At 44.4% G+C, this 274,970-nt stretch overlaps 1 protein-coding gene and 1 long non-coding RNA gene across 2 annotated transcripts; both read right to left on the bottom strand.

Annotated features, from left to right (window-relative positions):
• Positions 1–50,884: 50,884 nt before the first annotated feature.
• LOC127492328 (uncharacterized) lies at positions 50,885–251,988 on the bottom strand. Its single transcript, XR_007921561.2, has 7 exons — positions 251,854–251,988; positions 241,349–241,486; positions 105,839–105,921; positions 100,881–100,969; positions 92,843–92,943; positions 91,657–91,743; positions 50,885–55,578 (listed from the first exon to the last, which is right to left on the bottom strand). It is a non-coding gene; the product is annotated as an uncharacterized lncRNA (long non-coding RNA).
• A 12,345-nt stretch (positions 251,989–264,333) lies between these two features.
• On the bottom strand, positions 264,334–274,045 carry WNT5A (Wnt family member 5A; the record flags this gene model as incomplete). The annotated part of the gene is given in 4 exon segments (NM_001082665.1): positions 264,334–264,792; positions 267,974–268,266; positions 272,517–272,767; positions 273,910–274,045. Coding segments are annotated over 4 exon segments (1,139 nt in total), but the record flags the coding sequence as incomplete, so codon positions are not given.
• Positions 274,046–274,970: the final 925 nt, after the last annotated feature.

The raw sequence follows: 274,970 nt of genomic DNA, 5'->3' as shown, positions 1-274,970 counted from the left end.
GCACCGGCCTGCTCCAGGAGAGGTGTGCGTGGAAGGAGTCTAAAGGGCTTCTCACAGACCCTCCACTCACACCCCTTTCCCTGCAAGCTGGGGAAGGATCCTGAGGGACGGAGCGCAGGGCCTGTCTCCCTCCCTTGCTCCCAGATGTGAATATCCATCCAGGCTTCCCCTCTTAGCCCTTTCCAATCTGTCCTGGGGTGGAGGGTTTTGTAGTACAAGGACATTACTCTGAAATCTGTCGGTCTTCATGCTAAGTGGATTCTTGCATGTTCGCGCCTGTGCCTGCTTTAAGTGAATTTATGTGTAGTCATGGGAGCCTTCTGAGACGGGAGATTACTCACTGAGCTGTTGCACTCACTCGGGCTGAATGTAAAGAGGGGGATTTTGGGTTTGGCTATTCTTGGATGAGGGAGTTCCTGGGAGGCATTAGCTAGCTGTCCAGGTAGATTAAAGGGTCTGGGCCTGGCTAGAATGTCCCTATTAGCTATGCTCAGATGCAGGCTTCACCCAGAACAGTCCTACCCAAAGCACTGTCTGTAGACTAGCTGTATCAGCAATAAGCAGGACTGGGTTAGACAAGTACTTTCTCTGGCCCCCTTGCCAGACTTACTGAAATCTGTGTTTTACCACCAGTTGAGGGTTTGGATTGGGCCACAGTTTCAAGTTATCGTTAAAACCCAGCCTTCCCATTGGCCTGATGTAGTCATTGCTCTCATACCCTCTTTCACCTTCAACTCTGGGGTTCAGGAAACTTGACCATGCATGGAGCCTGAGCTCACTGCCTTTCTCAGCTCCCTACAGTCTTTGCCAAGTTGCTGGGAAATTTTGAAACTGATAGCCTTAAATACATGGCTAGAAATAAGATCTGGAGCTGGACATAAATGTACTCCATGTTCACAGATGAATGGTACCCATAAATGTCGTGGAAAAGACTAATATTTGACCAAAAGTCTTTTACATTTCGCTAAACTGTTTTAAAAATGTTTCTAAAACCCATCACAAGAGAGCATCTCATTTTCTCTGCTCAAATATTTGGTGGCATAAAGGACAGAGCCCACATTATTACTCCCATTGGACAGACAGGGAACCTGAGGCCCGGTAGAATGTGTTCGGAGAGTCATGGCATTAATCTGGAAGGCTACTTATGCTTTATCATGCTTCCAAACATCTCTGGGGGAGCACGGTGCAGGGGCCACTGTCAACAGAAAGGTTTATCTGTTGCATCCGGCTGGTCAGTCCACTAGCATTCTCTCTGTGGGAACTTAACTCAACAGGAAGTGGGACCCAGTTCCCTCCAGGCAGCGACAGAAGGGGTGCATTCCTCACTTGCTGGAGCTCCACCAGGCACCAGAACCATCAGTCAGTGGGCAGATGACCCAATACCCAGAGGAGGCCCCACAATGTTTTGATTTTAATGACTCCTAAGCTGAAGTTGTCCTACTTAGCTGAGGCTGGGCAACCACTTAACAGTTGGCTAATACTTAGACTGTTTAGTCATTTGAAACAATGCAATTAAGGATGAATCATAGCTCAGTAACCTAAACAAAATCAAATTAATGAATGGCGGCACTCCTTTTGGTCTGGGAGGCTAATTCATAACCTCCCACCTAGAAGTCTCTTGAAGCTTGTGCATATTTCAGAGTTGCAAGATTCCTTCCCATTTTAGGACAGATTTAGTTGTAGTCCTCATGTCCACAATTAACTATTAGAAGGACATTGGCTGGCACTGCGGCTCACAAGGCTAATCCTCCACCTAGCAGCGCCGGCACACTGGGTTCTAGTCCCGGTCGGGGCGCCGGATTCTTTCCCGGTTGCCCCTCTTCCAGGCCAGCTCTCTGCTGTGGCCCGGGAAGGCAGTGGAGGATGGCCCAAGTGCTTGAGCCCTGCACCCCATGGGAGACCTGGAGAAGCACCTGGCTCCTGCCTTTGGATCAGCATGGTGTGCCAGCCGCAGTGCGCCAGCCATGGCGGCCATTGGAGCGTGAACCAACGGCAAAAGGAAGACCTTTCTCTCTGTCTCTCTCTCTCACTATCCACTCCGCCTGTCAAAAAAAAAAAAAAAAAAAAAAAGGAAAAAAGGACAGGGCACTTCGAAGGGGTTCACCATGGAGATCTATGGGCACTGACGTTGTGGGGGAGTGGGTCTGAGTACAGATTTTAGGATCAAACAGTCCCCTTCAAAGTGCTCCACCCTTGAACAGCTGAGTGACTTTGGGCAATTTATTTCATATTTTTCTATCTAAAACATAAAAATAATAACCTATATGTGAGTATAAAATATGCTTGTATATATGTATATGTGTGTATAAACACATGAACCACACACACCTATGTAGTATACAGTGTGTGTACATGTGTATATACAGAAATATTTAAAATACTCTTATATCTTATCCAGTAAGCATAATTATCAACTCATTTAACTGTTGAATCAAGTCTATAATACCATCAAAGTGGCATAACTCATTACCAGTTTTCTGTATTCCATGGGAGGCTCCAATTCTTCTCTTGATGTGAGCCTTGTTGAGGACTATTTTTTAAACCCTGAAGATTTTAGTGGGATCACAGAGACCTGGAGTTGAAAGAATTCCGCCCAGCTCCCTGGACCTGTGGTGATGTGCCCGCGGTGGTGCCATCAGAGGCCAAGGTGTAACGGAGCTCTGCCCTGTGGCACGGTCAGCTCCTCTTCAGGACACAGAGAGGCCAGCTGTCCTCATCTCTACAGCAGTGCGCTCAGCAGAAACACCAGGGGACTTCAACGTCAATGCTCTTTTTCCACACACTTTCTGAAATACCCTCATATAATCCAAGCCCTTAATCATTTAAAGTCTTCTTGTATTCACATTTTAAAATGTAAAAAGAAACATTTTAATAATTCATTTTATTTAAGCCAAGATATCTAAAACATTATCATTTTAACTTGAAATTGATATGCAGATTTATTCAGGACATAGTATACATTGTTTCTAATGAACTAAGTCTTCCAATCCACTATATATCTTATGGCTCAAGTAATTGGGTCTCTGTCACCATATGGGAGACCTGAAGTAAGTTCCTGGTTCCTGGCTTAGCCTGCTCCGGCCTCACTGGCTGCAAGCATTCCAGGAGCGAGCCAGCAGAATGAAGTGTGCTCTCTCACTCTGTCCTTTTTTCTCTCTCCCCCTCATCTGTCTCTCAAATAAATAACTAAAAATTTCAAAAAAAATACAACTCGATTTAGATTTTTCATGAAACATTTTTATCTATAACTAAATTTTCATAAAATTCGTAGGCTAAAAGGTAGATTTCCAGTCCATGTTTTTTTTTTTTTCTTTTTTTTTATTTGACAGGCAGAGTTAGACAGTGAGAGACAGAGAGAAAGGTCTTCCTTCCATTGGTTCACCCCGCAAATGGCCACTACGGCCGGAGCTATGCCGATCCAAAGCCAGGAGCCAGTTACTTCCTCCTGATCTCCCATGCGGGTGCAGGGTCCAAGCACTTGGGCCATCCTCCACTGCCTTCCTGGGCCACAGCAGAGAGCTGGCCTGGAAGAGGAGCCACCAGGACTAGAACCCGGAGCCCATATGGGATGCTGGTGCCACAGGTGGATGATTAACCAAGTGAGCCACGGCGCCAGCCCCCATCCACTCCACATTATTCTAAACATACTCAAAGCTTTCCAGTATCTGAATCTAAAAAAGTATCAGTTTCAAGCTAAAATTAATTAAAACTAAGTAAAAGTCACAATTCAGCACCTAGTGTTAGGCAGCTGGCTTCAAGGACTCAGTAGTCACGTGTGGCTCACCACTCATGCAGTGGCCCACGTAGCTCTAGGCTCTTCTAACTCTTGAGCTTAACTCTTGAGCAACTTTGCTACCATCACCTTCATAAAATTATATAAAGATGATGAGGTAGGAGGCTTGCCTGCAGAGACGACAGATTTGAAGATAAAAGAACTGGCAGAGGTTCAAACGGTCCTGCCAGAATGAACTTGGGAATGGTTTAACCTGCCTGCCTGAACCCCAATTTGCTCGCACATGAAATAAGTAGCACAGCAGCTGCTTCATCAAGTTCTCAGAGTGATAAATGTAAAGTTCCGCATGGATCTGATGGTGAATGTCAAGTACGGACTGCAGACCAGAACGCAGCTCCGAAGCCGCTAGATGGGTAGTCTGGCTATGTCCATTGGATAGACCTCAGCATTTCACAGAAAGCTCATCTTTGGTAATGGAGATGTGGGAGCTGTCTGATCACCTTCCAGCCATGGCTCTGGGCCCCTGGGACAGTGTCCACTATTCCCTCTGCAGCGCGACGCAGTTGCTACTAGGTGAGACAAGGAGTAGAAGGCTCATTTTTGGTGCCCAGATATTGCACATGCTGTTTCCCTGTTCTAGCATGTCCTTTGTGACATCTGTTTTACCAACTTTGTTCACAACCTAGCTCCAAGTTCACCTTGGAACTTCAAACAGAATTACTCCCCTCTTACAAGCACGCTCTTTTGTTTTTAGATGAAAGTAACAAGGTGGTGGAGTCAGCACCATCTCCTTCTTAGGGTAGTTCCCAAGTGGGCTGTTTCAGACCATTTGCCTTTAAAAAAAAAAAAATTGCAGTTTCCAAGGTGGGTGGGGAGGGCAAACAGTTGCTGCATTACATAATAATGATGTCTATTAATGCCTGCCACTTCACAGGCATTATTATATCTAATCCTGAGACAGTCCAATGTTACAGCCCTGCTCTCAACCACCATATTGCAGACTTGTCATTTTGGAAAATGTGGCAAACATTGCTGTTGCCTCCTCCACATTCTCTCTCCTTTTCCCCGCACTAACACAATTATCAATGCATCCAGTTAAAAACATTGACTTTCTCGGACTCCCTTGCAGCTAAAGATAGCCACGTGACCCTCTTCTGGCCAATGAGATATAACTGCAAATGGTACGGCATAAAGCTCCTGGAACAAACACTTTTAGTAGGGCCTTTGTTTTGTACTTTTTCTTTGTCTATTCTGAAGTTTGGACTGGAGTTAAAGCATCTACCTTGTGACTCTGAAGTGGAGAGACACACTCCAAGGATCACAGGATCCGAAGTAAGGAGGAGTCCAGGTCTTTGAAACTTGGCCAGTGACAACCTCCCTGCCAGCGCTGCTGTGTCTGGACTTCCTGTTTGGCTACCAACATCAAGCCTCTATTTGCTTCAGCCACTACAGTCAGATTTTAGCTATAAGCAGTTAAATGCAATCCTTGCTCATAAAGATGATTTCGGGCCAGCCAGGAAACCTAGCAAGTTATATTTGATTCCTTCCTTTTCACAAACTTGTTAAAACCTCTTCTACTGTGGCTTTGCTACAGGATCTTATCTTCACCACTTCAATGGATGGATAAGTTTTCTGTCTACTTTGTACAAATTGACTTTGTCACCACCAAGACATTTCCCAAGGAGGACTGTTTTCCTGGCTGACGGGTTATTCTTCCTAGATTACCTGCACAGTCCCCCTGCAAACAGCGCAGAGATGCATCTGGCAATGCTGAAAGTCATGTGGTCACAGTGGCAAGGGTTCCTGCCTGTATGCCGGGTCCAAAATCAGGCAGCATGGAAGCCAGGAGCTCTGAATTTCCAAGGAAATCAAAGAGTGGGATAAAAGCAAAGTTCTAGACAGGGGCTGGCAAATTACAACCTGCAAGCAAACCTAGCCTGCATCTTAGTTTTTTAAGGGAAGTGTTTTTGGCACCCAGAACTGCCCATGTGTTTATATGTTGTGTGTGGCCATCTTTGCCCCACAAAAGCAGAGTTGAGTAGTTTCAACATAGGCCAGCCAGCACCCAAAGCCTAAAACCTTTACTCTCTTCATCCCTACTGAAAGTCTGAGGATCTCTACGCTCCCCAACAGCAACTAGCTACGGAAGAGACTGGCAAGAGACTAAACAGCAAGAAGCAAGAACTCAGCTCCCTTTTCGCCAGGCTTGCCATGTGCCAAGTTGAGTGTCAATTAGATCTTCGCCACAATTTTGAATGGAACATTCTAATGACTCCTTTTGTCTATTAGAACCCTGAGGTTCCTAGGAGGGTTAAACAACTCTCCTTAGTGATGGAAGAAGTGACTGATGGAGCTGGGATTCTGTCTGCCTCTGAAGACCATACATTGAATCATTAACCACTAACCATTACAACCATATTCCATATTCCTGCTCTCGAGTTGAATTCAATCTCCGTGGTAAATTCTGGAAGGTGAAGACAGAGAGCATTTGAGAGCATTTTAACCTAAAAAAAAAAAAAAAAAGAAAGGAAAAACTGCAAAGAAGAGAATTTGCAGCTCTGAGAGGCCCAGAACATAGAAAGATATATGCTCGGTGGGGGGGGGGGTAAAAAAAGGAGCAAGGGGTCAAACACAGGTGAAATCAAGGTAGCAGTGAGAATGGAGGGACATTATTTGTCTTCCTTCAGTGTCAGTTCACACAGATGGCCTGCCCATTGATCAGGTGACGCAGCAGCTGAACAACTGCTGATGGTGGTACCAATCGAGTGGCAGGCCCCTGAGGGTCTCAGTCCTAGAACTCCTCACCCAAGCTCTGTGCACGTTACCAGAGATGCTGCTAGAGTGAGCCATGACTTCATTCTTGGAGAAAAAGAAGTAGATGATGGGTGTTAGGACAGAGGATCTGTGCTGAGGCCTGGGTGTTTACAGTATGTATTTAGCTGGCACAAGTCACATCACAGGGTAACACATGTGGAGAGAGCTGGGTGGGTCTGAAGCCTTAGTACCAGTGTAGTGTATTCCTCAGAAAAGAAGTGGCCACTGGAAAAGTGAATTCAGTCTTTGGTTGTGTGAACTGAAGTATGGTATCCCAGATGTGGGAGGGCCATAGTGTTGTTGAACCTAAACTCTGCATTTTAATTTTGGGTACCAGCATCTAAGGAGGCAGAGGTGGAAGATGTGAGAGGACAGGAGGCCAACAGCTGCCATCATTCCAGTTTCTGGGAGGGGACCGTGATGCAAACGTAAAAGTGTTTACTGGATATGCCATCTGTTTTACTTTGCCTGGGGGACACAGACCTTGGAGCTATGAGGGCACAAACCCAGAGAGAAGAAACTTGGGCTGTGCCATGAGGGCGGGGGGGGGGGGGGCATGCTGAGGATGGCTGTCATAGGGCCCTTAGCGAGACTGCTTGTCTGGGAAGGCTTCAGGGAGGGGTGCAAGGGAGACAGCCTCTCAAGGAATCTGTCTGGCCTAAGGTGGGAAACAGTGATCCGAGGAGCCGGGAGGCAGGTGCAGCAGCAGCTCAGCTTTGTGGGAGAAGATGCCCAGGGTCTTCGATCACTGTGGGCCATCGGGTTTCTGTGCAAGGGTGTCCAAGAGTCATCAGACGGTGCTGAGCAGGATCATTTTGCATTTTTTTTTTTTTTTTGCTCTGGTAGCTGTGGTAATTAGAAATGCAGGATGGGAAGAGATGCGCCCAGTAGGAGGCCACTGCCATGGTCCAGATGAAAGGAGATGGCCACAGAGTGCCCAGGAATGGCTGCAAGGCCTGGGGAACCGAATCCTGGAGGAACAAGAGTTGGGAAGGAACAGAGGGCTGGTCTTCATGGCTCCGGCAGCTTGGGTATGAAAGAAGAGCTAGCCTTGCCCTCTGTGACCAGAGAAGAGGTCACAACAGCAGAAAGCTATGGACAAGGAGGAGGAGTCCACTGATGCAGCCCTTCCAAGCCTGCAGTGGCGTCCTCCACAGCCAGGGCTCCCTGGGGCAGGAGATGTGCTGAGACAGAGACCTTCCCCCTGGCCCGCACAGTGCCTTCCAAAGCACAATGGAGAGCGGAGCCTGTAGAATCTTGTTCTGTGGAATGTTAGATCCAAGCAGTGCTCTGTGAGAAGATATTTCTGTATTTAATTAAGCGTGAGCCATGCCTTATATACCATACTTAGGCATTGACAGCATTGAGGAGTCCCACTGCAAAGGGATCAATTTAGCAGAATTTAAACCAGCATTGCCCCGGCACATCTGCCCACGGAACTCCACTGAGGTAGAAGTGCCCATCAATATTCACTGAAACTAGTGGTGGCACTCGGGGACACACTGCTATGGAGAATGCACGGGCGAGTTCCAAGGTGAACTCTGGAGTCTCTTCCAAGTCCACAATCTGATGTTCTGTGTTAGGCCATTTTCTTGACACTCCCTTTTTTTTTTTTTTTTTTTTTTTTTTTGACAGGCAGAGTGGACAGTGAGAGAGAGAGACAGAGAGAAAGGTCTTCCTTTGCCGTTGGTTCACCCTCCAATGGCCGCCGCGGACGGCGCGCTGCGGCCGGCGCACCGCGCTGATCCAATGGCAGGAGCCAGGAGCCAGGAGCCAGGTGCTTTTCCTGGTCTCCCATGGGGTGCAGGGCCCAAGCACCTGGGCCATCCTCCACTGCACTCCCTGGCCACAGCAGAGGGCTGGCCTGGAAGAGGGGCAACCGGGACAGAATCCGGCGCCCCGACCGGGACTAGAACCCGGTGTGCCGGCGCCGCTAGGCGGAGGATTAGCCTAGTGAGCCGCGGCGCCGGCCCGACACTCCCTTTGATGAGACAGATATTTCTGATGGAACGGGAGTTCCAGCGTGGAAGAGCGTAACGCACACCCAGAGTGGCACAGATTTCAACCTCTCACACGTACTAACTGCTGATCTTGTATAATCTAACCTCTGTGAATGTGTTTTCTCATCTGCAAAATGGTAAAAAAAAAAAAAATCTAATGCTGACCACAACAAGCTGCAGGGAGGATGCAGGGAAACACTGTACCTAAAGGGCTATACGCACTCAATGAACAGGAACATAAGAACACAAGGAACAGCCCCGGGCTCACCAGTGCTGAGGGAACCAGGCACACATCAGCCAGCATCAGCATCACTGCAGGGTGTGCTGCAGCACAGGTCACTGGACCCTGACCAAGAGGAGGCTGAGGGTGAGGCCAGAGAATTTGCATTTCTAACATATCCCCCCATGATGTTCCTGCTGGTAGTCTGAGCACCATACTGTAAGAACCACAGACCTAGAATGGGGGTCAAAGGATCAACAAAGCGCTCTCTCCACTCCAGCACACAGGCAGGCTCAGGCTGAATTTGTAAGGTGTTCAGGAGACAAGCCCAGGATGATCTTATTCTGATGCAATTGCTTATGGTGGGGTCAACCTTAACTCTGAGATCCCTGTCCTGCACCATGTTAGGTGCCTCGGTGTGAGTGTGGGGTGGGGGCCGGGGTGTCCCAGGAGGTGGGTGCTTGTTCCAGGAGCAGAGGGGAGGGGAGCACCACAATGCACACGTCCTGAGTGTGTTTTGCTCGGGATGCATCGCGCAAAGCCCTGCCTCCCATTTACCCTCCAGGACTGGCGTCTCCTGGAGAAGCCATTAAACTCTGGATCATTTTGATCCATTTTTCACCCAGTGAGGAGCCTCTCTGGAGGCCTGTTCTCCTCGCTAGGAGCTCCTACAAAGCCAAGTCCATTTCTTTGGCACGTCGCCAGTGTTTTCAGGGGTTGTGCGTTCTTTTTTTTCCATATCCACACGTGATTCTCGTATTCAAAGTGGTGTTTTAAGTCCTGACACTTTTTCCTGATACCCTGTTGAAGACATAGGCAGAGCAGGAGATGATCTGAGGCAAAGCAATATTTATGAACTATGATATTTTATAAACACCTGGCATTTATAGAAACAAGGGAACTGGGGTTTTTAATAAGGTAACCTTTCCAAGTTTGGCATACAAATAGAAAACATGCTTATTGTGTTTTTCCTGTACATACGGAATCTCGTTGAAAGTACCTGGCACTCAGACAGTATTTTTGTAAACAGTGATTTTAGTTATGGTGAATTTTAAATTAGACACAACATATGCAATATTGCAATCTTTAATAATTTCCTTCTGTTCACTCTCGCTTAAGGAACGATATACCGGAAGGTCATCTTTAGATGAAGCCGCCTGGAAGGACATCGCTGGGACAACTCCAACATTGCGCCCAGAATGGTTGAAGAACTCTGCAGAATACGGATAGCAAGCTCCATGCCATGGGCATCTCCTTGGCCCACTCTCCCTCCCTGCCCCACCCCAGCACCCCACTGCCTGCTCGTTTCCCTGTGAAAACACAGTACCTTCAGAACAGCCACTGCAACACTGATTTGTCCCTTTTAAGCAATGACACCAGTTTCTCGGGAGGCCTAATACCCAAGGCTTCTGCTCTGAAGTCTCCAAGTACAGGAGCCGGAAGAGTAGCTTGTTAGAGGACAAAAGGATCACACACGAGGTTACACACCAACTGCATGTAACTGGGTGGGTTGTTGGGACCCTCCACCTTAGTTTTCTCATCTGTAAAATGGGTGGTGGTTGTGACAGGGCTACTCAGAGAAAAGGCCTTCGTGCAAGGTCTCTTGAAAGCGTGAAATGAGAACCTGTAGGTGGTGAGCGTAACGGGAGCTGGGGAAATGGCGACTTCTTTCCTTGGTATTTCATTGGGTTTCTCATTATGTCCTCACCATCTTTCTCATGAGTTCCCAGGTCACGGCTGGAGCTTTCATAAATGGTTTTGCCCCCTATTCGTTAGGAGCAGCTTCTTTTCCTAGCTCTGATGTCCCCAGGAGACATCCAAACCCTGCAGCCAAGCTCAATCGCGAAGACTCATCGGCATGAGTCATGGAGTCTCTCTCTCTCTCTCTCTAGGACCTGTGTACAGTGAGTTCATTTCAACATCTTCTTAATCCCACATCACTCACAGCAGTAGAATCAATAAAATCCACGTGTGATGGGGAGACCACAAATCTATTTACCTGTTTGAATCAGGCAAGCACCTACCCTGTTGGCGCTCTCATTAAACTTCTGGGAAAACACTTCCCGCACCTGGAAGTGGGAACTGGAAATCTCATCATGAAAGACGCTCCTGCTAAGTCCCAGGCTTCCCTGCATTGTGACTCTCAGGAAATTTTAACTCTGCTTTGTTTGGCTCTGGAAGAGAGTCAAAAGCATCTCTCAAATCCAAAACTCATTTTCTGAGGGATTAAAAATATACGATCACTCATTTACATTGCCACTGGACCCTTCCTAGTTCTCCTAGCCACTTTATCTACAGCACTAAACACACACACACATACACACACACATATGCATACACACACATACACACACACGCATATCAATGCGTAATTGAGCTGAGGCCAAATTGGTTGACTATGAGAAAAGTGTTGTGTGCAATAAGAGGTTACAGTCACTGAGAGCTTGAAAAGATTGTAGGAGCTGAAAGAAAAGAAAAGGACGGCCTGGAAATTATGCTTGTCTATTTTTCTTAAGACAGGGCTGAATAAGTTTTCCAGGCTCTTGAGTCTAATTAAAGTCAAAGGAACATCTCAAAGGCATGTGAAATAAACAGAGTAGGCAAGACACTGGGGGTGGAGAATGTTACAGAACGACAAAGGCAAAGACAAGGAAAGGAAGAGAAAAGGGGATGGGACAGGAAGGGGGAGCAGGGGGTTGGGGGAGAGGAGGGGAGGGGAGGGGAGGGGAGGGAGGAAATCTGAACTTGCCGAATCCAGGGAGAGAAGTGAACTTGTTTTCTCCCAGCAGCATCGTCCAGGAGGCAGTGGCACTGGCCTCCACTTCCAGCTGCGCGTCTCGAGATGCTATGGTCTGTTTCTCCTAAGGACGCTTACTGGCTCACGACAGAGCCAAGACCAAATCATTTCTTTCTTTCCCTTTCTTCTCCTTTCCTTCCTTTCCCTTCTTTTTACATTTAGTTACTTGAGATTCAGAGTAACAGAGAGAGTGAGAAAAAAGACAGAGAGACAGAGGGTTCCCATCTGCTAGTTCACTTCCCAAATGTCTGTAAAGGATAGCATGGGGACAGGCTGAAGCCAGGAGATGAGAAGTCAATGCAGGCCTCCCACCAGAGCGGTAGGAGCCCAAGTGCCTGAGCCATCACCACTGCATCCCAGGGTCCACATCAGCAGGAGGCTGGCGTCAGGAGCGGAGAGGGGAAGCAGACGCAGGTTCTCTGCATGAATACAGACAGGTGTCCCAACTGGTGGCTTCCCCACTGGGCCAAACACTCACCCCTTACACCCTTTCTCATTCCAACGCACATGTTCTTTCCAGCACCCCCTCCCCACCTCCACCTTAGGTTACCATTAATGTAATTTTGAATGTTGGAGATCCTAAGAGCAGTCAAAAATAGCTGTATTTCTTTTTCTTCCCAAAAGAAGACATTTTCACTAGAGCAAAATCAATTCACATTGAAGCCGATGCAACCAATAACAACGGAACTCCTGTGGGTTCCACATCTGAGGATTCTGGGACCTACGGAGCACCCTAGGGACTACTCAGAGACAGTCCCTGTCATTTGTGCTGGCTTCCAGGCCGCATGCCTTGCAGGCATTCTTCCCTTCACCTTTAGGACTCCATGGAATAGCTAGGAGCTTTTTGGACTTCCTTATCCTCCAGGGCACCGAGAGTTCCCCAGGCCAAGTAACAGGGCTGCAGCCAGGCAACAGGAGCCAGGGCAGCTGGAACAGATCACCTGCGGTGACTCCCAGCCTGTTGCAAGCACTGCCCCATCTCAAGTGGCCATTAGAGCACTTCACGAATCTCTGACAGCGATTTTATTAATAGATATTGACTCGCCAGTTACGCTAATCCACCCTTCATTTTCTTTATTTTATTTGCTCTTGTCCTCAAGAGTTTTAATGTCCCACTTTCAGATTTTCTAATACACACATACGTATCAAGCTAAACATGCATTAAAATAAAAGCAAAGCGATAAAATAAAATAAAATAAAAATACGCTTCTGTAGACCACATACAATCAACTTTTATGCTCCACCGAGACTACAGTCAGCCCTCCATCTCTGCAGGTTCCACATCTGCAGCTTCAAACAACCATGGGTGGAGAATATTAGGAGACAAATTTGCATCTGTACTGAATATGGACAGACTGTTTTTTCTTGTCACCTTTCCCTAAATAGTATGGTGTAAGCACTATTTACACAGCATTTCTGTTGCATCAGTATCATAAGTAATCCAGAGATGATTTAAAATACACAGGAGGATGTGCCTAGATTAGATGCAAACACTGCACTATGTGTTACAGGATACCTGAGCATCTGAGCATTTTGGTGTCCGTGGGCATCCTGGGACTACTCAAGAGTATCACCTGCTATTGAAATGAAAAAGGTCTGATCACGTCCTACACTTCATCGTGGGGAACAAGGTAGGACTAGGACCCAGGGCTCATGCCTTCTACCTCTGCATCACCAGCCTCTCTCCTGAGCCTCAGCTGCATTTCCTGGAAACCCAGGATTACAGCTGTGGACTTCAGAAAGTCTCAACCTACAGCTGATCCCTGTCTTTAAATTTTTGGCAATTTGTTCATCATGGATGTTTCTGGATTAATTTTAAAAAACAGTGCATGAAGATATGCTTTATTTGAACTAGTAAGTCTTAAAAATGTTATATAATACAAGGGTACTTCAAAGAGTTCATAGAAAATGATAAGATACATGTTACTTCAGTGCAAATAATTCTGAAATATATGCATACAACGAATTTTCAAAAAGTTCATGGAAAATGCATATTATAAAAAAACTCACCATGGGATTTCAAAATTTTGCACCAAAATAAATGCTTCTTTTCATTCTATTTTCCGTGAATTTTTAAAACACCATCATATTAATATATTTGTCTTCAGGCCAGTATAGTCATAAAATATAGTCTTTAAAGAACAAATGGGCCCTTGAATATCACAGCACTGTCCTTACGAGGCTCTGACTCCTTCCCGTCTCAACACAACCCTCCCCGTCTTTTCCCTGAGGACCAGGAGGACCCATGAGAGACCAAAGCTGGTACCCATCAGCCTGCCCCAAGTTGGTTCAGAGCCACTCGTCCCTGCAACTGAAAACTCGATTGCATTTTAAAGCTGTCTTTCAATGCACAATGGGTAGAGAAGCTTCACGATGCAATTTGCTTTTACTGACGTTAATGACCTCTTTTGCAAAACTCCTGAGATTCTTTCTCTGGGCGTACTTTACCTTCCAATCTCTTCTCCCTGATAAATTCATCGTGAGAATCAAACAGCCCAAGCTAAGCAGTTTTGGTTGCTCTTTTACTTTTTTTCTTCAAGAGGAGGGGAGAAGGACCAACAAACCAGATGTGGCTGTCTCCAGTTTCAGTTCTTAATGTACAATAAGTTGCAGGTTTCTTACAGTTCCTCGGGGGTAAGTCGCAAACAAGAATTAGCACATCACCAGCGCCACTTCCTCTTCCCAATACGTCTGTTTAAAGTTAAAGGGAACAGCAGACTCAAATATCAAAGGCATGGTGCCCCTAAATGAGCCAATCAGCTCCACATAACAGCTGGAAACAAGAGCTGGGGATAATGTTTTTCAATCAGTGGACAGCCCTTTGAAAGTTTAATTATAAATGGTAACTGTTTATTTCAAGCAAAATGAATTTTGCCACTTCCATGCAGGGGATACACACTGCAAGTCGCCCAGCCTAATCTCTCTCTCGTAGCCTGCAACAGGAAGTGTAAAAATTATACAGAACTCCCTCTTCTAATTCCTTTCCTGTTATCGTATCATTCTTTTAAAGGGATGGCAAAGGCTTGCTATGGAATTGCTCTAAGAAATCCGATTTCTGAGCAAGTCTTTTGAGAGCGAATTCAGTCTGGGTTGACCTGACACGACAGATTAGAATCAGTGTCCTTGGAACTGGCAATCTTGCTACCCGCCCATGAGGACCGGTTCACAGATCCTAGGAAGGAAGGGGTGGGCGGTTTGAGATGGGTCTCCAGTGTCAGGTCTGGATAGAAACGAATTTAACTGTCCTTGTTGAGGAGACCGTGAGCTGGATCTCCAGGGTGCAGGCTCTGGCGATGGCTGCAATAAATCATTAGCGAAGAAAGCTCCAGAAGCTCTGCTTGGGTGTGATGCAATCTTCCTGAATCCACTGATCCCCCACCTTAACCGACACATCACTTTGCCCCAGGTGGGAAGAAACAGTGGACAGGTGTGGATTTGAACAGCCAGAGCACCCGCACCCTCGGGACTCTCGCCATGTGCTCCTCCCCTCATCCCTGCAGGATGAAGTCTGGTGACTGGCTCAGTTACTGTCAAGTCAACTGCGGAGTGGGATTCCAGGGTGGCCTGCTCATGCACACACAGGATTCCTGTGCTCTTTGGAAGCAAGCCCAGCACTGGAAACCTAACAGACAGCTAGTGTGGAAATGCAGTCCAGCCTTTTGAGGACAGACAGAGCTACCATGAAGCCGTGGAGTTACTTCAGGCAAGCCACTCAATCACTCACTCTGAGTCTCACTAATCCTAAACATAAAATGGGGACAGGATCTGCCCTGCGAGGTACACTGCAAGGACACTGCAAGGGATAGAGTTCCTGCTTACAAAGTTCTAAAAATGATGTAGTTACTAAAAAAAAAAAAGAAAGAATAAATGTAGTGATAAGCCAAAACAGCAAGTTTCATCAGACAGGGGTGATAAAATGAGGTCATTTTATATTTGACTCCCAAATGACTGGGATCCTAATTCCAAGTGAACTCACCTCCGGGTGTCAGTTCTACCCCTTCAAAATACCCTAACGTCTTTTCTAGGTTTCCTTGATGGTGGCCTCCTATGTGTTCATAAAATGTTCTGATCGACACTGTCTTCAGCTGGGACCCTCACTGGTCATGCCCATTGCTAACTGCACCCCATCCTGGGTGACCAGAGTTCAAGCTGCGGAAGCTTTCCCTGCTGTGCCCCGTCACCATCCCCTTTGGTGGCCCAGTAGTGCACCTGGGCCTCTGATTTCTTCTTTATTTCCTGAAACTCCACCCACTCAATAGAATCAGCTGGATTCTGGAATAATCTCCTCTGTAGTATTCCGCACCTCCCAAACACACCATTTCCTACTGGGAATAAATGGCACCAGCTCTCTGGGCAGTTGGCTCCTTGGAACTAGCACCACTTCTCTCGACACCCAACAGCACCTCCACTGTAGGCCCAACACTTTCAGAAACCTGAGGCTGAGTGTCAGCTCTTCATTTATCAAAACAGACCCAGAGTGGAGGCTCCATCCACAACCAGTGACCACAGGCACGAAGGATCGGACCATCAACAATATGAGTCTGCAGAGGTCAAGACGGCTCCAGGAAAGGATGCACGTATGCAAGTGGGAGAGCTGCATGAATCAGCTTCCTCCCCTTCTGCCTTCCTATTGTAGGTCATGTGATACATAAGTTTCTTTATTAATAAACACAAATGATGATTACACGGTCAAAGTGTACCACTTATATCTCAGTTTGGCTTTATAAGAAAATATGGAAATTGAGTCATAATTTGAATATGTTTAAATTATCAATAGATATATCTGAGTATTTTAAAATATATTACATTTCCTTTTGTAATATTAAACTTTAGGTCAATTTGAATAATTAGGCCTCTGTTGATGCAGTAAAGTCAAAAGGTTGGTGCTTTGGGGTCCTATCATCCTGCAAAGGGATGATAAATGATAACATATTAATAACTGAAATGCTTTAGCATGGATTTTTCCAGCCCTTCAAAGCAAACATTTACTTACAGGTACCCCAAATGCTGTGTTGTAGTTGAGCTAGTCTGCCCACCGCATCTAACAGCCAACCGCTGTCAAGCCATGGGCAGGATATAATCATGTAGGAGAAGGCAGGGAATACAAGGGCTGGGGGTCGTACATGACCGGATGCCTAAGAATGAGATTTCAATAAAAAGCCCTGCCCATGGAATGGGTCTCATATTCCCTTCAAAAGGAGCTGCTGCAATCAGGAAGGGTTATGAGGTCCTTGGCTCTACCCACTGCTACGGGAGGCAGGAGGCAGACTGGTGAGGCACCACGGGAAAACACACAGATGTTTTAAGAAGACTTGTGGGCTGGCGCCAGGGCTCACTAGGCTAATCCTCCGCCTTGTGGTGCCGGCACACCGGGTTCTAGTTCCGGTCTGGGTGCCGGGTTCTGTCCCGGTTGCCCCTCTTCCAGGCCAGCTCTCTGCTGTGGCCCGGGAGTGCAGTGGAGGATGGCCCAAGTCCTTGGGCCCTGCACCCGCATGGGAGACCAGGAGAAGCACCTGGCTCCTGCCTTCGGATCAGCGCGGTGCGCCGGCCGCAGCGTGCCGGCCGCGGCGGCCATTGGAGGGTGAACCAACGGCAAAAGGAAGACCTTTCTCTCTGTCTCTCTCTCTCTCACTGTGCACTCTGCCTGTCAAGTAAGTAAATAAATAAATAAATAAATAAATAAAATGAAAAAATTAAGAAGACTTGTGGCCCGCACTGCGGCTTAATAGGCTAATCCTCTGCCTGCGGCGCCGGCGCACCGGGTTCTAGTCCCGGTCAGGGTGCCGGATTCTGTCCCGGTTGCCCCTCTTCCAGTCCAGCTTTCTGCTCTGGCCCGGGAGTGCAGTAGAGGATGGCCCAAGTGCTTGGGCTCTGCACCCACATGGGAGACCAGGGGAAGCACCTGGCAGCCATTGGGGGGGTGAACCAATGGAAAAGGAAGACCTTCCTTTCCTCTCTCTCTCTCTCTCTCTCTCTCACTGTCCACTCTGCCTGTCAAAAAATTAAAATAAAAAAATAAAAAAAGACGACTTGTTTGTGTGTTTGTTTGAGAGACAGGGAGAGAGAGAAGTTGATCTTTCAAGAGCCAAGAGCCAGTAGCTCCATCTGGGTCGCCCATGTAAGTGGCAGGGACCCCAGCGCTTGGGTCATCTTCCGCTGCTTCCCAGGTGCAGGGAGCTGGATCAGAAGCAGCAGAGTAGTTAGGCCTGGAATTGGTGCTGTGATGTAGGCTGTGGTGGCCTGAGGAACCCTCCGCACTGCAGGACCGGCTTCTCATTTCATGCAGCTCAGTTCTTCCCAGCACCCATGCTCTGTGTAAATGCTTCCGAAGGCTCTCCATGCCAGTGGGGAACCTCAGATGATCAATATTTTGCCAAAGAACTGTTTTCAATGGATTATTACTCTTTCGCTACATTTTCTCTCATTTTACTTGCTTTTCATCTTCTTGGTTTGTGGAATGAGTAATTCTTGTGTGTGTGTATGTGTGTTTATTTCATCTCTATTGCGGATGGTTCGACTCCTTCACCATTTCAAATGGATGAAATTTGATTGTGTCTGTCTTCCTAATTTTCTTAATGGAAGAGAGTCAGACTGGGTCGCAATGGAGAGGTGGTCCTGTTTAGAACCCTCTCCCATGATGGATGACTCCGGGAGGAAGGAACTGGACACTGACCGGGCCGGCTTTGCAGGGGAAGGATGGGTGTGCCTGGGCAACTGCTTTCCGAAAGGGAGACGGGAGATCATAGAAAGTATCATGAAACCAGATACTTAACCAACAACTACAGTTCAGGCCAATTATTTAGGTAAACCAATTTAGAAAAATAAAGCAAAATTGCAAAACTAACTGAATTCTTATTTTGATGTGAATTTGTTATTGTGGGTTTTTTTTGTTGTTTTACATTTTTAATTTTGAATAATGGCAAGTAAGGCCGGCACGGTGGCATAGTAGACTAAGCCTCTGTGTGCGGTGCTGGCATCTCATATGTGTGCGAGTTTGTGTCCCTGCTTCTCCTCTTCTGATCCAGCTCTCTCTTTACGGCCTGGGAAGGCAGTGGAGGATGGCCCAAGTGGTTGGGCCCATGCACCTACATTAGAGATCCAGAAGAAGCTCCTGGCTCCTGGCTTCAGATTGGCTCAGGCTCAGCTCCAGCTATTGCAGCCATTTGAGGAGTGAATCAGTGGATGGAAGATATCTCTCTCTCTGTATATTTTTCAAATAAATAAATATATCTTTTAAAAATGCTCATATAGAGTAGTAAGAAATAATATAGGGGCAGGCGCTATGTCGCATCAGGTTAACACCTTGGCCTAAAGTGCCAGCATCCCATATGGGCTAAGGTTCGAAACCCAGCTACTCCACTTCCGATCCAGCTCTCTGCTGTGGCCTGGGAAAGCAGTAGAAGATGGCCCAAGTCCTTGGGCCACTGCACTCACATGGGAGACCAGGAAGAAGCTCCTGGCTCCTGGCTTCAGATTGGCATAGTTCTGGCCATTGTGGCCATTTGGGGAGTGAACCACTGGATGGAAGAACTTTCTCTCTCTCTCTCTCTGCCTCTCCTCTCTCTGTGTAACTCTTTCAAATAAATAAATAAATCTTTTTAAAAAAGAAATAATATAAACAAATCTTTTAGCATCCTTTGCCCTGCTGCCCGAGGGGCAACATCTTGCAAAACTGTAGCACAAGGGTGGGTGAGGTAGTGCAATTCTTCATCCTATACTGCAGGGCCTGGTTTGAGTCTCAGCTACTCTGCTGCCAATCCAACTTTCTATTAATGCACCTGGGAAGGCAGCAGACAATGGTTCAAGTGCTTGAGCTCCTACCACCCACGTGAGAAACCAGGCTGGAGTTCCTGGCTCTTGGCTTCTGTTTGACCCTGGCCTTGTTGTGGGCATTTGGGGAGTGAATCAGCAGATGGGAGATTTTCTGTCTGTCTCTTTCTCTTTCTCTCTGTCCGTCTCCCTCCGTCACTCTGTCTTTCACATAAACATGTAAATAGATCTTTAAAAATAAAAAGCTATCACAACCAGGATATTGACACTGATAGAGCGAAAATGCAGATTCTCATCACTATAGGGATCCCCTGCCTTGCCTTTTCTAGCCACCCCCACTTCGTTGCTCTCCCCTACACAGCCTCAAACTCTGTCAACCACCAATCTGCTCTCCATTAGTATTAATTTAAAGTTAAGAATGTTGTATCAATGGAAACACACTGTATGTGACCATTCAAAATGGGTATTCTTCTTCATTCAGCATAATTCTCTGGAGACCCACTCAAGCTGTGTGTGTCCACGGTCCATTCCTCTTCATTGCTGACTAGTATTCCACGATACAGGTACATCACAGTTCATTCAATCCATTCAAGGACAAAGAGGTTGTTTCCAGTTTGGGGTTATTTTTATGAATAAGCTGCTATGAATTTTTGTGCACCAGTTTTTATGTCAGCATAAGTTTTGATTTTTCTGGGATAAGAGCCCAGGAGTGCAATGGCTCGGTCAGTGGTAGTTGAAATGTTTAGTTTCTAAAGAAAACTTTTCCACAGTAGCTGCACTGTTGGAAATTCCCACTGGCAATGTATGGGTAATCTGATTTATCTGCATCCCAGCAGCACTTGGTGTTGTCGCTAATTTTAACTTTACTGGTTAGGGTAGGTCTGAAGTGATAGTTCATTGTGATTCTAACGTATGTTTTCCGTACAGCTAATTATGTTGACTGCTTTCTCTTTTAGATGTTTATGTGCCTTCTGCATATCCTTTTCAATGAAATATCTGCACATCTTTTGCCTATTTCTAACTGGATTGTATGTTTTTGAGTGTTTCAAATGTATTCTAGATTCCAGTTATTTACTAAATATGAAGATCAAACACATCTTCTCCAAGTATGTAGCTCGTTTTTCTTTTTATTCTCCTACCAGAGTCTTTTGCAGAAAGGAACTTTTAAATATTGAAGAATCTCAGTGTATCAGTTTTCTTTTCACATGCCATACTTTATTGTCGTATCTTAGAACTCGTTACCTAGCCCTAGATCTGAAGATTTGGGCTTATACATATTTTCTGAAACTTTTATCATTGTATATTTAAATTCAAATCTGACCCATTCGGAGTACATTTTTACATACTATGTGACATTTTAGGTCAAGCCTTTTCTTGTTTTTGTCTAAGTATGAGACATCTTCAAAAAGCATATGGAAAATGCGTATGATGAACAAACTACACATGGGCCTCAACGTTTTTTGCATCCAAAAATAAATCTGTGTCCTGTTTTTCAACAGCTTCTTAAAAAAAATATAAATTGTCCTTGTAAGTTTTTTTTTTTTCCATTCTTCAAAAAAATAAGATTTGAAAGGCAAAATGGGGTAGGGGAAGAGCATCTTCCATCTGCAGGTTCACTATTCAAGTGGCAGTAACAGCTAGGGGTGGTCCAGGCCAAAGCCAGGAGCCCAGTATTCCATCCAGGTCTCCCATGTGGGTGGCAGGGATTCCAGTGCTTACTCCATAGTCTCCTACTTCCCAGGCGTATTAGCCAGGAGGTGGATGGGAAGCAAAGAACTTGAACCAGCACTCCAATATGGGATGCGAGTGTCCCAAGCCATGGCTTAACCCACTGCGCCTCAACGCCCAACCAACAGCTTTTGGAAATACTCACATTTATCGCACTGTTCCAGTGCCATCAGTTGAAAAGTTTTCTTCCTCTATTAAATTGCTTTTGAATCTTTATCAAAAATCATTTGGCTATACTTACATTATCATTATATAGATTCTGAATTCTGTTCCTTTGATTATATCTATTCATTCACCAACACCATGCATTCTTCATTTAAATATATAGTAAGCCTATACAATAAGGCTTGAGATTGGGTAGGTTGATTTTTCCTTTATTCTTGTTCAAAAATTGTTTTGGCTATTCTAACTCCTTTGTCTTTCTACAGAAATATTAACCTTGCATATCTACAAAAAAATCTTGGAACTTTAATAGGAACTATATTTAGCATTTGTAGGTTTGGAGACTATGCACTGACATTTTTATTATTAAGTTTTCCAATTCATGAACATGAATCTTGGACAATCTTGTTATGTGACTCTGAATTTTATTTAAACTTTCCATTTTAACTGGTTTTCTTTTTCAATTAATTAATTTTTTATTTATTTGAAAGAGTTACAGAGAAAGAGAGGGAGACACACATACACACACACACACGAGAGAGAGAGAGAGAGAGAGAGAGAGAGAGAGAGAGAGAGATCTTCTGTCCACTGGTTCACTTCCCAAATGGCCACCATGGCCAAGGCTATGCCAGACCAAAGCCAGAAGCCTGTGTCCAAGTCTTGGCCTCCCACTGGGTTTTTGATGCAACCCTTGGGGGAGGTGGAGTACAGCCTCCTTGCTCCTTCCTGTGACTTCTCCACCACCACCATGGAGAATGAGTGACGGTGACCATCCTGACTCCACTCGGCCTCCTCTCGCACGGTGTACTCTGACCCCGCAGCAAAGGAGCGGGAAAGCTTCATTAGCCTGTTCTGCCCTCCCATTCTGTCTTCTCTGACATCAGTCCAGCAAGAGATGCAGAGGTTCCCTGTTACATCCTGGTAACCCCCAGGTCCCCACTCGGCCTTTGCTAGCTGAGTGGCCTTGGAGTCGCTGCTATCACTGTGATGGTTGGCTTTGGTAGAGCGGTTATTGTCTGAAAGTGTTCTGTCTTGCTAGGCTGACTGCCCTTTCAAAGAGCTACAGATAAAAAAGGACAGGCTTTTTTTCAGGATATTTTTTGGTCTGTTCCTACTGATATTTCCAGAGTGCCTGCTTCTTCAGCTTTAACTCTGGGACATAGGAGGCAAAGAAAGAAACTGGAGAACTCACCACCATTTATCCCTTCTGTCCTGAGCGTCTTATCTGATTTGTCTTGTTATTTTCAATGTATGTGTGTTTCATACATAATGTTCTGAGTTTTATTTGTACTTAATGAGAGGAATAGTGAAAAATCTGTCTATTCTCTCTTCCTGGAAGTGGAAATCTGTTTTTGTTTTAAAATAAATATTTTCTCTACCAAATGGAAGCATTACTTCAACAGAGATGATCAAACTAAGAGGAACCAGAGGAAAAACAAAACCAAGTTGCATAAACCTTTAGCTACAAGATCATTCTGTAAACTTACATGTTGCGCACATATTTTTTTTTCGAAGGTGAGCATATTTAAAAAAGAACTTTTTTCTTAATTTTAGAGCTTTTTTTCTGACTTCCAATAGTTAATTTTTGAAAGGGCAATTTCCAGCACTGAGATGTGAGTTGTATCCTGGTATTGAAGTAGCTCAACTATATCCTGGTTCTGGTGCTAATCTTGCTTTTCATTATGCCTTTCTCCAACAGTGTATGAGCTACGGGTACTTTTTGCTCAGCTCTGTAACAGATTCTTGAGCTTCAACTTTGAGCTGGCCACAAAGCACCACTCTGCTGGGCCCGAAGGTCCAGAGCGTGCGCTTCTAAGTTCTGCCAACTTACAGGAATCCCTTTGCCTTAGCTGCTTTCACATTTGAATCTTTCAAATGAGGGTGGGAGGGTTACACTAGAATCTTTCTGGGGGATCTTAAACCCATTGAGAATGTGATAAAAGCCATTCTTATTTGAAAAATGTTACATGCATTTCCAAATACATAACACATGCACATAGTTTACCTATAACATTGCAGGACTCAGAACAGATCATCAGACTAGAACATCTTTACTATTTATTGCCTAGTGATTCTTTGAATTTTGTCATTCTATGCTTTCAAATACCAACTTGTTTGAGGCCAGGAACCATTTATGAGAACCCTTATGGAATCTGGGAGTTGTTGTTCTAAACAATTTATATGAATCTTCTCACTTTATCCCCATAGAAAATTTGACTAACCAGATGTTAATAGATGATTAGATGGTAAAGGAAAACCAGAGAAGATCTTTTCTTTGATACATTTAGTTGACTCTAAAGAGAAATGCTGTGACCTCTGCGTTCAGAATTAACAAAATTATTCTTCAGATGCAATTATTGTCAAAGGTGATATAATGAGGCCGGCGCCATGGCTCACTAGGCTAATCCTCTGCCTAGCGGCGCCGGCACACCGGGTTCTAGTCCCGGTCGGGGCGCCGGATTCTGTCCCGGTTGCCCCTCTTCAAGGCCAGCCCTCTGCTGTGGCCAGGGAGTGCAGTGGAGGACGGCCCAGGTGCTTGGGCCCTGCACCCCATGGGGAGACCAGGAAAAGCACCTGGCTCCTGGCTCCTGCCATCGGATCAGCGCGGTGCGCCGGCCGCAGCGCGCCGGCCGCGGCGGCCATTGGAGGGTGAACCAACGGCAAAAGGAAGACCTTTCTCTCTGTCTCTCTCTCTCTCTCACTATCCACTCTGCCTGTCAAAAAAAAAAAAAAAAAAAAAGGTGATATAATGGGAATGGAGGGAAATTAAAGTGGCAGGGAATCAGCCACTTCTAAAAGGAGAAGATAGAAACATTTATGAACTTAAAACAGTATAAGAAAAAAATATGTCAAAGTATGAGTACTAAAATATTTAAAGATTACCAGTGAAAAAAATGAAAATCAAATCCATTACTTAAAAATTATAATAAAAGTAGAACATTATTTTAAAATAATGAATGATGAATTATAAATTATAATGTTAAATTGTATGTTCAATTTATTCAATACTGCAATATATATAAATGGAATAAACTAAAAATAAACAGCAAAAGAAGACCCCACCACATAGTGTTTGCAAAAAATACACTTCAAATAAAAAGAATCACAGAAAACAAAGGACAGAAGATATGCAACACAAATAAGAATCAAGACAGATGTCACCTTTATATTAAAAATAATAATGATTCAGAAGCAATCACAATCTTGAGAGCAAAATACAGCAACCAATAGGTGACAGAAATGGAACAAAGACAATAAAACTAAAGAGAAATCAATTAAATTGCAAAGGAAAAGGCAAAATATTCATTCATTACATAGAAATCAATTAGAATCAGGAGGGAACCATTAGAATTAGTAAGAGAAGTCATAAAGCTTACCACATATATAAATAAGCTAGCAAATTCCTGCATGATAATCAAGAAAATTTGCAAAATCAACTAAAACTATGAATTATCTATTAGTTGACAATAAAGACTACACAGGATCCTTAGGAAAAATAATAACTTTTATTCTAGAACAGACCTACATAAATACCACAGGATAATTTAACAGTGCAGGGACATCAGTATGCCCTGATTCAAGTTGAAAATTAGTGCAATCACAATGAAAGTTCAGGAATGAATTTTTGGGGGGAGGGTAAATGGGTTCTAAAGTACATATGGATGAATTAAGGTCAATGAATAGCAAAGAATATTTTGAAAGAGCAACAAGATTTTTCTTTCCAGGTACTGCGACAATGAAGAATAGCAGTAGATTCGGTTGTTGGTACAGTGGTTAAGGCGCTGATTGAGAAACCTGCATCCCATATTATACTGCTTGGGTTTACGTCTCGTATCCACCCCGTATTTCAGCTTCCTTCTAATGTGTACCCTGGGAGGCTACAGGTTATGGCTTTAGTACTTGGGTCCCTGCGACTCATTGAGTTCCAGGCTTCTGGCTCTGGCCCCAGTCCAGCCCTAACGCTGTTGCTGCCATCCGGGGAGTGAATTAGTGGATGGAAGATTACGGTCTCTCAAATAATAAAGAGTAGCAGTAATTAAAATAATGTGACAATAAAATAGGACAAGGACAGTAGACCAGTGAACAGATTAGAGCTCCACAGAGACTCCTAGAATTTGGCATATTACAGAGACAGAATCACGTATCAATGGGAGAGAGAACTCTGGAGTAAGTAGCCTCAGCCAGTGGAAAAAATTAAAATTAAATTGCCACTTCACATCTGAAATTATGGTTTGACTTTGATTGTTTGCTCTTATGATGCTATGGAAGTGATACACATTCAATAGAAACTATTTTGAGTTTTGATCTTTTCCCAAGCTAGTGAGTCATACTCTTTTGCAGTACTCAACTCTTGGCAAATATAAATATTTTGAGCATGTTAAGGTAGGTAAGGCTAAGCTTTATTGTTTGGTAAGTTAAGTGTACTAAGTGCATTTTTAAAAAAAGATTCATTTATTTATTTGAAAGGCAGAGTTACAGAGAGAGACAGAGAGAGAGGGAGGGAGGTCTTCCATCCTCTGGGTCACTCTCCAGATGGCACCAATGGTCGGAGATGCTTCAATCCAAAGCCAGGAGCCAGAAGCTTCTTCCCGGTCTCCCACATGGGTGCAGGGGCCCAAGGACTTGGGCCATCTTCTACTGCCTTCCCAGGCCATAGCAGAGAGCTGGATTGGAAGTGCAGCAGCTGAGACTTAAACAGGCACACATATATGGGATGCTGGCACTGCAGGCAGCAGCCTTACCTGCTACCCACAGTGTAAGCCCCAACTAAATGCATTTTAAAAAATGTTTTTGATTTTTTTTTTATTTTGGAGGAAAGAGAGAAAGAGAAACAGATAGATAAGGGAAACAAAGAGAGCTCCCTTCTACCAGCTCACTCCTCAAATGTACACACTGACCAGGACTGGGCTCCATCAAAACTGGGCAGGGGCTGGCGCCGCGGCTCAATAGGCTAATCCTCCGCCTGCGGTGCTGGCACACCGGATTCTAGTCCCGGTCGGAGCACTGGATTCTGTCCCGGTTGCTCCTCTTCCAGGCCAGCTCTCTGCTGTGGCCCGGGAGTGCAGTGGAGGATGGCCCAAGTGCTTGGGCCCTGTACCCTCATGGGAGACCAGGAGAGGCACCTGGCTCCTGGCTTCGGATCAGTGCAGTGCGCCAGCCGCAGTGCGCTGGCCACAGCGGCCACTGGAGGGTGAACCAATGGCAAAGGAAGACCTTTCTCTTTGTCTCTCTCTCACTGTCCACTCTGCCTGTCAAAAAAAAAAAAAAAAAAAAAAAAAAAAAACAAAAAACAAACAAACAAACAAAAAAAAAACTGGGCAGGAATTCAATCAGGTCTTCCATGGGGGTGGCACAAACTCAATTACCTGAACTAACCCACTGCCTTCCCAGATCAGCACTAGTGGGAAGCTGGACTCAGAAGTTGCAAATTGAACTAAGCACTCTGGTGTGGGATACAGGCATTCCAACTACTAGGGTAAACACTTGCTCCCATAAATTCATTCTGAGGGGCCAGCATTGTGGCATAGCAGGTAAAGCCACCACCTGCAGAGCCAGCATCCCATATGGGCACTGGTACACATCCTGGCTGCTCCACTTCCAATCCAGCTCTCTGCTATGGCTTGGGAAGGCAGTAGAAGATGGTGGGACACTCGGAGGAGGCTCCTGGCTCCTGGCTTCGGATCAGTGCAGCTCCAGCCACTGCAGCCAATTGGGGAGTGAACCAGCGGATGGGAGACCTCTCTCTCTCTGCCTCCCCTTCGCTTTCTGTGTAACTCTGACTTTCAAATAAATAAATAAATTGTAAAAAAAAAAATTCTAAGATGGCTTTAGATGCCTCGGTTGTCTTGCCAATTTTGTAGCGCTGTAGCATCTTTTCCGTGATCTCTCCTAAGAATGATAGCAAAAAGCACACAGAAACTATCCCTCTGCAGGCACAGGGTACCATGAACTACATCTAATTCTTAGTATTTTATTCTTTTTTTAAAAAGATTTATTTATTTATTTGAAAGTCAGAGTTACACAGAGAGAAAGGGAGGCAGACAGAGAGAGGTCTTTCATCCACTGGTTCACTCCCCATTTGGCTGCAGTGGCTGGAGCTGCGCTGATCCGAAGCCAGGAGCCAGGAGCCTCCTCCAGGTATCCCATGTGGTTGTAGGGGCCCAAGGACTTGGGCCATCTTCTACTGCCTTCCCAAGCCATATCAGAGAGCTGGATCGGAAGTAGAGCAGCCTGGACTTGTACCGGTGCCCATATGGGATGCCAGAGCTTCAGGCCAGGGCGTTAACTCACTGAGCCACAGAGTTCGCCCCAATAAATAAATCTTTAAAAAAATTCATTTGGGGCATACTACATTACAACTTACAATGGGTTTATCATGATGTAACCCCATTATAAATTGAGAAACATCTGTAAATGCCATTTGTAATAAGAAATAAATGTGGAAGTTAGAAGTACTTGGAATTAACAAAGACATTACAAGACCTTTATGATTTTGGGATAGGAAAGAATTTCTTATCAGGACTCCAAAACAAACTTTAAAGAAAGGCGTCAGCAGCATATCTCAGGCATCAAAATTAAATGGTGGCTGGAGCCAGTGCCGTGAAATACCAGGTAAAGCCGCCGCCTGCAGTGCCGGCATCTTATATAGGTGCCTGTTTCAGACCTGGCTGCTCCACTTTTGATCTAGCTCTCTGCTGTAGCCTGGGAAATCAGTAGAAGAGGGCCCAAGTCCTTGGGTCCCTGCACCCATGCCGGAGACCTGGAAGAAATTCCTGGCTCATGGCTTCGGATCGGCCCATCTCTGGCTGTTGTGGCCAGTTGAGGAGTGAACCAGTGGATAGAAGACCTCTCTCTCTCTCTCTCTCTCTGCCTCTGCCTCTCTCTGCTCTGCTTTTCAAATAAATACATAAATGTTTAAAACTAAATGGTGGCTCTTGGGGTCGGTGCTGTGGCGCAGTAGTTTATTCTTTGCCTGCAGTGCCAGCATCCCATATGGGCGCCGGTTCTAGTCCTGGTTGCTCTTCTTCCAATCCAGCTCTCTGCTATGGCCTGGGAAAGCAGAAGATGGCCCAAGTCCTAAGGCCCCTGCATCATGTGGGAGACAGGGAAGAAGCTCCTGGCTCCTGGCTTCGGATCAGTGCAGATCCAGCTGGCCATTACAGCCATTTGGTGAGTAAACCAATGGAAGGAAGACCTTTCTCTCTGTCTCTTCCTCTCATTGTCTCTAACTCTACCTCTCAAATAAATAAAATCTTAAAAAAAAATGGTGGCTCTCACCAGCACACCATCAACAAAGGTAACAGGAAGTCACAGTCCTACCTACTATTCTGTAATGTTATTAAGTAAACAACCAAAGTGTTGAGGGAGAATTTATCATGTGTATCAGGCACTGTTCCAAATCCTGTCCACATTGAACAATTCACTCTTCACACCTGCCCCATGAAGTGACTTCTACTGTTACTCCCACTCTACATATGAGGACCCTGGGTTAAATAATTTATCTGTCATCACACAGCTGGTAAAGATTGGAGCTGGGACTGGAACCCTGACTTCCTGGTCAAATTCACTGTGTTCCGTTATTGTAACTACAAAGCCCTTCTGGATTTCTCCTGCTGATGCCAAGGGAAGAGAATATGTCAGGGAAGAACGAGTGTGGGCAGCAACACTGCAGAGATGGCCAGGAGGGGATACTGATGTCAGCACCCCTGAGACCTCAGCGAGCATCGGGTCCGGGCGGAGGGGAAAATGGAGGCCAGGGCTGGGCTGCTCCAGCAGCAACCAGCTAGTGAGACAGTCCAGCCTCTGGCCTTCTAAACTGTAGCTCTGCAAAGTTTGAAAAGGACTCATCCCTCTTAATCCTAGGCACTTTAGAGTTTTGCAGTTTGTGTTTTAGAAATATATTTTTAAAATTCTTTGGATTATGAACAACACAACAGCTCTGAAATTCATGACCACTACTCTCCAGGGCAGACTCTCCACAAACTCGGGGTGTCTGGCAAGCTAGGACCAAAGTCATTCTAAACAAATTGGTTTTCAAACCAGCATCTCCAACTAATATTTTCCACAACACGCAACCTCATTCTTGTTTGCAGTCGAGCACTGGAATGAAACCACGCTCTGTTCTCCAGCTCACATTATGACCCGCTATAAAAAGAATTAATATTCATAAATCTTTTTTACTGCAGCCATCTCAATGTTTTAAAGTGGCGATTACCACCTGACACGGGGACGGGCCAGAGACTAAAGGAATCTTCAGAAAGCACAAGATCCCATTCCCACGTATGTGCTAAACGAGGAAGACAAAGAGGAAGGTTCTCACGTTGAATAGGGGCATAAAGGAGAACACGGTGAAAAGGACTCCTTAAGGACTCTAGATACTCTGGGGGTAAAAATGACTTAAAAAATGGTTTTTGGTAGTCTCTGGGAACATAAGCAATAGAGTTAAGCATGGGTTACGGAACGCGGAATGCACCACATGGCCAACCTTTTTTGAGATTTTCCAGATGGGACTGATGGTTAGAAAAGCTTAGGAGCATCTCCTGTGATGTCCATGTTTTCTGTAATTACTGTTTCCTAGGGCTCTGACAGCTGCAGGTGGGTTGGCTTCAACTGTCCGTGTCCGGGGCTCCTGAGACAGCCCACAGCCTTCACCCTGCCACCGAGCAGAGGGAGGCCTCTGGACTCCACAGGGAAGCCTCAGGCAGACTGGAACCCATGGACCCCATGGCACAGACAGGCAAAGGGGAAGCTGGTGACAGAAGGAAAACAGGCTCTTGGTGTAATTTAATTAGAAGCAGGGGTTATAACTTGGGGTCCACGTTATCAAGAGTGCTGGAAAGGCCTCATTTGTTCAATAATTATTTTCTGAATCTCTAATAGGCCAGAAAGTTCTATATAAGGCACTGGGGTATAATGGTGAGCAAAGGTAGGGCTGAAAATCCAGTAGGCGAGATAGCCAAATGACAACATGAAGGCAAGGGTAACACAAACAGAGGGCAGCGACTTTAAGAAAAGTAACAGAACTCCAAGAGAGCAATGAGGGGCGGTCATCAACAAAGGTGACAGGAAGTCACAGTCCTACCTACTGTGCTGTAATGCTATTAAGTAAACAACCAAAGTGGTAAGTGAACATTTATCATGTGTAGCAGGCATGGTTCCAAATCCTATCCACATTGAACCATTCACTCTTCACACCTGCCCCGTGAAGTGCGTTAAGACACCTGCATCCCACATCAGAGCATCTGGGTTTGGTACTTAGCTCTGCTCCCGACTCCAGGTTCCTGAAATGCAGACCCTGGGAGTGAGCAGGTGATGGCTGAAGTAACTGGGTTCCTGCCATCCACACAAGAGACCGGCACTGAGTTCCTAGCTCCTGGTTTCAGTCCCTACCTAGCCCAGGGCCACTGCGGGCGTTTGGGGAGCAAACCAGTGATGGGAGAGTTCTCCTTCTCCATTTCTTCTGCTTCTTTTGAGAGACAGGAGAAGAGAGACACAGAGGCAAGAGAAGCTAGCCAGGTCCTGGGAGTCAGGGCAATCCCAAAGTATGTGAAGGAGGTCACTGAAAACAGGTGTTGGAGTTCAGGGAGACGAGTGGGAGGGAGAACCCACCGCAGGTATCAGGACAAGAATGCACAGAGGCCCTGTGCTGAGGGGGCAGGGGGCAGAGAGGTGACTGCTGGGAGGGGAGCACAGGGGGTCGTCTGCATTTTCTCACTTCCCTCAACTTCTCACAGCTTGAGCCCTTCCGTTCCACACCCTAACACCACTCAGCACGTTCCTCAGTGACCCCACAATGCCCACTCAGTTCCTGCCTCCCTGGGCCGCTTGGCTTGGTGGAGTCTGACAGCACTGCCCACCCCATTGCTGGTATTTCCTGTTGCCACTTCCTTGTCTGAGCTTTCTCGGCTTGCCTGCAAGGATGCCGCAGACTACCCCGGAAACACTGGCCTTCTCCCTGGGTTCCTTCTGAGAGCCCCCTCCTTTGTCCCCCAGTGGCTCTCATCCATGTGCTGAGGTCTTGGTTTGCATTACTCCCCCTTACCAGGAAGCAAAGACAGCAGGATGTTGGGGAGTGGATAAAGGCTGCCTTATATGCAGGCTACCCCAGTGAGTGGAAGGTCATCATGCAGGGGTCCGGGGGAGCCCGCGGGGAACATGCACTGCAGAGTCACCCCTCCCAAGGAGGCTGGGGTATGTCATCATGGACTGAAACTTGCTTCTGGGATATGTTAGTTCCCAGCAAGAGAAAAGCGTGAGACAAGGCACCACAGGTGCAGACAAGTGGAAGTTGGGTCTAAGAGTCTTGCATGATGAGGCAGGGGGGTGTGAATAATCACAAATTTCTCTCCAGCTCTTTCAACGCAATGTTTTAAACACTACATTGCGGGAGCATTAAGACTAATGAAATGTCATTGGAGGAAGCAATGTGAAAGCAACACAACACCATGTTGTCCACTGCAGAGCTGAAAGTCAACACTGCCTTTTTGATGTGTTCATTCCCTGGGTTCCATCCGCTAGGCCAGATCACGCCACACACCTGCTCCTCCACGATGCCAGTCCTCACTCGGTTTCTCTAAGGTCAAACTCCAGTCTACAGCTTCAGCAAGTTACCTTTCCTGGGCCACAGGCTCACAGAGCCATCTGTTGACAGCTTATTCAGCTGTCCCTCATATACTTCAAGTGGAAAAGGGCCCAAAGTGGGCTCATCTTTCCCGACTCACCGTGCTTCTCCTCTGCTTTCCCATTCCAGGGAATGTCACCATCACACACCTGTTTGCCTAAGTGGGAAACATGGCCAGGTATCCTCCCTGCCGCCTGCTGCTTCCGCTCCCCTTATCCAAGTCATCCCAAAGGACTTTCAAATGTACCTACCGGACGCTCTTCCTCCCACTCAGCTTGTGTTGAGATCTCCACCACCTGTCACCCGGAAGACTGCATCACCTCCAACTCCAGCTTGGTCTCTGCTGCGCCTCCTGCTCCCCGAACTCCAGCTCACCCTCGACCAGGGACCTGGAGAGGCTGTTGGGTGTCTGATGCTTTGCAGAGTGAGAAAGTGAGAGTGACCACTGCCATCCTCAGGGTGCAGCAGGGGCAGAGGGCAGTTCCTGAAGACTCCTGGTGACTCTGAGGTCCTTGAGCCGCCTTTGGCAAATGGCAGGAAGCCCGTGAACTGGTTCCCGGAGAACAGGCCAGCACCACCTGAGCGTCGGTGAGATGATGTCTGAGGCCCAGGGCAGCTCAGCAAAGTGGTGCTTGGAAAGCCTGGAATCCAGGAGCTTCTGTTACTCCGGAAGACTTTTTTATTTAACAAAAATATAAAAATGATAACAAAACGAACATGCTGCAGCTGCCGTGGCTGGTGCCATGACGAAGTTGCCTCAGCTCCTGTTTTCCTCTTCCCCATTTGCTTAACACAAGTTTCCTGGTGTGTCTTCCCTCCCAACAGCCCAGACCTGAGCCTACGCTGCCTTACTGAGCCCCAGGGCGGCTGGGAATGCGTCCCCTCGGACAGCCCTTACCCAGCCACGTCCCTCTCAGGCAGGTCCACGTGCTTTGCACAGCTCCCTGGGGGTTCAGCCAAGGTCACCCTTAATGTAACTATCTCCATATCCTTGTTTAGCTTCTGTCCCTTCCCTGTCTGCTGGCTTTCCCTGGGACTGCCCCCCAGTAAATCACTTTCACATGAATTCTGGCCTCAGGTTCTCCTTCTGAAGAGCCCAGCTCTCGGCACAGGCACAGAGGGAGTACTTTATTTTTCATCCTATCACAGGGGTCGGGGGAAGATCAAGCGTGCTCTCATCTGCTGGTTTATTCCCCAGATGCCTGTAATGGCCGGGACTAGGGCAGGCCAAGTCTCAAACCTGAGTGTCAGGAACACGACCAGTTGAGCCATCATCACTGTCTACTAAGATGCCCATTAGCAAGAAGCTGGCATTGGGAATTGGAGCTGGGACTCAACACCAGGTACTCTGCTATGGGATGTGGGTAACTTAACTGCTAAAGCACATGCCCACCTCTAAAGTCCTTTCTTGAGTCTTCAAAACAAACACGCAGGGCTGGTCTTGTGGCATAGCAGGCTAAGCTGCTGCTTGTGACACCAGCATTCCATACTGCAGTTCCAGTTCGAGTCCCAGCTGCTCTGTTTCCTAGCTCCCTGTTAATGTTTCTGGGAAAGCAGAAGAAGATGCCTCAAATACTTGGGCCCCTGCCACCCATGTGTGAGTTCTTGGCTCCTGGCTTCAGCGTGGTCCAGACCTGGCCGCTGTGGCCACTTGGAGAGTGAGTGACTGGAAGCGCACGTGCTCTCTCTCTCTCTCTGCCGTTCAAATAAATAATCTTAAAAAACAACCCACCACATGAGGCCTGTACCCCCATTTTACTCATGAGAAACAGCTGGGTCAGAGACATTTGGTAACGTTTCTATCACACCGCCAGTGCCTGGGAGGGCAAGAGTTCCCACCCAAGCCTCACTGCACCATGTCTTCGCCTGGGAACAACCCCCTCCCTCCCAGCCGTTTCCCAGCATAGCCCGAGGTAGGGCAGTTCCTGCTGCAGAGACAGAGCAGGTGTCTGGTGTCTGCAGTGGGCTTGATCTGCAGCCACTCCTGCTCACGAGCCGGATGCAGCACGTGTCAGGATCGTATGCTGAAGCCCAGAAGACTACAGCGGACATCCCCTGCCCTGCTCCTCCTGGTTGGCAGCTACCAGGCAGTGGGAGTGGTAAGTGGTCAGGGACAGTGGTGAGCCTCCCCGACCCCCAGGTGCATGAAGGGTGTTTCAAGGAGCTCCCCCGTCCCAGGCTTGTCAGAGAAGTCTTCCCAGGTCAGCAAGGCTCACCTCCCTGCCACCGGCATGAGCAGCTGGCCCAGCAGTGACCCCAGGGACTGCCAGTCATGAGGACTTGAGGTGGGACACACCTCCTATGGCATCAAATCTAACCAACGCCCCCTAGTGAGAGCCTGCATTTGTTGAGACCCAGCACAGGCCCTGGTCTAAACCCTTTCCACACGTGCGCTGGTCAGTACCTCCTGCATCCAGCTACACAAGCCCTGATCTGACTCCCATTGTTCATCTGTGGAAACTGAGGCTCGGAGCTGAGTCAGCACTCACGGCGTTAGGGGCATGGACTCAGCCCATCCATTTTGGCTCCTTTTTCCTACCCACCACTCCCTCGGCTAGGCAGAGAGGCTGGGCAGCCTTCCACGGGCTGGGCAGGCCCCAGCTCCAGTCCTGGTTCTTACGCTGGGGAATCTCGCCAGAAATCCAGTCAGGGACCGGATGGCGTCTTCTAATTTCTCTGTATCCCCCAAGCTGCCTCACACTAAATAAATACTTGCTGACTGATTGACTCATTCCAGCCTTGCTTCCAAGTTTCTTTGAACCCCTTCCCCAGGCAGCCTGGCCCCAGCGTTGGCCTTTCGGACTCCCCTGTTTCCACCAGCTCCTGAAGCCTGGATTTGGCAGGGCAGGCAACGTTGTGTTTTCAGAGCTATGAGCTGGTGACAGAGGGGCTTAGCAGGGAGGGTGGGTGGGCAGTCAAACTGTGGGAAGGAGCTTCACGTGGCTTGTCCAAGAGACTTCAGAGCAAGCAGAAATCAAGAAAAATGTGTGCTGATAACTCTGAGGAAGCACCCCTGGGAGACCCCAAAGGACAGCAGTTAAGGACACAGGCTCCAACCCAGGCACCCTGAGTTGAAATCCTGGCTCCAACTATCACTTAACTCCCTCTGGGAACAGTGATCTCAACAATCACACTGGAGGGTGTTGCCTGGGTTACAGTGAATTGACCTGGCGCTTGGCTAGTAGTGAGTATTCCAGGGACATTAACTGTCACGTTTGCTGTCACCATGTCACCGAACACTTCTAGCTCTTTAAGGCCACTGATGCCCAGAGAAGGTGAGGGTCGAGCACAAGTACTAGAGTCCACATTCAAGTGCAGGTCGGGCTAACTCTGAAGTCCATGTGCTTCTGTTCCATCTCAGTTACACACTTTAGTTGGTCGCTGTACCAATAGTAGTGATATCTAGTTATCATTATTGTCAGGCATACTTTGAAAACATCTATTGTGAGAAGGTTTCTCGAGGGAAAGAAGAATTACTCAGTAGACAGAAAGGAAGAGTTCAATCTGTAATCACTTGCCTCCTCTTGACTGGCAGGATACTTAGATCTGGTGGCTCAAAGTGCTCTCATTTGAAAATAAAATACTGAGTTGCTCAGAACCTATTCAGATGGCCCTGTGCCGCCATTTCATAAACATGAGGACGTGGTACAGGTACCAAAATCTCATTGACATAGGAGTGAATTTTGCTTTGAAGTTCTAACAACACATCATTTTGAGTTATTGTTTGAGATGTAGCTAGCGGTCAAGAGTAGCCTGGTGAGGTAGCCGCCCCACTGTGTGGAATGCAGCTGCCCAGAGCAGGAGGGGTTACAATGCTGCCTCGAGAGCTACCGGCATGAGCAGCACAGGAATAAGCCTGTGAGAGCTCTGCATGTAGCACTATCACACACTCTACACCTGCTCCTGTTCCTCCTTCACATTCCTAGAATACCCACTATTTCCTCAGTGTGTTGTTCAATTTATCTTAGGAACAATCCCATTTCATAAGGGATTATCCCTATTTTACAGATGAGGAAAGTTTTTTTAAAGATGATTTATTTGAAAGGCAGAGTTATAAACAGAGAGGGACAAATAGAAAGTGAGGCGGATGGGAGTGGTAGGGGGGAAAGAGATACCTTCCATCCACAGGTTTACTCCCCTAAATGGCCATACTGACTGAGGCTGGGCCAAGCCTAAGCCAGGAACCTGGAATTACGTCTGGGTTTCCTGTGTGGGTGGCAGGGGCCAAAGCACTTGAACCATCTTCTGCTGCATTCCTAGGTGCAGTAACAGAGTTGGATCGGAAGCGGAGTAGCCAGGACACAAAGCAATGCTCATGTAATGCCTGCATTGCAGGCAGCGGCTTAACCTGCTGCGCCACGCTGGCCACCAGAGCAGGAACTAAGGCAGAGAGAACAGCAGTTCTGCTATGGCAATGAGTGGTACAGTCATGCCCAAGAAATCTGTACTTCCTGTGCTCTCAGTGACTGCCAGGCACTTCATTATTCACACTGAACTTACAAAGGAACCTCCTGTGATCTCTCAGTAAAAATTGTTTTTAAAAAAAATTAGAAAGATTTATTTATTTATTTGACAGAGAGAGAGGGAGAGACAGAGAGCTCTTCCATTCCACTGGTTCACTCCCCAAATGGCCACAATAGGAGCCTGGAACTCCATCCAGGTTTCCCACATGGGTGACAGGGGCCCAAGCACTTGGGCCATCATTTGCTACCTTCCAGGGCCATTAGCAGGGATCTGGAACAGAAGTAGAGCAGCTGAGACTCAAACTGGTGTTCTGATATAGGATGATGTCATTACAAGCTGTACCAACACACCGGTCCCTACAATGAGGTTTATAAAGCTTAAGCAAGGGGCTGGTGCTGTGGCATAGTAGGTTAAGCTGCTGCCTGCAGTGCCAGCATCCCATATGGGCACCAGTTGGAGTCCCGGCTGCTTTACTTCCAACTGTTATCTGGGAAAGCAGTGGAAGATGACCAAGTCTTTGGGCCCCTGCACCCACATGGGAGACCCAGAAGAAGCTCTTGGCTCCTGGCTTCAGAATGGCTCAGCTCGAGCAGTCGTGGCCATTTGGGGAGTGAACCAGCGGATGGAAGATCTCTCTCTCTCTGCCTCTGCCTCTCTTTGTAACTCTGCCTTTCAAGTAAAATAAATAAATCTTGAGGGGGAAAAAAAAACCTTAAGCAAAGGAGGGCAAGATGATTACAGGAATTATATCACATTTATCTCTCTCCCTTCACATGTTTGGTATTTCATACATGCCAATCCATGCGGCCATTATAACAATCTAGCAAAGTGACAGTCACTCAGGTTGACAGAAGTAGAAATGTAAACTTAGCAAGATCAAGTGGCTTGGTCAAAACCCCCTGGTTATGTGCACGACAGGGTCAAGAATAGCCTTTTTGAACTCCGCTCTCTGGGCTAATTCTATTCTTCCAGAACGACTTTGGGACCTGAAGGATGGTATACTTGTTCCATCTGATATGAAGTCAAAAGATCAGAAGTCAACTGCCACTGAAACTCCCAACTTCTAATAGGAGCGAGCACACTGAGCCACGTGGTGAAGCACCAAGGTCGGTCCACAAGAGAGAAAACGTGAGGGGGAAATGTGGGTAAGAAGCTTGACTCAGGACAGGCTGGGTGAGGCAGCGGATGCAGGCTAAGCAGATTTAGGATGGGTTAGTTTGAAAACATGAAGTGGGCTCTGAGACACAGGAGAGCTATGTATGCCTTACTTGTCTGGTTCCTAATCCTGGAGGTGATTAAGGCAAGAAGACAGTGGCTCAAGTGTGGGAGTGATGTGCAAGCCTGATAAAGGAGGTAGTTAGGGTGTAGACATCCTGGGCTGGCTTGCATATGCAAGGCGTTCCCGTGGGGGCGATGTCTGCTACCTGTAGGAATTAGCTGTGCAACCCTAGAAGGGATGGTCTCTCCGGTGTAAGCAAGGCCCCAGGACAAAGCATCCAAATAAAATACATGCCGAATATAGCACCCTTGAAGAAAGAGGAATCACAGGTGACCTGGTGAGAAGAACCTAAGAGACAATATAAAATTAGGAGGGAGGGAGGGAGGGAGGGATGGATGGATGGAAGAAAGGATGGATGGTGGAACAATGGCTCAGCAAACATATAAGGTTTGTTTTCCCAGAAGTTGGCAGCACAAGTCTAACTAGTATGGTTGTTTCAGTGGAAGCATGCCTGTTTCCGAATCAGGGATAATGCACAGTCACAAAGCAGCATTCACAGGACCCTGTATAGACAGTTCTTCCACCGCTTCAAATGGAGATCCTGCTAAATGATGTGCAGGGAGAGGTGCTGGCGTGCAGCTGGCCGTCTGGGATTTCCCGTTAGTCCTTATTCCCCATAACTCTGCCGCTCAGACATCAGAGCATGGCTGGTTAGAAACGTGAAGTCAGCTCCCTTCCAAAATCAATAAGAAGCTTCTGACCAGACTATCTGCATTGACTCAGAGAGAAGAATAAAGATGCAAACTAAAGCTAGAAAATAAAAATCTCTGAATGGTTGCTTTCATTGGTTTGTTGGCAAGAAACACATTCAAGGAAACCAGGTTGGTTCTTGATTCCTTTTTTAATAAATTAAAAATAGCTTCTTCTGATACTTACACACATGGGTCCCAAATGGTCCGGATAATTCACTAGCTCAAATGGAGAAAGCACATTTCTGCATCTCTAAGCTGGACTCGTCTTACAGTGGCCTCCAGCCCATAACTACCCAGACACAATGCTGTGTTTAAGCCCAATCCTGCTGAATTCAGAATCCGAGTTCCCCTGAACCTCTGCAGTTGGTGTTTTTGCTCTCGGGCACTTTCTATAGAAACTCATCCCCAAGCCTGGCTATTAATTGGAGGAGGTTTATTTATCCTATAGGTTTGATAATCAATCATCGGATTTCAGCACTTGTTTTGTGGGATTCCATTTCATCACTTGCTACAGTATATATTATTATTCATTATATAAGTTTGTTAACGGTGTATTTATTTGAGTGAGTCTCCTTCTAAATAAAGGGGCCTTATAAAGTTTTTTTTTGAATAAAAGGTTTATTTTTACATCAGCTATTTGCTTTCCTATGCTAAACCTCCGTCGAAGGCTCTGGGCTGCGTGCAAACCGAATTCTGCTGTGCAGTCCTGGATGGAGCTAGTGGGAGACAAGAGAAGCAGCTGCCTGGGCCCTTCAGCAGCTTGGGTTTTGCCAACCCTGTCAGTCACTTGCCCTTTGAGACGGGAACAAGACGGCTGGTAGAGATTAGGAATGGTAATGTAAAAGTTTCTACCTACTGCATCAAATTCTTTCAAATGAATGCAGGCATTAAATTGTCAATGATTTTTCACATAAAGCAGATATTAAACTATGCATGCCCGCTGGCGTTGGTATAAAGTTTTGTCAACATTTTTTGGCACACAGGGTATGAGCCTGGGGGTCAAAAATGTTTTTAACCAAATTTTGTTGTTTCAGTTGCTTTTTTTTTTTTTTAAACATCCGTGTGTTCTAACTCAAATGTGGATTCTTTTTCCTCCCAAAAATGAAGTTTGGCAGACCATGAGGCCGTAATGTGGTCCGATGCCTTTGGGTGTTTTTTAAACATGTAAATGGCCAAGATATTTTGGTTTTTGAGGTTGAAAACCGTGCATGCACTTTTAACAACTTCTTTTTCGGCTGTATTTAATATGCATATTTATTGCACATGTGTGTTACGTGGCATGCCGATTAGAGCTGAGATTAGCTGGGGAAATATACAAATGCTTGCTCACAAGGGGCAATGCCTCCCGGATTTTACTGGGCAGGAAGGGGTTGGACTTGAGGAATCAGGGGATGAAGAGGCTCCTCCTCAGTGCCACTGAACGTGAGAGTCCTCCCCAAGGAGACTGCCCAGTGTCACAGTGGGGCCATATGCCCAGGGGCAGCAGGAGCCTTTGGTTGCCAGCTACTGTCCCTTGCCTCATTATCCCAACCTGCACCAATGCCCTGTGTCCACTAATCCTGGGATCTTCCACCGCTGAAGCACCCATCGGCAGAATTCTGTGAACAGCAAATACTTTGAGCAGAAAGAAAACACGTTACAGCCCACTCTACTGTCCAGATCACTGAAAACGAGCAGTTATTACCTCATTTGAAAGTCATGTTTAACAATTAGCTTAGGAAAGTATTTTATAATTTTTTTGCTAGCCTTACACAAACGAAAGAATTTTTCATGTAATCAATTAAATCTGGCAGCATGGCATCAGGCACTCATTAAGCTGGGCTGCTTGAAATCCGTGTACAATTCCTTCCTCTGGTGATCTGCAGGAGTTTTTTTAACTTGCACCAGGAGGCTGGCAGCATCCCCCAAACATCTCAGACACATTGTCTCTCTGAACCTGAACTTTTTAGAATGGTGGTTAAACATGTTGTCTGCTTTAGTTTCCTGTCTATCTTCATCATGGGCCAGCACCTGTTTCCAATAAATTATATGCAGCACTGTATCAGCAACACCTTGGTAACAGCTGCCACCCTTAAAAACGGAGTGCCCTTGAGGACAATACACCTGTGAACACACAGAGTGTTTATTTAGCTGAAAGCCAAAACTCTAAGTTACATAAAGCAATTATCTAAAGCCTAATGTATGCCCATTATTAACACAAAATAACCTTGTTCTTAAAAACCAATAAAAATCTATTTAAAGGATTTTTCCAAATCCCACTGAAAGTTGTACTCAACCAGAGACCTGGTCTTAACCTGGGACTTAAAGTTCCAGTGGTGAGCAAGGCAGGGGTTTGTGTGTGCAATAATATTCTTAGCTCATGCTTGGAAGCTGGGGCATGGGCACGCATGGGTGGCATAGCCAAAGCTTTTGCCTACTGAGCAAAGACATACCTGTTTGCAATAATCTTTGTTACAAGCCACTTTTTTTTTCAAAAAATGTTTTTTGACTATGGTCTAGAGGTTAAAAAAAAGGAATGGATTGTTTCAGTTTGTATTTATATGTGGAACTAGTTTCTCTCAGGTAGCTTGCTTTATTTGTACAACCCACCTTAGACTTATGGTTCATTACCTAATAGCATTGCTGTTAGGTAATGGGGTTAGCCATATACTAATGAAAACGGAACCAGAAGCAAGTAAAGACCTCAACTTCCATCGTGCCACATGAAATGCATTCATGATGAAAATTCCAGGCCAATACAGTATCTACTGCACACGGTTCAGTGTTCAGAGTGTCTGACCTGTAGTCCTTCACAAAGTGGGTTCACAAGTTCTGTAACTGTTGAGGAATTAATAAGAACAAAGCACATGGCATGAAGCTATTGTCTCTCGCATCTTGAAGCCTTCGCAACAATCTGGATGATTTTATTTTTTGTTTTGAGTGGGTAATACGGTAATCCCTGTCTGATTCTTCTTGCTGACATTACACTGATGGACATATAGGCAGTGAGGTGCAAATGCGTTTCAGCACTTCTGTTCGGCTGCATGCAAATGCTGTGGAAGCAATTGCTAATGAGTATCACAGCTTTCAGCTTGGTCCACGTCACTGGTGGTTCACATCTAATACACACGTATTAGATGGACAAATGCCTGGAGCTTCAAAATGCAACTCCGTAGAACAAAGTTTAGAAACAGCATGCCTGCGTCTTAGGACAAAGACTGCAACATGTCAGACATTAAACTGACCATGTGGGCGTTAGATCTGAGTATGTTGCACTCCATGTGCATAGCTAGTTGATCCCCCTCTTTCTAATTTACTGGCATTCTCATTTATGCAGCAAGTGTTCCCGAGCACTTATTTCAAAGGAAAAGCTGGGACACCGAGCTGAATCCAACAGACTCCAGAGACCTCCTGTGTGGGTTTGAAGCACCTATGATGAGAGACCACGTTTCTCACTGTGATTCTGTCACCACTGCTACAGGTGGCTTGGAGCAAGCTACTTGTCCTCTTTCAGCCGGTTCTTCCCTGGTAAAACACAGCAAACAATTCCTGGGGCATCTGCATCAGAGAATTCACGAGAAACTCAAATAAACAGTGAATGCAAATACAGTCTGCAAATTTCAAGCTCTGCATCCCTTGGAGAGCCCTTTGCTTATTGAGCTTTCCTGGCACTGCAGTCACTTCCTTAGGTGACTTAGCTTGTAAGCTTGAAGACCCAACGTGAAACTCACAAAATGCAGCCGCAGCAGTGGTTTCATTATCAAAACTCCAGCAAGCATTCCAGCCAGACTAATTCCCTGCTGGAATCACTTCATGTGTAAGGAGATCCTTTAGCCAGATTCGAAAGAAGGAGAAAATTAGGAAAAATGTGTTTCCTTTTTCTGAACAGTACAGCATTATGCTAATTGGAGGCTCTGTCTGTACAGATATGACTTCCTTCTTTGATTTTCTTGATTAGGGGTTCTCACACACAACTGCATGTAACTGTGAAAGGCACCCATTTTGGATTCGGGGCCAGAAGAACTCCAGAAATGAGTGTACAAGGGAGAGCTGGTTCCCATCTCCCGAGAGTTTGTCTTCCTTAAAGGGCAACAAACTTAAGAGCATGCTTTGCCGACACACCACGTGTACAGGAAGTAAGTCACAATGCAAGTTTGCACAGATTTGCTATGTTTCAGATAAACCTGTTTTTGAATCTTGAAGGGGTAATTCAGAAACCATTTAAAAATCCTATTGGTCTGGGGCCGGTGTTGTGGCAAAGTGGGTAAAGCCACCGACTACAGTGCTGGCATCCCATATGGGCGCCAGTTCATGTCCCAGCTGCCCCACTACTGATCCAGCTCTCTGCTATGGCCTGAGAAAGAAGTGCAAGATGGCCCAAGTTCTTGGGCCCCTGCACCCACGTGAGAGACCCAAAGAAGCTCCTGGCTTCAGATCAGTGCAGCTCTGGCCGTTGCAGCCAATTGGGGAGTGAACCAGTGCATGGAAGACTCTCTCTCTCTCTCTCTCTCTCTCTCTCTCTCTGCCTCTCCTCTCTCTGTGTAACTCTGCCTTTCAAATAAATACATAAATCTTTTTTAAAAATCCTATTGATTTCTCTGCCTGCTTGTCCAGTTTCCCATGGATGATGAGACCTTGCCAAGCACTTAGTGCTTGGCCAGGAAAGGAGACCTATGCTTGTGGTTACTTGATAATAACTGTGATAATAAGTTCATCCACTAATTTCTTTCCTGTGTGCTTACATGAGTAACATTAAACCAAGATGTTATGCTGTTGGGCAGGGAAGAATCATTTTTTCTCATATGCACATGTGACTGGGTGTGTGTTCACGCAACATCCTTTTTGGAACCACTACTATGTTGTTAATTCCCAAAGACTCCGTCAATTCCAACTATGGCTGGTGGAGTATAAAGGACTGAAGTTTGTGCTCTGTGATCTGACACCATCAAAGGCTCTTACAGAGTGACAGCTCTGTAATGTCACAGTCGAGTACCTTAAACTGGATTCATAGGATTCATAATGAAGATAAGAGATGCAGTTGCTTATATATCAACAATGAAGCAAAATTTGCCCTCATATTCAGTCTGTCTCACAGACACATGGAGCTTGGACCATCAGGTACATTATCACTCACTTTTAGTTGTTGTTGTTCATACTTAAGTGTAGGATTGATTTTATGAGTATAAGGGTAACTGAAAATAGATCTTTGTAAAAAATAAGAATGGGAACAGGAGAGGAAGGAAGAAGAAGGGTGGGAGCACAGGTGGGAGGGAACATAGGGTGGAAAGTATCACTATGTTCCCGACTCTGTATATAGGAAATACACAAAACCTGTATACCTTAAATAAAATTAAAAAAAAATAGACCCTTAGAAAATACTTTGTTATTTTTGGCCTGACAGTCTTTACACACCTCGTGGAGGACATTATCTAGATAGGCCACATTTTCCTTCATGAGTGGACAATGGACTTGCAAGGACATTTGATCAGATTTAAGATCACGCTTCAGATTTCGTTGTTTCCAACAGATGGCACTGAGACCAGCCTGGCCTTTTCACCTGCATTCCTTGAAATAGAAAAATTAATCAGCAGTGATCCATTTCCCCCTCCCTGTCTCTCTTTCTTTACTTTGACAGTAAGGTAGAGGGACAAGGGAAACAGGAGTGACTTTGATTGTGATTCTTTTGGGTGAGGGTAATTTATTGAAGCACTTGAAGTGTGAGGTTTTCAATGACACTTCGCTGTACACAAGCAAAGAAGACAAACAACAGAATAATCTTGGTGTGCATAACTAGGCTTTCTTGTGTGGGCTTTGACTGAAGCTCATTTTGAATGGCGGATTCATTGTTTTAAAAAGGCACACCTGCACTCAGCCTGTTGCGGTCAAGAAGTTTATTAGCAGAAGAATGTTGGTCAGTTCCTGGACATCCTATATAAAGAATCTTCGTTGTTTTTGTTAAGAAAAAGATTCCTCTTGAGTCACTAAAATGCAGTCATACATCCTGCTTTGGCGAGGAGAAGATGTAGGGGAGAAACAACTCAAGACGGTGAAAGGATCTAGGAAAATGCCCTGGAACCCAAAGACACACAGTCAGGCCCAGGCCCGGACGTGCTCTGCTTGCTGTCAATATTGAGTAGGGTCTGAGAACGTTCAGAGTGTTCTTCCCAGATTTGACATCTATCACTCAGCTACAGGACACGATGAATGGGAAATGGCTCTTAAACCAAAGAAAAAAGCCAGTAAATTAAAAAATAAAATAAATTAACTGAGAAACACTTCATGCATGTAAACTTGGCGTCCTGAAGGAGGCTGAGTATGATTCAAAGTGTGACGGCTAGAAATGGGGAAAATGGCCCTTTCAAAGCTTTAGGCTGGATCTTTGTAAGTCTAGAAACAGCTTAAATGCATCTTTGTTGTGGGGGCAGGACGGAGCGCAGACAATTGTTTACAGCACATATCAGTTCTACAAAAAGAAACAAGCCCCGTTTCCGATGTGAGTTGTGTGGAGACCACACTGGGCCACAGGGTTCCGATTAATGATGTAGAACATTCTTTGGAGACAGAGTCACAGATTATGATTTCTTTCAGAAGTTCTGGTGCATGGTTGGCTTGCTCAATAGAGGTTTAAATGAAATATGAGCTCTGGATAAAGGCACCTGCTATGGGACTCCCAACAGTTGACATGAACTGCCCTTGAACATGGCAGCTTGTACGAAGTCAGTGAGACAGGTGCCACGGAAGCCAGTGCAGGGCTTCTTCTGTGTGCATTTTAATCCCCTCCTGCTTTCCAAAGGCTTTAGTGATGTCTTGCTAAACCATATGGTCTAGTCCTAGCTGTGCTTGGGTAGATGCGAGATGGGTGTGGATTTACTTTAGGGGAAACTCAGCAGGTGGGCCAAGAAAGAAGCAACACGAGCAAAGCTAGCCGCCACATGAAGGAGGTAAGCAGGGACTCTGTGGGAAACGTGTCTCTTACATGGGACCTGGAAAGGGATGATAATCCATGTGGTTAAGTAGGATCCTTATAATTTCAGCAATGAAGGGAAACAGGATCCCCAGTGCTGGGTGTTTATGAGGCAGGAGAGAGTTGTGTGATTGCTAATGGGCACAAACTGACGGCCGATTTCCTGGCCCCAACCCTGACATCACTGTGTCCTCTCTGGGTGACTGTGAAAAGTTATTGAACCTCTCTAAACTTGAATTCCTGCATCTGTTAAAAGGAAGATAATGGGGGCTGGCGCTGTGGGGTAATAAGCTAAGCCTCTGCCTACAGCACCTGCATCCCATATGGGTACCATATGTTCGTGTCCCAGCTGCTCCTCTTCTGATCCAGCTCCCTGCTAATGCTCTGGGAGAGCAGTGGAAGACGACCCAAGTGCTTGGGCCCCTGTACCTGCATGGGTGACCCAGAAGAAGCTCCTGGCTCCTGGCTTTGGACTGGTCCAGCTCTGGCTGTTGTAGCCATTTGGGGAGTGAAACAGTGGATGCAAAACTGTTCTCTGCATCCCTCTGTCTGTAACTCTGCCTCTCAAATAAATAAAAAAATTCTTTAGAAAAAACAAAGTGACCATGCCGCAGTTTCAAATAAATAAAATCTTTTAAAAAAATAAAATGGAGATAATGAAATTACCTACCTCAAGGGGTTCAAATGAAGACTAAATGAGATAATGTAGGTTTAATAGATAAAGCAGCTGACATCGTGTCTGGAATAACCTAAGTGTCTCACAAGCATAAAATTTAAGTCTTTCTCACAGCAGACAACAAAGGCATGACTGTGAGGTTTGAGGAGGAAATCAGGGAGGTGTCTGTACCATGGACAAATGTCGCTTACTCCACACATGATGCTTGACATGTAGTAGATACTCAATACTTTTTCCCAAGTGATGACTCAGGTCTTTCTATATATTGAATTGGACCCCAGCCCCATACAAAGTTACTGTTCAACTAGTTCTTCCAACTAGAAAGAATAAGGTTCTCTCATCGGACTTGTTATGGCCAAGAAACACAGATATTCTAGAATACAGGATGTAATCACGTCCATCCTAGACTGCCCCCATAAACCCCTCTTCACTGTGTCTCCTGACCTGTGACCTTGCCTAGCACTCTTGCAGGAATTCCCTGGTTTGTCCTGTTTATGTCATAGGAAACCCTTCAGCATCAGATGATAAGCAACAGTTACTGTTAGGAGCATGGCATGGGGCTGGATTCTTTGCCAGACCCCATATGAACGTTCTAGAGCAGCAAAGTCAAGGAAAGATGCACGGAAGTGAGCAATGCATAGAGGCATGGCGCCCCGAACTCTCTCCACTTCATCTCAGCAAGTGGCATGGGGCAGAGCACCAGAAATAAAGCAAAGGGGGCTCTTCAGAGGTCCAGCAGCTAAGTATGCATGCTACTCCATGTCGTAGACAGGAAGACAGGGAAGGAACTTAACTTTACAAAATCAGGCTACTGCTACGACATGTGTGTGGCACTCTGAACTGTCTGAAGGTATTGTATCCTACTCCAAAAAGGTGAGTAAATGGAGCCTACATGCATATGTGGCCCAAGGTCAGGCAAAAGGAATCAGGATCAAAAGTGATCCTAAAGCCAAGGCTCTCTCATTGCTCTCTGTTGTCTTCAGAGAAGATACAGCCAAACAGATAGCCTCACCTGGGTAGCTGTCCCTTCTTGCCTGCCCCCCCAACCACCCTACTGTCTCATACATTTAGACCTCTGCCTCATACTTAGACATAAGACCTCACTGTTTTGGTTGCTTGTTATGAGTCCCCTTCAAATACTTTGTACACTGTGAGTTCTTTGAAGGCAAGGATCATTATTTATTGAGAGATACGTGCAGTAAACACATTGTGTGTAGTATATTAAAAATAGCATACATGCAATAAGTTAATGTTATTAGGGTAGTGATACAACTGAGTTAGCAATAACCATTTAACTAACTGTCACTTTATGCCATGAGTTTCCATAGAAATGGATTGGATAATGAGACGCAGAGAAGTTATAGAATAGAAGCAGTTCTCCCTTATCCAGAGCCCTTCTTCCAGATCTAAAATATATGGAGCTCCACAGTTTAATGGAGGGAAATCTTAAAGCTCTACAGGGGACAGAGGTGCCAGGATATGCGAAGTGGGATGCACATCCTATCAGGACTTGTCCAGGCCCTATTTCATGGGAGACAGTTGAGAATAGGTTTAAGCTGGCCTACAGAGAATTTCTGGACTTCCTCATATAGACTTGGGTCTGGTAAGGATCACTGCAGATCCTGGCTACAGTTAAGCTGGATCTCTGAACCACATGTTAATTTCATTACTTCCAAAGGCAGAACATAGATAATTAAGGGAAGGGAAAATTAGCGTATTTTTTTTAAGTATTTTCTGTTTGCTAGGCATTGTTCTGGATGTATCTCATTTAATATTTCAATTAACTAGGCAGTAGATATTACTCTTATTTCACACAAGAAAGAACTGAACTTCAGAGAGAGTCTTGGTGCTAGAGAATGGTGGAGCTAGGATTAATGAACTTACTCTTCCTGCTCTTTTGTCCATGTAAGAATTAGAATGGCTGGAGAAGTATGTTAAAAATGAAATTGTGAACAATACAAAAAGAAATGTCACATTAGGACATGGATTTATTGAAAAATATTATCCAGTTATGTTAGGGCCTTCTCCATATCTAGGAGCATGCATTTAATGCACAAAAATTGAAAATATTCTGTGATGAGGCAATTCTACTTTGTGTCTCAGTATTTGCAGAACAGTACTTATGGCAGAGAAAAATTTACACATGGACACAAGGAGGTATGCCTAAGGGTATTCATTGTGACATTCCTATAAAAACAAAGCTAAACTAAATTAACAAACCAAACAAAAATCCTAGAGGCCTGTTGATAAGAAAAATGAGAAGACACAAGTCTCACTGTAATATTAAGAAAATTTTCTTAGGTCAATATATGATTTATTTTGGACAGAAAGGGCCAGCATGTGTCTAGCAAAATGAATAAAAATTTTCACAGTGAGGTTCATTACCATGAAGTTGCAGGACATTACAACAGAAAAGATATCCTAAAAGCCTATGGGGAGAAAGTGAGTCTTGTATGAAGAATCAGATTTCAGAATGGCATTTGTCTTCTAAAAACAACACTGGAGCAATTTAGCATTGCTGATGTACATGTGCATGTTGAAAGAAGGTAAATAGCTCGCTCAAAATAATGGGGATAAATTATTGCTAGGTAGACAGGAACATAAAAAATAGGAAAAAATGAAGCAATTATCAATTGCAGGAAAACCAAAAAATTGCTTAGGTAAAAAAATGTGATTATAGTATACCACATATGTCATCAATGAATAACACTTAAAATTATAATAATAGAATGTAGTTAACCATACATCATTATAATACTATACTGGGGAGCTAGAGAAATTACATGTATAGCATGAGCTAAATGTGGAAAGAAAACTGAATGTTTTTCTATTCTAGAAGGTCGATTATATCTAAAACTGAAAAATTAAAGAAAAACAATATATTTGTAACATTTAGAACATCAGAAGAAGTAGTTTATCTTGGAAGTGTTACTAAGGGATGAGGAGGGAGGGCTGCACAGGACTGCTGCTTTTATCTTAAAGCTTCGTGGCACTACTTGATTTTTTAAATCAAGCATCTATTACTTGAATTTTAAAAATTATGCTTATTGTAAATATTTGGAAAGTAAACTGTTGACAAAAATTACCAATAAGCTACCACCCAGACATAACCACTGTTAGTTCTCAAACATATGGTCTTCTAATCTTATTTTCTTTCATTTAAGCATTTTGATGAGCTCACAAAACATTTATGGCTTATAGGAACCTTTTAATATTTGACATTACAATATGGACATATTCCCATACATTAAAATAAATTTCGTAGACAGCAGTTTCAGAAGCTTTGAAAAATCAGTTGTGTGGTTGTGTGATTATTTAATAATTACTTTCCTTGTCAGACACTTGCACTGCTCTAATATTTCATCATTATAAACAATATTGTGATAAATATTTTTAGGTACAGATTATTGCCACTTTCATGGTTATTTCCCTAGCATATACCCCCAGAATTTCACAATCATTCTTAAATTAGTATTTTATTAATGAATATACTATGTTATACTACTTTAAAGAAATTTAAGCTTAATCTAAAATACTAATTAACTTAAACTTCAATAACTGGAAGCATATGGACAAATATATAATACTTTCTATTCCAAGTTTTAGAAATATTTCTTAAGTACATCTTTGGGAATCTGTAAATAAATGTGTCACAATTTTAAGGTTAAAAAAAAAACATACAACTCATTCACCACAATGCTTCTGTGGAAGGGCTGGCAGTGAAAATGGCTAAGAGAACTCTAATTTCCTCCAGAATATTTGAATCTTTTTCAAAGAGAATGGGTTGATCTGCTATATTTTTATGTAATTTCAACTTTTGTATCCTGTACCTAAAAGCTTGCAAAAACCAAAAAAGGATGAATTTAGATTTCCTCTGATCTCTAAGCAGAAAAATAGCTACTTTTATGTTACAGATGATTTAATTAGTTTACAAAAGTACTGCGGATATTTTATTGATTTATTTCTCACAAAAGTCCTGTACTCTGTAAAGCAGAAACATATCTTGGGTAGTGTGGCTTAAAGCCTCAAAATTCTTCCCAAGTCAACAGTCTGGTATTGGATAAAATGGGACTTCATTTGTTCCCTGAATACTTGCCCAGCTCTACTGCCGTGTGTCATTATGTACAGAACAAACCATATGCCTTTCACAAGGCTGTCTCTAAAGATACAACCCAAATAGATCTTCCCTTTGTTCCTCTCTGTCCTCCCTTCTTCCCTCACTACTTCTTTCCCTTCCTCCCTCCATCACTCTCCTCTTCCCTCCCTCCTTTAGTGTTTTCAAGAACATATATTAACATTTATAACATTTATGGTCCCCATATGCATATATACATATATATGTATCTCATCAAAGTCACATAAGCTCTATAAAGGTAGTAGACATGCATTCTGTGTTTTTTTACTGCTCCAACAAACAAAACAGAGTGCTATACTCCTAATAGATACTCAGTATTGCCTACGAATTGACTACATGGGCAAACTGACCATCAAATCACTCATGAAAGTACAAAATCCAGAGAAACAGAAATCCTAAGATAATGTGTGAACTGCTGATCTCACTTGTGTACAATTTTGGGAACTCAACTGGAAATCCAAGGTTATTTACTAAGTCCATTTCCTAGGAAACAATTCTAGGCCTGAGTCTCAGTCCTCTTAAAATGACCTTGAATATGCACAGTGGAAACAGTAGCTTGAACGCGTAACCAAAGACATAAACATCAAGCGTGGCATTTTGTTTAATCAGGCCAGAGATAAGTGATGGATTTGAGAGGGAGGTTTTTGAGCTTCATGTTAGCAAAGAAAGGAAGTCAACAAGACCTAATGGTCTCATGACAATGTTTAGGCCACATCTAGGAAGTTCAAGTGTATGGTAAACATTTTCTCCATATCTTCTTATCAAACACAGTATGAAACCAATAAAGAAACATGCATATTTTGGTGGCAAACAGGTTCCTATGGTGGCAACCCCATGACCTGTACCACTCAGCTTCCATGCCCTGGGTGATCCTTTATTCTTGGTTGTGGGCAGGATTTGTGACTTGTTTCTATCTATATAATCAGGGTAGATATCTACAGATAGATACCTATAGATAGAAAGAATATAGACAGAGGATGATGATAGATGAGCACGTATGATGTTCTATGTACGTGATTATGTTCCATTAGATTGTGGCACCTGTCTTTACCCCTCTCTCCTTTCCTTGCTAGCATGGAGGAATCAAAGCGTATACTGAGAAACTCCACCTATTAAGGAGATCTGGAGCAGCCTTCAGGAGCTGACGACAGCCTTTGGTGGACATCTGGCAAGAAGACGTCTACCCTACAACTGCAAGGATTTGAAATCTCAACAATCTAAGTGAGCTTTGATGTGGGTCCTCCCTCACTCAGTCCAGCCTCAGTTGAGACCACAGCACTCTCTCCCAGCCCAAACTCACACTAAGCAGAAGATCCAGCTCAGCCATGCCTGAACTCCTGATCCACAGAAACTATGAAAGGATCAGAATGTGCTGTTTGAAGTCACTGTTTGTGATACTATCGCTGCATTACAATGTTTTATTGAAGAAACTTCTATTTTGAGGCAAGTCTTTGAGAACAGACTTGTACAGCAAAGTATAAAACTGGAATAATCACCAGCCTATTGCTCTTGTTGGAGATGAAGGTCAAGGGAAGTCACGCAGCAGACCCCAGAGGACTGACCTGGTCATTCTGAGCCGGGATCCTTGTGCTTTCTCCCTATGGAAGTGCTGAAATGTCAACTGTTCCTGCATGTGTGAGAGGATCCTACACAGAGGACTCATGTCTCAGAACATGCACACGCTGTTTTTACAACAGAAATAATGTTGGCTTGCAGGACCTCCGTACACAGGATTTTACTAGAGCAGAGAGGCCTTGGATAAACCTCCCAACCAGCAAGCTTGTGTTTTCTTTTCAACCAAGCTTAATTTAAATCAATACAGAAGGTAAAGGCAGGGGGAAAAAAAAGGAGGTGGGGGGAATTACATAAGCACAAGACAACAAAGCAGAAAGTGGCAGACAGCATATAGAAGGCTGGGGGAGAGAAATTTAAGCAGTGTGAGTGGAACTGTTAATTTCTCTCTGAGAAAGGTGGCTGATTTACCGCCCGGTTAGAAGGGGGCCCTTGCAAAGTGCCTCTTCATGTACCCTATCCACGTCAGCCTCTTCCTTACTGAAGGTTCCTGTTCTCTTTCCAGAATAGCTACGGCAAGAATTGAGATATGCATGATTGGGAGGGGGCAAAAAGAAAAAAAAAATACTAACAATATAGTTTAAAGCAAAAGCTGTAGGAGAAGATGGAAGCAATATACAATGACCTAAAGGGAGACATTAAAACAAACAGGAAATGTTAATGCTGGCTAAAAACACTTCTGCCTGGAAAGATTAGAAAACTCCCCAGCAGGTGACTCAAAAGCAATAAAGCACAGAAAACTCTGAATAAATATGTTGAATTAAGTGGCGACACTATTTCAAACAATTCACAAATGTATTGACTTCTCCGCTACGCCAAACTTCTCCCATTCAACCAATAAACCATTAACTGCTCCATTTCTCCCCAGCCCTTGTTGGTAAATAATGTTGTCAGCCCCCATTCTACAGAAAAGGCAAAGAGATGAATTAGCTTGCCATAGTCACACACACGCCTCAAAAATAGGAAGAACTGGGTTCAGAGTCAGAATTCCAGTTCTCCTTTTCTCACGCTTTGTGGAAGAGATCTCAAGTGCTATGATGTAATAGAAAGGAAATGCAGGGCAAGATCACTGTTAAAGATGCCTCCGTGCAGACTGGGGGGAAGCAAGCAGTTCTTCCTGGCTGCTATGGACTGTGGTGACTGCAGAAAACACGTCTTTGAGCACGTGGACAAAGGCAAGACATGCATGGGAGAAATTTTCTTGGGGTAAAACCATTCACAATAACAGAAAAAGGTCTGTTCTCTGATGTAAAATCCACTTCCAGGGCAGATGTTTGGTGCAGCAGACCCCACCTGACACATCCCCATATCCATGGCCCTAAAATGAACACTTGACTTCACACATGATTCCAACTTCCTGTTAATGCATACCCTGGGAGGCATCAGGCAATGGTTGAACTGTTGGGTTCCTGCCACCCTATGGGAGACCTGGATTGATCTCCTGGCTCCTGACTTTGGCCTATCCCAGTTCTGTCTGTCATGGGCATTTGGGAAATGAAACAGCAGATGAGGTCTCTCTCTTTGCCTTTCAAATACACACACACACACACACACACACACACACACACTATCTCTCTCTCTCTCTCTCTTTCTCCTAAACACCACAGCAGTGTTTCCCAGGGTGCATCGAAGAGACTGATTGCATCAGAATCACCAGGGAATCTTGTAAAAAGTCAGACTCCTTAGCCCCATCTCAGACCATTTCTTTCAACCCTCCATTGATCCAGCATACTTTGATTTATCACACTAAAGCTACCCAAAGATTCCACACAGGTATGGAAGTAAGTACTCAGAGTAACAGCCAGGGTAACCAGGTGTGCCTGAGTAACACTAACAGGAAGTTTTAACTCGCCAGGGAGATCCAGTCACACAGTTATCTGCCCTAAATCCATGACACATTTAAAGCAAAACAAACAAACAGAACAAAAACCAAAAACCAGGAATTAAGGGACATCATTCCTTCACTCCTACCCTAAGTGAATGAATGAAAGTGACCTGACAGAAGCTGACGCTATGTGCCCTGGGGCTGGTCTCGCTGGATGAAGTTGTAGTGAGTGGGGGTGAGCATGGCATTAGGGGTGCTGAGCTATGTTGCAGCTACAACAGGAAACAGGTGATGCCTTGTGGCCCCTCACCAGTGACCAAGATGACAGAGTTGTGGATGGATTATCAATATGAGGAACACCCATCAACGCAGGAAATCTGAGAATTTCTATGACAGCAGATGATACACACTGTTAATCTCCGCATTGGGTATAATTTACATTCAGATTGTTCTGCATATGGCACGGTTTTTGGTGCAGGATGCCGCGGAGAGCTGCCCAGGCAGTTGGGGCTCCTGCTCTCTGTCTCTCCTACACAGGAGACACGGAACACTGGCTTTCACCCTCCTTACTTTTAGACTTCCTGGAGAAAGTACAAAAAGGCAGATTGTGGATAAGCCCAAGAGATGACTCTTTACGAATCCAATGGAATTTTTCCTTTCTACCATATCTGTAGAGAGGTACTGTATCCCAAGGTGCCACAAATCTCTCTCAACACAGACCACTGCCTGAGTCCTTAAAGGTAGCGTTTGTCCTTCCAAAAGGCATCCCAGCGGTGTGCTTACTGTTCTTACTCTGGCCAAACTAAGTAAAACTGAGATATCATTTTGAAAAACAAGATGGCTCCCTGCTTCCGCTGCCTTTCTCAGAATTGCACTGCATCCTGAGACAGAGCCAGGGGCACCATGCACGGCAACTCCCTTGCAGCCAGGATCCAGGGCTGCAAAGCACCTGCAGGTCACATCCAGTTGATCCTCAAAATCTGCTCATCAGAGGAATGAACACCCAGTGTTGGACCTTCCTAAGGAATTCAGTGATGGAAAGACCTCTGCTGATGAACAAATTCAATTCAGCTCTAAAGCCAGCAGCAGAAGGAAAGCGAAGGGAAGAGGTCCAGCGGCGGCACAGGTGAGATTTGAGATACGGCTGTAGATAAGTTAGACAGTTCACAGAAATAAGCCCACAGGATCTTCCTGACAGTACATGCCAGGAGACCAAAACTGCTCTGGGAACACCTTGCAGCCGGGAGAGGTATTTGGGTGCTTATAAGTACTTAATGTATGGAAAGAAATTGTTTAACGCATGGAAATGGATTGTACAGTCATTTTGCACCTACCTACATCCTGAACTCTTTTCTCTGGGCCTCCTTTCCCAAGGATAATCAGAGTTCATGGAAAAATAGAATGAAAAGGTAAGTTCAGGGGGCCAGTGTTGTGGCACAGTGGGTTGGGCCTCCACTAGCATCCTATGTGAGCACCAGTTCAAGCCCTGATTGCTCTCCATCCAATCCAGCCCCCTGCCAATGTGTCTGGAAAAGTAGAGGAAGATGGCCCACGTATGCGGGCTTCTGCCACCCACATGGGAGACCTAGATGGAGTTCTGGGCTCCTGGCTTCAATCTGGTATAGCTCTGGTTGTTGTAGACATTTGGGTAGTGAACCAGGGGATGGAAACTCACTCTCTCGCTCTCTCGCTCTCTTTTTCTATTTATCTCTCCCTCATTCTCTGTAACTCTGCCTTTCAAATATATAAATACACTTTTTTTTAAAAAAAAAAGAAAAGGTAAGATTATTTTAGTGCAAAAAATGTAAAAGTCATAGAAGGAGTCTTTAAAAGTTTCTCATGAATTATATTATGAAAAAAATAATGCATTGATTTCAAAAGTTTACGTACCCAAATAAACTTGCCTTTTCATTCCATTGTTGTCTGAAACTTTGGAGGCTTCCGTGTACGTGCACAGTACGGATTCCACATCTTGCTCCGACCTCTGCATTCCTCTCCGGTGCTGTCAGGGCGACTGAACGTGCTGTAGGTGACCACTCGATGCTGGGGGCTGAGGCTTCTCAAAGCAAACATGTCAGATGAGCTCCAACCGTCAAACAGTGCAATGGTTTCCATTAAATTCTGAGTCTTGCCCTGTAGCAATGGAGCTAAAAAATGCATAAATTATTTAATGTAAGGCCTTTGCTGATGACTGATAAAATCAAATTAGCTACTTTGGGCTAAGGATGAATGTGAAACAGAATTTCGCCTTTGAAGAGACAGTGACAAATCTATTTGATAGGTTTGCATGTCCAGTATTTCTTCATAGAAAATTTAACACAACCTTTTGTTGGGCAAATTGAACAAGACTGGCTTGGGTTATAAAGTAGGCTTTTGTCCACCAAAAGTGTTTATTTTTGTCATCTTATTAAAGCCATACACACCCATACAGATTTTACTTTTAAAAGCAGGGAATAACAACAAACTAATCCATAATCCTAACTGTCCAGTAAAACCTGACATCTACCAAGCATATCCTTCCAGGCTCATGTCTCTGTGCTCATGTGGGTGTGCATGTTTTTATAAAACTGAAATCGTTTCATATCATTTATACACACATGCACACATGTATGGATGTTTACTTCCCTGGCATAGTCATTAAAACCGACTTTAATGGTTATATATAGTATTCCATATTGTCTCCATTTTTTACTACTTCTTTAGGATAATTACTCTACCAAAGTGCACAAATAATTTTATATTATTAAAATCAATTATTTTCCAGAAACTCTGATTCAACTTATAATCCCACTAGTAATATATAGATTATGAAATTTTTTGATTGGGCATTGATTTGATTTGGCCCAACGACCAGGGCTGGGCCAGGTGGAAGCCAAGATCCAGGAACTTCATCTGGGTCTTCAAACATGGGTGGCAGGGGCCCAAACACCTGGGCCATCTTCTACCACTTTTCCCAATCCATGAGTAGAGAGCTAGATCTAACATGGAGCAGATGGGACATGAAGCAGCACCCATATGGGATGCCAATGTCACAAGCAGTGGCTTTAGCCACTATGCCACCATGCCAGCCTCCTGGTTCCCCTTCGAATGGTCTAATGAAATCTACTGCTTTTTAAATTTTCAAATATGGTTTTGGTTTTAAAAATAGAGTTGCTGTGAAATCTAAAGTGGGAGTTGTGCCCATTTCATCGTTTGCTCCCGGAGCATCTGCTATGTGCCAAGTACTGTGCCGTGCGCCGGAGATATCTTTGTGTACACACAGAGAGGGCCCTCTGGTTCTAGGGTGCATATTTTGTGAACTCGTACAACTATGTCTCTAGCTGTACTTGTGTATTGTTAGCAAGATTTTTCAGGTCTTTTTTCCCCCTAGCACTGTATGTTTCTTTGTAAGATGCCATAAATTCCTAACACAAAACTAGATATAAACAATCAAAAAACATTTCTAGTTATTCGTGTACCAGCGGTCCTTGCCGTGCACCTGAGCAGCTACTTGAGGACAGGCGCTCTGTCTCACCCATTAGAATGTGGTGCTTATCTTTGTATTTGTCTTAATACTCAGCACTATATGTGGGATAGTTCTCAATAAATATTTGTTGATTTAATTTGCACCACTAAAATAGTTTCTTCAGGCACTGTTTCTGATTAAACCAGCAGTTTTGTAATCACTCAGGCAAGAGGTGATGAAATATCTGAGATAAAGCATTTGCTTAGGAAATACTGGATTTTGAAAAAAAAAAAATCCGCTGGGTCATGAATAGAGATAAGAGCCACTTAAACCAGATAAACTGATTTCTAAGGAAAAACCAGTCAGAACATGTAATGGGCAGTACTTTCTTCTAATCACTGAAAACCAAGACATTTTATAGACTCTAGCTGAAGTTCAGACTAAAGATGAAAGCAGGGCTGTTAGAGAAGTAAAGTAATGATCACAGAGAGAAATTTCTGTATCCACTGTGGCTACCGCAATCTTAAAATCATTTGTTTTATGGCTCTTTCTTATCTCCTGTCTCCTTTCCCTGCCATGGACTACAATACAGCTTTTTAAGCAGTGAGATTGCTGAGATGTGCCAAGATTTTGCAAAATATGTGGTTTATGAAATTGTGATGACCTTAATTACCGTCAAAAATTCCTCTTTTATGATAGTCACCTACAAATGTTTAGATAAACATTAAAATTTGTACCTTGCAGAAAGGTTTCTCTTAGTAATGAAATATTCCATTCCAGATAGTTCAGGGACAATATATATTTTTTAAAGATTCATTTTATTTGAAAGGCAGAGTACAGAGAGGCAGAGGCGGAGAGAGAGAGAGAGACAGAGAGACAGAGAGAGAGAGAAAGAAAGAGACAGGTCTTCCATTCACAAGTTCACTCCCAGATGGCCGCAATGGCCAGAGCTGTGCCAATCCAAAGCCAAGAGCCAAAAACTTCCTCAGGGCCCACAACAGGTGCAGGAGCCTAAGTACTTGGGCATCTTCCATGGCTTTCCCAGGCCATAGCAGAGAGCTGGATCGAAAGCAAAGCAGCCAGGACTCTAACTGGAGCCCATATAGGATGCTGGTGCTGCAGGTGGTGGCTTTATCTGCTATGCCAAACAGCCGGCCTGGACAATATCTATTTAGTTAGTCGTTCCTATCCCTAATCTCTTAGACACAGTTAACTCACTGTTAAAATTGATATAGTCAGACCTGCCCTGAGGACTGGTGTGACAACTAAAGATAATGCCTCCAAGATGTCTCCTTCAGGGCTTGGCTAAGGAGAGAGACACAGAGACAGGGGAGAGCCTGCATCCATGAATCATTCCCCAAATCCCCACAACAGCCAATGCTGGACTAAGTCAAAGCCAGAAGCCAGGAACTCAGTGTGGGTCTTCCAAGGGAATGGCAAGGACCCAATCACTTGAGCCACCACCACTGTCTCCCAGGGTCTACATTAGAAGGAAGCTGGAGTTAGTAGCTGGGGCCAAGCCTCAAACCCAGGTACTCTGACTGGCGACGCAGGCATCTTACTGGTATCATAACAGGTACACCAAACACCCGGCCCAGTTATTGATAATTTTAATGTCTATGTCTTTCTTTGCGACTTGATTACAAAATCCCCAAATGGAGCATTTGTCTCATGGGGGTGGGGGAGAGGTACAGGGAGAGGGAGAGGTACAGGGAGAGGGAGAGGGAGAGGGAGAGGGAGAGGGAGAGGGAGAGGTACACGGAGAGGGAGAGGGAGAGGGAGAGGGAGAGGGAGAGGGAGAGGGAGAGGGAGAGGGAGAGGGAGAGGGAGAGGGAGAGGGAGAGGGAGAGGATTCACTGGATTGAAGATGCTATTTAAAAGCATTGCCTCTAAGGTTGACTCTCTCGGGCTGACGTCCACTGGAGTTTCATAACTGAGAATGAGAAAGAAGCAGAGATGGGGCCTGCTGGGGCAGCCAGCTCTGATGATGGTATGAAAATGGAAGCCAACAAGAAAAAAAGATGAGACAGCAAAGCAAAAATAATGGAGGAAGGAAACCCGGGAAGAACAACAAATATACAAGAACCTAACGAGAAGAAGAGAGCAAAGAGGAACGTTCTATAGTTCATGGTCAACAGCAAAAACGCCTCTCATCTGATTGGCTCTTGTGCTTCATTGGTAGGGTCTCTCTCTACCCTCCTCACCCAGAGTCTCCAGTGTGGCTCTTTGCAGGGGTCTCTTCTCAGAACATTTCCAGCTGTCCTGAGCTGAGTTGCCCTCATGTTGCCATGTGTCCTTTCTCTGGGCTAGATCTGGGAATTCCTGCCACGTGGGAGGAGCCCTATCAATGTCTACTAAAAGGTTCCAGGATATAAACTGAACAGTATATTCTTCCTGGCAATGACCATGCACTATCCAAGTTCTAGCCACTGACACATAGCAGACATTTGGAACTTTATCTAGGTGACATCTTTGCCATTGCTCAGAAGAGCTACAAGTAAATGTTAAAAATACTGTCTTGTCTCCACCCACGTCATGAAATGGTTTCATCAGAGCAGAATTTAAGCAAGCGTCTCAGGAATGACGGTAGATAGCATCAAGTCACCTTAACAAAAGTCACCTTCTAGCTCCAAAGGCCCGTATACAACAGGTCTGCCAGGCCAGGAACTCTGAGCAAGCTGGCGGGAGAGAGATCTCAGTGGAGTGGAGCAGCAGCTCACAGTAGCAAGGAAAGCAGGCAGACAGAAGGGCTGAGCACTGCTGTGTGGCCAGGTTCACATGTTCCATCAGGTGCCTACAACCTTCTCTGTGTAAACACCAAAGCCCCCAGCATAAGGACCAACCAGGTAGCTATCCTCATTACGTACCAGTCTCAAGGGTACTGTGATGTGGCAATGTCTGGGGCTTTGCAACATCTAAACAGCAGCATTAGCGCAGGGAGCATAAAGAACTTGGCTTGAGCCTGCTCTGTATATAGGGAGAAGCCCATGAGCTGGGGCCTGCAAATCTTCAACCACAGAAACACATACATGTTTAGAAGGCCCACGGGTAATGAGACCATTTAGGAACTTGAGCCCAAAAAGGCCTTAAGTTGATAATTGTCAAGATCTCTTTCAGAGGAAAAGCTCAATGTGTAACATCAATGGAGTTGCCCTTTAAATGAGGCAATCTGCCCACAGCAGTTTGTCAGTTTTCATGCTGTTAGTATTTGGGACCAGATAAAGTTTTCTTTCAGGGACTGTCCTATGTATTGTAGGATATTTAGCAGAATTCCTGGGCTCTACCCATGAGGGGCCAGAAACATTTCCACCCCGAATGGTGACAAATGAAAACATCTCTAGACATTGCCAATGTTTCCCCAGGCCAAAACTGTGCCCACTTGAGAATCGCTGGTCTAAACAGTAGTAATTCCCATGTCCGGCTATGAAATGGAACCTTGAGCTGAAATTTCACACAAAATCTAATCTGAGCTATTCTGATGATTCCTCATCTACATGTGCTTTCAAAAGACTTCAAATCAGTTGCACTTCTCCCCAAGCCCAGTACCAGATCACTAAATCATTCTAAGTAATCCACAGTCATGGGATCCAGCAGAGCCAGTATCTCCTTGGGGGCAATGTTGACATACATAAGACTGGTTTCTTCAGGGTCGTTCATTAAATCAACAAGTGTTCATCAAACAATATGTCAACTTAAGAGGTTCTGAAAAAAATCTACCGGAAGACTCAGGAGGTAAGACCCTTTCATGTCTCAGAGAACAGGAAAGAAAATAATATTTTTAAGCTACCAACAAATCTACTCATCTTCATTGTGTGTAGACCACTTGGCCAACTTATTTTGTTGAATTCAAATCATCCCTCTACCTTTCAGGGCTTCCCTTTCTCATCTCTGTGTTAACCAAAGCCCAACTTGATACTTGGCAGTTATCATAACTGACAACCTGTTCACAGATATCTGGGTCTAGAGAGCCAGCAACAAGGAGAAACTATTGATGAATGTATACAGTGTATCAGATATGCTTTAATACCTCTCACATACACCAACAATAATTCCGACCAAAAGTGAGCATTTGACAACTTATTCTTGTCTTACTCACACAGTTAATAGTTATTTTCCAGTAGACGTTACTGGTGGGACACAGTACTAGGTAGGCAATCTGGGAACCCACATGTTAGCAAAACCTTGCCCTTGCTTTTGAGAGGTTTATCTTGATACTCCTCAATTGGGTTTCATGGCTTGTGCCTAGTCTATGGTTGTTGGAGACATATACTCAGTGAGTAAGAAAGAATTTGGTAGTACCCATTTGGGATTTGTGTAGCAAGCAATGTAGCAACTTGTTGAATCTAACAATAAAAATTTAGGCTTGCATTTTATGTCTTTATTTCACTTCATTTTCTACAAATTCAATGTTTATTCTAATTTATAAAGGCAAAACAGCTAGAAACAAGGGAAAACTATTGACTGAATGCCTCCAGTGTGCCAGATACACTTTCATATCTCTCACGTACACTAACAATAATTCTGAGCAAAAGTTAACATTTGAAAACTTCATAGACAAAGAAACTGCAAATGTAATCATGAGACACAAGGAAAACACATGTAAAATGAGATCACCACCTGGAATGGCAGAGGGAGGATGTGAAGTAACCAAGGGAGGTCAACAGATAAAATATTTGGCACTCATTCCTATAATTTAGGGTAATCAAATATTTAAATAATCTGGAAAGTGACCCTTTGCCCTTAAAAGTCACACTCTTCTTCTTCTATGTCACCTTATCACTTAAGTTATCGTCCGCTATGGCCTTTACAAGTACTGTCTTATCCAATAATACGCTTTCTTTGTGCTTTTCTTCCCCATCATTCAGGACCAAGAGTCCTGGCTGAATCATCCTTGCAGGTCCCTAGAGTCTGCTTAGTTCTCTGCACATCACAGATACTGGATACTAGAACTATGATCCATTAGACCAATAGGTGAGCTGTCTTATTTTTGTCTCATGCACATTTGTGCTATCCCTACAACTGATGTTGGACTCTCAGTGCAGCTACTAGTTTAAGTGGGACAAGTTCTTCAATTGCCCTCTCCAAATTGGTTAATCAGTGTCCTGAAAGGGAATAAACTAAAATATGCAAGCCTGGTTGCTATTTCCTAGTTACAGGAGGGTATAACCCTCAATGAATGTTCCATTCGAGCCAGCTTCTCAAGCAGAGAGTCCACGTTTTTGTGACCAGGAGCTGGAGGGTCCTGAAGAGGTCCTCAGAGAAGGAAGATAAATAAAGTGACAGACAGAAGACAGAATGCTCACACCTGGCCAGGCCCCGGTCCGGTTAATATCCTGCCTCGTCTTTCACACTAGGCTTTGTACTCCCAATAGAGACATGAAATAGCATATGAGGCAAAGGACCTGGGGTCAAATAAAACAGGATGGATAAAAAGGCCTTGTGTGTGTAGGCCTACTCTTCTCTGGGTCTTGGCTGCAAACCCAAATTACAGCACCTGCATCTTTCCAATGCAAAAGGCAGTTGTGAGGGTCAAGAATAAACCTAAGAGTTTTGACCTCAAGAGGCACTTGTTACTTGGAGTATTATTGTCTTACTCATATAGTCAACAGTTATCTTTCAGTAGACGTTATTGGCGGGGCATAGTACTAGGTAGGCACTATGGGGACCCACAGGTTAGCTAAACCTTGCCCTTGCTTTTGAGGGGTTTACCTTGACACTTTCAATGAAGCTTCATGGCTTGTGCCTGGTCTGTGGGTTGTTGGAGACCCATACTCAGTGAATAAGAAAGAAACTGGGAATACACACTTGGGGTTTGTGTAGCAAGCAATGTTGCAACTGTTGTATGCAACAACAAAAATTTAGGCTCCAGTTTATGCCTTTATTTCACTTCATTTTCTGCCAATTCGATGTTTATTCTAATTTATAAAGTATAAAATGGATTGGAAATTAAAACAACGACTTATCCTTAACTGTAGTCATTTTGAGCTTCACGGTTCAAATACACATGTGACTATGCCACAAGGCAGGTAAAGACTTTGCCTTAAAAGCTGAAATAGTTCGATGTTATGGAGGGAGGGCAAGATTCCTAAAGAGACAAGTGAAAAGGTATGGGATACCCAGGAAATCAGAAAACTTTCCATGTCCAAGCTAAGTAAAACTGAACCAAAAGAAGGAAAAATAATACGGAAATTATCATTCACACTAATTGTAAAAATGACCCAATGTGATAGGTATTTTTTTTTTTTTTTTTGGACAGGCAGAGTTAGTGAGAGAGAGAGAGAGACAGAGAGAAAGGTTTTCCTTCCATTGGTTCACCCCCCAAATAGCCACTACAGCCAGTGCTTCCTCCTGGTCTCCCATGCGGGTGTAGGGCCCAAGCACTTGGGCCATCCTCCACTGCCTTCCTGGGCCATAGCAGAGATCTGGCCTGGAAGAGGAGCAACCGGGACAGAATCCGGCGCCCCGACTGGGACTAGAACCCGGGGTGCCGGCGCTGCAGGTGGAGGATTAGCCTAGTGAGCCACGGAGCCAGCCCAATGTGATAGTTTTAATATCCAGGTGCATCACTTAGGTATGAAACTACTGGGTCCACATGTAATGAAGGATCTGGAAATGAAAATGGAGTTTTCCTCTGCAAAGGATAAATGGAGTTGTTGAAAATAAGCAAAAAATTTTCTCAAAAATACCCACAGATGTCTCACATTGAGACACGAGGATAGATTAGGGCTGGGAATTGAGAGATTGAGACTGGGAATGTGGAAAGACCACAGAACGAGTTCCTCAGTGTGCCTTCAAGAGCCACCTTTCTTCACCCCATAAACAACAAATCTGAGGCCACAGGAATGGAACTACAGGGGCTGACAAACTTGGCAAGAGTCTAGCAGGTGGTAGAAGCCAAGTAAGTATTAGTATGCCAGCAGCAAGTGTTTACACCAAAGCCTAGCAGCAAAAGAGGTGCATTAAAGGGAGTGCCAATAACTACACCAAATCAGACTACCAACTAATTGGCTACCAGCTACAGGATTTCCTGAAATTCAAACATCAGTAAGGAGCCTACTGAGCACAGGTGGGAAATACAGAAATCAGAAGAACATCTGCCTCTGGGACAGAATCTATTCTCTCCTCAGTGAAGGGGTTCTTGGGCAGGGCTTTCAACAAGACTAGAGATTAATCAGAGTCAAGGTCATTAACAGTAGTGGCTACCTTTTCTGAGAAGCTGAGAGACTGCCAACATTTAACACCAAATCTCAGGTTTTAAGAGAAGAGTTCGCATGTTTCCTGGCAAATGTGAAGACAGACTACTTGCCTTTCCTAAAAATGGACAAGAAAAAATAAAGGGAAAAGAGTGAAAGTAAAAGAAATTCTTATTCCCTACACAAAAATTTTGTCTTTCAGTCTACCTCCAACCAGCACCATAACAGAGAAGAATAGGACTTAATGAAAGGATAGGAGAAGAGATACACTATTGTAGAAGAATTTCAACTTAATCCCCCCCAAAAAAGATAACTACACTGAATTCACAAATAAGTTTTAAAGCTCCTGAATGAAACAAATGATCAAAATTTGACAAGAAGATGTAATGATACGATGCATAAGGATTTAGCAGAACTTGAGAAAGAAACCAAAAAGTAATGCTTTCATTGGATGGAAGACCGCATCAATCAAATCAAAAAGCACAACTGTCACAGTAAGCATGTTTGAAAAATGCACTAAATGAAGCATATAAGAAAAAATGCATTTTTAAAAATATATATTTTCAGAGGCGATCACTGTAGCACAGTGGGTTAAGCTACTCCCTGGGATGATGGCATCCTATTTGAGCTACATTTCAAGTCCTGGCTGCTCCACTTCTGATCCAGCTCCCTGCTAATGCACCTAGGAAAGAAGCAGAAGATGGACCAATTCCTACAACCTCTGCCACTGAAGTGGGAGACCCGGGTGAGTTACAGGCTCCTGGCTTTGGCCTGGCCCCACCTCAGGACATTGCAGAGGTTTGGGAAATGAACATGCAGATGAAAGATTTCTTTCTATGTTTCTCCCACCTGTCTCTGTAACTCTGCCTTTCAAATAAATAAATAAATCATATATATATATATATGTGTGTGTGTGTGTGTATGTGTGTGTATATATATATGTGTGTGTATATATGTTAAACATATAAAGAAGAGAAGCATAATGAGAGACAGAGAGACAAACAGAACTGCCATCTGCTGATTCAGTTCCTCAGTGACTGCAATGGCCAGGAATGAGTCAGGCTGAAGTTAGGAGCCCAGAATTTAATCCAGGTTTCCCATGTGGGTGGCAGGGACTCAATTACTTGAGCCATCAGCTGCTGCCTCCAAAGGTGTGCATTAACTTAAGGCTGGAACTGAGAGTGGTCACTCAAATTTAGGCACTCTGTTATGGGATGTAGGCATCTCTAACTGGTAGATTAACTGCTAGGCCAAGTACCCATACTCATTTAAAGTTTTTAAAGACATAGGGTAGATATGGATAGAGATAACACACCCATTATGTATATTAGGTATATTATATTATAATAATTTAATATATTGATATGAATCTACATACTAAAAGGGCTTATAGGTCCATGAAAAAACACGTGCTGAGGGAAATTACTGTACTCAATAATTCTATAAGTATGTATGTAGAATGGACAAGTCACTCAACAAAAGAAGAGTGACCACGTAGAGTTCTCATAAAATTAGAAAATAACAAGAGCTACAGATTGAGACCAGTTTCTAGGTGGAGATGTGCCTGGCTTTTCTATGCATTGGTACTGAATACTTAAACATTCGTTGTATGTAAGCAAGGATGACTATATAATAAAATTAGTCTATGCACTATTCTAATTCCAGAGAGATTGTGGGCAAGAACAAGACAGACCATCTATCAAAATAGAACCAAGGAAATCATCACAAAGACTTCCAAATATACAAAGTAAAAATGGCTTGACAATATCAGAAATATCATCAAGAGGAAAACTTTAATACAGCCTCTAGCCTTTGTCAAGTTAAGCAGAAATCAAATCAATAAACAGCATGTACAGAAATAGGATAACCAGTAGGCTTTACCTGTTAGATACATGCATTTTATTTCACACCTCACAACTAAGAAAACAGTAGTGAACTCAAAAATTATTTTTTAAAAGTTCCAAATTACTTCTTAAAAATTTCAAAAAGTATAACTAGGGGACATTTTCAATGACCAGCATCAAAACTATATAAACACTATCAATAAACCTTCTGTGAAACACATGGAGATTAAATATTCAGTATCGATTACATCTCTAATATGAAAGAGAACATAAAAACCACAAAGCCAAAACATGTGGGAAACACTAAAATTTCACCCCAAATTCTATAAGACAGAGCACAAACTAAATAAAAATTCATTCTCATACATATATACTAATAAAATCAAAATGCAGAAATGGCTAAGATGACCAATCCCTCAAAACATACAGAAAACATAAAAAAAATAAGTAGAGAGGAAGAATTAGTAAGGGTAAATTGATACGGTAGAAAACAGAAAAAATATTAGGAGACATGCTAAATATATTTTTTTTTATTTTATTTTTTTTATTTTTTGACAGGCAGAGTGGACAGTGAGAGAGAGAGACAGAGAGAAAGGTCTTCCTTTGCCGTTGGTTCACCCTCCAATGGCCGCCGCGGCCGGCGCGCTGCGGCCGGCGCACCGCGCTGATCCGATGGCAGGAGCCAGGAGCCAGGTGCTTTTCCTGGTCTCCCATGGGGTGCAGGGCCCAAGCACCTGGGCCATCCTCCACTGCACTCCCTGGCCACAGCAGAGGGCTGGCCTGGAAGAGGGGCAACCGGGACAGAATCCGGCGCCCCGACCGGGACTAGAACCCGGTGTGCCGGCGCCGCTAGGCGGAGGATTAGCCTACTGAGCCGCGGCGCCGGCGAGACATGCTAAATATAAGATCAAATTATGTATATTCTCCACCACCAAAACACATAAACCAATAGCTTGTCTAATCAATGATCAAAGGAGATACAGTTCAATACCAAAAACTGGGAATGAAAAGAAGGAATTGAAGACAAAGTTAGACCACCTAAACCCAATACATATATAAAAAGACATTCATTGTTACAACTAAGTAAAATAATACAAGTAAAAACCAACATTAATACAACATTTTTAGCCAGGAAATTAGCAAAGATGGTGTCTTTGTTCAGGTTAGGAGGGATAGTAGGAAATAAGGCCTCTCTTGAATTCTGAGTGACAACAGAAATCACTATGTACTTTCTGGAGAGTGGCTTGGTTATATTTGTCAAACGTTTGAATGTGTCCTCTCCCTTTATCCACTCCCAGGGTACATTCTTTTTTTTTTTTTTTTTTTTTTTTTTGACAGGCAGAGTGGACAGTGAGAGAGAGAGAGAAAGGTCTTCCTTTGCTGTTGGTTCACCTTCCAATGGCCGCTGTGGCCGGCGTGCTGCGGCCAGCGCACCGCGCTGATCCAATGGCAGGAGCCAGGTTCTTATCCTGGTCTCCCATGTGGGTGCAGGGCTCAAGCACCTGGGCCATCCTCCACTGCACTCCTGGGCCACAGCAGAGAGCTGGCCTGGAAGAGGGGCAACCGGGACAGAATCCGGCGCCCCGACCGGGACTAGAACCCGGGGTGCCGGCGCTGCAAGGCGGAGGATTAGCCTAGTGAGCTGCGGCGCCGGCCCCCAGGGTACATTCTGAGAACACAAACACACACTCACATGTGTAGCACAAACAACAGAACTTAATACTCAGTATTCCATAAAATGGGTGCCATTTTCAAATGATGTTGTAGATTCACATTCATAAACTTGAAAAGATGTCTATAATATACTTAGTGAAGTTAAGAAAAAGCATGTACAGTTTGAAGCAATAAATCCAAAAACAAATAATTCAATCCCCACATATACATACATATGTATCTGCTACTCACCAAGGCACTGTAAGATGTAGCAATGAACAAGACAGAACAAGACAGAGTGGGTCCCTGCCCTCATAGGGATCAGAACAAAAGTTGAAGACCACAACACCCAGGAATACGTGTCTGGAGAAAGCGCTGGCAGAGGTGAACAGTGAATATCTGTACTTAAGAACATTTGTGGCAATTTCTACTTTCTTCTTCATCCCTCTTTTTTACTGTTCAAACATTTTTAAATGCATGTGTATTATTATTTTAGGTGGGAAAAATGATTTTCTGAGAGACGTAGCAATCATTTCTGGCGGAGGGCATGGTGGGCTGCTGTTTGAGAAGTATTCAAACATGAGAATTTGCATTTATTCAGGTAGCAGTATTTCCCATTAAGATTACATTCTCATTATCTCTATTAATCAAATGTATGCTTATAATCAAATTTAATATGAGATATGATTTTTCTTATAAACACACAATGAATCTTATACACACACACATAATGTCTATATATAGCAAATCCTGAAGCAATTATGTGAGTCATTATCATGCAAAGACGACTACAATATCAGCCAATGACAGTTCCATGTGAAGCATTAAATGTTCAAAGTTTCTCCAACTGAGATGAAAAAGCGAACAAACTCATGTGTAGCTCCAAGAGGGGGTGAGTCCATAACAACACTGGCAATTTCTAAGGTGACTTTCCTAACCCCTTTCCATTTCAAATAGGAGTAAAATAGTTGAGAAAATGACGCATGCTTCAGTTCAACTTATTTCTCATGTTTGACTCTAATTTGGGGAATACACAGTCTTTTTTTTTTTTTTTTTCTAAAAAAAAAGGTTTTATGGGGGCCAGTGCTCTGGTGCAATGGGTTAAAGTCTTGGCCTGAAGCACCAGCATCCCATATGGGCGCCGGTTCTAGTCCCGGCTGCTCCTCTTCCAATCCAGCTCTATGCTATGGCCTGGGAAAGCAGTAGAAGATGGCCCAAGTCCTTGGGCCCCTGCACCCACATGGGAGACCTGGAAGAAGCTCCTGGCTTCTGACTGCGGATTGGCGCAGCTCCGGTCATTGCAGCCATCTGGGGAGTGAGCCAGCAGATGGAAGACCTCTCTCTCTGTCTCTACCTCTCTCTGTAACTCTTTCAAATAAATAAAATAAATCATTAGAAAAAGGTTTTATTTATTTATTTGAGAGGTAGAGTTACAGACAGTGAGAGGGAGAGACAGGGAGAAAGGTCTTCCATCCACTGGGTCACTACCCAAATGGCCACAACAGCTGGAGCTGAGCTGATCCAAAGCCAGGATCCAGGAGTTTCTTCCCATTCTCCCACGTGGGTGCAGGGGCTCAAGCACTTGGACCATCTTCTGCTGCTTTCCCAGGCCATAGCCAAGAGCTGCATCAAAATAGAAGTAGCCAGGACTTGAACTGCTGCCCATATGGGATGCCTGTACTGCAGGTAGTGGCTTTACTCACTATCCCACAGTACTGACCCCATACATAGTCTTTTTATATTGACATCTATTTTGATTATTCATAAATGAGCACTTTGACTGCTGTGAGATCTTCAACTTCTGGTGATATCTGTCATTTGAGCTGTAAAACTGTGGCTTCCCCAGGAGCCCAGCATGGGAAACTGGGGTTCACTGCCTTCATTAGCACCATGCTCATCTGTCTTCTTTTTAAGGTTGACAACAGTATGAAAATGGAATCATCTTGCTGCATGTTAGATGTTTAGCTCAGGACACAATATTGTCATCAGCATCCATATTCTCCCATCTCATCAAAGCATCTCATCCACACTACCCTGAGAGCACAGAGCTCATAGTCAACCTGTGGATTCAGACTCAGGATAGAACTTCCTCCATTCATGATTAAAAGACTTAAGCAAATTGGGTATAGAAGGAACGTTCTTAATACAATTGAGGCAATTTATGACAAACCCATAGCCAGCATCATATTGAATGGAGAAAAGCAGGAAACATTTCCACTAAGATCTGGAACCACACAAGGATACCTGATTTCATCATTGCAATTCGGTATATTTCTGGAAGTTATAGCCGGAGCCATGAGGCAAGAAAAAGAAATCAAAGAGATGCAAATTGGAAAGGAGGAAGTCAAATTATCCCTATTTAAAGATGACATGACTGATATGGAAATCAAAAGACTCCACTAAGAGACTACTGGAACTCATAAGAGAGTTTGGTAAAGTTGCAAGATATAAAATCAACACACAAATATCAATAGCCTTTGTTTACACAGACAATGCCATGGATTGATATTAGTCCCATTCACAATAGCTACAAAAAAAATGTAAGTACCTTGGGATAAATTTGACCATGGAGGTAAAAGATCTCTACAATGAAAATTACAAAACATAGAAGAAAAAAATAAAAGATGACACACAAAAAAATGGAAGAATCTTCTATGTTCATGCATTGGAAGAATTAATATCATCAAAGTGTCCATACTACCAAAAGCAATTTACAGAATCATTGTGATCCCAATCAAAATAGCTAAGACATTCTTCACAGATCTAGAAGAAAAGATGCTAAAATTCATATGGAAATGCAAGAGACCATGAATAGCTAAAGCAATCTTCTTCAACAAAACAAAATCAGAAGTATCAGAATACCAGATTTCAAGACATGACAGGGCAGTTATAATCAAAACAGCCAGGAACTGGCAGAAAAATAGACATATAGACCAATGGAACAGAATAGAAACCCCGGAAATCAATCCATGCATGTAAAACCTACTAATCTTTGACAAAGGAGCTACAATCAATTCCTGGAGAAGGGACAGTCTCTTCAAAAAATGGTGCCAGGAAAACTGGATCTCCATGTGTGGAATATGAAACAAGGTCCCTACCTTAAACCTGATATAAAAACCAACTCAAAAGGAATCAAGGATCTAAATCTAGGGCCTGATGCTATCAAATTACTAGAGGAGAACACTGGGGAAACTCTGCAAGACACTGGCATAGGCAAAAACTTCTTGGGAAGGTCCCCAGAAGCACAGGCCATAAAAGCAAAAATAGACAAATGAGACTACATCAAGCTAAAAAGCTTCTGTCCACAAAGGAAACACTAAACAAAGTCAAGAGGCAACTAAACAAAAATATATGCAAACTATGCAATTGATAAGGGATTAATATCTAGAATCTATAAATAGCTCAAGAAACTCAACACCAACAAAACAAATAATCCAGTTACCAAAGGGGTAAAGGACTTGAACAGGCATTGTTCAAAAGAGGAAATTCAGATGGCCAACAGACACCTGAGAAGATGCTCAGGATCACTAACCATCATGGAAATGCAAATAAAAGCCACAGTGAGGTTTTTGCCTTACCCAGTTAAAATGGCTACCACACAGAAATCAAAAAACAATAAATGTTGCAGAGGACATGGGGTAAAAGGTGCCCTAATACACTGTTGGTAGGTACGTAAACTAGTCCATCATCATGGAAGGCAGTATGGAGATGCCTCAGGAGGCTGACAACAGATCAGCTGTATGACCCAGCCACCCTTTCCTGAAAATTTACCCAAATGAAATGATATCAGCATATGAGAGAATTTTCTGTACATCAATGCTTACTGTAGCTCAATTCACAATAGCTAAGATATGGAATCACCCAGATGTCCACCAACTGATGACTGGATAAAGAAAATGTAGCATATATACACTATGGAATACTACTCAGCTCTAAAAAAGAATGAAATCCTGTCTTTTGCAACAATATGGAGGCAACAGAAAACCATTACTTAGTGAAATGAACCAGTTCCTAAAAGACAAATATTATAAGTTTTACCTGATCTGTGGTAACTGATAGAATACAAAAAATTGTAATGTATATGAGCAAAATTGACATCTTTGAAATTTGATTATTGTTTAAGCCCTTGTCTTTACTGTTGAGGAGCAGTGTTTTTTGAGCTTTTTTTTCCTTCTTACTACTTGTTTTATTCTTTACATAGCTGGAGAGTTCAGCTTACAAAAATAAACTGAAAGTACATCATAAAAATTTTTAAATTTTTATAAATTTTATAAATGGAGGGTGGGAGTGTAGGCTGGATGGAGGATAGGGTGGAAAGTATCACTATGTTCCTAAATATATATATATATATATATGTATATATATATATGAAATTTGTTCACCTTACATAAATTTTAAAATTATTTTTTAAAAGAGGGGGACTGAATGTCACAGATGCTTTGGAGGAAAACAAGGGAGACATGAAGAAACAAACTTTGAAAATACCAAAATGTGGAGTGGGCATTTTGTGTAGCAGGAAGATTGAGATTGGAACATGTGGCCACATTCCATATCGGAGTGCTTGGGTAAAGTGCCAATTCAGCTCCCAATTCCAGCTTTCTGCTAATGTACACCCCAGGAAGAACCAGATGATGTCTCAAGGAGTTGGTCCCTTGCCGCCTACATAAGAGCATTTGAGGTATGAATCAGGAGTGAAGATCAACTCCTCTCTCCCTTTGAAATAAATAGAATTAATGTTTTACAAAATGGATAACTGGGGCTGGTATTGTGGTGTTGTGGGTTGAGCTGCCATCTATGACACTGGCATCCCATATGGGTGCCAGTTTGGGTCCTGGCTACCTTACTTCTGATCTGGCTCCCTGCTAGTGTGCATAGGAGGCCAGCAGAGGGTGGTCCAAGGTTTGGGCCCTTGCACTCACATGGGATGGACCTCACCATGGCCCAGGCCTGGGGACTGACTATCTGGGGATTGAACCAGCAGACAAAAGATTCTCTTTCTTTCTTTCTCTTTCTCCCCCCAACCCCCACCATGTGACTCTAGCCTTCAAATAAATATTTTTTTAAGAAATGAAAATAATTAGTTGTATTCTGAGAGGAAAGTTAACCCTGAAAAAAGTAGCTTAAACACAATGGAGGTTTCATTTTTGAACAGATTAGAAATTGGAATTTGGGGAGTCTTGACAGCTTGACAAAGTCATCAAACAGTATATGTCATCATCATTAGGATAGAACCTTTTCTTTATGGCACAAGACGGCTGCTGGGGTTCTAGCATTTCTAGCATTAGACAGCAGACTGAAGGAAGGAAAAGAAGACCTTCTACTTTCCAACAGACTTCCCATACGTGTTATGTAATAATACTCCTGTCTAAATCTCAGTGTAGCTTTTCGGCTGCATTCAGTTACAAAGGAGGCTGGGAAGGCAATTTTTCTAACCAAATGGGAAGGTGGCAGGTAAAAATCAGGGGTGGCATAGTGTGGAAGAATGGATGCTAGGAGGCAACAGATAGACTCAGGTCAGAACATGCATGCATACTTTTAGTAACTGTTACCAAAATTCTTCTTAGTGAACAGGCAGTGACTACCTAGACATTGCAATGGACCATTCGGGCCCAGGTCAGAATCTGAAGAGAGAGCATATTTCTAGTTGGGTTGAAAGTCAAGTGGGAAAAATTGAGGTATGCTGTGCCCAAGAAACAAGTGGGGAGAAAACAAGAGGAAAAGGGTATTAGGAATACCAAGAAGTCCAAGAAACCCTGAGAAATGGTGCAGTGAGATTTAAATAAAGGAAAAGTAGGAAGCACATAAGGGAAGAAGGGAAGGCGTGGAGGGGAAAGGGGCGATCAGGAGGGGAGGAGACCTACACGATAAATTAGCTAAATGGATGTGCGGGGACGGCCAACATACAAACCTGCCTCCATCTGTTCAAACTTCACTAACTTCCGAAGGCTCTACAGAGGGGCATGTGTTGGGGAGATGGGATATAAATCTAGAAAACGCCTAGTAAGGACTACTTGTCAGGTCAGGGCAGCCAACAGGACATGACGCATGTAGGATAATATTAAGCAGAAGCAGCAGCTTTGAGACAAATGTAACAAAGTGCATGAGAAAGCCCCCAGGAAGTCAGAAAAGCACCTCCAGGCTTATGACAGAGAGAGGCATCACAAGCCTTTCGGTGGAATTTCGAGTTAAGTCTCTCTAGAAATTAAAGGGAACGCCCGTGAGAGTTACCTTGGTATAAACTTCCCTCTCTTGTCAAGCTCTCAACATATGTGCCAAGAGCATGCAGAAATGATTATTTGAGCTTTAATAAAACGTGAGCTTTAAAATATAAGTAATCCAATGTAAACGTCATACAGCTGATTATTGGTTCAACCAGAACCCAGACCTGTGTCTCTCCTGGCCTCCTTCCAGTAGGAAGGTAATAGGTGTCATTACCTAATCAACTGAGGAGACAGTCAGTAGCGACATGCTCAAATGACTGAGTCTGTGCTTGACAGGAGTGTCCTGCCAGCACTGTGGCTCACTTGGTTAATCCTCCGCCAGCAGCACTGGCATCCCATATGGGCACCAGGTTCTAGTCCTGGTTGCTCCTCTTCCAGTCCAGCTCTCTGCCGTGGCCTGGGAAAGCAGTGGAGGATGGCCCAAATGCTTGGGCCCTGCACCCACATGGGAGACCAGGAGGAAGCACCTGGCTCCTGGCTTCGGATCGGCGCAGCGCTGGCCGCAATGGCCATTTGCGGGGTGAACCAACGGAAGGAAGACCTCTCTCTCTCTCTAACTCTACTTGTAAAATAAATTTTTTTTTTTAAAAAAAAGGAGTGTTGGAGTGTCCTGATGGATCAGTAATGTCTACATCGGGCCTCAGATGTGGTGGCAACAGGTGACATACAGATCTGTTGTCTCCTTTAGACCACGATGACTAACTGCTGAGATCTACAGCAACGTCATCAGGTGTCATGGGTATAAAGGTCACGCAGGTTTTATAGTTAAAACACTTGTGATATCAGACAACGTGTATTCTTTTCCTCCTGTACACCTACTTCTCAGTTCTCTGCACTTCCATTTGACTCTAATCACCTGCAGTGAATGCAAACTACATGGGTTAAGGGCTCAGTCCCAGCAGACTGCCCTCTACTTTAGAGGCCAAATGCAGGTCCCAGGCCACCCTTGCTTTGACATAGTGACCATGAATCCACCATCTCCTCCCTGGATTAACTAATTTGCTAGTAGAGCTCACAGAGCCCAGGGACACTCTGACGCTTGCCTTGACTTACTCATTCTAAAAGACACAGCCGAGGAAGAGGCAAGTAGAAGACACGGGCAGGGATTTGTAGGGGGCGGTAAGCAGGGTAGGGGCCTCCCATGTCTTCTGCAGGCACGGCACACTCTCAGGACCTGGATGTGTCAGCCAGTCCAGTAACACTCCGAACCCATCATTTAGGAGCTGTTATGGAGGTCTCACCACATGGGCATGATTGATTAAATCACTGACCCTTGGTGGCTGCCTCAATTTCCAGGCTCCTCTCCTCCTCGCTGGAGGTCAGAGAATTCCAACCCTCTTCTCAGGTGGCTGGGTCTTTCCGGCTTCCAGTCTCCATCCTGCAGCTTGTCTAGGATGCCCCAGTCACCAGTTATCTCAACAGCATACAGAATACCCTCTTTTCACTCTAGGGATCCCAAGGATTTTTAGGGGCTCTTTGCCAGGGACAGAGACCAAATATTTCTATTTTGCTGTATCACATTGCAAGACTGTTGAGACTTGCTAGATAAAGGAATGTAAGAAGTGTGTGCTATTCAGTAAAATCCTTTCTGAAGTGTTATAGAGAATCAAGGAAACATAAAAGATACAGACTCTTTAAAATGAAGATATCCGCATCTACCTAGTTCAACCTATGATGTGATATTTCTGTATCTTCCACAACATCCTATGAAAATCAACCAGTGTGGGTGTGTGGTGCAGTAGTTAAGATACTGGGTAGGATGCTTGCCTCATGTATTATAGTACCTGGGCTCAAGTCCTGGCTCCAGCTCTTGAATCCATTTTCCTGCTAATGGGCATTCCAGAAGGCAGCAGGTGGCTAGCTCTAACGGTTGGGTTCCTGCCATGTAGAAGAACTGAATTGAGTTCTCAGCTTTCAAAATCAGCCCAATACAATGCTATTGTAGGCATTTGGGAACTGAACCAGCACATAGGAGTACTTTCCCTCCCTCTCCCTTCCCACTCTCTCCCTGTTTCTCGCTCGCTCGCTCGCTCTCTCTCTCCCTCTCTCTAGCTATAGCACTTTCTCTGGCTCCTCAAATATAATAATTCAAAATAAATCAATAAATAATAAATTAACTTAAAAATAGGCAAATGAAAATAATCAGGCATACTCAGAATTTCCAAAAGAACTAGCGCATGATAATAAATATGGCAACCATAAATAATATGAGCAAAGCTCCTTCCATGTGCCTTGAGTTATGCTAAACATATATCCTCTAATCTTCCCAAAAAACTAAGAGGTGTATACTACCATTTCTTTCATTTTCTAGATGAGTAAACCAACCAACCTCAGAGGTTAATGGTTTTGCTCAATATCCTGTAGTTGGTAGCTGTTGGTGCTCAGATTCCAAGCAGGAGACCTCCCACCACCAACATCCTGGTTACCCATGTCTCTGGGCCTCTGGGAAAAGCCACCAGGAAACCAAGCACAAGTACCACCAATTCCTGGGAAAAAGAAAAGACTTTGATTTCATCTCTTAGCCCTTCCCAGGACCCAGTCAGTGCCAGGGTGGATCAATATCCTTAGAAGCACAAGGGAGGAAAATGAAACGTTCATTCTCAGCCATCCCGCAGACATGGTTGTTGACAAGGGGATTTCATAACAGCAATCTCTCCTGAAACCTCAACGTTTTCAGAAGAAGTAGTACCCCCCCCCAGCACTTCTGTAGTTCAAGGTCTTTAGACTGAAGTTGGATTGCAGAACCCACGGCCTCATGATAGACAGCCACTATACCTCCTCCCTGAGGGACTAATTGGAGATTCAGTTATGCTTCCTCTCATCAGTGTTTCCTTGAATGAAACAACATTTTGTCACATTCTGGTGGTATTTTCCAGAGTGGCCAATGGCACCTGTCAATTATGGGAGGTGACTGCTCTCAGGCCAGGGGAGGGAGGCACATGGTAGAGTAGGTAAATAGGAGGCATCTGCATTCTATTCCCTACCACCAGGCAATCCCTCACTCATTCATCCCCCCTACTCTTAGAGTGCATACTATGTGTCTAGCCCTATTTTAGACATGGAGGGGCAGTGATGAACAAGCCACAAAAGGTTCCACCCACCCTCATCAGGTGCACATGCCCAGTGAGGGAGACAGTGTGCACTGATCAACATAGCCAAAAACAATTTCACACAGTGAAATGCCCATTAAAGACTAAAAAGGGGCCTTTAGAGGAGCTCAGAGTGACTCTTAAAACAATCTTATTCTGCCGACCAGAACATTCCTGGGAATAAACTGCAACAAAGACACCCAAAGCTCATGGACTGTACAAAGACATGACTGTTTTTCTTTTTGTTAAAAAAAAAGTTATTTATTTTATTTGAGATGGATGGGGTAGTAGAGAGCGAGAAACAGAGAGCGAGAGGCGGGGGGGAGGGGGGTTGGTTTGTTGGTTCACTCTCCAAATGCCCAGGAGGTAGGAACACAATCTTCATGTCTCCCACGTGGGTGGCAGAACCGAAGCACTTGAGCCATCACCTGCTGCCTCCAAGAGTGTACATTAGCAGGAAGCTGATTCAGGAGCAGAGCCAGGACTCAAATCCAGGTTTTCTGATATGGAATGCAGGTGTCTAGAGTGGCAAGTGGCATCTGAACTGCTGTTCTTTACGCCTACCCCCATTTTCCTCTTAAGAGTGGGTTTCAGGCGGAAGGATTCCCATCCGGGGTTTCACACGGCTTCTTTTCCAACTGTGGCCCAAAATGAAGAATGCTTCCATCTGGCCCAGCATTTTTAAAAAATGATGCAGTCATGAAGAATGAGAAGACAGAAAATAATAAACTCCAGAGCTTGCCTTGAGAGTAACATTTTACCAACAGGATGTGTCATAAATATGAAATGGCAAAGAAAGATGTTCCAGGATTTGTCCTTTATTAGCCAGACAGATAATGAGTTACCATTGGGGAGGGTTTCTTCTCTTCTCATTCAGACATAAGCTACATATAACTTCCATACTTCTGTGAAAAGGGAACTCATAAATCACAAGTTATTGTTTCCTAGAAACTGGGATTGTACAAGGGGGATCCAAACAAAATGCTTTGTTTCATGAGCTTGAAACTTTTTAATTAAATACCACTTTAAACTCACACATACATAAGCCAAATGTTCCCAGTCCATTCTGCTTAGAACCCAGTATCCCATGCCTCCATCTCCATCACTGTTGCTATGGTGGAGGCAGGAGTCTTGTACTGATTTATTTCTTTCTATGATTTTTTCCTCTGTCAATGTAGGTGGAGTTGGAAACACAGAACGCAGGACAGGGATCACTTCTTAATAATTTTTATAGTCCTTATGACCAAGGATCATGTTCTATAGGTAGGCAAAACAGATAAGAAAAGAGGGAAGGTAGGAGAGAGAAAAGGAAAAAGAGGAATAAAGAATGGTAGAAAGTGAAGGAGGGATAAGGAACACAGGAGTCACCTTAGCCAAAAGGCTAAGGTACTTTATCTGGTTAGACCCACAAAATCTGGCCAGCTCTCCATCAATATTTAGGTACTCTGCATCTTTGGCTTGCTTCTCAATTATATTTCCCAGGCCCCTGATATGTAAGTGATGACATGTAACTAGTTATTCATCACAGAATGTGGGCAGAAGGATGTGTGTCACTTTCAGGAATGGACTTTAAATCTGCTCTGTTCCCCATGCTTGCTCCTCCCTCACTTGCTAGCTGAAATCAAAAGATCTAGGGGAGTTCTCTGAGGCCCTGAGGCAAGATGGGATGGCCACATCCTAAGAGTCCCAGGGTCTCTGAATGACTGCACGGGACACAGGTCTCCCTCCACAGTGAATTGTCAGACCAGCAGGACAGCTAAGATATGAGGGCTGTGTCTAACCTTAACATAAACTAACTAAACAAATAAAGCTTGGCATTACAAAGGAGGGGGGGCTCTCATACACATATACTTGACATTCACAACCATCACGAAGGTCTGCTGGAGCCACAGCTGAGCCCAGAGGCCGCTGCAATCTCACATAGAACTACTAACTTCACATATACCTAACTTCACATTCAGAGGACAGCCCAGACACCTTATTTGAGTAGTTTATGTACTAAATTTTTATTATTGATTTGTAATCTATTGTTCACTACAAAAATGCCTGTTCTAAAAGCCATCAAGTATATGATTCAGGTCAAGAGGAGAAAACATTTCTGTGTCAAGGGTCAGCCTGTATTTTCTATAAAGGTGCAGACAGTAACATTTGGTTCTGCAGGACTTAAGTCTCTGTCTCAACCAAGCTGCTTGGTTCAGCACAAATGCAGCCACAGACTATGCGATGCAAATGGGTGTGGCTGTGTTCCATTGAGCTGTGATTTACAAAAATAGGCACAGGCCAGATTTGGCCTATGGGCCATAATTCGCTGACCCCTGCTCAAAATCACTCTCATGTTTCCACAAACAAGGACTGAGGCCACAAGCAAATGCCAAATGAACATTTATCCCCATGTCACTGGTTTATTTTTTTTAAACCTCATCCCATCTCTTGACCAATGTCTTTTCACCCCCTACACCACAATGCTGGCCTCAACTGATGTCTCTGGGACAAATGAAGATGCAGACAGTGTTTAATTCTTCTACCCCATCATTGCACTATAGTGAGTTCCTTTAGACTGCCCTTGAAGCTTGCCTTTAAAGGTTAGACCTGAATTCAAATCTGAATTTAAGATTCATTTAGTGGAGCTGACATAGTAGCATAGCAGGTAAAGCTGCTGCCTGCAACATCAGCATTCCATATGGGTGCTGGTTCATGACACAGCTGCTCCACTTCTGATCCAGCTCCCTAATGGCCTGGGAAAAGCAGTAGAAGATAGCCCAATGGCTGGGGCCCCTGCTACCCACGTGGGAGACCTGGAGGAAGCTCCTGGCTCTTGGCTTCACCCTGGCCCATCCCCAGCTGTTGTGGCCATCTGGGGAGTGAACCAGCAGATGAAAGATCTTTCTATCACTCCCTCTTTTTTGGTAGCTATGACTTTCAAATAAACAAATAAATCTTTTTTTAAAAAAATTACTGATCTGTGGCTTTGGTCAAGTCACCCTCTTTACTGGAAGTCTTGGTTTCCAAATCTGTAAGAGGTAGATAACAACACACACCTTGGAGGATTTGGGGGAGGGGAGTAATGGCAGAGAACCACATAGAATACTGTACATATCCTAGAAGTGTATGTCTGGGACAGAGGCAAGAAACTATGCTGTCTCTCTCTTCCTGGATTCTGGGTTTATTTTATTCCCACTGAAAAGGTTATTTTTTCCCCTGGACAAATCTCAAGGAGGTCCACTAAATCCCCATTTAGCCTAGGCCAAGAGGCTGCTGGGGTCCACAGGCTGGCCTCCACCTGGGCTCTGATTGACTGCCAGAAACCTGAGCCTCCTTTATAGCCACTAGCTGGATCCAGGGAAGGCAGCTCCAGTTGCCAAAAAATATTGCTGCTTTAGAGAGATAAAATGCAATAAAGATCTGCTTGCAATGGGCATTCTCAGTATGGCTTGACCGGCCAATGACACAAGGCACTTGGCCTTGGACCCAACACTATTTGAAATGAGTTCTGAAATTGAGAACCTATTCTCATCAAAAGAGTTCCACAGCTAATATCTTCAAAGAGAAAAACTCAAGCATTAAAGTAGTGAAAAATGTTTGTAGATGGAATAGTTATCCTTTGTTGCAAATTTTTACGGCTATCTCCCTTCAGTAGAAAGTTGCCAAATTTTCATGGCTATTCCAAATCTCCTGAAAGTTGCCATGTGTATTAAATGCCAGACTCCATGGTAAACCTGAGTCTTCCCACCTGTGCACATCCATTTCATCTACATACAACTCATGCTTAACCCTCTAATACAAAGAACAAAATGCTTTTTAGCTTCATTGATTAGTTCTTAAGTAGTGATTTAACATGTTCTGATAGCATCTAGAACAGTGCCTGGACTGTGGAGCAGGGCTTCTACAATGATTAACTACCATATCAAGCTTTATATCCCAGCCCTGTCCTCTATCTGATAGGGCCCACATGGAAAACACACAAGGAACCATGACTCTTCCATCCTGGGATCATGGCAGAAGGAAAGATGCCATGTTTAGGATGAGACAAAAACACAGTAAAAAAAAAAAAAAAAGTCCTGGCTCAGGGAAGTTTCTTGAATGTGCTCCCCATCATGCCTCTAGGATGAGGGTCCCTCTGCTGGCAACTGGCCTCCAGATCAGTTCCTCCTACAGTCTCCATTCATCTTAGCTAACAGAGCCACATATCCACGCACGGCATTAGACTAAAAACTCAGCAGCATTCTTAACTAATCCTCTGACATCGAATCAATCAACAAATCCTAGGAACCCTAATACTCCAGGTAAATGCTGAATTATTTCTCTTTAGCTCCACCACTATGGCCCAGGCCAACCTTGATCTCAGCTGTTTCTGCAGCTCCTCTCTTCCCATGCCAACCCTCCAAGCCTTTTTCCCTATCTAGCTGCCAGTGGACTGCTGTCAAAGCAGATGACTGCTGATGGACATGACCTGTACGATCGAAGTCTTCTTTCCCTTTCCAGCATCAGCTTAGGTAACTCACCTCTGCACTCCTGCAGAGCAACTGCAGGTGCATTAACTTCAGAAAACACCAGCTCTTGATCCCACTTGGGGCCTTCTAAAATGTTCTGATGTCTTCCTGTAAGTCCACTACCAGTTTCCCTCCACTGCTAAATTCTAAGCCCTCAGATCACACTCAAATTGCCACCTCCTCAGAGCGGATCTCCTGGGTTACCCTTTCAATCACTATGTTCTCTATTCACCCAATTTTACTGGTTTTTGACCTCAGGCTTTCTCTAAAGACTTGGACTAATTCAGGAATTTCATACACATAGAAACAGCAACTTTCAGTAGAAATGAAACACCCATGAAAATAGTACCTAGATCATTTATTCCCAAGTAGTTACCACATTTCACAACTTAATATTATTTCCTATTTTTATTCCACTTCTCATATTTATGTGTTATAAGCTCTATTTGTGGCAGGGACAATGTTTGTCTCATCACTCAGTACTAACAGACAAAAGGCAATAAAAACTAAATACCCATTGTTCTGTGTTGTGATATGTTCTAAACTGTAGTCATACACACATTTTGTGGTATCTGCCTCACTCTGAAAGCTCGCTTTCCCCAGGGTATCCATGAACAATCAGAATGTTAGCCCGACACACAAGGAGGTAAATCAGATATTCATATTTGAACAACAGGATGGTGCCCATCCTTACTGCCTGATTTTTATATTTGCTAACAATTATCTCATTCAAGACTCCTTGAGACAGGGTCCTTCCAATTTCTTATTAAAGCAACGGAGACTCATTACTGCTCCATAATAATGCTTTGAATTCAAGGAGACAGAGCCAGTTGATGACCCAGGCATTCAAGTCCTGTTTATTGGGTGGCCTGGGTTGGTTTCAGCTTCAGGAATTTCATAAGGGGACACCCAGAAGGATGAAACCATACCCCTGAATTCCTGTTCATTCAATAATTCTAAAGCTAATAAAATCAGAAACACGGTGCAATTGTGAAGGGCTTTTGTCTGTCTGTCGCCCTTCCTCAGAGAACCTCCAGGGTAGTTCTCAGAGCCTTGGATGAGATTTGGCCCATGTGAATCTCATTGCCTGTGGTTGTGGTTCTATTGGAAGGGCCAGCCTCCATGCATCTCTTTGAAAATGGTACTCAATGGAGGGTGTTCCTTACAGAGGAACTTTGCCCTTCGGGGAAAGTTCCAGATGACAGGTCATAAATTTAGAAGGCTCTGGTCTCAGAAGGCACTCTGAACAATCTTAACAAAGTACAGAAGGAGAGGGTGGTTTTTAAACATTTTTTCACCAAAGGGTTCAGAAAGAGAAGTCTGTGTTGGAAGACAGGCCAACTTACTTCTTAAAGCACCCACATTTGTTCTGGTCACCTAAGTCACACACTTCTTAAAAAAAAAAAGATTTATTTATTTATTTGAAATAGTTACATAGAGAGAGAAGGAAAGGCATAGAGAGAGAGAGGCCTTCCATCCGCTGGTTCACTCCCTAATTGGCCGCAATGGACCGAGCTGTGCTGATCTGAAGCCAGGAGCCAGGAGCTTCCTCCAGGTCTTTCCATGTGGGTGCAGGGGCCCAAGGACTTGGGCCATCTTCTACTGCTTTCCCAGGCCATAGCAGAGAGTTGGATTGGATGTGGAGCAGCTGGGACTCGAACCAGCGTCCATATGGGATGCCGGCACTGCAGGTGGAGGCTTTACCCGCTACACCACAGTGCCGGCCCCAAGTCACACCCTTCTTAACATCAATCAAGAGGTTATTATTTACCCAATCACTTCACAGGCAGGCAAACTGCCCCAAGTCACACCCTTCTTAACATCAATCAAGAGGTTATTATTTACCCAATCACTTCACAGGCAGGCAAACTGAGTCTGAGTGTTAGTGTGTACAATCCTGGAAGAACATCTAGTAGAGGAGATGCCCAACAGACCAGGCCCCCAATATCCATCCCTTCTTTGTCTTCACACTTAGGAATTCTCATGACAAATGGAGACTTCCTATCTTGGATTAAGTAGGTGCATTCAGGATAAGAGTGATCCGGTGAAGTGCATCATAATAGAGGCCTAGATGTCACTCCCCAATTCGCGGAGGAACGACACTGGACCCTGCGCTGTTCTTTTGTCTGCTCGACCCTTCCCGGGTTAGCTACCGTTCCCTCACTCGCGGAACGACGCCGTCCCAGGTTAGCTGCCAGCCCCTCCACCTCCGTGGGGGGGCGGCACCCCCCCACCGCTTTCCCCGCTTCCGCGGAGGAGCGGCACACCACCGGCCAGCTCTCTTGGGGGCTGCTCAGATGTTCCTCAGGTGTTCCCTCAGATGTTCCTGGTGCATGTTGTCTCTCTCCTCCTTTATAGTCCTCTTCCACCAATCCATGCTCTGCTACTCACACGCCGAGCATGCTGCTCTCCTCCAATCAGGAGCAGGATCAGCTCCTGCAGCTTATCAAACTGATGAGGCAGCTGCGTAGAGGTTGTTTGGTCTCTCTCTCTCAGCGCCATATTGTGGGAGAGCAGATGCATAGAATAAGTCTTAATTCCAGTAACTTAGTCTAGTCTCAGTTGCTCCCCACACCTACGTTGTGGCATAGCAGGCATAGCTGCTGCCTGTGACTGGGGTATCCCATACTGAGCACTGGTGCAAGTCCCAGCTGTTCCATTTCCAATCCAGCTCCTACTAACGAGCCTGGGAAAAGTAACGGAGGATGGCCCATGGTGGGTCCCCACCACCAACATGGGAGACCCTGGCTTCTGGCTTTGGCTTGACCCAACCCCAGCTGTTACTGCCATTTGGGGAGTGAACCAGCAGATGGAAGATCTATATCTTCCTCTCTGCTTCTCTGCCTTTCAAATAAATAAAAACAAAAACAAATAAAGGTGCATCGTAATAGAAAGAAACAGGGAGAGATAGGGTGGTTTAGGTAATTTGTGTGAATCCTACCCAGTTGCAACAAAGATTTGATTTGGCTTCCTTTTGATTCTGGTGGAAAGATACAGGGATAAGTCAAATCATCTCACCTATTAAAACTCTCTCCCTCTTTGTGTCAGGGACTGAGTTGTATAGCCCGACTTGATCCTCAGCTTTCGAGACAATACCTGCCACATAGCAAACCCTCAGTAAATACTACCTAAGGGCTATTCCTAAATATATTTAATTTCTCACTTCACTTTGGCCTCACACACCCTCCAACTTTCTGGGCTCAGGTCATGACTGTAAAGCAGGTTATTATTTCTCTAAACAATAAGGACACCCTCATTCTGACTCCTGAAGGAAAATGCTACTTCAGACTGCACTCGATCACAATTTAAGGTGCCTTCTTCTCTCCTGAGGTGCCTGGTGCAGAGTTGGGCCATAATGACCTCCCCCACACCAGCTCTAAAGAAGGAAGGTACAAACAGCTGAGTATACAACCCGTGGACCAGAGCCCAGTGGCCCAGTGAAGTCACTCCTCTGGGGGACCAGGACTGTCAGCACTGCCTGTGCAGTTCCACATTTCTGGACTCTGATGGTAAACTCCACCCACCTGCAACATCTGGCTTATGGCCGAGAGCTTTGACTACCATAAACGGGGGTCAAATTCAGCTTGACTTGGGATTATGAGCGGTGTGTGCAGCCTCTCTGGTACTCAGTTTCTCTGACTGTGAAATGGGAGTACATCTAACACCCTCAGTATGCTGTGGAGCACAAACTCTGATGGGCACAAAAATGCCTTGAAATCTTAACACGATGCAGGCCCAAGGCGAGGCCTGAGATCCTGCAATGCTAACAAGCTTCCAAGTGATGTCAATGCTGCTGGCCTGGGGATGGCACTCAGAGCACTAACTTTGTTGTACAGCGAATTATATAACAATAGGAATTCAAGGGGTTATGAGGAACATTTGACAAGCATTATAAAGCAAATTATTGTTAGTGGTAGCATTTTGGTTAAAACACATGTGATTGCCACCAGCCAGGCTTGAATTAGACTGCTTCTGTGCCTGACTTCTTTCATGCCAGATTCTGTGATTCCATCTGAAACCTCCTGCAGACCTTCCCACAAGCCCTGATGTTAAGTCCAGAAGTCAAGGGCACAGTGAGAAGATATTTTATTGCCCATGTATTTATGTATGGGTTTTGGGGGTTTTAAAAGTGGCAATTAAAACCTTGTAAATTTGTATTATCAACAAAATAAATGTAGACGGGTTAGTTACTCATTGCTAATAAATTTGATCATTCACTTATAAAACGAATGTTCACCCAAGAATCACAGAGCACTCTATAAATATCGCTTCACTAAGCCACAAACCACCTTGACAAGGAAGGCACACAGCACCCCTGAGGGGTTAAACAAACCGTCCTGAGCCTGGGGGTGGGAGGGCTGTGCCTGAATTCCACAAGCCTTGTCCCCTACCCACTTTCAGGTTCAGCTTCTGCCCCTGGAGGCCCGACTCTTTGAAGCATGATATCCGCTTGGAAGCATTTCAAGTCAGCCTTCCTGGAGGCTGCAGCCCCAGATAGCCCCGGGAACCTGTCTCTAGGAATCGGAAAGAACCATATTTCTCCTGTTTCCGAAGTAGAGGTGGCCCTGCTTCCCCATGCTTCTGTTCTTCCTCTTTTGCCTTCCACGAATTTCAGCTCCTGTGAAGAGGAATGCTCCACCCCAGTGGGCCCAGCCACAGAACTCGGGCAGGGAAAGAATAAAACAAAACCGCCTGCTCACTCCTTCCTCACTCCTTCCCTTTTTCAGGGTCCTCTTTGCCTCTTCCCGCTAAACGAACTTGGTGAACTCTTTGGTTGTCGACTGCGGGTGTCCAAGCAGGGCTTTGTTGACTGGCTGGGTTTGAACTCTGCAGCCGGATGGCAGGACGCACACTCCTAAGCTGTGGACGCGGGTTGTTTAGGCCAATGTCATCTAGCAGCTGTGAGGATGTTCAGAAATGATACACGAAAAGCCCTTGGCATGGCACAGGTCCGTGTCAATGCAACTGACCAGTATTGCTGTAGGCAGGCATACAGGGTAAAACTGATCAGGTTTGTGAGCTGGAAGACCATGCCTTCACCACACCCCTGTGTGACCTTATGCCTCTACCTGACCATACTTCTGTGCGTACCATCCAATCAGCTTAATTAACCACTCCCCTTTGAAAGTGGATTAAAGGCCTTTGGCCTTTGGCCATTGTGGGCACTTGCCGCCCCTGAACCTCCAGGGTGTGTAGCCTTCCGGCCCCCGTGCCTCCTGGCCTACATGCTCCTCCAAGTTGCTGGCTCCTGGTGCTCAGCATGAATCCAGATTTGTATCTCTTTTATTTATTGATTGACTTATTGATTTAGACAGGCAGAGTTAGAGAGAGAGAGAGAGACAGAGAGAAAGGTCTTCCTTCCGTTGGTTCACTCCCCAAATGGCTGCCATGGCCGGCGCGCTGCGCTGATCTGAAGCCAGGAGCCAGGTGCTTCCTCCTGGTCTCCCAGGCAGGTGCAGGGCCCAAGCACTTGGGCCATCCTCCATTGCACTCCCGGGCCACAGCAGAGAGCTGGACTGGAAGAGGAGCAACCAGGACAGAATCCGGCTAGGACTAGAACCCAGGGTGCCGGCGCCGCAGGTGGAGGATTAGCCAAGTGAGCCACGGCGCCGACCTATCTCTCTTTTAGATAGGGCCTCACTCTCCTATGCATTTCTCTCACTGAATAAAAAGCTTAAAACTTATCATGCTGCCTCATTCATTTATGCCAGTATTAAGAATTCTCTGAATATTAGGCAAGAACCCACAGAGGCTTATTAATATTGAGTATTAATAAGCACACAGTGATATCACATGGCACCCCATATTCCGATGTCAGTATCAGTGGTGCCAGTGGTGATATTGGTCAGTGTTTCACCAACAGCAGAGTGGCAGCTAAGTACTGACTTTTAGACACTGTAAGCAATAAAAGGACATTGTGCTCCAGGGGCATGCTGCTATTGATATGGGGGAAGTAGGCAGGGTGTTAGGTTTGAATAAACGCAGATAGACTATGTTCTCATGGCTTCTGCGCAGCATTGCATTGTAACTCTGCCCCCTTACCTCTCAATCCAGTATGCCCACTTTCCCATGATGCAACTGTGTCTCACCTTAGCCAGGAGCAGGAGGGAGAAGCCATGATGGCCAAGCAGAAGTTAAACTCCATGTGAAGTAGGAGCAAAGTCCCATGCATGCTAAACTCCACCCTGTCTGTATTTTTAGTTCAGTTATCACTCCCTACCTCATAAAAGAGACCAATGTATGTAGAAACATCCTTTTTTTTTGCTCTTGGCTCCTGGACCGTGCTTCTGGGTCCTTCATTGACCTCCTCTATTGGCGGAGGGGTGGGGTAGGGGGACAGAAGGGCGAGAAGGGTGACCCACAATCACCAGTGAATGTGCACTCCCTCTTTTAGGTAAATCCTGCTCTCACACGCACTGTTTTTGTTAGGCAGGAAGCTAGAAATTAGCCTGTGTGTATGAGGGGCCTGAGGATAAGACAGCATCTGCAGAAGCTCACCTTGGAAGCAACCCAGTACTTCACACTTCAAAGTCCTGCCCAGACCCTGGTAACTATACAGGGGGTCTCAGCCTTCCCCCCAGGAAAGCTCCCCAGGAAGCTTGCACCAAATGGGTCGCCTAATCTGATAACAGAGCAGTAAGACCTTGACATCCTTCCCCCAAGGCAGGCACCCTAGGGGAGGCTCCTCTGCCCTGCCAGGTGGGCTCCCCAGTCTGACAGCACTGAGCAGTGAAACCTTGGGAGGAATTGTTCCTAATTCACACTTGGCAAACCCTTTGTCCAGAAGGAGGAGGAAGGGAAGGAGAAATGGCAGGAAGAACTGGGTCCCTTTCCCTTATAAGCCCCAGGCAGAATACAGACTGAGCACTCCATTCTCAGTCCTCTCCTGAGCCGCCCACCTGGACGGCCAGGTGTATTCTCTCCATTTAACCATGTAACCTTGCTCTCCCCAGTCTGAGTGATCCTGTCCCATAAACCTTGCTACCTTGCATGCTACTGTTCTCTGTCTTGTATCTGAATTCTTTCTTGCATGAAGACAAGAACCTACCAGCGATCTCTGCTAACATTTTTATTCCTTTCCTTTGAATTCTTATCTCTGTGGGGACTGGAACCTGGAGTAAAAATGGATACTTATTACTGTAACACTATGTGCCGGCACAGCCACATCCACACCTGCCAACAATACATCCACACACACACCAACACACAGGTGTCCATACACAAGGCTACTTCAGATTGTTCATGGAAAAGTAGTATTAGAAGATACGCTTATTGTGAGTGCTAAAAAAATGTTTGAAATCTATGCATAGGTTTTGTATAATACACATTTTCCATGAACTTTCTGAAGAGCCTGCATGCATCCAACATATTCCTGGATGCCCTCCCACTGCCAGCCTCCACACCAGCTGACAGTCCTCCTCCCTTAGCTGGTAAGAGCATCCAGAATCTCCTGTCCCGCCGAAACCGACTGAGAGAGGTGACTGTTACTGCTCCTCACCCACTGCGACACCCCTCTCCTGGTTCAGCCTCATGGACTGCATGTTGGAAGCTCACCACCCTTCATTATTTCTTTATCGCCTACTGATTTCTTCTTCACTAAGAGCCACATCTGTGTTCTCTCTTGGTTTAGGCTCTGCAAGGGCGCAACTCATCTCCATATAAGGAACTGTAGTCCAGTCCCACACACAGAGGGGGCACTTTAGTGAGAACCTCAGAACTGCTGCCTTTACCTGATCAACATGGACAATCGGAGAATTTCTGAGTAGAGAACCATACATACAGTAGAAAGCATACAGGATATTAAGCTTGCTGAGGCATGTCTGTTAAGAGGAGAGAATCCATGAAATCATTTAATATCTCTTTCTACGAAAGGATTTCTGGTTTGCCCTAGGCTTGGGTTCAGTCTTCTTCACTGAATACTTCAAGACAGCCATCGCTCTAGCTAGCTGCCATGGGAAGGTTCTTTCCTAAGAAGGCAAATATCTGCTATAAGAAACACCACAGGCCACCATCAGTCTGAGCTTGACTTCCTTGTGACTGCCAAATCAGTCACCCAACCCGACAGGGAGACATTTTGTCTTTGATCAGACAACTACCTAAAGTGGATACATGAGGATTAAATTACTTTTCATAGTTAGTGTTCTAAAAAAAAATCACTAGCAACTCCAGGATCATTTTTAATTTCTTGATGGAATCCATTATTGATACACTTTGCTTGAAAGAACAAAGGTCGCCTAACAACATTTCTTACAAAGTAGACTTCTGTTTTTTATATCTTTTCCTCTAATCACCAATAAGAAATTATCTGAAAGCTATTTATATATGTGAGCATTTGCAGGTATGGTTTAAACATGCAATGTGTCTTCTTTAATTCACACAACGTTGAAAAAATTGTTGGTTGATGTTTTCCAATCATGTTTTTTTCACCTCTAGAGCTGGGCTCATACCATTCTTGTCATGTAGAATATCCTTCCTATGAATGCAAATTCATAGGCCCTTAACCTTTCAGGCTTGAATGCCTCAATCTTCAGTGTTCACTGATTTTCCCCATTGACACCATCATCCCCAAATGCGTACATTTTCATGGGAAGAATAGAAAATTCCACGTGTTTGATCACAAGCAGAGCATCTTGGCAAGCCAAGCTGCGTTCTTCTTTAGTGAGTGGCTTTACTGAGATGTAATTCACACCCTATAGAATTACCCCAAAGTAAACTAGTCAGTAGTCTTCAGTGTATTCATTGTTGTCCAACTATGTAACAGTAACTTAATTTTAGAACATTTCCATTACCCCAAAGAGAAGCCCCATACAGAGCGCACATTATCAGTCACTCCATCCCACCCAGCCCTAAAATCTAGGCAACCAGTGACCTACTACTTTGGATCTCTATACAATTGTCTATTCTGGACATTTTGTATAAACAGAATTATACAATTTGTTGCCTTTTGTGATTAGTTTCTTGCACTTAGCATAATGCTTCCAAGGTTCATCTGTTTTGTACCCTGTATCAGTACTTCATTCCTTTTTATACACTGTATGGATATTCCAACTTTATCTACTATTTAGCTGATGGGCATTTGGGTTGTTTCCATGTTTTGCCTATCATAAACATGCTGTTATGAACATTCCCTTTTGCATGGACATATATTTTCACTTTTTTTTTTATTTGACAGAGTGGACAGTGAGAGAGACAGAAAGGTCTTCCTTTTCCGTTGGTTCACACCCCTATGGCCACTGCGGCCAGCGCACCACACTGATCCGAAGCCAGGAGCCAGGTGCTTCCTCCTGGTCTCCCATGCGGGTGCAGGGCCCAAGCACTTGGGCCATCCTCCACTGCACTCACTGGCCACAGCAGAGAGCTGGACTGGAAGAGGAGCAACCGGGACAGAATCCGGCGCCCCAACCAGGACTAGAACCCGGTGTGCTGACACCGCAGGCGGATTAGCCTAGTGAGACGTGGCGCCAGCGCAGCGCCGGCCTTCACTTCTCTTAAGTAGATACCTAGGAATGGAACTGCTAAGTCATTCAGCAATTGTTTCCTTTCAATTATTATTTATTTATTGTCATTTTCTATCTGAAAAGAGAGAGAGAGAGAGATCTCGCATCTGTTGGTTCACTCCCCAAATGCTACAACAGCCAGGGACAGGCCAGGCTGAAGCCAGAGCCCAGAATTCCTTGTCTTCCATGTGGGTGGCAAGGACCCAGTTTTGGAGCCAGCACCTGAGGCCCCTGGGGTGTGCACTGGCAGCAAGCTGATCAGAAGCAGAAGCCCTTCAACTCAAACCCGGCACTCCAACACGGGATACAAGTGCACACGAATGGCCCACCCCTCATAGGGGAATTCTATGTTTCACATTTGCAGGAACACCTGCACCGTATTCAAAAATGGCCTCACTATTTTATGTTCTCACCAGCAAAGTCAGAGGGCTTTAGTTCCTGCACATCCCGGCCGATCCTTGTTGTTATCTACCCTGTTGACAATCAGGTTTACATTCTTAGTCTGAAGCTTTATTTTAGGAAACAAGTTTGAGGGAAAGATGACTGTTTGGAACACCTCAAGAGGCGTTTTTCCCACGGCAGTCTGTTGAAGCTGTGACTCCTGGGCAGGCACACAGCCCGTGGGAAGAAAACCGCTGCTGCGCTTCACAGGGATGCACTGTGCCTTCCTTCTCAGTGGCATGACTAGCAAACGTCGCCTTTGCTAGATTATGGTCCAATGCTCAGTGGCATTGTGGGTAAAATGAAATTTCCACTATCACTGTGACAAAATGGGACATAGGTATGGACTTACCTGGAAGCACACATGGACTGCATCAAATACCCTAGAGAAGTCTTTCTGAGTGATTGTCACTGAACGCCTGTAGTTCAACTTCAGCGCCTGTAGGAATACCACCAGGGGAGAGGGAAGTCTGGGTCAACTTCTCCAAATATTCTGGGTACAACAAGAATGAGTGTCCTCTGCTGAGTAGATTTGATTTATACACACACATTCAGCTTGTTAATTGTGCAAGCCAAATCCATTTTCTTTACTTATTTTGGATCTTCCTGATTGGCAGGTTTCTGAGGAAGTTTCCTACTCTCACAATCCATTCGTCCATTTCCCCTCATGTTTCTGTCCTATCTTTACCACAGTGCTCTGGTCTGTTCCCAGATGCTCTAATGCCTGACAGAGCTTTCCCAACATCCCCAGGGAAAAGTAACATGGGTTTTCAGTCCCAGGATGCTACAGAGCCTGGTTGTAAAGAGCAGAAGCTTCAGAGACGCGCAGTCCTGAGTTCCAGCCTCAGCACCATCACTTCCTAGCTCGGGAACTTGAGGAGGTAACTGAATCTCTGAGCCTCGGGGTTCCCGTCTACACAACGGAAAGATCAAGAGTAGCTTGCCCATTAGCAGGTTGGAGAGATTCGATGAGCTCATGCAGGTAGAGTAGTTGTCACGGATCTGGGAAGAGGAGTTTCGTGAAGGTGTAGTAAAGGCCAACTTTTGTGGAAAACAGGTACCTTCATCAATAATAGCAATAACTGCCAATTTTCCTGGAGTGCTTCATATGCTGTGGGCTCTGACCCAAGTGTGTGACTTATCAGCTTGCTCAGTCCCTACAGCAAGCCTATGAGAACTGTCACCATTTTACAGGTGAAGAAACAGGGTACAGATGGGTGAGCCTGTCACCCAAGCTCAAGTGGCTCTTGAACAGCCACTGCCTCCACCATGGGAGTCTGGGTTCATCTTCTGACGAGCAAATAAGTCATGTAACTAGCAAAAAGATACTGTACAGAAGGCACTGTTTGTCCTGCATCCCTTCCTGTGGCCTCCCAGAAATGCCCTATAGTACCAGACTCCACTCTGCGTGGCTGCTGTGGTTCTCTTTTGTGTCTGGGAAAGAAGAGTGTTCAATGGAATACAGCTGCTAGCTCCCTGCAACCCCACTACTGCTACATGCAGAGCACGTCCTGGGGCTGGGACAGCACAGCACTTACTGGTTTCCTTGTTCCAACACAGTCAGAAATACCTGAGATAAAGCTGCAGCAGAAAATCGAAACCTCAGAATCTGTGCAATGAGTAGGCACCGTCAGGACACCTGTATGATGCACGTAGCATATTACACTTTCAAACATTAACACGGTTAAACACGATTTTTTAGAAACAAATATACAATATACATATTCCCACCAAAAGGAAACAATACCAACAACCATAAGAATGATGAATAAAATATGAAAGTTTCCCATTCTGCCCCCATCACCCTGAACCCACATCTCCTTCCATTTGTAACCATGTTGAGAGGAGTGGCTGTGTCCCCTCTTGAGCTTTTGTCTTTGTATTTAAATGTATATACATATTCACATAAGCATGTCTCCTTTGGAAAATTATTGTGTTTCCACATAAATGGGGTCATAATGTATTCATTGTTCACAAAATAGCATTGTTTGGCTTATTCAGTTAACAATAGGTGTGGGAAATCTCTCCAAGTCTATGCATGCATATATTGACATCAATTCTTATTAACTACTGAAGCATTTCCCAAGCTGTGATGCTGGCATAATGAACTGTTTCCTTCTGGGTTGTCGTGGGAAAAGAAGTTAAGCTGGCCTCCAGCGATCCCTACCTTTTCCTTTGCATGCCACAATGAAATCCTTCCCCTTGCCTGTGGACTGGCCTTGGGTCTTAGCAAAGTGATGGCAGGTCACTTCTGTGATTAGGTTATAGGAGATTGTCACTTGTCTCTTGCCGTTAGACTCTTGATGATTTATAGAAAGGTGTGTGTGGCATGGAGCTACAGGCAGCCACTGGCCAACAGGCCACAAGTGACCAAATCCTGCCAACAGCCATGTGACTTTGGAAGTGGATCCTTCCCAATTAGACTCCCAGGTGAGCCCCCAGGCCTGGACAAATCGCAGCCTCCAAGAGACCTGGAAACAGAGGAGTCAGTGGAGCTGGGCCAGGATTTCCAATCCAGAAAAATAGACACTACATCAATGTAGGTTGTTTTAGGCTGCTAAGTTTGTGGTAATTTCATATGCAACAATATATTTGATACAGCTGTTAACTGCTATCAAAATACCAGAACAATTGCTCTGTGCATATGATTAGTGGCATATTCTAGGAGTACTTGCTACACCTGACATTCCTCAGTTTAGGGGTAAATATATTTAACACAGATAAATAACACTAACTTGCATTCTAGAACTATTTAGCAAGTTACAATCATGCAAATAGAATGAAAGTTCCTACCTTGTGTTGTTGGCAAATGAAGTATCATTGATCATTTAAGTAATAGTCTGAGGAAAATCAGTACTGCATGGTTTTGATTGTATTTTCCTGATGACTAATTGGGTATTTCTTGTTCTTATAAACCAATTGGCCATTTTACCCCCTTCTGAGACTTGCCTCTTGATATCCTTTGTTTTAATCCTGTTTCAGTTCAACAGCTGAAACGATGGCTATGCATACCATTGCAGGGCACACAAGAGCATTACTCCCATTGGCGAATCTTGGTGTATTAAGTAACAAGGACTGGATAATCCAATTTCTCCACTATAGAGTTATGACTTCTTCCCTTGGGGCTGATAAGTAATTTTGGGGAAGATTCTTTGAGATCACTCAAATATACTGCTCATTATTAAAATATACACATGTATTTATCATTTTTAACACTTCTTGCCTGAACAAAACTTTATCACGTGAGATGCAAAACAATAACTTTCCAGTTCCAACATGCCCTTCCCAGTTACCAGTTTATATTCTTTTGTAGGTAAGAGCTCCATTTTCCTATTTATTATTCAAATTGACTTAAATGTTTGTTCTTTTCAATGATTTATATTCTTAACAAACCGGTGCCCACATTTTCCAAGATGTTCCCATCCAGTCTATTATTTCCTTGTGGCATGCCCTTCTTTCCTTCCCTCCCTCTCAGTCTCTCTCCCTTCTATCCTTCTTGCCTTCTTCCCATCACTTTGTTGCTTTCGAACACAACAACAAATTGCAAGCTCACCTTGTATATACCTGCCCCAGCCCTGAGATCAGTCATTTCTTGGAGGAAAGGTGACTAGGGAACAAGATCTGGGAACTTGATGTGCTCATTAAAATTGACCTATTTGAAGTTTTGTCAGTTGGGAATAAAGTACGAACTCTTCTTTAAATTTTTTTGATTTATCTGAAAGGTAACATTACAGAGGTATGGGGGGGAGAGGGGAGGGGGGGAGAGGGGCAGAGGGGTAGAGGGGAAGAGGGGGAGAAAGAGAGAGAGAGAGAATATCTTCCATCTGCTGGTTCACTCCCCAAACAGCTACAACAGCCTGAGCTGGACCAGGCTGGAGTCAGGAGCCAGAAGCTTCTTCTGGGTCTCCCACATAGATGTAGGGGCCCAAGCACTTGAGCTATCTCCCACTGCTTTCCCAGGTGCATTATCACGGAGCTGGATAGGAAGTGGAGCAGTTGGGACTCAAACAGGTGTCTCTATAGGATGCCAATGTTGCAGGCGGCAGCTTAATCTGCTTTCACCACAATGCCAGTCTCATGTATGAACTCTTGTAACTACTACCCAGTCAAGATTTAGGGTCTCAGGGTGGGCATTTGGCCTAACAGTTAAGATACTGGTTAAGATGCCCACCTTCTGGGTTTAACACTTGGCTCCAGCTCCTGACTCCAACTTCCTGACAATGAAAACACTGGGAACAGTAGTGATTGTTCAAGTAGTTGGGTTCCTGCCACCCATGTATGGGACCTGGATTAAGTCCTGGCTTTTGGCTTCAGCCCTGGACCAGCCCCAGACTTTGTGATCACTTGGGAAGTGAACAAGTTGATGGGCGCTCATTCTGTCTTTGTCTCTCAAATAATAGGTTTTTTCTTTTTTACTTGTAAAATACTTTATTTTTTAACTTTTATTTAATAAATATAAATTTCTGAAGTACAACTTTTGGATTATAGTGGCTTTTTCCCTCCATAACCACCCTCCCACCCGCAACCATCCCATCTCCCACTCCCTCTCCCATCCCAATCTTCATCAAGATTCATTTTGGGCTTCACAGTTTCCTTCCTTGTTTGCTTTTATGCAGTCTTTTCTTTCCTTGTCTTATCACAAAGAAAGGCAAATGCTTCAAGATTATCTCTCCATGTAGAGGACAGCGTCTGTCTCTGATTTAGAAAACCTTGAAGTGCTCATCATTTGCCTCTTAAGGCCCCATCCTACCCACTCCCTACACAATTGTTAAAGTTGATTATTACTTGTGGGTTGGGATAGATATTTTCTTACATTGTTCTCCATTATTCTTCGTATACACAGCTACTCAGTCTTATTCATTCAACTGAATCTAAATTGGGTTGTGTATACCCAAAGCAAACCAAACCAGACCTAAAATAGTCAATTTGGAACTTTTTTCCAATTATTTTGTAGTATCTGTACTGGCCACATAATGATCATTTTTTTCCCCACCTCTTCACAAAAGACCTCCACACACATAATATATCCTCTTCTAAAACCTAAAAATACATAAAGATGCAACTCTCACAATCCTCTGAGTTCTTTTATAAATATATTCTTTTTCTTTCATTTACTTGGCAGATGATAATTGTGTGTCCTACAGGGACATTTCAGTACATTTTTATATTGTGTATTAGTCAACTCAGGCTATTTAGGTTATCCATCATCTCAAAACATCTGTCTCTCTTTGTGATCTGCTCTTCCAGCTACTTTGAATTATGTGACACAATATTGGTAGCTAATAACCACCCCTCCCTTCAATGAAACATCAGAACTTACTGTTCCTATCTGTCTTTGACTTTGAACCCATCATCAAATCTCTCCCTAGCCTCTACCCTGCACAGCTTCCCAGCTAACCCAGAGACTGGCATGTGAACAATTAATTTCTCTGCTCATTTAGCAGCAAGATCGCTAAAGCGTCTGAAGACACTTGCATTCAAAGGTTTATCTGTGAAGGGATAGCGCTCTATGAGACAGGTATAAAAACCTGTCAGTGGCTGTCTGCTTGGGGTAATCCTTCCAGTCATGAATGAGAAACCCAAAGATGGCAGCTGTCTACTGAGTATGCAGTGCACAGCTATGAAATCACTGACATTCTCCATTAAAGTTTTATTGGTGTGAATCTTGTCTAGGAAATTTAATCATGTTTCCAATTCCTTATATCCCAGAACATAATTCTTTTCTTCAAAAGTAAATAGAGCAGTGTCTTGAGCTTTTTCACATCTTGTCCAAAAGACCAAAAGAAAAAAAAAAAAGAGCCTTTTTTGGGGGGCCAGCATTCATCATGTGTGCCTGTCTTTGCTCTGACTGAAAAAAGAAAATGAACCAGTCTTCCAACAGCCTATTCTCTGGTTGCCTTAATTCATGAGAAGCCAAGAAGGAAAAATTGGTAGGTTCAACAGTGTTGGACAAGGATAAACAGAATCATATCACATTAACTGTAATTTACAGCATTTCAACACATCCCTGCTTCTGCCAAAGCTGGCAAAGATTAGCTCCCATTAGGGGGAAAAAAAAGGAGAATGGGGTGGGACTGGGGAGGGGGCCAGCAGAGACTCTGAATTTCTATCTTCTAACGTGGAGTTAGAGAATTAGAGCCCCATCAGCACTTTCCTGAATGTTTTGCTCATTCATGCTATAAAAATAAATATCACAAAATATTTTCTGGACTTAGCCTTGTCTGTTGCTAAAACCCAAGCCAGCCTACTTCCAAACAGACTCACTGAGGCTCATTTCACAGGCACAGACATTGCTAGGCTGGCAGGCGGCCACTGGAGGAGTTATTGAAATTCAATTCAAAATGATGGACTCTGCATGAAAATGCCCATTTATGAGCATTCAACAGGATGAACATTTCACAGGAAGATGACGGCAACGACAACTTGGAGGACCAACCACTGTTGCCTGGAGATGATTACCCCCAACACACACATGCTTCAAAAGCTTTGCTGGAGAGTCTTCTAAGGCTGGGACTGTTTGTGTTCAGATGAGATCTCTGTAGATGAAACTATTTATTACAGGCTGAGAAAACAAATATATGCAATGGGGGCTGGTGTGATTTGTAGCTAAAATACCAATTGCAGGACCAACATCACAGATTCTAACCACCAGGCTCAAGCGGCGCCCAGAATTGAGAGGACCATTTTTGAACCAAAAGGCTCCTCAACACACACTCAGGGACAGTACATCTGGAAGTTATGGTTTCTTTGTAGAAGCCCAAGAAACACTGACAAGACAATGCTTTTTTTTTTTTTTTTCTAGCACACATGACCTAGGAACATTTTTTTTTCTAGCTAAAACTGTGGCTGTGTTATGGATATTTAACTCAACAACTCAACCCTAATATACATTTTTAAAAATAGCTGTCATTCTCTCCCATAAGATTTAGACAATCTCTATGAGGAAAGGGACTAGATCTCATTCTCTGCTGCCTTCCAGAAGCTACATGTGTTCAAATACATGTACTCAGTTATTTAGAGGTCTCCCACCAAATACACGTGCTACCATTGAACTTGTCAGTAAAGGCACATCACAGATTTTAAAAGGAAATTACGGGTAAGGAGAATGTTCACTACTATTTTTGAAAAGTGTATTATCAGCATCATTTCATCCCCTTTACCTTGGGGAAAGACCATCATTTATCCTAAAATTTTGCAGGTAATAATTTTATTAAGCGTCTCTTAACTACACCTCTGCTGGACATACACAATTGACTGAAGCAAAGTTTGCGAATCGCTGGCCTAACTTACCCTGACATTGTTGAGAACTTATGCTTAGAATGCAAGTCAGAGAAGACTTGATCCTCAAGTTGAGCAGCTAACATCAACGGAGGACCACATTGCATCGAGTGATTCTACATCATGTGCAATGCCCTGAAATCAGGGACGCCCAATTTCCACTTTCTCATTCACTCTCTTGACAGACAGCCACTGAGGACCTTTTTATGTGTCTGGTGCTTCTTAGGCTCTGGATAGATAGTGGTGAATAAGGCCAAGTCTCTGCTTCGTGGAGATTACTTCATGTTGTGGAAGAGAAAAGCAGTTGTTTTTCTAAGAACGTATACTAGAAGGTCAGTTAGTGACAAGAGCTATGAAGAAAAATTAAAGTAAGGTAAATGGATAGAGGGGAAGACACTAATGATAGGGTATTCAGAGAAAGGCTTCTCTGGGGAGGGAACATTTGAACAAATACTTGAATTAAGTAAAGACATGCTCTGTGCAACAACAGAGGTCACAAACATCTGACAAGACCTCAAAGCGCTTTTTGGTCTGAAGCATCATCACACAATGACATAAAAACAATCAGACAAGAACAGTTTATTGCACAACTGTGCTTGAATGCTGGAAATAATGGAAAACATCTTGTTTGTTCCACAAGGCTGGCAGAAATTTAGTGAGGGACACAGAAAAAGAAGTCATAGGACATATAAGTAGAGGAAATTCTAAAATAGCTGTGCCTGCCTGGCCACAATAAAAAGTTACGGGTAAGTGACTACATGAGACCTGAGTACCTATCTACAAGTAGTGCTTACCCTTATTTCTTGTCTTAGTCCTTTTGGACAGCTACAGCAGAATCATGACAGATTGGGTGGTTTACAGACAACAGAAATCTACTTCCTACACTTCTGCAGGCTGGGAAAGCTAAGATCAAGATGCTGGTAGTTTCGGTATCTGGTCCAAGTCCCTTCCTGGTTCATGAATGGCCATCTTCTCATGGTGTCTTAACCTGGCAGAAAGGGTGAGGGCCCTGGGGTCTCTTTATAAGGACAGCAATCCTATTTGTGAGGAATCCATTCCACTACATAATCAACCCTGGAGGCTCCACCTCTAAATACCATCACACTGGGCATTACTTTCAACATACAAACTTTGGGAGAACATAGACAGTCTCAATGAATATCAACTCCTAAATATTACTTATTGAATGATTTTCTATGGTCAAGCCAAGAGAGAGACAATACATGTTCTAAGAGGATGTGTGCCAATTTGTGGGGTGGGCATCTGGGACAGTGGTTAAGACCACCTGGGAGGCGTGCATCCCAAATTTGAGGGCCTGGGTCTAAGTCCCAGCTCTGTATCTTCAGCTCCAACTTCCAGCTAATGCACACCCTGGAAGGAGCAGCTGACGGCTCAGCTACTTGGGCCCCTGCTGTCTACATAGGAGAGTCAGACTGAGTTCTGGGCTTCTGGTTTTGACCTGATCCAGTCCTAGCTGTTATGGGCATTTAGGGAGTGAACTGGTGAATGGAAAACCTGTCTGTCCCTCTCTGTGTTTCTCTGCCTTTCAAATACAAATTTACTAAGTAAATAAATAATTTTTAAACAATAGAAGGCTTGCCAACTGGGGAGACAGTGAGATGACAGGCAGTCTTGCTTCTACAGCACTGCAGACCTGTCACCTTACACACACTGTCTTTGTGTGTCAGTTTCCACATTTGAGAAATGGAAAAAGGCCACATCTGAGATGTAGGGTTGAGGTGAGAATTACTAATAGTGAGGTTTATAAAGGCCTAGCCCATCCTGCTGGGGATGGGAAGGTGGTAACATACATAGTCATTTACAAAATAAGAATTAGAACAAAAAAATACTTCCTTGAAAAAAAACAAAAATTCCTCTACCCTCCCCAGAATTTCTACCTTGAAATTCTGACCCATCAGAACCCATGCCTGCTGTCCAGTCCACCCCTGCACTGAGTATGCACATTGCCTTTTCTTTTAGGAGTTTGTATGCATTATGTAAATTTATGTTTAAAAAATGAACATGTGTGCACATTGTCTCTTACTGTGTGGCTTCTGTGCTGGTAAAGAAAAACAACTCAAACTTGTTGATGATAATTCCCACCTGAATTACTGATGTTATAATCCACGGAAGTTTAGCCTTATAAGGTATAAGTGAAACTTCTAATTAAAACTAAACAACTTGGTGCTATCTACAGGAGGACGTGACTAGCTGGTACATACAAATGGATGCAAACTTTTTTTTTTTTCAACTAAATATTCATCTCTCTATACAGGTCTCCAGCCAACACATACTTACCGAGTATTGTGTGCCAGGCACTGGTTTACATGGTTGGGGTTCAGCCACAAACCAGACAACACTGCTGCTGACCTCATGGAGTATATGCTCTAGTTCAGAAGAGAAACAAACACAAATACACCAGTGAGTCTATAAATAATTTGAGGTGTTGACAAGTAGTAGGAAGAAATCGTATCTGGGGGAAGTGGAGAGGGACAGCTCAGGAGAAGCAGGGTCGGGTAGTAAATACTGTGGCCAGGGACTGCCTCGCTGAAGAGGTTACATGTGAGTCAAGACATGAGATGGAAAGAGTGGGTTTTAGGAGGAGATGGGGGAAGAGCATTCTGGACAGAGGAACAGCAAGTGCAGGGGCACTGAGGCCAGAGCAAGCTAGATAGTTCCCAACCATCGCGACAGGGCCCTAGTGGCTTGAGGTGTCATGGACAGCAGGAGTGTGGTGGGAAATGCGACTGAGAGGGAGGGAGGGCCAGATCACCTAGGTCTTTACAGGCCATGGGAAGAACTTTCTCATTTTTTCTGCATGTGATGATAAGCCTTTGAATTTTACACATTTCTTTGTTTTCTAGTAAAGGACTGATTTGACCAGATTTTCTTTTCTGGTTTTACTTATTTATTTAATTGAGAGGCAGAGATGGGCAGACAGACACAAAACAGTTTCCATCCACTGGTATATGCCCCCCAAATGCCCACAACAGCCAAGACTAGATCAGGTCAAAACTGGGAGCCAGGAATTCAATCTAGGTCTCCCATGAGGGTAGCAGGAACCAACTTACTTGAGTTATCACCTGCTGCCTCCCAGGGTCTGTGTTAACCAGAAGCAGTAATCAGGAACAAAATCAGGACTCGAACCCAAGCCCTTGAATCTGTGCTTCAGGCATATTAACTACTAAGTCAGACACCTGCCATGGATTTTCTTGTTTTAGAATGAATCCAAGTGTTACAGGAGACACGAAACTGTGTGTCCTCATACAGTAGATGGCAGGGTCTGAACATGGAGAAGGAAGAGGACAAAAAAGCTGGGGAGACACATTGGGAAGTTACCACCATAATGACCTTGGGAAAAAAATGGCAGGGGCTTAGACCAGGACTATGGGAGCTGAGAAGCAGTGAGGTCAGAGTACATTTTAAAGCACAGAGAATGTATCTACTGGTGGAGAAGATGACAGTATGAGATAAAGAGAAATTGGAGGCACTCCTACTGTTTTCAGCTTGAGCACCTGGAGAGCGTTTATGGCGATGGGCAGAGCTAGAAAGGCACAGATTTGAAAGGGAATCAAAGGTTCCTCAGGGGGTGTATTACTTGAAATGCTCATTACACATCCAGATGGAGAGGCTGAGCAGTCAGATGAACATTAAAAAAATACCCGAGACCTGTTGCCAAAGCAGGGGCAGGGGTGGTGTCAAGATTCCAGCAGGTGGAGCAGGCATGATATGACACCCACATTCTATTTATGACTGCCTGGCTACAAGGTCTGGCTCCACTTTTCTTTTTTTTTTTTTTTTAAATTTATTTATTTATTTATTATTATTTTTTTTTTTGACAGGCAGAGTGGACAGTGAGAGAGACAGAGAGAAAGGTCTTCCTTTGCCGTTGGTTCACCCTCCAATGGCCGCCGCGGCTGGCGCGCTGCGGCCGGCGCACCGCGCTGATCCGATGGCAGGAGCCAGGAGCCAAGTGCTTTTCCTGGTCTCCCATGGGGTGCAGGGCCCAAGCACCTGGGCCATCCTCCACTGCACTCCCGGGCCACAGCAGAGAGCTGGCCTGGAAGAGGGGCAACTGGGACAGAATCCAGCGCCCCAACCGGGACTAGAACCCGGTGTGCCGGCGCTGCAAGGCGGAGGATTAGCCTAGTGTGGCTCCACTTTTCATCCAGCTTCCTGCTACTGTGCACTCTAAGAGGTAATAAGTGAGGGCTCAAGTATTTGGATCCCTCTCACTCACATGGAAGACCTGGACTGAATATGAACTAGACCTGGCTGTTGTGGCATTTGGGGAGTGAAACAGCAGATGGATGATCTCTCTCCTCCTTTTCTTTCTCTTTCTGCCTTTCAAATAAATACAAAAAACTTTTGAAAACACACAATTTTTAAAAGAAACTTCAGGAGTAAATATTTAGTAAATATGGTTCGTTTATCTCCTAAACTTTGGGAAATATTTCATCTTTTCCCTCTCAATCTGAGGAATTGAATATATCTAAAACTCTATACCCCATAATCGCTGAATACACATTCTTTTTAAAGTATATGTGGAAGATTTACCAAAATAGACCATGCACTGGGGTCAAAAGCATTTGAAAAGGGCCTTCTGCAGTGGAAAACTTCAAAATATCAGTATACAGCAGGATTAATCTAGAAACAAATAATAGAAAGAAAACAAGAGAATCTCCAAATGCTTGGAAATTAAGCAACCCACTTCTGTATCACCTATGAGTTGAAAAACCAATTAAAACAGAGATCAGAAAATATTTTGGAATTAATAATGAAAATATGATGTATCAAAATGTGTGGGAGGCAGATTAAGCAGTATTTAGAGGCAAATTTATAGCTTTAAATGTGTATATTAAAAAAGAGTAAAAATAAAATAAAATATATATTAATAAATTATACACAAAGGATTTAACTGCAAGGCAATGATGCAGGTGAGTGCTGAAAGCAAAGAAAGAAAAAACAAATATTCAATGGGAAAATTTAAAGCCAAGAGTTTATTCTTTGAAAAGATGAATAAATTGATAAATTCCTAGCAATCTAATCAAGAAAAAAAGGGCAGAAAGAGAGAGAGAGAGAGATAACAAAGAAACTACATTAGCATTTTAAAAGGTCACACCACTGCATTAAACATCTTATAATGGGCTATTTTGAAAATGCTTTTTGCCAATAAATTAAACAATGTAGACGAAATGGACAAATCCCTTGTAAAACATAACTTCTCAAAACTAACACAAGAAGAAATAAGAAATCTGTTAAAGAAATTGAATTTTTAATTAAAAACCTTCCCTCAAAGAAAACTCCAGGCCCAGATGGTTTCATGAGTGAAGTCTTCCAAACATTTCAGAAATCATAGCAATCTTATATAAACTCTCTCAGAGTTAGAGAAAGAAAACATTTTGTTAACTCATTTTACAAGGTCAGTATAACCCTGACACCAAAACATGACAAAGCCATTACAATAAAAGTAAACTCTCTCATAAACAGAACGATCATTTCTTGAAAAAGGCACATTTTTCCCAAGATATTCCTTTGTTTCAGTCTATTTTGCTTCAGTAAACTAACTTGTAAGCATGAAACGCCTTCAGTGGCTCTAGGAAACACTTCAGGAAGAGATTTTTTTTTTTTTAACTGAAATCTTGCATTAAAGAGAAGCTGCCAGGCTGCCACTTGGTCTGGTGATCAAGCTGACAGTTCAGATGCCCACATCCCATATCAGAGTGCTTGGATCTGATTCCTGGCTCTGGCCTCTGTTTCCAGCTTCCTGTTGATACACATCCTGGGAAGCAGCAGGGGTTGGCTCTCTACATGGGAGCTCTGGATTGAGATCACAGCTCCTACTATCAACTGCCTGGCCCTCCATTTCAGACATTTGAGTTCTTTCTCTGTCTCTCTCTCTCTGTCTGTCTCTCTCTCTCTCTCTCTCTGTCTCTTAATTTCTGTCTCCCAAGTATAATATTTTTTTAAAGTGTAGGCATATCAAGTTCACCTAACACTCCCAAAAAATATATTTGTATCCCTAGAACAAAATCAATTATAATCCCTCTTTTGGATCAAAAAGGAATATTTTGATCCATTTAAAGACTATTACTCAAATTAAGAGAGAAAAAAATGACAACAGCCCAACTCTGCAACATATCTGCATGACAGACAGCTGCCAACATAATAATGATAACACTGAAATCATCCCTTATTTTATCCTTGCATGAGTTGCAAGTGAAAGCAAGCATCTAATCACACATTAGGGATACTCATATACAGAAGGCTTTTATAATCATCTGGCATCAAGTCATAGTAATGAAAACCTGTGATTTTATTAGACAATGAATAGCCATATATACCACCTTGTTATGTTCATATAGTAAACTGTTACATAAAAACAGTAATTTAATATTTTCTTATAAAATTTTCAAATATCGCCATGCGCCATTTCATTCACCTCAGTACTGCTGAAATACATCCATCTGATATGGCCGTTGTGGAACATCAGTCAGGCTAAACCACCAGCAACGTTTCTGAGTCACTCATTGGCTGAGTAATTTTTCTGAATGAACCACATGTTTCAGGTGCTTACAAAATAGACACCAGGCAATGTGTGGCACCCAGACCAGCAGCGTGATCCTCACCTGGGCACTTGCTAACCCTCTTTCAGACCCATTGTATCAGAAACCAAACGAGATACACAACAATCTGTGCTTTATCAAGCTCTCCAAGTGGTCCTCATGCCCCCTTGAATGTGAGAAAGGCCAAGGAGCCAATGGTTATCAACATGTATTTATTTCTCTTCTTGCAGCACATACGCCACACAGTGTTCACATACAAAGCTACTTCAAAAAGTTCACAGAAACTGGCACTAAGTGGTAAGTCTATTTGGCTGCAAAAATTTTTTTGAAATCCATCCATCGTTTTTCACGACACTTTTTCTATGAACTTTATGAAGAACCCCCTCATCTACAATGCCTTCCACTAAGATACAGCTTTCAAAGAAACAAAAATCATGGCAAGCCAAAGATTAAAATAATTGGAAATCTCTCTATTAATAGGAGGTCAGTAATTCTCACTCTATTTTGGCTCTGGCACAGATAAAGTTGTTTCTGGGCTTTTGCCTACTTTCCAGGCACATTAGTTTTAACTCCACTCGCTTCTCTCCCAGGATGGTTATGAGTTGCAACAGGATGAGAGGGATGATGCTGCCCACGGCCTTGATCTGCATATGGACAGTCCAGGATTGTTAACAGGATGAGCTCTCGCACCTGGCTCTCACGTCCAATCCCTCCTCATTAGCTGCGAGATCTTGGGCCAATCTCTTCACCTTTCTGTCCTTCAATTTCCACATCTGCAAAAGAGAGACAACAGTTGCTCCTCTTTCATGGAGAGGTGAGGATTAAATGAAGAGAGAAATCCATTCCTACGTGGGATTTCAATTTCTCCCCACCCCCCAAAAAATAAACTCATCTATCAAATCCATCATCCACGAACTTGTGTATGTCTGTGTGTGTAAGACAGAGATATTCTTGAGATTAGAACTTGGCATGGAGTAAATCCTCAGTTAGTATTATCAATTGTTTTTACTAGCTTTGATACTTTTAAATCAGGCTAAACTAATCCACTTTAAAATGTCATTTTATTATTGACATCACAGATTGAGCCCTTTTCATAGCTTGTTACAGGAACTCAGTGTTAGATTAGGCAAAAAGGGAAAATTTATGGGTTGGTTTATCCAAATAGTGGAAATGGTAGTCCAAACTATCCTCAAGGATGATGGCTGTCAGAGGCACAAACCCACGGAGGGGGGTGTGTGTGTGTGTGTGTGCGCGCGCGTGCGCGTGCAGCTTCTCCAGCATCACTGTCATTCTGGCAGACGACAGGGTGAGCTTTTTCACAGACTGAGGAACATGGCCTCCAAGGATCATTAGTGTTACAGCCTCACCACTTTGTGACCAGGGAAGGTGACCCATTAAAGACACTCAAAGAATGGCCAGGACCCAAACTTGGTCATGGCGCTTCTGGTTCCAATTTCTTGGACCAGGGAAGGGCTCCTCCCTCTTCCTACGATGCACCGTGCGTTTCACTGAGAATTCACATTCTTTAAGGCGGGAGCCTTTCTGAGCCTCTGTCTTGAGAGCAGCAACCAACCTTTTTCTTCCTTCTTCCCGTGGGTGCTGTCACTCCGATCATTTCACAATCTGGTTCTTGATAAGTGTCCCATCTTTCATGGCTTTTGTTGAGTTTGACCCCAGGCTGAAAAATGGGACGTGTGTTTATTTTACCTGACAAAGTACCCATAGCTGAAAGGCATGGAGCACTCAGGTACTGTACTTTCTCCCACTCCAGATGGGGCTGTAATTATAATTTAACTGTCTGGGTCCAACTTCAGGTGAGGAAAAGAAATATTAAGTTTGCACACATGTTATTCGCCTGCCTCCACCCACATCCCTTTGACTCTCGACATTTCACAAGCTACCACCATTCTGGGGGAGGTGAGTGTGTGTGTGTCTATGTGTGTGTGTGTGCACACGCGTGCGTACAAGTCTTTGTGTACACATAGTCGCATTACAATTCTCATTTCACAAAGTTTATGCAAAAACCAAACACCTGGGTTCGGAGTTTCCTAAAGGAGTCATCTGAAGTAGGTGCTTTATGCCAAAATGTCACAAAGATTTATGTGCTTTCATTTGTGCATTAAATTGAGGACAGGTGGGAGAATGCTCCAGCCTGAGAAAAACTGATAGCTCATTTCTCCCTTAGAAGAGAAATGGCTGTTATGACTACTGCTGGTTCAGATAAAATAGATATAGAACTTGTTTTAAAAAAAAAAAAAAAGAGGGCTCATATTTGAAAAGCAATATTTCAGCAAATAATTACCTCTGCGATCATGTTTCTCAGGAATGGGAAGCCTGGACTGGGGTCCCAAGGTGGGTCCTGCCCCCAATTCAAATAGCCTGGTCAATACCATGCCCAGACAGCAAGGGGATGCCAGGCCTCTGCCCACACTCACAGAGAAAGGGTCTCAGGACTTGAGGCAAATGGCAGCCTGAACGCATTCCTTTTTAATGGCTTGCAACAGAGTCGGTTACACATATGTAACCACTCATTTTTTAATTTGATTCTTGTTTCAAACACCTTTTCAGGACCCAATACATCTAAAAAATGTCATCACTTGATAGGTCGCTACTCTATGCCTGGCCTTGAAACAAGTGGTGTGATGTGCTGAGTCTTCGCCTGGATTTGAAATAAGAGTGTGAATTTGCATTTCAGGAAGGGAGTATGACTTGGGAGACGTGGACCTGCCAGAGCTTTCACGAAAGGAAAGGAGAGCTGCACCGGGGAAGCCTGGTGGTCAGCTCCCCTGCCTGCCCTCTGCTGACCCGGAGCCATCTTGAATGAATCAAGATCATTCTGTGCACTCAATCCCTGTGAGGCTCCAACTGGGCTTCTCAATCAAACATTTATCAAACCACTGACTGATTCTGACACAAGAATTTTCTATTTGGAAACTAGAGCTGTGTTCATACTAAGAGGTGAAGGACTTCACTCAATTACATGCATACAAATGAAGTCGGAAACCTCCTAATAATTTCTGATATTCTCTTGTGCAGGCCATTACTACAATTCTAGGGACCCGTACCTCACTTGAAACAACCACAAAATATAATGATTCAACAGTAAAAAATACTCAAAAGCAATGGGGGAAAGCTTTCATAAATTAATTACCCTGTAACTCCCAGACATTTTTGGCTAAGTTGTTTAGCAGTTCAGATATGTATGTGTCTGTGGGGCAGTAACTATGACTGTTGACAAGGCAGATAAAGAAAGACATTTTAATTTTGAGATACATGGTGCTAATAGTTCAATAAGATAAATGTTTGCCTCTTAAAAGGCGAATTCCAGAAAAAAATTGCAACACAGGAACTGACACAGCATTTTATTTTGTATGCCAGGAAAGCATGCTCTCTTACACCCAAACTGGGGAGTGGTGTGTTATAACCTGGACAACACTAAGCTCTATTATTTAATTTTTTACATAATTTTGTCATGTATTATTTTTAGCAAAAATACTGATTAAAATCTCACTACCTCATGAGTACAGCTCAAGGTTATTTTGTAATTTAAAAACAAACAAACATGAAGAATTGTATTCACTACTATGTAAAAGGCCTGACTTGAAAGAGAACCCTCCCTGATATTTGCACAGTTCCACATCAATGTGGTTCTGACCCATTTTTCACATATTCAAACCCAAACATACATACAATTGTTTACAATGCCAGTGGATCCTGGACATTTGAATACCCATTCATCAAAAACGTGCAGGATTACAAAGTTGGGTTACCATGCCCAACTGTGTACTTTGCACTTTGACCTATATTACTTCACTTGATGCAAACAACGCCCCTTTGAATGTCTTACCCTCAGGCCTAGGCCATGCTCACTGCAAGCCAGTCTCTGAGAACCCATATCTGACCACAGGTGGCTGTTTCAGAAGGGCCCTCGACTTTGTGTCTCTGATATCACCTGCCCAGGTAGGACCCCACTTACGGTTAGACTGTGTCTTGCTTGGTTGGATGAATGCACTAAGTGCAAAAGACACTTTTCCCAGGAGGAGATGACACTGGGGAATGAATATGGCGTGCGCCTTCTGAAACTGATGCTGAAATTTGCTGGCTGTCTGGAGGCGGGACACAGTGGGAGGTGTTTGGGTCATGAGGAGAACCCGCATGAAGGGACGAATGCTTTCTTGTGGGAACGGAGTAAACCACCCTCTCTGTGGTTTCTATCTACCCACTTGCTCCGTGAGAGGAAGCAGCAGGAAGTGCTCCCCAGAAGCAGAGCAGATGCCAGCACCATGCTCTTGGATTTAGCAGCCTCCCGGACTGTAAGCCAAAAAACCTCATTTCTTGATATTATCCAGTCTCAGATACTCTGTTGATAGCAACAGCAGATGGACTAAGATGAACGGCCAGGGTTGTTTAGGCTCCTGATCCACATTCCACACATCACAGGGTGCCTCACCTCCAAGTGCCTCAATGTCTCTGGGAGAAAATTCACTGTGCCGTCCTTGGTGTCAAACTCTCCTTGAACCTCTGAGACAAACAGCTCCCCCATCTCCCTGTCACTGGCAATGAACTCTACCATGACTTTGAATAATAAAAGTCTCTTGGTTGTGGTGTAGCGGGTAAAGCCGCCGCCGCCTGCAATGCCGTCACCCATATAAGCACCGGTTTGAGTTTCAGCTGCTTCACCTCCAATCCAGCTCCCTGCCTATGTGCCTGGGAAAGCAGCAGAAGCTGGCCCAAGTTCTTGGACCCCTACACCCACATGCGAGAACTGGAGGAAGCTCTGGGCTCCTGGCTTTGGCCTGGTACAGCCCGGGCTGTTACAGCCATTTTGGGGAGTGAACCAGTGGATGGAAGATTCCTTTCAGTTTCTCTCTCTCTAATCCTGCATTTCAAATAAATAAATAAATCTTTGTTTAAAAAAAGGATAATAAAAGCAGGTACTAATAGCATCGGCTTGGCTTTGTACTAGACACTCTTTCAAGCACTTCACACATAATGACTGATTGAATCCTTGCAACAATCCTGTTAGGTCAGAGTTAACATTCTACTTGTTTCGCTACTGAAGGAACTGGGACACACAGGGGTTTACTGTTTGCAAATGATCACTCAGCTGCGAAATATGGGAACGAGGACTCAAACCTCAGCTCTGGGGCCAAGCTCTGACTGCTACTCAGTGATGATATATCTCCAGAGTCTTGACCAATATTTTAAGTGTTGTACCAATGTGAATGTGGAATCAAGAAATTTGGAAATACCCCTACTCAGCTGATAGGACACAGAGTTAGAAGAAAGAGAAGAGCCAGAGTCTTCTGTGGACTCACAGCATGGAGGGACGCCATCGAAGGGCAACTTCTCTTTGTCCAGTAACAAGGTGCCATGAGGTCACACGGGGAGAAGGAGACAGAGGCAAAGGGGTGGTTCCAGAGGGGAATGCCATCTGAGTCCACTCAGTTGTAGCTGGGGAGTCCAGACAGTTCACAACCAGTAGCTACTGTCCCCTAGAGACACATAAATTGGAAATTGTTCATAGCATGTACTCAAGACATTCTGGTATTCTATCTGCATGCCTGTATCAGATTGTGTACTGTACAGCTCACACTAAATGGGCATGGTTCTATAGGCAGCAAAGCAAAACCTGCCAGGAGTTGACCTGTCCCTGCAAACCCCTGAAACAGGTCTTGGAGCAGATTCAGAGACACACCTCCATCAACAAGTGCAGCACAGCAAGGCCTCCTACCACTAAGGAACTGGAAGTAGCTGCACTGACTACAAGGGCCGTGTTGCTCAAACAAAACACATTTTAAAATCATAGAATCATTTTCTTTTTTTTTTTTATTATTTTTTTTATTTATTTATTTTTTTTGACAGGCAGAGTGGACAGTGAGAGAGAGAGACAGAGAGAAAGGTCTTCCTTTGCCGTTGGTTCACCCTCCAATGGCCGCCGCGGCCGGCGCGCTGCGGCCGGCGCACCGCGCTGATCCGATGGCAGGAGCCAGGAGCCAGGTGCTTTTCCTGGTCTCCCATGGGGTGCAGGGCCCAAGCACCTGGGCCATCCTCCACTGCACTCCCTGGCCACAGCAGAGGGCTGGCCTGGAAGAGGGGCAACCGGGACAGAATCCGGCGCCCCGACCGGGACTAGAACCCGGTGTGCCGGCGCCGCTAGGCGGAGGATTAGCCTAGTGAGCCGCGGCGCCGGCTAAAATCATAGAATCATTTTCAACATTAGCAGATGCTTCTGCTAGGAGATACACTAGGGAACCAGGACAGATAAAGGAAACATCAGATTCCTGCTTCCTGTTTCAGGCCAAAATATTGGTATGCTGGGCTGGCCAAAGTTCTCACTGATCAGTGCCCAACGTCAGCGCCTTGTTGCACCACTTGCTCCAGTTTTAATCCATTCTATTGATCTGCACGTACACATATATTAGCGTCTTCATCTCTGCAGTACAGGCAATGTCTGGGACTCCCGAGATAGAAGTGTGCATTTATTCATCTTCCAAAGCCTGGCTTGATCCTACATTGGCTGGGCAGTCTTCCTTGCTTCTCTCCAAATGGGCACAACCCCTCCTTCTACTTCTGTCCTCCCTGCTTTTCTTACACTCTGCCTTTTACTAGAGGTGACTGAAAACCCAATGTCCTATTTAAAAGGTGAGCTCATAGACCCTTGGTGACCCCCTATTCAAGAGAGTTGGTGGTTTCCTTTTACAAAGTCAGTGGTCAATAGACATTTCACAGAAAGTAAGGTAACAAATGGGTATGTGAAATCGCATTCAGGCATGCAGACCAGAGGGAGCCATGAAAAACATAACGAATTAAAAGTAAAAACACCAGTTATGTTAGCATGACATATGTAACCCTCTGAGGAGAGGAATTACAGGGACCAAGTCATTCTTGTCTATGTCCCCTAGTTTCTCCTCCCAGTTCCCTAGTCCCAACCACTACACTGGAAAGGCAGGATAGAAAGCCACTGAATGACAGGAGATAGGAAGCTTAGAACTTGACACTGATCCTGGAAGAAATTCAAGGTGTCAAGAAAGCCTCTACCTGTGAGCTTTTGTCTTCAGAGAGGAGACTCTGTACAAAGATCTCTCTCTCTTTCTCTTTCCCTCTCTCTCACTCTGCTTATTTCTTCACTGCCCATTTTCTCCCTAATTCATGATTGTCCTAATTCTCCTAATTCACCAACAACTGACATCTTCTGAGAAACTACTGCTGGCAGCCTTGGCGGGATTATAATTGCCATACCACCTTCCTCTTTGGAAGTCAAAGAGCCAGAGGTACAAGCACCTTTCACAGATTCAGCACAGATCTCCTGGACCTTGAATCTTGGCCTCAGAGCTCAAGGGCAAAGGGCCAGGCCCCAGAGTAATAGCAGTTCTGTTTGATCGGGCTGGCCAGGCTGTGGGCTTTGCTTCCTGGCTTGCTCCTGTCTTCCTGGCCATCACAGCAGTTCTTGGTACCTGACCAATTTTCCACCCTTCTATTCCTCCATCTGTAGACTCCTCAATAGCCTATAGCTAGAAATATAAACTGATTTGGGTTAACTGAAGCAATGGAGGGTTTATTAGGCTATTGAGGTTATAGAAGGGGTTCTTCCAAAAGCTTTTTTTAAAGATCTATTTATTTTAAAGTCAAAGGCAGAGAGAGAGAGAGAGAGAGAGAGAGAGAATATGAATATCTTCCATTTACTGGTTCAGTCCCCCAACAATCACAGTTGTTGGGGCTGGGCCAGGCCAAAGCCAGAAGGTTATTCTAGACCTCCCATGTGGGTACAGGGGCCCAAACATTTGGGCTTTCCCAGGTGCATTAGCAGGGAGCTGTAACAGAAGTGGAACAGCCAGGACTTGAACCTCAGAAGGTACCCATATTACAAACAGTGGCTTTTTTTGTTTTGCCACAGCACCTGCCCCCATTCAACAAAGTTTATGGAAAGTGTGTATTATGAACAAACTGCATGGATTTAAAAAAATAAACTTATCTTTTAATTCTATTTTTCAAAGAGCTTTCTGAAGTACCCTTGAACTTTAAACAAGAGTGCTTCAGGAAGAAAAGTTCTTCACATACTTTTTACATCTGGTCCCACAGGCATGGAGAGGGCTTCAACCATTGTCAGAAAGAGCATTACACTGGTAACTGGTCTTGTTAGCAGTGAGAAACCAACCTCTGTAGGTGAACAGTTGAACTTTCTGGGGAAATGCACTCCTCTTTCCAGTCTGAATCTAGGTATCCTTTGTTGTCACTTGCCTATTTTGTGAGGTGTCTCCTTGCAAACAGTTTAAAAGTTGACTCAAATGAAAATATTCCTGCACACCCTCTCAATAGCTACTTCTGTTGTTGTATCAAAGATGAGAAGGTTTTCCCATGATGCTGTTATGCACCAATCCATTCATTAAAAATAATTAGTTTGTTTCCTTAATGAGCCTTGTTCTCTCAGTCCCCTTGGGAAAGCTCCATTACTATTACTTAACTACCTTTTGGGAAATATTGAAAACAACTCCATTCAATTGGATCTAACTGGTTAAAGTGGCCAAATCAAAGCTTCAGACTTCCAACCCAAATATTTCTTTTTTTGGTTCTTATACACATAATTACATATGATTTACAGTGACGCACAAAATTTCCGGAAATAAAAACAGGAATCTTTGTTCAAAATTTCATCCAATCCAGAAAAAATATACTGAGGCAACAGAAGACAGATGTCACGAACATGGGACATGTGAGGCTGGAAAATGCTTGCCGAGTACATCTGCAGTAGCCCCTAAAATACCACAAAGGGTAGAAAAGCAAGCAAGACCTTGGAGGCGCCCAGAGAAGGAAATGAGGCTCTCAGAAGGTCCAAATGTTTCTGTATTGTTCTGATAACTTCCTTTCCAGTGATCCAATGATTAGAAATACTCATCTACAATACAAAGTTCTGCTGAAGAGCAAGCAGGGGGTGTGGGTAGGGTTCAGATGGATATCAAACTATATGAGGTCTCAGAGAAACACTCAAAGTTAGCAGTGCAGTGGAAAACACGGGGAATCTATGTAGTGGAACTAGAATTGCCACGTAAATGTTCTGGAACCAAGGGATGTGCAGCTCAGGCCTTTGCTCCTGGGAAAGTAGGAAGGTAGGGGGATTGTGTTGGCTCACAGGGATTAGCTGAACTCGGGGACTTGTGAAGGTGCCTCACCTTGGGTTATTATACTGCCTATGCACAATCATCGGCTCTGAATAGTAAGCCATCATTGAAGGACCCTGGGCCCAAAAACCCAAGGGGGTTTGGTAAGGACTTATGGAGAAAGCCAGCTTCATTCAGTTGGCTCTTGCCTGTCACCACCTCTCAAAAAAGGGGGAGATACTCCTCTAACCACAGGAGGACAGGTTGGCTTCTTTGGTTCTAGTGGGACCCCTGCTTTAGAAGGAGCCATCCGTGCTCACCTCCCAAGCTAGGCACAGAGATGCGATGCTTGTCTTAGACACAGAACGTATGAACCCCGTACTTGAAGCTTTGCTTATCCAGCCCACTTCACTGTCTTCTTCCCACACCTCTCATTTACCTGTCACTCAGTCTTCAGCCACTTCTTAGACCTCACTCTCTTTCTACCCTCCTCAGTTGATCCTCTGCCTGAGGTGCTTTATGCCACAATGACTAGCTCCTCTTCTCTTGGCTTTCTCAGCCTCCAGAGAGAACAGTCCTTGTAGGCTGGCGCTATGGCTCAATAGGCTAATCCTCCGCCTAGCGGCCCTGGCACACTGGGTTCTAGTCCTGGTCGGGGCACTGGATTCTTTCCCCGTGGCTCTTCTTCCAGTCCAGCTCTCTGCTGTGGCCCGGGAGTGCAGTGGAGGATGGCCCAAGTCCTTGGGCCCTGCACCCGCATGGGAGACCAGGAGAAGCACCTGGCTCCTGGCTTCGGATCAGCGCAGTGAACCCATTAGGGGGTGAACCAACGGAAAAGGAAGACCTTTCTCTCTGTCTCTCTCTCTCTCACTGTCCACTCTGCCTGTCAAAAAAAAAGAAAAAAGAGAGAGAACAGTCCTTGTTGTCTTCCAGAGCAGGGGTTGGTTAATTATTGCTCAACAGTCAAATCTCAGGTGGGCCACCAGCTTTTGTAAATAAAGTTTTATTGGAACACAGCCATGCCCACTCATTTACATGATCTAAGGCTGCTTTTACCTCCATAATGTCAGAATTGAAGAGTTATGACAGAGAATACACAGCCTACAGAGCCCAACATACTTACTCTTTGACCCTTTACCAAAAGAGTTTATTGACTCCTACTCATTAGATTTAACACATTCTGCAATTCTTTTTTCTTCAATCAGTATTTCCCACTCATGCCTGTAAGTCCAAGTATGTAGAGATCTTTGTCTTGCTCATGGTCTGATCCCTAGCATCCAGCACATTACTTGGAACAAAAACAACATCCAACTTTGAATCTAAGCAAAGATCTCTGTTCCCGTGTTCTAGATGGAAATGCAAAAAGTGAAAGAAAGGAAATATATCTGTGCTGGCATGGCCTTGTTGGGCATGGACTATTATTGATTTTGCTTTAACTTTTTTAGTAGCCTTCATCCAGATTGGTCGATTGTGTTTCCCTACTAGAATGTGAGTTCCAAAAGGAAAATCACTACTGTTGTGTCTGGAACACAACAGTGTCAGTGGCACCCCGAACAGTGCCTGGCACTCAATAAGAGCTCAGTAAATGCACTGAGTGAATGAGCAAACAAATGAATGGATGTCCTTAGATTCTAAAGGCAGTTTCTGATGCTTCCCTGGAGTGTACACTGAATATCACTACTATCACAAGGAAACAACATTTGTATTGCTTCTCAAAACTTTATGGTCGTGTTCCAATTTTTCATGTTAATGGACAGGTACTATGGCACTAATATCTTGAATTCAAATGGTCAAAGCACCCATAGTGTTTGGTTAGTAGCCTCTTCTTATGTGGCTGTGATCACCCTACCCTGTACAGGTAGGGAAGGGTGGTAGACATGCGATTTGGAAAAAGTAATAAAAGATTATGAATCTCAGGCCCAGGCTCGAAACTATCATTTATTGTTGTGTTACCTGGACATATGACCTAGACATAAGTTCACTTACTCCTTCAAGTCTCAGTGTGGCTATCCATTAAATGGAGACACAAAGAGCAAGGGACTAGGACTGTTTAGAGACCAAAAGGCAAAAATCTATTTCAGAATTTGTTCAGGATGATACACTTTAGGCCTATGAGGAGCTGTTCCTATCAATAGCAGCAGCACAAATAATACATTTTGAACAAGGACAGTGTGTATACAATGAGTGTGTCATAGAACCAGTATGGAACAGTCGTTAAAAGTGTGAACTCTAATGCTACCCTAAGTGCAATTCTAACTCTAATGATAGCTACCCAATCTTAAGTCAGTTAATGTTATCATTATTTTGAAGGGCTTTACTCTTCAAAAATAACTCCAGCCCCCAAAATTGGGATGCTACTGAAAATAACAGGGCACACTCTTAATAAATATCTCAGAACGTTTTCTCTGGAGCTGGTTCCTGATCACATTCACATTTCACAAAATGATGCCTTTCAGTAAATGTTAAGACTTTAACCAAAATATACTACATGAAAAGAAGCTAAATGCGGAATGAGCTTGAACCATCAGCAGTCCATCTGTGGGATGCACAGAAAATGGAGTCAAAAGGTGGAACCTTTTAGGAAAAGTGTCAATGCCCCAACCAACAGTGGCACAGACTCTACCCCATTCACAGAAATCGCACTGGAAGTAATGCCCCAGCCAATCAATGGCACAGAATCCATCCCATTCACAGAAATCACACTGGAAGTTGGACTCTGGATAGGCCTCACTTGAGAAAGAAAGATGAAGGGGGGGCATCCTGACATGGCTTCTCTTGGAAAATCTTTCTTTCCCACTGTAGGTAAAGCCAAGGCCAAGGACTAGAACTCTCTTAATTTAGAGAATTCAGCCCTGAGATTCTTCAGTCTAAGTCTTGACTGAAATGAAGACACACATTTGTACTGTTAGGTACTCACCTGTCTTTGATCAACCCCACCACCAAAATCTTAGGCATAGGGGATAACCTTGAGAATTTTTCTCCATTCTTCTGGGATCTACATAAATCCTTTTGCCTTGGGTGACACTCTTGGCAAGTTTTCATGAATGAGATGGAGAAAAATGTGCCTGAATCATGTGCTTAATCAGAATATACATATATTTTTCATTTATGCTGCCATAAGCCTTTTTTATTAATATATTTGGTCAGCATGAGGATTATTAATAGATATTCTTATTTCTAAAACTTCATCCCAAGGATAAGGCAAGCAGGAATTTGCTTCCAAAGCAACTTACTGTTGCTACTTTTTCATAATTGAAGGTTTTAGTACAGTGATTTCTCCTTAAGCCTCTTTATAATCCCCTGAAATCTGGGTGTCAGAAAGTAGAAGGCAACCCCCCTGCATTTAGTCCTGTCTCTAAGACATAGTGCTGATAGATTCTAGCTAAACTGAAAACCATTTCAAAACAAGAGAGTAAGACGTGGGTAAACCGGGGATCCCGCACAAATCCTTCTGTGGATCCAGGAAATGAGCATCTAGTTGAAAAAAATGTGCCAGTTTTTCCTGCCCCATAGCTCTTCCTACCATCTCAATGGTATATTAGGAATTAGCCTTAAATATCCAAAGCATGGGAGTGAGCCACAACACACAGGCGGCGACAAATCCTTACTGGGGCAGACGGATAAAGCTAATCTCCCTGCATGCTGATGATGGCATCCTTGTTGTCACCAACCCCTCACAGCCTGACAGGGATGGGAAGGTGCGGGAGTTTCCAAAGCAAATAAAGACTCTTCTTTGGGTGTAAAAAACCTCAGTGGCCCCCATGCTTCTGAGGCTCTCCCCCCAGCAGGCCGGGGAGAGAGCGTGCATTTTTAGATGGGGCATTGCTCTCACAGGCAGTCAGAACATCGCCGTCCGTTGCCAGAAACCATTCGTCAGCCTGTGCAGAAAAGGCTGTCAGCTCGGCCTCCAGGCCTCCAGCCAGCCTGTCAGGATCCAGGCGAACAGCCAGAGTGTCAGGGGCTGCGGCTGGTCGCCAACCAGGACTTTGATGTCGAAGCATTGGCCAGCTGGTATGTGAGGGTGGCCGTGGGCTCTGAAACTGGATACCTAACTCAGAGGGCATAGGTTCTGAAAGCAAGCTGGCCATTACAGGATCTCTAATAAAGAGGGAGATGGACGTTTTATACTGTAAAAAAAAAAAAGTTTGAATTATTTCAGTATTTATTTTGATTTAAATTTCCATTACACATGCTTTTCATTATGCAACTCAATTAGTATATAGAAGATTTTTCTGTTGAAAATGTTTAAATGAACATAATTGTTCAATTTGGAAAGATTACAATGCTTTTATTTAATTAACACTGCAATAAATACATCGCTCTGTAATGCACCCCATACTTTTAGGCCATTAAGCATTCAATAAATTTGCAATATGTAAGATTCTTTAAGGAGAAGAAGATAAATAAAGCTATTTAAATGAATGTACAACAGCTATGATGCTGAGCAGCAAATTATAGCTTTTTGCTTCTCATCCACTACCATTGTACCTTGATGACAAACATATGTGGGTATAATAAACAGCATACATTTCAATTACTATTTTGGTCATGAGGCACACTGGATGTTAAAGAAAAATTCTATGGCATTGGTATGGCTACACTCCATGGCATCAAACCCAATGAGAAGCTCTTCAGGAATTGGTCCAAAAGTTCATCTGTCGTGTACCTGGGCATGCAAGAACAAAAATAATCAATGTCCCACAGGAAGTCTCTCAAACCAGCTGGTTCTGCTGGTGATCCCGGAACTAAAGCCATTCTTGTTGCATGATGCTCTGAGGACAGGACCACCTGGGACAGATCTTGAAGCAGCTCAGGGTATGTTTGCCTGGGGAAAGGGGTCCCTACCTTCCACTGCCTTATCCCCTCTCACACATCAGCTGCAGCTAAAATGATGAACCCCACTCATGCCATCCTCTTCCTTCCTCTAATGCCTTCAGCTCTCTAGTACTGAGCCCTGCAATGATGGCACACACAGCTGGTGCCCATAAGATCAGATTTCAGATGAAACTCAGGCTAAGTGTTGGCACAGAGTCCCAGAGCAGGGATGAGAATATAATTTTGTCTTATACCTGATGTACCTTACCAATATTGCTAACTATAATATTATCAATAGCTAAAATAACACACTAATATTGAAAATAAAAAACTGATATTGAGAGACTGTTATGTACCAGGGATTATTTTACCATATTTTAAATTCTTATTTTTTATTATTTTATTTATTTGAAAGGCAGAGTGACAGAGAGTTGGTGGGGTGTGGTGGAGATCTATTCATTGATTTAATCCTCAAATGCCTACAACAGCCAGGATTGGGCTAGGCCAAACTCAGGGGCAAGAATTCCACTCAGATCTCCCAAGTGGGTGGCAGGGACCAAAGCACTTGAGCCATCATCTGCTGCATTCCAGGATGATTCGTGGGAAGCTGGATCAGAAGCAGAGGCAGGACTAGATGTGAGGCATTCTGATAGGTGACCTGGGAGTCCCACATGTCAGCTTAACCCACTACACTGCAAAACCTACCCTCTAGCCCTATATTGTATTTTATAGATGAATAAAAATAAATAGAAGTTTGGATATTTGGAAAATCTGAACCTAGGTCACAGATAGAAAATTATAGAGTTGGGGTCAGTGCTGTAGCTACCAGGTAAAGCTGCCACATGCAGTGTTGCCATCCCATATGGGCACCGGTTCAAGTCCCAGCTACTCCACTTCCTATCCAGCTCTCTGCTATGGCCTGGGATAGCAGTGGAAGATGGCCCAAGTCCTTGGGCCCCTGCACCCATGTGGGAGACCTGGAGGAGGCTCCTGGCTTCAGATCAGCGCAGCTCCGGCTGATGCAGCCATCTAGGGAGTGAACCAGCAGATGGAAGACCTCTCTCTCTCTGCCTCTCCTCTCTCTGTGTAACTCTGACTTTCAATCAAAATAAATAAATCTTAAAAAGAAAGAAAATGTAGAGTCAAGGGGCCGGTGCTGTGGCGTAGCAGGTAAAGCCACCACCTGTAGTGCCAGCATCCCACATGGGTGCCAGTTCAAGTCCTAGCTGCTCTACATCTGATCTAACTCCCTGTTAATGCATCCAGGAAAGCAAAAAAGAAGATGGCCTAACTGCCTGGGCCCCTGCACCATGTGAGAGACCCAAAGCTCCTGGCTCCTGGCTTTGGATTGGCCCAGTCCTGGGCATTACGACCATTTGGGGAGTGAACCAGTGGATGAAAGATCGATCGATCGATCGATCGATCTCTCTCTCTCTCTCTGCCTCTCTGTAACTCTGCCTTGCAAGTAAATAAATAAATCTTTAAAAAAAGAAAACGATAGGGTCAAGTCTGTGCTTCCCAGCTGCTCCCAGGATTCTCTATTCAGGTGGTACCTGGAATGATCCCTAAAGTCTTTCCTCTGGCTTAGGTGGTGCCCTGTCCTTCATTCTCCTCCACTGCGCATTCCTGAGCCTGGGCATCGGTCAGTGAAATGTCAAAGGATGACAAACAGGAACTCTTCCTGAACTCTTTTCGCCTTATGCATCAGGAAAGATGGCTGCTCACAACCATCCAGTCAGAACCCCTGGTATTCAACTGTCCGTGTTTGACTTGCATGTCCAAGAGCTCTCAAGAACAGAAGACAGAGGGAGTCAGATTGGCCTGGTTTAAGTCCCGCCTCTGCTATTTACGGGCTGTGTGACTCGAACCAGGTCATTTATCCTTTCTGTGCCTCATTTTTCTCAAATGCAGAATGTAAATAATAAGTCCAGCCTTTATAAGTTATTAGGAGATATAAACCAGATAAAAAAATTTATCTCAACTCACGTAGTATGCTGCATACAGCAAATGAACAATACCTAGAAAATAAAAATGCTTACTGACAGATCCTGGGTGTCGCATTACAGGTTTGTAGAAAATCTGAATAATCTAGGTTATCATGAAATAAATATTTATTGCATATTTATTATTTTCTGGGGACTGTGCCTCCTCTTTGAGACAGATCAAGTTCTTGCTCCTGCACTATTTTATACAGTGTGCGTTGGTTGAGGGAGCTAAAATAAACAAGTAGACAAAAAATATAATACTTCAAGTTGTGACAAAAATAAAGAAAGGTGAAAGAGTTGAGTGATGAGGGTGAAGTGAGAGCTGTTCAAGGAGGCAACATTTGAACTAAGGTCTGAACTCACATGGTGGGGCACATACCATGGTGCCTGACACACAGCAGGAAGTCAACAAACGTGCTCGGGAGATTGAAATATGGGCTGTCCAGCTCATTGCCCTCAGCAATCCAGTCCGCGGCAAGATTTGTTCACTTCCATGTACAAACATTTACGATGACCTGCTGTGTGCCAGGCACAGGGGAGACAGTAAAATTGCCTTTTGGTTCCTTTTGGTTCAGCTTGTGGGCCTTCTGAATCCTATGCTGGCGCTGCTGAAGATTGGAATGGTGTACATTCCGGCACTCAGATATCTCTTCTGAGAAAAGGAGCATCGGGTATGAAAGGGAAAAGGAAGAATGAGTGGAGTCAAATGACATATATAGCCAAAGACCACTGGCTAGGGGTGAAATCCAGGCTTGGTCATTTATCAAGAGGTGTTTTTACATAGGGAAAGCAGGGGAATTAAGAAGTCAAAGAAATCTGAGAGTTTAAGCCCCACCCCTACCGCTCACCACCAATGCAACCACAGCGATGTGAACCTTGCTTTGCTGACCTTCCATTTCCCTACACGTAAAATGAGAATAGTCTTGATCTCACGATGAATTATTGCAATGATTTAAAATGACATGTGAAAATATGATAATCACTATACTATGTTTCCAATATTTTTGCCCATCTGAAAATTTCCTTAAGTAGAATACTAAAAACATGATTAAGAAAAATGAAGTATGCAAAATGTATAACTATATATATAAAAATAATATACCTGGGATGAAAGAGGCATCTGACAGGTTATAGCTACTATATTTTCCATTCATAAATAAATTCTTCATTCCTACATGGCACCAAGTACTTCCCAGGAACTGAGATGAAGAAGATATCCTTGCTGTCCATGAAGGGTTCACAGTCTCTCAGACTCTAAACCATCACCACCACATGTCTCTTCACGTTACATGGACCCAATTTCCTATTCTGAATCTGGTCTTTTCATTATTTCTTTATATGTGTTTATGTCTTAAACCACAAGTAATTTCAGGAGACAGCCAGGATGTAACAGTATGGATGGGTGGATGAACGGATGGATGGATGGATGGACGGATGGATGAAGGAATAGAATGGATTTCCCAAGGGAAACTCAAAGTTCAGCTCAGAAACCTAAACCTTTGGTCAATTAAAACAAAATGGAGTATCTCTGCATTTTAGTGTGTGGACTGAGATTCTCTTTCTTTTCTACAGCCTATTTTCAGTGTCTTGCGAGAGTTAATGCCTTTAAAAGGTTAGGGACACAGTACTGTCTATACAGGGACTTACACAGAAGCTTCCTTTCCTCGGAATCTCGAGTGTTTCACATCCCTGGGAGGGCCATAAAGTGCATTTGTATCTTAGATAGCTGAAATGGCAGCCCCAGGTGACAGGATAGTTTTTTTTAGTGCTTATCACAGAGTTGAGGACACTGAAGGGAGGACTTTCTACTCTGGTTACAGTCTTTCAGAACACGTTCTCTCTCTCCCTTACTCAATCCTTCCCTCCCTCCCCATCTCTTGTTTATCTGCTTCTCTTTACTATTTTCCTTTCCTTTTACTCTCTCATCTGATCTCCTGTTTGTCTTTGTCTTTTCTCCTTCATTCCCTTTTCCCCCTTTTCTGCATTCTCTACCACAGACTACACTTCTTTCGCTCTCCCAGGGTCTCATGCCTACTCTCAGCTCTATGTTTCCTCCCTTGCAGCATCTTAGCATGGAACACACACATGATCCTTCCCAACAATCGCTCGTGGTGCAAATCTCTCATTTCCACTCCGAATGCCTATTAACCCCTTTCTGGAAAAAGCATGCCAATGCTCCTCGGGAGAATCTTCTCGTTCATTTCTTCTCTTCGCTGGCTACATGGGTCTGCACATATCTGGCCAGTAAGAGCACTCAGTCCCAGGCTGAAGGGATTGCTTCATAGAGGGGTGCATGAGCCACACCAATGCAATGAACCAATCCAAGACATTTCATGCTGGGTTGTAAAGCAAGGGAAATGATGGGGCCGGTGCTGTGGCACAGTGGATCAAAGCCCCAGCTTGTAGTGCCAGCAACCCATATGGGCGCTCCTCTTCCGGTCCAGCTCTCTGCTATGGCCCAAGAATGCAATAGGAAATGGCCCCAGTGCTTGGGCCCCTGCATCCCTACGGGAAATCTGGAAGAAGCTCCTGGCTCCTGACTTCAGCTCAGCTCAGCTCCGGCTGTTGCAGCCATTTAGGGAGTGAATCAGTGGATGGAAAACCTCTATCTCTGCCTCTTTCTGTAACTCTGTCTTTCAAATAAATAAAATAAAATTTAAAATAGAAGAAGCAAGGGAAATGAGTTTAGAACTGTTTGGGACTATCTTCGCTATCACTTGCGGAAAGACTGCTAAAGAAAGAAACCAACCCAGTGGTTGGCAGAACTGAGAGATTATGACAGATTACTAATCACTTTATTTGAGTGCCTATGTCCCAACATGGCTGAAGCTAGACTACTCTTACTCTTCTGAATTTTATAAGCTAAACAATATATGACCTTCTAAAATGAAGTCAGTTTCAGTTTGAAGTGGTATAGTAGATTAATCCAGTTCTACCTCTTATTCTACTCTCCTTCTTAGATGCATGTCTTTCTCTAAAGAGGAAGAATCTATCTCCCAACCCCATGAATTTGGGCTGGCTTTGTGACTTAGCAATTATGATATTAGCAGGCAAAGAGACTCTGAATGTGTTCACATGATAGGACTGGCTCATTATTACACTTACGTTATTGCCATAGGAAAATTCTTGAGCTAGACTGATGGACAAGGAAACATACAAGATCCAGTTGCCAATGTGGCCCTAGCCAATCGTCAGCTAACCACAAGACAGTAAATGAGCTCACTCAAGACCAGAAGAACCAGCCAACTAAGCCCAGTATAACTCTCTGGTCTACAGACTAATGAGTTAACAAATGCTTTTGACTAAACCATTGAATTTTGGAGTGATTCATTAAATTATATTATTACATCAATAAATGCTGATAGTGTTGGTTTTCCATCATTTACAACCAAGGGAATCTAATACAATACAGAAAGACCCCAAGGGTTCCCACAGCTGCCGGTATGTCTGTTAATAGCATGCAATATGCTCTTTTGTAATTGGTATTGGCTTATTCATACATCTGTCTGGATCAGCACTGACTAATACACAGGGAGATGTTCTGTTTCTAAACTGACACAATGGTAGCCACTAACTACCCTGGCTACTGAGTACTCAACATGGGGCTAGCATGACTAAAGAATGTAATTTTACATTTTAATTAACTGAGGTTAGTTTAAATGGCCACCTGTGGTTAGTGAATTGTAACCAATCCTGTTTATCATCACATATCCAATGATTAATAAAATATTTTAGGACAGAAAAAAAATCCTTCTTTTGACTCTTCTAGGAATGTCTCACTTCAGGTAAGCAGATCCTTCAAACCCAATGAGGTGAATAACCTTAGATGTCACCAATCTTCATAAACACCATAACCATCACTCAGAACTGTTGTGTCTGGCAGACCAGGAGGTCCATATAGGAGAGCAAACCAATAGGGTAAGTTCTTACCCAACAGCTGAAGCATTAGCAGAAATGAAGCCTGTCAGATAACAGCTGCTTGATCCTTTCCAGTGATGGGAACATTGAGGCAGAGGCCTCTTGGAAGTGTGGCAGCATTAAAGACTTGAAAAGCATGGTAGGGAGAGGCCAGAGCACAAGAAGAGATGAGGGTCAGGCTTCTAAGATGGAGCTTTCTGCTTTACAGATGACCAAAGAGTTTCATCACCAACCCAATCCCTAATTTATACCAAGCCAAAGAAAAGAGAGGCTAAAGTGTTTTGGGATATCTAGAACACATCTTTTTCTAGACAAAATAGTTACTGGTTTTTGAGAAAGACCTTCCATGACGGCTGACCCTGAGGTAAAGGACCAAGGTGTTGATTAAAGGGCCATGTCCAACATGCAATAGGCATTTAATTAACTGTGTTTAAATAACTTCTATTGCTTGTGAGGTGCCACATTAAGTAATAGCCATCCCTCAAGAAGGAGGGAAGGAATTCAAATCTTTGGTTGATATGAAGTGGTTTCTCTTGTTTGTGTCTTCTACATAGATACAAGCTACAGGCATTATATTGAAAGCTCTTTCTAAGCCATGTGAAAGAAGTCTTAAGTACAAGAGATTTTTTTCTTTTCACTTTTTAAAATTTTTTGAAAGAGTTACAGAGAGAGGTCTTCCACCCACTGGTTCATTCCCTGAATGGTCACAACAGCTGGAGCTGAGCTGATCCAAAGCCATGAGCCAGGGGACCACTCCAGGTCTCCCATGTAGGTGCAGGGGCCCAAGGGATCGGGCCATTTTCTGCTACTTTCCCAGGCATATTAGCAGGGAGCTGGATTGGAAGTAGAGCAGCTGGGACTTGAACCAGCACCCATATAGGATGCCAGCACTGCAGGCCAGGGCTTTAACGCATTGTGCCACAGTGTTGGCCCCCAACATGTTTTTCTACTCAAATCTAGTCCTTCCTAGAAATGCTTTTTGAGTCTTTCAGACTCACATATCACACCATGGTGCATTATTTCATCATCCTAAGTCAACTGGAAAAAAGAAGGCAGAGAAATTTGCATGATTCAGTACATAAAGGTTTTAAGTTCAACAGAGAAGGGCAGAAAACGAACCTTGGTAAAACAAAAGGAGACTATTTAACAAAAAGGGATTAAAGAACATACTTTTGAGTCTTGATGATAGATATTGGTGCTGAAAATCCCCTCAAAATAAAAACAACATCTGTATCACTGAACCTGATAGTCATGCTAACAATAACAATAACTTATTGCTTAACATATGCCCAACTCTTTAATAACTACTTTACAAGCACTTTCCCACCTGTTCTTCAAAACAGCCCTAGCAGTAGGTACCATCATTAAGGTCTATGAACAAGAAGCCTGGTCTCAGAGATAAAAAGAACTTGCCCAGGGTCATGCTCCTAGGTAGTGGAAGACTCAAGATTCAAAGCTAGGTCCCCCGGTTCTAAGATTCAAGCTCTCAACTCCTGAGTCATAGCAGCAGAGGTTGGAAATGGCCACAAAGCCTTGGCAACTGCTATAAAGCAACAGCAATCTCTGGGAAGCTGCGTCAATGTTTTCTTAACAACCCTAGCTGCACCTGAAAACAAGTAAACATTAAAAATAGAGCTGGGCTTTTAAAAAAATGTTCTACACACCAGGAAGTCTAGACACCTGCTTTTGTATATTTTCGGGAGGGAGGAAAAATAGACTTATTGTATGAAATGTATTCCAACCATTTGGAGAGGTTTTAGTAAAGATGGGTTACGTTCGTGATTCAGCAGTGAGACATAAATGTTTAACACAAGGTCTTCCTCCTCACCCACCCTTCCCCTACGATGCTTTGAATAATGCAAAGTCTGTTTTAACTCTGGGGATTTACTCAAGAAAAGGATCCGAATATTTTGAAATATTTGTAACATGGTCTGGCAGATGGGAGCATTAAAAACGCAGGGTAAAACTCAACAAGCTACTTCCTGTCAGCTGCTTCTCAAAACTTGATGGGCTCACAACATTTAATACAAAAAGTGACCTCTAAACAATACCCGATTTAAACCGCAGTTTCCAACTAATGAACTAGACATTTGGAAGACCGTTGCTTTCTTTTGGGGGCGTATATAAGACCTCTGTGCCTAAAAAGTTCATTTCCCGCACTTTGTGCTAATTAATAACTGGATGGATCAATGGATGGATAGGAGGACAGATGGATGGCAAAATAAAACTAAGGCTTAGACAGCTCATTCAGCAAGAAAATGACCAAGCTAGCCTTTGAATCCAGGTCTGCACATTCCTATAATTTTGCTGCAAATTCTCCCTAGTCACCAAGCTTACAACTGGCTACAGGAAGCATGTGCGAACTGCAGTCCTCGTTTTTAGTCCCAAGACCAGTGGCCTTTCTTTCAAAGTGACATCCTGTGTTAGGGAACAGAGGAATAACCTGGACATCATGTGGCAACATGGTTAAATGTCTGGACTAGCATTCCGAGGCACTATATATCTGGAGCAAGGGCTCACAGCAGAAAGCCAACTCTTTTTTCTCTTTTTAAACATTCATTTATTTATTTATCTAAAAAATAGAGTAACAGGGCTGGCACTGTAGTAGAGTAGGTTAATCCTACACCTGCGGCGCAGGCATCCCCTATGGGTGCTGGTTCTAGTCCTGGCTGCTCCTCTTCCAATCCAGCTCTCTGCTATGGCCATCTTCAGTGGAAGATGGCCCAATGCTTGAGCCCACGCACCCACATGGGAGACTCAGGGGAAGCTCCTGGTTCCTGGCTTCAGATCAGCTCAACTCCAGCCATCACGGCCATTTGGGGAGTGAACCAGAGGATGGAAGACCTTCTTTGTCTCTCCCTCTCAAATAAATAAATAAAATCTGTAAAAAAAAAAAAATCAATAAAGAGGGAAGGAGGGAGGGAAGGAGGGAGGGAAAGAGGGAGAGAGAGAGAGATTTTCCATCCATTGATTAATTCTGCAAATGGCTGCAGTGGCAAGGCTGGACCAGGCCGAAGCCAGGAGCCTGTTAACTTCTTCTAGGTCTCTGTGTGGGTGGCAAGGGCCCAAGCCCTTGGGCAATCCTCTGCTATCTTCCAGTAACATTGGCAGGGAGCTGGATCTGAAGCAGAGCAGCTAGGTAGGACTTTAAGCAGCACTCCAGTATTTGACACTGGCACCAACCTTTGAAAAGGGTTCCAAATGCCATTGACACCAGGCAGGGAAGGGAACAGCCAGTTGTACAAAAGGATCAGTGTCACAGCCAGAGGAGACTGAGGTGGAAGAGAACAGAAGACATGCAGAGCTGTGTCCACATTAGCCACATCAGGATGTCCCCTGAGGGTTAACCAGGAGACTGGTGTGGGCAGAAGAGGGTGGTAGAAAATAAACCGCAAGCAAGAAGAAGGGAAGAAACTCGGGCTGGAATCATTTGGTTTTATGAATAGTTTATGAGGCGTATCAGGAGTCCCACTAGCAGGCAAGGGCTGGAATGTTTTCTAACTTTCAAGTGAAAGCTGCCCACTGGGCTATGAGTGTGGGACAGGTCAAATATGAAAAACCTGGAGGCCGTTCTCTGCTGTGCCCAGATAAAACACAGGTCTCGGGGCTGTACACAGTAGCAAATGCATCTCAATTGAGTTGCAAAAAACATCTTGAACTGCTACCTGTCACTGTGCTCAGTTAAGTGGTTTTAGGGGACTTCTCCCACTGCCTAAAGAAGTGTCCTGGGAGAACTCTGGATAAACTCCAAGAGTAGGACCACAGGACCACTACGGTGCTTCCTTCCAGACCCATGCACTCAGCATTACACATGGTGGCCAAGGAGCCCCATGGAGGTTCAGCCAGGGGTGGATGGTCTTGCTGGAGGAAGCACACACAAGCAGCCACAGAAATTCATCTTTATTTGTCCAAATCAGCTCAGGGCTTTTAACAGCTCCCTGTTCACTCATAGGCACACAACAGACTCACCCTCATCCAAGGCCTCAGGAACAGCTCCTCCCTGACTTCTCCAGCTCCTGAGCTGTTTGTTTCAGGGTAAAGCCCACACCTTTCAGCTTGGCCCCTCTGCATCCAGGTTGTTTCCTATGCCCTCACCCAGCATGGGAACTCAGCCCAGAAATATCCCTTGGGTTCTCTAGGCCAGTGTCCAACAGCCCTGCTGTGTCCTACTTGCCAGGCATGGCCAGTGCCCACAACAGCTTCTGGACCTGGGCCAGGGTCTGCTTCTGCGCCTCTTATTTCCCCAGAATATGAAGCTAGACTTCTGTCAGTGGGCTAACGCAACAGACACAGACACCTCTACTACAAGTGCTGGAGACATGTCACGAGGCACACCTTCAGCCTCCACTTTATAACCCAATGGCCTCCTCTCCTCTTTGATTCATGAGCTCCAAAAATTTGAGCTCCCTAAGACATCTCAGTACCTAATCTATTCTCTACCTCTTGTTTCTTGGTGGAAATTGAAGTAAACATCTCCTCCTGATACAGTTTACTCTTTTTTATTTATTTTATATATATACATATATATATATATATATTTTTTTTTTTTGGACAGGCAGAGTGGACAGTGAGAGAGAGAGACAGAAAAAGGTCTTCGTTTGCCATTGGTTCACCCTCCAATGGCCGCCGTGGCCGGCACACTGCGCTGATCCGAAGCCAGGAACCAGGTGCTTCTCCTGGTCTCCCATGGGGTGCAGGGCCCAAGCACTTGGGCCATCCTCCACTGCACTCCCTGGCCACAGCAGAGAGCTGGCCTGGAAGAGGGGCAACCGGGACAGAATCCGGAGCCCCGACCGGGACTAGAACCCAGTGTGCTGACGCCGCAAGGCGGAGGATTAGCCTATTGAGCCATGGCACCGGCCACAGTTTACTCTTACTCTCAGCTAAAAGATTGCTTTTGTTCCTTCCCAGAAAGTCGAACAGTGATTATGAAGGTTCGATACATTTCTTGGTGTCCCTGCAATCATACCTGTCTGCCTCAGAGGACACCATCCTCATCCTTAGAGTAGAGTTTCTCTATTGGGAGGAGATTTGTCCCCTCTGGCCTCAATCTGGGATGCTGTTTGCACAAAATCCCTGTATGAAATGAATACTGGGTTATCAGTGAAGATATTAAACATGGCGTTTAGAAAGGGACCTCACAGATGTCTGATTCTGCTTCTTTTCTTACTTCATTCATTCATTTAAAATTAGTATCTTCAATGTACCACGCCCAATTCTGTACAACAAAACAGGAAGACAAGACAAAGTAAAACTTCTCATAGATCCCATAGCTTAGTAAGGCAAGAGAAGCAATAAACAAGTACAAAAATGAATGAATATGATCATTTAAGATACTAAGACAATAGTGGAATACAGTGAAAGGCAGAAGTAGAAGGAGGGGTAAGGCAAAGGGGACCTACTTATGACCACACACACAGAAGAAAGCAAGGTGAACCAACCCTACTTGGCAACTCTGGTCTCCAAAGCCAATACAGAGTCTAAGGAGTTCATGTGAGCTGTGGGAAAAAGCTCTTTTCTCTATATAGAGCTTATCTTAAGAGCTTATCCAAACGACAAGAAAGAGGTGTTTCCCAGAAACTGATGTTGGCATTTCAGTATGAAGAGAACAGATGAACAGAAAACAGCAGCAAAGGAAAGAGCTGTGTGGGTGAGAATGCTCCCATCACTTGGGCTCATACCTCAACTGTGTGGAAGATGGTGGAGGGTGGGATGGTGCCCTTCCAATCAGCTATAGGTGTGGACAGTGGAGCCACCCACAGCAGCTAAGATGGACAAACTAACGGCACCCCATAAAGGCCAACAGATGCAGATCCTGTTGGAAAGGCCCTTCTGAACAGTGAGCTTTGAAATCTGGGGCTGAAGGTATTCCAGTCTGCATTCCAGCTAAGGTAACTGCAGACCTCCCACTGTCACACACAGCAGGAGGTAGGGGATGAAACAAAACAGGTGGGTATCTTGGAATTGTACTCAAGAATCCTTGCCTAGGGTCAAGGGACTCAGTCTTGCCTCAGGTGAAGACAGGTGAGAGGTCATTAGCTTCATAGCTTTCAGTGTGTACTATACAAGTCTATGTCCCTAATGAAAATTCCATCACTTCCGAACAAGCAACAAGCACCTTGCAGGAACTCTTCTTCAAACAAGTCAGTCTATGTCCTAAAGAGGCTAATGAGGATGCCGCTGCGACAAATCTTTTAGAGACAGAGTGGAGAAAATTAGAAGATGGCTATTTTAGGAGGGGGAGCCACTAATGAGTTATAGAACGCATGGCAGCAGTGCTGCGAAGACAAGGGAATGGGTTTTCAAATTAGAAAGATCTGGGGCTGAGAAGCCACCTCAAAAGTTCTACCCATCAATATGGTGACAGTAACATTAGCAAGGGCAGCCTGTGATATATGTTAGCATTTACTAGGTCCTTGGTGCCATGCTAAGGGTTTAATAGACACTACATCATTTAATGCTCATGTCTTTCCTTGAAGGCATTATGGCTTTCATGATTCTTCCAAATGGGAAAACTGCCTTTCAGATAAGGCAGATTTGAATAACTCTCTCCAAATCACACAGCTGTTAACAGCATAAATACATCCAAACCCAGAGCACCAAGCTTTGGAGAGAGCAGGGCAGTGACCTACCCACTGGTATCCGATGACCACCTCTATAGGACTCACTGAAGGTGATAAGAGATTGGAGTTTCCCAGCCGCTGCCAGACACACAGAATCAAAATCTGCGTGTAAAGCCTGGAGAGTGCATTTCAATATCCCCTTGGGTGACTTTTCAACACACTCTGGATTAAGAACCAGTTAGTTGTGGGTATTGAGTAACTCAGGTTGGTTGGAACAGAGGGCTACAAAGAATCCAGGGGTTTGAGATCAGCAAGATGATTTTTAAAAAAGAAAAAGAAGCCAGAATTTCTCGCAAAGAGATGAGGAACAAGGCCTTCCCTGGACAGGACTTGCACAACGCTAATGGTTGTTTATCTGGATGTGACTGGGGTAAACAAAGACTGTCTCTTCCTGCCTTCCCCAGAGACCTGCTTAGCATACTGAAATCAGGAGGGAGATTGGAAAAAAGCTGTGTGCAGACGAACGCAGAGACCACAGGCCTCTTAGAACTAAGGTCCTGAACTCAACAGAGATGAGCTTCAGGAAGCAGTAAATAGAATGGAGACCAGGCCAGGGATCCAGCGGCTAACACTCAAGGTTAGCCAAGCTCCTGTTATGTTACCCCTAGGACCACAATGGCTAAATTGATTATACACATGTATGGTGTCCTCAGTGGTGACGTAACAGCTTTATGTCTTAGGAGAGAGGCCCTAATGCACTCCTTGGTCCTGAAGACTTATGAGAAAGGCAAACTACTGAAAGAGGTTTCCCAGTTTCTGGCATTTTCTTATTTCCAGGCTTTCATGTTAGAGGGGTCTTGGCCCTGAACCTACCTCTGTGGGTGCTGTACAATGTCCTTTGAGCCACTGGCTTCATCAAAGATGTGAGCCTCCACCAGGCATCTTTAGTCTAAAGTGGAGCTACGGTCAAGATGCCAAGGAAGGGAGCTTTCATCTTCCCACAGAGGGCCTGACTTTGCTCAGCTCCCACTCGCCTGTCTGTTGGTCTCTGGATAGAATAATGGACCATTGTGGGGGAGGGTCCACCATAGCCCAGCCCCCATAGGCCAAAGGCAATGAAGCTTTTGCACACAGACATGTAAGCCCCAAGCTGCCACCCTTTGAAGGGCCCTCCAAGAGAAGTTGAAGGATTGAAGGTGGCAGGGCAGATCTCCTCTCTGGTGGAGGAGAGAGTGAGACTCACAGGCACCCACTCCTGCCACTGGAATATTGGGGCTCTTTTCCTGGTCTTGCCAAGTTAGAGGGAACATTACATTACAGCTGGAAGGGAATATGTTGTAGGCCAAGCCAAGGGCAAATGTCTACATCTGGCTGGGTAGAAAATACCCCATTGCAGAACCACTGCAGCCAGAGCACTTTAGTTGCACACTGAAACATGAATACACGCACACACACACACACACACACGTACACACAGGCACACTCAGCACCCTGCTCTTGATGAGCACAATATGGACCAATGACAACCCATACGTGTTGGCCAAACTCCTCCATGAAATGAACTGCCTATCAGTGGGTTAAGGTCCACATAGGGTTACTCTGCAGGGGCCAGGCGTTGGAGTGCACACTTGATGGAACAACTGTTTAAGGAGTGGGCAGATCTGCCCAGAGAGGGCACCAGCTCCCAGATACCCACACTCCAGCTACCATACAGCATGTGAGGTCAACCTATAGGCCTATGCACTCTCAGATTTTTCTGCCAACATGCCCCAGCCTATAACTATTTTGGACTTAATCTGTCCACTTAGATAATTCTCTAGAGCAGCATGGAGTGCCCAACAGACTTCAGACATAGCCTCTTCATTGTTCAGAGCACTTCTTATCTCACCTAAGAAGCTGAAAACATCATGTGTGTGTGTGAGAGAGAGAGAGAAAAAAATAGAAACAGAGGTGGACAGAAAGATGGACACTCAGCTCACTGACCTTTCCAAAAGTGGCCCTTGCTCAACAAAGCAAACCATACCACAAAGAGGCATCTCCAAGGAGAGCAGCACAGGCGGTCACTGCAGAAATGAGGCCGAGTTAATCCTCCCCATGCGGCACACCTGCAGCCTTTCCGCAGCGCATGTTGTTTGGTTTTACACCCCCACTCCAAAAAGCACTTGCATTAATATAAACCTTTCTTAGCTCGTCCTTACAGCAACAACAGCAGTATGGTGGGAAGGGCCTGCCTCAGAGACTGGCATAATGCCTTCTTTGTGTCACCCTTCCCAAGGGAATATGGATGGCAAGACTATCCAAGAGGGCCCCGGGGGTGGTCCACCAGTAGCCTGGATGTGTTTACAACAGGGTCAAGGGGACAGGGGTGTTGTGGATGCCGGTAGATCTGCTATGAATGCTCCAGAGTGACAGAAAGGTGGGGATGGCCAGAGGAGCACCGCCTCTTGCCAAAAGGGATGCATTCACATAAAATCAGAAAAGGAGGACAAGGAGGGAAACTAAGGCAGGAGGCAGACAACAGGAGGCACGAGCAGCATGTGGAGTCCGTGCAGGAGCAGAGAGCCTGGGAAACCCAGGGGGAAGGCAAAAGTTTCCATCATCGGGAGCATGGAGGAAAACTCAACATGGAAAAATACAAGCCTCAGGATAACTGGCTATGAGCTTTTGCCATGGCTGCAGAGGAGGGAAACATCAGAGCTAAGGCCAGAGAACTGAAACATGCACTTGTGACCATTTGAGTGAGCTATACATTGAACTCCTCTCTTCACACAGTCCAGCACCCATTGTCTCAGGAGGTGCTGGCAGTACACAGTGAGTAAGAGCAATATGTAATCTTCCTTCCCTTTTAATGCAATTTAATAATGCAACTCAGTTCATTTATTTAAATTTTATTCAGTTGAAAGGGAGGGAGGGGGAGACAAAGAGAGAGAGAGGGAGAGAGAGAGACATAGAGAGAGAGAATATGATTGAGAGATATCAAACTCTCATCTCCTTCACTCATCAGCTGGGGCTTGATCAGGCAAAAGCCAGGAACCTGGAACTCAGTCCACATCTCCCATGTGGATGGCAGAGACCCAAACACTTGAGCCATCACCGGCTGCCTCCCAGGATGTGCATTGATTAGCAGAAAACTAGAAGCAAGAACACAGCCAGATCACAAAGCCAGAACCTCTGATATGGCATGTGGGTGTTCCACGTGACATCCTAACCACTAAAACAAATACCTGGGTCCCCCCGCCAACCCTGACCAAAACACACATACATTTCAGAGAGTGGAAAACACAAAAGAGCGAGTTATACCTCCGGATCCCAAGTTACACCTTCCACTGCAGTATCACTCTGCACCCAATCAGTGTTTTAAAAATCCTTGGTTTTGTCCCCACATATAGTAGAAACAACCACAGCTTACCCTCCGTCCAGGTACACCTTGTAAGAAAGTCAGCTGGTCAACTGGCCAGCAGCCTTCTAGGAAAGAATTCCTGTCTGGCACAGACCCTTTTCCCAAGCAACTTCGTACAGACAGATTTGTAAGAATCAAAAGATCAGGGGTCGGCACTGGGGAGTAGTAAGCTAAGCCTCCTGCTGCAGTGCCTGCATCCCACGTGGGCACCGGTTCATGTCTGGCTGCTTGACTTCCAATCCAGCTCTCTGCTACAGCCTGAGAAAGCAGTGGAAGATGGCCCAAGTGCTTGGGCCCCTGAGCCCACGTAGGAAACCCAGCAGAAGCTCCTGGCTCCTGGCTTCAGAATGGCTCAGTCTGGCTGCTGTGGCCATTTGGGGAGTGACCCATTATGTGGAAGACCTTTCTTTCTGTCTCTTCTGTCTATAACCCTACCTCTCAAACAAATAAAATCTTAAAAAATAAATAAAAAAGATCAGAGAGCACAGGAAAAGGATCAAATAAGCAAATAAATAGTGTGATGTGTCATGGCAATTTTAATAAAAAGCACAGAATTGGGAACTTGTAGTAGAGGGGACATATACTCCAGGCATTACCAATTAGTCCTAAATGGTAAGTTGGGTTTAGAAAGTAAAAAGAGTGGCGCTCAATCATGATTTGGAAGGAAGAATTCTGGGTAGAAGGGAAGTCATACAGGTAAAGGCTAGCTATTTTCTTAGAGATCATATGTTGATGGGACTGAATGGGAACATAAAATTATACAGCCACTATGAAAAACAGTATGGAGATTCCTTAAAAAATTAGAAATAAATTGCCACAGACCCAGCAACTCACACTATGTATATCTCTAAAAGGCATAAAATTGTTATATTAAAGAGATACCTGCATCTGCATGAGCACTGTATAACTATTCACAATAACCAAGATAGGAAATCAACCAAGGTATGCATCAACAATGAATAGAACAGAGAAACATGGTGTGTGTGTGTATGGAACTGGAGGACATTCTGTTAAGCAAAACAAGCCAGACACATAAAAACAATTAGAGCATGTTCTCCTTCACACAGGGAAGCTAAGGAAAAACTTAAATCTAAACATCCAACAGTAATTAATAGAGGCTGGGATGGACAGAGTAGGAAAAGGAAGTGGGATAATGAGTACCAAGTCAGACTTAGAATAAGTTCCCAGTGTTACACAGCATAGTGATGTGACTGTAATTCACAATAACCTATTACACACTCTCTGAGCAAATAAGAGAGAACCTCCAGGCTCCCATTATGAAGTAATGACAAAGAGGGGGAAATGTTAATTACCCTGATTTGGTCAATACACATAATATACGTGTATCAAAATGTAGCATTCTGTAACTACACGCAAGGGCAAGAGTAGTTCATGAGGCAGTGGCAACAGCAAGGGGTACCATGGTGTAGGTTATCAAGTATCTTGTCAGCCATCCCAACGTGTCTAGATCTGGTCCTGGAAGAAGGAAATAACTATGAATTTCACTGGAGTGGTGGAAATTGAGGGCATGGCAACTGGGCTGCTTGAGTGGCCTTGTGGAAGGGGTTGCAAGCTAGAGGGAAGGTAGAATTATCTAAAATTATGGTCTTCTTTACTCTTCCCACACTGGCTCTTGAGAGAGAGGAACTTCAAGCCAAAGAGAAACAGACCAACTGCCTCGGGGCTGTTAAGTCACTGGCATTTTTCTGATTTTATTTTTGGTAGCCTTGCGGGAATGAGAAAGGACTTATGCTGAAGGGAAAGAATGGGTCCTTGGAAATCCCCCTTGGAAGCCATCTTGCGTAATTGTGTGAAGTTCCTAACAGGCATGACTGAAGATGTGCTTGGTGCATTGATTGACTGGAGCAGCACCTCATGGGCAGCTGGTCAAACTCCTGAGCTCTGTTCAATCTCACTTTGGGTGATACCAAAAGAGAGCAAGGCTGGGTTGTTTGTGTGTGTGTGTGTGTGTGTGACCTCAAAATACATCTCTTGATCCCTTCGCTTCCATTTCCTCTACTGAATGAGACCTAGGTCTTACATACTTAATAGAAGATCACAATGCAGAGAGGGGGTGACCTTAAAGCATGTGCCTCCCCAGTAACAAGCTATGGACAAAGAGTGAGTTATTCTAGTTCAAAATATCTGCATTGCAATCTCAGCACTACCCCTTCCTAACTAGATGACCTCGTATCTTCATGTTCAGCATTCTCATCTGACAAATGCAGATGGTCACATTCTTTCAAAGGGATATATCTGGTGAGTGCTAAATTTGACCAAGTACATGGAATGTTAAACATAGGTCCAGCACAAGGAACACTCAGTGATAGCTGGCATTAATTTTAATACTAGTACAATTTTACTATTATTAATAGTAGTTGTGCTCCCCTTAAAATCTTTAAGTCTTCTTAGGGCTGGGAACACACAAGCTTGCTAATAGATGCTTGCTGGCCCAAGAAAATACTGATATGAACTACCCCATATGTAGCCTACACAATGCCAAGAAAACTCAGAAAGCCACTGTAAAACCACACACCAGTCACATGGACAGTCAACACCATCGGGAAGGAGCGAGGTTGCCAAAGACTGAGTTAAGTCTTCACTCTCAAACTAGTGGTAGTGGTGGTATTAGGGTGCAATGTGAGATAGAGAGAATTATGTGAAATGACATATCGTAAAAAATGCAGTATGCCTGTTCACAAATCCTGGGCAACCACACGTTATAATGAATGGCTGGATAAAAAGGAGCCACACAGGGAACTGGGGGAGTTGTCTTCCCAAACACATCACCATGAAGCCACTTTCCACACATTTCAGCACCTGGTGAGATCTTTATGGTGCTGGGAATCCCACATGTTCTGTGTGTCATGAGACAAGAGTAAAGACGGGACTTTTATAGGCTTTGGTATTGTTCATATTAGAGCTGCTGAGAAACCAAAGTCATGGAGGAGCCCACCTAGGACGCAGGGACCCCGGAACATGGGGTAAAGGAGTAAAGCCTAATCGCGACGTCACAGGACAGAAGATGTCATGCAGTCTAATTCTTTAATCAGAAGGTCAGCTACAGTTTACATCCATGGCTTTGCCAAACTGGATTTATGTCAGGCAAGTTATCTGGTGCCTTGCCTTTTCTACTGAAAAATGTATCTTGGGAAGTATGCTGGTACTCTGAAGAATTCATGGAAGGATGGAATTAACAGGCATGTTTTATTTTGGAGTAAAATATTTTTAAATCCATGCATATGAGGGATCTTTAAAAAAGTTCAGAGAAAATATAAATTGTGAAAAAGCTATACATAGATTTTAAATTTTTGTGCCAAAATTATCTTTTAATTCCATTTTCCACAAACTTCTTGAAGCACCCTAGATTCTTTGGAGAACCCTAACACTGAGAGCTTTTCCATCAATAAATATGACTTGTCCTCTTATTTTAGAGCTGCATAGGGTTCTATTGGAAGGTGCAACTACCTCTTGCCTAAATGTTAAGTCGTTACTACTGTTTTAGTCAGCATGGGGCTAAATTATGCTGCAGTAACAAGCAACTCCAAAATCCTCATGGTTCGTAATAGTCGACAGTCGGCACCCATCAAAGGTTGTGATGTTTTTCCAACTTGCCCGCCAGAGAAACTATCAATTTACAGTCCCAATGTTGATGCAGGAAGATTGTCCATTTTCTCCACACCCCTATGCTTTATAGACGACAGCAGGTCAATAAGAAACATGACCTTGGCAGAATCATTTGGATGTTGAGCCCTTTGCAGCCTTAGCTTAGTGTCCTATCTTCTTGCCACCCCCAGAATCTCTTTCACAATTTAATGAAAGCCTCTATACAGACATTGCCTTGCTTGTTAATCACACTCCATCATGTTGGTTCCAAACCCTTGTGTTCAAGAAGGATGATTCCAAGGAGGGCTAGCCTCCTGGAAGAAGGCAGATTCTCCACGACGGTCTTTCCCACCATGCAAACACGTGCCTCTTGTAGCCAACAAGACTTTTATTTTCATAACTTTGCCATTAACTCTGTGCAAAACAACGAGTGAGGGAAGATGAAGAGAAGGCGAAGGAAAACACGACACAGAGAGAACATTATTCAGCAATCACTTCCTTTCGCTCTGAAGTTTTAATTACTCATGATGAGTTTTAATTGCCCATGATGACTTTTATCTCCAAGGAAAATGCCTCAGTTCTGAGACCAGATGCTGCCATCCTCATCTGGCCTACACAAGAACATTCGCTAAGACAGACTGTGGGACTCTGGCTACCCAAGAGCTATAAGGAAACCACATCACCAGCAGATAGCATATGTCCACACAAGTGCTTAAGATGTCCCAGCAGAGTGACATTTTACCAGAACCGGAGACCCACAGGCTCTGTTTTCTGGTGATTGTAGCAACTGTTGGTCCTTCACTCTACTTCTTACAACCATTTGCCAAAGTTTCCATGTTTGGGACGAGCAGGCATCCCACTACTACAACTGGCCTCCACTCTCCCTCCTGCGGCCTTCAAATCCCCTCTTCACTGTGCATAGCTTTGAGTCCTAAGTCTACTGACTCAAAGAAACTAGGATTCCGGGCTCAGCTACTCTGCTTCCCAGTGGTGAACCAGATGAGTTACTCTTTCTGCATCACATTCTGCTCCCCTGCAGAGAAGTTTTGCAGATTAAATAAGGTTGTGGTATAAAGTTCACAAATGAAGAGGAGCAGGAAAGCACCTCACGGAGCACAGCACTGAAGAGCTGCTAATCATCATGGTGTCTTACTTTCTATGTCCATCCTCTGCAACAAACCAAGCCTCACTACGACACCCAAAACTACCAAAACTGACTCCTGCTGGCTTTCCCTGCTTGCACTGTCAACTCTTCAACTCCACAGTACACACACGGCGGAGAGATCTGTCATGCATTCATTTATTCAGTTGTATTCTAAGAGTCCATTTAGGCTACTACTGGGCATTAGCATCTGGCCGACCGAACCTGATTTCCTAGATACAAGCAGTTACCTCAACCTGTAACCCTCGAGAATTTGCTAAAATTCACCAGCCTCGTGTCCTCACCTGCAAGAGTAATAAAATCTACCTCATCCAGCAGTGGATCTAAGTTTCAGCCTGAATAAATTCCACCTAGGAGGCTTACTTAGATGGTTTCCTGGGCCCTGTGCATTTAACATGATTTGGGGTAGGTACTAAGTAACCTTATTGGCAACCAAGTTTTCAAGGGACACCAGCCCTCCATGAGACTCAGCTGTCATATTGTGAGAAGCCCTCCATGAAGATGAATTGTAATCTTCCTGTCAAAGTCTTACTACAGTGCCTAGCACACAGTAGGTGCTCTTCCTATTAACTACAGCATTTGACAGACCTTTGTACCAACAGGAATGCATTAAGCCCCTACTATGTGCTAGGCACTGAGTTAGGTATCCAACTAGGGAGTAGAACAGGGCAGGCCAAGTAGCAGGAAATCCAGGACACTCTACTCTCACCCTAGAATCCCTCTTCCCCAGCCCAGCCTTCTAAGACCCATGTCCTGGGTCATGCAGGCAGTGATATGCCATAGCGAATACTTCACCCAGCAATCAGCTAGAGAGATCTGACTGACAAATTTTTAACTTTTGGAAGCCAAGTGAAGCTACATGGTAACTTCAAGTTGTCCATGTTGGAAATATGGAAGCATACCAGTGCCACTAATCAGAGTTTCGCTACTAACCATGAGAGCCTATTGTTCAAAGTTTAGTACACAGGCTATCTCATAACTCACACCCATTCTTTGCCTTCTGCCCACAGTACTTGTACTGATTTGACCCCTACCCCCACCTCTAAATCCAATTGACTGTCTTGGACCCACCCAGATGAAATCTCATGCTATGTTTAGATTTTTTTTTTCCTCTGGGACAGTGGTTGAATGCCAGGTCACCAAGGCTGCTGGCAAGGGCATCCATTTTCATAATGAATTCCACCTGCTGGGCATACCCTCTGCTCTTCGTGGATAAAGGAGTGAAATTTCTCGAGTAACCATGGCATCTGGTGGGATTTTTCTGGTCAGCCCTCTAAAGGTCCACTCCCTACCCCATGTACCACTGCATTGCTCTCTTGGGTAACGGGGGTGGAGGCATTTAAGTGATATTACACTAGCCAGGTAGCTCTCAGCACCCTGGGATGGCAGAGCAGCCACTGAGGAGGTCTCCTAATCAGATCACTGGTTGGCCCAACAAAGGGAAATTCTTGTCTCTTGTACAGAACATTCTCTCCTCCCCAGATTCCCTCTGATAGAAACTCAAAAGGAGACATGCCAGGCCATCGAATTTAAACAGAAGGGCCTTAGACAATTTATCTCACACTTCAGCAACTTTGCAGTTTATATTTGTAAACCTCACTTATTTACTTGTCCTGTTTTTGTTACAATAAACTCATTTGGAGTCACCACATAAAAGGGTTTTGTTTACATGGCCTCTGCTTTCAGTTTAGATTCCTGGTTTAGTCTATTAAAATGAGTCCAGTTTTATTCTCCCAAGGAATAAGAAAACTCTAAATAAAGTTCTGAGCTTTCCAGACATGGATACCAGGCCCAGGATTTTGTGTAAAAGGCTCAGAGCGTGGCAAGAGAAGGGTGGGGAGGCAAGGAAGGAATTTGTGAGGTCCAGGCCTGAAGCCTGTACAAATCAGTTTTGCCTGGGTACTGGAGTTCAAGGTTGGGAGCTTGCCAATGCTCTCTGGCCTGGAAACCATGATAGGGTTCCCTTGAGATGGAGCTGACAGCTTCTAACTCATGTGTGCTTAGTGGAGCTCAAAGGAAGCTTTCTCAGGTCCCACTTCCACCTGTTTCTTTATATCATTGCCCTTTAGGGTTAGCACCTCATCATGACAGACGCCTGGGGGTCACCCCTCACAATTCATCGCCCGGTAGAGGTCAGGAGAGGGCTGACTGGCATTCTCTCACATGCTCCTCTGCCCAGTGGGGGTGTGTGGGGGTGGCGGATGCCCTTCTGAAGCGTGAAGGGCAGAAATCGCTGCTGTGCTAGGGCATCATCCTCTGACATGACTGGGCAACTGGAAAGAACCTGCTCATTTTTCTCTGCTTCCATTTTCCCTGGATGGTGGAGACACAAGCCTCTCCTAGCAGAAGGGCTAGATAAAAGAGAGTCAGAAACTGTAAGACTTGACTGAGGTGCTTTTCTCCAAAATGTGACTCCCTATGCAGACTTTCTGAGCCCCCTCTCCCAAATGCCATTCCTTCTGCTTTCCAGGGGTAGCTAAGTAGCACATGATGAGGGCCTCTGTGCTGAGGAGCCTGGGAAAGGCACTGGTTCTTGAAGGAGGGAAAGGACCCTGCAGGCAGCAATCATAGAGGGATCAGGAAAGTGTGACGAGTTATCCAGTGGAGTCCGACATCACTGAAAGGAGCTAAACACATCTGAATGTACTGAAAGGAAAAGGTGTCTGTGAGAAAGGCTCCAGTTAAGAAGCTTAGGTGCAATACAATGTCATTTATGTTTTAAGAAGTTCAATCTCAAGGATATTTCGCTGAGTGGGTAAAAAAAATTCAGAGGTCAAATATTGTATGATTCCACATATTCAACATTCTCAAAATGACAAAATAATAGAGAAGAGGAGAGTGGTTGGCTGGGAGTAGACAGGGAGAAGTGTGACTATAAAAGGGTAAATGATGCCATAATTAAAATGATTTGTTGATAGCAAGTTATATATCTTGATCATGGTAGGGGTAATACAAATCCATATATGTGAGAAAATGGCATAGAATTATGCCCACTTTTTTACCAGTGTAACTTCCTGGTTTTGACATTATCATAAGGTTATATAAGATGTGACCACTGAGGGCAACCGGGTAAAGGGTACAAGGGACCTCACTGTACTATTTTTGTAACTTCTTATAAATCTATGATTATTTCAAAATAACAGTTAAAAGTCCCAAAACAATACCACATATTTCTATAGTTACATTTGCAGAGAAATGAAAACAAACTAAACACTAAAAGGATTTATGCCATACCAATTGCTGTGGCCACTTTGCCATTAGGGCAGTACGTGGGACTGTGGGCTCGAGAGGATACGTAGCCTCATCTGCAATGCTGGAATATTTTTCTAACAGAAATGCATGTGTGTGTTTTTGCATATGTAATTTTAAAAAGATTTATGAACTTTGTAGAATCAGCCAGAATCAACAGGTATTGATTTGAGCATGCACTGTGTGCCAAACACTGGGGTTGGAACAGTAACAAGCCAGACACAGCCCCTATCCTCACGGAGGGAAGGTCCAGCTATGCAAACAGCCATTAAACAGATGGCCACACATGTGATGATGTCCAGAACCAAGAAGCATCATGCACTCAGAAACAGAGCAGGGAGCCCAGAATTCGTTTCTGTAGCCTCTGTAGCCACCCTGTGCCCAGTAGCTGTTCACGTCCTCCCTCTCTCCTTCGCTGCCTCTCCCACTGTTGGCAAATATTCAGTCTAGTGGTTAAGATATTCACAACCATATCAGAGTACCTGGGTTCGAGGCCTGGCTCCAGGTGCTAACTCCAACTTCCTGCCAATGCAAACCCTAGGAGGCAGCAGCAATGACTCAAGTATTTGGATTCCTGCCACCCACATCAGAGAACAAGGTTGAATTCCTGGCTCCTAACTTTGGCACGGTCCAGGCCTGTCCACTGAAGACATTTGGCGGAGTGAACTAACAGATATGCACTCTCTCTGTCTCTCTGTTGTTCAAATTAAAAAAAAAAATTTTTTTTTAAACTGTGCTTTTCTTGAGGAAATGGAACTGATTAATTTCCTGTCTCAGTTAATAAAAATCACATCTGAGAAATGGGTCGATATTAAGTATAAGCAACAGAATTGCATTGTAGTGCAGTTTCTAAAGAAACCAGTTGAATCCTTGGGACTTGGGAGAACAAAGAGAACAAGGCAGTCAAGTGCTAGAACCAGATCAAAGGAACTCACAAGGGCTGATGGTTCACTTTGCTGGAATTCTGTGAACTAACTGTTAAGCACAATCACTATTAAAAGCCAAATTATAGACATTTATACTTAAATAGCTCACATCAAAGACAAAGATAGCAAACAGAAGCCACTCCTAATTATTTTGCTACGTTTGCTGCTATTGATATTCTTGAATCTCTAGGATATCTGGGTCCCTATGATGCAAATATCTATCAAGGTGCACTCTGTACATCCAGACCCAGCTCTAGGTTTAATGATGTTGTGTTGGTAGGCTGAAATTAGTCGATCAGTCACAGTGGGAGTATTTATGCCACAGATAATTTCAAATGTCACAAATCAGAGCTTCTGTCACAACCCTATACTGAACATTGGTTGTCAAACACTTACCAGCCACAACACCAGACCAAGGGCAAGTTCTGCAGAGGGGACCTCCTTGGGTTATTAACAGCTGAGACGTTCCTAGAGGTTTCAAATCTCTTTCAGTGCTAACCACAGGAACACAACCGAGGCTCAAGATGCCATTAATAGGCAGCACAGAGGCAAAACAAACCACCAGGTATTTCCGCCATTCTTCCTGGTTGCTTCAAACCACGTCTTGTGTGTTTCTTGCCAGCAGTATCCTTTCACTCCTCATCTTTGTCCTTCCAGGGGTAAGCAGAAACGTAACTCTTCCAAGCCCCAGAACAGGTCTTTACAACTTCATGCAGTTGCTACCAGCCACGGCCTATTGTTACATCCATGCAGGAACCTACACCCTAAACAGGAACTCCCACCTGAGTCAGCCGATGACATCAGAAATTAGTATCACAGGAGAGCCCATGCCCAGAACATCTTCCCTGCCACGACAAATACCCTCCCTCTCCCAGCTTCCTTTTATAAACCCACAGTTCACCACTTGGGATGAACGATGCATGGTCCCGTCTATTGCTGACACTTCCATTTCTAACTATTTGCCCGTGTTCCTCCATTTCCACCATTTAGGAGATGCAATATTTAGGTTAATGCAGTATTTTTAAAGTTAAATATTCAATTAAAATCTCTCATGGTGGTCCACATGATACTTATGGGGACTGAGCTGCCCCAGTGATGAAACTTGAATGAGTGGGCTGTTTACACAGACTGTACCACGTGAATACTGTTAGTGTCATCTCCACCTGTGTTGAGTGCTTCAGTCATTCTTAACTTGAGGTTCAAGGTTCCATTGGGTCCTTTCTGCCCTGCTTCCACATCCTTCCTCTGCCCCACCTCACAGATCCCTCAAAGGGATGCCCCAGAGCTCAATGTGTGGAGCATCTTTCTTTTGGGGCCACTTAGCATCCATTTAACCATCTCCTAGATTAGCATACTGACTGATCTTAGGGAAACCAACTTGCTCTCTCTTCTGATTTCATGTAATTTAATGTGGAAGAAGCTCAAGCAAAGACCTTGGAGTGGGATGATCAGAACTCCAACCCTTCTGTGAGAACTGCAGAGCAGAGGCATTACTTCCTCAGGAGATGTGAAGGCAGCTGCAAGCTGTCCACAGCCACCTTGCCAGAGGATGGAATCAAGATAGTCAGACAGGATTAAAGCCTGGGTTCTAATGACATATTGAGTCCTTGGCTCCAGCCATGCCTGAAAACCTGAAGTTCCTATACTTTCACATGTGCCAGTCAACCCTCTTTTCTGAGTTCATCCAGTTTGAGTTGGCCTTCTGCACAATTAGAAAATAGCTAAAGGGTGATGGCCCTGGCATCACCAGGTGGTACTGCTAGAAAGCACTCGCCAGATGACCCCCTCAAGGCACCACTTCACTTTTACCACCAGTGGCTCCTTGTGTTAAGCTTGTTCCATGGTTCACTTGCTTGCACGGCTAGCATTTCCCCACAACACAGACCCCACCCTGCTAATCAACAAAGCCATCGCTGTCGCTCCCCCTCTTCATGGAGGAACGACACAAAACCCTGCCTAGGCTTCCTATCCGAGTCACGGCACCATTATGTCGCTCCCCCTTTTCGTGGAGGAGCGACACTGAACCCTGCGCTGTTCTTTCTGTCTGCTCGGCCCTCCCCGGGTTTGCTGCTGGTTCTTCCCGGGTTGGCTACTGTCCCTTCCACCTCCGTGGAAGGGCGGTTCCCCCTGGCCACATTCCCCACTTCCGCAGGGGAGCGGCACACCGCCGGCCGGCTCTCTCGGGGGCTGCACAGGTGTTCCCCTTAGATGTTCCTGGTGCATGCCGTCTCTCTCCTCCTTTATAGTCCTCCTCCGCCAATCCCAACTCGGCTGCCCACACGCCGAGTATGCTGCTCTCCAATCAGGAGCAAGTCCTACAGTTTATTGGTTGAACTGGAGGCAGCTGTGCAGAAGCTGTTTACTTCTCTCCCAGCGCCATATTGTGGGAGAGCAGATGCATAGAATAAGTCTTAATTCCAGTAACTCAGTCCAGTCCGGGCTGCTCCCCACAGATCCCCCTTTCTTTTTATTTTTTGGCGTTGATACGCGCCTGTCTTCGGTGTCCCGCGGCACACACTCTGCTCTACTTGCTAGAGTTGCCACAGGTTCTTACAAGTCCTATCAATCAGGCAAACCGAATCCGGGTCCTCTCTTCGCCATGTTGTGAGGAGGTTTCTAGGCACTGATGCATGCCTGTGTTCGGTGCCCTGCAGCACATGCTCTACTCTGCTAGAACTGCCTGCAGGTGCTTACAAAACCTATCAGGCAAACCGAATCCAAGCCTTCTCAGCGCCATATTGTGGGGAGGCTTATTGGTGTTGATTCGTGCCTATCTTCGGTGACCTGCAGCTCATACTCTGGTCGAGCCGCCTGTTGGTGCTTACCGCCCTAATCAGGCAGACCAAATCCAAGCCTTCTCATTGCCATGTTGTGGGGTGACTTATTGGTGTTGATAACGTGCCTGTTTTCGGTGACCTGCGGCGCATAAGCTGCTAGCCGCCCGCAGGTGCTCATCGCCTCACTAATCAGGCAGACCGAATCCAAGCCTTCTAATTGCAGTATTGTGGGGAGGCCTTTCTATTTCTCTATTTCTCTATCTCCGGGCATTCCTATTTCTCCCATTTTACTTCTGTCTGCCAACATTCCTATTTCTCTCATTTTACTTCTAAACTTCTGTTTCTCTTATCCCCGCGGCCTCCCGGCGCCCACCCCGAGGCTGCCTCTCGGCGGCTTTCCGGCTCTGAGCCGCTTCAGCCCGCGCCTCTCTCATCTGCGCGGCTCGGCTTTGCGCGCACACTCCACGGTCTCGCACTTAGCCCAGCGTTCCCTATCTACTTGTGCCCCGCACGCTCTCTCTGCGCGCGGCAGCCTCCACGAGTCACACAGCGTAGCTCACGTCTCCGCCACTAGCATTCAATCCAAGTTCCCCGGGCTAGCCTGGCGAATTCAACCCAGCTCACATCTCCGCCCCACGATTTGGCTTCCCGTCCTTTGCTCCCCGGGCTAATCAGACGGATCCCAATCTGGCTTACGTTTCCGCTTCTGGTTTCAACTTTTCGCCCCCTATTCCCGGGCTAACTTGAGAATCCCAAAGTGGCTTTCGTCTCCGCCTCGGCCTGCCCCCCGCGGCTTCAATTTCCCTAACATTTTTCTCTACCCGGTATGTTTCCCCAAGCTTTCTTCCAACAATACTCCTCCCTCATTTCTCCTGGCCTCTCTCCACAGTCCGCATCCGAGTCTGTTTGTTCTAGCTTTCACTTTCGCTTTCAACCTTAGAGATTTCTCCCAGCTTCCCCCCCGTAGTCCGTAGTCCGTATCTGAGTCTATGCCTAGGCTTTCAATAGCTTCTTCCGGCACCCTTTTCGTCCGGCTTTTCCCTAGGCTGTTTGCTAGTCTCTCTCTCCGGCATTTTCCTGCTTCTTCCCGTTTCTTCCCTCCTAAATTTCATATCCGTCCTAGGTTTCCTATCCGAGTCACGGCACCATTATGTCGCTCCCCCTCTTCATGGAGGAACGACACAAAACCCTGCCTAGGCTTCCTATCCGAGTCACGGCACCATTATGTCGCTCCCCCTTTTCGTGGAGGAGCGACACTGAACCCTGCGCTGTTCTTTCTGTCTGCTCGGCCCTCCCCGGGTTTGCTGCTGGTTCTTCCCGGATTGGCTACTGTCCCTTCCACCTCCGTGGAAGGGCGGTTCCCCCTGGCCACATTCCCCACTTCCGCAGGGAAGCGGCACACCGCCGGCCGGCTCTCTCGGGGGCTGCACAGGTGTTCCCCTTAGATGTTCCTGGTGCATGCCGTCTCTCTCCTCCTTTATAGTCCTCCTCCGCCAATCCCAACTCGGCTGCCCACACGCCGAGTACGCTGCTCTCCAATCAGGAGCAAGTCCTACAGTTTATTGGTTGAACTGGAGGCAGCTGTGCAGAAGCTGTTTACTTCTCTCCCAGCGCCATATTGTGGGAGAGCAGATGCATAGAATAAGTCTTAATTCCAGTAACTCAGTCCAGTCCGGGCTGCTCCCCACAATCGCCACTCAATTTTACTGAACACAATGTGTAGTTATCATTTACATGACTCCATAGTCAATGTGGTAGAGTTGAGGGGTTAAGTAATCACCTTTGAGGGAGTCAATTTTGACTCTGAATCCTGCCCGACTTCCCCAGCTACAGCAGATGGCATCCGACAAGCAACCTCAGCCCTCTAAGGCTCATTTTCTTCACGTGAAGGATGAGAAGTATTTCCCACCTTGTAGAGAACTATTGTATGAAACAAGTAAGATAAGGCACGTGAAGTGCAGAACACAACTCAAGAGCTGGGTGGTCTTAGTACTAAAGTTAGTATCACCAGGGCAAGCATGTAAGGCAATGGTGAAATCACCACTTAGGATGCACACACCCCCTATCAGAGTGTCTGGGTTTGAGACTTGCTCTGGTTCTCATCCAGTTTCCTGCTACTGTGCACCCTGGGAAACAGCAGGTGATGGCTCAAATACCTGGGTCCCTGCCACCCATGTGGAATACTTGGATTAAGTTCCAGGATCCTGGCTTCTGTACCTAAACAGCAGCATCCAGTTTATATAATATGTATTCTTCAAGTATTAATTGAGTACTTATTAGATTCCAGTATTATTTTAGGAATATATGAACGATGAATGATGCTTATTAATTAGTCCATCCTGTATTTATGATTAGTCTATTTGGCATCAGCTTGGACAACAATAGTTTCTGATACATTTTAGAAAAATACTGAAAATAACTCAAAGGAAAAGCTGTTAACCATAAGGGCATGAGTACATGCACGTTTATTTCTATGTCTCCCTCCTTGACTGAACCCTTCTAAAACATACAAGCATATAAGGACAGTCATAGACCTGCAGGACCAGGAGAGCAAGATGTCTGACTGCAGCTAACCAGAGAGGTCAACAGAATGGAATGATGTGAGTTCCAGTGTAAAAGGGTTCATTATGTGCCCAAGACAATGAATGAAAAAAGATCACGCCAAGACAAGTGTACAGAGGGGGTCCTACAAAACTACCAGAGACAGAAAGCGAGACAGACAGAATAACAGACCATGCTATAAAGGAGAGGCAAACAAAACAGCCAATACTAATGAGCTAGAATGCCAATGAATTTAATGATTTTTGAAAAACAAAACAAGGAAGTAAAATCAGGAAAATTAAGTTTCAGAAACTCTCTGAGCCCCCAGTTTCATCCTCAGTAAACAGGTGATAAAAGGAATAGAATACGGACTAAAAGAAATTAGGTGTATGAAGCGGCAAGTAGTGAGGTAAGTGCTCAGTAATGCAATGAATGGGGAGTTATTCTCATACTGATCAAAACCCATCTTAGTCAGGATATAACTCTCAAAGCAGTCTGGTTTCCTTTGGATAAAGCCCAGAACTCGAAGTTCAAGTATAAACCAGAACAGTTCAGAACTCTCCCCCTTGATGGAATTAGAAAGCAGACCTGCAACATTCCAAGTACCATCCTCCTACAGAAGATACCAGGCCTTGGGTGGGGCCCAGGTGGAAAATCCATTGTGCAATTCTGCCTCATTTCTGAGATGTTTCAGCCACCCACCTTGTTTGGGGTAGAGGTAAAGCGATGGCCCTCGGGAGCCATTCCTCATAGACCACTGCTTGAGACACACACTTAGAGGTTCTCAACCAGGCAGGGCCACCAGCAACTTGTTTCCCTTCACCATGAAAAAAACTGCTGCTCACCCAGAGACCCGGCATCACCACATGGGATTCATTCCTGCCTTCAACAGTGTCAACATGTGTTTTCCAAAGGTAATGCAGACACCCGATGCCTGGCACACTGCCAGCCTCTGTTCTCCCATCCCATTCTCCACACTTTATACTGGCCGTCATTCTCTGAGCACAGATCGGATCTCAATCATTCTCATACCCAGGAACCTTCTAAGGCTCCCCATTTCAAAGGCAATAAAATCCCAGAGTCCCACCCTGGCATTTGTGCCCCACGACACACCTCTCTACATCTTCTCCACCGACCACACAGCACTCCTTTCCCCCTCACAAAGAACCTTCCGCCCACTGCCACCTCCTTTGCTTGAGCTCTTTATTCTGCCTAGAAGGCCTTCTCCTCCTGTCCTAGAATTCAAGTTGTAGCCACCCTCCTACGCGGTGTGCATTCACCCACTGTACTTCCTCAGAGTCCCAACTTGATGAGAGTTATTATGAATGTCTCTCTCCAAGGAGACTAACAGAGCAAGTGACCACAGAATATTTGAAACTGGAATCCTCAGAGCCTTCAGCACAGAGGGGAGCATTTAACACCAGACCCAGGGACAAGTGAAAAATCAGCAACCTCTGACTTACGACAAATCCCTGAGCAGTCTGAGACCTTCCCCTTTGCCTTTAGGGCCCGGGTGTGTTCTTCATTAGTCAGGGTCACAGAGGGGAAGATGCTCTATTAGTCAAATTATGCATCAATCTGCACTAAAACCATACTGTCCCACTTGCAGTTAAAATTTTGTTCTATTTGAGACTGACACTTGGTATAGCAGTGAAGGTGCTAAAGAGCACCCACAACTCATACCAGCCTGCCTGGGTCTGAGTCTCAGCTCTGCTCGCAAGTCCAGCTTCCTGCCAATGCACATCCTGGGAGGCAGCAGGTGATAGTTCAAGTGCTTGGGTCCCTGCCACTGACACGGGAGACCTGGACTGAGTTCCCAGATCCTGGCTTTGGTCTGGTTTCTACCTTTTGAGGGCAAAGATCTCTCCCTCGCTCACTCTGTCTACCTTCAAATAAATTAAATAAATGAATTTTTAAATGCCTTTTCCTTATTTATTTCTTTCTCATAGAAAAAATGAAGGACATATTGTTCCAATCAACAAACTGGGAATACCAGCTAGCAAGAGAGAACGGAAAATGTGGGGAACCAGATAGTTCTTGAACACAATGCAGGTGGCTCTTAATTCATGCTAGACCAGCAGCAGCTTCATGAAGGAATTTCATCTCAAGAGTACATCCTCAGCACCACTGCCATCACCACCAGCTTGTTCCCTGCTCAGGGACAAGTGGCTGGCACTTGCCAGAGTGAATGGTGGAAACCACTCTCTTCTCACCCAGCTGCAAGAACTGTGGTGTTTACAAGGTTTGGAGCCACTCTATTTTAATTGGCATAACTCTCTCTACCTCTTACTCTTGCCTTCCAGATTCTGTAAAGTACAATGCAGACTGCCTTGAGTTGAGTCAAAAAGGAATCGGTACCTGATCCGTGAGTCTCCTTTTAAAGATAGCCATCATTAATTCTTCCTCAAAATTAAAAACACCAATAATAATACAAGAAAAGCAATCTGGAAGAACCATTAGAAACCAGAGTTGAAGACAAACAATACAAGGAGAAATAAGCAACAACCCCAACTTTCTCTGGTGGACAATGTGTGTGCGCACCCACGCGCCTGTGTGTGTATGTGTTTGTGTCTGCTGTCTCCCTAGGCAATCCAGCTCTCTTTAAAGAGAAATCTATTCAAACATCAGTGTCCAAACAGTCTGATTTCTTTTTCTCACTCCCCTTTTTGGATCTTGACAGGGTCAGGAGAAGGTCTTCAAAGAGTGTGTGTTTTCTTTTTCCAAATGGGAAGTGTTTTGGACGAGGCAGAAGATGACTACAGTGGAAAGGCCCTGTTCCCCATGACTTGTTTTTGATCTTGAATGTAGAGCAGAGGGCTGGTGTTTACCACAGCCTGGCTGGGAAGCTGCCTCCAATCCCAGCCCTCGCCTTGCCTCCTGCATGCCAGGCAAGGCTTACATTCCGACCTGTCAGCATTGCCTGATGTGTTCATACCTCCATGCTCTCACAGTTTACCTGGGAGACCACAGAGTCCTCAGCCGCCGAGGAGGCCCGTGTTCCTGCTCCTTTGAGGCACAGCGGCAATAATTTCAGCAGTCGTCTCCAGGTCTCTCTGCCCCCGGGGATGTGTCTCTGCAAAGGAACCCAAAGGCCTGTGCTGGGGATGACTGGGAGGGGTCATCCTGCTATGAGAGAGGGCGGTGGTCATGCAGAAAGTATGTGTATGTGGCCTGCAGTGGTCCTGAGTGTGTGTGGGGGTGTCTCTTGGTGTGTTTGACACACATGGAGAATTACGGCCAACTGGAGAATTCTCCACACTAACATTCTCCTAATGAGAAGACCCTGCCAATACCACCAACCTAACCAAGTCCCGAGAAGAGACTAAGGTGCAAGATGTTCCCCCTCAGCTGGTGGCAAGATGAGCAGCATACGTGAGGGTCCTGAAGTTTTCTGCCTAATTCCTGCAGCAGTCAAATTTCCTGTAGACCTGAACACAGCCTGCGGGCTTGCATCAGAGCCTGCCAAGCTCCTCCGGGAGCTCACCTCACTGAGCACCTTTCAAGGCTCACTGGGCACCACTTCAACAGTTGCCTTTCACCATCAGAGCGCTCATGGGATCGCAGAGACCAGGCCTCAGTCTCTGGTGCAGACGTCAGCACAGCAACAACATAGATGTAGATGGACCACATTTTGCCTTCATGTGTTCATCCTTTGACACACAATCCAAACATCTTATGAATCCTGGATCTTGGGCTAGGGGGAAGGTCTTTGCATATGGTGGTGAAAAGCACAGCTTGTCCACTTGTCAGGTCACAGACTCCAAATCATCAAGTCAAGAGGAGACATCATCATTTCAATAGAGAGAGCAGTGTATCTCAAACTTTGTCAGCATCAGAATTACTGGCGGGGGGGGGGGGGGACTTCTAACACAGGTTGACTACCCTACCCCCAAGTTCTTAGCAGAGGTGGGGGATGAGGCTGCTGACAACGTGCATTTCTAACAAGTCCCCCAATGATATTGAAGCTGCTGGGCGGGGGTCAGCTGACCACCACTACACAGGTAATACCCACTGGCCCATCAGCAACTAGTATTGGGTCCAACATATCCCTAATGATTGAGGTGGGGCATCTGTCCATGGAGAGGTTCCCACAGGGTCACAGGCAGGACAAACCAAAGCTTTGGGGTATCTGTCCAGCTGAAAGGAAGTTTCTGCTTCACCCTTGCTCCCAGCCTCACTTCTGTTCAGCCAGACCTGGCTCCTCATTTTGACTTCAGGTTTCAAAATCTAACATAAAATATCTTCAATATGTCATGATCTAAGAGTTGTAAATTAGGTAATATAGACTGTGCGCCAGGTATTTTTATGCATTATTTAATTTAATTAGAACAATCCTGTGTAACAGTTACATTAACACATTATATTTAAATATAACTGATTCTGTGCTAGGAAACATTCAAGATGTTTAGATAAAAGGATAGAAGGGGCCGGGTTAAAGCCCTGGCCTGGAGCGCCAGCATCCCATATGGGTGCTGGTACTAGTCCGGCTGCTCATCTTCTGATCCAGCTCTCTGCTATGGCTTGGGAAAGCAGCGGGGGATGGCCCAGGTCCTTGGGCCCCTGCACCCATGTGGGAGACCTGGAGGAAGCTCCTGGCTCCTGGCTTGGGATCGGCACAGTTCTGGCTGTTGTGGTCATCTGGGGAGTGAACCAGCAAATGGAGGACCTCTCTCTGTCTCTGCCTCTCTCTGTAACTGTCTTACAAATAAATAAATCTTAAAAAAAAAAAAGATAGGAAACTCTTGACCACAGATTCAATCCCATACATCGACAACTCTGATTATAAACTTTGCTTGAACACAGACACACATCTCCACCTATATGTTTTGTGGGTGCTATTCTGCTCATTTAGCAGTATTTAATAACTATGGTAGAGACAACACGACCCATAAAATCTAAAAATATTTACTCTCATGTTGTTCATAGGAAAAATTTGCTGATCCTTGCTTTAGATTTGCTTTAGATCTATTCACTTGCATAATTCTCCTAACCACACAAGAGGAAAATGCTAGCTTTTATTGCAGTAAAGTATGCATAATGCAAAATTTACTATTTTATCCATTTTTCAGTGAATAGCTTAGTAGCTGTAAGTACATTCACACTGAGGAGTAATCATCACCATCATCCATCTCTGGAAGGTTTTTTTTTTTTTTTTTTTCCCCAAATTCCCTCCCCTGGCCTCTGGGAACCACCAAACTACTTTCTGTCTCTATGAATTAGAGTCCTCTAGGTATCTCATGTAAGTGTAATTATACACTATTCATTTTTTGTGTTAGATTAGTTTACTTAATATGACATTCTCAGGTTCATCCAGGTTGTAGCAAGTGTCAGTAGTTCACTCCTTTTTATAAGGCTGAATAATATTCCATCTTATTAGGTACATACTACATTTTGTTTATCTACTCTTTTGTTGAAGGATACTTACATTGTTTTGATCTTTAATTACTGAAAATAATGCTGTTCTGAACAAGGGTATACAAACATTTGCATTTTTATTCCTTTGGATATGTATCCAAAAGTGGAGTTGGATTATAAATGAATTTTATGTTACTGCCATACTGTCTTTCTGCCATGACTGCTCCATTTTACATTTCCACCAGCAGTGCATATGGTTTCCATTTCTTCATATCCTCACTAGTAAGTGCTATTTTCTGATTTAATAGTAATTTGAATGTATGAATTTCAACCCCTTATCAACCAGCTATATGATTTGCAAACGTTTTTTCCACCCTAGGATATGTCTTTTCACTCTGTTGAAGAGTGCTCTTTGAGGTATTAAAGTTTGCTTTCAAGATTTATTTATTTGAAAGGCAGAGTGACTGGGGCAGGGGTGTGCAAAGGATCTTCTGTCTACTGGTTCATTCCCCAAATGCCTACAACAGTAGAGCTGGGCCAGACTGAAGCCAATGACCAGGAACTCTATTTAGGTCTCCTATGTGGGTGACAGGAACTCAAGCACTTGAGCCATGACCTGCTGTCTCCCCAGCACATCAGTATGATGCTGGACAGGAAGCCGAGTAGCCCAGACCTCAGTACAGCATAGGGAAGTGTGCAACTTCTTTTGTGGATATCCAGTTTTTCCAATACAATTTGAGGACAAGACTGTCCTTTCCCCATGTATGGTCTCGGCATCTTTGCTGAAAATAATTTGACCACATACACTAGGATTTATTTCTGCTCTCTCTCTTCCATTCTATTGGTCGCTATGTGTTTACCCCAGTACCAAATAGTACCAAATGGTTCTGATTACTGTAGCTGTGTCATAAATTTTGAAATCAGAAAATGTTAGAAACAGCCAATTTTGTTCTGTTTCAAGATTATTTGGGTTATTTTGGGGTTCTTTGAGCTTTCATATGATTTTTGGATGAGTTTTTCTACTTCTACCAAAAATGCCTTTGGGATTTTGATAGGAATTGCTCTAAATCTAAAGACTGCTTTAGGCAGTATGGGCATCTTTACAATTTTAAATCTTCTTCTCTGTATACAGGATGTCTTTCCATTTATTTGCATCTTCTTTAATTTTTTTCCGGAAAACTTCATAGTTTTCAGTATACAAACCTTTCGCTTCCTCTGTGAAATTTGTTTCTAAATTTTTCATTCTCTTTGATACTGTTAAATATGGAATTGTTTTCTGAATTTCCTTTTCAGATTGTTAACATATAGAAATATAAGTGATTTTCATGTATTGGTTTTGTACCCTGTAATTTTTGCTGAAGTTAAAAGCCATTTGTTTTAAATTACTTGAGAAAGAGAGAGTACAATCCTATTTGATGGTTCACTCCCCAAATTCCCACAATAGCCAGGGGCCAGTCTCTCAGATGTGTGGCAGGAAGTCAACCACTTGAGCTATCACCTGCTGCCTCCTGGGGGTGCCTCCGCACAAAGCAGACTCGGGAGCCAGAGCTGGGACTCAAACGTGAGCCCTGGGATGTGGGACATGAGTATCATGTGGGACTTGTGGGACCGGCTCCTTTTTAAAAAATGTTTATTTAATTTTGCTTATTTGAAAGGCAGAATAAGAGTGGGGGGAATCTTCCACCAGCTGGTTCACTCCCCAAATACTTTTCACATCCAGGTCTGGGCCAGGCTGAAGTCACAAGCCCAAAACTCTACCCCAGTACCCCACGTGGAAGGCAGGGGTCCAAGCACTTGAGTCATCATCTGCTTCCTCCAAGGATGCTTCATCAGGAGGCTGGATCAGAAGCAGAGCAACTGGCACTAAAACCAGCACTATGATACGGGATGCAGGCAGCCCAGCGGACAGCTTAGCTTTCTACACCGCAACGCCTGGCCCTTTATTGACTTCTTAAACATTAGGCCAAATGTCCACTCCTAGCTATTACTGGTTTCCCCATTTTGCAGACAGGAAAACTCCAGCACAGAGTGGCTAAGTAATTTGCCCAAGTAATTTAGTTAGTGAGGGACAGAGCCGGAATGCCAACTCAGTCATTCTGATTCCAGAATCCTATCCCCCCATCGACACTTTTCACTGCCTCTTCTAAAAAAGCAGTCAAGCAGCAAATCTTTCTTACAGCAAGTAGTAAATCCAGAACTCAAAGTTGTCTGATTCCATGGGATGGGAGAGGGAATAGGAGGTGGGACAGGAGTCAGGGTGGGAGGCTGGATATCGAGGGAAGAACCACTATATTCCTAAAGCTGTACCTATGAAATCTACATTCGTTAAATAAAAAAAAAAGTAGTCTGATTCCAAAGTTTTGATGTAACTACAAAAGCATTCTGACAACCTGAGGACACCTAACCACATGGCTTCATTAAATACTTTGGCAGCTCAGGGTAGCAGAAATTCAAACTTTCGTCTTTTCTTAATCAAATTGTTAGTGTACAGAAGAGGTGAATGAACTCAGTCAAAGGGTGTCTAAGCTGACCTGGCTCCTCTCCTGGTTTTCCCCCAGTCACAGATAACACAATTGGTTTAGATGCATGTCTTAGGATGACTCTCGCAGCAGCCTCCAGTTCCTCAACAAGGTGAAATTCTAAGTTGAATCTAAAAGGCCAGAAAGGCAGGCAACACTTAAACAAATCTCTCCTGTATCCTCTTGGCATGGATTTTACAGCTTCTTTCCTCTAAGGTACATGTTGAGCCGGCTGTTTAATGTGAGTTTCTCACTCTGAGTGAAGTGAGAAGTCTTCACTCTGAGGGAAGACTCCACCATCATGAGAGAATGCTAGTGGCTTCCAGCCTTAAGTGCCGAATGAAATGACACCAACTGGCCTTATTTGAATCCCTGGGACTCCCAAGCTGCCCAAGAGGTAGTCCTTCTATCTTACAAAGGAATGCCATGGATGTATCCCAAAGGCCTTGGGCACCAATCCCAAAAGGCAATGAACTTGAACAGAACAGTCATCCTCATTGGCTGCTGCTGTTGATGTAGTACAAGACTCTGCCCAATGGCTTTGGGCCTGAGTAAACGTTGGCTTGGCTGACCTGGTCTACAAAAACGAATTGGGCATGACTAAGGGGTAGGGATGCCAGCCCTTCCATTAACAGAGAAGGCATGCAGGGGCAGTGGAGAGGGGCAGCATACCACGAATGCAAACAAAGACTCCTCTCCAGATGGGCCAGTTACTGGGAGGAGGGAAGAAACTGGGAGAAGACAATCCTTGAGATCCTTGGGGGAGTTGTGTTGCTTAACAAATCCACCCTTTAGATTGCAATGCCTGAGAAGAGGGTACCTGATGCAACTAGGCAGATGTGAGCACATGAACACAGCCCTAACATACACAAGCCTCAGCCTTCCCACCTGGAAGGGAAGAGGTGAACAGGCCTCTTCATCCCTAGTAATGACAAGGAGTTGCTGTAAGGATCAATGACAGAATGTAGGAGAAAAAGAACACAAAAGGCTTTCACTGTTAAGAACCTTACAGGAACGTAAGTGGAATCTCACAGCACAGGTTGGGAGTGGGGATGGTCAAGAAATGAGCAGAAGTCAAAAGGGTCTTCAGCTTTTATACAATGCTCTAAAGCTGTATAAGGGAGGTGACTAAAGATAAAAGTTCCATTATTTTAAACCACGACTATATCTATGTAATATGCATACAAATAAGAATTTTCATAAAGAGTTGCAGTTCAATTAGATGCCAACACAGAACTCTATTCTTTTCTGTGTTTGCCCATTCAAGCCCATTTTGGGGACCAATTCTTTAGAACCTCTTAGGAAAAGTCTGGGGGTGGTGTCATGATTATCTTGTCTATCCAAGATCACAAAGGTATCCTCTTGTCATTTATGGTTTTAGAATTGTGTCATTTTGGTAAATAATGTACTGTTCTGCCTAATAGCCAAGACTGCACTTCAAGTTAAAGCATCACCCATCTGCAGCTCAGGCTGTCTCAGGTTTGGCCCTCTAACAGGAAATGAGCAAGTAGCCTCCTCTTTGCAGCTCTCTGCCCTACTCACGTCTTCCTGCCCACTGTTACAGGATTTTTGTCTCCTTCAGGCCTGGGTGGTGTTAAGCAGATGCGAGGGCAGGAAAAGTCTTTCTGGACTGGCTCTGCTATTACTGGTTACTAGGTCCTCAGGTCAGGGGGGCCTGGTTTGTTCGGTGATTCCTCCATCACCAGGGGTCTCTCTTCTCTGGTTGCTATCTGCAGGCCAGCCTGTCCCTTCTGGCTGCTCCACTTTCTTCCTTCAGCGACTGGCAGGGTTCATCCCATACAGGGTCTCTCTGTTGGAGTCCCAAAATCCCTGCAGGTACTCCTGGTATAGCGTGCTTATGGTCCCAGCACAACTACTGGTAAACCATGCAAAACACTGGGGAGTGTGGTCTGTGTCCAGAGCAGCCTTCTCTCTCCAGTGCCAGTCAGAGAGCAGCCCACCCCACCCTAAAGACTCCCAGTCACCTATAAAACACACTTCGGGTGGTGATCTGGATCACCATTCTTTTACTCTGGATTAAAGAGGAAGCACCCTACAGCCCATGGAGTACATTTGTTGGTGAGGTAGATCACAGTGTGCATATAACTCTGTCTCTCTCTAAATGAATTTTCTCTGTATGTCTCCTCTCAGCTTCTGTTAACCCTTCTACATACCCTACAATAAGGGATTTAAGGTTGTAAAATCTATCCTCACCTAATTAGTTTGCATGTCCTGCACGGATGACCTAGTGGGTTCTTTAAGTATCATATGATATTAAAATGTAACTCTTCCTGCCCACTTTCTGCAGTAGCTACAAGATCACGGGCATCAAACACTAGTGGGCTCTTTGCTAAATGGGACAGAAAGCATAGTCATCTAACATCTTGTTGTAGAAAAAGACTACTAGAAGTAGAAATGCTGTGTGTTAATGGCAGTTAATTCCAAGGGCTGGAACTATGGGTAAATTTCCACTGTGTTTCTTTATATCTATATATTTTTTTTTGACAGGCAGAGTGGATAGTGAGAGAGAGAGACAGAGAGAAAGGTCTTCCTTTTGCTGTTGGTTCACTCTCCAACGGCTGCCACGGCTGGCGCGCTGCGGCCGGCGCACCGCGCTGATCTGATGGCAGGAGCCAAGTGCTTATCCTGGTCTCCCATGGGGTGCAGGGCCCAAGCACTTGGGCCATCCTCCACTGCACTCCCTGGCCACAGCAGAGAGCTGGCCTGGAAGAGGGGCAACCAGGAAAGAATCCGGCGCCCCGACGACCAGGACTAGAACCCGGTATGCCGGCGCCACTAGGTGGAGAATTAGCCTATTGAGCTGCGGCGCCGGCCGTTTCTATTTTTAAAAATTGATTTTGAAGGAAAATAAGATTCTATTCTTAGTCAAAGATTAAAAAAAAAACCTCTAGAAAATGGAGGAAAAAGAAAAGCACAGAACAGAAGGAAGGAGAGAGAAGAAGAAAGGAATATTTCCAGGGTTTTTAGAACAAAGTCATCATAAGTAGGTGGTATTCCTACCTATTCCTAAAAAACGTGCTTTGGAAAGTGTTGTCACTCTTTGCATGGTAAATGTACACATTAATTAGGACATAGTCTTAACATGGTCTACCTCTTTGGCCGGCGCCACGGCTCACTAGGCTAGTCCTCCACCTGTGGCGCTGGCACCCTGGGTTCTAGTCCTGGTCGGGGCGCCAGATTCTGTCCCAGTTGCTCCTCTTCCAGGCCAGCTCTCTGCTGTGGCCAGGGAGTGCAGTGGAGGATGGCCCAAGTGCTTGGACCCTACACCCATATGGGAGACCAGGAGGAAGCACCTGGCTCCTGGCTTCGGATCAGCGCGGTGCACTGGCCGCAGCGGCCATTGCGGGGTGAACCAAGGGAAAAAGGAAGACCTTTCTCTCTGTCTCTCTCTCTCACTGTCCACTCTGCCTATGGAAAAAAACAATAACAAAAAAAAAAGAAAAAAAAAAAACATGGTCTACCTCTTTGTAATGAATATGAAGGTATGCAAGAACAAACAAATATTTTATATTTTTTAACTTTTATTTAATGAATATAAATTTCCAAAGTACAGCTTATGGGTTACAATGGCTTCCCCCCCATAACGTCCCTCCCACCCACAACCCTCCCTTTTCCCACTCCCTCTCCCATTCCATTCACATCAAGATTCATTTTCGATTCTCTTTATATACAGAAGATCAGTTTAGCATACATTAAGTAAAGATTTCAACAGTTTGCTCCCACACAGAAACATAAAGTGAAAAATACTGTTTGAGTACTAGTTATAGCATTAAATATCAATGTACAGCATACTAAGGACAGAGATCCTACATGAGGAGTAAGTGCACAGTGACTCCTGTTGTTGACTTAACAAATTGACACTCTTGTTTATGGCCTCAGTAATCACCCTAGGTTCTTGTCATGAGCTGCCAAGGCTATGGAAGTCCCCTGAGTTCACCGACTCTGATCATATTTAGACAAGGCCATGGTCAAAGTGGAAGTTCTCTCCTCCCTTCAGAGAAAGGTACCTCCTTCTTTGATGACCCGAAGAACAAACAAATATTAACTGTGTTTCGGAGAATGAGCCAACTCATCTTTTTTTTTTTTTTTAAAAAAAGAGGTTTTATTCATTTATTTGAAAGGCAGAGTGAAAATGAGAGGAGGAGGGGAGGGAGAGAGAGAGAGAAAGAGGAAAAAAAGGGAGAGAGGAAAAGAAGAGAGAGCCCTTCCATCTGCTGGTTCACTCCCCACAGATAGACTGAACCCAGGAGCCCAGAATACCTTCCTGGTCTCCCACTTTGATGGCAGTGACACAAACACTTGGACTATCCTCAGGAAGCTGGATCACAAGTGGAGCAGCCAGGACTTGAACTAGCGCTCTGATATGGCATGCCAGTACCACAAGCAAAGTCTTAACCCAGTGTTCTGCAACACCAGCCCCTGAACCAATTCCTCTTTATATGCAGGCCAGAGAAGGCCCAGCCTTGTGGATAGAAAGAAATGAGAATCAGAATCACCCAGGTGGGACTGGTATGACATTTATCCATTGCACCAGCCATGACAGAGGAGACATGGAGAAAGTAGCTACACACACAAGACTGCACAGACCACCTACAAGCTCTTTAAATAACATTGATTTAACAGCAGCCATTTGAACAATGTGCTAATCTCAGAAAATCTTCTCATAAAAGCAGGTCTTGGCAGCATCTCTCTAGCCATCAGCTTCTTACTATAGCTAGAAGAAGTAAGAAAACTATGCTTTTTTTATTCTAACACTTTGGCTTCTCACTTGGAGACGGAATAGTAGGCAAGGAGCCCAAGCACAGTGGGGTACCACTGTAAGGGTCTGAAGCAGAGGCACTGTGTATGGGATATTCTCTGTGTGCCTCCCAAATCCACTTTATACCCTGCTCCGTCTCTGTGTCTTGCCTTCCTGCTGTGTTTGTTGGGTTCAGTCAGTGGAAAGTGCTTAGAAGCACATAAAAACAGCAAAGGAGAGAGAGGTTGGGATATTTATTCCTAAGAATAGATGTAGGGGAGAGAAATTAATCAAGAATAAATTAATTAAGAATAAATTAATTAAGAAGAATAGATGTCAGGAGAATAGTTGAGATCTATTTTATGTCCAGGAGAGAGATAGCAATGGTTTGGCTGAGGTATACACTGTAGAAGCAGAGATGGAGAGAATTAGATAGAGTCTGAAAATATCAAGGAGATTAAATCTTCCCAGATCATCATGGTCATGGGTTGGCCATGAAGGGGAAGGAGAAGATTCCTAAGCTTTCGGGCTGAGGAACCCAAAGGATAATGGGATCGCTGGCAGTGGAAAGGAACCTGCGGACTCCTCCCCCCGGTAGAAACTCAGTCTGTGCGGAACTGCACAGAGGATGGAGCACGGGGAAGAGCCTTGTTTTCTTTCTGACATTCACGATGAGCCGGGGGCAGGGGAAGCAGCACCCAGGACCCAGGGGCAGGAGACGCCCTTGCAGGGGTGCTGCTCTGTGCAATCAAAAAGAACCACATCCTGTCATCCACTGGGATAGTTTACAGCATTTCTAAACACCTGATTTGCCGCTGCAGAAAAGCCACAGGTTGTTTTTCTTACAATACCTAATGAAGACAGATTAGGCCAAGCAACCCAAACTCTTTACTTCTTCTAGTTCTCTTAAGTACCTGAAAAAAAAATGGATGTTGGATTTATAATTACCGTGCGTTTTGAGAGAAAAAGAAAAAACTCATATGCAAAGAACATTTTCATAAATCATGTCTATGATTAAAAAAATATGGTTTGAACAGACACAACTGTGCCTTACCCTGCATCTGTTTCACATACACAAATGTGTCAGGTTTACATAAACCACACTGATACAGATGAAAAATAAGGGAAGAACAAGATAAAAATAGCTCTTATGGTATCAGTAACACGTCTTTTATTATTATAATATATGATAGCATTGTAATCAATCACCATCTTATATTGCATTGGCTAGTGACCTCAACAGCAGGAAGGGAAAGCTAGCCAACATCCAAAAATCGATTCTTTCAGCTCAAAAAAAAAAAAAAAAAAAAAAATTCCAGCATCATATGTTTGGGTATCTGGTGACTCTTTCAAAGACAGTGAACTGAATCATTCCTGCCCCCCCTCCAAGTGTTCCCTTTCCTGATTCCCATCATGCTCCTTTACGTGATACTCCCTGAGGGTCAGAGTGGTGAAGAGAATGACAACTTGTCCCTTTTCTGATGCTACCATGAACATAACACCTATAAAGGCAGCCGCTCCACAGCACCACCTACCAAGGGCCCAGGCCTGTAGGATAACACTGCTGATTCCTGCTCTTATCAACCCTCTTTCCTCTGTCCCCCACTCACCAAGCAAACTGCAGCTGGAAAACTCATTTTTTTTTAATCTTCAACTGAAGGAACATGTAGCTTTTATACTGCAACTATAAAGACTGCTATGGTGTCCAGGGAGGAGTTTTTTTTGAAGTGTTTGTCAACTCAAGTATACTTATGTAAACCTCTGCTTTCTCATTCATTGACTACAGCACACTCTTTCCCCCCTCCTGGGTTTGTATTATCTCTGTTTCTCCTAATTCTTTAGTTTATCATTTGTACTCTCATCACCTCTAACCTTAATCTATTGAGCTCTAAGCAGACACCTCACTGTTCTGCCAGGGGCAAATCTATGTGCAGATAAAGAATTGTTCTGGATGCAAACACTTATCACCCCATATATATTTTAGGAACCTTAGTTCTCACATCTGAGGGTGGCTTAAATTCTTCCTTTCATCTTGATAGCCCATTGTAAAGCACTGGTATTTTGCATCTGTGTATCAGAAGGTTAGTTTTTTGTTTTTTTTTCCCCCTGTTCTCAGGAGCGACTTTACGGAAATGTGTTTAGATATTCCACTGGTGTGTTTCTGTTCTGGGTGCTACATTTACTTTATGAGTTCTTGCAGTGCTTGTTGATTGCCCATTGCATTCCCATGACAGTTCTGTGAGGTCCCAGGCTAGAAAAGTTGAGTATTTGAACCCCCTTTGCTCCTGGTTGTTCCCTTTTCCTCTGACCTTGAAATTCTAACCACAGTACAGGCCAATAACAAACAGGAATAATCCCATAAGAAAGAAGTGGGAGTAAATCAACCCTTCTGGAGAATTTTCTCCCGTATGGTTGTCATGTCCCAAACTCACAGATTCACCCATTTCCCATCAAAGAACTGAGAGGTCTCGGGATGTTCCTGTCTCCTATCAGTGCTTAAGCACCGCCCCCTCCAGCGACTGGGAACCATGAATGCTCTCCCCTAGACCAGATAACAAGTTTGAAGGCCACAGGGCTCTGTGTTTCTCTTCTTCTTTAAGGCTCCTCACTCATGATTGAATGAATATTTGGTAATTAACTACCACAGTATTATGTTGGTTTATCTTCTTCTAATATTGGGTCAGCCATGAAAAATGGGGAATAACAAATTCAAATAAAAATTTGAAAAGCAACACTGATTCCCATCACCCACAATGAGCTGTTAACAGAGTGGTCTATTTTCTTCTGATCTTTTCACAATGCACAGATTGCTTTTGTTGTAACATTTTAGCAAAGCTGTGAATACACTCCATATGTTATCGTATGTCATCAGTTCTCTTATCAGGAACATTTTTACACAATAAAATAATTTTTCCTCAGAACCATGATTCATCTATATATAATTAATTACAGGGTGACTAACTGGATATCAGGGCTGTACTAGGGTTCTGCAATACCAAAGTGAGTCCACAGGGCAGCAAGGCAGACCAGACCGTTGGACGGAGGAACTGAACTAACTTCTTCAGCTTGTAATCATCTACCACTGAACCCAGGCCCACCTGGAAGGACAGAAGAGGCTTTGATCTCTGACATAATCTAGCTGCTTTTAGTTTCCCAAACACAGACTATTCCTGTCCCCTTGCTTCTAGGATTTGGCACATTCTCCTCCAACTGAAACCCTTTTTTCTGATCTCCCCACCTACAACCAGGCCCCTCTACAGCTAGCTATTTCTTGCTTAATCTCCAGGTCTCATGCTAATTATTCCTCCCCAGCCAAAGTGGAGAAAGGTTCTCTTCCCATGTGCTTCTTAGCACCGTGCACTTCCCCATGTCACTAACTGATTATAATAACCTCTCCCCAATCTTCTCTGCCAGATTGGGGCATTTACAAAGACAAGGGCAATGTTTTCCTTGTTCACTGTTAGATTTTTAGGATGGTGCTTCTACTTAGTACGCTTTTAATAGAGTTGCTGAACAAAAGAACATCAATAAAATAGTGGCGTGAAGTATAAAGATTCTCAGTCTTCTTGGTTTTCCAAGACAGCAATAGTCAGCATGCCTAAGATTCTTCCCCTTGGATTTGACTCAAAAGTCACCCACTAAATCCTCATCCCTTCTTTTTCTGCATGTAGCACTCCAATTTTCCATTTTTGAGATTATTCTTCCCCTACTGAGACGCCATGTGGATTAAATGAGGCTGTCTCCACCCATCAGTCCTTGGGTGAGAAGATGATTCAAATCAAAGGATTAAGAGTGAGCCTTGAAATTTTTGCTGGGACAACTGGGGAGCAGGATTTATCTTTTATGTTGGGGTTGCTGAGTTGGTAGAATGAGGACTAGAGTCACTGATGACCATCTGCCTACATGTGGAAGAACTTCCCTGTGAAAGAAGAGAATCCCAAGGAAAGCAGAGACCAAAGTTAGAAAGATACAAGGTCATGACGGTGTTATTTGAGCATGTTGATCCAAATTATCTGAGGAAATGCTGACTTTGAACTTTTCAGTTACTTTTATAATTTTCAGGTATGCAACTCCAAATTGTTTAGTTCAGTTTGACTTGGATTTTTTTATCACTCGGAATAGAGTCCAATGCTTTTTATTTTGTTCAAGGCAATATGAGTTAGGGATAGAACCCAATCAAGGAATCCTTCCTAGGCACCCCTACTGCCATAGCTCCTTTGCTATAGAGCCAGGTAGGAATGGATCACTTCATATCTGGATCCAACTATGCCCCACTTCCTAAGAAACTCCACCATGAGATGACCTTTCCCCTCATGACACCACGGCTGCAGAGGTATGAAAAATACAGACCTCTCCCAGAAGAAAAAGATTATCCTCTTCCAGAACTCCTGACTCTGTGTCAGGATAATGATCTGCAATTCTGATAGGAAGCAACACTTATGCACAGCCCCTGCAGAATCACAGAATCTACTTTGCCAGGCATTCCTGCTCAGGGAGGGAACCAGAGCTGCTCTTTGCTACGGGGCTTCCACATTATTTGAGTTCTGCAATCTAACACAAAATTTTAATTTCATCCCCCAAGTCCTAAAGCCCTGTGATGCAGACCTACTGGTCTGGCTTCTTATGGCCAATGCTGGCCCATTGCTAAAAGCCTAGGCAACTCCACATAGGGCTGCTGCCTCAAATAAAATATGGATGTTGTACTTGGATGGGAAGCTTTGGGAAGAGAGTCTAAAACTCATTTTGGAAACAACCACACCTCTAATACCAGAGACCCACAGCAATCTACTTGGCAGAAAAAGACCTACCTGAAGAATTTGACATGAAAACCTTTCCAATAGTCTTCTAATCTTTCAAAAACCCAGCTCTATCTAAAAAGGTCCCATAAATAAAGTGGTGTGCTTTTGTATATATACCCACACAGAGTCCCTCGAGCAAAGAGAAGCAAACAGCAAAATGAGTTTTCTAGTCTGCCAGTGTTTACAAGTGTTCTTACAAAGGTGTAAAATAAAATTCCATTCAGTAAACTCATCCAGAATTATTTTTACTGAAACTAAGAAAACAGTATGAAATTGGGATTATTCCAGAAGCCTCTGAGATACATGGATGATTAGTACCCATTTGCTAATTCATCCAACATGACAAGGAAGAGCAGTGTAAAAATGGAACCTGGACCTGGCTATTGTTTACTTAAAGAAAATGCAGATATAGGTAGACTCATATCTCCCTGTGACTTATTAATAATAATAATCAATTACTTATGTCACAAAATGTCTTCATCTTCTGGAGGATACTCATCCCAAATAATGCCTCGCTACCAAAGACACCCAGTGTGCATAATGGGTTTCCATTAATGACCTATATGACAAATTTAACCCCAGGGAAAGGACCAAATGTACAAAATCATTAACAACAAAATACTTAAGTCTCTCCTCTTCCTTCCAGGAAGTCCAATGCGGGTCCTGTGTGTAATCAACCATGCCACTTCTATTTTCAGCCATTCAGACCATGATAGTACCAGTTAGTGGTTAGCAGCCTAGTCCCTGCTATGAACAAACATGTATCTGAAACCCAGCTCTTCATTCATTACCTGTGTGTAGTTTAGAAAGTCACTTAACCTCCCTGAGTTTTTGGCTTCCCTGTTTGCAAGACAATGATGTTGTTAATAATAGGGTTGTCTATCAGGATGGATAACAGTATGAAGTCAGAGAATGCCTATGAACTGCCAATGTTATCATTTAGCAGGCAACTTTGTTGAAGAATTTATTCTTGGAACTGATGCCAAGTGTTGGTAGAGAATAGCTTTGCCTTACACACCTTGTGTTCTCTCCTAAGTATACAGGTAATGATGCTTCCAAAGAGAAGGGCTAGTGATGTTTTCATTGGGCTGGAATGGAATACTCCTGATCACGGATTCTTGGGCAACAATGAAGGAATAAAAACAGATATTGGAAGAAACTGTAAGTCAGTATGGCTGCTCTCATTGGACTGTAGGATCCATCAGGACAGAATTAGATCTGTTTGGTTCACTACTGTTTCTATGGCACTTGGCATAGCACCTTTCACAAATAAGGGCTTGATCAGTATCTTTGAGTAAGCACCTGATTACTGACCAAATGTCAGTTGGTGAATCTCAGCCAGGGCCACAATATGGATAGTTGTGATAATGCCGTTGCTGAGCAAAAGCAGAGTTAAATGCACCACAGGTTGACCTTGATAGTGCTAAGTGGCCTTGTTACTTAGAGACCCACTCTTTGTCCAGAATGGGTTTGTGAATAGTAAAACAGTAAGATCTTTAATAAGCGAATTCTCTGCAAGTCTTAAAGCTGACCATGGCCTACCACAGCCATCACTCTTTGTTTTCAATTGTAACCATTCCATTGGCCAATGTTCAAATAAAGGAAAACAAGTATCTGGCACTCAACAGTTTCCTAGCACACAGAAGTCATTTCTGATCGACTGTGACACTATGTTTGTCCTTGGCTTAGTTTTAGACTATTTCTCAACGTGGCATTCCAGAGAGCCACTAGCAATCAACTTGAGTTGGCCTCTGAGGTGGGACCATTCCGCCGTCTCTGTTCCGACCATGTTTCCTTTCACACCATTCTGATAGCTGTTTGTTTTCCTCCCCAGCGTCCACTCGTCCTTCCTATGGTGACATCCTAGATTTCATCTGAGGACCCAGTTCTTCTCTACTCTTAATTTACTGTGAGCTATGCAGATCAACAAACAACAAATGCTGACCAACATGTGGGAGAAAAGGTACCCTAATCCATTGTTGGTGGGAATGTAAACTGAGACAGCCACTGTGGAAGACAGTATCAAACACCTCAGAAATCTGAATATGGACCTACCATATGACCCAGGTATCCCACTCCTGGGAATTACCCAAACAAAAAGAAATCAACATATGAAAGAGTAATCTGTACCCCCATGTTTATTGTAGCTCAATTCACATAGCTGAGATATGCAATCAACCCAGATGTCATCAACTGGAAACTGGATAAAGAAATTATGGTATAATACACAATGGAATACTACATAGCAGTAATATATATATATATATATATATGTGTGTGTGTGTGTGTGTGTGTGTGTGCACCAAAATGGATGCAACTGGAAAACACCAGAATCTGATCTGTAGTAACTAAAAGAGTATTAAAACATCATCTATTGGCATGAAATTGACATTTTGAGGTTTGATGATTTTAACAGCCCTTGTCTTGATTGTTGAGGAATAGTGTTTTTTCTTCATGGTTAATCTTGTAAGTATAAAGTTAACTGAAAATAGCTCTTTGTAAAGAATAAGAATGGGAACAGGAGAGGGAGGAGGAAGAAGGGTGAGAGCATGGGCAGGAGGGAGGGCAGGGTGGAAAGTATCACCACGTTCCTGAATCTGTACATAGAAAATATATGAAATTTGTATATCTTAAATCAAATTTTAAAAAATTACCATTAGCTAGTGGCACTGACTCCATACCAGGGTCTGGGGAACCGAACACATGACAATTGGCTTACTCCAACCCCCTAGCCCTAGAGACGGGCTCAGGGATGGTGTAAGTCAAACCCATCAGAATCAGTGCTCTTGGGCTTCTGTTGAGCTGGAAGGGAAGCCACCCTCCTTCTGGATGTGTTGAAACCATGAGGACAAAGAGGAGCCAGGCAAACAGTGAGGAGATGGAATGACCCAGTGAAACAGCAGGTGATGTAGAGAATGCAAAGAAGTGAATTCCTAGTGGTATCTTTTCAGTCTCTTAAGTTAGGTTCTCCAAACTTGATGGCTTCAAGTAAATATATAATTCTTAAAAAAACCTGCTTAGACTGAGCCAACTTGGATATTCTGAAATCAAGAGATTGAGACTTAAAGCAATACCTATTCTAGTACATTTCCCCAATTCTGGAGAAAGACTCTCCAAGGCCCACTACTTAGCCAACTGTAACTTAACCTGGGTGAACAATCTTCCAGGCACTAGGAAAGAAACCATCTAGTAAACAAACGTTTTGGTATTACAGAGGTGATGCCAAGATCCACAGAGTTTGTCGGAGCCTCCAACAGGCCAGAGACCAACAGGACACCTGAAGATGGGGTTTCCTCCTCATCCTCTGCCACATGAATGTCCCCAGTACTGAGACATTCAACAACTTCCAGAAATATTATTTCTAAATCTGCCAGTTCTGACATTCAGAATTCCTCGAGTGACTAAATCCTTAGGGGAGGTGGAAGCCAAGCCTCAACACTACACTCCTACCAACATCATTTAGCCAGCAGCTTTCACCCACCTGCTTTTCTTTTGCTCATTTTTTTAAAAATGTATTTATTTATTTGAAAAGCAGAATGACAGAGAAGGAGAGGGAAAGACAGAGAACATTCCATCTACTGGTTCACTCCCCAAATGCTTGTAACAGCCAGAGCTGGTCCAGGCCAAAGCCAGGAGCCCAGAGCTCCATCGTGGTCCCTCACCTGCATTTCGACTGCCATCTGCTGCCTGTCCAGGCACATCAGTCAAGAACTGGATCAGAATCAGAGCAGCCGAGACCTGAACCATCACTCTACTGAGCTGATGGCGTTGGGAAGTGGGGACTTAATCCACTGCACCATGTTTCCAGCCCCTTTTCATTTCTTGAATTGTTCAGTAAAATTTTATTTCAGGCACTTGATAGATGTTTAGGAGACACCAGTGAACAAAATACACAAAGCCCTGCCTCATACAGCTTGTGTCCTAGAAACAGAAGAGAGGCAATCAACAACAAGCATTCTGATAATTAAGCTATGTAGAAATTGGAAGGTGATGCGTGCCATCTGGGGGAAAATCAAAGCAGGTTAAGAATGATGAGGGGCCGGCGCCGCGGCTCACTAGGCTAATTCTCCGCCTGTGGCACCAGCACCCCAGGTTCTAGTCCCAGTCGGGGCGCCAGATTCTGTCCCGGTTGCTCCTCCTCCAGTCCAGCTCTCTGCTGTGGCCCAGGAAGGTAGTGGAGGATGGCCCAAGTGCGTGGGCCCTGCACCCGCATGGGAGACCAGGAGGATGCACCTGGCTTCTGGCTTCGGATCGGCGCAGCGCGCCGGCCACAACACACCAGCTGTAGCGGCCATTTAGGGGGTGAACCAATAGAAAAAGGAAGACCTTTCTCTGTGTCTCTCTGTCTAACTCTGCCTGTCCAAAAAAAAAAAAAAAAAAAAATGATGAGGAAAGGGGCCAGCACTGTGGCATAGCAGATAAAGCTGCCGCCTGCCTGCAGTGCCGGCATCCCATATGGGCACCAATTTGAGTCCCGGCTGCTCCACTTTCGATCCAGCTCTCTGCTATATCCTGGGAAAGCAGTAGAAGATGGCCCAAGTCCTTGGGCCCCTGCACCCATGTGGGAGACCCAGAAGAAACTCCCGGCTCCTGGCTTCAGATCGGCGCAGCTCCAGCCATTGCGGCCAACTGGGGAGTGAACCAGCGGAAAGAAGGCTCCCCCTCCCCCTCTCTCTGCCTCTCCTTCTCTCTCTGTGTGACTCTTTCAAATTAATAAATAAATCTTAAAAAAAAAAAAAAAAGAATGACCAGGAGTAATGTTTTGTCCATTTAAAAGGTGGCCACAGTCGGGCTCCCTGGCAATGTGGCACTGGATTCTAATTTGAACCGATGCAGAAAGTCAGGCCACCCATATAGAAAGTAACCGGTTGATTACAACTTTTCCAAAGTTCCCAAACTTGTGAACCACTCGGTTTCCAACAGCCAATATTTGTTATAGTTCAGGCCTGTATCTATACACAGACCAGTTCAACTGAATTTCTCTCTTCTTTCTTTTTTGCTTTCAGTGTTTAGGGAGGGGACAGATGAGAGCTGCTTAGATTTGTGCAGTCAGAGGCAGAGGAGTAATGCTAGTGGGAGACGTGCCGACCTCACAGTTTGCCTGGACCCCGCCCTGCTGGGGCATCAATTCCATGCATGTCTCAAAAACTGAGTCAGCACTAGAGGGTTCTGACAAATGAGGGAGCTGGCAGCAACACCTGACAGCGACATCTGCTTTCTTCTTCCTTCTTTTCCTTTGTTACCAACAGCTGGACACACCACCTCCGTCAAGGCAGGACACTGCCTGGTCCTGGAGCGCTAGGCCTGGGAGGGGGCCTCCTGGGAGCTGGGCTGCCCCAGATCAGGGTTATGTGAATTGGGCGCCCTTCCGTGTGTGTTTGGGCTTGCTCGTTCCTGACCTGTCCTCCCTCTGGCCCTCCTACTTGATGGAGATTTATGTGCCGGCGTCATGCTCACCCTGGATCCTTTGAGGAAAACATAAAACAAATCCCAAGGATTTGGGAGGGAGGGGCCAGGCAGCAGTTACTGCGAGGAAAGTCAGAGGCAGCTGCACGCAGCCTCCCCTGGTTCAAGGTGCACCTTGGGGCTCGAGGCCAAATCCCTTCCCTGCCAAAACTGGTGGGGGCTGCCAGCCTGGGCCTCAGCAGAGGCAGTTTTACAGTGCCTCCCAATGGGAGTCCAGCCAAGGAGCCACGCAGCTCCCTCCAGAGCGAGACTATCCTGTGCAGCCAGAGAGACATCAGTGGGCAAGGGTGGGGTGGGGGGGTGCTGATGGAGGAGCAGGACTCGCCCAGCTGTCAGCAGGCCTGATCTCTGGCTGCAGAGAAGCACAGGTTGGAATCCGCTCCCCTCCTTCACTGTGTGACTGTGGGCAAGTTCATGGACTCTTTTATGTTTACACGCTTGTGAAATGGGGCAATGATAGTACCGCGCTCATCTGGTTATAGAGAACTAAATGAGCTAGAGCTTACCAAGATCTTCATGTCAGTCTTGGTATATCATAAAAACAGAAATACCAGCTCCCAGCTTGACAGCTACCATTGGTGCAACACCACACAGGCACAGAAAAACATACTGGCTGGGGACCCCTGGCTCCTGCCATCGCTGAATTTTTTTCCCCAGAGCAGCCTCCCTGGAATATAATCAATAAAAACCTCTATTCTGTTAATTTATTAGTACTCGGCAGCTTCGCTGGGGTGATGTGACTGCATGATCAGCACCACAACTGGACAGTTAACCTGTCTCTTTATGGGAGTGCAAACTATGTATGCTGGAACCAACCCAAGGCCTGGGAGAAATCAGGCCATCCAAATCAAACCGTTAATGGGAATAATCCTAGTGCCCTCCACATCATGACTTGGTCCTTCTTTCAGCACTGAGGACACAGGGGTCTTGTTAAACAAGTTCCGTGTAGGTCATCTTTCCATCAACAGATACTTCACATAGTGCCATTCTCAGCACCATGGGGACATGGCACACAAATGTCTACATGCATTATAGACATGCATACACAGATACATGAGAACACATACAGAGACACACAAGCACACACACACACAGAGGCAGACACAAAAGCACATACACAAATCAAGAAAGGTTCAGACTTTTATGAAGTCTAAAGCTACGGAAAAGGTGGAAAAACAAAGGAATTAAAGTAAAAAATCATTAGAGTTTACCTGCTCACCTACACATAATGCTCAAAATTGTGGGAGAGATTCTGCTTTACATATCATTCATTCAGCACCTAGTGAGCACCTGCTGTCTACAAGGCACAGTGCTAGATATCGGAAATCAGATGAAAAGCATTTAAGACAAGATGCATCACCCAAGAGGATACAGGAAAGGTACCTTGGGATGTGGAAAGCAAGAGGAGTTACCTCCCACCTGATGTCATGGGAACAGACTTTCCTAAGGGCACTAAGCACTGGGTAGATCTAAGAAAGCTGTGCAGTGTGGAAAGTGGGAGACATTCTGCAAACCCAAGAAGCTGCAACCAAATTCTGGCTCTGTCCAGAACCAAAGCATCACACGATGAAAGGTTGCCTTTGGCCATTCATTCATCAGTACCAGATAGAAAGGCAGGAACTCAAACGCCTTACTCACAAAACTCATGCTACGAATACTGCACTGGTCAGGTGGTGACCACCACAAGGGCAATGGGTGCAATCCCTGGACTCTGCAGATGGTCTAGAGGGAATCCTTCCTCTTGCACTGAATAGGTGGTCATCCTGGCTTCTCACTTTACCTCTCCTTTACCTCTCTGAGTCTCATTTTCTTTCCCTGTTAAATGGGGATAAGGTGATTGCCTTGCTTGGTTTTAGTGAAGCTAAATGAGTTAATTCATTTTAATTAGTAAGAAGAATGTGTACCACATAGTGGGCACTATACAACAATTAGCTGTGATTTTCACAGCTGTATTAGTATTAGCTAAGGACGCTGTAAGGATTGCCATACTCCTTGCTTTATAGAACCATCTGGAAATTCATGAGAGACATTCACTAGGTCATTTGGCCCAAGCAAGAACACAGTAGGAACTTAATATTAAAGGATGGTTGGATGGATAGTTGAATTGTTATACTTTTTTTAAAATTAAGAGTTTTTTTGAGATAATTATAGATTCACATACAACTGTAAGAAATAAAACAGATCCACTATACTCTTAACCCAGTTCCCTGCAATAGTAATGTGTGGAGTAGCACAACCAGAATACTGACATGGAGAAAAATCCCCAGTCATACTCAAAGCTCTCCAGTTTCACTTGTACTCATTTCTCTTCCTGTGTGTGTGTGTGTGTGTGCATGTTTTCAGTACTGTGCTATTTTATCACATGGGTAGGTTCATGTATCCACCACTACAGCCAGGATACAGAAAAACACCCCTTGTGTAGCCATACCTACTTCCCACTCCAGCCCTAACTCCTGGTGACCACTAATATGGCTACTTCTATAATTCTGTCAACTAATAAATGTTATATAAATAGAGCCATGGCCAACTCTGTGGCATAGTGGGTAAAGCCACCATCTGCAGTGCCAGCATCCATATGAATGCTGGTTCGAGTCCCAGCTGCTCCATTTCCGATCCAGGTCTCTGCTATGGCCTGGGAAAGCAGTGGAAGATGGCCCAAGTCCTTGGGCTCCTGCACCAGCATGGGAGACCCAGAAGAAGCTCCTGGTTCCTGGCTTCTGATCAGCGTAGCTCTGGCCATTGCAGCCAACTGGAGAGTGAACCAGCAGATGGAAGACTCACTCTTTCTCTTTCTTTCTCTCTTTCTCTCTCTCTTTCTTTCTTTCTCTCTCTCTCTCTCTCTCCCTCTCCACCCCCCCTCCCCCTCTCCCTCATAGCCACATAGCAGTATATAATTTGGGGGATTAACTTTTCTCCTCAACATAATTCCCTTGAGATTGATTCAAGTTGTTGTGTGCATCAATAGTTAGCTTCTTTGGATGCCTGAGTTATATTCCATGGAGTGGATGTGCCACAGTCTCTTTACCCATTCACCTACTGTAGGACATGTAGGCTGCTTTCCAGTTTTTGGCTCTTACAAATAAAGCTGCTGTGAATATTTATGTGCAAGCTTTCATATGAACACAAGTTTTCATCTCTCTGGAGTGCTCAAGGGTGCAATTGCTGAATCATATGATAGTTGCATGTTCCATTTTATAAGAAATGCCCATACTTTTGTCCACACTGGCTGTGTCGCCTTACATTCCCACCACACAGTGTAGGAGTGATCCAGTTCATTCATGCTATCTCCCGTATTTGGTGGTATCATTTTTTGGGAAATTTTAGCCATTCTGAAAGATTAATGCATTTTAACTGCTTAGTGTCTGGTAATGTTGGTCATTTTTTCATGTGCTGGTATGTCATCCATATAGACTCTTCAACGAAATTCCTGCTGTTTCAGTGAAATTTCTTTTTTGCCTCTTTGCTAATTTGACTGTTCTTATTATGGAGTTTTAAGGGGTATTTATCTGTACTACATCACAGCTTTTTTTGGAGTATATGCTTTGCAAATATTTTTGTCCAATCTGCAGCTTGTCTCTTTGTCTTCTTAATAGTCTGTCACAGAAAAAAACCTCTAATTTTAGTGAGGTCTAATTCATCAAGTTTTACGGACTCTTGATATAGGCTCAGGCTGCCCTAAAGAATATTATAGACAATATCTTCTCCAACAGGCATTTATTATTTCTCATAGTTTTAGAGTCTGTGAATCTGGAGACTGTGAAAAATTCCAAAATCAACTCTAAGATCAAGGTGCCAGCAAAGCAGTGGCCCTGAGGTCTCTCATCAATCATTCCCATCACACCCAATTCCTGATTATTCTCGGAGATCCCAGCTCCTACCAAGGATTGCCTGGCCCTGTAGCTCACATTTTCTTATGTGTTAATCTTATCTCCCTACTGAGATTATAAATCTTCAGGGCAATAAGGGTGTCTAATACTCCTTGGCGCATCAGTTCCTTTCCTACCTTCTCCAATGCACTGAAGCTCCTCTCCCACCTGCATACCTACCTCCAAAAACCGCGTACAGTGACAAAACTTAACTCACCTACCCTTCATTGCATGTTTACAATGTCCTATTTCTAAAGTAAACACTTAACTCTCATCTCACTCCAAACCACCATTTTCATTAGGGAATTATTATATCCTTTTCACAGATTAGCAAACTATAGCTAGGTGAAATAAAGCAACTGACCAGATTGCTCATCCTGGGAACAGCTAAGATTTGACTCAGGTCTGCCTGTTTCTCCAGTTCACATTCTTGGTGCCTGACATAGTCTCTCTATAAATAAATAGCACAGGTGGCAACCAGCTACCTGGTATTGTCAGTATATGCACGATGGGCAGTCCAGCATCAGATGGACAGTAAAAGCAAAAGAATGTTAGGTAAAGTGGTGATTTTTCCCTGGAGGGGACACGTGGCAATGTCTGGAGACATTTTTAGTTGCCTAACCAGGGTAAAACATGCCACTGGTGTCTGGTGAGTAGAGGCAAGGGACAGTATTAAACATCCTCCCATGCACACAGAATTGCTCTGCCTCATGTGGGTACAGGGCTGAGGCTGTGAACCTCTGAGCTGCAGAGAGCCCAGCCTATCTGCAAGTTATTACCAGAGATCTCCTGTGCAAACCCTCAGCTGGGATCAGGTTACAGTTGTTCTCCTATCAAGTAAATGTTCACTTTGTTCCCAGAGCTTTGGCATTCTCCATCAAGGCTGAAACCCATCTTTGAAATCCTATATTATTTGTCAAGAATCATCTACTAAGTAATTACTCATTCATCCTGTCTCTGTCTAAGCTAAAATTAGAGTCTTTGTTGGGGTGAGTGATCTCATAAGGTTATCACGGTTTATACTCACCCCAAAATGTCTGAATTCTTCCCAAATGAGCTTCTTAAAACCAACCAAAATAACAGCACTTAGGGATCCTAAACCACCTCTTGTTACTTAAACTGGATCCTTGATTTTTATTTGTTTGAGCTATTTTCTCCAATTACCTTACAACCATTTAATACATTCTAAACAGATCAAGAGATCTCTCCAAACTAGTGAAATATCTGAGTAGCTCCACCAAATGTGTAGATCATTTAAGACTAACAACATTATGAAAGAAAAGTAAGGTAATTAAAAGCTGAAAATTTCCTAAGTACTAGGATCACATGAGTACCTTGATTAGACTCCAGGGATGCCTTGATCAAAACATATTAGGACTCTCTAAGTCACGAATTAACTAAGTTGTGAAACTGAAAAATTGAAAAATCCAGAGGAGAGATGGCTTCAGGCATGGCTAGATCCAGATGCCGTGAAAGGATCACCAGGCTCCATTGTCTCTATTTATCTGCCCTCTACTTCCCCTGTGTTGGCTCCATTCTCACAAAGCAAGATGGGCACTTCAGCTTCCACCTACATCTTTGCAGATCCTAGCCCTGTATCTCTTCTGATAGTATCAATAATTTGCAAGGTGTTTCCCATTAAATCTTAAGCCCAATTCTCAGCCAGTCACTGAGGATAAAGAAATATGATGCTCTACTTGACCGACGCCACATCAGTGCTGTTCAAAGGACAACGGAAAAGGGAAGGTAGATCATGGCACCAATGATCTAGTAGCCAGTTTAAAGCAAGATCCACACTACTCAGTTAGTAAAGATTCGAGCCTGCGGAATCAAGCATCCAACAGAAATCCTTAAGGAAGTGTGAGGAGGACCCTGACTAGCTAAGTGACCCCCAAGGAGGACACCTGTGCTCTCCAAAGACCCCCAAAATCTCCTCCACTGCAGAATATTTTATTTTCCTCTATGGATGCCTTCCATTCTTGCTTCAGTTAGAGACCAAACGTTCCATCAAACTTAATAGAAGAAGAAAAATGGGACAAGGGTCAGCAGAATTCTCCTGCTGCTTTGCGTCTTTTCTTGCAGTTGTAACCAGCTAATCACTTCAAAAAATCTACTGGGTTTATAGATTTCATGGTAGTATAAATCAGCAATTTGAGTAGATTCTGATTAATACCACTTAACACCAAGGGGGTCTGTGCCAAGGAGAACAGCCTAAAGACATCCTTCAGTGTCTGACTGATATGGATGGGAAGAAAGGACAGAAAGTAGCATGTGTACTGGGTCTGGATGGAGTGTGAAACTTTCATGGAAAATTGATCCAAGTCCTGAAACCATTATCAATGCTCTGATAGAATCATGGGTTTTGTTGAAAGCCTGAAGCCTGTAATTGTTGATTTCATCCCCTGATACAGCAAACGATGGGAATAGATACTGGAAGTAACTCAGCTGGACTCCTGGCATTACCTACCAAAGCGTTGGCTAGAAATACTAGGTGTCTATTAGAAAAAGCAGGATAAGCCCGAAGTGGTAGAGCACTGTTCTATGGCAGCTGTAACTGTTCTTTGAAAAAATCCATTATCTCTCAGCCTAATCCCAAGAAGTCTGACCTTCACATAAAGGGTGACAAGATGTCAGATTGTAAGGCCTGGGATTTCTCCCAGTGCCAGCACATTACTCAACAGCTGAAGGGGACAACATGTGGTCACATTTGGCCCAATGCCTTGGAGCTGAAGAAGGAATTAAGAAAATGGAAGACAAGGAAATATTCTGAGTACAATCCAATGATAAACAGATGGATGGCATGCATTAGAGGTTAAGAGACATGGAAGAGGGAGTGAGAAGGTTTTATGCAAATCTAATCCAAGTTCTGAAACGTGATAAAAGACAAAGTGAAGAAGAAGCACTATCCAAGAGATACCATTATCAATTGTCACATTTAGGATATACCACCGAGGCATCATGGTGAAACTGGTGAAAACCAAAGAAAATGGAACAGTTCCTAAAGCAGCAGTGATGGAACACAGATTGCCTTGAGAATGATTGCTGGCTTACCATGGCAAGGCTTCTCTGAGAAACAGGATGTCCTCGGTAGGCAGAGAACAGTGACTACTGGTCTAGAGATCAACGCGAGAGAAACCCTCTTTTAATAATGATGGGGGGGCCAGCGCCATGGCTCACTTGGTAAATCCTCCGCCTGTGGCGCCAGCATCCCATATGGGCACCAGGTTCTAGTCCCAGCTGCTCCTCTTCCAGTCCAGCTCTCTTCTATGGCCCGGGAAGGCAGAGGAAAATGGCCCAAGTGCTTGGGCCCCTGTACCCACATGGGAGACCATGAAGAAGCACCTGGCTACTGGCTTCGGATCGGTGCAGCTCCAGCCGTAGGGCCATTTTGGGGGTGAACCAACAGAAGGAAGACCTTTGTCTCTGCTTCTCTCTCTCACTGTCTAACTATATCTGTCAAGTAAATTAAAAAAATAACAATAGGGATTAGATTAAGATAGTGGTGCAGGGAGGGAGCTTACTGCTCTAGTCTAGGAGAAGATAGTTTTTAAAAAGTGGAAAGAATGCAGTCTCATGGAGAGTTAGGGAGAAACAGCAGAGGAAACTCTACACAAATTAGGGGAACACAGAGGACCTACGTGGAGGGCGTGGACGCCCACAACTCAGGATGACAGCAGCCAAGAGCCAACATACCAGCGCTGGAGAGTGAGACCAGACTGCAGCAGCCCAAGCCACTGGCAAAAAACCTGCAAGAAGAGCCTAGAGGGAATCTGGCTTGGAGCCCCATGGGAGACAGCATACCTGCCAAACTAGAGGAGAAAAAAGAAAGTCGGGGGCAGCATGTTTCTCTCTCCAAGATCACCCTGTGACAGGCTGATAGAGAGAAGGAGCCATTCTGGACATATAAAACAGTTTCGCCAGCTTGTGTTGCCAGCACTCAGCAACCATTCAAGCAGAGACTCCTGATTCTGGTGGGGAGAATAGACAGAGGGCTGGGTGCTTGTGACTGTGGAAGGCTTGTGTGCTAGGACTGTGAAAACACTGAGGCTGCATGGGAGGACTCAGGGTGTGGCTGGGACTTCGGGAAGTCACTGTGGGAGGCTCCATGCTCTCAGGGCTCCCTGGTTACCTGGTGAGGAATATTGCTGGAGAATCTGAACTTACACTGAGGAATGCACAGATTCTTCGTGTGGTCCTTGTGGCAGAGCAGACAAATAACATACCCACAGGGGCAAGTACCCAGGCACTGGTCTCCTTTGAGGAGAGGGGCTCAGCTGAGTCTATGCCAACAGACAAGAACAAACCTCCCCTCTGATTAAAAAAAAAGAGAGAGAGAGATAGAGATTTACCATGCCAAACCTGGGTGTGTCACCTCAGAAATGCCCTTCATCCTGGAGAACTGAACAGAGCTCCCTGAGCACAACCAGGTATTCAGTGAGAGCAGACACTCCACTAATCTGCAGAGGCACAGTACAAAGATAAAAGCCGCCACAGTGAAAGAATAAAGAAACCAACAAGTATCTCCAGAAATGCCAAATAACAAATATACCAATTCAAGAAACAAGAATAAGGAACACAACCTGACACCCCTAAAAGAACACAACACTTCAATATTAGATTGTGAAGATGATGAGATTGAAGAAATGCCAGGAACAAAATTCAAAAAATTGATCATAGGATTACTTAGAAGTAATCAGAAACAAATGCATGAACTAATGAAATCAATACATGACATGAAAGAAAATTTATCCCATGAAATTGAGATCTTAAAGAGAAATCAAAATGAAATCTTAGAAATGAACAATTCAATAGACCAAATAAAAAATGCAATGGAAAGCCTTAACAACAGAATTAGTGAAGCAAAAGAAAGAATATCCAACTTAGAAGACAAAGCACAGGAAATTATATAGTCAGACCAAACACAGGAAGAAGAAATTAGAAAACTTAAAAACACTGTTGATAATCTACAGGATACTATTAAAAGACCCAAAACACAGGCTCTAGGAATTTCTGAAGGCATGGAAAGAGAGAAAGGATTAGAAGGCCTTTTTAGTGAAATAATAACAGAAAATTTCCCCAATTTGGAGAAAGAACGGGACATCCAAGTATAGGAAGCACATAGAACTCCTAATAGACATCACCAGTGAAGATCTTCACCATGACACATTGTAATCAAACTCACCACAGTAAAACATAAAGAAAAGATTCTAAAATGTGCCCAAGAGAAACCCCAGATTACTTTCAGAGGATCTCCAATTACACTCACAGCAGACTTCTCATCAGAAACCCTACAGACTAAGAGAGAATGGCAAGATAAATTGCCATTATTAACAGAAAAGAATTGTCAACCCAGAATACTATACCCTGCAAACTTCTCATTTATAAGCAAAGGTGAAATAATTATCTTCCAAAACAAACAGAAATTAAAAGAATTTGTCACCACCTGTCCACCCCTGCAAAAGATGCTTAAGAATGTGCTGCACAGAGGAACACAGAAACATGGTCATCATTATGAAAGAAGGTAAAAGAATAAAACCTCTCAGTAAAAGTATAAAGAAAATCCAGATTTTTTTAAAAAAGGAATATTTATGTAAAAATTGCAGGGCAAAGATGTTACTTATCAATAGTCACCTGAATGTAAATAGCCTTAACTCTCCAGTTAAAAGGCACAGTCTGGCTGAACGAATTCAAAATAAAATCCATCTATTTGCTGCCTATAAAAAAAAACACATCTCACCAGCAAAGATGCATGCAGACTGAAAGTGAAAAGATGGAAAAAGACATTCCATGCTAACAGAAACCAAAAAACAGCTGGTATAGCTATCCTAATATCAGACAAAATAGATTTTAACACAAAAACTGTTTAAAGAGACAAAGAATGGCACTATGTAATGATTAAGGAGCAATTCAATAAGAAGATGAAACTATTATTAATGTATAGGCACCTAATTACAGGGCACCTGGTTATTTAAAAGAAATGTTAAGGAATCTAAAGGGAGACATAGAATTAAATACAATAGTAATGGGGGATTTCAAAACCCCACTTTAAGTAATGGACAGACTAACCAGAGAGAATATCAACAAAGAAACAGCAGAGTTAATCAACACAATAAAAGAAATGGACCTAACAGATATCTACAGAACTTTTATTCCTACAGTTGCAGAATACACATTCTTCTCACCAGTGCATGGAACTTTAGGATTGACCACATGCTGGGCTATAAAGCGATCTCAGCAAACTTAAAAAAAATCAAAATCATAGCATGCATCTTCTTGGACCACAATGCACTAAAGCTGGAAATCAGCAACTCAGGGACTTCTAGAACATATACAAACACATGGTGACTGAACAACATGCTTCTGAATTAACAGTGAGTCATAAAAGAAATCAAATTTCTGGAAGCAAATGAAAATAACACAACATATCAAAACGTATGGGATACAGCAAAAGCAGTGTTAAGAGCAAAGTTTATAGCAAGAAGTGCCTATATCAAGAAATTGGAAAAGCACCAAATAAGTGAGCTATCAATGCATCCTAAGATCTAGAAAAACAACAGCAAACCAAATCCAAAGTTAATAGGAGAAAGGAAATAATTAAAATCAGAGAAGAAATCATCAAAATTGAAACCAAAAAAAGATACAAAAAATCAGCAAAACGAAGAGCTGATTTTTTGAAAAAATAAACAAAATTGACACACCATTGGCCAAACTAACCCAAAAAAGGAGAGAGAAGAGTCAAATCAATAAAATTAGAGCTGTAAAAGGAAATGTAACAACAGACACCACAGAAATAAAAATAAATTAACAAGGCCGGTGCCACAGCTCACTAGGCTAATCCTCTGCCTTGCAGCGCTGGCACACTGGGTTCTAGTCCCGGTCAGGGCACTGGATTCTGTCCCGTTGCCCCTCTTCCAGGCCAGCTCTCTGCTGTGACCAGGGAGTGCAGTGGAGGATGGCCCAAGTACTTGGGCCCTGCACCCCATGGGAGACCAGGAGAAGTACCTGGCTCCTGCCATCGGATCAGCGTGGTGCACCAGCCACAGCGCGCCGGCCGCGGCAGCCATTGGAGGGTGAACCAATGGCAAAGGAAGACCTTTCTCTCTGTCTCTCTCACTGTCCACTCTGCCTGTCAAAAAATAAAAAAAAAAATGAATTAACAGAAATTACTAGAGAGAGCTGTATGCTAAAAAACTGGGAAACTTAGAAAAAAATGGATAGATTCCTGGACACATGTAACCTACCTAAGTTGAGCCATGAAGATACAGAAAAACTAAGCAGACCCTTTACCAAGACAGATATTGAATCAGTAATACAGACCCTCTCAAGAAAGAAAAGCCCAGAACTGGATGGCTTCACTGCTGAACTCTACCAGACATTTAAATAACTAACTCTAATTCTTCTCAAGTTATTCAAAACAATTGAAAGGGTGGGAATACTCCCAAATTCTTTCTATGAAGCCAGCATCACCTTAATTCCTAAACCTGAAAAAGGCACAATAGTGAAAGAGTACTACAGACCAATTTCCCTGATGAACACAGATGCAAAAGTTCTCAACAAAATTTTAGCCAATAGAATGCAACAACACATCAGAAAGATCATTCAACTGGACCAAGTGGGATTTATCCTCTGTATGTCAGGATGGTTTGACATTCACAAATCAATCAATGTGATACATAACATTAACAAACTGAAGAACAAAACCATATGATTATCTCAATAGATGCAGATAAAGCATTTGATAAAATACAACACCCTTTCATGATGAAAACTCTTAGCAAATTGGGTATAGAAAGACCATTCCTCAACACAATCAAGGCAAATTATGACAAACCCATGGCCAGTGTCCTACTGAATGGGGAAAAGTTGGAAGCATTCCCAACTGAAATCTGTCACCAGACACGGATGCCCACTCTCATTATTGCTATTCAGTATAGTCCTGGAAGTTTTAGCAGAGCCATTAGGCAAGAAAAAGAAATCAAAGGAATACAAACTGGAACGGAGAAAGTCAAGCTATCCCTATTTGCAGACAACATGATTCTATATATAGGGGAATCCAAAAGAGTCCACCAAGAGATTACTGGAACTCATAGAAGAGTTTGGTAAAGTAGCAGGCTGCAAAGTCAACACACAAAAATCAACAGCCTTTGTATACACAAACAATGCCAAATGCCCACAATGCCGTTTCTCTATAACTCTGCCTTTCAAATAAATGAATAAATCTTAAAAAAAAAAAAAAAAGGAAACAAACAAAAGTAACATGTAACAATGGAAGGGGGAGATTTGGGAGTGAAATCATCCCAGTAGCTGCTCGGGAGGATGGGAAATGTACAAATTAAATTTTGACTTTGTTAAACTAGGTGCACTTACTAAAACAGCTAGTTTAACTACTAAAATAATACGCACAGGACATACTCCGACAAAGTAGTAAATAAAAATGGAAAAAAGAAAAGCCATCCAAAAGAAAGCAAAAAAAGAGACAAAAGAATCAGAAGTAAGACAAACCAAAAGCACATAATAAAGTTGTAGGAATAAATTCAAATGTTTCAGTGGTCACAGTGTATAAAAATGGGTTAATACTTTCAAATAAAATACAAAAACTTCTAAGAATAGCTGGAATTTTAAAAATCAATTAAATAACATACATGTATATGTTAATATTCATAAATAAAAAGACCTGAGTGGGGAAATCCACTAATATAACAAAATTATTTTTAAAACACTTCTTTCAATAATCAACAAATCAAGCAGAAGAAGAAATCATTAGAAATTGTAAAAAACAGTGAACACTCTTGGTTGAAAAGGTTATACTGGATTTTGAGCCAAGCACTTGGGGAATACACACCCTGCTCAAGCACAAAATGTGCTACTACGTGCTAACGTCAGTCTCAAAAACTCCAGAGACTGGTGCTGTATTCTCTTTCCTGTGTGCATTTAAGTTGGAAAATATGGAGGAAGAGATACACAGAAAAACTGCACACATCTGGGAACTAAAGAAAAAAAAAAGCTAATGGGTCTGAGAAAAAATAATCATGAAAATTAGATGTACAGGGATGTGCAGGGAACTGATTAAAGGATTCCTGAAAGATACCAAATTCCAAGGCAAGTCCCTTATGTAAAATAGTTGTATATATGCAATACACTCCCAAATACTTTACATTCTTTTTTTTTTAATTGTAATGCATTGTCTTCTGATTAGCCCTGTTTTTTTTTTTTTCTTTTTTGTTTGAAAGTCAGAGCTACAGGGTTGGTGGAGAAATGAAGACAGAGAGATGGAAAGCGATAACTTCCATCTGCTGGTTCACTCCCCAGATGGCCGCATTGGCTAGGGCTAAGCCAGGCTGATGCCAGGAGCCAGAAGATTCTTCCAGGTCTCCCACATGGGTACAGGGACAAAAGCACTTGATTCACCTTCCACTACTTTTCCCAGACCATTAGCAGGGAGTTGGATCAGAAGTGGAGCAGCCAGGACACAAACCATGCTGGGATGCCAGCATCGCAGGTGGCAGCTTTATCCACTATACCATGATGCTGGCCCCTTAATCTTCTTTTAAAGATTTATTTATTTATTTGAAAGGCAGATTGTCAGAGAAAAGGAGTGACCAAGATAGATATCTTTCATCTCCTGTTTCACTCCCCCAATAGCCACACTGCCCTGGGCCAAGGACAAAGCTAGGAGCCAAAAATTCCATCTGGGTCTTCTCCCATGCATGGTAAACAAACAAGTAATTGGACCATCCTCTGCTGCCTTCCTTAGGTGCATCTCTTGGATATGGGATGCAGGTGTCAGAAGCAGAGGTTTAACTGTATACCATGATACCAGGCCCCCCACCATGTACTTAGAATCATCTCTAGATTACTTGAAGTACCTAATACAATATAAATGTTCTGTAAATACTTTTCATACTATTGTTTAGGGAACAGTGGTGAGAAAAAGAGTCTGCACATGGTCAGTGTGAGTGTAACTTTTTTCTGGATATTTTCATACCATGCATGGTTGGTGGAGTCCTTGAGTATAGAAGCTATAGATAGCGAGGGCTGACCGCACTTACAACCAAACATGTGGGGTGTGTAATATTAAAGGAGAATTATACTTTCAATGTTTCATCTGAAATAAGAAGGTCTCCAAACCAATAAGCTAAGCATTCAACTGGCAGGTTTAGGAGAGAAAATGCTAAGATTAAAAACATAGGAGGAAATGAATAACAAAAATAAATGCAAAATTCAATGAACCAGCAAACAAACATGCAGAATCAAGTCTGACCAACTAGAAGCTGGTTCTCTGAAAAGACTAATACTTATGAAATTATTCCCAATATTAAACAGTAAAGACAGATAATATGCAAATAAACAGTATCAGAAGTGAAACAATAGGCATTACAATAGGTGCTTCAAAGATGAATAGTACATAGGTTACTATCAACAACTTCATGCCAATAACATAAATTTCCAAAAACGAATACATTCCTAGAAAAACACATCCTAACAAAACTGCACCAAGAAAGCAAAGAATGAGGGAAGAATTCTGTAACTGTTTTTAAAATGATATCAATAGCTTCAACTGTTAGGAAAACACTGGCCCCAGATGGCTATACAGGCAAGTTCTACCAAACAGATAGGAACAGATAATTCCAGATTTACACAAACTCTTCCAGAAAACTCTTTTTATTAGGCCAACCTAACCTTGATTCCAAACAAGACAGGGACGGTTATAACAGGCCAATTGGAATCACTGGCATAAATGAAAAAAGGTAAACAAATACTGGCAAGCCAAATTCAGAAACACATAAAAGCACCATTACCCATCTGGGTTTGTCTAAGAAATCTAATGCTGACTTACTACAGAAACTAAATTAATGCCATTCATCTTATTTAAAAAGAAAAATTCCATGTGATCATTCTAGTAAATAAATTTGAAAAAGGCTTGCCATGAATTTCAACCTGAAAAAGTCAATGTGTCACAAAACTGTTGAAAATATCCCACCTAAAAATATTTTTATAGATCAATATAGGAGAAAATTTTATTACTTCCCTCAGAAATATATTTGAAAGTAAGATACAATAACACAAACAACAAAGATTAATAATTTGGACAACATGAAATTGAAATGTTTTTTATGAAAAACAAACCCGGGGACAGATTTCTGCAACCTATGACTAACAAAGGATTAACATTCAGATTAGATAAGTGATTTCCTAAAAATCAGTGATGAGAAGCCATAACTAAGGGGACAAGAGTTTGGAAATTCTGAATATCTTTTGTAATGAAGTGAGTCATAGGTGTGTGGGCTTCATTTTGCCATTATCTTTAAACTGTGCAAATACATTTTACAAATTTTTGTGTATGATATGTTTGATAATTAAAATCACTTACAATTAAATGTCATGGAGCAGGTACTGGGCACAGCACTTAGAATGCTGCTTGGGATGCCTACCTCCCGTATTGGAGTACCTGGGTTTGCACCGCAGCTCTGCCTCCAATTCCAGCTTCAAGAATTTGTCTAAAAATTATTCAGTGACAATTTCAAAGAAAAAACTATTTGAAAGAGCAGTGCTGGGCATTTAGCATCGTGGTTAAGATGCCCATGACTCATACAGGAGTACCTGAGTTCAATACCCAACTCCAGGTCCTAAGGCCAACTTCCTGCTAATACAGGCCCTAGGAGGCAGTCCTGATGGCCCAAGTAATTGCTTCTTGGATTGAGGGAACATCTGGATTCAGTCTGGGGCTTTGGCCTGGCCCAGTCCCAGTTGTTAAGAGCATTTAGAAAGTGAACCTGTAGATGGACCCATCTATCCCTCTCTGTCTCTGTCCCCAAGTCCCTCACTCTTTCTCTATATTTACCTCTCAAAGAAATAAATAATGACTCCTTTAAAAAGAAGACTATCATACTAGATATTTATCAAACCTCTGATAATAAACTACAAAATCAAGCTTTGGTACCTAAAGCAATATGACATTTATTCAGGTCATAAGGATAATATTCTAGGACATTCCCTGAGAACATTTTTTACATAGTAAAAGAAAAGGCATAATTTAAACATCTATTGAATGAGCATATTCAATAAATTATGCTACAGAAGTACACCTGAAATATTATACAAATATTAAAAACTTAAAAATTAATCTAAATCTGGATGCTTCACACTAAAACTACAGGACACAAGACAATGGGAAAATCTTAGAGACAAATAAGCAGAGACCTAATTCAGAACCGGAGATGGCATTTTTAACTGGCAGAAAACTTTCCTAAAACAACAGTCTAAGTCAGAAGAAAACTGAAGAATATGCTAAGGATATTGAGCAAAAACAAACAGTAAACCTAGAATTTTCTCCTCAGCTAAATTACCTTTAAAGAATAAGAGAAAATGGTAAAATAAAAATAGCTCCACACATAGTTGGCAAGAATGTTCCAAGTAAATACCCTATCAAAGATGGAACCTTGAAGAATGAAATCCAGTTCTCACAGGAGAGACTGGGAAGAGTGAAGTAAGAGTGAGCACATTGGGAAAGTCAAAAGCAAGTACTAGTGATATAAATAATAATTATTTTTATCAATTTTGTAGGATTAAAAGGAGTGAGACAAACACACAGATTATAATCATATATAATTAAAGCAGTTGATGAGGTTAAAACATCACATTTATTATGATTCTAAGTTAAGCAGTCACATTACATAATGTGCTGTTGACTTTCAAAATATATAAAAAATACACAACTTGCAAACCAGTAGAGGGATAAAAGAAAATTTGTAAAGAAAAGAAATAAAACAGTTCAATAGAAGGAATGATGGGGTCGGGGGAGGAGGGGAAGGGATGAACAAGATTAAAAAAAAAGAAGAGGCCAGCGCCATGGCGCAGGTTAATCCTCCACCTGCAGCGCTGGCATCCCATATGGGTGCCGGTTCCAGTCCTGGATGCTCCTCTTCCAATCCAGCTCTATGCTGTGGCCTGGGAAAGTAATAGGAGATGGCCCAAGTGCTTGGCCCCCCACACCCACATTGTAGACCAGGAAGAGGCACCTAGCTCCTGGCTTCGGATTGGCGCAGCTCTGGCCATTACGGTCATTTGGGGAGTGAACCAACGGAAGGAAGATCTTTCTCTCTGTCTCTCCCTCTCACTGTCTGTAACTCTAGCTCTCAAATAAAATCTTTAAAAAAAAAAAAAAAAGGAAGATAACACTCCAAAATACATGACGTTTGTTTCTGTATTAAGTACAGAAGAATAAGATGGATTTCTCCACAGACAAAAATAAGAGAAGAGCAAATAAAATAAAATAAATGTTACTCTGAGGGACTAGTAAAGAGCAATCTTTTAAGTAAACAGAGAGACAGTTTCCATTTGGGTGCAGACAGACAGCAGAGTGGGCTTCACCCATACACAAAGATCAAAGATCATTGGTCCAAAGGGGAAGGAATTGGCTGACTCTTAAATGAAAATGGGGAGAGACATTGAATCCAGATGCACAAACAAATCTCTTATCTGGAAAATTCTCACTGTTCTCTACATCTCAATACGGCCAAGGAAGCATCAATACAGCAGGGGTAAGAACACAGGATTCAGGGTTCCTACTGGAGTTGAATTCAAAGATAACGCAAAAAATATTTGAAACTCGAATTCAATATCTTCCCAGCTCAGAAAATAACAAAATTTAAAAGGGAATGGTGGGTATAATGAAGATGACACTTTACCTTGATGGTTTCTCTCCCCCAAACCCAAATCCAATCCTGTAAAAAAAAATTAGACAGACTCCCAAAGAGGGGTATTTTATAAACTATCTGACCAATATTCCTCAAAATGGTCAAGATCATAAAAATGAGGAAATTCTAAGAACCTGCCACTGACCAGAAATTAAGGAGATGCAATGACTACATGTAATGTGGGATCCTAGAACTAGAAAAGGGCATTAGTGGGAAAACTGCTGACATCTGAATGAAGCTGCAGCTTAGTTAATAGCAATGCACCAAGGCTAGCTGCTTAATTGTGACAGGTACGATGGTAATGTAAGAGGTCAAGAAACAGAAAGCTATATAAAGGATGTAGAGAAGATCTCTGGACTCGTTTTTCAGCTTTTCTGTTAATCTAAAACTGTTCCAAATTAAAAGGATCTATTTTTTAAGAAAAATATGCATTTATAAAATGCAAAACATTTATGAATAACTTTAACAGAGGGTAAATAATACTTACATACTGAAAACCAGAAAATACAGCACCCAAGAATTTTTTTTATTTGACAGGCAGAGTTAGACAGTGAGGGAGAGAGACAGAGAGAAAGGTCTTCCTTCCGTTGTTGGTTCACCCTCCAAATGGCCGCTATGGCAGGAGCTATGCCGATCCAAAGCCAGGAGCCAGGTGCATCCTCCTGGTCCCCCATAAAAACACCCAAGAATTTTAAAATGACCTAAGTACAGAAATATACTCTATTCAAGAACTGAAGTTCTCAATATTGTCAAGATGTCATTTCTCCCTCTAACTGACCAACTGAATCAATGTAATACTATTCTAAATCCCAATAGACTTACTGTAGAAATTCACAGGCTGACTCTAAAATTTAAAATAATATGCAAAACAACTTTGATAAAGAACAACAAGGTTGGAGAACTCACACTGCTGATTTCAAATCTTCTAGCAAGTCAGAGTAATCAATAAAGTTTGATAATGACACAAGTACAGTTAGAGGGAAACAGAACAGAAACAGACATCCATACATATGGTCAATTTATAACAGAGGCAAAGTGACTTAACAATATGAGATCTTTTCAAAAATCATGCTAGAAAAACAGAATTCCTTATTGTTAAAAAAAGAAAAACTATAGAAGTTGGTGGAATAGGGAGGGAGCTAACTGATAGTGCAAGAAAAGATAGTTTTTTTTTAACTTTTATTTAATGAATATAAATTTCCAAAGTACGGCTTATGGATTACAATGGCTTCCCCTCCATAATGTCCCTCCCACCCGCAACCCTCCCCTTTCCCATTCCCTCTCCCCTTCCATTCATATCAAGATTTATTTTCGATTCTCTTTATATACAGAAGATCAGTTTAGCATACATTAAGTAAAGATTTCAACAGTTTGCTCCCACACAGAATAAAGTGAAAAATAATAGATGATTTTTAAAATGATGATGAAATTAGATCAGACCTATTATCATGTTTAATCCCAGTGAGAGTCAAGTTGGGAATTGATAATTTCTTCTTCTTCTTTTTTTTTTTTTTTTACAGAAGATCAGTTTAGTATACATTAAGTAAAGCTTTCAACAGTTTGCACCCCCATAGAAACACAAAGTAAAATATACTGTTTGAGTACTCGTTATAGCATTAAGTCTCAATGTACAGCACGCTAAGGACAGAGATCCTACATGAGGAGTAAGTGCACAGTGACTCCTGTTGTTGACTTTACAAATTGACACTCCTGTTTATGGCATCAGTAATCTCCCTCTGCACCAGTCATGAGTTTCCAAGGCTATGGAAGCCCCTTGAGTTCTCCGACTCTTATCTTGTTTAGACAAGGTCATAGTCAAAGTGGAGGTTCTCTCCTCCCTTCAGAGAAAGGTACCTCCTTCTTTGAAGACCTGTTCAGAAAAGATAGTTTAATAAAAGTGGAGATACTGTAGTCTCAGGGAAGAGTTAGGGAACAAACTGCAGAGGAAATTTCCAGAATTAGAGGGACACGGTGGACCCACGTGTGGGACACAGGCGCCCACGGCTCAGGACTCCAGCTGCCAAGTCTACGCACCAGCACTGGAAAGGGAGATAACTGAAAATGAATCTTGATGTGAATGGGAGGGGAGAGAGAGTGGGAGATGGGATGGTTGCAGGTGGGAGGGAAGTTATGGGAGGAAAAAGCTGCTATAATCCAAAAGTTGTACTTTGGAAATTTATATTTATTAAATAAAAGTTAAAAAAAAAAACTATCAACCCCTATATCACATCCTGAACAAATTTAAGATGAAGCGGCTCATAGACCTAAAAATGCAGGAGCCAAATGACACATTTTAGTTTTTGCAAGTATGGAATAGGTAAATATTTCTTGATAGGAAAAAAGAAAAATGTGTTCTAGGGAAAACTGACAAAACAGAATTCATAAAAATTAGAAACATCTGCACTTCAACAGTTACCAATAAAAAGTTAAAAATTAGGATACATCCTGGGGGCAATACTCATAATACATATGTCTATTAAATTATTTGTAAACAGAATATACAAAAACACATAAAATTAAATGATAGTAAAATTAACAGTCTAAAAAAAATAGGTAGACATGTAAACATACAGTTCACACAAGTAGCTATACAAAAGACTGAGAGGATATCCATTAGTATCCTTTGTTATGAAAGAAAAACCCACATAGAGATACCACTACCTACTCCAGACTGGTTGTAACTTAAAAGCCTAACTATTAGTAGCACGGATTACTAACAATATCAAACAATCTGGATAACTGATGGCAATATCAAATGATGCAACAAATTTGGGAAGCAGTTTGGTAGCTTTTTATGAAGGTAAGCACTCACTTATCACATGATCCACAAGTTATATTCCCAGATAGTTACGTGGAAAAAAATGTATTTTCCACAAAAGGCCTTGTATGCAACTATCACAGAGGCTTTATCTGCAAGTCAAAAACTAGAAGCAACTCTGTATCTATCAACAGAAGGAATGAATAAACTGTCACATAGTCACATAATGAAATACTGCTCCTCAAGAAAAAAGAATCTAACTCTGATTCACGTAACAGTGTGGGCATATTTCAAAAATACTAATAATATATACTAATAATACTAATATATATATTTGCTAACTTCATAAAACTAGACACTTGTATATAGACTTGTGTAAAGACTTGTGTGTTTTACCCTATGTAAATTATACTTTAATAGAGGGGGGAGGGCAGGAAGTATAACTATGTTCTTAAATCTGTATATATGAAACACACGAAATGTGTATAAATTAAATAAAATTTTAAAAATTATACTGCAATAATAAAATGAATGAAGTATGCAAACTCAACTGTAATAGTAACTGAAGCAAATGTAAATGGATTACATCTTCCCATTAAAAGACAGGGACTTGCAGGTTGGATTTAAAAAAAAAAAACCACAAATTTAGCAATGTGCTATTTACAAGAAAAACACCTAATATATAAGAACAAATAAAATTCCAAGTTAAAAAGATATTAAATGGAACACCAGGCAAATATTGACCAAAAAGATTTAGTATACTCCTATTAATATTAGAGAAAATTGATACCAAGCTGTAATTATTACAAGAGAGATTAAAGGTCGTACTATGAAACTAAAAAGAACAATTGGCTGTTAAGTTAAAATAAACCTGAACAAATAAGCACTTGATAACAAAGATAAGAGTACATAGAGTAAATATCAATCATTACAATAAGAAATTGGCAAATACATAATCATAGTGTGAATTTTATCATACCTTTTTCAATGACACAAAGAAAAGCAGATAAAAACTCAGTAGGTAAATAGAAGTCTTGACATTATTATTAAAAGATTTGCTCTAATGAGTACCTACTTAGCCATACACACACACACATATGAAGCATCTGCCCCTGCTATTACATTCAGACATATATCTAATATAAACAGAAAGATAAACATATAACAAGGCAACTATCAAAGGACTAATATCTACAGATTATCCTCTGCCTTGAATATAATTAACTCAGACACTAATAAGAAAAATAAAGTCAAATATTTTGAAATTTAAAAAGAAAAATTTCCAAATAGTTCATGGATTACAGAAAAAAAACTGTTAACAATTTAAAATAGAAAATGATAAACTGTTTAGGAATTAAATATATGTAAAGGGATACATAGAAATTGGGATTTATAAAGAACGAAGAAATAATGAAGAATGAAAATGAAGGGGCTATGAATCTAATTTAACACTGGAAATAGAACTGTGAAAGAGAACATGGATGGCAGAAGGAAAACAATAAAGAAATTCAGAGCAAACCTTGATGAAGCAAAACAAATGACTCGCAAACTAGAAGCTCCCTAAAGATGAAACTGACAATACTGATAAGAAAAAAAGAAAATAATCAGCAACACTTAAAAATCAAAATTAATACAGAATTTAAAACAGTGGAAGCTTAAAATTTCTAACCATCTACGTGTAATTTTATGTCAATACATTTGCTATTTCCTAGGCAACTGTATCTTCACAAAATGGATTCCAGAAGAAATTTTAAAAACCTGAAATGGAACTAAAACCACTAAACAGAATAAATCAGCAGTTAAAAACCTATACATAAATAATCAACAAAACCCACTAGGATCAGATAGTCTTACAAGTTTTACCAAAACCTCAAAAAACCAATCTCTGTCTTGTGCAAACCTTCCCAGAAAGTATGTAAAGATTATTACTTAGCTTTCCACTTATGAGGCTAATGTAATATTTAGTCAAAATAAGACATGAACACTATAAAACAGGAGAATGTGGATGAAAAAAATCTAAGTAAGCTATTACCAAACAAAACTCAACAAAATTATTCTGTAGCAATATTTGGATCATTTCAGAAATCCAAGATTTGATTAACATTGGAAATTTTATCAATACAATCTTCATATTTACAGATTAAAGCATAGAAGTTATACAATAATTTCAACATCAGGAAAAAGGGGTTTGACAAAATTCAGTGCATATACTGAATAAAGCATCGTTACACAGTAAGAACAGGAAAAGGAATCCTTATGCAAAAAGAGTAAACTACAAGAACAAAAATCTGGCATCACGTATACTAAAGGAGTATTAAAGTAATTCCTTTAAAGTAGGCGGAAGATGGAGACACTCTCTTCTACTCTTAATATAATTCTTGTGCTATATAATAAGGCAAGAAAAATATAATGCCTAGATACTGCTTATGTATTCGTGTAGACAAGCCAAAGAACGGATAGATAAACGATTAGCATTAATAAGAAAGTTCAGCAGGTTTAATGAATACAACAAAATATACTAAATCCAGTGACGCTCACAAAGTCAAGCAATCACAACAGAGGTACTCTCCAGAACTTGAAAAATTGATATTAAATCTGTGTGATGGGGAAAAAAAGACAATTTTGAAATAGAATATAAGAGTTTTCATATCCTTAAGACACCAAGACGTCCTAGAGAGCTACAGTTATTAAACAGCCATACTAATTGGAGTACAATAAAATTAGTGACAGAACTGTATCCATCCATGTAAATATATGAACTTGGAATAATTTCTTAAGTAGAATTTCAAATCTTGTTGAGTGGATGAACCATTCATTCATTACTTGGGGCTGGAATGACTGGCTATCCATAGAAAGAACGATAAGATTAGAACTTGATTCAATCGGAGCTGAGGGATGGATTTTATAAATATTCACATCATACAAAAATATATATCGTAAAGGAAAATATAATGAAGTATGCTCAAATGTATAATTTCAGAATGAAGATATCATATACAACATAAAAGAAAATCCAAAATCTAGCATAAAACATACGCAATTCATGTGACATCAAAGATTGGTCAGAATATAGAAACAGTTCATTTGAGTAATAGAGTGCCAGCTAACATTAGAGAAAAGCAAATAATGAAAATTAGCAGGGTCTTCACAGAAAAAAGAATGAGCAATATATGCAAAAATTTTCTTTCAATCTCTTTAATAACCAGGACAGGCAAATTAAAATGGCATCTTACCATTCCTCTTTTTTCAAATGCTTCAAAATTTGAAAATACCAAATATAGAGAAGACTGTGGGGACATGGGAACACTTAAATATTGCTGTGTGCGACAAACATTTTGGAAAAGAATTTGGCAACATATACTAAATTTAAAGATGAAGATGACATAAGACCTAGCACTTCTATTTTTAGGAATATGCTCTGGAGAAATTCTGGCACACAGTCAATATTCTCTTTTATCCTTGCCCCCTTGTCATGTCCATAATACCAGAGGAGGAGGACTAGAAGGAAGAAGAGGAGAAGGAAGGGAGGAAGGGAGGAAGGGAGGAAGGGAGGGAGGGAGGGAGGGAGGAAGGAAGGGAGGGAGGGAGGAAAAGAAAAGCAAACCAGAAAGAAACCTTCTGAATTGTCTCTTGGTGGAGAACTGGACTTTACAGTGAATGCATTCACATATCTGTCACATACATTTATTTCTTGAAGTTACTATTTAGTGAAGAAAGTTACAAATTACTAGGGGATATGCATAGCATGGTGAGTATATTTATACTACATATTACACAAACATATTCAGAATAAATAAAACATGTTCTGAAGTCTGCTTCACCTTAAAGATGTTTATTACTTTTGGTGAAAAAAGGAGGGACAGGGGATGAAGTAGGGACCTTTATTTATAAATGTATTGTCTTATTTCTGAAAATATAAATATCTGAAACTTATGTTAATATGTTAACATCTCTATGATCCATAATTTGTGCCAGGCACTGTGGAATATATTAATGTCATTAATCTTACAATTATTGAAACATTATGTGATAATATTTTCTATTAGTCTTTACTTTAATAATTTTGAATCTCACAAAATCACAAACTACATTACCATTATATTGGTCGAATAATGACAACTGCATTCAAAATGATGGCCAGCTCAGCTCCAAGAATCTGATCCTGGACAAAACACTTCATGATCCTTGAAAAGAAGTACAGATGGCGAGAGAAGGCCATTCATGCACTGAACCAGGACAGAAGCACCCCAGGTAGATGGAACTGCACATACAAAGAATGACACAAAGATGAGCCTAGCATGTTTAGGTCCAGAATGGAGACCATGGGCGTACAGAGCATGTAGTCAAGCAGAGAGGTGGCAGGGGAGCTCAGAGAGGCAGATGGAAGCCAGACCACACAGGCCCTGGTAAGGTACAATAGTAGCAAACCAGACAGAGTTTCAAGCAGGTGAGTAAGATTTTGACTTCCATCTCTAAAGGATCACTCTAGCTTCCAAGTAGAAAATAAACCAGAAGAAGAAAAGAAGTAGGAAGATCAGCTTGGGATGAGTGGAGGTACGGGGATAGACATGACAAGAGATGATGGTGGCATGGACCATGAATGTAGCAATGGAAAAGACGTAGTGAGCCATGCTGCAGAAGGAGAGCCAACCAGATTCTGAAACCGGGAGCTAGGCCTCCCATGAGGGTGGCTGAGACCCAACTACTTGAGCTCTCTCCTGCTGCCTCCCAGGTGCATCTTAGCAGGAAGCTGGGGAGCACAGCGGGGACTCAAACCCAGATACTCCTATGTGGGACGTGAGTATCCAAACCCAGTGTCTGAACTACTAGGCCAGTACCCTGTCCCAAGTAGCCATGTTTAATAGATAAATGAGTGAAATTCAAAGTTCTCAGACAGGTCATAACTGAAGATATGAATGTCAGAGTCACTGGAATATAGACAGTATTTATAGACACAGACAGGAATAACTCACTCAGAGCAGAGTATAGAGAACCCAGGACAATTCCTAAGGTGCTCTAGGAGTGTGAAACTTTAAGGAAAAAGCTAAAGAAGGTGGGGGAAAAAACTATGAAACTCAGAGGTCAGAGACAAGCAAGGAAAACCAGTAATCTACAATGCCACTATGACAATTAAGAAAGTTGTATAACACTCCATACAAATTCTCAAATTCCTTTCTCATACTTCATTCAATCTTCAGGCTTAGATTCAGTGGATCCTGGAGTCTGGGGATAATTTGCCCATCAAGCCAGGGGCTCACTATATATTGGTCCAGGTAGAGTAGCAGATGCATCAGAAGAAAGCAGACCAGTAATTCCTGAGCTCTTTTCCAAAAGGAGATGGCGGGACACTTGGAGTTGTAAACTGGTTCTGAAACACACAGTTGTCCAGGTGGTGTGTGTGCACGCTGGATAAAAAGCAGTGACTGGGAGGACCCATCCTGGGTTCAACAAGAACAAATACTGCCAATTTCAACTGATTTCTCTTTCAAAGGTGTTACTAAAAGTTAGAAAACCCACATGTGACCTGATGAAAAAGAAGAGTACCGTACAATGGCACTCACTCATGTCCAGATGTTTTTAGAGTTTCCCTAACAGATCCAATGGATAGCTTCAAAGAAACCAATGCAGATGGGAAGAATTTTGTCTCTGGGTGTCCTGTGGAGCCTATCAGTGAGTATTCATTAAGCCCTCAAGAGTGCAGACTATCTACACCCCAGGGTGAAGGGGACGTGCTGTTATCTGCCTTGTCGCCCTCAGGTATCCCTTGAGGGTAACATAACACCATGGCATGCCAGGACAGAAAACTGGCAAAGAGACCCTGAACCTGGGACTTCCCAGTCTGGAGGCTCAATGCAGATTTTTATGAGGTTGCTCTGCTCAGAGATTCCTAGTCTCCACCAGCAGAAAGATGGTATAGTGTGGTAGTAACGTGGGCACCAAATGTCTGGGATACAATTCATCGTCCAAGGGCTCCATTCCCTAGATCTTGTAGTTGCCAAATGGCTCTTGTTAAATTTGTCTCTTGCTGCCCCTATTCCTGTCTCTGTGTTTAAGGGACATGGTGAGACTTTGCAAGGGCAAAGATGAGTCATCGGCTAACATGCGTGTGCAGTGTGTTATAGGCATGAAAATGAAGTACTGTTCTGGCATCAGTCAGTCTGGTTTCAAAACTGCAAACAAAGAGCACAAAGGATGATCACCCACCTCCTGCGGATGGATAGTCTAAAGATGGGATATTCTGAAGGTTCCTTTCAATCTCTGGACTTCTGAGTGCACACATTTGTTGTTCCTCACCATACTTTCATTAATTCTACAAATTCAGCTGAGCACCATTCTAGGACCTATGTATGGATACAATGTTGAACAAGCTAGTTCAAAATCCCTGGGTGTTTTGTTTTGTTTGTTTTGTTTTTTGTTTTTTTGGACACGCAAAGTTGGACAGTGAGAGAAAGACAGAGAGAAAGGTCCTCCTTCCTGTGGTTCACTCTCCGAATGGCCGCCGTGGCCAGCATACTGCACAGATCCGAAGCCAGGAGCCAGGTGCTTCCTCCTGGTCTCCCATGCGGGTGCAGGGCCCAAGGACTTTGGCCATCCTCCAGTGTCTCCCTGGGCCACAATAGAGAACTGGACTGGAAGAGGAGCAACCAGGACAGAATCTGGCACCCCAACTGGGTCTAGAACTCGGGGTGATGGCGCCACAGGCGGAGGATTAGCCAAGTGAGCCGCGGCACCGACCCCAAATCCCTGCTCTTGTAGGGTGTACATTCTAGTAAGAGAACAAATGACCACAACCATTTCAGATTGTGAGAAATGATGATAAGGAAACATGTTGAAGGGTTTTCCTGTGACTTGATGAGACAGACATCCCTTAGCTAGAGAAACCTGGGAAGGCAGAAGAGCCTGTCACTTAAATATATTGAAGTACTCAAGGTTTTTCCTCTTTGATCACTTTGTTTCCTACCTGCACAGCGTAAGATCCAGCTCACAAGAGCTTTATCTTCCTGTATCTTGGTCTTTTGCTTACAAACAGCAGCCTTTCATTACTGTTTAGGAACATGACTCTATTTTATAACTGCTCGTTCACTCAACAAATTATAGAGTTCCCATTCAAAACCAGGCACTTCCTGAAGATAGGAGTCCTCCTCCTCCTCCTCCTTCACCTGGGGGAAGATTTAATCAAATGCCAAAGGAATTCAACCTACTAGTCCATGACTAGTGAAGATTAGAAGGCACCCCTTCCCTCAACACCCTTTACTTCTACTTCCCTGAAAATTGTCATAATATGTCACCTTTTAAAGAATAAAGCACTCTATTGATATTTGCCAGGAAATGTACATAATAAATATATATTTCCGATATAAATGGTGTCCCTTAAGGTAAAACCCTTGTTCAGTATACCACCTACACAACCATATATGGCAGTCCGATGGGGGAAAAAAATCATACAGTCCTAGGTGAAATGCACTGATGTCAGCAGTTGTTACAGACTTCATCTAGTTTTCTGTGTGACCTTGGAATTGTTGACTGACCTCACCTTATCATACTTAAGTATTAGTTAAGTATTAGTTATTTTTGGCAACCAAGCACTACTATCAGTTGAACATGAATGACCACCAAACCTCACAACCTTTCAACTGAAAACAAATTTCATATTAAATCTGTCCAATAGGGAGATTTTTCTTAAACATGCATAAATAAACAAGGATGCAGAAAATATTGCATGCAACCAGTGCTATAAACTTGATTAAATCCAAGCTCTATAGGAAATGATGTCAGGAAGGTGAAGTACACCTCAGCTCTGATTCCGCAGGTTAAAAAAAAAAAAAAAAGAAATCCAAGCTCTATTACTTCTCAAGTACACTGACCACAGCTTGCATGACAGGTAGACTCAAAGAAAATACATCAACCATCTAGAGTCAAGTTTGTGTCACCCTGTGTCAGAATTAGACAAACAGAATGCACCACTTATTGAACAGCCTCATTTAAGTCCATGTTTCAGGATCCAGGCCCAATTGAACAGGTCCCTGGCTTAATTTTAAAAACTGAGGAGTCATCTCTATTATGGTTCAATCAATTCACGTATATTGACTACCGCAGTGTCACCAGAGACTGTTTCTAATAATCATCATGCTAATGGACAAACCACTCATTTTACCAAGGAAAACTCCTCTCCAGCATTCCTTTCTGATGGGAATGTTGGCTCATTGGCCCTGGACTGCGACTTCTTATTGAGAGAACTGGCTTCCTGAGCATGCTACAGATGAAAGTGCATACTTAATAACCCACTGCCTAACACATATGGTAAAGTATAGGCATTGTCACCCTGAGAACATCACCTAACTTGCCTTGCTGTTGCCTGATTCATCTCATTAAGTATCTGTCACATGCCTACTATGATAGCTAGCTATTTTATCCTGAAGAACAAAAGTCTAGATCTTAGACATCAAATAAGCATAATTGCTTCTTATAAATACAATGGTAGGAGCTGTGCTGAGTACTATCTCAAAAAAGAATCCTAACTCAGCAAAACAAGACATGTAGGGTTCCTAGTAACTTTGGCCATGGTATGAAATGGAAAATGGCCATATACACGTAGTGAGATCCTCACACTGGACAGGTTAAAATGAAAAGAAGCCAATCTTATCAATCTTCCCAGATGTTTTAAACAAAGCAGACTAATTAACTGTAAGATCCATTAGAAAAAGAATCTTAGAACACTGTGCCAATTTGAGGTATCGTAACTACCAGAAGTGGCTGCCAATGTACGCGGAAAGATAGAATCAGATGCCCATCTTCAGGGACTCAAACACATGAGAGATGAAAGGAAGATGAAAAGAGAGAAGCGAAAGCGCTGGCAAGTCTTTCTTAAGGCAATTTCCTGCGAGGAAAGGTCAGCACATACGAGGCGATGCCAACCATGACTTCCATTTAGCTGCTCTGCAAATCCAAGAAAGGATTTAGTGAGCCAGAGCCCTTGCTATGCTCAGCATAGCACACACATTCTGCCGTTAAGCCATCAGCACTTTGGACTTGGGCACAAGTGATCCAAATCAAAGCTCAGTGACACAAGTATCCCCACTTCAGTGCAAGCCTCCTTTGAGAGCCGGAGCAGTGTTTCACAGATGAATGCTGGAACCACCAATGCTGCTATAACACAGCACTTGCATTGCATGCCTTCGCAAAATCATGCAATGAAAAACCACAGGGCTTACGGCATTGGGCACACAGTCAAAACCTTCATCAGTGACAAGATAAAATAAAAAGGGGGGAGCCTCATAAAAATGGTCACTTTTTTTACCTATGAAATAGTTGAAAAGTACTTAAATATATTACAATGAATAAGACAATTTACCTAGAAAATAGCCAAAGTTCTTGTCAGAGAAACAGATTCAGAAGAGTTGCATCTTGTGAGTTGTTACGAGGTGGTGGAACGTTAGCTAAAATCAGACGGAAAGTTGTAACACCGGATGTGGGCACGTGCCTCACAATGCCTGTGGTGCGCTGAGATGGCCGGAGGATGTTTCAGGTGTGTGCAAGCACGGGTTCTGTACACTTCTATACACCTTCGTTCAGCGGGGATGCACTGTGTTGTCTCCTAGACACAACTGAGCACATCCAAATGAAAAATTTGTGTTATCTCACATTGTTCCCTACTGTATTCTGCACACAGCAACAAATTCCAACTCAGACAAGTGTGTATAGCAGAACTAACTCTATAAAAGTCTAGACTGGAGCACAAAAGGACTAATTAATAATAATATCACTTATTGATAACTTACTAAGGCCTTATGCAAATTACCTTAATTGAGCACTACAGCTGATCAAAGGCTGAGATTTAAAGAGGAGGAGATGAAAGGCTATGAAAACTTTGTCTCAAATACGTCTCCTTTTTTACCTTAGCATACCAGCTACCGTACAGTTGTGCTGTACCTGCAGAGATAGACAAAAGCAGAGACAGACGAAATACTCTGTGACTACAACAATACAGACATGTTCCCAAGGAGAGCAAGCCGTGAACAGATCTGGGGAACTGAAGCTAAGATTACCTAAAGCGCCCCTTGAGGAGAGCTGGTTTAGCTCCGCATATGGCCAATGCCGAAATCTCCCCAGGACCACGGCCACTGTTGCCAGGTGTTGCCAGTTGTGGATCAGCAAGAGCATCTCAAAGCCCTAGGAGAATTTCAGTCAGACCATGCGGGACACATCTCCAACAGCGGCATCAAGTGGTAGCAAGAGGTAACTGCAGACAGGACTGCACTGGACTGGCAGGAAACTTAACTAGCATTTCCAGAATCTCAAGCAGTCAACTGGGCGAACATGTTTTCAAGTCCCAAACCAAATCCTGTGGGTCAGAGTATTTAGCTCAGAGTAACATGACAAACTACTATTGATATGACTTCGGTAAGTAAACTTGCTCCTAATACAAGACCAGCCATCAGTTAACACTTTAGAGAAAACTGCAAACTCATGGGCTCAGGTTGGAAGGCTGGCCTAGATTTGTATACTGGAGACATCACTTCTCAGCGGTGTCACATTGAGAAAATCATTTAACTTCTCAAAACCCCATTGTTCCATCTGTGGTAAGACAGTGGGCCTAACAGGGTTGTTGAGAGGTTCAATTAAACATAATGCTTAATAGATGGCCATAGACTGAATATTGTGTCTCCTCGAATTCGTTTGTTGAAACTCAGTCCCCAGTGCAATAGTATTAGGAGGTGAGGCCTTTGGGAGTTGGTTGTACCATAAGGGCTGTGCCCCCATTAATGAAATCAGTGCCCTCATAAAAGAAATCACAGAGGAAGTCCCTGTCCCTTCCACCATTTGAGATTGAGGAAGCAGGCCCTCACAAAACAGTAAGTCTGCTGGCACCTTGACCTCAGGCTGCAGCGCTTCAGAACCATAAGTAGATTCCTGTTGCTTATGAACCACCCTGCCTGTGGTTTTTGTTACAGCAGCCTGCACAGTCCACGACGGAGAAGATGCTTCTGCCCCAGCTCCATCCATCACTGTCATCACTTCTTTTTTTTTTTTTTTTTTTAATTTCATAGGTAGAGTTATAGACAGTGAGAGAGAGAGAGAGAGAGAGAGACAGAGAGAAAGGTCTTCCTTCCGTTGGTTCACTCCCCAGTGGCCACTACGGCCGGCACTGCGCCAATCCAAAGCCAGGAGCCAGGTGCTTCTTCCTGGTCTCCCACGCGGGTGCAGGGGCCCAAGCACTTGGACCATCCTCAACTGCACTCCTGGGCCACAGCAAAGAGCTGGACTGGAAGAGGAGCAGCCAGGACTAGAACCTGGCGCCCATATGGGATGCTGGCACCGCAGGTGGAGGATTAGCCAAGTGAGCCATGGCGCCAGCCCTGTCATCACTTCTTTAGCCACAAGGACTGCATACAGAGTGGAGCCCCAACCCCACCTGCATTGATGTCAGAACTCTCCACACAGTAAGACAATGAATGAAACCCTTCCCCGGGGGTGGGAGGGGATAAGAACTCTCAACAATATGTAAACAGTGGTTTTACAAATGCAATCCAATCTGTGTCCATCGTGCTTGCCTTCTGAAAAGCTTGACTCTACCTCCTCAACTCTAAGGAAACCAAGTGCCACCAAAACACAGACAGCCAATTCCAAAATGACTCAAAGAACCGAGGGAATCAGAGAAAATGCGTTAGCTACAGTCTTGTGAAAATGTTAAAGCAGCAATTATGGCCTATTCAGTCATATCCTGTCCCCTGCAATATGAAAAATGAAGCAGCATTAGGAGACCAAGGGGCTAAGGCTGGCCATGAAGCAGATCCAGTATTACTCATTCTGACCAAGATGACCATTTTCAGTTGTACTTTTTTAACGTGAAAGGGTACAGAGACTTTAACTCAGTATTTCCAAGATATGATATAGATTTTCCCTTTTTCAGGTTGCTGTAAATTAGATATTAAATTTAAGAGAATAAACTCAGACCAAAATAAAGAAAATTTCTCCCCTGGGGAAGAGCATTACCCACGGTAGGAAGCCCACCCTGCTCCACTACTGGCAGCAGCACATTTTCATTCTGCACAGGGGATGCCCCTTTACCCTGCTCGGGTCAACTGACTCTTACCTGGGACTCGGCCAATCTTACCTCACTCCTCCCCAGAGTGATTGGCTTGAGGATAGGCCCAAGATCCAATCAAAGTCAAGGAGACCCAGAGGCAGGCCTCTGGTTAAGATTACCTGAGGTTAAGGTTCTGGTAGGGATGCCTGCATCCCATACCAGAGCACCTGGATTCAACTTCTCTCCTAATTTCAATTCCTCTCCTAGTGTGTACCCTGAGAGATAGTGATGAAGACTCAAATAGCTGGGTTCCAGCCACCCACAGAGGGAAGACCTGGACTGAGTTACCCTCTCCTGGCTTCTGGCCATTGTGGGCATTTGGGAAGGGAACCAAATGTGAGCTTGTTCTCTCTCTCCCAACCTCTTCCCCTCCCTCCTTCCCTCTAAGAAATATATTTTTAAAGCACTAAAGTATCATTTTAAAAACATGTCAGCAAGACCTAATATGAACTTGGTCAGTATTTTTGGGACAGAGGCACAAAGTCTTTCCCTCAGGCCATAGGAACCAAACAGAAAATTAGGTTTCTGCAGCCATTTTGCCACCAGGAGAGGACATCCCTTGTGAGAGCTGACCGCTGAGATGAGGAGACAATTTCCTGCCACTGTTAACTGTATAGATCTATCTATGCCTCCAGCACACGTCTCGTGGAGCAGAGCACCACCAAATGCACGCCTTGCTGACACACAATCCTTGCCCAGCCCACCTCCACCTGGTAGAGTTTACCCTCTCATGTGTCTTTACGATTCTTCCCCACTTGTCCAAAAATCTAAAGATCCTTCAAGACCGAGGTTCCACTCTCAGAAGGCCCTGCTAATTGCTCCTGCCCCTGGCTACTGTTCCTGCCACTGAGCTGCCAAGTACTGACCGCTGTGGCCACTGCCCTCCAAGGTCACTTCCAGAAGGTAGGTGGCATGCTCATCATTGATCCTCAACTACAGCGGGAACCTGCTGAGGGTCCAGGAAGCCCCTCGCAGAGAGCTCAGTTCTTGGTTAGAAAGGCAGTCTCAGGAAGTCTTGAACTGACCAGGAAGTTGATAAACAGGAGTTTTCAGATCCCCAGGATTGATACTTTAGAAATAGGAATATTTTCCTTTCACAGAATTAAAGCAATGTGGGCTGGCGCCGCAGCTCACTAGGTTAATCCTCCGCCTGCGGTGCCGGCACACCGGGTTCTAGTCCCGGTCAGGGCGCCGGTTCTGTCCCGGCTGCTCCTCTTCCAGTCCAGCTCTCTGCTGTGGCCCAGGATTGCAATGGAGGATGACCCAAGTGCTTAGGCCCTGCACCCGCATGGGAGACCAGGAGGGAGCACCTGGCTCTTGGCTTTGGATCGGCGCAACACGCCAGCCGTAGCGGCCATTTGGGGGGTGAACCAATGGAAGAAAGACCTTTATCTCTCCCTCTCCCTCCCTCCCTCTCTCTCTCTCTCTCTAACTCTGCCTGTCAAAAAAAAAAAAAAAAAAGAATTAAAGCAATGCGTTGTACTATGCGAATTAACGGTAAAACTAGTATTCAAACAGTACTTTATACTTTGTGTGTCTGTGTGTGTGCAAACTGTTGAAATCTTTACTTAGTATATACTAAGTTGATCTTCTATATAAAAAGATAATTGAAAATGAATCTTAATGAAGAATGGGATGGGAGAGGGAGTAGGAGATGGGATGGTTTGCGGGTGGGAGGGTGGTATGAGGGGAAAAACTGCTATAATCCAAAAGTTTTATTTAATAAACATAAATTTCGAAAGTACAAGTTTAAAAAAAAGAATTAAAGCAATCAGAGCAATCAACTTCCATTGTAGATTTCATCTTCTTTATTGTTTTGAACAAGAACAGTCACCCACGGAGGCCGGCTCTTTGTATAGTGGGTGGGGCCACTGCCTACAGTGCTGGCATCCCATATGGGCATTGGTTCAAGCTCTGGCTGCTTCACTTCCGATCCAGCTCTCTGCTATGGCCTGGGAAAGCAGTAGAAGATGGCCCAAGTCCTTGGGACCATGCACTGGCTTTGGAAACTCATAAGAAGCCCTGGCTTTGGTTCAGCGCAGCTCCAGCTGTTGCACCAACTGAGGAGTGAACCAGCGGATGGAAGACCTCTCTCTAACTCTGATTTTTCAAATAAATAAATAAATAAATAAATCTTTAATAATACAAAAGAACAGCCACCCAGCAATGCCAACCATAATAAACAGGTAATACTCACTGAGTACTCATGGCACACACATTCATTACACTTGATCTTAGCCAAAAGGCCGAGAAGCGATACACATTCATTACAATAAGACTGTATTTCATCTTCACTGCAAATTAATGAGATCACCCCTCCTTATTAATCCTACTTTGTAAATAAGAAAACTAAGACTCAGGGTGGCTCTGTGGTATAGTGGGTTAAGCTGTTACCTGCGGCACTGGCATCCCATATGGGTAGCAATTTAAGTCCCGGCTACCCCACTTCCAATCCAGCTACCCTGCTAATGCACCTGAGAAAGCAGTGGAGGATGGTCCAAGTCATAGGCCCCTGCACCCACATAGGACACTGGAATGAAGTTCCTGGCTCTTGGCATGGTCTGGCCCGCCCTGGCCATTGCTGCCATTTGGAGAATGAATCAGTGAATGGAAGACTTCTCTCTCTCTGCTTCTGCCTCTCTCCCTCTCTGTAACTCCACCTTTCAAATCAATCAGTCTTTAAAAAAAATCAAGACTCAAGAGATTTTACCTGATTTGCGTAAGGCCACAAGATTAACACGTTAACACACAAACAAACAGATCCTACCCCAACCTCTGCACTGCACCGGCCTCACAAAATCACAACCTCTCCACCAAACATGCAGCTGTGGTTGGATCCCTGGACATCACAGTCAATGTGTCTCACTAAAGGTTTCTCATGTGTCTCTCAACTGCCCAGACTGATATACTGTTGATTTTTGCTAGTTAAGATTAACTTATCTTTCAAAATACTTTGAAAATGGTAGAGAGCTAAGCTAATTGTAAAATGATTCCATGAAAGGGCTGCATAAATAAGTGTAAAGATGACTGTAATATAGACAGACATTTCACTGATAGAGAATTCATTACTTCCCCAAACACTGCACCAGAAAGTCTAACACGTTAATATTAACACAAGGTCTAACTGATATAGATTAGAAGGCTCCTTTAGAAATAAAATCAAATAGATGCCTGATAAAACCAGGTTTTCTGCTCCCTGAAAAGAGGAGTCCTGAGACTGTGAGAACAGAAGAACCCCATTAACTAAGGAGTGAGATGGAATCAGCGCTGGGGAGCAGCAGCCAGTTCCGGCGCCAGTTATGCAACAGCTGGTGCACCTCTGTGGCTGTGGCCAGCTCAGATGCACTCGCCTGGTCTTGGTGACAGCCTCGAGGCCTGGCAGCTCGGAGTCCGCAGCTTAGATTTAGAATTCCACATCTCCAAGCATAGCCCAGGGGAGCCACACACATAAACACTTGGCTTCAGAGACTCCAGCAACAACTGCAAAGTAGAACATGTTTATTTTGCTTTCACCATTCCTTAAAGAAAAAGCAGGAAAAAGACACACATAGGCACAGACACACATACACCAAAGCTTCCCGGTCTCTGCCAGCGTACCAGTGTGCTGCCCTGGAGCGAGTGAAGCTGGAAGGTGACTGTGCCACACGCACCTGCGAGGGCACAAAGAGGAGAAGGGATCACTGCAGCAAGGCTGAGTCCAGCATTTGGAGGTGGCCTCGAGAGTCAAGCCCACTATCCCGGGGAGCGTGCACCAGTTACCTGTCCAGCACTGAGGGTAATGACTATTTTTAACTGCTGCTGTACATGCTGGCTAGAACCTCACTTCTGTATCACCCGGGACTCCTTTGCTTAGGAAGCACGTTCAGTGTTCAGCCAAGAGGAGACAGCTCCAGTGACTGCTCACTGTCTTCCAGCTGTCAGCTTCGCAGCACCTCACCCCTTGACCATCCACCCTGCACACCACCGACAGCATCCACTGGTCAGAGAGCTCTTCAAGTAAGGGAAGGACCCACCAGATAACCACTTGGTCCATGGACTGAAGAAGAGGTGCAGTGGCCAAGGAGTGCCTTGGCAATCACAGACACAGCCATGCTATAGAATCTCAGATTCAGCTCTGGCACAAATGTCCACTACAGCAATTCTATCTCTGGGACACCCCACCCAAAACTTCCACACACTTAATCCCCACAGACGTTTCCCAACACGGCTCTCTCTGACCTTACCTTCAAATGGGTATAGGTGTTCATAAAAAAAAAAATCAGTTTGCAAAAATTGGCAAACATGCAAACCTCATGTTATGTGGAGAAGCCAAGAAGGACACTTAGAAAAATGGGCAGTGGAGAGATCTCCAGGCAAAAGGCTTATGGGTGACTTCTGCTTCCATTTATAGTACTTTTCTTTAGTTTGGTTTCCCCCTCAAACTTTGCTTCACATTTGTAATCTTAAAAATAAGCTCTTTACTGAGGGAATGTCATGGTGATGATAATGAAATATATGGGTTAGGAACATTTATTCATAAGCAATTAACATAATTTATACATAAACACATACATGTGTAGAAAAATGGAAGTTCACAGAATCTATGGACAAGCCAACCAATTATGCTTCAGAAGGGTCAGGGATGGGGAAGCAGCTTGAGGATCCAGGCCACACAGACCACTGAGGCCATCAGCCATTTGCAGCTCTTGGGTCCTTCAGCTCTTCAGCTCTGTGGTAAATGCTGGGGAAGCAAAATACTGGACTACGTTGGCCCACCTGCCGGATCTTTTCACTGTTGGTGTGGCGGGGGGAACACTTTAACTGACAGTCTTACCCTGACTACCTGGCTAAGGATGTGAAGGTCCTCAAAGCCAAGTTCAGTGCTAATAGTGAAAGAAAGGGTTGTAAAAGCAACACAGCACAAACAACCGGCATCCTCCATAACAAAGACACCAATTACTCAAGGGGAACCGACTGTGTGCTCTAGAAATGCAGCTAAAGGTGCACTTGACATAGAAGGACCCACTCAATAACAAGAGGCAGACTCTAGGATTATTCCTATATTGCAGTTAAGGAAACAGGTTGAAAAAGATTACATTGCTTACTCATGTAACACAGGTGAGTAAAACTTGGGATTAACCGCTCAAGTTCCACCCTCGCTCACTGTATGTGCAGCCCCGCAAAACCTCCCCACCATTGCCCTGCTTTGCTATCGCCTATCTGTGCTCTAGGCTGGAACGTCAAAGAGAACGAGCTCAGTCAAACCCCTCAGCCCACTGAGCCTCACTGAATGGCTACCGAGGCTGGGCTGAGGTAACGCCCTTCGGTTCAGCAAGGGTTAAACACGGCCACATTCAGAGCAGCAGCATATTGGAAAAGCACAAAGAAAAAGACCCGGGAATGAGACCAGATTTCATCTCCATTCTGTTATCAGAAAGAGAAGTGGGGCCAAGATATGGGATTGCCGGAGTCCACAAAAACCCTAAACACATTTCTCTAAGTGCTTCCCCTTCTGGATCTGGCCTGGCCATATTTCACAGAAAGACAATCTGTCTGTTTCTAATCCACTTATATTTAATTTATTAAAACATTTCAGGCCAGAGTTATTTGAGTCCCAAAAAAGCATTATGGGACTATTTTATAAGACTTTTAAAAATCTATTTCCTTTGAACAAAGAAGTCCTATTTTGCCTCTAGTGGTTTAACTGAAACCTCAAAAAAAGTCAAATTGCTTCTAAATTCAGAACCAAAGATGCTTAAGTCCATTCGAACTCTATAAACACTCTTCTCTCAGGCACCTTAAACAGACTGGCGCTGTCACGCCACAACTGGAACTTATCTGACCCCCTCAACGCTGACCAAACAAAGAGGGAAGAGAAATGCTCTAAACAAGGGGTATTCAAGCGGGAAGACAGAACCGGCCACTTGCTCAGTGCATGGCCTCCAGTGATTCCTCACCCCTCTCTGGGCTTCAGCATTCTTCTGTTTATATAGAGACTGTTTATGTCCCTAATCCTTATGGATGTCCAAGAACCAAAGCCTTGACCAAACATAAAGGATTATTTCCATTATCATCACCCCTCCTAATTCTACAAGCAAGTGGAAATCATTAAATGGCTATGGCCACCAGATTAGCTTAAACGGAAATGAATTTTCCCAATTCATCACAAAGATCTGGCCGTGCCAAAAAGAGGCTGGCCATGCCAGAAGAGCTCAGGTTACAGAAGTCAGAGAAGTCAGATTCTCAGGGTGTAGTCCCCGTGCCCATCACTGTGGTGTCGGGTGCACGAGAGAACCTGTGCTGGTGTCTTCAAGACTCTAAAACAGTCACAGCATAAATCGTAAGCAAATGATCCAAATAAATCTGACTCTGGCCCCTCAAGCCCTGTAATGAATATCTGCGTAAGGCACAGCTTGCACAAAACCTGTCCTTGAATTTGATCATGATGTAATTTTTATTACAGGCTCAAACAGGGAAGGTTAACAATAGAGCAAATGTGAAGGCAAAGAACCTAATTTGGGTGAAGCATTAACTTGCTCAACTTTCAGACCACAGCAGAAAATAGGACGGTTAATTTCACATCTCTGTAAGAAGTAATACACGGAACCATAATGATTTCAAAATGAACTAGCAAATGAAGAATTAAGTCTTCCAAAAACTCAGAAATGATTTGCTCATTTTATTAAAAATGTATAGCAACATATATTATTCATTGACTCAAGTGACATACTTTGCCTGTCGGGAGAAGTGAACTGTGAGAATTACATTTGTTTCCTCGTGTATTCTATGGGAGGATGCCAAAATGCAAGCTCAGGGGCAGGAAACTAAACATCCATAGCAGATTTTCCACATGTCACTGTGAGTCGAAAGCAGCTCCCCGAAGAGGCAATGTCTGCTCCCAGGGATCACTAAGGACAACAGCAATGCTGGGGGATTTTTATTAGAAAGATTCTCCTTCACTGACTTTTCTGAAATGTTCTTCCTTTCCACTGACATGAAACGGAGATCAGCTGGTGAGGGCTAGAGCAGGCGGCGATATTTTAAAGTGTTGCAATATGGATAAGCAAATGTAAACCAGGAACCTCTTTGTGCAGCGGTCTCAGACAGGTAAGAGAAAGCACCCCCTGGTCCACCACTGCTCTGAGGCAGGGTGAGTGAGTTTTTTCTCAAAAGGCTGCAGAGCAGGTACTTTAGACTTTACAGGTCAAGAGGCAAATAGAGGCTATCAGAGTCAATAAACACATCACATGTAGAAATCCAGGCCACACGAAAGCAAGCACAGGGTGGATTTGGCCCACTGGCCACAGTGTGCCAAGCCCAAAGCGAATGCTAACAGCTAAGCTTTGAAATCTGGGCTTCTAAAGCAACTTGATGTGATGGGATAAAGTTTTGAAACAGTGCCCGATTCTTTTTCTTTCCTTCCCACTACTCCCTTGGCCTTTTTTCCATTCAAGTAAGGCCACCCTGAGTTTGTTGCCTCAGGATAACACAAGTCAACACATAAAGAAACAAGAAGCACTCCTGGCTTTTGAAGTCTAAAAACCTTTGTCTTGTTCTCCACAGGGTGGTGCGATGAAAGAGGTCAGGACTCTGGTACCAGGGTGGATGAGGGAGACGAGGTGATGGAGCCACATCAGCAGAGCTTTCTATAAGAGACCCTACAGAGGCCTCACTAGGTAGATGACGGGCGGAGTGTGAGCCTGAAAGTGGATATGTGGGTACCAGTGGGGACCCAGCACCAGTATTCCCTACCTTACCGCAGGCTGAGCGGCAGCAGGAGGAGAGGAAACCTTGGATCCCTATGGCTGATGTACGTAGGCCCCAGTGTTACAGTGGAGGTCCATTCAAGATAACAAGACCCCACAAAGAGGTGATGTCTTGGTGGGCTGGGCAAAGCCAAAGGCAGCCTCTCAAAATACTCTCCATCATCTCACACCGCTGGAGAGGACCAAGCACACACAGCCAGTGGCTGAAAGGGAGCGCCCTGGATGTGAAGGAATCTGACAATGGCAACAGGGCATCACTTAGCAAGCTCTGCAATCCAGGATCAATGATCAAATGGGATGAGGGAGACGCACATGGGTGCCGGCAGGCCCATGCCAGCAGGAGGATGAGGACTGAGGACCACATGGTGGTTGGTGGCATCCAGATGTGGCCAAGGAAGGAACGTGTGGATTACTCATGCCTAGACTCTCTGCGGTCTCCCAGAACTCAGTGCAGCTCCAAAGGGAGAAGCTGATGGCCTGTTGTGGCCACCAGGCCAAAAAAAAAAAAAAAAAAAAAAAAAGCCTCATTCTGAAACAGGTATGAAGATACGATTGTGGTTGCTTCTAAATGTCCACCTTGTGCACTTGAACTTGGGCAGTGAGACTCCTAACAACAAAATCAGTGGTCTGGGAGGGGATTCGGCTCTGCTGCTGGTGAGCAATGTGTCCTTGGTAAACTATAACATCACCAAATTCTGGTTTCCTGATGTGTTAAAGATGGCACTGTCCAGATACAGGATGGAAAATAGGCTTCCCCTTTGTGAGCCACATGTGATAAATCAGTGGCTATTAACTAATGCATTGGGTTGAAGAGGGTTCTGAGGTTGCATCTGGTTCTTCAAGAAAGGATGCCACCATCGATTACTGGTGCTTCCCATGGGTTTGTGTACCTGCTCCTGTGTAGTACATGACCCCTGAGGTCCCTTTGAAATTCAGAAAGTCAGTAAGAGCTGCTGCAGACATTTTTCTTGAGGAAAATTCTTCACTGATAGTCCAGCTTGCTGGGAAGAGCTACCCTGTGCTGGCCTGGAGTCCAACAGCTAAAGATGGCAGAGATGAGGTGACCACACAGATCAGCACACTGAATGTGGAGTCAACCTCTTTTCAGGTAGGGAGTTGCCTGACCTCCCTGGACCTTCCTGTGCTTCTCAGACCATTAGCGCCAGAGAGTGACCCAAGTAAGACAGCGAAGGGGGAGTACACACAGCAGGCACTCGAAACTGCCCCTTTTCCCGCTCCATTAACTGGTGACAACACTTGCCAATTAGACAACAGTGTACAGGAAACTTCTCTGCCCCTGTGATGAGAAAACCACTTGTCCCTGGCTGGAATCATTCTTTTTCAGGCTTTCAAAGAACAGAAATTTTTTAAAGTCATAGCAAAAAAAAAAAAAAAATGTAGCTCTTGGGTCCAACTTAAGAATTGCTTTGCTTGGGAGATTTCTAAGAAGGCAGATTTCCAGGCCCTGTGACCAATGACACAGGTCCCTGGCAGGAGGAACCTGGGAAATCTTGCTCCCGTAATTCCCACACCGAAGAAGCTGAGGGCCCACATGAATTCCCAGTTTTGCCCCTCTGCCTTCTCAGGGAGGCCTTTTCATGACCCCCGTCAACCTCCCTGCCTCACACAGCCTCCCTGGCCCTCCTACATTTCATTTCTCCCCGAACACTTTCTATTCACCATGCCAGCCACACATTTTCATCATTTCTGTCTTCTCACCCCCACAAGAGTGAGCCTCCTTTTGTTTGCTACCATATTCCAGAGCCTAGACCCCTGCCTGACACACAGTGGGCACTCGGTATGTATATAACACACACACATTTGTACACATTTAGCTGTTGTTGCTGATGATTACGTATTTATTATTTGAAAGGCAGAGACACAGAAAGACAGAGATCTCCCATCCACTGATTCCCCAAATGCCCTCAACAGTCAGGATTGCATCAAGCCAATCTAGCTCTCCCACATGGGTGACAGGGACCTACATACTTGAGCTATCACCTGCTGCCTTCTAGGACACTTCAGTAAATATTAACACAGTCTGCTTTTTCCTTAGAGGACCCCAAAAGGGAATAAAGGTACTAGCTTGTGGTGGGTATGTAATGACATGCTTCAAAACACACGATCCAGAAACTAAATACTGAGTCCCTGAGACCTTTGAAGAGAAGAAGCAGCAGGTGCTTCCCTCTAAGGTTACTCCAACCCTGGTAATTTTCTGAACTGAAACATTAAGCTATAGCATCAATGTTCGGCTGCTTGGTGGCATGTAAGAGTAACAACACCTGGCCTAAAGCCTCCTGTCTGAGGGCCAGGGACCCTGTCGCTCTCCAGTCAGGCACAGTGTCCTCAGCCTCTGCACACTCCCCAACACCAAGCTCCAAGTTCCCGGCTCCAGTTTGCAGCGGCGCTGGCCTGAAGGCTCCCTGGCAGATGCCCGGAACAGCCAAGACCAGGCTGGGCACCACCCTCCTGGCCTCCAAAAAGTTGAGGGTGTGGTTGCAAGCATCTGGAGATGAGGGGGGGAGGCTGCTATTTAGCAAAAGAGACACATCATTATTTTCTTGCGCCAGGATCATGTTTCATTTAGCTGACTTGGCTCCAGGTTTAAACAGCATCCCCCAGGCAAATAATACAATTAAGCAAATGGAGAGGAGATTTAGTAACAATAAATTCCACAAACTGGTCATTCTTTTGCATGCAGTTTTAAAAGGAGTTGAGCATTTAAAAAGGATCAATCACCCTGAATCCCATGAGCTCAAACATTATATAGAAATTACTAATAAAAAAATAAAACAGTGAGGGTTTGAAACACACACACATGCACACCCACAGTCATGGACTTGGCGTAGACATTTTCTATTTTTTACAACCCAATAACTAAAAGACAATTATAAAAATAGGCTTAGGATACACATGGAAGAATTCGGGCCAAAATGGAAAATAAACTACAGATATGAGACCTATCTGAGAGCCAGTCAGGGAGCAAAGCTATGTGTTACAGCAAGTGAAGTGAGGACTTGGGAAGCCAGAGCCTGCGTCCTCCTACCAGCTCTCCCAGGCACACTCCGTGCAGCCTTGGACAAGACACTGACTTGTGGGCTTCTAGTTCTCCCTACAGAAAGCAAGTTGCTGGAATCTGCTACCACTGTTTTGACCACTTCTCAGCATCATCTGTATTGCTATGTTACTATTTTCCTTTAAGTCACTTCCTCTTTATTTGTGCATCGCTACACACTGGGTGGAAGGAAGTGGGTATTTATTACACTATTTGTTGGAACTCGTGTATCTCTCATAATAAGTACATTTACTTAGAGAGGAAACTATCTCATTAATATAAAAGAGGAGCTAGAATCACTGGTCTTAAAATAGAAGGTAATGACAAAAACAAGTACCATGGACTCCTGCTTTTAGTCATGGAAGACAAGCTTGCTTCAGACGAACCCCTTTGCCAAAAACAACTTTATAAGCTGGATAAAATATATAAAAAATAAAAAACAAAGAAGCTCTGTTTGAAGACATTTGGGAGATACTAAGGCAGCTAGGATGTGAAGAGCCAAGAGGATTGAGATAAATCTAGCATTTCACAGCACTGCTTTCCTGCAGGCAATGGCTGCTGTGTAAGCTTCACAGGACGCAGGGGCTCACAGGTCCTGCGACAATAAAAACGCAAGTATAAGGTGCAGCAAGGAAAGGGACTTGGGCAGAGCCTTCGAATCTGCGGCGCCACGACAGAGCTACGCGTTCCACCGAGGTGAAGCAGACATTGCCCAACTCCCACCAAAGCTAAAACCCAATTAGAAGCCTGCTCAAATCCAGAGCAAACAAGGTGACTTAGCGATGCTCAAAACACCCAGCAGGAAGAAGCCAAAGTGTAATTTGCTCTCACAGAAGACAACAGCATTATTTCTCAAAAATTTTGAGGCACAGCAAGAGCCATTATCAAATAATAAAAAAACAAACACACAAACAAAGAAAAAAAACCCCAGGCCCATATGTGACTCCTATATTGGACCTATCAGATGTAAATTTTAAAATATCTATGAGTAGTAAGTTCAAGAAACTAGACAGTAAGAGAAAAATTGACAAAAGCTGGACTCTATAAAAGTGAAAAAACTCTAGCAATGAACATATGCTGAAATAAGAACTCAACAGATGAGGTTTATGGCAGGTTAGACAACATTGAAAAGAAAATCAGTAAACTGAAATGTAGAGTGAGCAGAAGACGGAAAATGGAGAGAAAACAGTAAGTACAGGAAAGACACAAAAGGGCCCAAAAGGGTTAGGAGACTTCTGAGAAGTTCTACGGTGGGAGGGCTTAGAGATCCGGGAAGATAAGGAAGGACTGAGTGGAGCAGATGCAATACTTGAGTAGCGGCTTGCTGAAAAATTTACCCCAACTCACCAAAGCTACACATTCAAAAATCTTCACAACCCCAAATAGGATAAAGAAAACCACAATTAGGCATATCAAAATCAAACTACTTAACAACAAAGAAAAAATTCTTAAAAGCAGCCAAAGAAAAGAAACATATTACCTACAAAAGAGCAGTGATGGAAGTCATGAGTAATGATGGAAGCTGACTTTTAAACAAAAGTGATAGAAGCCGGGAACACTGAAATGACATCCTCAACGTGCTGAAAGCAAATGACTGCCAACTCAGAACTCAGTGCTCAGTGACAACATCCTTCAAAAACGTACGTGAAATAAAAACATTTTCAAACAAACAAAGTCTGAGTGAATTAATATCCAAAAGACATGCACTAAAGGAAATACTAAGGAGAATTCTTTGGGGCAGAAGAAAAATGAGGCCAAATGGAAGCACGGAAATTCAGAAAAGAACGAAAATAACATTAGGTACAAATATTTCTGTAAAACTGAATAAATGCTGACTGCACAAAATAATAATAACTTCTGGTGCTATGTGATATATAGGTAAAAATGAGTGTGCCAAAACAGGTATAACAATTACACAAGAATGGGGGGATGCCTGGAGTTACTATATAATAATACAAAATATTAGGATATTATATTTATCTTATATTACTTCATACTCTATTAAGTTAAAGATTCTCAAGTTAATCTCTAGTGTAACCACTTAAAGAATGGCAAAAAAAAAAAAAGTGCTATCTAATAATAGGGAAAGGAGAATAATAAATTCATTGAAAGGAAAATAAAAAGGGGGGAAATTTAAGACAGATTGTTGTAAAAATAAAATGATGTTCTAGTAGGTTGGTTTATTAATTACTCTAATTCAAAACCAGAATGCCCCACTGGATTATTTTTAAAATACTATATTCTGCTTTAAAATGACAAACCTTAAACATAAGAACAAATAAAAGTTGAATGTGAAAAGATAAAAGATAAAAAAAAAAAACTACCATACAAACATCAAACAAAAGGAAGCAAGCCCACCTAGCAAGTAACACACCAAGCAGATTATAAGGCCGGAAGCATGACTAGGGTTAGGAAGGGACTGTGGTTAACAATGATCGAATTAATCTCTTCAGAAAGATGTAACAATGCTAAACGGACACACCTACCAGTAAAGCCTTAAAAATACACAAAACAAACATTGACAGAAAAGCTATGGAAGTCAAATCCACATTCATAGTGGGAGTTTAAAATACTTCTTTAGAAACTGATATAATAGGTAAGGATATTGAAGACAGAATACCACAACTAACAAACATGATTTTATATACATATCAAAGCACTTCCAACAGTTCAAGGAAAATAGAAATAAAAAATATTTTTGTGTAAGAGATTTTGGCATTCATGCATAGTTTTTTCATAATATGAATTTTCCACGAAAATTTTGAAGGTCCCTGTGTACATAGATTTCAAAATGTTTTTGCACCAAAATAAACTTATCTTTGAAGCCTATTTTCCACTAACTTTTTGAAGTCCCCTCACACATGTATATGGATATACAGTCATGCAATGCATAACAGCATTTCAGTCAGTGATGAACATACAATGACATATACGATGGTGACCCTATAAGATTATATTGCCTGGTCAAGTCACAGCCATCTTAATTTGTACAAGAACATGTTGTGATGTTTGCACAATAACACAACTAATGACAAATTCCCAGGATATATAGCCCTTGTTAACAAACATGATACTTGATCTCTAAACACATGTTTGTTTGTTTGTTTTTTTCAGTTTTGCATGAACAGTTTACTAAAATTGATCCTTTGTTGGGCCATCATCAAAACAAGTATCACATAGTCGAAATCTTACAGAGGGTATTATTAGTCTTCTCTTGATGATGTAATAAATTATCACAAATTTATTGTCTTAAAGCAATGCAAATGTACTGACATTTATCTTACAGTTCTATACATTACAGGTCTGACATGGAAAAAATGAAATTTTTTAAAAACTCCATTTACAACAGTATTCTAAAAAATCTGAACACCAGGATCATATTTGACCAAGGGATACAAAACACTAAAAATTACAGAACATTTTTAGTAAGACAATAAAGAAAATCTAAATAAATAAAACAAAAACTGTGTTCATGGATTGAAGATTCAGTTAAGATCACCATACTCCCCAAATTAATCTACAGATTCAATGCAATCTTTATCAAAATTCTAATTGCCTTTTTCTGCAGAAATAGACAAATTGACCTTAGAATTTATATGGAAATTCAAAGAATGCTGAATATGCCAAAAACAAAAAAATTTTAAAACCTTGAAAAGAAAAGAACAAATTTGGAAGGATAATTCTGGTTTCAAAACATATTACAAAGCTAGACAAATCAAAACAATGTGCTACTCACAGAAGGACAGATATACAAATCAATGAAATAAAGCTAAGATTCTAGAAATAAATGTAAACAGCTATGATCGAGTGCTTTTCAGCAAGAGTTCAAGAACACCCAGTGGGCAAAGAATAGTCTTTCAACTAATGGTGCTGGGACTTTATATGCATGTGTGAAACCATGAATTTGGACTACACCTCACACCATACACAAAAACTAATACAAAACGGATCAAAAAGCTAAACATAAAAGCTAAAACTATAAAACTCAGAAGGAAACATAGGTGGAATTCTTAATGACTAGTTAGAAGGCAAGTTTCTTATATATGACAACAAAACATGAGAAACAAAAAGGAAAGATAAATAGGACTTCATAAATAAGAATTTATGTGTCGAAAAACAAAAACAAAAAAAAAATGAAACAACAACTCACATCTGATAAGGGTCTTCTTTCCCAGAATTCCAAGGACCCTTATAACTAACCATTTTTTAAATGGCCCGATTTAAAAACAGGCAAAGGATTTGAATTGACAATCCTCCAAAGGAGACATATAAATGTTTAAAAGTATACATGAAAAGATATTCAACATCATTAGTCATTAAGATGATGTAGTACAAGTTCAAGATTAGATGGACCACCGACACAAAAGAGCCAAGAAACATAAAGAACCCAATATGCAGAAAAGATTGATAAACTGGACCAAAATAACCCCAATGGGGTTAAAAGAGGTATTTAAAAAGCAATTAACCAAAAACAGGTAGTAAAAAGAACTCTTATGCTTCAAATTTAAAAATAAACTAACAACCCAGTAAAAAAATGGACAAAAGCTGTTCTTCCATTCCATTAATCATCAGAAAAATGCAACTCAAAACCACAATTACACATCTACAAGAATAGCTAAAAATTGCAACCTAATGGAAATGTATTATACACACACACACACACACACACACACATTCAAATATGTCTAAAAGTATGTTCATAGCCACATATTACCACTGGGCAAAACCTGGAAGCAAAGTCCACTCACCAGAGAATGGATAAATGATCTATTAACACCATGGAGTAATACACAGCGATGAAAAGCAATGAATTAGTGCTCCATAAGCAACACAAATGAAATTCTATATAAACTGGCCGGCGCCATGGCTCAATAGGCTAATCCTCAGCCTGCGGCGCTGGCACACAGGGTTCTAGTCCCGGTCGGGGCGCCGGATTCTGTCCTGGTTGCCCCTCTTCCAGTCCAGCTCTCTGCTGTGGCCCGGGAGTGCAGTGGAGGATGGCCAAGTGCTTGGGTCCTGCACCCGCATGGGAGACCAGGAGAAGCACCTGGCTCCTGGCTTCGGATCAGCGCAGTGCGCCGGCGGCAGCACACTGGCCATAGTGGCCATTGGAGGGTGAACCAACGGAAAAGGAAGACTTTTCTCTCTCCCTCACTGTCCACTCTGTCAAATAAATAAATAAATAAATACTCTATATAAACTATATTGTCACTCATGAGAAGCTGAACAATAAAGAATTCATACTAAGTCCAGTTACATAAATTTCAAAAAACTGGCAAAGTTTATTGAAGGGGTTAAGTCAGGACAGTGGTCTCCCTTGATTGAAGTGGGGTGGGAGAGACAGTTACAGAGGAGACTTCTAAGACATGTTAATACTTTATGTCTTGATCTGAGTGGTGGTTACACACACAGGGTTACTTTGTGAGAAATTATTATTTTTTTTTTTTTTTGACAGGCAGAGTGGACAGTGAGAGAGAGAGACAGAGAGAGAAAGGTCTTCCTTTGCCGTTGGATCACCCTCCAATGGCCGCCGCTGCAGCCGGCGCACCGCGCTGATCCGATGGCAGGAGCCAGGATCCAGGTGCTTTTCCTGGTCTCCCATGGGGTGCAGGGCCCAAGCACCTGGGCCATCCTCCACTGCACTCCCTGGCCATAGCAGAGAGCTGGCCTGGAAGAGGGGCAACCGGGACAGAATCCGGCGCCCCAACCGGGACTAGAACCCGGTGTGCCGGCGCCGCAAGGTGGAGGATTAGCCTATTGAGCCACGGCGCCGGCTTGTGAGAAATTATTAAGGTGTACACTGGGTGCACTTTTCTGTATGAATATATACTTCAATAGTCATGGTATACTGCACTCACATGAGTTCAAAAAACAAAGAAATATATGAGTCAACAAATAAATATGCTTTTGGAAAACACAGACATGCTTAGTGATTTCAATATCATGCTGTGAAATTCTAGGGAGATCTTACTGTCTACTACAGCTCTAAGCCCAAGTCTTGATCACACATTTAAAAAAGCAAAAAAAAAAAAAAAAAAAAAAAAGGAACTGCTCAAGAATCCTTAATGAGAATTCTTCTTGATATATAATGAAAATAGGCTTGGAAAAGAAGGTGCTTTCTCAAAACATTATATAAAACATTATACAATATCATCTATTACTCTATCATCTGTAATCTCTTAGCTGAATACCAGGGACCTACCACCAATTGTGGGACACACTGTCTCATTTGATGTCTAAGTTCCCGATTCTCAGCTGCCTATCCGTGACTTGCTGAGAGAACGTTCTTCACACTCACTGAAAGCTATAAGAAGTTCTTAACCTGTAAATAGTTACAAAAAGGAAAGTCAAATGAAGTTCACTGGTTATAGGATTTATTAAAATGGTTGGGCATCTTATGCATGCCCACAATCCCATCATAATCATCCCTCTCCATATCCAAGGGTACTTTCTAGAAAATAGAATGAGAAGATAAATTTATTTCAGTGCAAAAATACTTGGAAATCTATGCTCTATGTATGTTCCTAACATACACCTTTTAGCATGAACTATTGGCCCCTTGTCTAACATGCCCAACCCTGACACAAGGCGCTCCACTGGTTCCTTCTCCCACCCAAGCTATCAGATAAGCCCCCAGCCCTATTTCTCAAGAACACCTATGATCCAACCACTTCCCCCCATCTGCCAAGTCACCACCATCCATCACCAGGTGGCTTCTTACCTGCTCTCCACAGTTCCATTCTCTGTCTCCCCTCAGTTTTTCTTCAACAGAGGAGCCAGAGTGAGTCTATCAAATCCTGACTCAGAGTTTAGCACATTTCCACTCCAAACCTGCCCAACTTGTGCAGAAAAGAAAGCCAATATTCTTATCATGGCTCCTCACACTCTGCATGCCCTGATAGCCCCTGGCTTCTAGTACATCGCCTCCTATTGTTCTTTCCCAGCTCACTCTGTACCAGCCACTGAGGTCTTACAGAGTATCTTCAATCATGCTGCACCAGCTCCCACCCAGGGCCTTTGTACTTGCTATTCCTTCTGCCTGGGACTCTCCGTATATACAGTCCTGGGTCACTTCCTCGCTCACCTCAGATCTTCTCTTGAAATTCACCTTACCAGTGTATCCTCCTCTAACCCTTGGAAGGAAAACTGCATTCCCCCTTGTACACTCCCAATCCCTGATTCCTGTGTTGTTTGCTTATACTCATCACTACCTAACAGTCTGTATATACCTACTCCCTTATTTAGAGCTTGTTTTCCTGCCTCTTTATGCCAGAAGACTCTTCTTTTAGTAGCAAAAGCAGACTCTGAGACTTGAAATACAAGAGATAGTTTAGACAAGAACTTGAAAAGACTCTAAGCCCTCTCCTAACTTCGAATGGGAACTGTGCCGGTTGGTAATGGTTCACTCAATAACAAAGTCTCTTTCATGGCCTGATAAAGGCAGAATGATAGTCAAGCTGATTGAAAACTAGTGTTTATCCTTCAAACCATGGCACTCTGTCCAAGTCTTCCCTTCCAGGTCTGGAGGGCTCCCTCATTTACGAGGGGGAGAAAACCTTTGCTCTGTCACTCCCTGGGAGGGGGGGAATACAGTTGTTCATTCAGCAAATATTTATCAATTATTGTTTATGCGCCAGACAACACACCATGTGCCAAGAACAGAAGAATCCCGGCCGGCCTTTGCCCAAGTGAAGTTCACATTCAGGAGAGTGGAGGAGGGAGGAGGTGGTTCTCTCAGCACCCTGATTATGCCTACGGAGCCATGACATACAGCACCCTGCTGCATCCTGACAGGTATCAGGTTGCTGCCAGGAATGCGTAGGAAGTAAACTATTCAAATTTGCAAACATTCAGTCTGTATTTATAATTCAGAGTGGCTTGAAGGTTGTGCCTATGAGGTCACTTTCTCTAATATGTTGCTCAATTGAAAGAAAATGAGGTACAGGAAGAAATCAAACACGAGTCTGGAAATGCTCCTGGGGGTGGGTGTGCCACATACAAGGTCATGGGCAGCGGACTGGAAAAAGGTTAAGTACCTCTGCTAAAAAATACAAATATGTATTCTTTCTATCAGTTTATGCCTGGTTTAAGTTCACAGATGGCAATGACACTGGCAGCTCTGACTGCCAGGCACTGTGACTTGCAGGCACCTAACAGGTACTTAGATGAACTGAGTGGTGGAATCTTCACTACGTGTAGATATTATACAAACCCACTTTGCAGATGCAGAAACTGACAGGGAAGCTTTAGTTAAATATTGTCACAAACGTGATACAGATATTACAAGGTAGATTTGGAATTCAGATCTAGATTCACTTGAATCCAAAACCTGTGAATGAAATACTTCTGACATACAGCTTGGCAAATCAGCTGGAAGTCTTCGAGCTCAAATTTTATTTTGAAGAAATATCTGATACACTTATGAGTCAATTTGATATAACAAAGGCCTAATTAAGTGAAAAAAAGGTATGTACCTGCTAAAAGTTTGGTAAATCTCCGTCACCAATTCATGTCCCACCTGCTTTCTTGTTCTCACCCTCACCTTCTTTGGTATAAACAAGCCACCATTTATTCTTACTCATGAGTCTTCAGGCTGAGAAGTTCTGAACTCATCTGGGTTCATTTGATGGGGTCTTGCTAAGCTTGTGTCTGTCTGCAGTCAGCTGGCAAAGCTGGCAGGGGGCCAGTTGGTCCAGGATGGCTTCAATCACATGTCTGTCATTGGGATAGGTTTTGGGTAGGGAGCAACATACAGAAAGCTAGCAAGGAAGGATCTTTCAGGCCTGGGCTCAGAATTCGGTATCATTTTTAGTGCATTCATTAACCAACACAAATCATAAAGCTAGCCCAGATTCATGGAAAAGAAAAATAGACCCCCACATCATTGTGGGTAGAACTGAAAAATCACATTTGCAAGGATACATCACATGCACTCCCACACTCAACTCTGGTAGACTAAGAGAATTCTCATAGGCAGAAGAGCTACCTGCATCCCCACAAGTTGTCACACTCAAGTTCAAACTGACTGCCTGGTGTTTAGTGTCAGTGATTCCCTTCTAACTTAGGTTGCTGAAGGTTGGTGTCTTTTTTTAAGATTTATTTATTTATTTGAAAGGCAGAGTTACAGAGAGAGAGAGAGAGCAAGAGAATCTTCACTGCCCAAATGGCCACAATGGGCCAATCCGAAGCCAGCAGCTTTATCTGGATGTCCCATGTGGGTGCAAGGGCCCAAGCACTTGGGCCATCATCAGCTGCCTTCCCAAGTGCATTAGCAGGGAGCTGGATTGGAAGTGGAACAGCCGAGACTCGAATGGGCACCCATATGGGATGCTGGCACAACAGGTGGTGGCTTTACCCACTGTACCACGGCACCGGCCCTGGTGTCTTTTCCTAAAATAGGAACCCACCCACAATATCCTTTCCTAGTGGGGTTTCCATTGTTACTCTTTTATTTGTAAGTAGTCACATTAAATTCCTTTGGATCCAAAGGTTATTAATAAGTAAGGTATCCAGAGCTTTATCAGACAATAGCACTAGAGGTTTTCCCAAAGTCAACCCCCTCTGCCATTAAAAAAACTCTACAGAGCCACATGTCAGCCAAACCCTGTGGCTTCAGACCTCCATGGACCTGGATAAAATCTACCTTTTGTAACCTCATCTCCTGCTAACCCATGTGCACCCTCATGTCGGATCCATTCTTCCAATACCTTCGTCAACTCACCATGAAATTGCATATGCTCCTTGCTTCCATACGTGCTATTCCTCAGCCTGGTGAACCCTCACTGATCCTTTATCACCCAGATCATCTCTCATGTTCATGTAAGCAAACATCTCAATGGATATCTACTGGCCTCTCAGGCCTGGAGGATGTATGGAGATTGAATATTGATCTAGCCACTTCTCCTCAAGGAGCTGTTTTGAATGTGTAACACCATGTAGTTTCTAAGTCTCTGCTTTTGCTCTGTTCCCTCAGGCTTGTGTGTGTGAGAGTGTGCTTGTGTGTGTGTGTGCATGTACATTCAAGTACATTTAACTGTATACACATATATACTGTGTGTATGTACATACATGTGTACACAAAAATATATGCAAGGGTATTTCAAAAAGTTCATAGAAAATGCAACAAAAATACTCTTTCGTTTGTGTGCAAAACATTTGTGAAATCCATGCTTAATTTCTTCATAATACGTATTTTCCATGACCTTCGTGAGGACTCCTTGTATGACGGATTTCAAAAATACTCATCCCAATAAGCCTATCTTTCCATTCATTTTTCCATCAACATCAGACACATGTCCATAACTTAATGAAGGTTAGCAGTAACCAACTGAAGAAAGCAACAATGGCAGAGATATCTTGAAGACAATCCTGGTTAAAGTTGAACCTCTAAACAATTAGCTAACACACTTACTAGCCAAATACGTGTGTACACACATACACATACACACATCCTTTCACAGTTCAGTCTGCACTGGGCTCTGATAATTTGTTGGTAAATTTGTCTTTCCCATAGCACTGTGAGCTCTTTACACTCAGGGGTCACACCTCTTCTCCCCATTATTAAGTCACCCAGTACTTTCCTTATAGTAGAAATTCAAATAAATTTTGCTGAGACGACAAATGAGTGACTCTCAAAAGGAAACGGTGTGCTGACAAGGGGTTTAGCTCCATTCCTTCATTTTGCAAAAGAGAAACCTGACTGCTTGTAACGACACAGCCTTCACACAGGGAGCAACCTGGCCCCCCAAGTCCACTCTAAAGCTTTTCTGGTTTTGTTTTTTGTTTTTACATTGTACATAGCTTCTGGTTTTAAGAAACTTTAACATGTAAGTTGACGAAATACTTCTAGATTTTATATATATATAAGGTAATATATAAAGTGATTATATATATATATATATAAAGTGATAAGGAAATTGGGCTCGAGTCAGATTTGGAATAAAATTCCGGCACTGTCTGACCTTGGGCAGATTTTCATTCATCTCTAACATTTCCTCTCACTTCTATTCCTCATAAAGTGGAGCTGCCCAACAGTACCTGGCTAGAACACCTTGGGAAGACATAAAAAGACAACAGTGTATCAAGCACAGGACTTAACACTTAGCAGACGCTTAATATTTATAAGCTACTATTTTGCTATTAATTTTAGTGATACAAAAAATTTTAAAAAATTTAAATGATCCCTGGTAAATGCATTAGCTAAAGGTTTTTAAGTTCAAGTCTAACCATAATTATATTCAAGAGATCGCCAGCCTGGCTGCTATTACAGTAAAGCTCGCTTTAAGTTATGGGGAAACATGGATGACTTTTTGTCAAAAATTTCAGATGTGTATTAGCTTTTGCCACAGGATTTACCTACAGGAATTAAAGCATTAGCAGTGTCCTAAGCATAAGGAAGTAAACGCATTCCAAAGCACAATGGCAAGCCCCGTACTGCAAAGAGGGTGATTCGAATGCCATTAGCGAACTAGTAGAACCTGCTCCTAATGGTCTGAAGACGTTCATTTCCTGAGGCTGGGTTAGTCTACTCAACAGTCCTATTTTTTCCAGCATTAAAATGGAAATGTAGAGGTTAGAATGCTATGGTTAAGAATGGTTTAAAACATTATTTGATGGCATCTGCAAGAAACTCTTTTATCTTTTACATCTTCACTTTTTATTGTCTGGACTTTTATGAGCTGTGCGCTTGAACTAGGCCCAAATCCTGGGTGCCACACTCAAAATCATATGGTACATCTGTTTCTCTGACCAAGACCAGGGTGGGATTCTGCATACCAAACTATTCCTCCCACCCCAGACTCAGCACACTCACATCTTGGGGGAATGAACAGAAAATGTCAAGCCATGCCCTCTCTGAAGAAAGCCAGTCTTGTCCACACACCATGGGAGCGTGGGGGCAGGTTACAGCCAGACACCAGGAGCACCCCTGATGTCACTCACGTCTACTGGCAGAGCTACTCCTATGGGCATTCTGCTCCCAGAAGCTTCTCCAACGCTGGTGAGCCCACGAGGCAATACCAGAGCTCCTGGTGTGGCCCTTAAACCCAGCTGGCTCTCTGGGCAGAAAGAAAGGCTTTCTCAGCATGTCAAAAATCAAGCAAATGCCTTTTGGCTTTTTTTCCAATTGGGGGATGAATTTTTCTTTCATAGTACCAAAGCATTTTTGAATAAAAACCTTATTATTTGAAATTAGGACAAAGTCAAGGGCGATGAGTATGTTGAAACAAGAACTACAGTGGTAGGAATTATGCTCTTTTTTGTGGAATAAAATGAACTTTGCCTGGCAGAAGCGATATTCTCTTCCCAAGGGAATTTGTAAAGATTTGTTTTACTGAAAGTTAACCAAGAGCCATCAACTGTGTCTTGAGCCTGTGTGTTTCAGCAAGGGCAGAACTGACCCAAACCTTGCCATAATGGCTGGGGTGAAATCTGAGAAACAAAATGCTGGGGACTGTTGAGAACAGTATAGCTGGCATAGAGGGCAAACTGAAAGATGTGGTTGGAAATTATACTGGAGAAGTATGTTAGGGTGAAACTATGAAAGGTTTTAGATATCAAGCTAAAAATAAGAGTCTAGAATTAATACTCTAAGGGGCAATTAACAACAGGGGGCCAACAAGGTTTCTGAGCAGATCCTTTTCGAGTTCACAGGGGCAATGCTGCTCATGCCCCCTTTTAACCTTCCTGAGGGCCCTCCAGCTCACCTGCACTGTGTGCAAGCCCCGCCCCTGGTCTTAGCTGCAGTTTCTGGACTGGCTTGCCATGTTGCCCGGCAAACACCTGTTAGAGACCTTGAGTTCTACTGTTCTTAGGTCCCCTGCTGCTACCCTCTGCTTTCTGCTAATGCTGTCTGGGTGTTGTGGCTCTTGAAAATTTGATCCTTACTCCCTTTATGTGACAGTTTGCAGCGATATTTAGCTTTGGGGGATGGGGAGTTTAATAAATACTGACCATTTATTTTGGGAATTGTTGTCTATCCAGTTGCTCTTTTTGTATATAGGAATTTAGAACCATTTTAAAAGGATGCATACACTGCTGCCTTTTCAGAACCTAGAATTGAACTGGGTTTGGTTTGGGTAGAAAGCAAATGGCTGAACTCCATCTAGTTTGATCTTGAACAGAATGGAATAATAAGAAAATACAAGATGAGGCCAGCACTGTGGTGTAGCAGGTAAAGCCTCTGCTGGCAGTGCCAGCATCCCATATGGGCACCGGCTAGAGGTCTGGCTGCTCCACTCCCAATCCAGCTCTCTGCTATGGCCTGGGAAAGCAGTAGAAGATGGCCCAAGTTCTTGGACCCTGCACCCACAAGGGAGACTCGGAAGAAGCTGCTAGCTCCCAGCTTCAGATCGGCACAGCTTCGACCTTTGCAGCCATTTGGGGAGTAACCAGTACATGGAAGACTTCTCCCTCCTTCTCTCTGCCCCTCTGCCTCTCAAATAAATAAATAAATATTTTCAAAAACAGAAAATACAAGATGATGAGACAATACATTAAACATATTAATGGGGCCAGCACTGTGGCATAGCAAGTAAAGCTGCAGCCTGCAGTGCTGGCATCCCATATGTGCACAGGTTTGAATCCCAGCTGCTCCACTTCTGATCCAGCTCTCTGCTATGGCCTGGGAAAGCAGTAGAAGATGGCCCCAGTTCTTGGGCCCCTGTACCAATGGGGGAAGACCCGGAGGAAGCTTCTGGCTCCTGGCTTTGGATCAGTACAGCTCCGGCCATTGAGGCCAGTTGGGAAGTGAACCAGCAGATGGAGGATCTCCCCCTCCCTCCCTCCCTCCCTCTCCCTCTCCCTCTCCCTCTCCCTCTCTCTCTCTCTCTGCCTCTCCTTCTCTGTAAGTCTGACTTTCAAATAAGTAAATAAATCTTTAAATAAGTAAATAAATAAATGCATTAAAATTCAGAGGCAGGGCTGGCGCCACAGCTCACTTGGCTAATCCTCCGCCTGTGGCGCTGGCACCCTGGGTTCTAGTCCTAGCCGGATTCTGTCCCGGTTGCTCCTCTTCCAGTTCAGCTCTCTGCTGTGGCCCAGGAGGGCAGTGGAGGATGGCTCAGGTCCTTGGGCCCTGTACCCTCATGGGAGACCAGGAGGAAACACCTGGCTCCTGGCTTCAGATCGGCGCAGCACGATGGCCGCAGTGCGCCGGCCATAGCGGCCACTTGAGGGGTGAACCAACAGAAAAAGGAAGACCTTTCTCTCTGTCTCTCTCTAAATCTGCCTGTCAAAAAAAAAAAAAAAAAAAAAAAAAAACAACTCAGAGGCAGATATCTGGCCTAGTGGTTGAGCCACTGATTAGGACACCTGCATCCTACACTGGAGTACCTGGGTTCAATTCCTGGCTGTGGCTCCTGATTTCAGCTTCCTACTAATGCAGACTCTGGAGGGACCTTGTGAGGCAGTGGTGATGGCTCAGGTAGTTGGGTTCCTGCCACAAGGGAGACCTGGATTGAGTTCCTAGCTCCTGGCTTCAGTCCCAGCCCAGGCCACGCCATTATAGGTATTTGGGGAAGGAAAACCACAAGATGGGAATCTCTCTCTTTATCTGTTTCTCAAATAAATCATTTAAAAAAAAACTCAAATTAAGATGCTCAGTCCTAGGAGAGAAGTGGGAAGAACAGCCCTCATAACGATCAATGCCCTCAGAAGGGGTGCTGGGAACTCCTCTGGATTAGGATCTCCTGGAGCATGAGGACAGTCTTAGTAATGAGTGGCAGGACTGCCCCTTCTCACCATAATGTCTCCTCTGGTTGTCTCAAATACTCCAGCTCTGAAGCCCACCTCACAGGGAGGAGGCTGTGGTGAGAAGACTAATGACAGCTGAACAGCCAAGGAAAAGTAGGAGTTGAAGAGGATCAGCCTTACTACTTGTGAAATGAATTCCTTAAGATAAGAAATAGCTGTTTGGGTAGAACTGACTTGGATTGGAGCCCTAGATGGATATGTAGGGAGGTGGTGACTTACCTGGCAGGGGAGGAAGCATGTTTGCCTTCAGGGAAATGCTTATCCTAATTCATGAGATTCGTAGGTATTTCAAAAAATTCATGGAAAGTAGAATTCAAAGATAAGCTTCTTTTAGTACAAAACGTTTTGAAGCGCATGGCTTTTTCATAACACGCATTTCCACAACATTTCTAACTACCTGTTGTATATGTTGAGGACCCCCATTCCTCCCCAGGAGTCCCAGGCCCTGAAATGAACCATGGGTGCCTCGATCCTTCTTTAGATATTGTTGGTATGGGCCTTTATAGCCTATGAGACAAGTTGCTGGGTTCTCTCTTTCCCGTGGGTGAAAGCAAAGTCCAAGAGAATTTTCAAAACTTGACAAAGCAGGAGAAATCTTTAATTTAGGTGAGGCTGATAGAGACTCTCTCACATTCTCAACCTCAACCTGCAGGGCAGAAGGGCAACTGCACAGAGGTGAAATAATGGACACCAGGACAGAAATCTGACCTCCCAACAGGCCACAAGCAATGTAACACAAGTGAGGGACAGCCCGAATCTGAGGGTGTACTCCCACGTGATGGTAAGGCACGCCTGAAAGAAGGTGTCACCAGAAGAACTGATGTTTAGAGCCACGAGCCTTACCCCAGAGCCCTTCGTGGCCATGACCAGAACTGGTCCTGGAAAATTCAGTCAGTTAACAAGATACTATTGAGTTGTTCCTCATTCTACTTCATCCAACGCCTTTCCCAGCCTCCCTTCAGTGATATGCCTTTCCTATTGGCTTCAGGATGGAATTCAGTGATCTTGTGCCCTGTGGGGATATCAGAGACTCAGCTTCCAACAGACAAGTTTCCTTATCTATGAAGTGGGGAGGATCCTGAGCCATAAGCATTAAATGAGATCCACCCATGCATAGGGAGACCATAGTATCCTCTGGATGCAAAGCACTCCCACTTTTTACCTGGCATTCAATTCAATTAGCACCTCATTTCACTCATAACCACACCCCAGTGTTGATACATTAATTACATATTAAGCTCCTAACATGCAACCTGGCAACAAACAGGCATCAGGTTTTACCCAACCCTTTTTTACTCAAACATGCTGTCAGAATCTTCATTCATATCAAAGTGGAAATCTTTGACAACATGTAAATCTTAAACTAAAGGGCTATCTCTCTAGTGGTGGAATCTCAGGTCCCAGTTACCAGTCTGGGAAGATCCTGCGGGAGGAGGGGGGTGGGGATTGCACCTGCCATGCATAAGACTGACCCCCAGTGGCCATTCTGAGCTGTGTGATTATTCTCAAGCCTTAATTGTCATCCCCATCCACACCACTAGATCATTCCCAAAAGCTGGAGAGACACCATCAGAAGCGAAGGGTCAGACACTGGTCTCAGGCAAGTAGCAATTCAGAGGTTTCTCCCTGCACATGTATTGCTGGTGCTCCCTGTATCCCTGGAACAAAAAGTACAGAACACAAATCATCTACAACTTGCCAAGTGTAGCTAACTACCTCCCTCTGACATTTTCAAATGAATACTACCAGATTACTTAAAACTATAAACACACCATTTTGCTGATGGGGGCTTCTACATTGAAAGCATTGTTACATTACAGGAACTAAGAAAATAATAGGCCTAATCTTTTGGAGCCTGATTTATGCAATATATTATTTAAAAGTTACAACTGGGGTAGTCATGTGCTACAGCAGTTATGTCACTGCTTGGGACACACGCATCCCATCCTGAGGTGACTGATTCAAGTCACAGTGACTCTGCTTCCAATCCAGCTTCCTGCTGATACACAGCCTGGCAGGTAATGGATTATAGCTCAGGTACTTGGGTCCCTGCCACCAATGTGGGAGACCTGGTTTGAGTTCCTGGCTCCTGGCTTCCACTGTACCCAGTCCTGGCTATTGTGGGCATTTGGGGATTGAATCTGCAAATAGAAGATCTCTCTCTGCCTTTCTAGTAAAACGAAAAAAAAAAAGTTTTAATTAAAGCTACTATAAATGAAAATTCTTCTACAAATATGAATAGAATACCATCACTGCATATGAAATTACTTTACCCTCTGGTGGACACTGAGGTGTTGTGTATCTCTGGTTGTCCATTAGTATTTCTTTCCTGAAGGTCTACTACATGCCAGCACTACTATAAGTTCTGATGATATGAGAAAGAAGACAGCCCAAGATCTCTACTTACTTTACACAGATTTCTATACATATATCTTAGATTACTTCTTTAGAATACATTTCTAGAAGCAAAGATAATGAGCCAAAGGGTCATACAGATTTAATTTTAAATGTCTTTAAGTACAGCGTAACAGTGCCCTTTCCTCTTACAGATAACCACTTTCTAACAACTTCTGAGTCTGACAGGTGGGCCATCATCAGTGAGAAGGCCTGAAGGTGAAGTTCCCAAAGAGGTATGCTCTACTTAAAGTCAACCAAAACTGGAGGAAAACACTCCAGGTTTATCACACAGTTACAAAATAAAAGGGGTGGTTAAGCACTGGCTTCAGAGCCAGACGGGATCATCTTTCAGTCCTGACTCGGCCACCCACTGGGGAGTGGCTCTGGGAAAGCTATGCATCTCTTCTCTGCTTGAGTTTCCTCATCTGTGAAGTGAGAACAATAACACTGCCCACCTCAAAGCACTGCTGTGGTGGTGATCTGAGTTAAAAGCACACAAGGCACTTAGAACAGTGCCTGGCATGTATTAAGTACTCATTATGTCATTTTCAAAGTAGTATCTAATCTAGCTAACTTGCTAGAGCACAGCCAGTAACTAAAGAAAAGTAAATCTAGTTCTACAATTTCCAAAAATGATTCACTTGCTGATCCAGAAACACTATAAAGGAATATCATAAATTAGATCTGAACTCTGACCAAACTTTAGGTTTTATCTCCTTCCCATCACTTACAAGATAACTCAGTTCGTTACATAAGACTTGAAGCAGCACCAAACCCTTCATGGTCTTATGACCAGGAACATCCTCTACCTCCTCAGATGGAACATGACCATCTTTTCAACTGATACCAAGACCCAGAGAGCAGAATACGAAAAACATCTTGCTTCGGGGTCTTTTTCTGAAGAAACAATCTCAACTGTCCAAAGTTCTCAGTCCCACTGGCTTGTAGGCAAGCACCAAAATCTAGAGAGATTTGCCATTGTGAGTCACGGGACAAACTTCTGACTGAAGGCAGATTTCGACAGAAGCTGTCAAGCACTGAGTTCTGATGTTTATTCATTGAATAGCGATTAATGCCATCAGCGAAGACAAGCCAGCAGGCACCCATGTTAATGAAACCAGGCTATTTTAAACATTCCCCCCATTCTAATTATTCCTTCTTATAACTCTTACAATCTAAAAATAGCTTTGATCTGTCCATTGGGGACCACTCCAAGTGGATGTGGAGAAGTTTAATTAGATTGCCTCAAGCAAGAGTGTTATTCTCCAAGGCTTTAATACTAGTGTTAATTCCAGGACTGAGGTCCAACTCCCGTGGATGTGTGGTGTCTGCCAAGGCGGAGGATGACATCTTCTGCAGAATCCCAACACCAGGGGAGGCTGGATCAAAGGCATCTGCAACTGGCTTCGTGTTTACAGAAAGACTCTCGGGCTCTTAAAAAACCATGAGTCAAATACACTTAACCCTTTAACACAGCAAGTATTTGATATGCTTAGACCCCAAATTCAAACCAGAATTAACAATACTGCACCTGATACAAACACCTGAAACATATGCATATACCACTTCCTCAAGCTGTCAGTTGGCCTGAATTTATCTCACTTTTGTGAAGCAACTGCCAGGCAACTCATTAAGCTCTTTGGCAACCTAGAGTGTTGATGTATCTAAGCAACCCACTGCTGATGAACATGGAAAATTACTCTTAAGTTTTGTTACTCAAAACACTCTAAATTCTTAGCTGTATCTCTTCATACTCAGTCATCCAACCATTTATTGAACCAGCTCTCATTAAGAACCTATTACGAGGGGCCGCAATCGTGGTGTAACAGGTTAAGTTGCTGCCTGCGATGCCAGCATCCCCAATGGGTGCTAGTTCAAGTCCCAGCTGCTCCACTTCTGATCCAGCTCCCTGCTAATATACCTGAGAAAGCAGAGGAAGATGGCCCCTGCCACCCACATGGGAGACGGGAAGAAGCTCCTGGCTTCAGCCTGGCCCAGCCCTGGCACTTGTAGCTATTTGGGGAATCAACCAGTGGCTGGACAATCTCTCTGTGTGTCTCTCCCTCTCTGTGTAGCTCTGATTTTCAAATAAATAAAATAAATTTTTAAAAACAAAAATAAAATTTAAAAAAATAATCTATTTTACAATTGGTGACTAAGTCAGATAAGGTACCCAACCTAATGGTGCTCATAACCTTGAAAATTTGCCAAATATTGTGTGAAAATCAATTGCTGGAAGTTTATTGCTGAGTCTGGGTCTCTGAATGCACACGGTTATACTGCCTCACCAACAGTCAACCACATACCATCATTCTATCTTAGCCAATTTAACAGGCAGAACATGTTACGTCAGGTTGTTTTCCTAATTAGCAGTAAAAATTACCACTTTCCAAAATATTTATTGACTGGTTATAGTTATTTAGTGAGTCATCTGCCATGTCATTTAGTCATATTTCTGTTAACATTATTATATATAGACCTCTACATACCTCTATCTATTTTTCAATTGTTTCCCCCACACCCATAGATCACAGCATTTTGTAGATTAAAGAAACTAACCTTTGTCAGCAAATAATTCTACACACTTGTGGTTTCTCATGATTTTCTTTGAGATTCTTTCTTTGGCTGTGATAAAGATCTGTTTGACTCATATATAATAAATTTGATCTTTATATTTATGTTTCTGCCTTCATTATAAGTTCAGAGACATTTACATCCCCCAAGTTACATTTTTTAAATGTTGATCAAGCTTTCCTTCTCATTTAGATGTTTCATTCACTCAGGATTATGATATGAAGTGAAACACAGGATAGAGTTATATATTCCCCAAATTCAACCAGTTGCTTGAGTTTTTTGTAAACTTTCCAAGTGTGTCTACTGGTGTCCAGAGACTCAGCCCAAATGGGGCCTCATTCAGCAGTCCACAGCATCAAATGACCGCCAGCGAAATGACCACAAGGCAATAAACAGGTTCCATCAGAAATTATGGAGGAGAGAGCCAACTATTTTCCCTATGAGAGATATTATTAAGAAAAGTATTTTGTCTCAAGGCTATGACAAGGGGGTCAAATACTATTAGAAAAATCAGAGACTTATTTACTCTGAGCCAGTAGTCAAGAATGGTAAGAAATAAGAAAGATACAAATGCCAGGTGGGAGTATAAGATTGAAACTCATTTTTAAAGCTCAAGACTAATTTTTGTCATGAATATACTTAAATGTTAATATATTCAGATGTTAACTCCCTGAGCCAGGACAAAACTTCCATGACCTTTCCCCAGGTTAGAGCTCTGACAACCTGGCCAAATTGCCAGTTTGAAGAATTGTGCACAGGGGATTATGTTCTCTTGCTTGACTTGGAATCATCTCTAGGCCTAGGAAATAGAGATCACTGGCGACCAGTTACTGCCCTGGATATAGGCAGAAGGATGGACTTAGGGTACAGAGATGCTACCAACTGGTCTTTGGATGTCCCATCTCTAGGATGACTTTTTTTTGCTCTTGGTCTTCAGAAACACAATGGCCCATGTCTGACATACATCTTAATAGCTCCCTATCCAGCTCTTCTCTTTTATTTTTCAGATAGAGAGCATCTTCTATGTGCCAAAGTCTCTAATACAGCTGCGTTACTGTGATGGACAAGACAGACAAGAAAGAGAAGGCCCTGAACTCATGGGGCTTACATTCTACAACAGTGGTTGGGAAACTACAGACTACAGGCCAAATCTATCCCATCGCCTATTTCTGTAAGGTCCAACAGCTATGATTTTCAAAAAAATTAACAGAGTATTTCATGACATATGATACGCATTCCAAATTTCAGTGTTCACAATAAAACTTATGTTGGAACATAGCCAGATCTGCTTACTTATGTATTGTTTAATTGGGTCCATTCACATTGAAGTTGTAGAGGTGGGAAGTTGTGAGAGAGTCTGTACACCCATAAAGCCTAGAATCTGCTCTACTCATTACTGTTGTAGAAGGCAGCAGACTAAACAGGAAAGTGAGCAAGTTGGCGAGCAACTCCAGGGGACATCACAGAGTGAGATGACAAAGAGGAACTGACAAGAGCTGTGAAGGAAGGAAGGCATCACTGGAGAGATGCAATTTGAACTGAGACCTAAAGGAGGAGCAAAAAGCGACTCGGGAAGGAACACGGAGGGGAAAATACAGGCAGCACAAACCTCAAGGGCCAAGACCCTTAGGCAGGAAGAGCCAGAAAACTATCATGAGTTAGGTGGGAGCTACTCTCCCTGACTGCAGTGTGGTGACACATTCTACAGGAGCGGGACCAGGAGCAGAGGGCAGCCAACTACTCCAGAGAAGGAACAAAGATGGCTCCACCCAAAGCAGTGTGGAAATGTGGACAGCTGATAGCGCTCAGATTTATAGTGGAGGTGGAGCCCACGAAACCTGGCACTAGATTGGATGTGGGCAAAGGAAACTGTCATGGGTAGGGGCCAAATTTCCAGCTTAACTAGGCTGATGGCACCATTGCCAAGATGGAAGCAATGGGGAGTTGAAGCTTGCATAGGAGTTGGAGGAGATATCAAGAATTTCTCTTTCAGGTGCCCAAGACAAGATGTCAAGTTGGAAGTACCATATAAGGGTTTGGAATCGACAGAGAGGCTGGGGACGGAGATAGGAAAGCTGGCACACTCACCTTCTGAGGCTATGTGCTTCAAATGACTTAACTGTGAAGAACCCACTCACGAACCAGCTGTTTTCCTGCCGACAGGCCTTGGGGCTTCTAAGGTAGCACAGCCAGAAGCTCCAACTATGCCCCACCCCTTCCAGCCTGATGTGCATCCATCTGGCCACCAGAGAAGCATTTATGAGTACCTTTCCCAGTCCTATTATCTCCTCCACTCACACATTCAGTCACCGCCTACAGTCCGCAGGCATGAAGGCACTGCACAGGAAGGCTGCCCGGAGGCAGGCTGAGTTCTCACAAGAGGTCACCACACCTCATTATACAGAGCTCATGGAAAGTGTTTCCTTCCCTACTTGAAGCAACACTAGGTCTGTGAAAGCCTACCTCCTGCTCTCAGCCAAGAGCTCGGCTTGGAATTGCCAGGGCAGTTAGGAGACAAGAAGGCTCCACAGACTTCTGTGAGCATTTTGACTCATTTGGGTCACTGAAAACCCTTTAGGAAGGTCACCTCTCCAGCAATGCTGGCCCTGGCTCCCCATCTTCCTGGCAATCCCTATGCTGCAAATATGCAAGCATAAAATTACCCAGTGTGTACCCACTCAAATCCCTTCTGCATGCGTTCAAATTGCAAGGACCTCCCCCCGTCATTTGCATGCAAGTATTTATCAAGTCCCAGGATCCAGTTGCGGAACCATGTCATCAGTCTGTACCCTTCCCACCCAAGGCACTAAATGAAGACATCCCAAATGCCAGCAAAACATCAATGACCCTGTTGACAAATTTCAAGGTTGTATGTTGCCATGGAAATGCCACGTGCTCGAATCTAGAAGTTGGTGGGGTTCCTGGACTGGTTTTTCTCCCAGGTGACTGACTGCCTGACACTCAGCATCCCCTCCTTCGGGTCAGGTCCCTCATCCGTGGCAGGAGGAGCTCGCCCTGTGTCAAAAGGCTTTCAATGAGCACGGGGAAGGGCTGTGCTACCAGAGTACAGACCCTGGCAGGCAGGTCCCTGCTTTCAAGGACAGACACAGCTCAGTTCTGGCTCGGAGATGGGACTGCGCTCAGTATGCTCAGAGCTGAACGCAGCTCACGAATGACCTCATCTCACCCAGCCATTCTTGGAAAGAGGCACTTTCACTACTCCACTGTAACACGTGGGAAAACTAAGGTTGTCAGGAGGTCACATACACAGAAAATACTAAGTGAAGTGGGCACTTCATCCCAGGAAAGCTGAATTCTGGCACCCTTGCTCTTCAACCTTGGAAGGGCCTCCGAGTCACATGTGGCTTCCACGGAGGGTGCAAGCTGTGACTTTAGTGCCAACATAAGGCTAGCTTGTGCCCTAGGGCCCTCAGCTTGTCCGTCTGGTAGGTATGTGCTCTCTTTCTCAGCCTCTCTGGACCTCAGCTTTCCCACAGAGTAGTTCAGGATGTCCAACACAGGAGGACCCCTGAAAGCCGTCAAGGCAAATCCTCTCATTTCAGGTGAGGGGAACTGAGGCAGGCAGCAGTGAGATGGCTTGGTCAAAGGCTCTCCAAGAACTGGCAGGAGAGCCACACCAGCATCTCAGGGACAGTCCAGCCTCATAGTCTCACTCGTCCCCACTACCCTTCTCAGGCTTTCTTTCCATTTTTAATGGAAGAGAGAACTGGAGCTCAGATCAAGGAACCAGCTGAACCCAGGCAGAAAACAGCAAAATTGGAACTTGAACCATTTGTTGCTATGGCAATATGGAAATTAGTTGAAAATATGGATTTTTGGAGTCAGAGGGAGTTGGATGTGGATGCTCCCAGCTGTGACCTTACATAACTGACCTTACATCTGCAAATTGGGAAAAATGCATCACCATGGTGTCCTGATCAAGCCATCATAGGTAGGGGACACCAGCACACAAAAGGCTTGGGCCCAGAAAAACAACAAGCACTCCACACATGGCAAACACTTATGGAACAATCACTGGGCACTAGGTGCAGTTACAAGCGCTTTCAACTTTCTTTATCACCTCCTCAGTGGAACTTACAATCCCACTTTTCAGACAGGCAAACTGTCATCAGTTTCTCATTCGAATTGTTCAGCTGTTCACTGATGAAGCTGAGATTCAAACCCTGTGCATTTCAGTTCTGGACGCCCAGACTCTTGCTAGCAAAGCTGTACTGTCTGCACCTGCTTTCAGCGCTGTGGTTAAACAGGTCTTGGGAGGGTGAGGCTGGCACTCTCTCTACCTAACAGCGAGGTTGTCCCTCAAAGCAAAACTGCAGGGATGAGCACAGACGGACACCACAGACTAACAGGATGTTCTGTGCATGGCTGCCAGCCCTGCCCAGATACAATCTCAACAGCCCAGAAGGCCAATATGAGCAGGCCTGGATCTCCACCCTCACAACCCAGCTTCAGGCGAAGGTCCTCGGGAAGAGATAAGCTCATATTGGAGTGGCCTTTGTGGTAGGATCAATGTCTGTCTAGAGAAAGCTTAGCTTTTGGGAGACCCCCAGTAGGCGGGATTAGAAGAGTCTGCCTGCCTCACTGTAAATGACTACTGGACTCCAAAGCCATAAGACCAACCTCACCTAGAACACCTGCCTTCTCTGCCACACTCTGTATCGCTGTCTTCTCTCCCCAGCGTGTGTCTTCTCCAGCACCATGTGCTACACGGCTGCTCCTCCTCCGCCTGATCTCACTGCCCATTTCCACCGGCTGGTGGCCCTCCCCTGTGCCTCACAGAAACGAGGGAGCAGAGAGCTGGAGGTGGGTCTTCTGTTTTGGCTGACATGCATTTGCATCACATCTTCCCAAAGTTAGAGACAGTTGGACGCACATTAGATTTGCACTTTTCTGACCATACAAGGGGACTTCAAAGAATTTGAGCAAAATGGAATTAAAAGGTAAGTTTATTTGGGGACCAAAACTTTTGAAATCTATGCAAGCTGGCGCCGCGGCTCACTAGGCTAATCCTCCACCTTGCGGTGCCGGCACACCGGGTTCTAGTCCCGGTTGGGGCGCCGGATTCTGTCCCGGTTGCCCCTCTTCCAGGCCAGCTCTCTGCTGTGACCCGGGAGTGCAGTGGAGGATGGCCCAAGTACTTGGGCCCTGCACCCCATGGGAGACCAGGATAAGTACTTGGCTCCTGCCATCGGATCAGCGCGATGCGCCGGCCGCGGCGGCCACTGGAGGGTGAACCAACAGCAAAGGAATACCTTTCTCTCTGTCTCTCTCTCTCTCACTGTCTACTCTGCCTGTCAAAAAATAAAAAATAAATAAATAAATAAAATAAAAAGAAATCTATGCATAACAAGGGGTCTTTTAAAAGCTCAAGGAAAACACATGTCATGAAAAAGCTATACATGGATTTCAAAACTTTGGGGCACCTAAATACATTTCTCTTTTAATTCTGTTTTGCAAAAATGTTTTGAAGTGCCCTCATAGCTCCCCTTTCTGGTTTCCTTGCCATGAGTCACACAGAATCCACGTGGGTACTGTTCTCTCCCTGGGCTCCTGTACTCACACACACGTGCTCACAACTCCAACTTCACCATCATGCACCATGTATGCGCACAGCTGCAAAAGCCACCTGTCCAAGACACACAGATGGGCAGGGACAGTGGAAGTCGCTAAATTGCGTGGGACTTTGAATGAGATAACCCCCAGAGTCGTGACCAAGGTTAAGATGCTCTGCTTCCCCCAGCATTAGCTGAAGTGCTAGGATCGCATGAGCATCCTGCCTGCAGGTGAGGAATTGGTAATGATTAAGGTTAAGCCCTCGAACTTCACAAGTAGCTCACTGGAGCCCTGTCACAGCCCTCTGTTATAACAGCATTCTTCCCTTAATGGGGATGGGGGAACTGAGGCACAAAGAGTTTGAGTAACTTACAAGGTCACACAAACAGTTTAGAGCAACCCTGGGCTGTGAGCCCAGGCTGCCGGCCTCCAGAATCTCGTTCTCAAAACTCTAAGCAGCTCATCCTAAGATGATCCACAAAGACAGAGACCTGTTCACGAGATGCAGAGGCACGGCTTAGAATCCAGCCTGCGACATTAGCAATAAAGCACACCGAGTTTCAAGCTGACTCAGCTGCTCTGGTCCACACACTGCGCTAACGGCCAAAGCCTTCCCCAGTCTTGCCACTTTGCACTGTGTCCCCTTTCTTTCCAGAAAAGAGCCCATGCTGTCTCCTACATCCAAGCCTTTGAACACTTCGCTCCTTCAGCCTGGCACACACGTACCTCGCCCTCTGCCTACATCACCCCTACTCACCCTTTAAGACTGAAAACTGAGGGGCCAACCTTGTAGCACAGCAGCAGGTTAAGCTGCAGCCTGCAGCATCAACATCCCGTGTGAGTGCTGGTTCGAATCCTGGCTGCTCCACTTCTGATCTGGCTCCTGCTGATGCACCTGGGAAGGCAACCGAAGATGGGTCAAGGACTTGAACCCCTCCCGCATATGTGGGAGACCTGGATGGAGATTCCAGCTCCTGGCTTCGGCCTGCCCGAATGGCTCCGGCCATTTCAGGAATGAACCAGCAGATGGAAGATATTTCTCTTCACAACTCTGCCTGAACTTAAACCCCCCAGATGCCTTGGCTGACCCAACCTGGTATCTGTACCTCTCCTGCACATATGAATACCAAGCTCAACTCTCCAGCCTCTGCTTGTGTCATAGCCATGCTGGAAGGGATTAGGAATATGTTGGCCCTGTCTAGACTGCCAGTCCCAAGGGGAAAGAGATGAGCCCTGTATCTGGCATGCAACAACAATTCAATAAATTTTTAGTGGCAGACTTTAAGGGTAATGGGAGCTTACAGCTGCCCGAGTGTGACTCAGGCAGAAGATTCCTGTTTTCTTTTGGTTCCTCTATGGTGCTTTGTTCTCTCTCACCACTGGGCCTTTGTACATGCTTTTCCCAAGTCTGAAACACTCTTTAATGACCACCTTTTAAAATCTAGTCTCTTGATTCCAAGCTTTGGTGAGGATATCTTATTTTAAGCTCTCATAGCTCCATGTTCTTTCCCTTTGATGTAGAAGTTCCCAAAATGGGTATCCTGGGTCTCTGGGAGATCCCGAGACCCTTTGAAGGGAATCCACAAGGTTGGAACCGCTCTCTTAAGTTACTAATCATTAGGAAAACACAATTCAAATCATAGCGAATACTCAATCGACCCTCTGAAATGAGTGAATCAAAGCCCCAGTGACAGACCTGAGGACCTAAGTGCATGCCTCAGACAAATCCCATCTTGCCAGGGGCAGCTTTTAGCTCTAAATGCCCTGCCTGAGAAGGGGCTGTGGAAGGGTCCCCTTTGGGTAGGAAGTGGGAAGCAGCAGCAGGGGCAACCCCTCCTCTGGAACAAAGAAAAACCACCAGGCCCAACACGGTGCTAAACTGTGCAACTTCCCACTGGGCTCTGCGTTCCTCCTATTTCTCACAAACGCATCTGGAAAGCATTAGGAAGGGGTCAGGCTGGTTTGGAAAATGTTTGGGTAACGCTGGACATGGGAGGTGGGGCTGGAAACCTGTGCAGAAGAGCATGACCCCTGCTGGAGTTCATGGTCATGGCTGGACTGCCGCTCCCACTCCTGCCCTGCCCGTCAGGAGTCCTTGGCTCCACCTTCACCCCTCAGAGACCCTGTTCCAGACTTGCTGTGGTGAGGAGAGAGCTGTCCCCATCTCCCAGTTATCCGTCTCCCATGGCCTCTCTTGACTCTAACCACAAAGTCCACCCAGGCCCTGCTCCATGGATAATAATTATAATAGAAGTAACAGGAACCCATACATCATTATTTCCCATCTAGTGAGCCCTCCTGTACCAGGTAAGGAATTGACACACACACACTCTCACTTTCCCCTGGAATAAGCCCTCAGATCTTAAATACTCAAGTTCCCATTTCACAGACAAGCAAACTGAGGAGCTAAAAGGTAAGTTGACTCCCCCATGGTCATAAAGCTGAAATTCAAGGCAGAATGACCGGACTCCGAAGTTGTCTTCGTAACCTCTCCACCACACCAATAGCCCAGGAAGACAAAACCAGACTGGAAGCTAATTCCTTTTCTCCCAAATCAAAGAGGCCCAGAAGTTTGAGATGGGGGGAAGGTTCCTCCCTGTGGCACCTGGTTGCCTGTGATGAGGAGCTGCTAGTTGCTAAAATTGAGTTTCCTCTCCCTTCTGTAGGTCCCAAATCAAATCTAGTTTTCAAATTAAATTTCCAACACTCTCCCGGTGAGTTAACACAATGGAGCAGCTACAATAAAAAAAAAAAATCCATTTCCTTAGCCCAGCCTAGCCCCTGAAAGAGAGCAGTCCTTCAGAATAAAGACATGTTAATGTTATTTTTTCTTTAAAGAAAAAAAAAGCACCACTTCTTTCACATGGTAATATCGCTGAGAAATCCTGGGTTAATGTTCAACTCTGGGCGTGCAGTGGAGCCCAGCCCAGCCTAGCAGCTCTGCAGAGCAGAGAGCGAAGAGGCCGGTCAAGGGGCCTCCTGCTCAGGCTCCAAGTCAGAAGAATCAAGACTCCTCGGTGGCATTCACGGAGGGGACAAACTGGAACCTCAGGGACAGACCAGCCAACTTTACACAGTTGTTCTCTGGGTCAAAACCCTGGCTGAGCCTCCTGGGACTCCCGGTGCCTGGCCAGCCCTCACTGAGATACACTGGGTGAAAAAAAAGAAAAATACGAACTATCTCAATCCGAATTTCCATATTGAAATGATATTTTTGGTATTTTGCATTAAATAAGATGCATTATTAAAATCATATCACCCATTTCTGCTTGCTGTTTTTAATAGGCTACTGAAACCTGTAAGGACCCATGGCGCTGGCATTATTTTGTCACTTGACAGCCCTGTCCTGGCTGCAGGGCACGGTCACCCCAGGGGCCAGCCCTGGACACAGCCACACCTGGATTTCCGTCGTCCTCCACCCCCTCAAGCCCAGCCAGCACCACTGATAACCCCGCCTTCCTGCTCTTCCAGCTTGCCCCTCCCTTGCTCCAGAGTTCTGCTCTCCAACCCAGGTCACCCAAGCCACCCTTCCCAGCCTTCCAGGCCACCCTGGTGGATTCCCTGGCCCCTGTCCCGACCTCAGGAAGGGAATCCTGGCAGCTGTCTCCATCCTCCTTTCATCCCTTCCCCCTTCCTGGCACCCAGGGCCTCAGACAGAGAACAGCCCCTCCCCACTGCAGCCCCCACTCTTACAGGTCTTTGCCTTCAGAAGTTTGCACGTAATTGTTCCTTCCCCACCTCTTTAATGAGCTCCTGGCTCCTGGGGTGCAGGAAACAGGAGCCCAGACTTGCCCCTCTGTCTGGAGCCAGTTGCTGCCTGGCCACACCCTCCTCACCCCAGTGCTAATGCCCAACAGGTGTGGGCCCAGGAGCCCAGCCTGAGCCCTGAGCTGCACACCTGTCAGGCATTGCCATGGGGCAGGGCCACGGGGAGGGCATGTTCCCTGCTCCTGCGGGTTCTCCCCTGGAGCTGCTCTGAGAGGACCCACCTCCCCACCTGCGCTTGCAGAAGCCAGGCTCGTCCTCTCAGAAGCCTCTCCCCGCGCCAGGCTCCTGTTCACCAGCCCACCACGGCCCAGCTCTCTCTCAGGAATTCCAGGAGCACTTGCTGTGGACCACAAGGACCTTGCTTGTGCGAGGCCTTTGGTATTCACCAAGCACTTTCATCTGTGGCGTTTAGCCCGTGCAGCAATCTCACGTGACAAGAATCATTTCCGGTTCACAGAGGAAGAAACCAAGGAGGCTCCCAGAGATAGAGGAACTTGTTCAGCTAGGCTCTGAGGCCACCAAACGCCCAGGCTAGTTGGGGCTGTAAGAAGAGCGGCGATGGACAAGAGGGTGACTTTCAGCTTTTCCACTGCAAGGTCTGTGTCTGAAAGCTTCTTAATCCCTATGTGCCTCAGTTTCCTTGTTTGGGAAAGGGAGTAGTTAGCTCGAAGTTGTGAGGAATTAGTTGGTGCAGGAATGTTCCTTTTGAAAAGCTTTTGTTCGCTTGAAAGTGAGGGAGTGTACTCCCATGTGTCAATTCCACAAATGCTCAAAATGGCTGAGATGGCCAGGATAAAGCCACGAGCCAGGAACTCCACCCGGGTCTACCAGACAAGTGACAAGGACCCAGCTAGAGCCATCACTGTGGCCCCCCAGGGCGCTCAGCAGAGGGGAGCTGGACCTCCAACCCAGTACTCAGGATCTTGAACCGCTACATTGAATGCCCGCCCTAAGAAGGGCACTTGGAGTGCCTACAGGTGCCCAGAAATAAGCGCTCTATCAACAGCAGCTGCTGGCGTGCAGGAGTTCCCAGTGGCGTTCACTCTGCTGTGAGCTCCTGAGCTGCAGATGTGCGTGCTGGGCCAAGTCTCTTGTGATGCCTGTGATGACGACAGAAAGACAGAAGGGTCTGGGGGACACAGTTGAATGTTGTATCCCCTCAGAACTCCTGTGCGAACGCCTGAATGTGAGGATGTCTGCAGCCAGGGCTTCGGGGAAGTGACTGGGGTTGGATGGCGTCCTGTGAATGGGGACCTCTTAGAGGGATTCATGCTCTTAAGAGACCAGAAAGCTTACTCTGTCCTCCACTACTTCCCCCCAGGTGAGGGTACAGGGAGCACTGGGCCATCTGCGAGCCGGGCAGAGAGCTTGCCGGGAGAAAGCCACCCATGCTGGGGTCTCAGGCCTCCGAGACTGTGAGGAGGGATGTACGGTGTGAGCCCCTGGGTGGGGGGCGTTTTGCTATGGCAGCCGGGGCCTGACAGTCAGGGGTCGCTCTGCTCTTGCTCCTTGTTTAGAGAAGCCCCCAAAGTGAGTACAGGGGCTTCCCCAGCTACACGGGAATCACCAAAACACAGCGTTCCTCCGCATGAGGAATGATCAAGGCAGGAAATGGTCTTCACACCACCATTCTTGGATCCCTTACCAAGAACAAACCGGGTCCTGTAAGAGAAGCAAGTCCCAGGGGCCCATCGCCCAGGACATGGGCCATACAGGGTGCTCCACCCGGAGCCTTCACGCCTCACGGAGTCCAGACCATGCTTTAAAAAACAACCACCACAGAATTCCTCTTCCTTATTCCAAAAAATAATAGCTTGCACTGTAGAAAATATGCTCAAGTATAAAGAAAAAATGCCATGTCCTCCTATCCAGAGCCGCTCCTTGTGGTGCATGCCCTTACCACCGCCCCCATATTTGTAAGGCCTTTATGAAGAGCAAAACCTTCTTTAACATTCTTTTTATCTCTAAACTCACGCTGCATATACCCTTCTGTGGCCTGCCTTTCCTCTCAGTATTAGATGAGAACTGTTTTCCCTTGTCATTAAAATTCTTCGTAAACCACATTTTAAGGGCAGAATAATACCTTATCATCTGGGTGCACCATAACCATTTCCCTATTGTCAGACATGGAGGTTGTGTCTCATATTGCACTACCATAAATAATACTGCAATCAACATGTCGCTCCATAAAGTTTTATTCACCCACCTAGCCCTGATGACTTCCTTATGATGGGTGCCTGCAAACAGGATGGCTGGGAGTGACTGCATGAGCCATTCGTGATCCATCCTGACAGGCCTGTGTTGGAGAATACTCCTCTCACCATCTGTTCACCAGCACTGAGTAGTGTTTCTTCTTAATTTTTTGATAATGTATGATAATACCCCACCAATGAGGAAAACCTGGCGCTTGAATTTTGATCATCTGGCTTTGGAGGAAAAAAAAAAAAAAAACAGGAGAAATGCTTTATGAACTCAGCATCTGAGAAAATTAGACACTGGTTTTTTGGGTTTTTTTTTTTTTTTGGAAGATTTATTTATTATTTGAAAGCAGAGTTAGGAGAGACAGAGAGTGTCCATTCTCTATGGCTGGCTGCAGTGGCTGGGGCTGTGCCAGGAGCCCAGAGCTGCTTCCGGGTGTCCCACGTGGATACCAGGGCCCAAGCACTTGGGCCATCCTCCACTGCTTTCCCAGGCACATGAGCAGGGAGCTGGATCAGCTGAGACTCAAAGCAGCGCCCATATGGGATACTGACACTGCAGGCAGTGCCTTAAACAGCTATGCCACAATGCTGGCCCCAGGCATTTGTTTTTAAGAAATGCTATGCTACTCTGTTGATCTTCAGTTTGTGACACTAACTTGTGGCTAACAAAATAAATAAAGCAGAATTTTGAACAATCCAGCTTTATAGAAAAGTTCAGCAAAAGCAGAGACAAAATCCTATTTTATTGCTTGGCTCTTTGTCATCTGCTCTTAATATGAGAAACCACATTTGTTCTTTAACCCTGTGAAATCATGTTATTCCCAGTGTAGACAGGGAAACTGAGAAGGGGTTTGTAATTGATCTAGAACACTGGAGCAGTAGTTGGTACAGCCAGGAATAGAACCCACATCTGCTCCAGGTCAAACACTACCACCCTCGGCTGCAGTTCCAATGAATGGCTGGGAATAAAGGTGGACTGTCTAAAGGTCAGCTCTTTAGTATAAAAGATAAAATGAGCCCCACACAATCTGCTTATTTTGCTAAATTCTTTGGAACTAACGTGCTAGAAAATTCTGTTCACAGCTAAAAACAAAACATTCCGTATTCTAGAGTTGTGATTTATGCTAAAGTACCTGGGGAAGCAGCAGAAGATGAGCCACGTATTTGGGGCCCTGCCATTCAAGTGAAGACTTGGATGGGGTTCCGGGCTCGTGGCTCCAGCCTGGCCCAGCCCCAGCCATTGTGACCATTTGTAGAGTGAACTCTCTAACTCTGCCTTGCAAATAAATAAATCTTACATATGTGTGAGTGTGTGTGTGTGTGTGTGTGTGTATGTGTGTATTTCCAAAACAAAAAGGGAAGAAGAAAAAGGCAACAAAAACCAATGCAAAATGACAACTATATAAAAGAAATAAAAAAGATAAACAGCTCACAATATGACAATGATCATAATCATCATCATGAAGCTCCCCCTGGCTTCCTGTCCCTTGGCTGCTGGCAGTGGTCTGACTTCTGTGGCTGGTTGGCACCATTCCTCAAGAACCACTGCTCAGTGGCCCATCTGTTTGCCTAAATATTGGTGGTCCCCTGCTCTTCCAGGTCAGAAATCTAAAGGAACCAAGCCCTCTGGGTCAATGAGTCATCTTTTGATCCTCCTGCAACCCCAGGCTTGTGAAGTCCTGACTGACTTAGACTCTTTGGGTCCTAGACTCTGTATTCAGTCAGTCAGCACTTTTGCACACACAACTAGAGAGTGGGTTCTGTCCTAGGGACACAGGAAATAACTCCTTGAAAGTCCCCAGCCAGACTGGGGAGCTGGCCTAGGAGACAGCTCCTGTTCCACCCTAGGGAATGAAGTGTGTGCTAACAAATTGCCAAGCTGTTGAGGAATCTTGGACCCTGAAAGCTAAAACAGGTTCCAACTTTAGGCATGAAGGTTACCCTTAATTAACAGACCCCTTTCCAGTGTTTTCCAAAGCTCAGTTTATTTCAGAGGCCAAAACACACACTAACACACATACATACATACATACATACACACACACAGGAGGTGGAGCAGAGGGTTGTGGGGGAAACACTTCAAGGTGGAGAATTCCCATCTGCTGGTTCACTCCCTCAAATGCCTGAAACAGTCAGGGTGGGGCCAGGCTGAAGCCAGGAGCTGGGAACTCAATCCATTCTCCCCTATGAGTGGCAGAAGCAAAGCACTTAAGCCTTCACCTCTGTCTTACAGGGTTCACGTTAGTAGGAAACTGGTATTAGGAGTGCAGCCAGGACTCGAACCCGGGCACTCCAATGTAGGATGCAGGCATCTTAACCACTAGTTAAACAATAAGTCAAACCCCCACCCACTGCCAACATTTCATGAGGGGTAACTGCAAACATCCCAATCGTTACTTTGATTTCAACATCACAAATACAACTTTCAATTATTTCAGAAAATTAATTTTCTGCATAAAAAAATTAGGGCAAGAAAGTAATCAAATTCAAGTAATTCTGCCACTTACAGATAATGACTATGATGCAGTGTTGTCTTTTTCTTGTACATGATTCATTTTGCCCCTTCATTTCCTTTATGAAATAGGACATCTGGACTGAGTGCACACAGATGACAACCCTTGGATACCAGCAAGCCAGGTACTGTAATGCTCTTTCAGTATCACGTTTATAGGATTAGCTATACATTTTCCACTAGTTTTAGTGCAAAGTCAACAATGCATGACATGGTAAGAGAAATACTTGCAAACAATTTCCCTAAAAAGCAAAGGAAGAAACTGTAGATATTCGTTGTCTGTTACTGCATAGCACATTGCCTCACTACTCCTAGGGGTCACAAAACCAAGTCCTGGAAATAATATTACCTGCAGAGGACATCGGTTTGTGTGTCCAATCGCCTTATTAAAATTCAGGCACAATGCCCTACACCTGATCTCTAGGAGGTGTTTTTTTGTATAAATGAGACTTCATACCTCTTGAACAGCAACTCTGCGTTTCTCCCTCTCCCCAGCTCTGGTCACTGCCATTCCACTCTGTGTTTCTCTGAGTTTAACTCTCTGAGCTACTTCACATAAATGGAATCACACAGTACTTGTCTTTCTGTGATAGGCTTCTTTCACTTAACATAATGTCCTGTGTGTTGATCTATTCTGTTTCCTAAGACAGAGTTTCCTTTTTAAGGCTGGAGAGTATTTCATTGCACATACAAGTATATGCCACACGTTCTTTAATCTTCTACCTCCTGATAACCGTTTGAGTTGCTTCCATGTCTTGGCTGTTGTGAATTACATTGTAATGAACATGAGAGTGCATGTATCTTGAAATCCTGACTTCAGTTGTTTTAGATAAATACTAAGCAATGGTCTTGCTGGATTATAATATAAATCTAGGAATTTTGCCCCCAGAAGTCAGGCTTTAGATACCATACTTCGATCCCCACCTCCAAACTGTGCTCTTTGGACAATGGGTAGGCCACTAGGCCAATCACATCCTCTTGCTGGGAACATGGTGTTCAAGCTGAGAGCCAGGGAGCAAGGTCACCCAGGGTGCAGATCCAGCACAGGTTTCCAAAGGGCTATTTCAGCCTCACCTGACGAGCCTAGAAAAACAACTTTCCAGGACTCAATCCAAGCATAATGGATCTGAATATCCAATGGAGGACCCTTAGGATCTGTATTTTATGAATTTCCTAGTCAATTATGAAGTTCTGTCAAATTTGTAAACCACAGCAAAGGCAAACTCACAAATTCCTGACCTGAGGTCCCCAGAGCCAACCTGATTCCTCCTTGGATTCCAGGAGACATCTCCACATTCTTCCAATGACTTTGCATCCTACTGTGTACTATAGCTGGGGCTGGCTTCTGCAACTGCAGTTGAATGAGAGAGTCCACAACCCCTGGCACTGTAGCCACCTGCGGAGTCATTGGCTCTACAATCTCTGCTGTTCTAATGCCCTTCTATAGAGTGTGTTCCCTTGTGTGGCTCTCAGACATCCAAGAAGGGGGGTCCCCAAGAACAAGACAGCTGATGGAGGAGTTTAAAATACCAAGTGATGGGGGGGAACCTGTGCGCTCTCGGATGTGTTTCTGGCTTCACTAAACCCACCCTCGACCTCAGGTGCTCATTCTAGTGAGAGGCAGTAAAGGTTGTATTTTCTCTTTTATATGTGTATTTTGTGTATCTAATGGATGTAAGGATGGTTCTAGGCTAATGCTATCCAGTAGAATTTTCCATGATAATGGAAAATCCTATAGTAGGCTATCATCTTGTGTTTATTACTACTGAGCCCTTGAAATGTCACTAGTTTTAGGACCTGAATATTTTAACTAATTTAAGTAGCCACACCCGGTTAACGGGTCTTGTTTTGGACAATGCAGTGCTACGTATTTTACCTAATTATGTCTGCAGGGTGGAAAGCACAAGCTTAGTTTTCTAGGTTAGGAAACTGAGAACACTCACATGCTGGACGTCACCAAATGAGAGAGGGAGAGGATTCAGATCCACATTCCGCAAGCGATACAACTGCTTCATCGACAACACACACACAGTGCGTGTAAGACTGAGATAGGGGATTAAGGAAGACTGAACATCCCATCTCTTGGGCATCAGCTCTGTTTTAGTTACAAGGCCAAAACAGAAAGGGAAGCCACGATGCAGGACACACACACTATCAATTCGGCATAACCATGCCGATGGGCCCGCCAACTGGCTTGGCGGGTGCCTCCAGCCGTCCTGGCTCGACACGGGCCTTGCGGTAGAGCATGTTTTATAGCACGCTGAAAACTGCAAGATAGCTCAGCCTCCAAGAACAAAAGTGATTGCAGGGTGAAGAGGGAAGGGGGCCAAGAGGCGGGGCTGCCCATTTCCCAGGGTGGACGGCACGTCGAACAAGCCACATCCAGGACTTTAAAACACCGCTCGGCTGGAAGACGGCCCCCGCTGCCGCCCCCGCTCACCGCGCCCCGGGAAAACTCCATTTCGAACAGTTACGGTCAGCCATTTAAATCACATTACGCTGTAAGTGGATATACAAATTGTCAGCCCTAATGAAATTTAGGAGGAAGCAGTGGGAGAGGTGAAAACACTTAGGACTGGTTTCTTGGTTTTCGAGACCCGGCTTCAAGTGGTTTAAGCTGCTCTCTGGGAACGCGCTTGGCGTGCGGTTTTGCTGCCAGCGTCTGGAGGCGAGGCGGGGAGTTCAGGCCGCATCTTCTGCCCCGATTCCCTCAGGAATTGTACCGCGAACTAGACCCCCATCTAGACAGTGAGCGCCTCGCGGAAGGCGAGAGGGTCTTACCCATTTCGGCCCCCCGCCCCGCGCTGAAGGACTTGTCACACACAGGCACCGAGAGGTGCGGAATGAAAGCCAAGCAGCTCCCACGCACGGCTTGCTTCACCAGCGTCAGAGGAGGTCCCCGGAAAAGAAGTCGACCTCTGCCCCGGAAGTGCTTCCGCCAACGACCAGGAACTGCTTCCGCCAAAAACCAGGGAGGCCAGAAGGGCGGCAGAGTGCAGAGTCAGACTCCGCCCTCCTTCCGCCTCCTGAGGCGATGCGCCAGGCAGTGTGTTGGACTAACCGATGAATTATCTGCCGGCAAATAATTTATCAGGCTTCTTGATCCAGGGCAGAAGGAGACTTGGCAGAAGTGAGGGCTTGCAGATTAAGATAATCATGTAATAGCTACCATTTGTTAGTGATGACGTCTGCCTGTCACTGCACAAACCCTGTCGAGAGTAATCCTCAGAAAACTCCTGCCCAGGGACTGGGGTTTGCCCCTTTCAGAGAGGAGCAAATGGAAGCTCAGAAAGGTCGAGGAACTAGCCCAAGATCACATAGGTCGTTTTGGTTGCAGAGCTGGTAGTTTTGCCAGTCCGAACACCCCTCCCCCCCTTCACAGAGTGCCCCTGGATGGCTTGGGAGGGATGTGGGTACGGTAACAGGAGGACATGCCAAAGAGCGGCCTTCCCTACATGAAGTATCATTTACATACATAAATGTACCATTTACATTCTCTCTCTTCCCAAAGATGAGCTTCTGAGGTCCTATTTTCCACCTCCATATAGCATCCATTTCCAGGGTCTCGAGATCACTGAAGAAATCCAACTCGCTCCTGGGTTCCATCCAAACTCTTGTTCCTGTACCAGATGTTGAGGCCCAGAGAAGGCGAAGAATTTGCCCAAACCCACACAGCAAAAGGTGGCCAGAGGGCAACTGGAATCCGGTCGGCGAAAGGGCCTTGGGGTCGGTCATGAAGCCTGGATGGAGGATTCTCTCGGGCTTTTCATCAAGGAAACTTCATTGCTTGACACCCCCCGGGGTCTCCAATGCGTCAGCGTGAGAACTTATAGGAGGGACTCTGAGGTGGCCTCCGCTGGAAAAATAGGCCAGCCGCTTCTGGGCCAGGAATCAAGTGTCGGATTTCTAGCATTCCGAGTCCTCCATGTTTCTCTTCCCAGCACCCCTGAGGCATCACCGCCTCGTGGAGGCAAGCCAAGGCTATGCTCAGTCAGTCCTGGCTTTGTGTCTTACTAGCTCTGTAGTTTAGAGGAAGATATTTAATCTTCTGGGGCATCTTTTTCCTTATCTTTTGAAATGAGCAGAGTTATGCTTCCTTTTATCAGATGCCATGAGATTAAGCAAAGCAAGTAAAAATACCCAGAAGCAAGCCCAGCAGGTGAAGTGCTTGGTAAATGGAGGATAATAAACCTGTGTTGTGGTTACACAGACCTCATTATTTCCATTTTATAGATGAGAAAACTGAGGCTGAGAGGAAGCTGAGTTGCTTGCCCCAAGGGGCACAGCTTGCCACCCACAGGAAGTGCTGTGGGGTCCAGTGAGGGAAGGTCTAGCATGCCTTAGCACCAAGCTACAACACTTGGGCCACATTGTTTCCCTCTTAGCCCCAGAATCTTGCTCTGCGAAACAGAGGTGAGTCCCTACCTTGCCCATGTCATAGGTCTCTCCTAAGGCATGAGAGAATGTTCTACAGCATTTCCCTTGGATGGGGGAGGAATTGGCAAGTCTGAGCTGATGCTAAGCCCATCCTCTACCTCCCCACCTTCTGCTTCCCCAGCCTTGAACCCCATCAAGAACCTCCAGGACACCCCTCCCAGTGCCTTTCAGGGAGTGCCCTGTAATTTGCTGAATCAGGGAGGCTCATGAGTCATGGAAAGGCGGTGATGAGAACATGGCTGGCTCCTCCCCGATGCCGGTGAGGGCCACCATCAGCATCCCTACTGCTGCTAGGGGGCTGCCTCTGTGAAAGGCCTTTCATTTATCTGATAAGCAATCCTCACCATCACCATCACCGTCTCGTGTCATAGAGGAGAATATGGGAATTCCAAGGGGTTATGTAACTGCCCAGAGGACAGACAGCTGATAGGAGCAAAGCTTGGAGCCAGTTTGTCTCAACTAAAATTCTTCATAGTTCCCTCTTAGTGTGGTTGTGGTGTATTTGTGAAGGTGGGAGAAGGGTGCCCTGCTGTGTGTGTTGTCACAGGAGACAGGAAGGATGGGCACCATTTCTTCACTGTGGAATCTTAGTGTAGCAATAAAGAATGCAAAGATGGCTGCATAATGTCTCCTGTGCTTTGCACATACTCCTGTGCCTAGGACCTTGAGAGGGGCAGGGTGTTTTTCCACCTCTTGTGAATCAAGGTTTGCTTTGATCAGTAGAATGCCCTGGAAATGATACAGTATAACCTTCAAGTCTAGGCCTCAAGAGAGCTAGGAAGCTTCCAATCTCACCTTCTCTGAAATGTATCACAGTGTTGAAGAGCCCAGGTGGCCTCCCTAAAGAGAGCAGACCACGCCTACAGAAAGACCTAGCCAACAGCCAGCATCAATTGTTGTCTAGAGAGTGAGGCACCTGGTGTCATCCAGCTCTTAGCCTTTCTGCCAGGCTCCAAGCAAAAGCAGCAGCAGGATCCCTCCCTCCTAACCCAGCCCAAACTGTTGATGCACAGAGTCACAAGCAAATGCCATGATTATTGTTTTAAGCCACTAAATGTTGGTGTGGGTGTGGTGTGTTATTTGGCAAGTGATCATTGATAAAGTGATTGACTTATTTTCTTATCTGTAAAGTGGGGATGATATTCACATCATACTTGATCGACTTGTAACCATGAGTAGGCAAGTTGAAGCCTGAGAATGCCTGAACCCTGAGTCTGGCACAGTTAGCAGCACCCTCACTGAAGGCTTGAACCACTGGTGTGAGCAGCTCTGCTGAGGGCCCCTGAAGCGAGGGACAGGCGGCAAGCCCTTCAGTGGGTAGAGGAAGCATGGATGGAGAGGGCATCCCTGGACAAGAGTGAAGTAAGGCTCACAGCAAATCAGTGATGTGGCGGAGATAGTCAGCATCTGGCTGGAGTTGTCTTGGTTACAGAGCTATTAGGCCACCCTGAGTTTGGCTGGAAGCCCAGGATTGTGGAGGTTTGAGCCAAGTTGATGCAATACCAAAACGTCCCTGAGATCATGGAGGCCTCAGGTTCCATGGCCAACGTGAGGGTCTAGTGACTAAGGAACCGCCGAGGCGGAAGTATCGCCATAGCATCTCAGGTTCAGGCCTGAGCATGTCCTCGCTCTGCTGAGTACCTTTTCATAGCCCCCACCGCCCCAGGAGGAAGTCCAGACTGCGGATCCCAGCTTCTGCCCGACTGCAGCCTGAGCTGCCGAGGGTTGCGCTCAGCTCCACCACTGCCCTTTGCCTTCATATTCTAGTGCACCCCAGACTCTCAGTTCCTGGGGTGGACCGCATCTCTGCTCACCTCGGGGTCTCAGCACAAGCTGCACCCTTCTTGAATGCTCTTACTCAGCCTTGCTCTGCTTCACCTGGAGAACCCCTACATCCTTTAGAAGATCAGCTGAAACATCCCTTTCTCCAGGGAGCATCCTTGATCCCCCAAATCTGGGTTTGTCTCTCCTCCTCAGGCCTCCCCTGGCACCCTGCCCTTCCCTGCCCCTCGTCACTGTGACTGTTGGTCTCCAGGATGAGTGATCTAAGAACACAAGGACGGAAGTTTCTTTAGCCACCTCTGTAACCCCACCACTAAAATCGGTGCTAGCACACAGTGTGCATTAAATACGCCTTCCTTCTGTGTAAACGATAAATGGGTGAGTTGAGTGAAGTCTTGGAGATAAACATGACAGCAACAAACAGGAAATGAGGACAAGGTGGTAGATACCATCTTGATAAGGATCATAGACTTATGAGGACGTGTGTGAGTTTCTCATGGGATGGGGGTGTCTAGATGAAATGGCCTACTTATGAAAGGCTGGTTGCCCCGGGGGTGGGGTGGGAAGGCACCCAGAGGCCTCTCCTGATCTATGAGAGCTCTGGTTAGGGGAGTTAGGGGAACTCCGTTGAGTTGGGGATTGAGGAGTAGCCTTTGTAAGCATCAGAAGAGGCAATAGTGTTGGGTAGTTGGACTCACTTTGACATCAGACACCAAATGTCAGTAATGGCATACAGCAGAGCTTTGCAACATAGGACGTGCTTGACTTCCCTCCACTTTGTGAGTAAGGATGCAGGTTTCTGCCAACTTGGGGCTCCATCAACCCTTAGGACTTTGGAGTCCCCTGCTCCCAGCTGATTGAAGAGAAAGATGCAGAGGAGAACTTGCAGAGGCATCTCCTCTGTTCATCTTCCATGGGAGACAACTAGTCATCGTATCGCCCTATGTGTGAGAATGGGAAGTGTTGTCTCTGGTTGGGTGGCCTGGTTAGGTGACCACTTCCCAGTGTTAGTGCGACAGTGATGAAGAGGGGGCTTGAATCTCTGGTGGGAAAATGCACTCTCTGGCAGATTGAAGGTCTACAAATCTCCAGGTGCTCATCTGTAAAATGAGGGCAGAAGTAAACTTCACAAGAGTCTTGGGATTCTTGCTGAAATGGGATGAAAGATAAAACCCTTAGCAAGTGCCAGGCCTAGAAAATAAATGCTTAGCTTGGTGTTGCTTAAGCCTCTGCTTGTGACACCAGTGTCCCATATTGGACCACTCGTTCAAGGCCTGGCTGCTCTGCTTCCAATCCAGTTTCCTGCCAATATGCCTGGAAGGTGATGGGCCCCAACCTTGGATGGGTGAGGATGGGCCCCAACCACCCACATGGGGTGCCAGGATGGAGTTCCTGGCTCCTGACTGGCCTGGCCCATTCCTTGCTGTTTAGGCCATTTGAAGACAGAACTAGCAGAAGGAAGGTTGATTCTCTTTCTGTGTCATTCCGTCTTTTAAATAAGTAAATCTTTACAAGGGAAATAAATACTTGACAAATAATACCTTTTTTAAGAGGCAAAGACAGAAATCTGCCATACGCTGGTTTACTCCCCCAAATACCCACAGTGGCCTCTATCCGGGAATGGGAATTCAGTCCAGGTCTCCCATGTGGGTGCCTAGTTACTTAGGCCATCTCTGCTGCCTCCCAGGGTCTGCATTAGCAGAAAACTAGAGTGAGCAGCCAGAGGTGGGTATCATTGTGGCATTCCATTGTGGGATGTGGGCATCTTAATGGCTAGGCTAAATGTCTACTCCACGCTTTTTTAAAAAAAATTTTATTAGTAGAAACACAGCTTGTCTGAAGGCAGTGGACAGAAGACATCTGAATTTTCTCTCTCCTTTTTTTGCTGCTTCTGCAGTTTGCACCATTGTTTCATCCTCTTTCTTCTTGCTGTCCTCTCCCCTCTCTCTCTCCCTCCTGTCCACTTGGGTCTCAGGACTCACTTGGTGCCTCCCAGAATGTGTTGTCCCCATCCTCATCGAGTGGACTGTCTCTGCAGGCAGATGCAGCTCCCGTCACCAGCTCACTCTCACTCCCCCTCCCTTTATGTCCACAAGCCTCAAGCTTTTGACCTCAAGAAAGCACATGGTACCAACCAAACCTGCCAAAGAGGCACTACCACCACCACTTCCCAACTTAGCCAGAGGATAGTAGCGAGTGTTCCACGAACAGGAGTCAAATATATTGGAGGAATTCAGAGTGAAACGGCAGGTTTGTTTCCTCTTGCTGCTCTTTGGTTTTAGTACTGTCCGTATGCTCATGAACGTCGGAAGTCCTTTGCTAAATGACATACTGCGTGTGGAGCGGCCCCTGGGTCAGTGAGAAAGGAGATGCTTACAACACATATCAAAAATCGGAGTTCTTGTTTGTTTCGGCAGGGACAAGCTGGTTAGGAATCTAGCTGATAATTTGTTGTCTTTTTTTAAAAAAGACTTATTCATTTATTTATTTGACATGCAGCCTGACAGAGAATCTTGATCCATTGGTTCCCTCCCCAAATGACTGCAGTGGTTGGAGCTGGTATAGGCCAAAGCTAGGAGCCAGGAACTCCGTCTGGGTCTCCCACATGAGTGGCAGGGGACCAAATACTTGGGCCATCTTTTGCTGCTTTCCCAGTCCTGTTAGTAAGGAGCTGGACTGGAAGGGGAGAAGCTGCGACTTGAACTGGAGCTCTTACATGGGATGCTGGCGTCACAAGCAGTGGCTAACTCGGCTACATAACAGCTTTATTCCCAGATTTTGTTTTTAAAACTAATTCCATGCTTTTATGGAAATGCTACTATTGGGCTTTGGAGGCAGCCTTTTGCAGGTTACATCGTGTAGATTTGAAAGCCGGTAGAGTGGCTGCTTTTGTCCCCAAATCTCAACTCAGGTCACTAAAATCAGAAAAATTCAGGCATCCGTTCAAGGTGATGCTGTTGGTGAACAGCAAAGCCAAAACCTGGGGATGGCTGTGCTTTTCATGCCATCATTAAATATTGGGGTCTTGCAACATGCAAGGCATTTCTTCATACCACGTGATAAATGCTTTTGGTTTATTTTCTTTAACTTCTTTTGTTGGCTTACAAATGCAGACCTTCTTGATTGAGACCAGTGGTTTTCACCCAGGGTAACTTTGCCCCCCAGAGGACATTCAGCAACATCTGGAGATACTTTGAGTTGTCACAATGGGAGAGTGTTGGCACCTAGTGAGGAGAGGCCAGGATGCATCTAAACATCTTGCAATGTCCAGGACAGACCCGTAGAACAACGATCCAGCCCTGGATGTCAACAGCAATGAGGCTGAGAAACCTCACTTAGAGGGAGATCACTTTTAAAAACCATCATAACGCAAAAGCCTGCAGGGGCCAGTTAGGTGGTATCAGTGGATGGCTAATCAGACGTGCCCAGCTCTGTTGAAAAGGAAGGAGCAGTGGCTAATTGGATCCCACAGATTGCTGCTTCGTGGGATCTGTGGCATATGCAGCCAGACGGCTGGCTCGTTCCACTTTTCAAGGCAGAAATCCAAATTTTAATGTGAAATATTCAACTCTTAAATGTTGATGACTCATTTGAGTATTTTTTAATGATATGTCAAACAAAACACATCTGGAAGCATGATGTCGACAGCTGGGAGTGCCTACCCAGTGTTGAGCCAATGTTAGGTGTTTCAAATGGCACTGGCCCTGCACTTCCTTGCTTTAACCTCAGACTTATTCCAGTGTCCCTGTCCTTGTCCCTTTCCCCTCCTCGCCATCATTTACTGAACTCTTACTACGTTAGGTGGTACATCCTCTACTAAGCACTCCATAAGTGTTAGTCTGTTTTATTTTTTACGAGAACTCCAAGAGGAAGCATGTAATTCTCTCTCCCATCTTAAAGACAGAGGGTTCAGAGACACACACAAGTTATGCAACTTTCCCAAGGTCAGAGTTGCAAGTGGCAGTCCTGGGATTTGAACCCCAACAGTCTGGCTCCAGAGCCTGTGTCCTTACCTGCTAAGCCAGGCTGCCCTGGTAAAGATGCTGCATTTCTTAGACTCCACGATGGGCGTCACAGTACTCATGGGTCTACCGCTCTGGTCAGCAGGGATTCCCCAGGTGTTCAGAACCTCAGTCCCTCTACTGAAAGCCATGGTTTTCAAAGGAGGTGATTTGGCAATGTGTGGAAACATTCTGGTTATCACCAATAGAAAGTGGGGAAGGCTATTGGCATCTCAGGGGAGGGACCAGGGACAGATCTCCATAACAAAGAACTCTCTGGCCCCAAGTTCAACAGCATCAAGACTGAGCAACCCTGACCTGCAGATGTAACTGGCAGGATGTAAAAAGCAACCAGCATATTTCAGGTGACTAAATCTGTTCTCCTGGGACGCCACTCTATTCCTCTCTCCATAGCATTCCATCTTCTCTTGCCCTGGAGTTTCATGGCAGTCCCATCCCCGTGTACTAAATGCCCACACTGAAGAAGAATCTCCCAGAACTCTCTTAAGTATTAGCTTTAGCAAAGTAAGTAAAAAATGGAATAATGAACAAGAGGCCAAAGAAAAATGAGCAGTAAAGCACAAAGTCCCTGAGATTCAACGATGGCATCATCTGCGTGCCTACAAACACTAGTATCCTTTCTGGATGCTCTAGGGCACAACCCGTGCCCAGTGAACTCGTGCTTCAGGGAACATTTTCTCTGCTGAACACACACACGTGACTGCGTGGGATTTCATAAAATGATTTTAATAGAAAAGTACAAGATATGAACAAAAATAAATAATCTTTATCTCATTTCCAGCCCAGCAAATTGTACACTGCATATAAAAATTGTCTAAGATGCAATTTTCCCTCCATTTATTTTTCCTTTAGAAATACCAAGACAGCATTTTAATTCAATCTTCTAGTTTCCAACTGATATACTTTTTAAAACTCACATCAACTTTTAATTCTACAGCCATATCTTCAAGTTGCCTAACACGATGATGCTTCATTAAAACAAAGTATTATCCAATCATGAGATTTAGGTGTAAAGTTTGTGTGACCAGGTGAATTAGAAGATCCCTTTGAGTTTTATTTCATGCCTCTAGATGTTTCCCAGATGAATCATTTATTTCATCTTTGCAAACATATCCTCTCCTTTCCCCCACTCCATAGAGAAGAGACTAGAAAATAATTTCTTAAAAAAATAAATACTTTAAAAGTCTACAGTGATATTGCAGTATTTTAGACCTGTGCCCTGGTGCTCATTTTGCATTAAATATATGCTTCAAGTTGTCAGTACCTTTTCTACCTGCCTCTATTCATAGGACGGGCCACTTTGTCTTTGGGGGCTGTTTTTGCTGACGATTTCTTAGAGTCAGCTGGTACTGATCTTTGATTTGGAGTACTTACTCTGCTTTAGCATCGTATTTGATCATTTCAGTGACTTGAGTAGTGTTAAACTGAAAATTGGGATTGGCAAAATCATCTAAGAGTCCGGAGAGGCTGCTAACACTTAGTGCCAGTCTCGGGAGGTCAGTAGCTCGTGGAACTGAACAGACTGGATTGAAACTCGAAACATCTTCCTTTGACAGAAGCCCGTAGGGACGATTTTGAACGTGGCTCTGTTTGTTGCTGCCTGTATGTAACATTTTTGTGTTGTTGTGGTTGTTAATTTTCCTGTATTGGGAAGATGGTAAATGCACTCCAGGATGAGAAGAAAAAATATGCTGACACTGCTAAATTGAGTATATATTTTTGCAATAAAGAACACTGGTCAATATACAACTGAGGAAAAACTGAACCAGATGTGAGTCCTAGAACCACAAGCGTTTGAATTTGCCCAGAAATGCTATTTTAAACACTCTGTATGTTGGTCTCCTGGTTTTTTGTGGAATAATGCATTCTTGGCATCCTTCGAAGGCTTCAACATGTTACAAGGTTATCCGGAAAGGGAAAAGGGGAGAAAAAAAAAAAAAGCGAAGGGCTAACGTATCGATCTGGGGTAGCACTGGCAGACTCCAGTGCGCATGTTCATCAAGCACAGGAGCTCACATTAATTGCACTTCACACAACGAACCTTCCGTTCCCAGTGAGCTCTCGTTCTCTGCAGACGGAGGCAGGCTTTCCATAGAAGCCGCTTTCAAAGGGGGCACGCGGGCCCGAGTAAATTCAAACAGAGGTGCAATAGTTGCAGTGGTAAACACAAAAGATACTTGTACATTGTTTGGGGTTTTTTTTTTTTTTTTGGACTAAAAATCTGGTCACGGATAAAAGCATGTGCCTTTTGGGTTCTTCTCTGGGCTGTAAAAAGAGCAACACACTCTAAAACAATTAAGTTACACGCATAATGTTAGAAGAATGTGAGCGATCCTACAACCAGCTTTAAGCCATCTGCTAGATTTTTTTTTTTTTGAGGAACATACATAGGAAAGGAGAATTCTCCTTTTGTTCTGTTACATATAGAAATCTTTTGAAGCTTCCAAATAGCTTGGTTCTGGTGAAATTCTCCAATCTTGTATTATTTTGACATGGAGTAGTCCTCAACTATCCCTCATGGATTCTTTAGAAATCTCTACATAAATTATCTGAAGGACAACTGAAACCACTGACCAATATACAAGTAGCATTTTATTTTATATTCTATCTTCCATTTGGCATAAGCCTTTCGATGTTTGTTTTTTAAACCAGTGAAATATACAAATCACGCAAGACGGAAATATGTACATTAAAAGTACAGAATAAAGGCCATAGAAGATATACATAATATCTGAATGACACGTAGAATATTTTACATTAAATAGTTTCTTTTAAAAGCTAGGATTGTTAAACTCAACTCTGTTCATAAAGATGAATCACTAAAAAGGAACAAAATCTGATTCAGCAAATAAAGTCCTTTATGGTTTTTGTATAATAAAAACCAACAAAGTGACATTTTAAACTAATTAGTGCTTTTTAATGTCAAGATCTTTTGCTTGCAATTCACTGCAACAGAGGGGATGTGAATATCCTTGTGCAATAAATTAAGAGCTACAGCTGGCTAAGGTGTGACGTGATGGCCACCAAGCCTAGGAGGATGATGGGAGATGCATTATCTTCCCAAACTTTTAAAACGTGGAAAGTTGTGAGATAATATGGTTGATGGGACTTTTTGGGGGGAGGGGTATGGGGGGGGAGGATGTCCTTGTTTAAAAAAAAAAAAAAACCTTTAAAACTAGCTATGAATGTATTGTGCTGGATTTCCCTTAGGGACTCAAATAAGTACTACCAGGTACTACCACATCCAGTGGGTAAGGGCTTCCACTCTGCAGAAGGAACTACGCAAGGAAGACGCTGAGGCGGCTCTGAATTTCGAGTATCTCTTGGTGTCCATGTCCACGACACATAATGCCCTCTCTACAAGGTGCACAGAAACAGGTTCAAGGGGAAGGCGCGGGGCGGGACAGATCCCGGACATCTTCACACCGACCGGCTTTGCGGAGTCGGAGCCCCAAGCTGCCTCCAGGGCAAGGCTGCTTTGAGGCGCTGAAGGCGAGATGGCTGCAGGGACCTCGCCCAAGGTCAACAGTCAGAAAAAATTTGGAAAAGTCCCGATTGGATTGCAGTGAAGGACAACAATGTTCAAGACAGAAATTACCCCAGAGTAAACTGTAAATCTAAACCACTGGCTGCACTGAGATATATTTATATTTATATTTATATATGTATATATATATATGCTATGTACAAAAGGCTTTGAGATATCAGGCACCATTAAACCACATTTCCCCCCTGTAAATGCAACTGTTCAAGTACACAAGGAACAGTTTTCAGGTACCCCTGCAGTATAATAGGAAAAGCTCGAGTGGATAGTCTAAACACAGGATCGGAACAGTGACACGCTGAGACCCTTCTGTGAGCTCCAGCAGCCAAGGAATGTCATTAAAACAGAAGAAACGGCTGCTTCTCAAATTTTTCAGGGGAAAAAAAAAAAAAAACAACTCATCCCTAAGTGGTGAACTGTTTGCCAAGTGGAGCCCCTAATGTTTCATTTCCTGCCCTAGAATCAAGGGGGACCCGGCGGAGCTGCCGTCTGGAAGCGTGGCCAGCACCACATCACGGCCGGAGGAATGAGCGAGGGCCCCAAGTCGAGGAGGAAGGCGGGTGTCTCACTTCTCCTCTAGTAGGCCTTCTACTCTAGTGCTGGGCTGGGCTGCTGACGTCTGAACAGAATTCATGTCTGACTTTTGCTGTTATTTTTTATCCAAGCATCCCTAAGAAAATGCTAAGCTACTTCCCTTTCTATTGAAACCAGTATGCCTTCCTCAACCACAAAGTCATCTGGGGTGTCCTTTCCCAATCCGAAAGCCTAATTCTCCAGGAATTGTCTTAAAATAGCTTGCCTGTGCTGTGCTGTTTTTCCTTCCAATTTCTGGCAAGTTCCCTCCCTGCTCCCCAACTTCCACAAGCCATCACAATTAAAGTCGATGGTGCAACACTTGAGAAGAGTGACACACAGATAGGGCCTCTTGCTTTGAGAATGAGATTCTGACATGGTAAAGATCAGTTTGAAAATGTCAAACACAGGCTGGCAGCAGGTGAGTCTCTCTCCGCACCTTCACCCCTTCCCAGCCTTTTATCTTGGCCCAGAGCATGTGCACTTCATTTGTGCATCGATTCTTACCTGATCCAACGGATCCTACCAACCCCATGTGACCCCGTACTTGAGAAAAAGACAAGGTATTTCCTTGGCCTGCTGGATGTGTACTCGGCCCACACAGCTGAGTTAGGAGACGTGAGACCTCCTCCTCCTCCACTACCCACAGAAGTCTTGGATCACCTTTCCAAAGATCCACAAAATAAATATTTTTCTTGGTTCCCACCCCTCCATTATTGCCAAATAATAATTATATTAATAACAAACCACAGAGTTCTTAGATGGAACAGGAAAAAATATGGTTCCGGTTGTAATTCTTGGGGGAAAATAAAAAATATTTTAAAACAACACAAAACAGAATCACTGTACTTTCTATAAATAAGTGGGTCCTGGGAGTGGGGTTGGGTGATGGGCGGGCACCCACTACTTGCACACGAACTGGTCCACGATCTCCGTGCACTTCTTGCACTTGACATAGCAGCACCAGTGGAACTTGCAGTGGCAGCGCTCTGTCTGTACCGTCTTGAACTGGTCGTAGCCGCGGCCGCAGCACATGAGCTCACAGCCGTCCATGCCCTCGGACGTCTTGTTGCACAGGCGGCCCTGGGTGCCCAGCGAGCCCGTGCTCTCGTTGCGCACACAGTAGTCGGGGCTGGGGTCGATGTAGACCAGGTCCTGCGTGGTGGGCGAGTTGAAGCGGCTGTTGACCTGCACCAGCTTGCCCCGGCTGTTGAGCCGCATGGCGGCCGCGCTGTCGTATTTCTCCTTGAGCGCGTCGCCCACCTTGCGGAAGTCCGCCAGCTGCAGCCAGCACGTCTTGAGGCTACACGAGCCGGATACTCCGTGGCACTTGCAGGCCACATCGGCCAGGTTGTACACCGTCTGCAGGAAAGCGGGGGTGGGGTGGTCAGTGCACAAGTTCATGGAGGAACCAGGGCGCAGGGAAGGGCTGTGTTAACTAATCAAGTTGTCCTTGACTTTGGTTGGCTGGGGCCACGTTCACCCACCAGGTTAGGGGCTGTGTCATCTCCCCTTTGACCTCCTCTACTGGAAATCTTAAAAATTACGGAATACATCTGTTCTTATTCCCTCATCATCACCAACCACCATCACAGTTTTTGATTGGCAACAGGAGACACAGGAAGTCACGCCAGTTGCTGCTTTGCTTGCAGGAGACTTGAGCAGCCACACAAGAGCACCCAACCCAGAGACGGCTCCCAGCTCGTTCACCTGAAGCACCTGCAGGAACTCCCACAGCCAGGCTGTGAGGTTAAGTGCTAGCATTCCCATTTCAGAGAAGGAAAAGTGAGGCCCAGAAAGATGCACTACCCACCCCCAGCCAGTGAGGAATAGGGGTGCCATGACTGAATTCAATCAATTGGACCCCCAGCCTATTCTCAAGATGTCCCCATGGGCACCTATGGCATCCTGCACCAGTGGGGGCAGGGTTTACGTCTTGGCTCACTACTACCATTATTGCTGTGTGCCAGGGACTGTCAGAAGGGTCCTGACATTCATCATCCCATCTAATCATCCCAGCAACATGATCACGTAGGCACAATTAGGTGACAGCGCAGTGACACAGCCTCCAAGTGGAGGAACTGGGCCTGGATTGCCAGTGTCCTCCCCCCCCCCCCTCCCTGATCTGCTACCACCCCCAGGCCAAAAGTACCCTCCCTGGAAGGTAGGCAGACTAGACCTGTGCGCTGACAGCCCTTCCATTTAGGTAACTGACTACACCTTTCTGAGCCTCTGTGAAGCGGACTGCGATGCTCCCAGCTTCCAGCACTCTCCAGAGGATAAAATTAGGGGAGGCAAGGAAAGCTCTTGGCAACGCAGGACACACTGTACACATCTGGTCTTTCTCCAGGGTGACGAGGGCATGGTGTCTGGGCCCCTGCCCAGTCACCTCGGGCCTCCCAGGAGCAGTGCCCGCAGCGCTGGGCCCAGCAGTCTGGGAGGTGGTGGTTGCCTATTTATAGTCCCTGCTGCCCGCAGCTCCTCCTGCCAGCGACCTTCCAGCGTCCGCGTGGTGTGGCCCGGCGACAGGGAGCCACTTCCCCCCAAGGACAGCCACCTTCCTTGTCCAGGAATTGGTAAAGGGCCTTGTTCTAAAGGGGGCCAGGGCGTCAGGCACTCAGCTCATCTCAGGCAGGGTTTTATAAATATATTTAACCTTTGCTCCCCTTAGAGGAAACTAAAAGGCTAATGCCCTAAGGAAATTCTAATAGGATTTCTTGGCACAGGGCCTACTTTCCACCCCACCTCCCCGCTCTCGGAGAGAAAAGCTGTCTGCTCTGTGACCTCCGTCGCTGTGACCCAAGCTGAGCTCACTGCTCCGACAAATTCACCCCCAGAACCAGGACTAGTGAAACACGCAGGTGGTTCAAGGGTCACTGGAAAGGCGCTCTGCAAGCCCTCCAGCATCTTCCTGCCAGCCCGACTGTCCTTGACCTTGCTCTTTGCTTGCTGAGCCCCTGTCGCATCCTGTCCCCAGGGAGGCTAGGAAGGTAACAAAGAGGGCCTGGGCTCCAAACCTCAGCCACACCTCTGGCCTGGAGGCATTCCTAGGTGGAGGCACTGGGCACCCCCACTAGAGCCCCTGGGAAAAGGGGGCGCTAGCAGAGTTTCCAAAGAGAACAAGCCCCTGGGGTCAGTTGCAGCTGGGAGAGCCAGCCACACTGCAGGGCTCACAGCAATGGGCAAGGCGAGACAGCAGAGACCTCACCCCTCCTCCCCCATGATGCCCTGCCTCCCAGGGCCGCACAGGCAAAATTCCGCCAAGTTCAGCCCTTGTCTGCCCTCTCCCTGGCTGTCCACCAACTGTTCACCATCAGGCCAGAAGGGAAGACACATTAGCTGGAGTGGCAGTCTTTGACTTCTCTGCATCTCTGCTCCCTCGTGTTTAATCATTAAGTTTTCAGTTATCAAGTACTTAGAACGGGCTTAACTCAAACCATAGCTTGGACCAAATGAAACTTCTTGTGCAGGTCAGAAAGAGTCGAGTCCTGGGACTCTCGTCTGCTTCAACCTATCCGATGACCTCATCTGTCCTCCCTGCACCCCCAAGTGAGGCACGGCTCTGGCCGTTTGCAGGCATGGAAACTGAGTCTCCGAAGAAGAAAGCAAGCATGTCCACCTCGATTTCTCCAATTCCCAAACCTCTCCCCTCTAGGCTGGGGTGCAGGCGTGAAAGCAAAGCGAGGACCCCGGTTCATGCTTCAATCCATTCATTTCCTCCCCCAGCCGTGAGGTGGTTCTCCTGGCCTCAGTTTCCCAACCTTTAAAATGAGGGCTCTAAGACTCCTTCCAGTCCCTTCTGGCCTACTCTGTGATTATCTTCCCTTCTCCTCGCCCCAAAACACACAAGAGTCCAATCTCTGAGCACAAAGTTCCTGGCACCCACCTTGCGTTCTTTGAAAAAATAATGGCCCTGGTTTTCAGCGCTGCCAAAGGGAAGAAACATTTTCACCCCTTCATTTTAAAGCAGCCATGAAGTGCCATGTGTTTAACCGCAAGCAAGGAGGGTCTTTTTTAACCATTGTAGAGGAGTAGCTCTCCCTCGCCCCACCAGGGGAAGGATGGCAGGACGAGCCGGAACCAGGAGGGTCCCGGGACCTGCAAAGAGCCGGCAAAATGCCACCCTGCTCAAAATGCTTTCCCTTTCTCAGAAAAGCCCTTGGGCGGGGGGAGAACCCCTCAGTCCATCAGACCGCCGGCTAATGATGCAGGGGGGGATGAGGCGAAGGGAAGGCCACGGGCTGCGGTCTAAGGGCTCCCTCAGCCTCCCAGACTGAGGACTCTGCCCCCAATCCACACCCAGGTTCCAGGGACCACGTGGTGGCAGTTACAGGGGTCCCAGCTGAGTTCTGCTAGCCTCTGGCCCTGGGGATTCACTCACAAGGCAGGGACTGAGCTTTTCCCATCAGCCACTGGAGCGCCTGGGCTGGGGCACCGCTCTCCGCAGAGGCCCGTGAGACAAGAAGGGAAGAGACAGACACGGAGGAGGGGAAAGGGGGTGGCTGCAGAGGACACAGGGGACGGGACCACCGCGTGCACTCACCCTGCGGCCGGCCTCGTTGTTGTGCAGGTTCATGAGGATGCGCGCGCTCTCATAGGAGCCCTTGGCGTGGATGCGCTCCCGCTCGCGTGCGTCCACAAACTCCTTGGCGAAGCGGTATCCGTAGTCGATGTTGTCGCCGCAGCCGCCCCAGAGCCAGTCCCGCGGCAGGTCTTTGGGGCGCGCCGCCCGGCTGCAGCCGCAGGTGGACAGCTCGCCCTCCCGGCACGCCCGGCTCATGGCGTTCACCACCCCTGCGGCGCTCACAGCGTACGTGAAGGCCGTCTCGCGGCTGCCTGCGGGCAAGGATGCGGGGTCACCGGGAGCCTGCCTCAGCCCGCTGGGCTGGGCTGGGGCGGCCAAAGTCCCCGCCCACGCTGGCCTTGCACCTGGCTGGGGGGACTCTGAGAAACCTGGCCAGGATAAGCCCCCAGCAGACCAGCTCTGGGCCCCAGTGAGGCAGGCAGAGGCAGCTCCAACACACTGAAGCCCACAGAGGGAGCAGCAGGCGTAGGGCAAGCTCTGGCTGGCCCCTGGACCCACCTTTAGCCCTGAGAACTCCCCAGCACACACAGAGGCCACAAATGACAACAGTGTAGCAGACCTCAGAGCCCCTCTGGCGCATTCCAGAGCCCAAGGCAGGATTTTAAGTGGAGCCGGATTGATTTTCTCTCCTGCTCTTTTGCCGACATTCAAAACTTATTTCCAAAAATGCACATGAAAGAAGTCATTGAAGGCAAACTCAGAATTGGGGTGGACTTCCTTGTACTTACTTTAGCACGAAACATACATTATTTTCACGTTAAGCTCTATGGGGTTTGGGAGCCTGGGCTGGGCTAGGCTTGGAGCCCCTTTAAGTCTCAGCCACGCACTGCCAGTGGCTGCGGGAGCTGTGGCCACACTGGAGTCGGCCTTGCCCTCCCTGCTCAGTGTCTCTGCATCCACACAGCCTAGCTCTACCTGTTCGGAGAGTTATTAGACATCACACCTGCCGCCTCTGAAATCCAGAGCTCACTGGCCTGACGCTTCTCCATAAAGAGCACGCACGTCTGCATTTCAAACTACCAGTTCCTGCAACCACCCCGCCCCCCCACAAGTGTTCAAATGGCAGCATGAAGAAGAAAAAATGTCTCTCCTTCATCCATGTGAATATTTCCCCATGAACAGTTAGAAGAACCGTATTTGTCAGGAAGGAAAAAAAGGTGATTACAGACAGCCTTAAATTCCACTTAGACACAGAGACGTTACTACACAAGAAGCCGCTTAATAAAAAGGTGGTACTATCAGCGAGAATTGACACTCGCCCCTGCTAACGCTGGTCCTGGGCTGGACCAGGCTGAGGAGGGGGCTCACTTTCCTTAACTGTAAAATAATAAAGGTATTGAACTAGACAGCTAGTGGGAAAAAAGGTCCCTTCTGGCCCTGAAATCCCTGTACCAGAATGGGTTTCTCCTCCGGATGCCCTGACAGTTTGGTAAGTGTCTTTTTTCGGGGGAAGAGATGGCAGAAATGCAAGGACAGCTGGTGATGGGACCTGGCCGCATGCCGAGGGCCCGTTCTGGAGGGCATGGCTGTGTCACTGTGCCCACCTGGCATTTCTTGGGCCTCCCTGCCCCGTGCTGCAGTCACAGCCTCCCACAATTTAAACATGAATAACTTGAGGGGTGGACTACAGGTTGGCAGGAGCATCCATTAGAGTTCCTCCGGGGCGTCATAGCCCAGTGTTTGAATGAGAGGGCGGACAGAGTGTAGGAAGTTCTCTCAGGATTAACACGGATCAAACAGAAAACACCATGGTCCTAGATGGGAGCCGGGTAGAACAGGGAGGGTATAGCTCGAAGAACAGGGGACGAAAAGCTCCTTGGAGGACACGAGGAAATAAGACACTGTCCTTTGTGGACCAAGCATAGAAGGCTTGTATACAACACACAATCAAGCTGTTTTCCTCGATCTATCCTGAGCATGTCCCTTTTATGCCCAGGCATACAAATCCAGGTGAAACCAAGGAGTTGGTTGGTCAGTGCGTGGGGAAACGGGTTTGAAAAGTGCTCGCTGGCTAACGGCCCGTGGGTACCATCCTCCTGGTGGGAATACTGCTGATTGAGTTAGGATTCCCTCGGCAAAATTCCCATCTCCCGAGACCCTCAGCCCCCTTAAACATGGTGCTCTCCCGACAAATCTTTTCATGCCACGGAAACAAAGACGAGAGGGGGACAAAAGCTGGGAGGAAAAAGGAGCGTGATGAAAAATGAGAAGTTTCCACCAGGAAGAGGGGGCCTTCAACCCAGCAATTGTGCCCCCTAGAAAAATGAGTTGTGCGGGGTGTCGGAGAGGGCAGCCTGAGCTGCCCAGACACAGGCCCCATCCCAGGGTCAGATTCTCACGGACAAGAACTACTCTCCATGCCCCTGGTGTACGCCATGCTCTGAGTGGACTCACACACCCCCTTTGAGCATCCAAGGTGTTTCAAATTTTCCTTAGTGCATTCTCTTCAAACCCACTCTGCAGTAGAAAAGTGAAAGCAAAGCGAATTCCCCACTCTTTTGTGTCTGTGTTCCTCCTTCCATTAAAGCCTGTCCTGTTTTTTCCTTCTCTGCAGCTGCTTTTTTTTTTTTTTCTTTTAAAGAGAAGGCCCCATCCGCACCCCCAACAAGCCACCCTCCATAGCCTCCTGCTCTGAGACAGCAGGCACAGGCAGGCCTGCGGCAGAGAGGATGCAGCCCGCATGTGCCGGCCTCCTCAGCCAACTTGATGGTTGCAGCGAGGAGGGATCTGAGCAGGCTGTCAGGAAGTCCCCGTCCTAACCACTTCCCATCAACCCAGACGGTGGCACCACACAGCTGAGGACCAGAGAGTGCACTGGCGAGGGACAATTAAATAGAGGCCTTTGTAGCAAGGGTTCTGCTTGTTCCCTAGGGAAGCGGGCTCTTTGAATCTGGGACCGCATTTAAAATAAATCTTCAGGAGAACTCAAATTCACTTAGCAAATGATAGCTTATTCTGAACAACTGTGGCCCCAAACAGGCTATGTGCAAGGATGAGAAGAGGCTCCCACAGCTTCCGGCTAGAGTGACTACACAGAAAAACAGTTCCAAGTGCTGCGTTCCCTGCTGCATGATTTCTGTTAGCTCAAAGACACATGGGAGAAAGAGGTAGGCAGCTTAGCAGGGACATAGAAGAAGAGGGGACAGAAGACAAGCTACCAGTCTGATCCAGTTTTTTAAGAGCATGTGGCCACCTCATCCTATCAAACGGCAGGAAAAGTGCATCTCACCCACACCTCCAGTTAACTGCGAGAGCCAGCTCAGACTCAAGGAAAACTTGTGTGCTCCCGCAGCTCAACTTCTAGGTCCCGAGCCCAGCATCCAGGGCAGCACGTTTTAATCATTGACAGAAGAGACAAAGCCCTGTGGAAGGCTGGAGCAGAAGCCCTGTTCCCATTCAGTGCGAGGAACACTTCCAGTCCTGTATTATTTTAGTTTATGAAGCTGCTCGGCTCAAACATCCACTGACAACTCGTTTTTGTTCTCAATGAATGCGCTCTTCAGGCTTTTTTAAAAAGCATTTTATCCATCTGTGATGGATATTAAGCCAACTTTTTTATCTTCGGTGAGTATAAACAGTTAATTCCTTTGATGGATGGCTTCTTATTTTAGGAGTCACTGCAGTCATATTAATTATAAGGGCTTGTTTGCATAAAAGTAAAGAGACCCAAAATATTCACACTAGAAAATACACACAGGACCACTTCAGTCAAGGAGGAACCTCGCCTATTAAACCAAACCTGAGGCAAACTGGGTTTTCCCTGAATTTTACCATGAGCCCAGTTTAAATGCCTTCTCTTCCCTGAATAGTGCAACAAGTTCAATGGCATATTTACAATTAAACACTGGACTGTGAACAATACATTTACATTCTTTTTTCAGTTCCTAGGTTGAGATCCAAGTATGTGCTTTTATATCAACTGTCAAAATCGCAAGCATAAATTGGATCACTTATAATTAAAATTCTTTCTGGGACTAAAACTGAAGCGTGCCTAGCATCTGTATCTCCATGGCCTCAGGACAAACCTACATTTAGAAAATTAAAACCTCGTTCACTTCCGACACACGCGGCGTTCTGAAAGAGGGCCATCCTGAGTTGGATGGCTTGGGCCACATCAGTGTTAGGTTCTGTTAGAAACTTCCAGCAGTCCAAAGAGTTTTGAAACTTAAAAGGGTGTGCTTTCCCCATGAACTCTGGAGAAACCAAAATAAGTATTTTGCTTCTACTTTACACAAAACACACTTAAGAAAAGCAAAGCGCTCTCAGGCAGGGCAAGCGTATGGGATGCCCCCCTCCTGATGTGGTTCAAGAAGTCCAAAACTTCCAAGCGGGTGTGGCAAGTGCAGCGAACATCCTTTTCTACAATGACAAAAACCCGCAAGCTGGAAGCCACCCTCCTCCTCCGCAGACACAAGGGTCAACCCCAAAGACTCCCCCCTCCCTGCCCAGGGAAACCCTTTATAGACACGTTTAAGAACAGACAGATCCAATGGCGTCCTACCTATCTGCATCACTCTGCCGAAGACGGACGTGTTATCCACAGTGCTGCAGTTCCACCTTCGATGTCGGAACTGATACTGGCATTCTTTGATGCCGGTCTTCGCGCCTTCCCCGATGTACTGCATGTGGTCCTGATACAAGTGGCACAGTTTCTTCTGTCCTTGAGAAAGTCCCGCCAGTTGGCTGCAGAGAGGCTGCGCTCCTATGATGTATACTTCTGACATCTGAACAGGGTTATTCATACCTAGGGACCTGCACAGGGTGGGGAGGAGGAGGGGGGGTTGGGAGATGTGCGTTCAAGATTGTCGGGAACTCCCGAGCTGGGGCCCCGAAGCATGTCAGCAATACTTGGCTTTGAGCACACAGATGCTTTTTCTGCTTGTCCTCATGACAAAGTATGGCAAGGCCTGCATAAACCTCTTCTGTTTAAACGGCACTCAGAAAACGGAGGTATTGTGTATCCCCATCCCGCCAGCTGGCTCCTCGGTGAGCGCCCTCACTCCCCGCCTTGCCCCTCTCGCCTTCTACCTGAACAGATATTTCCGAAACCCACCCCAGGGGAAAGAGGGAAATGGCGGTTTCTGGGGGAACCGGCCTGTGGCATTTGAGAGAGTGACTCACTTTGGCCCACAAACCGGACCCATCTGCCTTGCGAGCACACGAATACCGAAAGCAGAGCCAATTAGACGCGGGGAGGAGAAAGCAGTTCCTCCCAGCTGAGAGAAGAACGGAGGGACAAGCATACACACACTGAAGAAGAAAATCCTCCACGCTGTGGACATGCTCAAAGGGCTCCTTATGCGGCTGTCAAGGACCCAAGACAGGGCACTGACAAGGAACAAACAGCCAGGGCTCTGACTGCAGGAACCCTCGGGGAGTACTGCGCCACGGCCATGGCCATGAGGCCCCCACGGAGGGCCACTGGGCTTCCTCAAGTCCACCTCCTCTGGCTCAAACACTTCTCTGCCTGGACTCTGCTATCTGCCCACAACGCTGCCTGCTTCCAACTCTGCAGGTGAATAACCTCAAGCGACAAAAAAATAAAAGTGGAAATTCACTTTTATTACCCAGAAATTTTATAGATAAGCTTACAATGACTGGAGAAGTCAATTTCTGTTCCCTTTCATTGCATGATGCACTACAACCATACAGCTGAACAGGGGCCCCACAGAAAACAGCCTAGATTTATAGGTTCTGATTCCCTATGGAGCTGAAGATAAGCTGTACAATATTAGCAAGTGAAAAGAAAACTGATTTTAAAAGTATATACAAGTAAATGATATCACATGCATACATATTAGATAAATGCACCCACACTTATCATCCAGCTTTAAATGCAGCCTCACACAAACCAATTAAAAAAAAAAACCAGTATGCACATAGAATGAACTTACCACCAAGAATTGGCTTCTATTACAACCTGGGCGAAGGAAAAAAATACGGCCAAAGCCATTACGAAGAACTTGGAAGACATTGCACTTCCAGCAGTCCCCAAAGCAACGCCTGGGCTTAATATTCCAATGGACTTCTGGAGAGGGAAGAAAGGATCGTATGTTTATTGCCTCTCAGATAATTCTCAAGCATACAAGTTTAAACAACGGAAGCATCTGGGGTCTCTTAAGTTTACTGTTGATTGACTGCGCTTCTCCTCCGTGAGTTGTTTGATGGCAGAGATATAGGCAGTTTCTTTTTCCAAATTAATCCACCCACGCAACCTCACCAGGAAATCTGATTTCGCTGGGATCCTGCGCGCCGGGCACGCCAGCGATTACAAACATGTCTCAATGCTGTGCAAAGCCCCCGGTGCCAGGCGCTGCCTCCTTCCTGCTTCCTCCAGTCCCGCACCCCCTCGCTCCCCGCTACTTCCAGCTGCGCTGGGTCCCGCCGCCACCCTAGTCCTCTCCCCGACCTGGGCTGAGCGACAAGTGGAGCCAGACTTAATTCCAGGGGCCAGAGGAGCGCGAAGGCGAGTGGAGCGCGCTGGCGGCGGCGGCAGCGGCTGCGGAGGAGGCGGGGTGGCCGGCGCGGGGGTGGGGGGTGGGGGCAGGACGCGGGAGGGAAGGGCAGGGGGTGGGGGGCGAGGCCCCGGGGACCAGTGCGCGCGAGAGTGCCCAGCTGGGAAATGCAGCTCCGAATTAACATCGTATGTTTCATAATCAGTTTACGGGATGAGCTGGAGAAAGCCACTTCCAGATGCGGAGAGCAGCGCGGCTTTCCATGAGGACGTTCTCAAGCCAGACTTGGGCTGGGAGAAGATGGGGGGCCTAGGGCCTAAGAGCCAGAGAGATCCTAACCGAAGAAACCGGAAAAGGGGGCCCCCTCCCACCGGTGGCCTCCCTACCCCGCCCCCAGCCTGAGAGAAGGGAAGCAAGTCCAGTAGGAAGAGGGGGCTCTGGTGCCCGTTGTCCTGGGACAGGATCCCCTCCTCGCCGGCCCCACAAACTGGCGTGTCACC

This window comes from Oryctolagus cuniculus, chromosome 10, assembly GCF_964237555.1.
Source record: "Oryctolagus cuniculus chromosome 10, mOryCun1.1, whole genome shotgun sequence".
Lineage (NCBI taxonomy): Eukaryota > Metazoa > Chordata > Mammalia > Lagomorpha > Leporidae > Oryctolagus > Oryctolagus cuniculus.
The sequence above is the reverse complement of the archived record's forward strand: the minus strand, read 5'-3'. Positions and strand labels throughout refer to the sequence as shown.